Raw genomic sequence first — 288,358 nt, 5'->3', positions numbered from 1 at the left:
ACTGGCATCTGATAACTCAGAATAAAGGCAATTAATGTCTTAAATGATAAGTTCCCATAATCCAAGTCTCATATGGATTTAAAAATTGAGGATAATAAATGATTGCAAAAAATGTGAATACATCTTGACTCAGAACACAATATATAATTATGCAACAATTTCAAATAATACCCCTTTTTTTAACTTAGTATACAATTACTTTTTTGAAAAATCTGAACATATTTAAATACAAGTTAAAGCACAACACAATCTCAAAGACAACTTTTACAAATGTTCCCCTCTTTTTTTTTTTGGAATATGCTTATCAAAAATAATACTTCTAGAATCAATTTACACTTGCCATGGCAAACAATTTGCTAGGGAAATGCTTTAAAGAGTTTGATCAAATAATCAGTTGAGAAAAAATAACAAAAACAAATAACTCAGAATATGGGAGCACAATACTCCTAGAATATTATGAAATCAAAACCATGTTTCAAAATTAGATAGATGAATGAATAGAAGAAAATACACATAGAACAATAAAAGACAGTGAAATTCAAACTAAGGAAATCTAAATGAGCATGAACTTAATATTAATAAGAGTATTATAAAATATAAACTTGATCACATGACTATAAAAAGCTTTTACAAATATTCTCCTTGTTTTAAAAACTAAGTATAAGATACAATCTCAAAAACATGAAAATAGACCCATACCATTAATTTCAAAATGTATATGTAATAGCATAGAAATCCTATGTAACCTCTGAACTGACATTAATACTCTGAGTGAATTCAGAACACTTTTGATTCTGATATCTAAAATCCCCAATACTCATATCAATACCTTGCTGCTTACTTCTACATTTCTGTAAAATATATACCCTTCCATGCCAAAAGAAGTGGAGTCTTGAACTATGTTGATGATTGTCATTCTTATTCAGCTTAAGTTTTTCTTCTTTAACCCCTCTATATTGTCTGTCAGTCTTTTCACCATACAAATGCTTTATAAGATTACTAATTAAAGACAAAAGCAGGTTAGCAAAATTATGAACAAAACGAGTATATCTGGAATTTAAAGGGTTTTCTAAGGTTGTCTCAGAAGCACAGCCAGGCTGGGGAAGGGCTGAGCCTGAAGCTGCAAATGTAGTTACAGAAAGTTGAGCATGTGCATCAGATCTCTGGACTTCCCAGGCAGGGGAAGCAATGGGCTTGGCCATGGGGGGAGTAGAGGGTGGGGTCTGGAGAGGAGGGGAGGGACCAGCGCAATTTGAATCAGACTTGATTTTGAACTCAGGCCTGGATTCCTCTTCCCCCACTTTGCCTCCAGGTGCTAGGGGATTAAAAGCTTCTAGAGGGTGGGTCATTGCCTCCAGGCATGCAAAATTAGAGCAACAATTAGTGTTAGAACTGGGAAAAGCTGCAGGAATCTTTTCAGGTTTCTCTGAAAAAGCATGGTTGGGAGAGGGTGAGATATTTCCTTGTGTGAGTACATTGCTGGCTCTTCTAACAAAAATAAAAAGAAAAATAGAAAATCCACAAAAACAAAGCATTAACATGATCTTATCCCCCATTTGTCTGGTTAAACAGACTAAAATCAAAAATAGGGTAATTAAGGAGTTTAAAAGGTCCATTTGAAAAAATTTAAAGGGAAAACACTGGGCAATTCAGCAGTACTTCGGATTTAAAGGGTTAGGGTAGGGGAAATTTCTTACCCAACCGAAAGCTCAGAAGTGAGGTTCAGCTTTCCTCTTCGTGGTTGCCATCTGTTAAGGGCTAAAATTTTAGCTAAACTGTCTAAAATATCTAATGAGTGGTCGCCAATAAATTATAAGCTTTAGCAAGAGTTAGACTTTTAAGCATTTATTAAGGAGAATAAGAATTTGGTAAAGAGAGAGAAAGGCCTAGATTCCTATCTATTAAAGGGAGAGCACATTTCTAGCTCCCTTCTCTGCCAGAGTCCAGAGGAAAAAAGCCAGAGACTGAGTGCCAGTCTCTTCCTTCCTCCTCCCACTAGCCCGCGTCACTTCCTGACTCCTGGTCTTGCCCTCAAAGACCTTCGCTACATGGGCAGAACTCTTCTACAGTAAGTCTCCAGCAGGTGGCGTCATTCCAATCGTTACATAACTTTCTCTGGTGCAGCCTCCCTGGGGCTGTATCTGTGTCAGTATAATCACAGGTCTGGACTCCACTTCCAGACAGGCTCCCCTTTCTGCTAAACTTCCAAGGTGTCTTTAGCTGGAAAATCATGTCAGCCATCTTTAGGTGGCTTCTGCTGCTGCAGGAGTTGTTTTTTGTCTGTGTTTGGAGGTTTTTTTGGAGTAATTATGTCAGGAAGTCTGAGTATTTACTGCCTTTCCTCCACCATCTTGGCTCTGCCCCCTTAAGATCCCTTGTAAGTTCACTGAGGGCAGAAACTGTCTTTCTTCTTATTTGTATTTGTATCCCCCATGCTTAGCATAGTCCCGGGCACCTAGTGAGTACTTAATAAGTCTTTGTTGCCTGCCTGTCTGGTACTCAGTTTCATCACCTATAAAATGGGATTGTGGGTGTTTGAACTAAATGTCCCTTCTAGTTCTAGATATGTGATCCTATGATCCAAGGTGTAAGGCATACTAATTAGAGTGAGGGCAATGATAATCTGTGCCCTTCTCCCATCACATCACATCTGGAAAATTTGACTGATTACTGATGTCATGAACATCATTAAAAAATGGTTCAAAGTCTAATGAAAAGATTAGTGACCCTGTCATTAAAGAACCATTTGAATGATTTGGTGATGTTTAGCCTACATAAGAGAAAGCATATTAGTAGACATGGCAGTTATCTTCATATATTTGAAAAGTTCAAGTGAAAGAGAAATTAGATTGTTTTCTGCTTAGTTCCAGGGACCATATCTAGGGACATTGGGTGAAAGTTGAAAAGGAGCAGATTATTCTCAATGTAACATTAGAGATGTCTCAAATGGAAATGGCTTGACTTAGGAGATAGTAAGTTTTCAGTCATTGGAAATCTTTCAAACAAAAAAGTAGGATGAATTTTGATCAGGAATGTTGTAATGAAGAGTCTTTAGATTAGTGACCTGTGGGTTTAGTATGCTTTTTAATACAGCCAATAATGCAATGTGAACTGAATTAGCTTCTCCAGATTTTGGTGTGGCCCATTTTGTAATATTATGAAGATGCTGGCAGAGTTTTTCCTAAAATAAAATTTTTCTAGTCATTTTCAAATAGAACAGCTACTGAAAATTTCTCCTATTAAAAAAAAAAACTCTTAGGAGAGGAATTGGAAAAATAATCAACATGCCTCTGGAAACAAAAAAATATTCCCAGGTCCCCTGGGAAAACCTAAGTTGGAAATTAATTAGTCTTTTGCTATATTTCATTCAATTGGTCCTGGGTTGTTGATTTGGCTGTGCTTTTTTGGAGTTTTAGCATTGTTTTGGTTAAACAGAAACAGTGAAAAGCACAACGAGATCATCCCAGGTGTACAACAGTCAGAGCCAGCCTTTGGCAGGTTCAATCCAACTCCCCTTATCTGTGTGTCTTGGCAACCTCACCCCAGTCTCATGCACCTGGCTTTCTAATGCTTAAGGCCAGAAGGCATGAGTCCGGGGTGGTGGTTGAAAGAACAGAATCCCAGCTAAGCAGTTTCCATGCCCAATGGTTCTTCTGTCTTTCGTTGTTAACTGCTGTTTGGTGGATCATTAGTGGAATTTCTTTGAGAAAGTTCATCTCTCTACATTCTGGGTGCCATAAGTATCCATGCTAAACCAGAAAAGTTTTTACAATCTTCATCCTAATTGATCTCTCTTTAGTTTTTGTCGCTGTCAATCAGCTCTTCCTCCTGGATACTCTCTCATCCCTGCAAGTACATAATTTCCTGTCTCCTATCTTTCTGATTTATCCTTCTCAATCTCCTTTCCTGAATCATCTCTCACTATCCATGAGTATTATTCTAGATTCTGTCCCGAACTCCATTTTCTATACATTCTTTCTTGGTGATCCCATCAGATACTCATTTCAATTATCTTTTTGCATATGATTCTGAAATCCCTTTATCCAGTCATGAGTTCTCTCCCAAACTCTGGGCCTATATTGCCACTGGGCTGTTGGACATTACATACATGGCGCATTAGCATCCCATTAGAATTTACCCTTTTCTCTACATCAATCCCTCTTCCAAACTTCCTTATTTCTGCAGCGGAATCTGCTATTCTTCCAGTCCGATAGGTTCTCAACTTGATAGACCTCTTACATTCTTCATGACCCATATTCAATCAGTTCCCAGAACTTGCTTATTTCTATATCCACAAGGTCTTTTGCCTCTCCCAATGTCTCCATTCACATGATTACCACCTAATTTATGCCCTCATCATCCCTCAACTGAACCATTGTAATAATCCCCTAATTGGTCTCTCTGCTTTCATTCTCTCCCTGCTCTGATTCATCCTACACAGAGTTTTCAAGTAAATATTCCTAAAAATAGGTCATATCATCTCACTTCTGTACTCAAAAATCAATAGTAGCTTCCTCTTGCGACCAGGGGAAAAAAAAGTTGCATTTATAATCTGGCCCTCAGCTACATTTTCAGATAGTCCATCTTACCCCTTCCAGTCATTCTACGTTTCCATCACCTTGACTATTAGCTCTTACTCAAACTCAGCACTACATCTTCATGGTTTTGCATAGGGTATTCTACATGCCTTGAATGTACCCCTTCCAATTTCAGGCTCTTAGAATATGTGGCTTCCTTCAAGGCCCAGCTCAGGCATCACTCCTTAAGAAAAGCATTTTATAATTACTGAGTTGTTAGTCCTCTCTCCCTTCTCCCACCACAAATTATCTTGTGTTTGCTTATTTGTGTACATATTTTATCCCCCTACTTACAGTTTCTTTTTTTGTTTATTTGTTTTTTTGGTGAGACAATTGGGATTAAGTGACTTGCCCAGGGTCACACAGCTAGTAAGTGTCAGGAGTCTGAGGTCAGATTTGAACTCAGGTCTTCCTGAATCCAGGGCTGGTGATCTATCCATTATGCCACCTAGCTGCCCCTATCCTCCTACTTACACCCTGAGTTTAGGGAATTAAAAAAAAAATTATCCTCACCACAAACATGATACTGTTCTTCATACATAGGTAGAATCTTAAAATGTTTGTTGACTCTAGGGGCAGCTAGGTGGCACAGTAGATAGAGCACTGACCCTGGAGCCAGGAAAACCTGAGTTCAAATCCAGCCTCAGACACTTGACACTAGCTGTATGACCCTGGGCAAGTCATTTAACCCCAATTGCCTCACCAATAAAAAAGGAAAAAAAATGTTTGTTGACTCAATTTGAATGTCCAGAAGAAATTGCCTGTCACTGAAGGTGTTCAGACAGAGACAGGATATTGACATTGAAAACTTTGCACTAGGACATAGTAGGTGCTAAATAAATTCCTATTGTTACACAATGGGATATATTACATGACATCTAAGGTTCCTTTCAAGTATATGGTTGGGCCACCTAGATGAATTTTTCTTTAAATTCAGATAAATATTAACTCTAATTCTTTATGCCTAGGATCTTTTTTGCTTTGAAATTAGAGAGGGAACAAAATTTAAATTATTTTGTAGGTGATTTCAGAAATTGTAATAAAAGAGAAATTTTTCCCTAATTTTTTTCATCATAATTATCTGTACATGGTGGCAAGATGCAACAAAATTGTTTCTGCAAGTTTCTAATCAAAGACTTTGTTTTTCTCTATCACTGTTCATCTTGGAATAGATTGCAAAGTGTGGCAAGCACACTGTCCCTCAGCTTCCCTTTCAATCATTGCATTATTATTTGAGCTTATTGTAGCACTTTCACCACCAATAATGATTTGCACTTGGTATGCTTTCCTTTTAAATTTCCTGAAATTGGTGACTGTGAAATGCAATGGAATCACTGGTTAATATTCATATTTATTACTTTAACAACAGTCTAAATAAAAATAGACAAACTTTCATTTTCTTTTGTTCTTTATTTAGGTTTACATTAGTAATGACAATATGATTCTTTGAGATCATAGGAATACCATTAAGAGCTGGATTTGGGAGAGCCTTTGTTTTTTGTTTTTGTTTTTTGTGGGGTTTTCTTTTTGACTTTGGTAAAAACAAATTTTAACCTAAATTTTTTAAAACTTTGTGTTCCAACTTCTCTTCCTCCTTCCATTCCCACCCCAACCCACAAGAAATCAAGCAATTCAAAATAAGTTATACGTGAGCCTTTGTTTTAATGAAGTATAGATCATTTGCAGGTGGTTCATATCTGGTTTGCTGCTGGCTTCTTATTGACCACAAGTATAACTATCCCATCTTTCACTTTTAATTTGATTTGTCTTTAAATGTGATTGATTCTATCCCTTTAACTCCCATTTCTACTCCCTCTAATTTAAAAAATGATGGTACAATGGATAGAGTGTTGGATTTGTAGTCAGGATGATGACAGTTCAAATCCAATCTCAGATAATTACAAGCTTTGGGACCCTGAGCAAGTCACTAAGCCTTTTTAGCCTCAGTTTCCTTATATGTAAAATAAAGGAGTTTTTCAATGGCTCCAAAGGTCCTCTTCCAACTCTAAATTTATGATCCTTTGAGTAAGAAGATCTCTCCCTGTTCTTCTCTCATGGAAGAAGGAGGGAATACCCCACTCCACCTGGAGTAGGCTAGATCTGTGGTTAGCTCCTAAGATAATCATCATACCCCTTCACTGGAACCAATTTCCCTTTGATTTTGACTGTCCAAACCTGTCAATAATTTATCAAAGTCTTTAAGAGACTAGTTGAATTTGGGTAAATAGTACTCAGGGAGTCTGAAGACTAAGGGACTCATTATTTTAGAGTATATTAGAATAAAATAATTATTTGTAACATCTTTTTCAGAACTTCTCCCATGACATTTTATTGTTTAATTTGACTATGTATAAACATGCATATGAATACACATCAACTTATTGGACTTAACAACATAATGTACTTGTACCTTAAATTGTTGATTTAGGAAGGATATTTCTCTAGTGACCACCATAAACAAACCAGCTACAAACCAATCAGAGACTTAATGCAAACTTGCAGATTCAGGCTAAGACTCACTTGTCTGGTTGAGTTTGTTGACTACTGATAAGTATGGCCAACGATCATTCATTCCTGGGTGTAAAATATACAGGAAAAATCGATGCATGGAATATATAGTGAGGCTTTTCCTCAAACCCTTCTATTAAGCATAAGAATCTGTCTTTAATATGACTACAAACTTTAATAAAATTTGAAATGATAGCAAGAGGGAAGTTTTAAATATATTTAATTACATTAATGGGAAGTAGGGGTAGAGAGTGATATTTGCACAAAAAAATCAAACCTATTACTGGTTTTTTATCCATGTCATCTAACAATATGGACCCAGGAGCTCTGAGTAATTTATCCTGACTCTCTTTTGATTCTGTGGGCAAAGTAGAAGGAAAAAAAAAAAAACTTCTGAAGTTTTGACCTTTTGTAAGTACTCTGAAAGTGCACTTTAAAAAATAATGTGTGTAATGCTTTTTTCTTTCTTTCTATTTACATTGGGGAAAATGAATGAGGGCAAAATTTTCCACTCTCTAGGCTCTCTGTTGTGTTTGCCAACTATTCCCAGGAAAGGAAGGAGACTGGTTATAAAATCATACCCCAAAGTTTGACTTACTATATATTTCCCACATAGAGCCTTGTTCTGAAGACCTAAAGAGAATCCTCACAGCTGACATAAGGGAACTCTTGTAAATGAGATAAAATGAAGCCTGCCATAGATCAATTTAAACAGAAACATGGTTAAATTGCCCCACCCCCAGGAAAAAATGCATCATAACAACTATAGTTTGGAGGGAAGGTTACTAATTTTTCCCCAATAAACCATATGGAAGTATGTTGTTGTTGTTGTTGTTTTTGTGGGGCAATGAGGGTTAAGTGACTTGCCCAGGGTCACACAGCTAGTAAGTGTCAAGTGTCTGAGACAGGATTCAAACTCAGGTCCTCCTGAATCCACTGTGCTACCTAGCTACCCCCAGTACAGAAATATTTTAATCCTTAAACTTTTAATTTCAACTAAAATGTTGTAACATCTTACATATGATTACACTCTTGAACTTTTCTGCATAGTGGTATTTAATATTAAATGGTGACATTTCATGTGGATTATGATGAGACCATGTGAGCAATAATAATTATAAGGAAGAGAGAAAGATGAATCAGTTCTAGGGCTGGAAGGGACCCAGAGGTCTCTTAATCAATCCACCACCACCCCATTGTACAAAGGAGGAAAGTGAGAACTGAAGAAGTAAAATGACACCCAAGGCCATTCAGCAGGCAGGAGTGAGATGTGAGTTTTAAATCTGGTCCTTCAGTCTACAAGTCTGATTTTCTATCAACCACACCATGGTATATCCCATGGTATGGTTTTTATGAGGTAGCACAGAGTGAAGAAAGCCAAAGAAAATAATATAATCAACGACTACAATAAAATAAATTAAAACAGCACTAAAGGGTAGCTGAACTCAGAAAAATACACTGAAAATTTTGGTTTGGAGAAGAGAGGAGGAACACTCATTCCTCTTGGTAGAGAGGTGGGGGAACATAAGTGCATAACATTGTCAATTTGTTTTAACTTTAAAAATATTTATTACAGGGGCAGCTAGGTGGCGCAGTGGATACAGCACCGGCCCTGGAGTCAGGAAGACCTAATTTCAAATCCGGCCTCAGACACTTAACACTTACTAGCTGTGTGACCCAGGGCAAGTCACTTAACCCCAATTGCCTCACTAACTAGATAGATAGATAGATAGATAGATAGATAGATAGATAGATAGATAGATAGATAGATAGATAGATAGATAGATAGATAGATAGATAGATAGATAGATAGATAGATAGATAGATAGATAGATAGATAGATAGATAAGTAGATAGATAGATAAGTAGATAAATAGATAAATAAGTAAGTAAATAAATAAATAAATAAATAAATAAATATTACAAGGGATAGATCTATAGAGGAGGTAATGTATCAGGAAGTGACTATGATGTTTTAAAAAGGCATCAAAATTGAGGCTGTTAACAATAGTCCAATCTCTGATCTAAACCACAAATATCTCATTTACAGATGAGGAAACAGGCAGAAAGGTAAACTGTCTCATTGTGCAAGGATACACAGGTAGTAAATAGTACATCCAGAAAGGATTTGAATCTAGTATTTTTTTACTTTCTATAATTGTTAGCATTTTTATTGTATTTTAAGGTTTGCAAAGCATTTTTCACATGTTCTCTCATTTGATCCAAAACTGTTCTGTGTAACTCTACCTTCCTTGTGGGGTAGGAGAGCATATAATAGTGGGGGCTGAGTTAGACTGCTTCCAAAAAACAGGCTAGATGAATTCTCATGATGTCTGGCAAAAGGTACTTAATAAGTGTGTGTGTGTGTGTGTGTGTGTGTACATGCACGCACGTGCACACAAATGAACATGTGTTAATTGAGTGGCATAGTTTTAGATCTCACCAGGTCATTATTGGAAATAATGCGAAGCACACAATTTACCTGAAAAGCTATGAAATAATGGTTGATTGCCCTCTGGGGTAGTCCCACTTTAGAATAAGACTGGTTAGTGTAAACATATCTTGGTTCAACTCTTGTTCATTCATTCATGGAGAGGGGGGAAGAGGGAATCACTTCATGCCTCATGCACAGCTATGTGTTGCAGTAGCAGAGCCTCTTATCACTGCCAAGAGGAAGAGGTCCTGGGGCAAAAGAAGCACAAACCCATGACAGTATCTAATCAGCCCTGAAATAACTTGACTAAGACTAAGTCTAATAGTTAGCTATCATCAGCAGAGCTGGATAAGCATGAGCTTAATGGCTCAGAGGAATCAAGGACACAGTGCTGTAGACTGAAAGTTGTCTGATGAATGACCTAGCTGGAGCCATGATTTGTATCAGCTGCCACCCCTGCCTTAGGGGCCACATCTCTCAGTATTGGAAATATCTGATCTTAGACTTCACAGATTCATAGGCTGTGAGAGTGGGTAGGGATCTTAGAGATCTCCCAATGCATTCCACTCCACTTTCCTATGTTACAAAACAGGAAACAGCAGCCCTGAGATGCCCAAGGTCATGAAGCAAGGAAGATGTAGATCTGATGCTCAAAACCAGTTCTTCTCATTCTAGGCCCAATCCAATTTCCTCTTCATCATGCTGAGCAGGAACACCCTCCTCTTTCAACTTAATGGGAAAAGTGATTGCAGAATGAATGGTCAGTCTGTGTGATCCCATAGCTATGATGTTCATTTAGGATTTTCCTTTGTGATCTCAAGGATTTCATCCCCCCTAGCATCTTAAACTCCTTTCTCTTGTATGAGACTCTCTCCTTTAAAAAAAACCTGAAATGCAGGCACTTTCACAAAGAAGGTGTATCTGATAGTCATCTTCTTATGTTTCTGTGGGAGTGGAGACCTCTGGGGATTTGGGCTCATTGGTTATGGCTTTCTGTGCAGAACACAAAGTATGGTTATTATACACACTTAAAGAGAGACATAGCTCAGAACATATCCAGGGAAAAGCAAAAGACATAGCTGTTATCTAAAATATAACCACCAGATTTCCTGCCCTACACAAGAAATCATTTTTTTCTATGCTAATTTCAAAGTATAGCTAAGTAGCATTATCATCAATAATGTAGATTACTGAGAGATAAAGCTTAACATTGAATCAAAAGAAAGAAACCGGGTGGGTGTATCCTTGATTTCTTCTTATTCCATATCTGGACACTGAGTCATGCCATCCACTGTCATAGGATTAAAATTGTCATTAAGTAATCTCCCAATACATATCTTTGTCTGCTTTTGGGCTTGTTCAGACTCATGAAGCATTTTTATCCATAAGAAATATGGGACTAAATGTTTGCATGTTAACTGAAGATAAATTTGGCAAAGATCAGAGATCTAGATCTGGCATGGACCTCAGGAACCATCTAGTGCAACTCTTCATTTTACAGATGAGGAAATAGGCTTACAGAAGTGAAGTGACTTGCTGAAGGTCAGCTACATAATCAGCATCAAAGGCTCCAGGTCATCTAACTCTGGACATTGTACCAGGCTGCTTTCTCCTTCATTACATTAAATGGCACCCACAATCTGTCCACTGATCTAAGCTGAATACTTGAGAGCAACCTTGACTCTAACCTTTACACAGGATAACTTAGTGGCCAAAATCTTGCTTCTTTCACCACAACAGGATTTCCCCTTTCTACTCCATCTCCATGACCATTTCTGTAGTATGAAGACCTATCACATTTTACCCTGTTAATTGAAACATCCACACAGGCATCCCCTACTTACATCACTGAATCTTTCCATCCTGTCCTTATCATTCCTTTTTTCTCCCTTATCATCCCTTCTAGAGTTGTTTTCACCCAGCCCTTTCTGCTATGGAATCTCTCTTCCTTCTATGCATAATTTGTACCACAACAATTGCAACAAAAGCAATCCCAATTGATATTTGAAAGTGACGAGACAACCACAGAAGGTCATGAATTTAGGCAATCAGCCCCTTTTTTATATTCTCTGCTGCAAAAAAAGAGCTATCTTAAAATTGCCTGATTTCTACAAGTCAGGTTATGTTTACATAACAATTGGAAGCATCTTAAGTCATGTAGTGAAAATATTCTAGGGGGATTCTAACCAAACCCACTGCTGGCATCTAGAATAATATGCTTAATTTGCATCTTTATTTATTGGCACTGTACCAACCATCAGTCAACAAGTATTTACTGAGTGCCCACAGGGCGAATAGCATATCTGTACTGTATCTGCTGCTGGAAACATATGTAGAGTTTCCAAATCATGTGCATTGTTCTTCTTCAGCCTAACTAATGTAGACACTTCCTTGAAGAGACATGCAAAAGCTAAGAACGACACAGCATGTTTAAACTCGATGATGTGTCATGTCTCCGTTTGCAGAGTAAAATCTATCTTAGAGTAAAATATTTCAAATATGTACGGATGGTATTTTGCTTTTAGTGCTAAGAGAAAGCTTTGCAATCTTTAAAACCTTTGGGAAATAACAGACATACACAACCAGGTGGCTTGGATTTATAACATTCCCATTTCTCAGAAAAGGAAACATATAAAGGTTAAGTGTTATACCTAAGGTCTCAGACCTAATCAAGAATAGAACCAAAGGGAACACTGGCTAAATCAACTTAGACAAAGTATACTACATTGAACTTATAGTCTGGTCATTGTCCCACAATACTTTTACAATTTAAGTGTCCATTGGATCTACGGTAAAATGGGAGAATAGTACAGATATGTCTTGTGTTGGTTCTATTTGGAAAGGAAATATGATGAACTAGAAAAAGAGCCATAATGGACTTGGAGTTAAGACACTGGCTTCTAGTCCAAATTCTAACACTATAGTAAGAAACTAAATGGCCTCCAGTAGATCATTCATATTTCTTGGATTTCCTTTTCCTCATCTATATAATGAGGGGTTTGGATTAAAACTTCCCTAATGTTACTGTTATGAGAAGCAGAAGTCTCTTTGACCTGATTTCAAGACCCTCTTCTGACATACTATGTGTGCCCAGAAAAGTGTTTTAACCTTTCAGTGCCTCAGGTAACTCTCTAATACTATAAACTTCAGAGAAGGAGATAATCTACAGTGGCAGAGGATGTTCCCTAATCTAAAGTTTGATACATTGATGAAATTTTTAAAAAGTCCAATCCTCCTTCCCCCACAAAAATATGGTTTCCTATCAGTTCCAATACTCAGTAATTCTAAAAATAAAAAAGGATTTAGGGGCAGCTAGGTGGCACAGTGGATAAAGCATGGGCCCTGGAATCAGGAGGAACTGAATTCAAATCCAGCCTCATACATTTGACACTTACTAGCTGTGTGACCCTGGGCAAGTCACTTAACCCTCATTGCCTTGCAAAAAATAATTAATTTAAAAAAATTTTTAAAGGATTTAGCAGGTATGTTCTTTTGCTAGGCAGTTTTAGATCAATAGTTTTAAATTTTTCAACACATACATTCACACACACACAGCTTAATGATGTGTTGATCACCAAATTTGATGTTCTTAACTTGTTCTTCATTCTTAGGCCAGAGGTGCTTAACCTGTTTGTGTCATGGACCTCTTTGGTAATCTAGTAAACACTATGGATACCTGCTCAGAATAATGTTTTTAAAAGAATAAAATGAGGTAAAGAAAATTACAAAGAAAATTAATTATGTTGAAATAATGATAGAAATATATTCATGGACCCCTTGAGAGTCTGTGGACCCCAGATTAAGAACTCCTATCAGCTGCATTTGACCCTATTGGCCACCCTTTCCTTCTGAATATTCTCTTCTCTTAGGATTTCTGTATCCTGCTGTCTTCTTATTCTCCTACCAGGTTGATTACTCCTTTTCTGAATCATTATCCATGCCATACTACTTAACTGTGGGTATTCACTAAGGTTGTATCCTTAGACCTCTCCATGCTTCAAATATCTTTCCACTCCAATCCATCCTTCCCTCAGTTGTCAAATTCATCATTTTTTTTTTTTTTGGTGAGGCAATTGGGATATATTCATCTTTTTTAAACACAGGTCTGTGTCCTCCCACTATTCAATAATATTGAGCAGTAATCCCTATTATTTCCAGAATCAAATATAAAATTCTGTTTGGATTTTAAAGCCTTTCAGAACCTGGCCCAATACCTCTTAATTCTAGTACCTACCCTCTATTAATCATTTCATATTTATCCTGTTGTTTCTATATAATTTTTTTGTATATAAATTTTGTTTGTTTGCTTGTTATCTGCCCCATTGAATTCTGAGGTCCTTGAGGGTGAGGACTGTTTTTGGCCTTTCCTTGTATCCCCAGCACTTAGCACAGTGCCTGGCTTATAGCAGGCAGTTAATAAATGTTATAGATTGACTGGAAGGCACCTTCTTAGCCTTCTAGTCTTTTTATACTTTCTTAAACCTTACTTTCCCCATGTACTCTGTGATCCAGAATACATACATGAGGCAAGTAGATGATATAGTCAATAGATTGCAAGGTTTGGAGTCAAGAAGACCTGAGTTCAAATCTGGCCTCAGATATTTGCTAGCTGTGTGACCCTAGGCAAATCACTTAACCCCTGTTTGTCTCAGTTTCCTTCTAATAATAGAACCTACCTCCCAGAGTTGTAATAAAGACCAAATGAGATGATTGTAAATGCTTAGCAAAGTGCCTGGCACATAGTAAGCTCTATATAAATTCCAGTTCTCATTATAATAATTATTATCCAGTGACACTGATGACGATGGTATTCCTTAAACATGTCGTTTCATCTCCTGACTACACAAATTTTCACTAGATATCTGTCCCTGGAACTTTCTTCTTCCTCAAATCTACCTCTTGGCCTCCTTCAAGTCTCATTTAAAACCTCACTTTCCACAAGAAACCTTTCCCAATCTTTCTTAATGCTAGTGCCTTCCCTCTAAGATTTCTCCAATTGGGGGCAGCTAGGTGGCGCAGTGGATAAAGTACAGGCCCTGGATTCAGGAGTACCTGAGTTCAAATTCGGCCTCAGACACTTAACACTTACTAGCTGTGTGACCCTGGGCAAGTCACTTAACCCCCATTGCCCCGCAAAAAAAAAAAAAAAAAAACCCACAAGATTTCTCCAATTAATCTTGTACATATATCGTGTATACATAATTGTTTGCACTTTATCTCTCCTATTAGACATGAATTCCTTGAGGGCAGGGACTAGTGTTGTTGATTTTCCTTACTGTTTGTTGTTGTGTGTTGTTTTTTTTTAACCTTTATCTATATCCTCCCCACTTAGCTCAATGTCTAGCAATAGTAAAGGCTTGATAAATGCTAGTTGATTAATTCACTCTCTTGGTAACCTCACTGGTTATGCAGATAACTCATGTGTGTGTGTGTGTGTGTGTGTGTGTGTGTGTGTGTGTGTATCCAGCCCAAGCTTCTTTATCACCAGTTGTCATTAGGCAATTCACACCTGATGTCCTGAAGACATGTTAAATTCAACACATTCACTGCCTCTTAGCCCTAGCAATTATTTCATTGTTGTGCTTTCTTAGAAGGAAAACTGTGGGGAGGAGGGGAGTAGCTAGGAGGTACAGTAGATACAGCACTGGCCCTGGACTCAGGAGAATCTGAGTTCAAATCCAGCCTCAGACACTTAACACTTACTAGCTGTGTGACCCTGGGCAAGTCACTTAACCCTCACTGCCGAAGAAGAAGAAGAAGAAGAAGAAGAAGAAGAAGAAGAAGAAGAAGAAGAAGAAGAAGAAGAAGAAGAAGAAGAAGAAGAAGAAGAAGAAGAAGAAGAAGAGGGAAGGAAGGAAAGAAAGAAAGAAACTGCATAGTATAAATAGTATTGGATTTGGAATTGGATGATTTGGGTTTTAATGCTACATATGATGCTTACTCAGTGACCTAGGACAAGTCACTTCATACCTCTGGACCATGGCTTCATAATCTGTAAAATGTGGATTATAAAACCTATATCATCTACGTTTTTGTATTGCAAAGGACTTTCAATAAATCCTAAAATGTAATAGAAATATGAGTTTACCTCTGGGTCCTAATTGCTGAATCTCAGTGCCTGAAGAAGGTTGTTTCAAAGGGCTTTGTGGATTCACTCCTGCATTTTACATTCATGTCATTCACCATTTTTAATAACAAAAGGGCTTTCGAAGATGAGAAAATAGGTTGACAAGTATCCTCCCTGGAAAGGTTTTCTCTGCTGCTTCCCCCCTAAGTATGTATGACATATCGCATAAGGCACTTGAGTGCCAAATGCTGAGGATATGCTCTGACCCCATTAGATCACATCATTGTCTAACTACAAATTGGCTAATTGGAACACTCAGTTACTTGAACATTGAATGGAAGGCCAAATGCCCTTAAAAGCATAATGACTCCAGGGGCAGCTAGGTGGCGCAGTGGATAGAGTACCAGCCCTGGAGTCAGGAGTACCTGGGTTCAAATCCAGCCTCAGACATTTAACACTTAGTAGCTGTGACCCTGGGCAAGTCACTTAACCCCAATTGCCTCACTATTAAAAAAAAAAAAAAAAAGCACAACTCCAGAGAAAGGAAGGGTTGACTTCATTTCCTCTCATCCCTGTTCCTTAACAGCTGCTTGCCTCTGCAGTTAAAATGCAAATGTTAGGGGCAGCTAGGTGGAACAGTGGATAGAGCACCGGCCCTGGATTTAGGACCTGAGTTCAATTCCAGCCTCAGACACTTAACACTTATTAGCTGTGTGTGACCCTGGGCAGTCACTTAACCCCAATTGCCTCACCAAAAAAAAAAAAAAAAATGCAAATGTTAGCTACAATACCAGAGTACCAGATCATGAAATCTATTTGTCTTTGTAACTGTTGATTTAACCAAAACAATGTTTCCTACCTTACCTCCCCCCCACCAAATTCAACGTCTTTAAAACTGAATTCTTGGGGGCAGCTAGGTGGCGCAGTGGATAAAGCACTGGCCCTGGATTCAGGAGTACCTGAGTTCAAGTCCAGCCTCAGACACTTGACACTTACTAGCTGTGTGACCCTGGGCATGTCACTTAACCCGCATTGCCCAGCAAAAAAAAAAAAAAAAAGAAAAGAAATTAAAAAAAAAAAACTGAATTCTTTATCTTTTGTCTGCCCAGAACTATTCTTTAAAAGAAAAAGATTCTCAATTTCTGTCAAAGAGAACCACCAGTTGATACTATTGACCATCCTCTCTTTCAGAATATTCTCTTTTTTATAATTATCTTATTTGGTCTTCACCAACAGCCCTGGGATGTAGGTGCTATTATTATCCCCATTTTACAGATGAATAAACTGAGGCAAGCAGGGGTTAAGTGACTTGCATCATCATTCCTCCAAATGCATACCTTTGACATTATACTGGACTCATCCCTGCCATTAACCTCATATATACAATCAGTTGCCAAATCTATTTTTACCTTCACAACATTTCTCTCACCAAACACTTTTTTTTCCTACTCATATACCCACTACTTTAGTTTGGATCCAAATCACTTCTTACCTGAACTATTACAATGGCCTCTTTCTTTTAAAAAGAAAGTTTATTTTTAATTTTTGTTGCTTTAATTTATTATGAATTTATACATTTTAAAATGTTGTGTTCAAAATTCTCTCCTTCCCTAGTACCCCTTCCAAACTCATTGAGAGAGCTAGCAATATGATATGATCTATGTGTGTGAAGTTATGAAAAACATATTTCATATTAGCAAGGTTGAAAGCAAAACCAACCAAACAAAAAACCCAAACCCAAACAAAATAAAGCAAGTGGAAAAAAAGGATGCTTCAATTTCCCCTCAGAGCTCATCAGTTTGTTTATTTTTCTAGAGGTGGACAGCATTTTTTACCATGGATCCTTTGGAATTGTTTTGTAACATTGCACTGATTGGAGTATAAGTTTTCACACTTACAACATTGCCGTTAATATTTACAACGTTCTGCTGCTTCTGCTCACTTCATTTTACATCAGTTCATATAACTCTTCCCATATTTTTCTGAAACCATTCTGTTCAACCTTGCTTATAGCACAATAGTATTCCATCATAATTACATACCACAATTTGTTCAACACAATTGATAGGTGTCTCCTCAATGTCCAATTCTTTATCATCACAAAAACAGCTGCTATATTTTTGTACATATAGGTCCTTTTCATTTTTATTTGATTTGTTTGTGATACAGACCTAGTAGTGGTGTTGCTGGGTCAAAGGGTATGCATGATGATCCAAGACAATTCCAAAGAACTCATGATGGAAAATGTTCTCCTCCTCATCCAGAACAAAGAACTGTGGCTTCTGAATGCAGATTTAACCATACTGTTTATACTTTTTGGTTGTTTTCTTTCTTGAGTTTTTTTCCTTGTATTCTGATTCTTCTTTCACAACATGATGAATGCAGAAATATGTTTAATGTAATTGTATGTATATAACCTATATCAGATTGCTTTCTGTCTTGGGGAGGGAAGGGAGAGAGGGAGGAAAATTTGGAACTAAAAATCTTGTGAAAACAAATGTTGAAAACTATCTTTACATGTAACTGGAAAATAATAAAATACTTTTATGATTAAAAGAAAAAAACAAAGGATATGCATGGTTTTGTATGATTTAGTACCAAAGCTGAACCTGAAAATAACCAAAACTTTCATTACCAGTATGTGATTCAATCTAGTGATTACTTTCCCAGTATCTGAGACACCTAAGTGGTGTTGTGGATATAGTGTGAGGCCTGGAGTCAGAAAAACTCATCTTCCTGAGTTCAAATATGGACTCAGACACTTACTAGATATGTGACCCTGGGCAAATCACTTAACCCTCTTTGCCTCAATTTCCTCATCTGTAAAATGAGCTAGAGTAGGAAATGGTAAACTACTCTTCGCCAAGAAACCCCAAATGGGGTCACAAAGAGTCAGACAACTGAAAAATGACTCAACAACAACAATCTGTTCAGTCCTGGTTTTTGGAATCCTTGAATATTCTTTGAGCAATGTAAAGCTTGACATAGACTCTTTCCATATCTATGCTAAGAACCTGGAGATAAGAAAGGAAAATTTGAAGATATTTGAAGGATAGAGGAGTTGAACATTGTAAAGAATGTAAATCTGTGCTAAATCTAGATAGTTATCCTGTCCATATCACAGGGTTTGGGGGTGAGGTCCCACCACCACCATCTAGAAAATCCACATAGAAAAATTTGGTCTTCTTTTAGTACCAGAGAATAAGTTTTCCAGCTTCATGGATTTCCTTCTCTTTTTTCTTGATATGTTCTCCAATTGACTCATTAATGGCTTAATGGTGGCCAATTGCAGTATCCATTTTCCCTGAATGAAACATATCTAACAAGTTTACTTTTTCTTTCAAGTTCATCACTTTATTACTTGGAATCACTTTCTGGACTATGAGGAACACTACAATTTTGAGACCTATGATTTTAATAGTGTTTATGACACACAAGATATGAAAAAAATCAAGATGCAATTATCACTAAGAAATCACTGTGAGATATCACATAAGAGATTGCTATAAACATGCTTGGCATTCCCCAAACCAGTGCATAGAACCACAGTTCTTTTACTACGAATTTAGCTTCACTTAAGTGGACTGATGTTAAGTGAAGTGAGCAGAACCAGGAGAACATTGTACCCAGTAACAGCAACATTATGTGATAATCAACTGTGATAGACTTGTCTCTTCTCAGCAGTGCAATGATCCAAGACAGTTCCAAAGAACTCATGAGAGAAAATGTTCTCCACAAGCAGAAAAAAGAACTGTGGATTCTGAATGCAGATTGAACCATACTGTTTCTACTTTTTGACTGTTTGTTTTCCTTTCTTGAAGTTTTTTCCTTGTGTTCTGATTCTTTCACAATATGACTAATGCAGAAATGTTTTTAATTTGATTATATATGTATATGTATATATATATATCCTATATATATATATGTATATATATATATATATATATATCCTATATCAGATTACTTTCTGACTTGGGGAGGGGGGAGGGAAAAGAGAGAGGGAGAACATTTTGGAACTAAAAATCTTATGAAAACAAATGTGGCAAACTATCTTTACATGTAACTGGAAAATAATAAAATACTTTTATAATTAAAAAACAAAAAATAGAAATTTAACTTTAAAAATTGTTTAGCTGTTCATTTATGTTATTAAATAGTAAAATGTATACTGCAAGGTAATATGCATAACTATACATACATTTCATGCATTTATGCATTACTAAACTTTTAAAGATATCTTTATATTTGTAGCCTTTATGTGTCATCTGCTGGCTTTCACATTCTTTTCACAAACTAACTTTTTTACTTATTTTAACTTTAAAAAAGAAATTTTGTAAATTTATGGCATTTAAAGATAAAATATATTGATATTACACAATACTATACATATACTTGATGTAGTTATGAGTTTGTAAACTTTTTCTGTATTGTCTGCTGGCCTTTGTATGTCATCCTTAGCTTCTGCAAAACTCCCCAAAAATTCCCACTTAATTTTTTTATTCCAACTAATGTGAAACCAAAACTGTGATGTGGAAGGGATAACTATAGCCAATGGACCAGAATTTCTGACATACATTTCCTTTACAATCTCTGGCCAGTCCCTTAATTTTTTATGCATCAATTAAGCAATGGTAAAAAAAAAAAATTCTTAACCCTCATAGAATTTTGTACAGTGCCTTACACATTGTAGATAGTGTCTCACAAATACTTGTTGAATGAATAAATGCTCTTTAAAAATAAATGAGCTGGGGGGCAGCTAGGTGGCACTGTGGATAGAGCATTGGCCCTGGATTCAGGAGGACCTGAGTTCAAATCCGGCCTCAGACACTTAATACTTACTAGCTGTATGACTCTGGGCAAGTCACTTAACCCCAATTGCCTCACGAAAAAACAAAAACAAAAACAAAAAAATGAGCTGGGACAGCTAGGTGGTGCAGTGGATAGAGCACTGGCCCTGGATTCAGGAGGACCTGAGTTCAAATCTGGCCTCAGACACTTAACACTTACTAGCTATGTGACCCTGGGCAAGTCACTTAACCCCAACTGCCTCATCAAGAAAAAAAAAATGAAATGAAATAAATAAATAAATAAATGAGTTTTAATTAAGACTATTCAAAAAGAACAAAGAAAGAGGTAGTGATAGGAGAAATACATATTGTTAAATTTCTGTTTGTATTCTGAAAGATAAATTGTTAAGGCCAGGTGATGTGCTTATTTAAAACGTCATGAAATAGCCCCTTTGAAAAAGGATGCTAATGTACAAACTTTCTAAATTCAGGCTTTTAATAATATAGCAACTGCAGACTCAGACTTTTATGGTTTAGTCAAACAATGATAATTCAAATTGACAACTATAAGAGGCTCTGGGAAGGCTAAGCAGTGAGCAACAGAGGCATTGCTACATATGGTTTTGGAGAGAAAGGGTCTCAGAACTCCCCCATAGACTAGATCCTGATACTAGTAATGTTTCTGCATTCATTTTGGTATGAATATACATAAAGATACATAAGTATCTTTTATTCTCGATGAGCATCCATTTTTAAAAAATTTTTAGTCTCTCTCAACCCAGCTTCTACTTTTGTTTTTTTTCCTAAATTGCCCTTTATACTATTTCTTTCTCCCTAAATTCTTTGCTATCAGAATTTTCTTAAGAGTTTCTGCAACAATGCACTTATTTTGACTGGAAGAGCTTAGACATACTGAGTATAGAGATTTCTTCGTGCCATTGCTTTATCTCCACATGCCCATATTTATGTAAACCTTAGAATAAAGAAAAAAGCTCCCGGCAACTCTTGAGCTCCTCAGAAGAAAGTTCATAAATGAGGTCAATATATTACACAAAAAATTACTATGAAATTCCTATCTAGGATTCACCCCACTCCCCATTTCCTTAATTATATTAATTGGTTTCTCCCCTGGTTGTGACTATGGTTCTCCCAAATTACCTGCCAGCAGCATAATTAAGTTGAAAATTTGCCTGTTTCTTCCCCACTGAAGAAAATGCAGTGGATAGAACACTGGACCTGAAGCCAGAAGACTTACCTTCCTGAGTTCAAATATGGACTCAGACACTTACTAGCTGTGTGACCCTGAGAAAGTCACTTAACCCTGTTTGCCTTAGTTCTTCATCTGGAAAATGAGTTGGAGAAGGAAATGGCAAACCACTTCAGCATCTTTGCTAAGAAAACCCCAAATGGAATCATAAAGAGTTTAGACAGGACTGAAACAACCAAACAACCAAATGTAAAATTATCAGATTCCCCTGAATTCAAGAGACATGAGCCTTCAAAGTTCAGATGTTTCCAATACCCCAACTTGATCATAGCCTAATACATCAAGTTAGATGATACCTTAGGAACAACCAAGTTCATATCTTACTCTAGAAGCACTGACTGAGATGCTATATATCAGAGGAAAAGAGCATACAAAAAAGATAATAGGTTTTATTATTTAGTTAAGTACAATTATTTTGTGGAATTGTTTAGTTTCCACATGAAATTTTAATCATGATTAAATATAAAAGTATATGTGTGTTTGTGTTATTTTTAAATATAGATCATAGCATTCAAACTCACTAGATTTTTTTTCTTTTTTCTTAAATAAAACTTATTGAGGTTTAGCCAATATGTCAGTGCCTGGTCCTGCTTCCTTGGGTGGCTATAAGAATCAAAAGAAATGATAGGATAGGTAAAGCACTTTGCAAAGCTCAAAGCACTCAATGTCAGTTACTCATTATTATTATTAACTAAAGTAGGGCAATTTAGGCTTTTCTAATACCACTTCTCATCCAGTGGCATGGAAACAGCTGATATGAGCAACTAATTAACAAGAATAATTAGTTAATACAGGAAGCTATTAATCAACCCACTTCATTCACACAATAAGGCCTCCTCAGTCAGTCTTACTCTTCTCCCACCATTTTCTAGGTATAAAATTTGCCAACACTGATTCAGGAAATGTTAAGGCTGCATATGTGTATGAGATATCATTCAGATTTTGTGAATTGATTAAAGAAAACCTTATCAAAACATAGTCTGGCCTCAGACACTTACTAGCTGTGTGACCCTCAGCAAGTCACTTAACCCCCATTGCCCCGCAAAAAAAAAAAAAAAAAAAAAAAAAAAGTCTGAATAATTCCCTCATGAACTCTGGGAGACTGGTCAACAAAGTAGAAGGTACAGATTATTTGATATTTGTTTTTTACTGTGTGTGTCCATGTATGTGTCATCATTGTCCATATAAAAATGTAAGAATAAGTCTTGAAAATACTTAAGTATTTCATTTGTCTTATGCTCAAATTAGATCTCAGGGGGCAGCTCGGTGGCACAGTAGATAAAGCACCGGCCCTGGATTCAGGAGTACCTGAGTTCAAATTCAGCCTCAGGCACTTGATACTTACTAGCTGGGTGACCCTAGGCAAGTCACTTAACCCCCATTGCCCACCCCCCCCAACAAAAACCCAAAACAAAAGAAATTAGATCTTAGTTTTATTGAGAAATGTATAAATTCCTGCTCCAAACTGAATAGGTTTCCTCAGAAACCAACCAAGAGAAAAGAACAAAGCTACCCATTTGTATTTTCTGGAAGGTTGCCAATGTTCCTTAAACTTTCAAACATTTAGATTAGGGGACCAGAAAGTATTAAGTTTAGCATTATATTTGTGGAAAATTTTGTCTGTACTTCAACACTGAATTCTCCACACACCACTCCCTGAACCTCAAGCCATTTCTTAGTAGAAACAGGTGGAGTGTGGCAGTCAAACTCACTCCTACTCAATAACAGTAACTAACATTTATATAGCACTTTAAAGTTTTCCAAACACTTCACATACTTTATCTCATTCAACATGACAATCATATGAGGTAGTTGCAGTTATGGTCTCCATTTAACAGATGAGGAAACAGACTGATAAAGGTTAAATGAGTTGCCTGGGGTCACCCAGTTAGTAAGTGTTTGAGGAAAAACTGAAATTCAAATCTAACTTTAAGTCCCAGCAACTATTCAAGGAGTAAAAATGTCATCAACATGTCCTGGGAATATTTGAAAACAAACTACGTGTGTTGTGCTTAAACATAGCTTGTTAGCTGAATGCCAATCCCAGAAAAAAAAATGTTTCCAAAGTGATATATATGCTACAATTCCAAAGAATTGAGGGTGAAAAATGCTATCCACCTCCAGATAGAGAGTGCAATTTGAAGCATATTTTTTCTTCTTTCTTTCCCCCTCCCCACAACATGACTAATGTGGAAATACATTTTGCATGACTTTATGTGTATGATGGCTATGGTGTTTCTTGCCTACTCTGTGGGTGGGGGAGGGGTGAAGGGAAAGAGAAATTGGAACTGAAAATAAAAATTTTAAAATATGAGCCTTCCTTGGTGAGGTTTATGATGTACTGAACAAGTCAAATTGTTAAACAATGATTATTTTATACACTTATTGGCAGACAAAAAAATTAGAATCTTAGTATATTGAGAGTCGAGGACACATTTTGTCACAGTATTATAGATTTAGAACTGGAAATGACGTTAGGGGTTATCTAGTCTATACCCTGTGTTTTATAGATAAGGAGACTGGGGCTAAGAATGGTTCAGTGATTCGTCCAAGATCACATGAATAGCAAGGGACAGAGACAAAATTTGAATGTAGGTACTTTGATTCTAAATACAGTATTCTTTTCATTTTTATACAAATATGCTATTATTGGGATGATGTTCTTATCTGTTCATTAAGAAATTTAATTGGACAATTGTGATGTGCAGGATAAATTTCCAAGCCTGGAAAGCAGGAGATCACTAAAGAGGTGATTAAAATAGTGCAGTCAGGAAGTAATGATAGGTTGAATAGCAAGATTTGAGTGGGAGATCATTTCTCAATTAATTTGTTGAGTTTAAAGGACTAATGAGACATTCAGGTAACAATATATAGGAAGTATTTGGAAGTAGAAGTCAAAAGAGAAGTCAGAGCTGGAAATATAGATTTGAGAATCATGTTGTCCATTTAACTATTCTTTTGATACTATATCAAAGGATGAACCTAAATTTCATGTATATGTGTGTGTGTGTGTGCGTGTGCGTGTGTGTGTGTGTGTGTGTGTGTGTGTGTGTGCATGTAACCAGGGTTTCTAGTCAAACCTGGGGCATTTTGCATGAAAAGCTTTAAATGGTGAGAAAACTGCTCACACAATGCATTGACTTTTATGAAAGGCAGAATTAGTGAGATAGCTTTGGAAAGGAGAGAAATTTTTTTGTGGTGCTTTCAGGAGAATATGTGTGGTGGTCCAATGGCAAGACAAAAGTCAGGAGAACTAAAGATGACCTAGGATGTAGTAGATGACTGTGGTGTCTTTTATTTCAGACCAGGCTCAAAAATCTCCACAGAACCTGCTTCAGCCACTTTCATGGACATTGGAACAAATGGTTCTCATCCACCCATTTTGCCAGGAAAAGTCTTCACTTGCTTGGGATAGATATCCCCGTAACTTCACCAAAAAATACCTTTTGGTTACCCTCAGCCTATTTTGGCCCATCTGCCAAGATGGTTTTACTGGGGTAAAACTACACATGCTATAGTTTCTTGAAGCTACAGGTGAGAGTTGGGTGAAGGTAGACACCAAAGATGTTTGAGTAGCCCTGAAAATGGCTGGGCAAGTCCTCACATCAGAGGTTCTAGTCTTCCCTGAACACCCCATGCACCCCAGTTGACTCCATTTTACAGGTGAAGAAATAAACACAGAGAGGTATAATGACTTGTCCAAGGTCACATACCTAGTAAGTTTCTAGGGCAGGTGAAGACCCCCATCTACCCACTGACCTGGATGCCATGTATATAATGGGTGATGTTGGCAGTGATACATTCAGAATATAAATATGGAAATTCAATGGGGTCATTCATCTACCTTTGACTTTTATGTTTTATTTGAAACAATTTAATACACTTTAGTATATTAGACATTCAGAAAATTTCTGATAATTCTTTTTTCTAATGTAATTAAAGACGGGAAAATAAAATAGCCTGGTCATATGGCATAGCCAGAGTGTTCCACTGGTATTCTCAAAATATCAGAGGAATATGAGAAAGGCCTCCAGCATGATGACTGAACCTCCTGTGGTGAACTTGGATAATAATGTAAGCACAACTTCCATGGGATGGGCAGGCAGGGATGGGTTGTATTACATCTCATTGGAGGGAACCCTCAAATCTGTGAGATCACAGATTCATTTGTGAACCAAAGATCTACATTCGAACAAATTTTTATGAATGCTTTAATGTTTTGCTGACATAGAATTGCCTCTCTCTCACTTAATTATATATCACATGGTATGAAACATTACAAGGTGGCAGGGTTCTTTAAAAATTCAGTTTGCTCCCACTTATCAGTGCCATGAAACATGTATTAAGAAATAAGCTACATTTAGAATTCATGTTAAGTTAGAAGCATTCATTAATTCTTTTAATAGCATGGTTTTCCCCTTGGCTAAAATAATCCAGAACATTTGTGAAATGTTATGATATTTATAGTCCTAACACAACACTATTTTCAGTAACATGCACACACATACACAGGGCAGTAACAATAGTGTCCTTTCTACATATTCTTTGATAGAAATATGTAAAATATTTTTAGAAGTAGATTATTATTTTGATAGTGTAATGCCCATTCTTATTTGTAAGCATGCAACATGATTATTCATGAGTTGAATGTGAATTAGACCACCTATAAATTTCTGTTGACGTGGCTCATAAAACCTAAATGATAAATATGATCAAGGCATTTTTCTGTGATTCTCCTTTCCAAGTAGTCAACTTTGCATTCTTTTTAAAGAAAGAAAAACTTTCTACAATCACCTCCAAAATTAGTGAATCCAAGGTTTCCCATTCTGCCCCTTTTGTTGTAACATTCTAAAGTAGAAAAATATGCCTGGGCTCATGGAGACTCTCATCTGGCCCTACAAAGAAAACTTTGAAGACACTGGAGGGCCACACAACATATGTAACAAAAGAGATAAGCACCCTTCGACTCTGCTCAAGGAGAAGCAAATTGTATACTCTTAAGTATTATATATGAAAGATCAATAAGTTTCTAGATAAAACTACAGGGACTAGAGTTTTCTTCTTGGTCATAGCTCATCAGACTTGCTACTTGCAAGTGTGAGGTGAAACAGGGGGAGTCCCTTATCAATTTAATGAGTTTTTCAATGAATTTGATGAAACCATAGAGTATGAAACTTTGAGTCTTGTTTGAGTCTCATTGGGTCTCATTTGAGAGGCACCTTTCTTTGGCATATGGGTACATTCACTGTTGCCTTACCCAGAGTGCTCTTGTGAAGGTTTCAGGGATTGGGGACACAGCCACTGGTTGGAGGTTGTTGACTTGCTGGGATTCAGCAAGAGAGGCTATTCTCAGAGATGCAGCCTCTCTGCACAGTCTATAAAAAGCAAACCAATAACATTCCAGCTTAGATTTCCTTTTCACCTTCAGAAGACAGATCATAGGACAGTAGTACCTATCTCTATCTCCTCTCTCCAGGCAAAAGAAATTACTGTTTTGGGGCATGTGCTTGCAACAGGAGAAGACTTATAAGTAGGTTTTATAAGGTCAAAATATGGTAGTAGCCAGGATACTATAAGATTTTCTAAAGAAGTACATGATAGGGGCAGCTATGTGGCGCAGTGGATAAAGCACTGGCCCTGGATTCAGGAGGACCTGAGTTCAAATCTGGCTTCAGACACTTGACACTTACTAGCTGTGTGATCCTGGGCAAGTCACTTAACTCCCATTGCCATGCAAAAAAGAAGTACATGATAGAAGAATATGTGAGTGCCTACTCTGGCAAAGGGTGGAGTCCTTGGCTTAGAGGTTGACTCACAAGTGATAAGTATAAGAATTCTCAAGTTGAAGAGTTCCTAAATTTGAGAGTTCAGGGATTGGATCTTCAAGAGAAAGAAGAGGTTTCACTGATGCAATGTGCTCTCTGGAGAAAGAAGATCACTCACATAGTTGCTGAGCATTGTCCTATTTGGAGAACAAAGCCAATAATTTAATTGGATAGTTCCATGCAAACTTTCTGATCCAGCAACCCGTTTTATTCCCCTCTGATAGGCAAGTGTTTGAGCTATTTTGTTACCTTTTCTATTTCTATAACTGTTTGCAGATTCCTTTGAGTCCTTTGCATCTTTTGCATTTTTTGCTTGAGTGAAGCAATAACATATCTCATGCTATGTTTTCATGTGCCACTTTGCATGATCACATGGGACCTGGTAATCTTTAATACCCACACTGAGATAAACCTATTCATAAGCTTTATTTTTGAGATTACTTAGAGTAACTCCAGGTCAGCACAATAAATCAAATAGAGAAAATGATCTTTTTGCAGTTAGCACCCAGGATTATATCTGGTCTATTTGAGTCCTGGGCTAATGGTTACACACCAAAAAATCACCCATACTAGAATAGAAAGCCCTACTCACATCAGTCACAAGACACCAATATATGTGAACCTCAGAGCTTTAAAAAGAACTGTGCAGAAAAAATATTACTCTCTAATCTCATAGCTAATTATAAGAAATTCATACTCAATATTTTAATATCATTAATTTAATATATTTTCAATGATGCATTGTATGTTAAAAACTAATGTACTAATCAGAGAAGGAACTAGCACAAGATAGCTAGGGCATGGTCCTAGGTAGCCAAATACTATGAGCACAGGTATCAATCAATCAATCAGCATTTATTAAGGATCTACTATGTGCCGTGGGTTTTGCTGGGTGCTGTGGATAAGGACTGAACTTATGACTTCATTGGTACAGACATCCCATGTTTTATGCATTTTACTTCATTGTGCTTCACAGATACTATGCTTTTACAAGTTGAAGGTTTGTGGTAACCCTGTATCAGCACCATTCTTCCAACAGCATGTGCTCACATCATTTCTCTTCTGGTTATTCTCACAATAGTTCAAACTTTTTCACTATTATTATATCTGTTATGGTGATAAGTGATCAGTGATCTTTGATATTACTATTGTAATTGGTTGGGAGCTCCATGCACAGCATCTGTATAAGACATCAAACTTTTTTTTAACCTTTTTTTTTGGGGGGGGGGCAGGGCAATGAGGGTTAAGTGACTTACCCAGGGTCACACAGCTAGTAAGTGTCAAGTGTCTGAGGCCAGATTTGAACTCAGGTCCTCCTGAATCCAGGGCCAGTGCTCTATCCACTGTACCACATAGCTGCCCCCCAAGACATCAAACTTAATCAATAAATGTTGCGTGTATTCTGACTTCTCTATCTATTGACCATTCCTTGTCTCTTTCCCTCTCCTCCATCCTCCCTATTTCTTGATGCACAACAATAATTATATTAGAACAAATAATAACCCTACAATGTTCTCTAAGTGTTCAAGTGAAAGGAAGAGTCAATTGATAAGGCAAACTTCATCATATCTTGTTTTAAAGAAATTACCACAGCCACCCCAACCTTCATCAACCTCCATCCTAATCAGTCAGCTGCCATCAACATGGAAGCAAGAAAACCCCACCAGCAAAAACATTAGAGCTCTGTGAAGGTTCATATGATAGTTATCATTTTAATTAAGGTATGTGTGTTGTTTATTTAGACATAATACTATTGCACACACCAGCCAATACTATAGGTTATATATAGCCTTTAACATAGTTGTAACAAAAGTTATAACATAACTTTTATATACATTGGCAGGCAAAAAAAATTCCTGTGACTTGTTTTATTGTGATATTTGCTTTATTGTGGTATTCTGGGACTAACACAATACCTTTGAGGTATGCCTATATAGGGAATTCCTGGTTAATGACATTTGCTCTATCAACACAAGTTGGAACTTCCTCTACAATTTATGGTCTTAGAGAGTTGCCCAGAACATGAAGAAGCTAAGTGATCTGCACTTTCACACTTACAATATTGAAACAAGACTTGAACCCAGATCTTTTTGACTCTGAAGCTAGCTGCCTTATCTTGACTCCCTAAAAAAAACAGTGAAACAATTTCCAGGATTTAATTGTTGCAAGGAACTAAGTCTTACACAACTGACATGCTGTCACTTTCTGGTTCCCCAAGGTATAAAAAGCCAACCTTGCCCACAGAGAGTCAACACTTCTATTGCTTTGGAACTGAACATTTCCATAAGTATGTCTTCATATGAAGATGAGTGGGACTGAGGTAAATGAACCAACATCATAGATTTGCTGAATATCCTTTCCAAGTTATTGCTGAGTAGACTTCCTTAGTAAAATGTCATATGATCAACCAGTGTTTCCTTTCATTCAAACCCCAATCCTGAACCACTGAAGCAGCCTAAGTCCTGCTGTAGAACAGAGGGTAGAGGTGTTCCCTTTTAGATGAAGTATTAACTAGAATCTCCTTTGGTCAAACCCATGTTTCTTTCTTTTTAAAAAAAAAATAAAAATACTTAACATTATGTTTCATTTGTTCAATCCTAATTCTTAGGCAATTCTTTTCATCAGAGAGCTTTTGTATCTCCTTTTCCATTTGGCTTTCAAGTCATTGACTTTTTTCTCATGTCTTTCCTGCATCTCCTCATTTCTCTTTCCATTTTCCTCTACCTCTCAACTTACCTTCAGAGTCCTTTTCGAGCACCTCTATGGCCTGAGACCAACTCATATTTTTCTTGGAAGCTTAGATGTAGGGGCCCTGACATTGCTATCCTCTTTTGAGGGTGCACCTCTTTCTTCCTTGTCACTAAAGAAGCTCTCTATGGTTTGCAACTTTCTCTGTCTGCTCATCTTGCCCATCATTTACTTGACTTTTAACTCCCTCTTAGTGTGGAGTCCTGCTTCCAGGTTATACTGTCCCAAGTTTCAGGGGGTCCCAGGTGTTATGATTTAATGAGGAGCAGTTTCTTCACTTGTCTGGCCTTTTCTCTGGTCCATATATAACCCCAGGACAACTTGCTAATTAACCAGGAAGCAAAATTTTGTGTGCTGTTGGTTGTTAGCTCCGAGGAGCCTGTACCCCTCCCTGACCTGAGCCCCCACCACTCAAGGTTTCTTCCTGGTTCCCCCTGGGGTAGGATACCCAAATCCCCCCTTTAGTTTTGGCATATACCCCCATAGACTCCCCCCAGGCCAGCTGTTCAGCCTTCTCACCAGACTGTGAGCTTAGTTCCAGAAGACACCAACACTACAGCTGATTCGGATGCTGAGGGTAAGTTTCTCCAGTGCAGCCTGCCTGGGGCTGGATCTGTGTTGGCATGATCTGGGGGGCTGGGCTCCACTCCCAGCCTGGATCCCCCTCCTGCTGAACTTCTAAGCTGCCTTTGGTAGGAAAATAATCTCAGCCATCTTTTTGTGGGTTCTGCTGCTCCAGGAGTTGTTTTCTGGCTGTGTTTGGAGAGTTTTGGATTAATCTTTGGAGTTTGGGAGGGTTTTTTTGAAGTAATAAACATTATGTTTCATGAAAGTACCGAATATTTGGAGCTACAACTAGGTAGGAAATCAGGGATCAACCTTAACACAAACAATTACCTTATTTTGGAGGCATTGATTGTGGGAGACTTAAAAGGGGTGGGGGGATGGGATCAAGGCTAATGCTATGTCTGGGCTAAGCCAGTGTTAGGATGATAACAGTGAAAGTAAGAACAGACAATTTGATTATCTCCTTGGCAAAGTCTAGTAGGTTCCAAGGTCTGGCCTAATCTAGGACTGGGGAAAATGGTCCCTTGCCCAGAAAGTTGTTCCCTTCAGTGCAGACAGTGGTAACCCAAGGGTCACTTCATACCATGGATAGCAACCTGGGAAAGGCAAATAAATTTAAAAAATAATAGTCACTTGGTATGTCTTCCCTCCTCTACCCATGATCCAACTAGGAGGCAAAAGATGATACCCCAACAGACAGGGAAAGATGAAAGCTAAGACAGTTCACCAGCACTTCTACATTTTACCAAAAGACTGTACCTTCCTTGAGACAGCCCTTCCTTCCCAATTCTGTAACCTTATTTTCCCCAGTTTTGCCCTCCCTGATTTCTTAGACTTTCCCAAGGTCCATAGCTGGGGAAGGAGAGAAGTAGTTGGAAGGAAAATAGCAGAGCTAAACTGAAACTGAGGGGAAATTCTGTTAAGGGAGAGGGAGGCATTCAAGAGATTCTGGTCTCTTGCAAGGATTGGAATACCTTGGGGAAGGGGAAAGGCTTTCCCAGCCCTACAGCTTCTCCAGTAATCCTCAGTGAGCCCTGAGGAAAAGCTTTTCTGGAGAAGGACACTTAAGGGTATCAAGGCAGAAGAGGAAGTCAACCCCAAGCTTCTGCTGAAGATCCATTTTGGAGATAAGAAAAAAATTGAGTGACTTGCTCAAGATCTACACATCTAACATGAACAAAACTAGGGTTCAAAAAGGCTAGGTTTCTGACTCCACATTCAGTGCTATTTCCACTTCAGTATCATTCCTCTTTTCTTGCCCAGATGCAGAGATAAATTCCACTTTCTAAACATTTTAAACCAGTTCCATCTTCTCTTCCACTTCCCCACCAAAACTGTTGATACCACTCATAGAACCATCCTGAGCTCTACTAGGGCAATTTTGTCCTTATTTTACCCATATGCGGGCCACACTATTCTTTTTTTTTTAATAATTTTCTTATTTTTTTTTTGCGGGACAATGAGGGTTAAGTGACTTGCCCAGGGTCACACAGCTAGTAAGCGTCAAGTGTCTGAGGCTGGATTTGAACTCAGGTCCTCCTGAATCCAGGGCCAGTGCTATATCCACTGCACCACCTAGCTGCCCCTGCACTGTTCTTTATAGCAATTTCTATAGCATGCCTCCATGTACATATACCCCATTTTGCAATCTCTTTTATGTGTTGTCATCCCCTATTAGAATGTAAGCTACTTAAAGGTAGAGACTATGTTATTTGCTTATATTTGTATTTTCAATATTTAGTGCACTGTCTGGTACATAGTGCTTAAACATGGCCACGTAGGAAAATCATTATGCATTATATTTTTATAGCAAGAAAAGATCAAAGGTCCTCAACATCCTCATTAAAAATACAATCTTCATTCCTTTATGATATCTATGGAAAATGTGAATGTGAACATGCATACATTCGTACCTGCCCCTTAGGGAAAAGTTTGGGCACAATTCTCAAGCATAAATCACCTTATTTATAGTTCCCTAAGTCATTCTCTTGTTCCAAAGATGGACAATTCTTAATTAATATTTATATCTACAGAATTTACTGTTCTCAAAAGATATGGGTGTTGGCTAGGCAAGAGAGACTTTGCTGGTATTATATATAAATATATATATATATATATATATACATATATATGTATATATATATATATATGTATGTATGTATATATATATACAATTATAAAAGAAACTAAGTTTAGAATTACTTTTAGGAGGAAAGATACACAAATTAATAACTCATGAAGCAGTTATGATTTTTGATTCGTGCTTATTTAGTCATTCCAGAATGAGAGACAGAGGCAAAGAGAGACATGGAGGTATTTGAGTAAACTGACCCATTTTTGCTCTCCTCAGTGGTCTGAAAGATTTACATAAGATGAAACACCCATTAAAAGAAGAAAACTGTGCAAAAATATCTAAAAATACTGAACCAGGGTTCCTCTTTAGAAATTCTATAGACAAGATCCGACAGAACAACACAGTTTATGATATGATGTTCAGAAAACATTTGTAATTCATTCAGTTGTTAGTCAACAAACACTTTGTTCAATTTAAACTTTGTGCAAAGCATTCTGTTATAGACTGAAGGAAAGAAATAAAATAAGAGTTCAATTCAATACAACAAGCATTTAGTAAGTGTAGACCATGTTCCAGATACTACAATAGTTACTGAGTATCCAAAAGTGGCAGGGGTTGTGTGTAGAGGAAGGAAACTGTCCCTGCCCTCAAAAAGCTTACATTACATTGGAAGGGAATAACATGAACACAGATAAATAAATATAAATATATATAAAGTAACTCCAAAGTAATTCTGTTGCAGTGGGAAGAGTGTTTATATCCTGGCAGTTCTAGGAACATAAGTGACTCTAGGGGTTTCCTATACCAAGAAGTTCTTCCTTTCTAGATGCATCAAATAGACTCTGATGATTGCCTATTTTTTCACTTCTTCCCATTTCTTTGAAATAGTGGAATGAGGGAAGAAGGAGGCATATATATGCTATATCATACATGCTACATTTAAAATATATATGTATATCTATATATGTTTCAAATTACATGTAAATACAATTTTAACATTCATTTTTTTTAATTTTGAGGTCCAAATACTCTGTGTCCCTTCCTCCTTTCTTCCCTTATTAAGAAGGCAAACAATTTGATATAGATTATGCATGTGTGGTTATGCAAATAATATTTCCATATTAGTCATGTTGTAAGAAAAAAAGGACAAAAAACAAGAAAAACAAAGTTTTTAAAAGTATGCTTCGATATGCATTCAGACTCCTTCAATTCTTTCTCTGGTGGTGTATAGCATTTTTCATCATAAGTCCTTTGGAATTGTTCTGAATCATCATATTGCCAAGAATAACTAAGTCATCCTCAGTTGATCATCATACAATATTGCTGTTACTGTGTACAATGTTCTCCTGGTTCTGCTCATTTCACTTTGAATCAGTTCATGTAAGTTTTTCCAGATTTTTCTGAAAACATTCTGCTCAACATTTCTTATAGAACAATCATGTTCTATTACAATCATATACCACAACTTGTTCAGCCATTTCCCAATTGACGAGCATCCCCTTAGTTTCCAATTTTTTGCCACCACAAAAGAGCTGCTATATTTTTGTACATATAGGTCCTTTTTCTTTTAAAAACAACTTTGGGATATGGACCTAGTAGTGCTATTACTAAATCAAAGTGTAGGCACTGTTATAGGCCTTTGGTCTGATTTCACAACTTCACAAATAACCAAGTGTCCCAATTTTCTCACATCCCCTCCAACATTTTGTCATTTTCCTTATCATATTAGCCAAACTGATAGGTATAAGGTAGTACTTTAGAGTTTCTTCAATTTTCATTTCTCTAATCAATAGTGATTTCAAATGTTTCTTCATATGACTATAGATAGCTTTGATTATTTCATCTGAAAACTGCCTGTTCATATCCTTTGACTATTTATCAATTGAGGAATAAATATTCTTATAAATTGACTCAATTCTCTATATATTTGAGCAAAGAGACACTTGCTGTAACTTTTTGAGGATTGATGTTCTGTGGCAGAATGCACTAATTTAGTTGGTTGGGAAAGAAAGACTGACTGCTAGAAAAAAGAAGATGTTGCTGTAGAATTGTAGAAAGATGGGAGCAGCAGCATGGGCTACACTCTTCAAAGACAAAGAGTTTTCTGAAGGCAAAGAACTACCAAACTCCCCAGATCTGCTGATGGCATGGGATTCTACCTTGTCCAATCAGCTTCAAGCCAATTTTGCATAGTATAATACAGTTTATAGCAAACACATGAAACCTGTCTCTACCTCTGTTTTTCCCTCTCATCCAGAGAGGGATAGTAGAGCATGATGTAGGCATTTCTGAGAGGTTTTGCTTTTCTCAGATTAGATCTTCACTCTCCAACAGGATTCAGCCCTCTTCCAATGTGCTTCTAGTGGATGTTCCAAACTCTCTTCAACCAATCAGCAAAGCAATTCCTCTATTCCAATTAGTTAGTTCCAAGCCAAGCGGTAGAAGTCATCTGTCTTAGTGGAAGACTTCCATGTCTTCTGTCATCTGCTTCTTGTGGCTCCTCCTGTGCTCTGCTTATTCTTCTATTTCTTCTTTTTTCCATCTCTTCCTGTAGCTTTTTCTCAAAGCTTCTCTGGCTTCTTACATCTCTCTAAGTCAAAACCTCCTGGTGATAATTGACCAATCTTAAGATTGAGATTAAAACTCAAGAAACCCACCATTTTGGCATGAACCCAAAGTTTCTTATATAAATTTCCCATACTCTTGAGTTATTGGCTTACAATTTATTTTATTATAAACCTCAAAACTAAAAAACAGTGACATAAATGAATAGATAGACCACAATATCCTGTAGCTATTATTACCTCAGTCATTACTAGCCTCTCAAGAAGGTCCTCTCATTCATCTCAGGAGAAATTTTTTATCCTGTCCTCAGAATAATCTGTTCTCTTCTTCAATGTTCTATCTAAAATGTATTGTTTCTTTTAATGCTGATTTTAATGAGTTTTCCTTATGCAGAGGATTTTTCCCCTTCCTATTCAGCAAATTATTCATATATGAAAGTGGCTATCCTTTATACAAAAAAGCAAAAACAACAATAAAACCTTTCCCTCAACCTATACACCTCCTCAAGTCATCATCCTACATTTCTTTTCCTATTCATAACCAAAATGCCTATACATGTGTCTTCATTCTCGAACTTCCATTCAGTTTTCCCTTCTTCTACTGAAACTGCTATATTCAAGCTTACCTACAATCTCAGCTGCTAGATCTAATGAGTTTTTCTCAATCTTTATTTTACTTGGCTTCTAAAGATTTTGACACTTCATCATCCCTCTTCCTGGATACTCTTTCCTCCTTTTTTGTGGCATTACTCTTTATCAGTTTCTGCTTTTCTAACTGCCCCTTCTTAATATCCTTTGCTGAACTTCAGAAGTTATGATTGTTCTATAAGCTCTGTCATTGCTGGTCCTTTCATTTTCTCTTTCTCGGCACTCTATTTATTGGTGCTCTCATCTAATCCTATAGGTTCAATGATAATTTCTGTGCTGACAAATCTATGTATCTAACCTGAGATTCTCTCTTGAACTTGTCTACTATCGCCAACCACCTACTAGCCATCTCTAGCAAGATGTTCTACCAGCATTTCAAAATTCATTATGTCAAAAATACAACTCCCTACCTTCCTCTCTTTTTATTCCCCTTAACCTCCCTCCAAACTTTCCTATTTTTGAAAGTGATAGAAGGTATTACAAGCTGCCAGTTACCCATGTTCACATTATTGAAATATTCTAATATTTAATTCTAACTTCATTTATCCAATCAGATACTAATGTTATCAATTCTTCCTCCATAGCATGTCTTACATCCATTTTTTAAAATTTAAACTCATTAGGAGAGAAGGAATAGTTTACCTCTCAGATTTATGGAAAGGAAAACAATTTATGACCAAGCAGGAAAGATATAGACAATATTATGAAATGCAAAATGGATGATTTTGATTATATTAAATTAAAATTTTTTTGTATAAATAGAATCAATGCATCCAAAATTAGAAGGGAGGCAGAAAGCTGGGAACAATTTTTATAGCCAGTATTTCTGATAAAGTCCTCATTTGGGGGCAGGTAGGTGGCAGCACCAGCCCAGCCTTGGATTCAGGAGGACCTGAGTTCAAATGTGGCCTCAGGCACTTGACACTTATAGCTGTGTGACCCTGGACAAGTTACAAACCACACAAGTCACATCACTCACCTGTTCAAAAAATCTTCTGTGGTTCCCCATTACCTCTAAAATAAAAAAGAAACTCTTCATCATGTCATTTAATGACCTTCATATTTCCTACCTACCTTTACATATGTGCTTCATATTACTTCCATTAAAGAATTTCTTTGCCTCATCAATCTCTTTAATAGACATTACCATGTAAGTTATAATATTTGCATTGCCGTTTTTCTTTTCAAGTATGTTAACATGGGCACTGAAATGAGATGAATAAATGCCCCCATGAAATGAAGTCTCATTGTTATTAGTGACATGATAAAACCAGATCTGCCATCTCTTTTATTCCCCTTCCCAATATAAGTCATCCGTCCATTTAGTTGCAAATTCCTTTTGTCTTATTTAATTCATAACAAAAATTTCAACATTGGCAGAATTTGTTCTTTAAGTAGGCTGTCTATGCACTTATCTTAGGAAAAGAATCTCGACTTTAAAATAGCTAAATCAATCTTTATGTTCTAAATTGTATTATATCTTCTAGTTAAAACTTTTAAAATTCATTTATAAAAGTAGAGGGATAGACTTAATGATCTCTAAAGTCTCTTCAACTCTGACAGTTTCTGTGGTTCTGTAATTCTATGAACAAAGGACTCATTTTAGAAATTTAAAAATTGCTTTTAAACACAAAAGCACTTATGAAGAGTAGGGATGATCTCTACAAGTCAACATGAATTAACGTCCTACTAACCTAATTTCTTTCTTTGACAGGGTTTCTTGAAAGATCTGAGGAAAAATATAAATACAGTATAGCTAAACTTCACAGAGGATGTTGATAAAGTCTCACAATATTAATTTGTATGAAATGAAAAGATGTTAGCTAGTTAATAGTACAGTTAGGAAGATTCAGAACTATTTTAATGATAAGACAAAGAAAGAATTGTGATTAATGTCAACCTGGAGAGATTTTCTCCATTGTATTATTTCACAGGGCAAAGTACTTGGCCCTATTTCTGTCAATGGTTTTATTAATGATTCAAATGAAGACATAGTTGCATTTGGAAAAGGTTAGATAATTGAATACAAAAAGTAGCCAAACACAAATTTCTATAAACTTGGATGCAGGCCTTTGACAGAGTGTCACAGGTATCTGTGAATGACCCTATGCTACATTTATATCAGTGTCTTCCCAAACAAGGGATTATGAATTGACTAGTATGTGCCAGTACTGTGCTAGATGCTGGAGGTCATGGTATTCAAATGTGCAATTGACACAAAGCTAGATAGTATAACTAATGTGTTGATCAACAGGATAAAATAATTAAATATAACAGGATTACATAAATACAAAGTCTTATACTTTGGTTCAAAACATCAAATTTATAAAGACAAGAGGGAAGAGGTTTAGCTAGGAAAGTTTGTGCTAAAAAATTGGGGCATGGGCAGTTAGTTTAAAAATAATCTCAATATTAATCGACAGTATGAAATTACAATTAAAAATAACAATGTAGATTTATGGTACATTAGTGGTAGCATAGTATCTGGAGCAAGGAGATGACAGTTTGACTGTACTATGCCCTGGTCAGGACACTTCTAGAGTACTTTGTTCAGTTTGGGGATTCCACATTTTAGGGAGGTCATGAAGAACTGAGAGTGTCCAGAAGGAGTTGTTTGGGAGAATGACAGGCTAGAGTCTCTGATCATGAAAGACTTTGGTAAAAGTTCTGGGAATATTGAACCTAAAAAGGCAGCTAGGTGGCATAGTAAAGAGAGCACTTGACTTGGACTCAGGAGGAGTAGAGTTCAAATCTTGCCTTAGACACTAGCTTTGTGACCTTGGGCAAGTCATTTGATTTCTCTCAAATCTTTCTTCAGATATAGACTGTTCTGATAACAGGACAGTGAACTACCCTTCAGATGAATGTACTGAGAGAACCCGTCTAAAAGTAGAGCAATGATGGAAATAAATGATAGTTGCATGGTGTCATGGTCTACCAGTCCATTTCAGTGTGACTGTCTTTAGAGTTTTGAAATTTATAACAGATAAAACATAAGTCCAGAGTTTCCTCAGTCTGTAAAATGGGAAGAATAATATTACCTACTTCATGTAGTTATTGGGATATTCAAATGAGATAACATATGAAGCATTTCTAAATCTGAAAGTACAATAAAATTCTAATTGTTGATTGTTGTTGTTATCGTAATAGACATAGTGGATATGTCATGTGAAGAGGGATTAACTTTGTTCTGCTTGGCCCTAGGAAGAAGAACTAGAGCAAATCAGTGAATTTGGCAAAAAAGCAGATTTTTGTTTTAGAAAAGCTTCCTCCCCCCCCTCCCCAAAAAACTAAAACAAAAAAAAATTCCTAATCGATTAAAACATGTGTCCTATTTGAAAAGAATAGCAAATTGTACATAGTAGATTTGCAGTTCATACAACAATCATCTTTTTAATTGTATTATGTTTATGGAAATGCTTGTTTTATTCTATATATTAAAAACTAAAACTAATTTTAAAAAACAGAACCATCCAAAAATGAAATGGTTTGCCTCAGCCCTATTTTATTGTCTTTCTATCAATGATTTGAACAAAGCCATAGGTGAATTTGGAATAGGTTAAATGCTATGCTGGAGATGCTTTTGTCTCTGATGCCTGCTCCCCTCATTATTGAATTCCTTACTGGGACCTCCATTTGAGGAAATACCCATCCCAGCCATGAAGTTTTATATACCGCTCCAGTCCCTGCCTCTCTAAAATATTTTCCCACCCCCATTTACAGCTCTCATAGTTGCTTTCCCCCAATGCAATGCAAACCGCCTCCTGCTCAGGAGTCTGTCTTCTTTTGGCTTATATTTGTATTCTCAGGTTTAGCATAGTGGCTGGTACAAGGTAAATGCTTAATAATTGTTTAATCTAATCTCTAATACCTACAGAGATAATGACTTCCCCCTCATTGTTGTTCAGTCATTCAGTAAGTGACCCTATGGACCATAATGTTCATGAGGCCTTTCTTGGCAAAGAAACGAACAATACTGGAGGTGGGTTGCCATCTTCTCCTCCAGTGGGTTTAAGGCAAACAGTGGTTAAGATGACTTGCCCAAGGTTACAGAACTACTAAGTGTCTGAGGCTGGATTTGAAATCCAGGCCCAGTACTCTATCCTCTCAGCTATTTAGTGCCCCCTTCAGAATTTATCAAATGAGGGCTGTATGACTATTGTTGGCAAGCTAGAGAGAGGATTTCTGGACAGGATACATTGGATCTGATGAGTCCTATGGTCCCCAATTACCCTGAAGATTATATTAAATCATATGCCACAAAGGGATTATATTTTATGTTTTTAGTTTAGTGAAGAGATACTTGGCGAGAGAGTGGAGGATGTAGGACATGATAACTATCAGCAAGTTTTTGAAGGGCTATCATAGAAAAGGATTAATACTTACTCCCATGGATCTCAGAGTGCAGAACCAGGCCCAATCAATAGCAGAGGCAGATTTCAGATCCTTAGAAGGAAAACACTTTTTAATATCCAATGTTGTTGAAAAGATGAATGTAGTGAGTATGGCAGTCTTTAAGCAGAGACTTGACCTTTTATCTGGGACATAATAAAGGGGATTCCTGATCACACATGGTTTAAATTAGATGACCTCCCAGATTCTTCCCAGGTCTGATATTCTTTAACTCTTTGTATCTTTTGTAATCCAAAATTTTTGCCTCGTGTGATACAATATGATTAGTGTAGACATAGTTGTGCCATCAAGAGAAATAAATGGCACTGCATATTTTGAGGTATGTGAATTACCTTACTTTAGAAACTTTTTTTGTTGTTTGTTTAGCAAACCAGCTTTCATTTTTTTAATTACATTCATTATCTTGTTCTGTTGAAGTACATTCCTAATTTTAGTTGGTCAGATGTAATTTCAATGCCTCATTAGATTGGCCAAGATATTATTAATTTTGGAATACTTTCAGATTATTTGCCAAACCATGACTAAGTATATCACTATAAATCATGCAGCATAATAACCATTCCACTGTTTTTAGTTAGTGGATACAGTAGTGCTAGCCATCCCATTGTTTAAAAAAAAAAAACTGCAATGGCAAAAAAAAAAAAAAAAAAGAATTTCAAAAGTCCAGTTTTTGGGGTTTACTAATGGAACACAAGAAATAACATTAGAAACATGAAAAAAAAGAACCTAATCCTTTTTTGTGTCATGGACCCCCTTTGGTATTTGAAGTTTAGAGTTTTATTGAAGTCCAGTCCAGTGTCTTTAGATTAATGTTTTTTAAAAGCAGAAAATAGAATATATAAGATTATAAATGATTTTTATATGTGGCTTAATTTTTAAAATTATTTATTTTAGATTTCAACATTTGTTAGATAAGAAGTCAAATTTCAAATTTTTCTCCCTCCCTCCCCCTCCCCTAGACAGCAGGTAATCTGATAAAGGTTTTTTATATATATATATATATATATATAATATATATATATATATATAATATTAAATATATCTCTGCATTAGTCATGTTATACAAGAAAAATCAAAGGAAAAAACTCAAAAAAGAAAAACAGCACCACCAAAAACAAAAGAAATAGTATGGTCCAATCAGCATCCATATTTCACAGTTTCTTTTTTTTTTTTTTGGATTTGAGATCCTTTTTCATCATGAGTCCTTTGTAACTTCTTGTACCATTGGATTGGAGAGAAAGAATCTAGTTCTATCACAGTTGATCAACACATAATGTGATACTGTGTACAATGTTTCTCCTGGTTCTGCTCAGTCTCACTCATCATCAGTTCATGCAAGTCCTTCCAGTTTCCTGAACTCCTGCTGCTATCGTTTTCTTACAGCACAACAGTATTCCATTACATTCATATACCACAACTTGTTCAGCCATTCCCCAATTGATGGGCAGGCCCTCCAATTTCCAATTCCTTGCACCGACAGAAAAAGAGCAGCTATAAATATTTTGTACATGTGGGTCTCTGTTTCCCTTTTTCCATGATCTCTGAGAAAAAAGACCTAAAAGTGTATTGCTGGGTCAAAGGTATGCCCAGCTTTATAGCCCACTTAATTGTTTAAGAAACCTAATTCACAGACTAGATAAAGAACTCTTGGATTAAAGTGCATGCTTTAGCTTGTAATATACTTAAGAACTTTTGAAGTGCATAAAATCATCTGTATCATTCCATCTCTAATATTGAATTCATTTAAGATCAGGGAAGAATAGGCATAATAAAGACAGTAGTGTATGTCATGTATTCATAGCCACATGGCACCCAGGTGGGGAAATAAGCCACTGTAGCATCACTTGCTGTAGTTACTGACCCTACCTCTCTCCCCAGAGACTCACAGCATTTCTTTTTTCTCATACTAAAGCCACCAGGAAGAGGGATTTCAGTTTCATATGTGTAGGTCTTTTGTATGCATGCCCAGTTCAAACCTAGCAGCTAGCTAGAAGGCTTTTCTTCACCATATGAAAAACTGGAGGAAATAGGAAGAGAATACATGTGTATTCACTAAACCAAGGAAATAAAAAAGACACCCCTCATCATGAACTTCTGGAAGCAGAATCACTAAGTTTCCATATGAATTGATACCAAGCAGAGCATATTGTGGTTATGATTCTCATTAGTCAATTCCTTCTTTTCAACTCGCATTCCCTCCAAAATCATATATTGCCTTCTAGAACCACAATCCAATTCCTTAGCATCTTTTATTTTCTCTATCCTGATCTCCATTCTCTCCCTCTCTCTCCTGTTATTTCATCTAAATATGGCTATGATAGTAAAGTTTTTTAATTGAATTTTTTAAAAAATAGATTATACTTCCTATCTTATAAAACAACATATAAGGAATATAACATTATACTTTACTGTTGATTTAAAGGCATTATAATGTACATTACTTATTTCAATGTACCATAACATGATGATGCCATCAGGGGCCACTGAAGTGGGTAAAACTTGGCTTTTTCCTTCAATAACTTTCCCCAGACTGCTGTGTTATTCTATTCTTTGTTATTTGTTTCCCTTTCTCTTAGCTATTTCTATCTCCATATTCTTTTTTGATAACTGTTCGTCATCTGTGAGTGTACTCCCTTCTCCTGGCTCTTTGCAGTTTTCTTTTAATCCCTGTGCGCGCGCGCACACACACACACACACACACACACATGCGCACATCCATGCATGCACAACTAAACTAAATGGGCAAATATTCATCTATTGTCATACAGTTGGATGTCCATTGAACCATAGAGTATAACAATATTCCAGACACAAGGTTATCAAAGCCCAAGTTAGAGTAGAGGTTGTATGAATGAATGGACAATTAGCCATTTATACAATGAGTAAGGATCTGAATACATTGGTTTAAATTGGTTTTTATTGTTTAAATTTCAATATGACAAGGAGAACTGTATGTGCTGGTTTTGTTATGACAACCCCTGTTATGGAGACTAGCAGACTTGTCTCATGAGGAGGGAAAGAATAATGACCAAAGGCATCTTCAGGGCCTAATGCCAACCACTTCAACAGGCATTTTGAATAGTCATACAGCTTCAGTCCTGGAACTCCTGGATTATCTTTTAAATGTTCTTATGCAGTTTAAGGTATTGGTCAAAATTATCATGATATTTAAGAGAAATTTCCATTTCCGTAATCAAGAATATATTTGATAAAGTCATCTAAAATCTGTATTTGCAATATATCTAGTTAATAAATAATGAGTAAATCAATGTGGGACATTTCAAATTAATAAGGTTCATTCATGCATCTAAATCAGGAGATAGGCATCTGGCTATGAATTGAGAAAAGGAAAATAACAGGTCACTTATTAGATTGATAAAACTAAATTAAATGCTCTCCCTAATGATTGCTATTAATATAACTGGTACCTACAATAGAACAAGAATTAAATTGTCTAAAGTACCAAAAATAATGTTTCAAATATACTGGATAATCTTTTAGCATATAATCATCTCAGAAAGACTGGGAAGAAAAAAACTTAGAGCTGCAAGGGATGTCAGGAGTTATCTAGACCTAACCCTTTATGTGGGCATTTTTAATTGATGCTGAAGGTTAAGATACTAAAATACCAAAGTACTAAATACAGTGGTAGACAGCAGGCATGACAAAGAAAGATTCACCAGAATGGAAGACCTAGCTAGTAATTCTCAAGTAAAATAACCTGAAAGCAGGTTATTTAAAAGATTTATGGTCTCGTGTGTCTATAATGTCACAGTCTAGACAATAGACATTCTTTACTCATGATGTTTTACCGAATGAGCTCATACGTTTAAAGAACACATATAATAGATAAAAGGAGGGGCACATAACTGAGAGTGACTACAAAATAATGGCACAATTCTTCCTAGAGTGAGTTGAGACTTGAGGAAAAATGCTAAGGACAATAAAGGCTATTTTAGCTGTGCTTAGGGCTATGTTTAGACCAAGAAAAAGAAGGAAATGATAGGTATTCAACACTGGGGAAAGATGGAGTAATGACAACAGATGATCCAGAGAAGATGTGGAGCTTATATCTGCCTTTTCCACCAAGAAGAGTGGTCTTTAAATTAGAAAAGATCAAACAAGCATTGTGAAAGAGAAATGAATCTCTGCTTCAGATGGGGAGATAGTAAAATGGCACTGATCAATTATTTAGATACTCTATAAAATTAGTTCCAGGTGAACTGTATCCTGTGGTACTAAGAAGGTGAAAACCTTGCAGATCTGCTCATCTAACCATTACAGGTAATCTCTGAGAAATCATGGAGTAAAAAAAAGGAATGGTACATGAAAAACTGTACTAAGAAAAAATGTTATCTTGATTTTCAAAAGTAGGATCTAAATTGCAGCCAGCAACTATAAACTGATAAGTTTGAATTCAATCTCTACAAAAATTCTAGAAATTATTATTAAACAGCTTGTAAGTTAGCCACCAACATGTTATGCCCAAGAAAATTCATTTATTTTTTTTGATAGGGTCAGTAAATGGTCCTTGTTTTCAGTTATGTCTGAGTCTTCATGACCTCATTTAAGGTTTTCTTGGCAAAGACAGTGGAGCATTTTGCCATTTCCTTCTGCAATTCATTTTACAATTGAAGAAACTGGGACAAATAGGGTTAAATGATTTGCCTAGAGACACACAGCTAGTGAGTGTCTGAGTCTGGATTTGAACTTACATCTTCCTGACTCCAGGCCAAGAGCTCTATCCACTTAACTATCCTTATCCTTGTTCTATCCAGTGTTTATATCAATGAATCAGAAGAAGGTATATAAAAAACAAGATGGCAACTCATAGAGGTAAGTAGGTGGCACAGTGAATACAATCAGGACCTGGAGTCAGGAAGACCGGAATTCAAATCCCACTAGCTGTGTGACTATAGGCAAATTTCTTAACCTCTGTGTGCCTCAGTTTCTTCATCTCTAAATTTAGCATAATTATAGCACCTACCTTCTGGATTCTGGTGAGGATAAAATGAGATAATACTTGTAAAATGTTTTGCAACTTTAAAGTGTGTACAAATGTAATCTTTTTCTTCTTCCTCCTCTTCTTCCTCTTCTTTGTCTTCTTCATTATTATTATTATTATTAATTATTATATAGACAAATGATGAATTCCACATTTTGGTTTAAAAAATCAATAGCATGAGTATAAGATAGGGGAGATTTTGCTAATAAATAATTAATATGAAAAGGTCCTAAGGCCTTTAGAGCATTTCAAATTCAATGTTAAGTCAACAGTGGCACAGGAGATGCTGTAAAACAGAATGTGGTATTAAGTTGCACTCATAGAAGAATAGTTTGTACAATGAGGGAAGTTATGTTCCCACTGCATTCTGCCTTAGTCATCCCACATCTAGAGTGTTGGGGTCACATCAAGGAACCATATTTTAGAGGGTACTGATGTAATAAACTGTGTCTAGAGGGAGGTAATCAAGATATTAAAGGGGTCAAGGATCAGTTGAGGATCTTGGGCATTTTTGTTTGAAGATAGAATTATATATGAGGGATATTACAACTGTATTTAAATATCTGAAGTGTGATAATGGGATAAAGAAGGGTTCGATGGTGGGATGGGGCCAGCTTGAATCATCTCCTGAGAGCTGAATGTTAAATTTTCATTGTGAACATTTATACATCAGAAATTGGTAAATGATACATATTAGGGTTTGATTTATTAAGTATTTTAAGTTGTCTAGCCTTAAGAAAATCATAGAGAATGCATATAAGTAATGCAAATTAAACTTTAATGTGTCACAAGTGCATTTTTGAGGCAGGGAAAGGATTAGGCATATTTGAGCACAGAATGAAAAACACTGGGCAGAAGTCTCAGAGAGGCAGTTTTTTTTTTCTTTTATGGATTTCCTTTCTCTTTTGATCCATTCTGGGGTTTCTTGTTGTTTCACACTCTTTGAGGAATTTACTAGATCTTCAATTTCTTCCCACACTTGTTCACTTTCCTTTCTGTTAAAAATTGTTACAAGAACTTTATAATTTCCCTGAGGATTTATTATTCATATTTCATTATTTTGCATACTATTTGCTTTATCTGCCTAGGTTCTGGTTTTTATTGTAATTTTTCTTCTTGATACATGTCATGTTTTAGCTAAAATTAATATTCCCCTATCATTCACTTTCTGACTCTCCTCTCTTGACTAGTGGGTCGAGTTCCAAGTCTAGGCTGCAAAAGGTACTCAGCTTCTTTTACTAGTAGATACACAGTGTACCACACTGGACAGCTAACCTGAGTAGACAATATTCTTTGTTTCAAACCCAGGACAAGCACATATAATGGCATCCATCACCATTTCCTCCATTGTCTCTGCTTTCCTTTTAGTCTTGATAAACAGACTATACTTCTGTCCATCATTCAGGGAAGATGGAGAGAGTGCTTTGGACATCAAAAACAATTTTGCAAATTTGAGGACCACTAACATAGGGTCAGAAACTAGTAAGAAAACAGAACACTTTCATGTGAGTGGGCACAATTAGAATCTTCCACTTCTATGGTGGGAAATGGCAAGATTTTTGCTGACAGAGTTTCTGAAGCATGAGGAGTATGGGGGTTCTTTCAACGGGCCTCAGACATAAGCAATTAAGTCTGCCACTGCCATGGAGGTTTTTAGACTGATAGCAGAGAGTTAGGTTTCTCTAATGAGATCTTAAGTTTGCATTGAGGGTATAGTATCAAGGAATTGAGTGAAGATAGTTCCATTTTGCCATCTTGGATAAGCTATATGTGAAATGTTTTGTTTAGCTTTGAATGTCAAATTTCAGGAAGGACACGATAAACTAAAGGACCTCCAAAGGAGGATGATCAAGATGATGAATTTCAAGCTGGCATTCATTCTCTTCCCTTCCTTGTTCTTGACTTCTAGACTTCAAAACCATCCTGTCATTTCCTTCAGTGCATAGGAACTTCAACCCTGGAATATCTAACCATCCCTGTAGCCTTCACAACATAGAAGTTCCCCACTTAAAGTTTACTCCCTTCTCTGAGGCTCCATGAGCCTCAGTTTTGTGGAAAGGCCATGACTGGCCTCCATTATCCTGTCCCTGACTTCTGGACTTCAAAATCATAACTCCTTTTGTGTTTTGCCTTCTCCCATTAAAATATAATTTATTTGAGTGTAGGGAATATTTTTTCCTTTTGCTTATAAAGGGTTTGCTGCATTAGTTCTTTTCCCCTCCTAATCCCCTTTCTTTTCTTTGTTTGTTTGTTTGTTTGTTTGTTTGTTTCTTTCTTTCTTTCTTTCTTTCTTTCTTTCTTCCTTCCTTCCTTCCTTCCTTCCTTTCTCCCTCCCTTCCTTTCTTCTTCCCTTCCTTTCTTTTTCTCTCGCTCTCTACCTCTCCCTTCTCTTCTGTTCTCCCTTCATTCCTTCCTTCTAGATAGCACACTGTAAGGATGGCTTGAGATGATGATGTCATAATGTTATTCCCCACTATTTATGGTATTGACATATGAAACATAGATTGGACTTGTTTTGCTTGGTCCAAGAAGGCAAAACTAGGAACCACAGACCAAATGTACAAAGAAATAAATTCATATAAGGAAACAGAAGTAAGGAAAAATTTTACAAGAGAGCTGTTCCAAAGTAGAATGAGATGCCTCAGGAAGTCGTGGTTTTCCCTTCATTGGAGGTCCTTGAGCAGAGACTAGGGGACCATTGGCCTGGGATGTTGTACAGTATGGTTTAAGGCTTAGTCATAGAACATTCACCCCTCATGTACTTTTGTTTACTTTCTTATATGTCAGCGTGACTGGTGGTCTCATTTGAACTCTACTTAAATCCTGGCAAGTTCTTTAATTCTGAGCTTCGTTTGAAAATTTACAGGTGGAAAATTCATGGATTGCAAGGTCCTAGAATAGCTGACATGAAAAACTCTTAACAAGAAACCCTGCCAAATGTTGGGAAACATTAAACATTTTTTAAAAATGTGTTCCCAGCCTGAGGCCTTGTGTGTTGAACATCAAACCAAAGTGAATTGTTATTAATGACTTGGGTCAGGCCCACGCAGCTGCAGTAACCTGGCCTTACTCCATTTAACATTCCCTCTCTTTCTTACTGTCTCTTACTGCAGAAGAATAGCCTTCATTTTGCCTTTGATAGTTTTGAAGATATTTTTATTAATAATCTTTTTTTTAAATTTCTTTGCTATCTTCCCTCCCTCCTTGATCAGAGAGCTATCTTTTCTTTCTTTTTTTTTCTTAATTGCCTGGGCAGCTAGGTGGTGCAATGGATAAAGCACCAGCCCTGGATTCAGGAGGACCTGAGTTCAAATATGACCTCGGACACTTGACAATTACTAGCTGTGTGAACCTGGGCAAGTCACTTATTGTATAGTATAGTGGATAGAGTTCTAGATTTGGAATCAGGAAAATCTGAGTTCAAGCACTATGACTGGGGAAATCACTAGACCTCTCTGACATTATTTTCTCTTTTGTAAAACAAAAATAACAATATCGCCTATTTCAAAGAGTTGCAGTGAGAACCAAATAAATTATGTAAAACACTTTGCAAACTTTAAAAAATGCATAAATTCAAACTATTGTATTGTTATTTATTATTATTATCTACTATAGACAGCTAGCCAATTGTACTCAACTTCAAGGATTCGGGCTATATTAAAGTCACATGCATTAACATGATATATCCTCAACCTGTGAATTAATTAAGTTTAATATTTATTCTCAAGTTTAGAATGAATAATTTGTCATTACCTGATTTAAAATTTTATCTACTTTTTTATTTAAAAAAATAAAATGACTTAGGAAGCACATTGGAGACATAGGGGAAGGTATAGTATATTTAATAACAACACTGAAGCAAATAAATATCCTATCCCTTATTTATGAAAATGAATATACTGATTCATTTGTCATCAGGTCATCACTAAGCTTTGAGGTTGTGGGTTGGTGATTCTTTCCCACAATAGCAGTCACATAGTTGTCTCATACTATTCCCCTGTGAGCAATGGTACACATTTACTAGCTAATAGTTAAGGTTAGTAGTGTAGCCAGTGGCCATGGAAGGTAAAGCACAGTGAGGTAAAGTGGGTGATGAGTTCAGTGAACCATCAAGTCTGGCATCATTAGCCCTGCAGGAATGAACCCAGCTCACGGGTCTCCAGCTAACTCCAGTTTTGTAGTACAATTAAAATGTGAAAAAAGTCAGTCATGATACTAAGCCCATGGAACTTGAGTAATTGGTTCTAAAGACTTTTTATTGATCACCACAGTTCATGGAACAGCACTTCTTAAACTAACTTGGCCACAGAACTCTTCAGGGATTAAAAGGAGAACAAATATGAAATTATAGGAAGAGAGCCGGATTTGGAACCAAAGGGCCAGGGATCCAATCCCAGCTCTGATGCTTATTACCTGGATGTTCTTGGCTGAGTAGCTGTACCTCAATGAGGTCTTCGTTTCTTCATTTGTAAAATAAGCCTTTTCTCCACTTAAGGAAAGAGATCAGCTCAGACATCTTATCTCTCACCTGGCTGCACTGCCTTAGGACTTCTCTGACTGTCTTCTCCAACATGTCCCAGGAAGTTCATTCTTGGGATAACCTAACATCCTACAAGATTTCATCAGTCTTTGTATTACATCTCATTATTACCCTCTACCTCTCTGATTGGAGGGTGAGGCCAGGGTCTCCAAGCTTCCATTTAAGGAAAGAAGTCACTTGAATTTTTTCCTCATTTCTCACTCTGGAACTTCTCTGACTAACTTCTCTACTATGTTCCATCTCCCTCTTCCCCTCCCCTCTTTTCAGCTTTCTATTGGGCATTACCTTCCTGCATTAATTTATAAGTTCCTTGAGATCAGATAATATCTTTTGGGGGGGGGTGAGGCAATTGGGGTTAAGTGACTTGCCCAGGGTCACACAGCTATTAAGTGTTAAGTGAGTGAGGTCATATTTGAACTCAGGTCCTCCTAACTCCAGGGCCAGTGCTCTATCCACTGCACCACCTAGCTGCCCCTATCTTTCTTTTTAAAATATTTGTTTCTCCAGCATTTAGCACAGTGTCTGCTACATTGTAGGGGCTTAATGAATATTTGACCATTATTGGCTATTGAGTAGGTTGGATTGAATAAACAAATTTTAAATTCTTTCCTCTGATACTGAATATTGATGTGACCAATAAATATTGTTCTGGTCATCTGGAGGCATGAATTTGTCTTGGAATAGCTAACATTTTTATAACAATTTTGTTTTGCAATGCTTTGCATATATTAAATCATTTTATCCTTACAACAACTCTGTGAGGTAGGTATTATTATTGGCCTAATTTTATAGGTTGAGGAAACTTTATGCCAAAGGTTAAATGACTTGCCCAGTGTCCTACAACTAGTAAGTATCTAAGGTAGAATACAAGGTCTTCCTGAATCCTGGGAATAAAGCACAGTCCAACCACCCCCAAAATGAGCAGAAATAACCATGAGAGTTGGAGTGACAGAGATAATCTTAATTTTAATAAGCACAGAAGAGAATGTATCAGTTGCCTACAGATGTTATTCTATGTCTATATTTTTTCAAATGCCAATTAATTGGCATTACATGTATGCAAAATGCAAGTTTGTCTCCCTAGAAAAGGAGAAGGTAAGAGGCTGAAGGAATGCTTCCCTACTTTCTAATTTGAAAGGGAAAGGGAAGTTTTCCTTGAGAGAATGGAAGAAATTCTTATCAAATATAGCAAAGGGGAAAAAAGAATCCTTGGAAGCAAAGAGGAATTCAAACTTCTGTCCTAAATTTGAAGTGTACAAAATAATGGAACACGAACAAAGACAAACCACTGAATAGTTGGAACTGTATATTCAGTATAATTGGACCCTTTAAGGAGAAAGCATCTTCTTTGCTCCATGGACTAAAGATTCTTATGAGAGAGAGGACACTGATCATTTGAGAGAGAGAGAGAGAGAGAGAGAGAGAGAGAGAGAGAGAGAGAGAGAGAGAGAGAGAGAGAGATCCTGATGATTGGATATAGGACCAATTTTGAGGTAGATAGGAAGGAGATTACAAAGGATAGAGAGGAAGCATGAGTACCTGATTCCCACTTTTCTTCTATCTTCTATACCAAGGACAATGATTTTGAGACTGAGGAGGAAAGGACAGTTAATAGGTAAACGGACACAACACGTTAGGTACTGGTAAGATAGGATTAGACAGAGATACAATAATCATGAGCCAGTAAGAGTTAATCAAGAATAGATTAGGCAAACTATCCTTATTTCCTTTTGTCAGGGTCACTAGACTAGATACTACTACATAAACAGTATACCAGAATTTCAGCAAGGCATTTAACAAACTTGCTCCTGTTATCCTTGTGAACAAAATGGAGGTATGTGTGCAATATATTATAATTAAGTGTAATTGTTATTGGCTAAATGATTTGACCTCAAAAGGAGTTATTAATGGAAGGGAGGTCTCTTGAGGAATGCTACAATGATCTGTCTACCTTGGTTTGTTCAATTTTTTTATTAATGATTTAGATGAAGGCCTAGATGACATATCTACTATTTTCATAGTCGAGAAAAGTTGGAGGAATAGTCAAAATATAGAATGACAAGTCAGGATCCTGAGTTAGTAAAGGGAAATAAAATAGGAATAAAATGAAGTTTTTAAAAAAAATTAAATGTTTAAGTTAATGAAATGGAGGAGTCACATCTAGACAGGATTTCATATGAAAAAAGATCTGAGGGTTAGTGAATTACAAGCTAAAAATAAACCAACAATGTAACAACAAACCGCCACCCCCAATAATAGAATATTAATATGAGTTAATAAAGGCACCATATCCAAAATGAGAGAGGCCATAGATCTTTTATGTTTGGGCCACACTTCAAGTATAATGTTGAATTCTGGATAGCATATTTTGGAAAGGGTATTGAAAATATAAATATTGTCTAGAAGAGTAATCAATATTATGAAGAGACTGGAGACATATGAAATATGGGCCAGCTGAAAGAAATGAGTATGTTAAATTTGACATTTGATTGAGGGAGAGGGATGTTAGCTGTTTTGAAAACTTTCATGATATAAAAAAGATTCTACTTGTTGAAGTCGGGTAGCTTTCAGCTGTTTGTAAGAAAGAATTCCCAATTAGACAATTAGAGGTGTCCAAAACGAAAGGGTTGCCTGGAGAACTTTGAGCCTCTTCAAAAGGGTTCAAACTGACAACTTTAATCAGGTAATTTGTAAAGGAAATTCCGTTTCTGGCATAGTTTGGTTTCTGTGACACTTCAATTTCCTGACTTCCTTGAAGACTCAATTCAAATCCCACCTTTTTGCAGAAGCCTTTCTTAGCTCTTCCCTCCCCTAATTGTTAGTGCTTGCCCCCTCAGAAATTACCTTCAACCTACTGTGTATATAACTTATATGTCAGTAATTATTTATGCATGTCCATTCGAATGTGAGTTTCATGAGGGCAGGGAGAGTGCTTCCTTTCTTTGTATGGTTGGAGCTTAACAAAATTCCTGGCACACAGCAAACATTTAATAAATGCTAGCTGACTGCTTAGTGTTTTAAGATTAGCTAAATGAGGGGCAGCTAGGTAGCATAGTCAGGAGGACCTGAGTTCAAATATGACCTCAGATACTTAACACTTACTAGCTGTGTGACCCTGGGCAAGTCACTTAACCCTAATTGCCTTACCAAAAAAAAAGAAAGAAAATCTTTGGGGCAGCTAGGTGGCACAGTGGATAAAGCACCAGCCCTGGAGTCAGGAGTACCTGAGTTCAAATCTGGCCTCAGACACTTAACACTTACTAGCTGTGTGACCCTGGGCAACTCACTTAACCCCAACTGCCTCGTAAAAAAAAAAAGATTATATCCAGACTCAAATTCATTGAATTTCTTCTATTTTTCCACCAATATGCTTTATAGTTACCAAATCCTTATAGCTATTATTTCAAAACTTCTCTTTTGGAGTGGCTGGATGGTGCAGTGGATGGGGCGCCGGCCCTGGATTCAGGAGGGCCTGAGTTCAGGTCCAGCCTCAGACACTTGATGCGTACTAGCTGTGTGGCATTGGGCAGGTCACTTAGCCCCAGTTGCCTTGCCAAAGGGGGAAAAAAAAACAAAACTTCTCTTTTATCTGTCCCTTCTTTTTTATTTGCCTTGTTAAGGCATTGGTTTAGTTATTTAGTGTTAGAGCCTATCACTAGTCAGTCTTCTTTTTAGTCCATCAAAGTGTTGTTGAAGTCACCCTCCTAGTATACCAGTTGGATCATGTTGTTACAATTTAAAAAATAAAACAAAACAAAAAATTTAAAAAAATAAAAAATAAAACAAACAAAAAAAGATTAGCTAAATGGGTATGGTGGCTCATGCCTGCAGTGCCCCCTGCCTGAGAAGCTTAGGCTGATGGATTGCTTGTGTTCTGGAGTTCAAAGTTTCTGAAGGGTTAAAGTCAGTTGATCAGGTGTCCACACTAAGGATAGCATCAATATGATGAACCCCAGAGAGGGGAAGGCTACTCTGTGCTGATCAGTATTCAGACAGACAGACAGACCCAACAGAGAAAGTCAGAGACAGAGAATGGGAGTGGGAAAGGGAAAGATTAACTAGGTTCATTTGTCCTCACTTAGGTGTTAGCAAAATTTTCCTAAGAAAGGTATTTTCATATGTAAAGACTCATGAACTTAGCTATTATATAAACAGATGATATGTCACAAAATTACTTACTGGAACTATCAGTAGGTATCACTTGGTCAATCTATCAACAAGCATTTATTCAGTGCTTCCTATGTGCCATTCTCTGTGCTAAGAGGAATACAAACAAGTAAATGAGAAGATATTTCATTTTAGGCAATTAAATTTTTCACTATTCTATCTTATATTCTCTAAATTATTTTGGTGTTATTTTTATTTTCAGTAACTTCATTGTTATGAATGAGCTCTTCTTTTTATCACTCTAATGAAATGGAATCTCAATTGCACTAAGGGATATGGATGAAAGCCCTTCCCCAATTAATTACTACCTAGGGTCCCTTTTTTAAATTAACCATTTGTCTCTAGCATTCATTTTACACTGAATGATGAATGGCTGAACCAATATTACAGATTCTGATTTTTTTCAAATTTTTTCCCCTATCCATTGAAAAATTACAATTTTCAATACATACTCCATGACATTAGGGGGAGGCAGGAAGTAACTAAGAAGTCAGCAAAAAATACTTAAGAACAGTTAAATAAAAAGTAACTTTAAAAATACAGATTATTGACTTTCTTCGGGCTACTTAAACCAAATTGTGGGACAGGCCTCTTCCTACCCAAAACAAACTAGTGAACTCTACCCTTTCAGCACACTACCATACTTTGGATGCTGATCTTATCAATTCTTGCAAGTCAAACAGAGTTGAGATTTAAAGAGGAAAGGAAAACCCTGAAGCCAAAAGGAATCCTTGTTGATCTCCCAGTTGAACTGTGGTTTTTTTCCAGTCAAAAACCAACCCAGTGACATGTAGCACAGTAAGGGTCATGGTGCATTTGTATTAAGGCATTTCTCAGATAAGACTTGTAAACCGAGGTTTGAAATTTAAAACAAAACAAAACAAGAAATGAGGGCCTCATGGCATATTGTGAGAAATGTATTTGGCAAGGACAATACAACTTATCCCAAAGAAGATCACAGATTCTAAGCTGAATGGAACCTCAGAAGTCATCTAGTCCAACCCTCTCATTTTATTGATGAGAAAACAGGCACAGAAGGGGGAAGTGACTAGCTCAAAGTCACACACACACACACACACACACACACACACACACACACACACGGCATCAGAGACAAGATCTGAATCTCTAATTCCCAGACCAGCACTAATTCCATTGCATCATATTATTGATCATCAAAATCTCCCCCTTTCAGATAAGAAAATATTCTTTTTAAGTCTAAAATTTGTCTTTTTTTTTCTTAGAAACAGAAACTGGACCTCTGATTTCACTGATATAGAGAACTCCCAAATAAGTAAACTTTCTATCCATGCAGGTTAGCTACTTCTCTACAATTTTCAGAGCAATGAGAGGTTAAGCAACTTGTTCTGTGTCACCCAGACAGTATGTCAGAAGCGGGTCTTGAACCTAGTTCTTCCTGGCTCTGAGGCCAACTTGCTATCCATTGTGCCACACTGTCTCTCATGACACTTTGATATGGTAAGAGATTGAAAATATACTCAGAGTACATGAGGACACTTCAAAAACATACATCTCTCTCTATATATTATTGACATTATTATTGACATAACATATTCTTTCATTATTTAATAAGATCCTACGATTAAATCAAAATATATTTTGTTACTTAGTATTTCATTGCAAAGATATATATGAGGAAGATGGAGAAAATTATGCATCAAGAGTAGGAAATAAGTGAGTCCAAAGGCTTGTAAAATCATAGATTTGGGGGCAGCTAGGTGGCGCAGTGGATAGAGCACCAGCCCTGGATTCAGGAGTACCTGAGTTCAAATCCATCCTCAGACACTTAACACTTACTAGCTGTGTGACCTCGGACAAGTCACTTAACCCAAACTGCCTCACCAAAAAAAAAAAAAAAAAAAAATTCATAGATTTTTATCTTGTAAAATCATACATTTATACTGAAAGGGACCCTGCACATCATGAAGTCCATCTCCCTCAGTTTACAGATAAGGAAATTAAAGCCCAGAAAGGTTACCCAGCTAGAAACCGTCATAGGATAGATTTGAACCCATCTCTTCCTCACTTTATGTCCAGGGCTTATATCATGAATGCTTTCTTTAAGAAAAGAATAGGGGGGGATTGGTGATGCTAAGGATCAAAAAACATCAACATTGATTATATTTTAACATTAACTGATTATTGATTATGTTTTTGGTTGATTATATTTTTACTATTGATTATATTTTAACATTAAACCACTAAAGAACTTTTACCATTATTAATGAAGAATCTGAGGAATGCTACAGATATTTATTATCAAGATTTTGGTTACATTAGATAAAGTGTAGTAGGCTAGAATGTTGGACTAAACCCAAGCAGGCAAGATTCATAAAACATAAATCTCAAGTCTCACCCTTGGATTAAAAAAAAAAATCAATGTTACAAGTAAAATAAGGGGCAAGACATGATTAGACATCAATTTGTCCAGAGAAAGAGCTGAGGGTTTTAGTGGACTTCAAGCTTGATAAGTCAAAAATGTAATGCTTTAGCACAAAAAAAAAAAAGAAAAGAAAAGAAAGAAAAGAAAAAGAAAAAGAAGTTACACAATCTTGGGCTCCTTTAAAAGTCATAACTGGTGGAAGAACTCTAACTGTAATATTGAGTTCCTTTCTGGGAGTTCAAGAAAGAAATTGATGGAGATCTAGAAAAGGGAGAACTACATTGCTGAAGGACCTTGAGTTCATACTGTACAAGGATCTATTAAAGGAAATGGAGATTTTTTTTCCAGAAGAAGAAAAGACTGGAGGTATATGCAAAGAGTCAAGTTTAGGCTTTTGATAAGGAAAATGTTTCTATTGGAGCTTTCCCAAAGAAACATCTTGTTATTGTTCAATCATTTCAGTCGTGTCTGACTCTTCATGATCCCATTTATAGTTTTCTTGGCCAAATTACTGGGGTAGTTTGTCATTTCCTACTCCAGCCCATTATATAGATAAAGGAACTAAGGCAAACAGGGTTAAATGACATGCCTAGGGTCACACAGCTAGTAAGTGTCTGAGGCTGGATTTGAACACGCAAAGATGAGTCTTTCTGACTCCAGGCCCAGAACTCTATCCATTGCGTCACCTGGCTGCCACATCCATTAGGTGTGACTCTTCATGACCCCATTTGGGATTTTCTTGGCAAAGGTGCTGGGATAGTTTGCCATTTCTTTCTCCAGTTCATTTTACAAATTAGAAAACTGGGTCAAACAAGCAAGTGACTTCCCTTAGGTAACATAGCTAGTAAATTTCTGGACCCCATTTGACTCAGGTCCTCCTGACTCCAGGACTGTTCGATGTATATACTGCATCACCTAGCTGCTCCTCAAAATAACACACTCAGCCTCAGAAGATAATGAGATTCCCCTTAGTGAGTCTTTAAGCAGAGATCTGATGGTCACTTGTCATCATCTTGTGGAGGGATTTCCTTCTCAGGTATGAATTAGACTATATGGACAATGTAGACCCCTTCAATTCTGAATTGCCATAATTCTGTAAAGATTTACAAAGAAATATTCTCCCAGTAATACTTAATGGTTTAGGGGCAGCTAGATGGCGCAGTGGATAGAGCACCGGCCCTGGATTCAGGAGTACCTGAGTTCAAATCCAGCCTCAGACACTTAACACTTACTAGCTGTGTGACCTTGGGCAAGTCACTTAACCCCAATTGCCCCTCAAAACCTGTTTTTCCTGATACCGTATTTGAAAAAAAATCAATGTTACAAGTAAAATAAGGGGCAAGACATGATTAGACATCAATTTGTCCAGAGAAAGAGCTGAGGGTTTTAGTGATGGGGGGCAGCTAGGTGGCGCAGTGGATAAAGCACCGGCCCTGGATTCAGGAGTACCTGAGTTCAAATCCGGCCTCAGACACTTAACACTTACTAGCTGTGTGACCTTGGGCAAGTCACTTAACCCCAATTGCCCCTCAAAAAAAACAAAAACAAAAACAAAAAACAAAAAAAAAATACTTGATGGTTTAGAATCTTGGAACACCTTACAACCTAAAGAATTACAATTTGAAGGTACCCAAAATGCAAAGGAGAAACGTATGATGGGCATAAATAAGTTGCAGTGTATTTCCTACATTCTGAGCGTGCTGGAGCTGAGGAAGTTTAGAAAGTCCTAAGTTCAAATACTCTCTCTGACATGTATTGGCTATGTGATTCTGACCAAGTCACTTAACCTCTTTCAGGCTCAGTTTCTTCATCTGTAAAATGGGGATAATAATATCACATACTTCACTGGGTTTTTTTTTAAAGGATCAAATAATATAATGTAGGCTTTGCAAACTTTTTTTTTTTTGGTGAGGCAATTGGGGTTAAGTGACTTGCCCAGGGTCACACAGCTAGTAAGTGTCAAGGGTCTGAGGCTGGATTTGAACTCAGGTACTCCTGATTCCAGGGCCGGTGCTCTATCCACTGCACCACCTAGCTGCCCCAAGCTTTGCAAACTTTTAAAGCAGATTCTAAGACCTACTTGAAGTCTATGACTTAACAGGTTCATATGAATTGAAAAGAAGGAAACACATATTTATTAAATACCTACTATGTTACAGGAGCTGTGCTAAGTGTTTAAAAATATTATTTCATTTGATACTGACAACCCTGGGTGGTAAGTGCTATTATTATCCCCATTTTACAGTTGAAGAAACTGAGGCACGGAGGTTAAGTGACTTAACTAAGGTTACACATCTATTAAGTGTTTGATGCTGATTTTAAACTCAGTTCTGATTCCATGCCCAGCAGCTGCCTCAAGTGGGCATATGATTTTTTTCTCTTTGAGTGTCAATTTGAACTGCTTGAGATGTGAATATATAAAAATGCTTGGTGAAGACAACTTCAACTCTGTGCAATAGCATGAAAGGGTTACTTTAGTCATAAGTTGTATGGCACAAAGGTAAGACAATGGGATTCCAAAGACATGAGTTATAATATCTGTTCTTCCACTCCCTTGCTGTATGACATTAGGCAAGTTACTGAATGTCTCTGAGATTTATTTATTTTTTTATCTTTAAGATGAGGTTAGACTACAAAAGGTGAAAGAGTGGATAGAGTGCCAGGCCTGGAGTCAGGAAGACCTGAGTTCTAATATGTCCTCGGACACTTACAGGCTATATGACCCTGGGCAAGTCACTTTATCCTGTTTGCCTCAGTTTACTCATCTGTGAAGTGAGCTGCAGAAGGAATAGCAAATCAGTCCCATATCTTTGCTAAGAAAACCCAAATGGGGTCACAAAGAGTCAGACATGACTGAACAACAACAAAGACTAGAAAATCTCTAAGACCCCTTTCAACTCTGAATAATCTCTAAAGCAAAAGTTAATAGCTGTGAAATTGCCATTTGGGTTTTTCTCCCTTTCATCCCTTAGACCTTCTACCACCTGACAGGCTCCTTTCTTGAACCAATCTCATCTAAAGAATTGAAAAGAGGCTATATCTAAGTTGAGTTCTGCAACTAGTCAACTTGTCGCTGACAACATCGTTAACTCCAAGTATTTCTACTGCTGTCACATGGAAGAGACATTAGACTAGTTCTGCTTAACCCTAAAGGACAGAAGCAGAAACAACAGAGGATACAAAAGGAGCAAATTCTGAATTGAACTAAAGAAAAACCTGCTAACAATTACAGCTATCCAAATATGAAATAGATCCTAGCTTCTTAAACTGTGGGTCACAATCCCAAATGGAGTTGTGTAACTAAATGTGGGGGTTGCAGAAAATTTCTCAGGTGAAAAGGGGTCCCCAGTGGAAAAAGTTTAAGAAGCCTTGGAATATACTGTCTTTGAGGGAATTAATTCTCTCTAGAGGTTTAGAAGCAAAGGCTGGGGCCTGCTAGGTGGTGTGCTGGATAGACCACTGGCCCCGGAGTCAGGAGTATCTGAGTTAAAATCCAGACTCTGATACTTATTAGCTGTGTGACCTTGGGTAAATCACTTAACCCCAATTGCCTGAAAAGAAAAAAGAAGAAGCAAAGGCTGGACGACTACTTGTGCAGTATGTTGGAGAGGGTATTTGTATTCATGTATGGGTTGGATTAGATAACCTCTAGGTCCCTTCCAATTTAGGACTCTGTGATGCACATCATGACATGCCGTGGACTCTGCCTCTTTGGCATTTCCAATCTCCTAGGATTTTTGTCCTAAATTTAGAGGATATTGGACTAGATTATGCTGAAGGTCTCTCCAAGCACTAAATTCTATATCACTAAATATGTTTCTTTCAGGTTTATTATTTGGGGGCTGGGAATAATAAAGCTAATACATTTTTAACAATTGCAGTATTGAATGTATTCATTAGCAACTAAAAGTTTACTACTGAATAGAAATGCTAAGAAGCACTTTTAAAGTGGTTAAAATCATGCCACAATGGGGCAGCTAAGTAGCACAGTGGATAGAGTACCAGACCTGGAGTTAGAAAGACCTGAGTTCAAATCTGGTCTTAGATACTAACTAGTTGTGTGACCCGGGGCAAGTCACTTAACCCTGTTTGCCTCAGTTCCTCAACTGTAAAATGAGCTGGAGAAGGAAATGGCAAACCACTCCAGGATCTCTGCCAAGAAAAAGAAAACAAAAACAAAAACAAATAGGGTCTCAAGGTTGAACAGGAGTGGACAACCACAATAACGAGTGATGTAAATTATTTTTCTGTATTTCAATAACTACAACTATATAGCTCTTTCACATCTGCAAAGCTCTTTACAAATATTATCTCATTTTATCCTAACAACAACTTTGGGAGGTAAGTGCTGTTGTTATCATTTCTACCTTTACAGATGAGGAAATAGCAGCAGACAGATTTAGTGACTTGTCTACAATCACACAGCTACGCTTCGTGGCTGAATTTGGATTGAGGTCTCTCTGAGGCCAGTTCCACTGCTCCATTCACTGTACCACTTCACTGCTTCAATAACAAACCATATATTTTCTACACCATTCAATTCTTATTTTGCAAAATATGAAGACTTCTTAAGCCACTTAAAATAGTCTAAATAGGGGCAGCTAGTGGTGCAGTGGATAGAGCACCAGCCCTGGAGTCAGGAGTACCTGAATTCAAAGCCGGTCTCAGACAGTTTACTAGCTGTGTGACCCTGGGCAAGTCACTTAACCCCAATTGCCTCACTTAAAAAAAAATAGTCTAAATAAAAACTTCTTAAACTGCAGGTCATGAGCCCATCTATACTTGAATATGAGGGTCATGAAAAATTTGGCAACTAGTAAAAGTTTGTGTGTACCTATTTTTATTTATTTATTTTTATTTTTTGCTGGCAATGAGGGTGTAAGTGACTTGTCTAGGGTCATACATCTAGAAATGGAGTTGAGTCTGAAGTCGTATTTGAACTCAGGTCCTCATGAATCCAGGGCCAGTGCTTTAATCCACTACACCACTTAGCTGCTCCCATGTGGTGCTATTTTATATATCTATATACCCAGAGTCACGTAAAAAAATTCCTGGCAAAAAGGAGTGAGAATGGAAAAAGTTTAAGAAGTTCTGGTCTAAACGAACAGTTCTGAGCATTAAAAAAAATTTGGGGGAAGATATCTTGTTTTTATCCACTTTTATTTCTTATAATTCTTAATAATTTCTTAATTTCTTCACCACTCCCCAACCTAGAGACATCTATTCTTTGTAATCAAGAATAAAAAAAAGAGAAAAACTAGATCAGTAAAACTAATCAAACCAACCTAACAATAATCTATGTAACACTCTGCACACATTTTCCTCTACTTCTGCAAAGAGTAGGGCCTTTTTTTAAAATTTCTTCTTTAGGACAAACTTGCTCAATGTAAGTACACAGAATTTCTTTCTGTTTTAATTCCTTCCTTCCTTCCTTCCTTCCCCCCTCCCCCTTCCTCCCTCCCTCCCTCTCTCTCTCTCCCTCTCTCCCTTTTTTTCTTTTCTGCTTTTCTCATATACATTGTTGTAGCCACTGGGCATTCTGTTTTGATTCTGCTTCCTTCTCACTCTACCAGTTAAAATATGGGTTTCCATGTTTCTCCAAATTTTTCATATTCATTTTTGCTTAGGGCATAGTAACATTCTATTATATTAATGTATCACAACTTGTTTAATCATTCCCAATTGATGAGTATCTACTTTTTTCCTAGTTCTTTGCTACCACTAAAGTGTTGATATGAATATTTTGATGTATTTGGGGTTTTCTTTCTGTCTTTTATTTCTTTGAAGAATGTACCTAACAGTGAGATCTCTAGGTCAAAAGGTAAGAATATTTTAATTCTCTTGGGGAGCATAATTCCAAAATGTTTCTCAAATAGTTAAAGTAACTGACAGCACCACCCACAGTATATTAGTGTACCTGCCTTGCCTTAGCCCTCACAATTTATTATTTACAACTTGACTTTTGTGTACAGGGGTCCTTATAACAGATAAAATCATGAAATATCTGTGATGCAGATGAAAGAATTTTGGAAGAGTAGTAAAGATATTTGGGTTCTAGTTTTGATTCTGCCATTAAGTAGCTGTGTAACTTTGGGGAAATGGTTTCACCTCTCTGGGCCTTGATTCCTTGACCTGTTGAATGAGAGACTATGTGATCTCTAAGGTCATTGTTAGACTATGATTCTGAATTCAGACTAAAATCACAAACCAAAACTAAAAGTCACCAATTTTTTACATTTTTAGAGCTTTAATATGGACTAACTGAAAAATTAAATATTTCTTATACTTTAAACAGTTCTCCCAACCCCAACTCTCAAGGTGTGGTCAGTCGTCCCCCAACCCCAAGTAGGCTTTTGGACTAAGGTGTACAGGGAGGGAATGGTTTGGTCAATTTCTATTTTCTTCTGAGTTAGGTTACAGTTTTAGAGCTAATATCCTTACCTATATTTTTTTGGGGGGGGGAAGCTAATGATTAGCAAACCTGCCAAATTATTAGAAGGAATGCATGTGAAGATTATATTAATAAACTTTTTAAAAAAGAAATTTAATATCGATGAAAAGGTCTAAACACAAGAGGGCAGAAGAGCTCAAGCTTTGCCTTTTTCAGTTCTGACTACTGGGAAACTCGATCCGATTTATTTCTAGTTCGCCCTCCGGATATTTATCAATTCTCTTTACATGCAAAGAAATGTGATGCTGACAAGAAGTTTAGTTAGTACTCTGGTCTAATTACTGCAGTGGGAAACAGGAACATCTCCAAATGACAGCTCTGCAAACCCTTCCCGCTTTTTGAGTGCCTGCGGCCACTTTCTTTCCAGCTCCTTCTTTAATTTGGTTCTTTCAGGACGCTGCTCAGACGCATTTCTCACGCATTCCAAGTGCCCCTTTCTCTTAAGTTTGTGAACTTTGATAGCAAAGGGGGTGGGGAGAGAAAGACTTGTAAAGCCACCCAAGGCTCAGCACTGTATCCATTGTTTCTCTACGGGAAGAAGAAACGCGGGGCAAGTTTGGGGTCTTGTTGTTGTTGTTGTTGTTGTTGTTGTTTTAAATCAACCCAAGTTTTGATTCCCCTGAAAAGCTGCAAGTGGTCACCCTGAACTGCCTAGCTTTCTGGACTGGCCAGGAATACTAGAGTTCAAGCCTTAGATCTAGCTTCCCGCCCCCTCCACCCCCACCTCTTTACTAAAGGGAAGGGATGTGCTTCAAATTCGTAATTGAAGAGGGGAAAGGAGAATCCCCAAACCCCAAAGGAAAATGATTCGACGAACTTCGGTCCGTGCAGCGTGTTCGCTGTTCTCCACCGGCAACCAGAACCTGGACATTGCAGAGTAGGGGAAGCCTACTACTGTTGGGAGTTCCCAGCGGGTTTGGAGCCAAAGTTTTTCTCCCCCCTCCCCCGCCCCCCCCCCCGCCCCCAATCACTAGGAACAACCTGTTGCAGCTTCTCTCGGCTCCACTCACCCCTCCCTTTCCCCGCCTCTGCCTTCAATCTGATTGGCAGCAGTTTGCACCCAATCCTCGACGAGCGTCCCTCCTCTCTGAGGAATTCATTGGTCACTCTGACAGGCAGGGGCAAGGGGGGCGAGGGGAAGGATTTCTCTCATTGCTCTGGGTCCCCCAGGACCTGTAAAGGAGAGGACGGAGAAAACTCAGTTGGTAGCGCTACCCCAGCAAAGGAGTCCGAAGCCGTGGAGACTGTGGAACTTGCAGGGCTTGGCCCTGGAGGAGCGGTCCTTTGAGGGGCAGTGCCAACCTGAATTGCACTGCGCTCTCCGCCCCGTCCAGTTACTGCTGGGACCATTGGAGAACGCGGCAGATTTGCTCAGCTCCCTGGGCTTCCCAGGGGTGCTGCTTGCTCCCTGCTCGGGAAGTAAAGACTTTGCTGGCTCTCAGGCTCACCTCCATAGACTAAGGAAGGACCGGCATCATGCACCACGGCGTCAGCAGAGCTGCAGGAACTCTCGGGATCATTCCGGTGCAGCCCGGGAGTATACGCTCTATCACCTCGCGGCCACCCGGGGTGCAGCTGCTGCCCTGGCTCTTACTCTTAATTCTGTCACTGGTGAGGTGGGTCTCCGCTCAACTTGAGGGCCCCAGCTCTGTGCTGCTGTCTTCTGGCTTCACTGGACCGTCGGGTGCCCCAGCAGAAGAGGTGATAGTGCTGGCCAACCGTGGACTCCGAGTGCCTTTCGGGCGCGCAGTCTGGCTGGACCCTCTGCATGACCTGGTGCTGCAGGTGCAGCCGGGGGATCGCTGCCAGGTGGTTGTGCTGGACAACGATGCGTTGGCTCAGCTACCTGGTCACCTCAGCCCCAGGAGGTTTCCCTGCGACTTTGGACCTGGAGAGGTGAGCTACTCACACCTGGGAGCCCGCAGCCCTTCACGGGACAGAGTCCGGTTGCAGCTGCGCTATGATACTCCCAGTGGGTCAGTGGTGCTGCCCCTGGTGCTGGAGGTGGAGGTACTTTTTACCCAGCTGGAGATAGTGACCAGGAACCTGCCCCTGGTAGTAGAGGAGCTTCTGGGCACTAGCAACCAGTTAGATCGTCGTAGCCTGGAATTCACTTACCAGCCTGAGACAGAGGAATGCAGGGTAGGCATCCTATCTGGGCAGGGAGCTCTTCCTCGCTATGGGAAACTACTCCACTATCCGCAGGCTCTAGGAGCAGAGAGGGAAGGGGAAGGGGAAGAAGGATTGGGGAAGCCTCTGATGATGGACTGCAATGCTTTTCTGGAGCTAGGAGTGCGATACTTGCATACAGCACCTGGTCGCTCCCCAAATCGGGACTGGGTGCCAATGGTCGTGGAGCTGCACCCCAGAGGTGCCCCAGTAGGAACCCCATCTTTGAAACGAGAGCACTTTCAAGTGCTGGTGAGAATCCGGGGAGGCATGGAGAACACACCACCTAAACCCAGTTTTGTTGCCATGATGATGATGGAGGTGGACCAGTTCGTGCTGACTGCCCTGACACCGGACATGTTGGCAGCTGAGGATTCTGAATCAGACCCGGACTTGCTGGTTTTCAATCTTACTTCGCCGTTCCAGCAGGGTCAAGGCTATTTGGTGAGCACGGATGACCGCAGCTTACCTCTGTCTTCCTTCACCCAGCGGGACCTGCGGCTCCTCAAAATTGCTTACCAGCCCCCAGCAGAGGATTCTGACCAGGAGCGTCTTTTTGAACTAGAACTGGAAGTGGTAGATCCAGAGGGTGCAGCCTCAGATCCTTTTGCCTTCATGGTGGTTGTGAAACCCATGAACACTCTGGCTCCTGTGGTCACCAGAAATACCGGCCTTATCCTTTATGAGGGTCAGTCCCGGCCCCTCACTGGCCCCCCAGGCAGTGGACCCTCCAATCTGGTCATCAGTGATGAGGATGACCTGGATACTGTGAAGTTGGAGGTGGTAGCTGGCCTTCAGCATGGGCATCTGGCCCTCTTGGGGTCCCCTAGTGGAGATCCTGGTTCTGGGTCACCACGAAAACACTTCACAGTAGCTGAACTGGAGGCTGGGCAGGTAGTCTACCAGCATGATGATAGTGATGGATCTCTGAGTGATAACCTGGTGCTTCGAATGGTAGATGGAGGAGGCCGGCACCAGGTACAATTCCTCTTTCCCATTACCCTGGTGCCTGTGGATGACCAGCCACCTGTCCTCAATGCTAATACTGGACTGGTGCTGGCTGAGGGTGATACTGTTCCAATTCCACCACTGGCTTTGAGTGCCACTGACATTGACTCTGATGACTCTATGATACTTTTTGTGTTGGAGCCTCCCTACTCAGCAACAGGGCAATTGCTACTCCGCCAGACTCATCCACCCAGAGATGGGGAGGGGCTTACTGGAGGCCCTTGGAGGCAAGTGGTGGACTCTCAGAAGGGTACATTCTATGAGAGGTCAGTGATAGAGTGGCGGCAGCAGGACATTGTTGAGGGGAGACTGTTCTACCGGCACATTGGTCCCCACAGCCCTGGATTGGGTCCTGTCATGGACCAGTTTGTCTTCAGAGTCCAGGATGACCATGATCCCCCCAACCAATCAGGACTACAGAAGTTTGTGCTTCGTATTCATCCTGTGGATCACCTACCTCCAGAGCTGGGCAGTGGTTGCCCACTAAGGATGGTGGTACAAGAGTACCAGCTCACCCCACTAAAAAAGAAGTGGCTACGTTACACTGACCTGGACACAGATGACCGGGAACTGCGCTACATTGTGACTCAGCCCCCCACAGACACAGATGAAAATCATCCTCCAGCCCCACTGGGGACATTGGTTTTGACTGATAACCCCTCAGTTGCAGTGACCCATTTCACCCAGGCCCAGATCAACCACCACAAAATTGCTTATAGACCCCCAGACCAGGAACTGGGGGTGGCTGCTCGGGTAGCCCAGTTCCAGTACCAGGTAGAGGACCGGGCTGGGAATATGGTTCCAGGGACTTTTACTTTTTATCTGCAGCCAGTGAATAATCAACCCCCTGAGATCCTCAATACAGGCTTCACCATTCAGGAGAGGGGCCAGCACATCCTGAGTAAAACTGAGCTACATGCTACTGATGTGGACACTGATGCTACCCATATCTCCTTTACCATTACTCAGGTTCCTAAACATGGTCAATTGCAGTTAAGCCAAAGGAAGCTAGTAGTGGGTGAACTCTTTCACTTGGAAGACATTGTTCAGGGCAGGGTCACTTATGTCCACAATGGGGATGAGTCCTCAAGTGACAGCTGCTCTATAGAAGTGAGTGATGGCCTTCATGTGGTACCCATTACCCTCAGAGCAAATGTACGCCCAGTAGATGATGAAGTACCTGTTCTGTCCTTGCCTGCTGGTACCCTGGGCTCCTACCTAGATGTGTTAGAAAATGAAGCTGCTGAAATTACAGCTCATGTAATCAAGGGTACTGATGAGGACAGTGATGATCTGATGCTGACTTTTCTCTTGGAAAAACCCCCGCTATATGGGGAAATCCTAGTCAGTGGAGTCCCAGCTGAGCAGTTTTCACAGAGGGAGATCCTAGAGGGATCTGTCGTGTATGCCCACACCAGTGGTGAAATAGGCCCATTTCCCAAAGAGGATTCTTTCAACCTAACGTTGTCAGATATGTCTCAGGAATGGCGTGTTGGGGGCAACATTGTGCAGGGAGTTACCGTGTTGGTGACCATTCTCCCCATTGATAATCAGGCCCCTGAGGTCACTGTGGGGGAGCAATTTATGGTGGTCGAGGGCGATAAAAGGGTAATTACCAGTTCCCATATAAGTGCTGAGGACATTGATTCCCCTAATGATGACATTTTATGTACTATAGTTACCCAGCCTACTTCAGGATATGTTGAAAATATTTCCCCAGCTCCAGGCTCAGAGAAATCAAGAGCAGGAATAGCCATCAGTGCCTTCACTCTGAAAGACCTTAAACAGGGACATATTTATTATGTCCAGAGTATCCACAAGGGTGTGGAACCAGTGGAAGATCGATTTACATTCCGTTGTTCTGATGGGATTAATTTTTCTCACAGACACTTTTTCCCCATTGTGATCATTCCAACCAATGACGAACAGCCAGAAATGTTTATGCGAGAATTTATGGTGATGGAAGGTATGAGTCTGGTTATTGATACTCCCATCCTCAATGCTGCTGATGGAGATGTTCCTGCAGATGACCTGACTTTTGTTATCACCCGATTTCCCTCCCATGGTCACATCATGAACCAGTTGATCAATGGTACAGTTTTGGTGGAAAGCTTCACGCTGGATCAGATCATTGAAAGTTCTAGCATTATTTATGAGCATGATGACTCTGAGACTCAGGAGGACAGCTTTGCCATAAAACTAACTGATGGCAAATATTCGGTAGAGAAAAGGGTGATCATATTGGTTATTCCTGTGGATGATGAAACCCCAAGAATGACTATCAATAATGGACTAGAAATTGAAATGGGAGAAACCAAAATTATTAACAACAAGGTATTGATGGCAACTGATTTAGACTCTGAAGACAAAAGTTTGGTTTATATTATTCGTTATGGACCAGGGCATGGCCTATTACAAAGACGAAGGCCTGATGGTACAGTTGAGATATCACCCTGGGCATGAATTTTACCCAGGATGAAGTGGACAGAGATTTAATTCAATATGTGCATTTGGGGCAGGAAGGTATTCGGGACCTGATCAAATTTGATGTGACTGATGGATTAAATCCCCTCATTGACCGATATTTTTATGTGTCTATTGGTAGCATCGACATAGTTTTCCCAGATGTAATAAGCAAGGGAGTATCCTTAAAAGAAGGAGGAAGGGTAACACTCACAACAGACTTACTGAGCACCAGTGACCTCAACAGTCCTGATGAAAATTTAGTTTTTAGCATCACCAGAGCCCCTGTGAGGGGTCACTTGGAGTGCACAGATCGGTCAGGAGTGCCCATCACCTCTTTCACTCAGCTTCAGCTCGCAGGGAACAAAATCTACTACATTCACACAGCTGATGATGAGGTGAAAATGGACAGCTTTGAGTTTGAAGTTACTGATGGCCGCAACTCTGTCTTTCGCACTTTCCGGATCTCCATTAGTGATGTAGACAACAAGAAGCCAGTGGTCACTATCCATAACCTGGTGGTGAGTGAAAGTGAAAATAAGCTTATCACTCCCTTTGAACTCACTATAGAAGACAGAGATACCCCTGACCATCTCTTGAAATTCACCGTCACCCAACTACCTGTTCATGGTCATCTCATGTTCAATAATACCAGGCCTATTATGGTCTTCACCAAACAGGACCTGAATGAAAATTTGATCAGCTACAAACATGATGGGACAGAGTCAACTGAAGATAGCTTCTCATTCACTGTGACTGATGGCACACATGCTGATTTCTATGTTTTTCCTGATACCGTATTTGAAACAAAGAGACCTCAAATGATGAAAATCCAAGTGATTGCTGTTGACAACAGCTCACCTCAAATTGTGGTGAACAAAGGTGCCCCACCCTTCGCTCTTGACAACTGGACACTTGGGTTTCATGATTACAAACAAAATACCTGAAAGTGGAGGACAAGGACAGTTTGCATCATTTCTCTCAAGTTCATTGTCGACCGGAGCCCACACCATGGATTTCTCTTCAACCTGGGGAAAGGCATCACAGTGTCACTCAGTTTACACAAGGTACCATTCTCTTTTCTTTACTTAGTTACTGAATAGACCGGGTTTCTATTTCCGGAAGTGATAGCTTTCATTGACAAATGCAAAAATAGAGTATTAGAAACAGGAATAGGACCAGATTCTGCTCTTGGCTCAATTACTAACTTCCTGTGTGTGACACTGTGATGTCACTTAAACTCTGTGCCATTGTCTACCTTTATAAAATGGGGATACTAATACCCTACCTAATTCTGCCTCAGAAGGATGCAGTGAGACTAAATGAGATGATGCTTTTGATTATTTTCTTTCCCTTCAGGAAAAAAAAATGAGGAATTCACTGCCTTAGTGCTGTAGGTGCTCAAGCTTTTATTTCCTCCTGATTCCCTGGTATGTTTAGGCTTATGCTGGGAGGTACAACACAGAAAATGTTTAATCATTGCCTGTAGTCATGTGTCCAGTTGTACTGACAGCTGATAGAGGGGATAGGCAGGGGAAGAGGAATGAATGAATGTCTGGGAGGTTGGTGACATGTGGAGATACTGAGACGGGCGTGAAAAAACTGGGGGTTTTTAAGGGGAAAAAAAGCCTTAGTAATGTATAGGGAAAGGGTTTAGATGAAAAAAGTTGGCTAGGAAGCTGAGGATGTGCAGGAAAGGCCTGAGTTATATCTATGTCTAGAGTAATTAGTAGGTAGGAAATGACCTGCCCCACACCTCTCTCAAGCTTACTGGGCCATGTTGCCTTCAAGGTTTGCCCCTGTTAGGGGGGAAAAAAACCTTTGCCAATAGCCTAGAAGAGCTTTCAGCCTTTTTGGACAAATGAATCTAGGCTTGTCAGTTCATTAATATAAGGAACTCCCAGAGTAGCTATTCTCTCCAGGATACAGATTAAGAATGCATCTGTAATTTACAGTCTTAGAGAGTTGCCTGAGGCACTGGGAGATGAAATGACCTATCTATCCACAGTCACTCAGACTGTATACTTCTGAGACAAGACTTAAACATAGATCTTCCACATTCTAAGGTTTGTCCTCAATCCGCTATACAATGCTGACTGTCTTTTAGAAGAATACTGCCATATGAATTCTATCACCAGTAGTAGTAGTAGTAGTGACAATTATTAGTAACAATGTAACTTTGAAACTATGTAAAACTTACTTTAGAGGACTTTTTATTTAATTTTATTTTAGTTGGTATGTTGAAATTACTTTTAGAATTCATAAGATCATAGATTGAGAGTTGGGAGTTAAGTCACATTTAGTCCGATCCATTTATTTTACATATAAAGTAACTGAGATCCAGAGAAGGTATGTGAAGTGCCCTAGGTTTCACAGGTAATGGTAGAGTGGAATCAGAAATCTTATAATCCTGTGATTGCAAGTCCAGTGTTTTGCTTCCCCACCCCCAATCCCCCACCAACAGCACTACACTGACTTCTCTAAAGAATTATAACTGACTAGAATGTTAAATCTCCAGAGACAGAGAGACAGAGAGAGACAGAGTTGCCATTGATTTTTGCTAAATTTGCTTTATTTTACATAAATATATATTCCAATGTGGAAAATCCAAGTACAGAGGGAGAATAGATATCTAGCTATACATAGGGTCAGGTAGGTGATACAATGGAGAGAGTACTGGGCCCAGAGTCAAGAAAATGAGTCTTCCAGAGTTCAAATCTGGCCTCAGACATCACTAGCTGTGTGACCCTGGGCAAGTCACTTAACCCTTTTTGCCTCAGTTTCTTCATCTATAAAATGAAATAGAGAAGGAAATGGCAAACCACTTAAGTATCTTTGTTAAAAAAAAAAATCCAAATGGGGTCATGAAGAGTTAGACATGACTGAAAATAACTCAAGAACAACAAAATACACATAACCAAAGATGCATATATTCCTAGAAATATCATTACATGGTGAATTTTTGTTGTTGTTGTTCAGTTGTGCCTGATTCATCATGACCCCATTTGGGGTTTTCTTGGCAAAGATACTGGAGGGATTTGCTATTTCCTTCTCCAGTTCATCTCACATGTGAGGAAACTGAGGCAAACAGGGTTAAGTGCCTTGCCCTGGATCACAGAGCTAGTAATAAGTGCTAGAGGCCAGATTTGAATTTAGGAAGATGAGTCTTCCTGACCTCAGGCCCAACACTGTACCACCTAGCTGCCCCTTACAATATGTTAAAAGTACTATAGATCCCTTATAATTTTGCGTCAGTGGTTATTCATGCGTATTCATACATTTGTGCTTTGCTACAAATTTACTATGAAAAATCATTTTGATAGTGTGACAATAATAACTCTTTATCCTCAAGGTAAATGGTGAATTACTTTATCTTTTCAAGACAGGTTGAGTTAGTTGGATTAGATGACTTCTCTCTAAGGGTTCCATCCAAGTCAAAAAAGCTCTGAGTAAGATACTATTCAATGTCCACTAAATGTTAATGCCTTTCCAACTTTCCGTTAGGAAATCAAAATGCTGTTAACAACCTGTGGAAAACTAAAGTAATTATTTAACTAATTCAAGCCTCCTCTCCACGCTAGCTTTCACCATTACCTTAACTCCAAACCCAAAAGGACTAATTGCCTCCATTCCCTAGACTTTTTAAAAGCTTAAGTACCTTTCTAGTCTGAATTAAAGTTCTTTGAACATAATACACATTGAACAAATGTTTGATGAATGAATGAATAAACCACTTGCTTTGGCTTCCTATCCCTGTCCACATATAGCCTGAGGCAGGAAGGGCAAGTGATTTATGCATAGCTACTAGTATGATAGTAGGTTACCTAGTCCAGCATTCTCTCTTTGGGTGCAAAGCCCTGACCTGTAGACCTTTTGGCCTTTTTTCCCCCTTCAAAGTGCTTTGGTTGCTTTCATGAAAATCCCTCTCAGGGTGACAGAATGGAAACTGGATATATATCCCTCACAATGATTTTTATGCTCAGGGATGAAGTTTAACTTGTGGGACATCCCACTGGGAGTGTCCTTTTCCTGTTTCTAGATTCCGAGCAATGCTCTGCTTTTAGATAGCAAGTGCTTTAATAAACATGGGAGTCTCAGAATGTGTTAAAGTGAACTGCTTGCCTGTTTTAGACCCTGGCAAATAGCCCCACACTCCAAACTCCTTGAATCTTGGCTGAATGCCTGAATATACCCTAGGGCCTGCAGAGACAGGCAAGCTACAGAATGCCAAGTGTCATGCCAAACCAGCAGGAAGCTTTTTTTTTTTTTTTTTTGGTCAGGCCCCTGACATGTCCCATATAAATGATGCCATGCTGTCTCTCATCTGGTCCATGTTCATGTAAATTAAAGAAGGTGAGAGGGATATTTATTGAGCATTGAAGAGCAGAAAATGATGCTTTAAACATTCTTCCCCACTGTGAAAAGGATTAGGTATTACAGATAATAAGGGGTCCTGGTGAATTTGGAGTAAAAGGTTAATTAAAGTGATCCCTGTCCAAATCCGACAGCTTGGAACACATGAGTTGTCTTTTAAATATTGGTGTTATGGTAGCCCTCCACTGCTGCATTCTGCCCCACTACCTCCCCCCCCCCCACCCTTCCTCAGCCTTCTGCCCCGTCTGCTCTTGTGCACAGTGTGTCACAGCCTTGTAGTTATTTGTAAATGTGAAGCATTGGTGGGTGATGAACTTGCTTTTGTGAAGCCAGCAAACTCACATAGCTCTAGCAAGGATCTAAATATTTACTAAGAAAATTACTTTAGATACATAATCAAATAGCACTCATTTCAACAAGTTGAGGCTAGAGCTTGCTTCATAGCAGTTATTTATGGAGATTAGATAAGTGAGAAAGAATGAAAAAAAACTCCATTATGGAGTTGCCATGGTTGCTTTTCTAGAAAGGGAATGATGTATGTGTCTAGGGTGAGGGCTAAGCTGAGCTGTGGCTTTTGATCATGGAAGGATTTATTGAACTATATTTTGATGGGATTTAGTGGTCTAGAGAGATCTATGATCTTACACATACATTATATATATAAAGATATGTATGTATGCATGTACATGTATGCATACACACAGGTATAACACATAGATTATATTTTATAGTCCAATTTTAAACATACACTTAGGAAAACTACTAAAGCAATAGTTCGGGCAAGTTAAAAACATTTTAAATGTAAAATTGTATTCCAGATGGAAATGGAACAAATAATTACTAGAATTCATTGCAGATTACAGTCATAAGTAGTATAATTTAGAAATTGCATTGGAGGAGCTTAATATATTAGCCCAAAGTATAAAATGAAGGCTATGCTTTAGAGTTCATTTGCAGTTAATCAAGTGATAAACTCTCATTTATTAATTATGTAAAACATGAGAAGATTGTGTAGATTAGCAGAAATAAATCTCATAAATGATTAATAAATATAAGAAAATCTGTTTATCTCAGATATTTTTTAAAAGATATTTTTGTTATCTTCTTAATTCTTCTACACTTTTTAAAAAACTTTTTTTGGGGGGGCAGGACAATGACAGTTAAGTGACTGGCCCAGGGTCGTATAGCTAATAAGTGTCAAGTGTGTGAGGCTAGATTTGAACTCAGGTCTTCCTGAATCCAGGGTTGGTGCTTTATCTACTGTATCACCTAGCTGCCCCCTCTTCTACACTTCAACAAAGAGAATCTATCTATCATCCATCTATCTACACACACACACACACACATACACACACACACACAGAGGTTGTATTCATACCTGAAACATTATGTTTATGTATATGTGTGTGTGTGTGTGTGTGTGTGTAGTTTAAGGTATGAATATACCTTAAGAGTTTCCATTTTAATCATTATTAAATATTTTTGGGTTTAATTTAATTTAATTTAAGACCGCTATAGTCAAGAGTTTTCCTTTTTTGAGATTAAAAAAAACCCTGGATACTAAACTTTTCTACCTCTTAAAGGAGATAGGAAGATAAACAAAGGTTTTTTTTGGCATGTTTTAGTTGATCCATATAACCTGCCTTGACTTGGAATGGAAATTCTGTGACAATTGAGTGTTATATAGCTTCAGGTACTGTTTTCATTGCTTTTTCAATAATATCTCATTTTTCCTCAATTACATGTAAACACAATTTTAACTTTTTTTTTTGTTTTGAGTCTCAAATTCTTCCTTCCCCTCTCTCTGAGGCAGTAAGCAATCTAATATAGGTTATACATGTGCAAGCATGTAAAATATATTTACAGATTAGTCATTTCATGGAAGAAAACTTGAACAAAAAAGAAAGGAAAAAACATGAAAAATAGTGTGCTTTGGTCTTTATTCAGACCCCATAAGTTCTTTCTCTGGAAATGGATAGCATTTTTCATTATGAGTCCTCTCGGACAGTTTGGGATCATTGTATTGGTGAGAATAGCGAAGTCATTCACAGTTGTTCATAATACAATATTGCTGTTACTGCGTATAATGTTCTCCTGGTTCTACCCACTTCAATTTATAGCAGTTCATGTAAATCTTGTAAGGTTTTTCTGAACTCATCCTGCTTCTCATTTCTTGTAGCAAAATAATGTTCCATTACAATCATATACCACAACTTGTTTAGCCATTCCCCAAATGATGGGCATCCCCTCAATGTCTAGTTCTTAGCCACCAAAAAAGAGCTGCTATAAATATTTTTGTACAAATAGGTCCTTTTTCCTTTGCTCTTTTTATTTTCTAAAGAAATCTTAAAAATCTGTTTTAAGTTAGTGCTTTGTTTCTCTGGGAGTATATTCCTAAAGGTTATACTCCTTTCTTAGGAAATAATGATGCAGAACTTTGTTTCAATAAAGAGGTTTTCCATATTCTGCTTGCAGAAGATTATAATCTTGTTACTTCCAATCTACCAAATTTTCTTTAAAATTATGAAAGGATAAGGGGAACTTATCCAAGGATCTTAATATTTGGTCAGAAGTCACCTTAATTTTAAGTTATTCAGTTATGTAGGCAGAGCAGGGTACAATTTTCTTACAAAAGATAAGTTAAGACTTGTCAGAATAAGTGGCCAGTGAGTGGGAGGCTCTTTAGTGGTTGAAGTGAGGTTCTATCATTCTACTTTCCTGTCTTTTCATTTGTGCTAAGGCCAAGAGTCAAGTGTGATGCAGGGAACAAAAGAGGACTAGACTGGTTGCTAGTTGACCTGACATTTCATTGTTGAGTTTTTTTTCCTTCTAGCCTTGAATTTTCTATGAATTTACTCAGTTGGAAGGGATTTGGGGGATTAACTAATAATTCTTGCCCCACCCCTGCCATTCTACAGATAGGATTTTTCATGACCTTAGACAAACCCTATTTCCAACCCTCTTGGTTTGAATCTTTATTTTCCACAAAGGGTCATCTCTTTTCCACAACAGCTTGAGAAAAATGACTACCAACTGAGATTCTCTCCCCATCCCTAAGGTACTTTCCTGTTGTAAGTTACTTTAGAAGTTGTGTCCACCAGCATCATCATAGAAATGGGAAAATTATGGCTTGGTGTCTTTAAAGTGGACTATTTGAATTTTTCTGTATAAATTCAGTGTATAACATAGGGATGTTGGCATCTTGTTTTAGGTCTATGTAATAAACTCAGTTGCCATTAAGTTATATTGGCCTTATTTTAATTCAATTCAAAGTAGATATGCTACCACATGTTGAAAGAAGTAAATTTATAAAGAAATCTATAGCTTGAATTTACATTAGGGTATAAAGTCTGATTTTATATTGATGTAACTGGTAGGTGATATTCTTACTGAACAACTTATCTAAAAAGCTTAGGTATTTCATATGTTATAACTCATCAACAGAATGTCCATATGTAATTGGCAGTAGTTATCTTAAAGAGCCTTTTAAATAACCACTTCTTTAAATCTCTGTAGCATATACATTGTCATAGTTTACTGACATATCTTGGCCCTGAGAAGAATAATCAATCATGAGATCTGTTCATGGAAAATTGTACCCACACAAATCACACCCCCAACACTCACTTAGAGAACACTGAATTTATATTCTTGAAGGCACTGATAAAGTTTGTTTTTGTACATATTTCCCTTTAAGAGAAGTTAAAGTTCTGTTAAAAGGGAGGAGAAAACCCTGATGTGCTTATTGAGCTAATAAATATTAGACTATCTTTGAATTTATTTTTAGCGATGATTTACTTTTCATGTAGTCTTAGAAATAACTACTATTGGGGGACAGCTAGATGGTACAGTGGTTAAAGCACCGGCCCTGGATTAAGGAGTACCTGAGTTCAGAATCTGGCCTCAGACACTTAACACACACTTACTAGCTATGTGACCCTGGGCAAGTCACTTAACCCTCATTGCCTGCAAAAAAAGAAAAAAAAGAAAGAAAGAAAGAAAGAAAGAAAGAAAGAAAGAAAGAAAGAAAGAAAGAAAGAAAGAAAGAAAGAAAGAAAGAAAGAAAGAAAGAAAGAAAAAAGAAATAACTACCATCTGACTTGCCTGAAACAACTATTGGTTTATGGTGGTGATTACAATGGTAGAAGAGAATGTTATTTAATCAATTTCATTGCCAGTATACCATCAATGGGAAAAATAAGCTGGTAGAAATAATTAAACAAGTAAGAGATTCTGTCTTATCTTTCCACCTTCCTCAAAACATTTCACAGGGATACTCTGTAAATAATTTGTTTGCTAGGATTAAACAAAAAGAAATTGAGTAATGAGACAGAGAGCAGGTACCCAGGGACATAATGTGCCAAGAGAGGGAAGGTAGAGTAAAAGGATACCAGAATTGAGCTCTCCTACCATCTCACATTTTTAGCTAGACCCAACATTCCCTGTGTCTCTCTCTGGACTCTTTAGTTTCTTTAGCTACACTCAACTTACCTCAGTGTAATGTAAGTCAGCTTCTGGAAAACCAAGTACCATAGGTTTCGGAAGTCTAGAGGCATTTTCCCCTTTCAGGACTCAATATTTAACAATGGATTCAGGCTTGGGCATGTTAGGTAAACATTTTTGCATCTGACTGAGCAAAAAGGGATGGGGTGGGAGAAGGGCACAGGTTAATACCTGTTAGATAGTCTGCATTTTTTCCCAATTTTAAAAAAAGTCATTTTATTCTTTTGTTATTTTTCCAGCTGACATTGATGACATGAAAATATGCTATGTTTTAAGAGAAGGAGCGAATGCCACAAGTGATCGTTTCTACTTTACAGTTGAAGACGGTGGTAAGTACTGTGTTCCACATTCTTATGACTAGAAACAGATGTTCAGTGCCTTATTTAACAGCTGCTTATAAGTTTAGGCTGTGGCAAATTGTTATTATTTTGGTACAATGAAGGCTCAGTATTTTGTATGAGCAATTTGAAAAAAAAAGATGTCATAATCTTTCTGAAACCAACAGTCATATTCTTCTAAGAGGAGAAATGATACATCCCTTTGAGTGAATTATATGATTTGGAAAATATGGAAGAGGAAATTCTATTTTTAAAAAACTCAGATACCATTTTTTAATAAATTTGTTTACAGTATTATTGCCAAGATATCAGTAGTAGAAGCCAACATAAATGTAAATTTCATTTAATCATTCTGAGTATCACTAATGATTTATGATTTACAGTATGAAATGGATACTTTTTCTTTTTTGTTTTGTTGAAACTTAGTTTTTGTTTTTCTTCAGTGTTGACTTAGTGATTCCAGCTTCTCAAAATAGAGATCTAAGCAAGGCTATTGTAGATAGCTGGATCAGACTCACGATAAAAATCTTGTTTTTTTCAATATATTACTATTCCTCCCTATCCAAAGGCTCTAATATTTTTTTCTCTTATCCTTCCTGCTGCCCTTCCTGTTCTTTCCTTTTCCTGTAATAGAGAAGACAAAATAAAAACATTACTATTCTCTTCTACCTCAAGAAAAAAAAAAAGAAAATGAATCTTAAGAACTGAGTGACAGGGGTAGGGTAAACATTTGGGAGAAGGGAGGTAAGAGCTATAGTAAACTTGAGGAGAAGAAAGGAGAAATCATATGAAAGATAATGATATATTAATTTATTATGTTATTTTGGGGGACATTTCATTATTCCATCATATATATATATACACACATACATATATGTATCATATATACACACACACACATATATGTATCATATATAATATACACACTGCCTCTGTTAGTTACCTACCCTATAATAATTTATAATCTAAAGTAATTATTCAAAGAGACCTTACCAAATAACTATGCCTATCAAGATCCGAATCACTTAAAGCATGAAGGCTATTAAATATGTGCCAAGGACCCAACAAGTCTATCAGCCAAATAAGTCCATCGATCTATATACTATCAATATAGTAATATTGATTCGGATTCATGATATTGTGTTCTTGTTACCTCTCACAATCAAAATAAATCCAGCTCCTTTGTATCTATAGTAATCAAATAATACTTATGTTTCTTCACTCGGTTAGCTTTCTTTAGCAAGGCCATGCAATTGAGAAATGGGATCATTGTATGAAATAAGGTCTAAAACTGAAACCAACTTCAGGTATTTTCTAACTCACTAGTCTGACTTAATTGTCACCACTCACCTGGAAGTGCCCTTACACATGAATTTCAGTAATCCTAAAATAATTTAAATTCATGTAGCATTCAGAGGCCAAGAACCAAATTAGTGACTCCTGATGACAGGTTTCCTGGGGAGAAATAAAGTTCTATAACATTTTATAATTTTCCCCCCTTCAAAGTTGCACAGAAATTGTTATTTTAAATATGAAAATAATTCATCAAAGTGATTGTATTGTGGCTTTTAATTTTCTTTTCCTTTTTCATTCTTAAAACCCCAAATGCCAGAGATCATATTATTTTACACATTCTTTAAATGGATGGCAGGGTGGCATTTACCTTAAAGTTTTAGCCTTCATTTAGACTGTATAAAACAAATGAGTCATATTGGATTTCAAAATATTTAATAAAGAATGACCAGCTGAAGATGGTGGGTTTATATTTGGAAATGATAGAAATATGGCTAGGACACTAAGAGTTGTCTGTTGGGAACGAGAGCTAAATTATTCCATCAGCCTCTTTAGCAGCTATAGTTTTACATGAGAAGGAAAAAAAACCCTCAGTGTTGCTTGATATTTCTCTCCTCTCCATAGACTTCAAAGCATTTTTTGTGGGGCTCAGGTAGGCCCTGGCAGAATATCAGCTGACTAACATGTGTTTCAGTGTCCCTGGGGTGAAGCCAATTCTCCATGGAAGAATCAATACATTAAGGACCCTAAAGACAGAAAAAAAAATTTACAAATGTCTTTAGAGTCGTTTTTGCTTTGATTTTAATTTCTTAGGAGTTTGTGTTACATTCTAAAATTCCCAAACATTTGCATGGCTTCCTACCTTGAAAAACTATCTTCTTTGAAACTCTGTTGTTGAATTCTTTCAGTCATGTTTGATTCTTCATGACCCCATTTGGGGTTTTCTTTTAAAAAATAATAATAAACATTGTTATTTATAGTTTTGAGTTCCAAATTTCATCCCTCCTTCCTTCCTTCCCCTCCTCCCTCCCTGAGGTGGTAAGCAATCAGATATAGGTTATACATTACCATATTAGTCATTTTATACAATAAAACTTTAAAAAATGAAAGGAAGTAAAGAATAGCATTCTTCGGTCTGTGTTCCATCAATATCAGTTCTTTCTTTGGAGGTGGATAGTATGTTTCATTATTAGTCCTTTGGGATTGTCTTTTATTTGACAAAGATACTGAAGTGGTTTGCCATTTGGTTTTCCAGATCATTTTGCAGATGAGAAAAATGAGGCAAACAGGATTAAATGATTTGCCCAGGGTCACACAGCTACTAAGTATCTGATGTCAGATTCAAACTCAGCAAGATAAGTCTTACTGATTTCAAGCCCACTGCTCTATCTACTCTGCCAGATAGCTAGTCTTTGAAACCTGATATAAGATCCAATTGTGTTGTCAAATGTATTGAAGACAAAGTGAAATGTATGGATGGAACAAAAAAAAAATAGTCATAAGAAATGTATGGATGGGCTGAACCAAAGACAGCAAATATATTAGAGAAACCCAGAAAATCTTGAATGGTACAAATATTGCTTCAGGATTTTCCGGCCCCTCTATAAAGTAAGAGTGCAGTTCACAATGTCTTACAATAGCTACCATAGAGCTCAATCTAATATAATGAGGAAAAACATGCTGAAGACCCATAGGAAAGGAGATAGGATTCAAGAATGAGGAGCCCTGTGTTACTATGCTGCATTTAAGCTCTAGTAATACTGACAATTATTTTGGTTTGGACATACTATAATTAAGAATATCTTTTGTGGATTGAAGGGTGAACATTTTGTATCTCTAAATTTAGCAACACATTCCATACAGTAGGAGTGAGAGCTCTTTCTGGATGTATAATTAAGATACCTTTTGAAGTCTTTTTATTTTTAAGTCCCCTGTTGGGTGTACTATCTGGAATAGTGAATTTAAGTAGTGGATTTGGCTTATCTCTAATCAGATATAATGATTTAATTCATACTGCTTTACTTAAAATCTTAGTAGTAAAATCTACGTCACTGAATCACTGTGAAGTCTGAGAAAACATTTCCTATATTTAATCATCAGGAAGTGGATAGATAGTGTAGTTGTTTGGAATTAAGAGGTCTTTATTCCTAATTAAATATTAAACCCATTATATCAGGTCCTTTCCCAAGTCAACAAGGTTGTAAAGATGAGCACCTTGTTTTCTAGCTAAACAGTTACCTTCTAAGATAATTGCAGATATTAGCAGCATGCCTAGGAGTCTTGTAGATAAAGCATTCAGAATGTGCCTTTCTGGAAGCTCAAGAGTCAAAGCAGACCAGAGGAAAGTGTGGAAGAGATTTAGGAGAATGGAAGAAATAAAAACAACCTGAGTTTCATCCGTATACCTTTAAAGACTAGAGATTAAAATAATAGGATGCTTACCTTCAACTCTTGGAATCTGAAGCAGAAGAGCATTCTAGGTTCAGAAGTGTAAGATGGAATGTTGTATACAGGGAGAAGTAAGTAGGTTAGTTTGGCTGAACTACAGAGCACTTGAGTGTGAATAACATATAAAAAGCCTGCAAAGACAGACTGGAGCCAGCTAGTGAAAGGCCTTAAATACCAAATGGAGGAGCTTATATTTTATGTTAACAGCAGTGGGAAGCTACTGAAATTCTTAAGCAAAGGAGTCGTATGATCAGGATTTTTAGAAATAACAATTTGGCCTTGTGTGGAGGAAAAATCCAAGAGGGAAGAGACTGGATTCAGGGAAAATATTTAGGATGCCATCGCCACACATAGTTCAGGCAGGAGATGACAAGGGCAGTTTGGGTGTGAGTGGAGAAGAGTGGGTTGATGCAACAGATATTAAGGATGTGTACTTGAATGGAGAAGGAAACTACTCCAGTATGTTTTCCAAGAAAGCCAGACACAAAGAGTCAGACAGGACTGACGGAACACAAGTGACAAGAGTTGGTAACTGACTGAGAACATTGGGTGGGAGTTAAGTAAGAGGGAGGAGTTGAGTCTCTTCTTGTCTCAGTCTGACTGCAATTGCCTGCTGGTTGGTGCCCCTGCCACAAGTCTCTTTCCACACTCCAGTCCATCTATTCAGCTGTCAAAGTGATCTTAAAGTGCAGGTCTGATCATGTCACCTCTCAACTCAATAAACTCCAATGGCTCCCTCTCATCTCCAGGATGAAATACAAAAGGCTCTGCTTGGCTTTTAAAGTCCTTTATAAACTGTCCCTCTACCCACCCAGCTTTGCAGTCTTCTTACACTTTTCATTCCACTGACACTGGTCTCCTTGATAATCCTTGAATAAGACACTCCCAAATCCTGACTGTGGGCATTTTCACTGACTGTCCCTTGTGCCTCAAATGGTCTCCCTCCTTATTTCTACCTCCTGGTTTCTCTGGTTTCAAGCGCCAGATAAAATCCCACATTCTACAGAAAGCCTTTCCCATTTCTTCTTCTTCTTCTTCTTCTTCTTCTTCTTCTTCTTCTTCTTCTTCTTCTTCTTCTTCTTCTTCTTCTTCTTCTTCTTCGGGTGAGGCCATTGGGGTTAAGTGACTTGCCCAGGGTCACACAGCTAGTATGTGTCAAGTGTCTGAGGCTGGATTTGAACTCAGGTCTTCCTGACTCCAGGGCCGGTGCTCTATCCACTGAACCACCTAGTGCCCCCCCATTTCTTCTTAATTCTACTATCTCACTTTTTAAAAAATCCAATTTATCCTATTTATCACTTGTTTGTACATAGTTGTGTCCATATTATCTTTCCCATTAGACTTCAAGTTCCTTGACAGCAGGAACTATCTTTTATCCCCTTTTTAAATCCCAGTTTATAGACTGACTAACTGATTGATAAGAAATAAACCAAAAGGTTATTGCCATAGACCATGCATGAGGAAGTGAGAACCTACACAAGAGTAGTAACAGAGCCAGAGGAGAAAAGGAGGCATATGTAAGAGATGTTACAAAGGCATAATCAACAGGACTTGGCATCAAATACTGTGGGATGAGAGTGAAGAGTTGAGGGATATTATACTCGAGTGCAAACCTGGATGACTGGAAGATTGGTGGTACCCTCAACAGCACAGTGATAGAAGAAGGTTTGGGAGGGAAATGAATGACTTCAGTTTTGGTTGTGTTGAGTTGAAGATGTTTATAGGACATCCAGTTTGAGATGTCCAGTAGGAAGTTAGAGTTATGAGACTGCAGGTCAGGAGAGATTTTAGGGCTGAATAAATAGAACCAAGAAGCATTTGCATAGGTATGATCATCGAATCTATGGATGCTAAGGAGATGACCAAACAAAATAATATAGAGGGAACACCAAGTTAATGAGCATGATCTAGATGACAATCCAGCAAGAGAGACCAAGAAGGAATGACTGGGCATGTAGGTGAAAATCAAAAAAGAACATTCAGGCACTTCTACTTGTGTGTGTGTATGTGTGTGAGGCACTTGGGGTTAAGTGACTTGCCCAGGGTCACACAGGTAGTGTCAAGTGTCTGAGACCAGATTTGAACTCAGGTCCTCCCAACTCCAAGGCCGATGTTCTATCCACTGTGCCACCTAGCTGTCCCACTTCTACTTTTCTTTTGAGTATGATTCTTTTAAGGTAGTAGAACCCTAAATAATAAATTTCCCCTTCAACCTTTTGAAATAATTACAATGAAATTTAAAATATAATTTAAATTTTATATTAAAACTAAATTTGCTAGAATCTGGGTTGATATTATGGTTCTTTGTATTTATTACCCTGTAGCAAACTGCATGCTTAGCATATAATTCAGGAACATGGAAATGTCAGATTCATGGTCAAACAAGATGATAACATGGACACATTATATACTAAATGTATACAGTGGGAAAAGTTCAAAGTTCATGATCCTTCTATCTAGCACTAAAAGTAGCATTAAAGATTATTTAGCTGGTTTTTTTGGTTTTGTTTTCATTTTCAGAAAGTAAGAGATTAAATTAGAATCAGACCTTTATTAAGCACCTGCTGTGTCTAAGACACCATACTAAACTTTGGAAAGGCCAAGGCAAAATGAGAAATGGTTCTTGCCCTTCAGGAATTTATCTCCTAGTTATACAACAATATTTGAGGAAGGGGCTGGTGAGCACTAATAACTAGCTGTATCAGGAAAGGCTTTCCCCATAAGAGATAACAACTAAGATGAGTGTTGAAGGAAGCTAGAAATGCTAAGACATAAGGTGAAGTAAGAGTACATTCCATGTATGGGCAGCAACTTGTACAAAGGCATGAATAGAGAAGATGGAGTATTGAGTTTGGGGAAGAAAAAGGAGGTCAGTTTGGATAGAGTGAATGAAGGGGAAGAGGTATGCACACATGCATGAGCATATCTGCAAACATGTTTGTATATGCTATATGTGTATATTACCAGTTACTGTGCCACCTACCTGCCCATGCTTTTCACTCTTAGTGCTTCCTCCCTGAAGATACACACATACCCCTTTGTCATGTATTTGGTATAAACTTTGGCAAGGGCTTTGAACTATGATGACTGGATCAGACATTCCAATGAGTTAGAAAATCAGAACATGTCATATAATATATCACACATGCTCAATAAGCATGGTATAATATATATTCATATAATATATATTTACATGATAGGCTGATCTGGAGGGTATATCTTTATAAGTATATGCCCTAACCTGCCAATCCTTATCCTACTCATTTCCCATAATCTATTCCTTTACCCCACCTCAGCCATACAGAAAGATATCATACCCTTGATCTCGCCATCACACACAAATACATCATCTCCTTTTACATGAACTCTGAAGCTCCTTTATCTGATCATAATTTATTGGCTTTCCATCTCTCCCACTGCCTTCTAATACTAAACTCAGCTCATTACAATGAGGAAGAGCTGGATGTTGGTAGGTTGGTAATAGACCCTGATTATAGCAGGAGCAGAGTCTTACAGGAAATTCTTACACTACCTGGTCTTAAGACACTTTGTCTTAAATTTGTCTTAAATTTAGTTGATTTTAAAAGTGACAATAAATGCCTTTATTATTTAATTTGTATCAAGTTGTTTTCTTTTCAAAATTTGTGGAACATCTTAGGAAACATTAAATTGGTGATGAAAAGAAAGGTGGAAGATGGTGGTACCTGGAACAATTGTCAAATTCTTTTAAGCCTGAGAGCAAGCTATCATCATAGCACATCTTTTAAATGAGGCCTTTTTTTTTAAATCAAGTCAAGACTGTTTGCTCATCGTCGTCATTGTTGTTGTTATTTTTTCCTGACATACCAGAAAGTTTCACTTGGTGCTCCTGAATTAGCCAAATACGTGATGGAAATGTATTTCCTTAAGTGATACCAGATCAGAACTCCTGGCATGTCATATTTTAAGAGAATTAAGGGAGTTTAGGAGATCAGTAAAGAATATGGAATGATTTCACAGTGGAATTAAGATTTCATCTTAGGGTAGAGGAAGGAGGAAGTAGAAAAATGATGAAGTTGAACCTTTTTGAGAATTTTTCCTTTAACTTTAAAATCTGAGTCACACAGAGAGGGCCCTCAGATCTTTGGAAATGGTCATTTTCCATCCCTAGGAAAAGTTCATTTATACCATTTTCAAGGAAACATCAGCATTTCTTTGGAGACTTTCTCATTTATCATTCATCAAAACCTCAGTGGCATCAAGAAGTATGTTCACTAAATCTCTATGGTTTTTAAACCTTTCAAACTAAATTCTAGGAAAACATTATACATATTTCTTTAAATGCATTTGCAGTAGAATTCAAAAGTCCCCCACAACCTGGTGCCTTCATTCTTTTCCTGTCTTCTCATACTTTGCTTTCCTCCACATACTTTGCAATCTAATAATACCTAATATCTTGCTCTTACTCATGCATAACATTCCAAATGCCAACTCTATCCCTTTTCACTGGATGTCCTCCATGCCTAGAATGCTCTCCCACCTCACCTCTGCCTCCTGGTTTTCCTCATAACTCAGCTCATTTTTTTTTTCTTCTGAAAGAGGCCTGTCCCAATCTCCTCCCATTGCTAGTGCTTTTCCCTTGAGGTTATCTCCCATTTACATTTATGTATCTTGGATATACATCTTGTTTGCTTGAAACTTTGTAAAATATCTACAGTTTAAATATTTTTTAAAATTGTAATGCCCTAACCCTGAGTACCAATAGCACCTTATGGATCAGATGGGAGAAGTCAAGGAAAATACAATGAGATGTAGTAAAAACAAACAAACAAACAAACAAAAAAACAAACATAAACCAAAACAACAAACAAACAAAAAACCACTGGATATGGAGTCAGAGGACTTTACTTTAGCTAAAAAGTATATTGAGTTTCTTCAGGAGGTGGTGGATTCTCCCCCTTGAAGGTCTTCAAGCAAAGACTAGAACATCATCATTTACTTTGATATAATCGGGATTCCTTTGACATATGGTTGAACTATATGGCTGCCAAAATCCCTTCTAACTAACAATTTGTGATTTTATGATTCTTTAATTCTGATTCACTAAACCTCAATTTCCTCATCTATAAAATGAAGAATCTGGACTTGATCTCAATGGCCCTTGGCTAACTCTGAATCTAAGAGCAGGTGGGAGGGGGAGAATTTTTAAGTCTCTCTTTTTTTTTTAAAGCAAGACAACTTGATAGTAAGGTTTTATAAAGCATAACAAACAGCATTGTGGCATAATGGACCAAGTACTGGACTTGGAGTCAGGAGACAAAGGTATAGATCCTAGCCCTCTAATGTGCTATACATGGGCAAGTCACTTAACCTCTCTGTAAATAAGGATAATAACAAGTATTGTTCAGCCAAGATAATATATGCAAAACATTTTGCAAACCTTTGGAATAGGAAACTGCTGGTAAGGAAGATACCAATGAAGATCAGCAGCTATGCTACAATTTATGGTCTTAAAGAACTGTTTTAGAGAGGTATGAAAGTGGGAGAACCATCATGTTTTCTGCTCCCTAGGGAAGCTCCTAAGTTAAGGACCCCCAACAGGCAAAAATTGTCCTCAAAACACTGACCCTGCCCTCCAACAAAGTCCATGAAAAATGGCAGATGCTGATTAAATCCGGTTATATAACTAAAGATTGGATGGAATTGGGACAGTGATCTAGCTTAGGACCTGAAGCAAAGGGAACTGGACTTCAGCTGGGACCAGCCGTCTTCCCAGAAGCTACTTGGAGCAAGGACTGAGTGAGGCAGGTGAAAAGTAAATTCTCCACATGGGAGGAATCTGAGACAGCTTTGAGGTCCAGAGAATGAGCAATGAGGGGCAAAGAGTGGGTGAAAGGTAAAACTACTAAAGATCTTAAGAGGAAAATTCAATTAAAAACCTAGAGTGCATAAATCAATAATGAATAGACTTGTTGTTTATCCTTTGTTCTTGAAGAGGTTCTTGACATCTGGGTGATGTCATGACTTACAGTGCATTGGATTTAAATGAGGGAGTGCTGTGAAAAGTCACCAACCTCACTCTCTCCTCCAGAGCCATCTGGGTCCAATGGCAAGATATATATCAGGATGACTGGAGATGGCCCCAGATGTGTAAGGTGGTTGGGGTTAAGTGACTTGTCCAGGGTTACACAGCTAGTAAATGTCTGAAGTGAGGTTTTAACTCAGGTCTTCCTAACTTCAGGGCCAGTGCTCTAGCTACTACACCACCTAGCTGTCAACCATGAATATGCTAAAATTAGAAAGGAAGAGGACTATCAAAATAGCCAAGGGGTTACAAAACTATTGCAAGACAAAGCAAATTGAACTAACCCCTAATGAAACATAGAGCGCTATTGATTCCCAAAAGATTATGGAAGCTCAGTATGATACTTTAGAATGGTTTGAGAGTGAAGAATTTTGAGAGAATTTAATAGGAAACAAATAGCAGAATTTATGACTTACAAAGAAGAAACAATTAGAATAATCAAAATAGTTGACTCTGTGGTGGCAAATTTCTCCAAAGAAGCCAAAAAGAGAACAACAGATTTGGAATATAAATACACTGAAATGAAAGATAGTCTGGAAGAAGAGAAGCTAGAAGTATGATCTCTATATAAGCAAAACATAGGTATCTTAAAAACAAGGCTATAAAGACAACTTTAGGGGAATTACCGAGGGCAGTGAGCTAAAGGGATTTTCTCAGGGTCCTTTAGACAATATATATCAAAGGTCAGACTTGAATCCAGATCACCCAGATACTGAACCTTCTCCAGCTATTATAATAAGCCATTAAATATGCATCAGACAAGCAGTTAGAAAACAAATGCTTTTGAGTTTGCAAATATCAATTTGGCATTGTGTGGCAGGTGGATTAAAGAAGGAATAGGCTGGATTCAAGGAGACCAATTAAGAAGTTATTGTAATAACTTAGACAAGAAGTATACTAGGCAAGTAGTAACAAGGGAACAGACTTTGGAAAATTATATTGGCCATGTGGCATTTATTGTCACTTCACCTCACTGGACCTTAGTTTCCTTATCTGTAAAATAAAGGATTTGGATTAAATGACTTCTGATATCTCTTTCAGCTCCAAATCTGATCCCGTGATTAATCTTTGATAGAAATTATTGTGTGATATTGAGCTTTAAAATTATTATTCAAAAAGTAGGACTCTCTAGTCTCATACATTGTTGATGAGCATATGAAAGAGATTAGGAATTGTGCCCCACTTGGCTGGGTGGGGAGGAAGACCTAAACCTTTAATTTTATTTATTCCTTTTATTAAGTCAACTGGCCAGCACTGGCCTCATCTGAACTCTCATGTGGCACAGGGCAAGCAGCCTCAGAAAGCAAGGCTTGCAGTTGGCAATAGAACTAGGCCATCAGGCATACCATCAGTGTCAAGCGTTACAGCTGCATGAAGGATCTGGACCCAAGCCAGCCTTTTTTTTGCTGCTGTTCTGTGACTGGGCCTCTCAGTGCCCAGATACTTTCCCATCAGTCATACTTAATTCATACACTCTTGAAAGACATAAATAGAAACCTGACATAGTAGTGGAAGCTGCAAAGTCATTTCTAGATATGGAATATCATGAGTTTACAACAGGCTTTTTGGAGTTCACATGGTAGATTTGGCAGTCCAGTAGTCATAAACAGGCAGGAACTGGGTATTAAAGCTAGAAGGAGCATGGACTTGGAGCTAGAGAGTAACTTCAGGGTTAGTGGCCAAATAAATTGCTGATTACTAGCTTGAACATAAAGTAAAGTGAGAACAAAAAAATGTAAATAAAGGCAGTGATCAGGAAAATGAGGTCTGAGTAGAAGCATTAAGAGATTATGTAGACCTAGTAGGCTTAGAGAGAAAAACCAAGCATTTTTGGCAATAAAATTAATTGCTGGTGACATGAGAACCAGAGAAAGACATTAATGCCTTAAGGGGGTTATAATAAGGCAGTGAAGTAATGTCAGGCTTGAATAGAAATATTTTTTGATCCATGAGTGAAAGGGAGCACATGTTCTAAAATATAGATTCAGAGAATGGGTGTTGGCTGCCATACTTGAATGCCAGCCATTTCTATTTTTCATTGAGTAATACAGAATGGTTCAAGTTAGTGTGGCACTACCAGGCAAAACTGAGGAGATCTCTTATTTCCCAGATGCCTCACTTTAAAATCTCTATTTCAAAAGATTTACCCCTTCTCATGAATGTGGTACATTAGGTGAAGAATTGGGTGAGCTGCCCTTGATCTCTTCCATAGCTAAGCTGTTGTGCTTCTATGCCTAATATGAAAAGATAAATTTGATGTTTAAGAAATAAAGCCATATATAATCTCTATATATTCTCTAGTTTCCATCTGTAGCTACCCTTTAAGTCTACTTAAGAAATATTTTGCTAAAAACATTGACTCTTTCGGTAACATAACTATACAATAACTAAATCAAATAGGAGGAGAAGAATGGGCTTTATTGCCTTTGGAAAATTCTGCAATACTTTTAATGACCCCCAAATACATTCTTGCAACAAAGGTGTATCTCTTAAAAGATGATATTTTACTTGTGATCTATACAGCTGAGAGTCAGAGTACCATGGTCTCTGAAGAATTAAAGTTGAGTCTTACTCGAAGTCATAGGAAAGGTTCATGGTAGGGGTGAGCAGGCCACAACACATTACAAAGGATTACTTAGGCAATGAATCATAAAAAATGTCATCAGAGTGATGTGCGATAGGGAAAAAAGATGAGCCAAGCACAAAGGAAGCCAAAGGAACATTTTTTCTATTGGTGTCCACATGATGTTAAGAGAATAAGAGGAAGACCCTCCCTAACTCTTCCCACCGGGATGATTTGGGGGAATACATGGATAAGTTACACAGAATGGGCAGGCATTTTTCAGTTAATATCTTATCATTGGAGGAAATATGCAAATTGATGATATCACAGAACTATCTGAATATTAATTAATTAATGCATAGCATTCTACATTTATTTTGAAAGGGTTAACATTCATCTATATTTACTGCCATTATTAATTATTGTGATTTTAAGAAAAGTTAAACAAACCTCAAAGAGTATATTTTAACCTTTAATTATTTTAAATCATCTTTGTTTTATTTTATGCTACTTGACAAAATAATACTAATTTCCATGTGGCTAGCAACCCTAGAAATAGACATTGAAGGGCAATATACAATCCCTTTTTGGGAATCCTCTACTAACCATTACTTGTTGGAATTGAACAGAAAACCATTGTGTTCTGGGGTGGAGTCCATTAGCCTCCTTCAAGGGACCAAACCCCTTTGTTATGGAGAGGGGTTTGCCAAAAAGATCATTTCAAAGAATGGGCAAATAAGCGGAAGGATATGCCCCAAATGAAAAGTATAAGAGTAGTTATCAGAAATTAAATGGTATTCCAAATATTTGGGCTTATTTTAAGTTAGGGAATAATCTTTAAGTGGGATGCCTTGGGGGTAGATACCTTGTGCTATGGAGAATTATGAATGTGGAAAGAGGGCTTCCCTTTCTCTCCTCATGTCACTTCATTCAGACATCTTCTACCACTATCTTTTCTTACCTTGCATGAAAAGGTAGCTTTTCTACTTGCAAAGGAAGACTCTCTATATACCCTTGATTCCATCGAATCCAATTCCATCCCACCTCATCTCCTCTTTTTTGTAGCAGATTGCTCCTACTACCATCACCACACTTTCTTATCTTCAAATTATCACTATCAACTGGCTACATCCCTATTGTCTACAAACACACTAATGTCCCCACTATTACTATTTTTAAAAGTCTCACTTGATCCCATTTCATTGAGGGTATCCCCCAAGGCTCTGTCCCAGGTCCTCTTTACTTTTCACTCTATTATATACAGTGTTATCTCATTTGGTGAAGCTTCAATTGCTTACTTCAAGATTCAGCTCAAATCCCACTCCACAGCTGCTGGTACTTTCCCTCTGAGACTACCTTCTGTTTACTTTCTTTATATCTTGTATGTACCTAGTTATTTACATATTATCCACCACCACCACCACCACCCCCACATAAGAATATAAGCTCCTTGAAAGCAAACACTGTTTTGCCTTTCTTTTTATCTCTATTGCGTAGTACCATGTCTGGCATGTAATAAGTGCTAAAAATAATAAATGATCTTATGAGGTTTCTACCACTGACTACTCATGGTGCAAACCTCATACAATGATTTAATCTAAGAATTAAATAGTCAGTCTTAGAATTAAAAGTAATCCAATCCAACCAGAACACTGTTAGCTTTGTATAATGGAGGAGGCAACATTTACATGGAAAGAGTACTAGCTCTGGAGAGAAAGGAGATGAGTTCAAATTCCATCTCTGATTCTTACTAATTCTGGAGGGGGAGGGGGTGCATGTGTGTGTGTGTGTGTGTGTGTGTGTGTGTGTGTGTATATGCACACACCTAATTTTCACCAAGTCATTTAACATCTTTGGATCTAGTCTCTTTAGACTGATAAGTTAGGCTACATGATTTCTGAGATTCCTTTAAGTGCTAGGTCTAGGTCCATGATCTTTCTTCAATATAAATCACAGACATTCATTCAGCATTTTTTTTGTGGGGCCATGAGGGTTAAGTGACTTGCCCAGGGTCACACAGCTAGTAAATGTCAAGTATCTGAGGCCACATTTGAACTCAGGTCCTCTGGAATCCAGGACCAGTGCTCTATCCACTGTGCCACCCAGCTGCCTCCAAACAAACCGTTTCAATTTTTTTTGGTAGGGCAATGAGGGTTAAGTGACTTGCGCAAGGTCACACAGCTAGTAAGTATCAAGTGTCTGAGACTGCATTTGAACTCAAGTCCTCCTGAATCCAGGATCTGTGCCACCTAGCTGCCACAGAATTTTCATATTTTCAATACATTAAATCCTCTACCTAATTTCTGGCTAGCTCCAAATATTAGAATGTTTTCCCCCCTTATATTGAACTTGTGTACCTCCCTATAACTGCCACACAATAGTCCAACTTCTGTCCCCTGTAATATTTTTTAAAGTATTTATCACACTTCTTTAAAATGTGGTGAGTATTAATATAACTAGCTTATTCTATCTAGTCTTATCACCCTCCTACAAGACCATATAATATGTACATTTTAAATTTACCTTTCATTCCCACAGTTGCAGTCATGTTTAGTGAGACTATTAGCCTATTTTAATTTTTACTTCAGTAGTGATATAGGACATGGAAAGAGTTAAAACATAGTGTATGAGTTTTCTCAATTAAAAATATTTATAAACCACTACACTAAGGCGTTTAGTCAAATCAAGGTTTTATTAATTCTAAGTAAATCCTGGAAATATAGTATGATACTTCTTTTTGAAAGAATATCGTGTTATAGGGCACCTAGGTGGCACAATGGATCAAGCACTGGTAAAGCATGTTATATATTAGAAGAATTAAAAGTACATTTTTGAGTTCAAGAAATTAAGTGGTTGTCATAACAATTTTTTTTGTTCTACTCATTTTGGTATTGTATGTTCTTCTAGGTAGATTATTGTGGGGGCAGCTAGGTGGCACAGTGGATAAACCACTAACCCTGGATTCAGGACCTGAGTTCAAATCCAGCCTCAGACACTTGACACTTACTAGCTGTTTTACCCTTGGCAAGTCACTTACCCCTCACTGCCCCACCAAAAAAAAAAAAAACCCTACAAATGGGCAGCTAGCTAAGTGGTGCAGTAGATAAAGCACTGGCCCTGGATTCAGGAGGACCCAAGTTCAAATGTGGCCTCAGACACTTGACACTTACTAGCTTTGTTACCCTGGACAAGTCACTTAACCCTCATTGCCCTGAAAAAAAAAGAAAAGAAAAAGAAAAGAAAAAAGAAAAAATAGGTAGATTATTGTGTTTGAAGGCCTACCTAATTTTCCTGATTATTGACCCATTGATGTGATAAAAAAGAAATTAATATTTTGTTGCTGTCATCTTTAAAGAAAATGAATAAGGGTCATGAGTGCTTTCCATGGTTAATAATAATAATTTAATTTGCATAGTTCTTTAAGGACTGTGAAACACTTAATAAATATAGAAATATATGTATGCCTATACACTATCTCATTTTATCTGTATTCCCTCTGAAGAACAATATTTGATAAAACTATTTTCCTGGAGCAGCTAGGTGGCGCAGTGGATAGAGTACCGGCCCTGGAGTCAGGAGTACCTGAGTTCAAATCCAGCCTCAGACACTTAACACTTACTAGCTGTGTGACCCTGGGCAAGTCACTTAACCCCAATTGCCTTACCAAAACAAACAAACAAACAAAAAAAAAAACCTATTTTCCTAAGAATTTAAGTAAACTCTGATTAATACTCTGATTTCCTTCAAATAGTGATTTGATAGCAAACTTCTTTATAGCTATACCCAACAAGCCTATTATCTGATATTATTCTAATCATCTGTGCTGCTTCACTTCCCTCAATGAGGGCAAAAGGACAAAATGCCATGCTTAATCCTATTTGGCAAATAAGGAAAAAAATAGGAATTCATTAATATTTAACTGTGATAAAGGATAATAAAGGGACAGAACCCTTGGGGAAGCTATTCATTTTCTTTCCTTTCCTTTTTTTTTAAAGAGAAGCTACATGATTCCTTTGAATACATGTACATTTTAAAGAGAATGAATCACAATGGACTGTTCCTTTTTCTTAAGAGCAAAAATACCTGTTGACTAAAGAACTATTCATATTTCATGCTTCACTAGAGGTACTATTTTCCAGAAAAAGGAACGTAAATTTAGTAATATTTTCTAATTAGGTTTCAAAAGGTATCAGTCAGTCAACAAACATTTATTTAGAACTTACTCTTTGTCAGGCACTGCGTGAAGTGCTGGGGATATGAAGAAAAACAAAAACATTGCTCTTGCTCTTAAGGAGTTCATATTCAAATGAGGATGGAAACATGTTGTTTCATGTAAATAACCAGGTAATACAAGATATATGAAGTGTAAATGGAAGGTGAATCTCAGAGGGCATGCACTAACAGCTGGCAGGGGGGAGGTCTCATACAGGGGATGAGATGGAAGTCTTACAGGGAGTCAGGAAAGCTAGGAGGCAGAGGTGAAGAGGAGAAGATTCCAGTTATGAGGAACAGCTGATATAAAGGCATTGAGTCTGGAGTTGGAGTGCCATGTACAAGGAACATCAAATAGGTCAATGTTGCTGGATTGTAGAGTTTGTGGAGGAAATAAAGTATTAAGACATTGGAAAGTTAAGAAAAGGTCAGGTTGTAAAGGGCTTTCCACAACAGAGGTTTTTATATTTTATCTCAGAAAAAAATAGGAGGCCATTGGAATTGATTAAGTTGTGAGGTCAGATCTTAGCTCTAGGAAAACCACTTTGGCATTTGAGTAGAGAATGTCTTGGAGTGGACAGAGTCTTTAGATAGGGAAACCAACCAGAAGGATATTCACAACAGTCCAGGAGTAAAGGGCCTGTACCAAGATGGTGGCTATTTGAGTAGAGAAAAGGAGCTGTATACAAGAGATGCTGTGAAGCATGAATGAGTTGAGTAAGAAAGAAGAGTAAAGGGTGACACTGAGATTCTAGGTCTGAGTGACTGGGATGATAGTAGTAGCTTTGATGAACCTATGGCAGTGTCTTAAGGGGCACCTATGGTTAGTGGACATGATCTAGATGAAGATAGAACAAAGAAGGCTGAGAAGTTTGGTCATATGGGTAGAGGAATTGGGAGAGACTGACATTGCAAAAACCAAGAGAAAAGAGAATAAAAAAAAGAGAAAAGAAGAATGTAACACAGAGGTTAAGAAAGATGAGGAATGAGAAAAGACCAATATATATGTCAATTAAGAGATCATTGGTACATTTGGAGAGGATGGTTTTGGTTGAATGATGAGATCAGAAGCCAGATTGTAAAGGGTTTTGAAGAGTACAGTAATGGAAGAACCTAGCATAGGGAGCTTTTTCAGGTAGTTTATTTCTAAAGTAGAGGAGAGATGTAGGATGATAGCAAGGATGGTAGGATAAAATTCGTTTTTTTAAGGGTAGGGGAGACTTAAGAATATTATAGGCAGCAGGGAAGGGCTAGTGGATAAGGGAAAGCTGAAAATGAGAATGAGCATGGGAATGACAGTGTGGACAATCTGCTATAAAAGACTGAACAAGATGAAAGGGGATGTATAAAGGGTTTTTCCTTGGGAAGGAAAATGGTCACCTCCTCATGTGAGATAAGGATAGAGAAAATAGTGGAAGAAGATGTCTGAATAATGTGACATGAGGAAAAGAGAACAGGGATCTCTTGGGGATTGGACTCAAGTTTTTCAATTAAATATGAGGGGAGATTCTCAGATGAAAAAAAAAGGTAGAAGGCAGGGAACCATGAGATACTTGAGGGATGGAAAGCTTTGAAATAAATGCTGTGCTGAATGAAGGAGTGAACTGATTAGAATCTGTGAATCTGATTCTCATAAAATCTTCCAACTTAATAAAACTTTTCCAAAGATGGCTGATTAATTGTCAGTGGAATTAGCTTTGTTCAGAAAAGTTGTGGGTCAAAACACTTACACTGTTATTATTAAAGCATGTTATTATTAGAGCAGGCTAAATCACTCAACTATAAGCAAATGCTGCTTAATACATGACTTTATTGCAAATGCTATTTTTTTCATTTTAGAGAATTAAGTGGAACTGGAATAGAATAAATAATTAGGTCTGGTATTTTTATTGAGTTCATTCCTGTTATTTTTACTTTCAAATCAAAATTTTATTCATATTTGGAGAACTTCATATAACATAATATCTTTAATGATAAAGCTTGATTTTCCTCTTTTTATTCATGAGAACTGGAATTGTAAATTTTTTTTAGATCCATAGCCCACCACTCATTTCTCTGCTAGTTGAACCAGTAGAGACAGGTTTAATTGTAGAGTGATATAAGAAGTTGTTAGGGGCAGCTAGGTGGTGCAGTGGATAAAGCACCCACCCTGGATTCAGTAGGACCTGAGTTCAAATTCAGCCTCAGATACTTGACACTTACTAACTGTGTGACCGTGGGCAAGTCACTTAATCCCCATTGCCCAGCAAAAATAATAATAATGAGAAGAAGAAGTTGTTAATTGGGGGCAGCTATGTGGCACAGTGGATAAAGCATCAGCCCTGGATTCAGGAGGACCTGAGTTCAAATCTAGTCTCAGACACTTAATCTGTACTAGCTGTGTGACCCTGGTCAAGTCACTTAACCCTTGTTGCCCTGAAAGAAAGAAAGAAAGAAAGAAAGAAAGAAAGAAAGAAAGAAAGAAAGAAAGAAAGAAAGAAAGAAAGAAAGAAAAGAAGTTGTTAACTTTTTTTGGTATTGTGGACCCCTTTGTCTATCTTGTAAATAATGTTTTTAATAATTGAAGAAAATATCAAATTTAATTTAGAGGTTAGTGAAAATAAAGATGTAATTTTTCTCATTCAAATTTGCAGACTGACTTCCAGGTTAATAATCCTTGATCTAACCTGTGGCTCTACCCCTACTTTTATATCTGAGCTCACAAAACACTGAAAATAGTATTTTAGGAGGAATTGAGATAGTTGCCTTGCTCTCTTTGAGGTACTACAGAAGGGAATGGCAGTGAAAATGGTCTGTAGATATCAAAAAACAGGCAGAAATGGGTCATCTGAACTTGTGTCTGCATCCTACTAGATCTAAACTTTTTGCTGATCTGTCCAAGAAACTTTTGTGAAGTGTTGGTTTTTTTCTATTAGAGCTTCTCATACGATCATCAGTAGCCTCATTGCTATAAAGCTAGGAATTTTTAGTAGAGATATAGGTATAGATATATACATATGTCTAATGATACCCATCTCTAGGATGGGGCAGGGGGGAGAGGGAAGAAAAAAGGGGGGAAATTTACACGATAACTTTATTGTGTATTTTAAAAGAATAGCAAGTTTCGCATAATAGATTTACAGTTTCATGTATAATCATCTTTTTATTATACTGTTATAGAAATGTTTAATTACAAAAACTAAAAATAAAATAAATAAAAATTTTTTAAATTACTAAGGCCAAGTTTAAGGAGTTATTACATTTGTTTCTATTGTATTTGGTGGTTATAGTAATGATAGCAAGTTACTGTTGTATTTTCTACTAACTTTGGTTTTGTTTCCCTGTTATTTATACTCAATTCCATATACCACATCTGTTTTACTAAAGTTGGTTGAAGAATTGGTCATTTTTCTTGGAAAGGTTTTCTTGAAGTCATCATTACAGCTGAGAGGCAGTGTGGTATGAAGGTTAAAAAGTTTTGGTTTTGAGACTTGCCCCTGATACCTATTGGCTGTGTAACACCAGTCAAAATCCCTTAACCTCTTTCTTGGTGCCTCATGGCAACTTTACAAGATTAAGTTTGAGAGAAGGTGCTGAACTGCATTGATAAACCACATTAGGGAACAAGAACCAATGAAATCACAGGTCTGGATGGAAAAAATTGAAATAATTATTTAGAATTCAGCTTTGGGAATCTAGGGGAAAATATGACAAAACATTCTTATTAAAAACGATTTGTAAAAAAAAAAAAGACCTAATGTCTTGCCTGTTGTTATATTTCACATATAAACTTTGTAAGTAGAGAAGATATATTGACCCAGAAATACTATTAGGTCTATTTCCAAAGTTTTTTAGAGGGGGGGGAAACAAAGAATTGGAAATTGTGAGAATGTCCATCATTTGGAAAATATCTCAACAAGTTATGGTATGTGATTGTGTTGGAATACTACTGTGTTTACTTCATTTTTTTTTTTTTTAGTGAGGCAATTGGGGTTAAGTGACTTGCCCAGGGTCACACAGCTAGTAAGTGTTAAGTGTCTGAGGCAGGATTTGAACTCAGGTCCTCCTGAATCCAGGGCCGGTGCTCTATCCACTGCGCCGCCTAGCTGCCCCTTACTTCATTTTTATAACCATCTCAAATAACCTGAAAACTGGTTGAAACAATAGCGACAAAGCAACAACAATCAAAAAATCCATGTGTTACGGTTTATTAAATAAGATTTTCTTTCTGGGCAATACCTAGATCTGTTACTAGTATAAAGATAACTTGCAGTTACATTGTGCTTCACATTTACAAATGCTCAGATTCTTTTTAGAGATAGTCGTTGTACTCATATTGACTATTTCCCTGATTTACACCCAAGGCTCCACAGAATAAATAGAGGACAGGGTGAATAATTTCCTCATCTTAGCAGACTCCTATTGACTCCCACTTGATGTCCTGACAAATTGGTGACAGTAATCAGCACTCCTTTTCTTTACTGAGACGATTAAGATTTAAATAGATACTAGTAGGCCAATATTTCCCTAGTAAATGTAAACAACCAGAGGATTTACATGCTAAACTAAACTGGACTTAAGTATATGAGGGAACACATATTTCATTAAGGCAGGAAGAAAGCAAACACAGAAGATTTTTAAAAGAAATTTAATTTTGGATTTTTTTCTACATAAAGTTCCTTAGCTTCATTCATAATAAAATCACAAAGTAAAATCCATTTGAAAAGAAGTTGTGTTTTAAACCGTTTTCTTTCAGGTTCTACTCTTGGGACATTTTCACCTTTTAGGGTAAGATGTTTACCTTTTGATGACATTTATTGTGTTGGGATGTTACATGGATATCAGAAAATGTTAAACCTAAAAGTCTGCAAATTGTTATCTTAAGGCTATATCTGCCTGGGTTTTTTATCATTTCATATTAATTGTATACCTGTGACTAGCTTAAAGATAGTTTTTTACCTATCTATATCTTAGTTTTTATTAATTTTCTAAGTATTTTGCTTGCTCTGTGATCCTGGGCATCACTTAATCTTTCTAAGCCTAGGTTTTCTCATCCATAAAATAAGGATAATAATAGTACATACCTCACTTGGTTATTGTGGGGATCAAAGGATGTAATGTGGGTAAAACATTTTGTAAATTTAAAGCACTATATAAAGGTCAACTATTACCAGTTCTTATTTTTGTCTTGGTTGCTAGAGTCAGGTGGATTATAGGACAATGATTTACTCATGGTGCTCCATGGAAAACTCAGGGGGTGGGTGGATAATTTCCTTATTTTAATATATTCAAACTAATTCTCCTTGAATACTGTGTAATACTGGCCAAAGTGATGCTGGCTATAAACATTTTTGTTGTTGTTGTTTTAATTTATGATACTTGGTGATTTCTAAATCACTAAAGAACATGACTTTTGTAAGCTTACCATCTAGTACTTAAATCAACATATTCGTATTAGACATTGTCCATTAAAATCTTGAAGTCAAAAGGAGAAGGGGGCAGCAAAGGATGAGATGTATGGGTAGTGTCATGAAATCAAGAACATAAGCTTGGGCAGACTTTGAGAGACAGTGGAGCATTAAAAGGCCTAGCATGCTATGGTCCATGGGGTAACAAAGACTCAGATACAACAGAATGACTAAAATACAACAAATAAAGTCTGGCTGGTTTCTTTCATCCTGTCAATCCAATCAGGGATTCTTAATCTGGGCTCAAGGAATTTTAAAAAATTATAATTGTATTTCTTTTGTTTATTTGTTTGTTTATTTTCAGGGCAATGAGGGTTAAGTGACTTGCCCAGGGTCACCCAGCTACTAAGTGTCAAGTATCTGAGGACAGATTTGAACTCAAGTCCTCCTGAATCCAGGGCCAGTGCTTTATCCACTGTGCCACCTAGTTGCCCCTATAATTGTATTTCAATAGAATTGCTTTTCTTTTTAATCCTATGTATTTAATGCATTTAAATGCACTATGTTGCAAAAGTGTTCATAGGCTTCAGCAGACTTGCCAAGGAGTCCATGACATAGACAAGGTTAAGAGTCCTTGATTAGACATGGATAAAGACAGATCTTAAATGGGTATGGACAGAGGGCAGGAATAGCATAAATAATTACCATTTGGAATGACCTCATTCCAGTCTGTCTCCCCTCCAACTTTCTATGCTATAAGATCTAATACCACCAAGTCCTCAAATGTTGAACAATGTTTCTTCCATCATATCCAAACCTATAGTAGAAAAAACAATTCATCCCTCAAGGAGCTATGCAATTGGTCTCTGGAACCATGAGGGTTTCATCCCTTCTACTGTCATATATATGTGTGTATGTACACACGAATACAAACATACATATACACACAAATACATATATATGTATGTGCATGTGTGTGTGCATACACTCATATATAAATATATATTATTTATACATATATTGCATATACACATAGTGATGATAACTAGCATTTATATAGCACTTTAAGATTTGCAAAGTACTTTACAAATTTCTCATTTTATCCTCACAACAACCCTGGGACATAAATGCTATTATCCCTATTTTATAGATGGGGAAACTGAGGCAAGCAAAAGTTAAGTCATTTGCCCAGGGTCACATAGCTGGTAAGTGTCTGAGGTCAAATTTGAACTCAGATCTCTCTGACTCCAGGTCCAGTGCTTTATCCACTGCGCCATCCAACTGCCTTCATATTTATCACTAAGAAAAAGCAGTACATCAGACAGCTGAAATGAAGCATTCAGGAATTTTATCTAAGAAGAGTAAAGTAGTATATATTTCATGTACCAATTGAGGAAAACGGCTTGTGTACAATACAGTAAAGGAACGTTTCTAGTTTGTTATATAGTTACATAATCAATTGAAGATTGTATTACTTGACCCAAGTTTTTGGATGTAAGTATAGTACTGAGAAGTGATTACATGGTTAAATTAGTCCTTTAATTTTACCGAGATAGACTGACACTGATCTAATTGATGCTTAAATAACTCCTACTACATTTTATAATTATCTGATTTGATAATTAATTAATTATAACTGATTTCTATAATCCCACTTGATGAGAGTATTAATTAGATCCACATGGATCCCGTATCCAATATATTTATGAAACATTTGCATTTTATATTGATTAGGACTAAGGGAGTCATTTCTACAATTTGGAGGAATTTTTTATTCTACTTAAAGATTTACTTAATTTTAAATTCTACTTAAAGATTAACTCACTTTAAGGCTCCTAGTGGGAGAAAAAAGATTTTCCTATGTGTGGGAGACACACATGCCTTTTCACACAGACAAATACAGACTTTCTCTAAGCTTTTCCAGGACATGAAAAATTTCCTAAGTAATTGAGATATTTTAGAAGTTAAGAATACTTTCAGGTCACTAAAAGCAAAAATAGCACGGAGGTAACCATTTACAAAATGTTAGCAAGGGACTGAAAAGACTTCATTAAATTCTACTTTGTTTCTTAAAAAAAAAAGTTTGTATTTCATGCAGAGCCAAGTTAGCATTTCATTTATTTTCATGACAGTGAGATAGATGGAACAGCTACCAACCACCTGACTCATTTGTTTATCTTCACTGCACCACCATTTTCCAAGTCACCAGATACCTTTGATGCCTCTAGTTACTTCATCAGATACCAAATTTTGTGAACTCTTCTTTTCTTCCAGAATCTACTATGTCTGTTTCTTCCTTTAATTTTCACTACCAGGACCTTGATTTAGGTTCTTATTACCCATTCTCTATCTGTTCATCTCCACCCATTCCCAACTAAAAAAATTACCTTGATCTCCAAGGCCACCAATTGTTTTCCACTCCACTCCATCCTTCATACTATCACCAAATTAGACTTCCTATATGTAGTATTGCTTTGCTCTTGAACTCTTTTCAAAAACTTTCAATGGTTTTGTATTGTCAACATTCACAACCCTTCCCCTGCTTCTTCACAATAGAGTCCTGAACTATCTTTCCAACCTTATCTACTATGACTCCCCTACAAATAGTCTACATTTTCCCCAAATTGTACAGTTCACCATTTCCTATAATTGACTCCCACAATCCAACTCTTGCACCTTTGCTCATATAATCCCCTTCACTTGGAATTTCTTCCCCCAAATGCTCCACATCTTTAAAGGCCAAATTTGAAAAAAAAAAGTACCTCGTGAAACTTTGATCACTAAAAAGAAAGTAATGTTGTTTTCCTTTTTTTGAACTCCTTTAACTCATTATTTGTACTATTTTTATGTTACTTATTATATATTGTCCAATATCATAGTAATAGGACCACCAGGCTTGGAGTCATAAAACCTGACTTCTAAAACATTGAAAAAGTAGCCCCACAGAGAGAAGATACTTATTCACAATAAAGCAAGAAGGAAGGAAAGAAGGAATGAAGAAATGAAGAGGGGAAGGAAAGTGGAGAAGAAGGAAATAAGCATTTATTAATCACCTACTATGTGTTAGACACTGTGCTGTATTTTTACAAATATTATTTTATGTGATCATAAAGATGGCTGAAGTGTCCTCTTTCTCAGAATCAAATTAGAAGTGACATTAGGATTTTAAGACTAAAAGCTGAGAACCTTGATCCTTAAGAATTGTTTTATGACTATGAGACAGCTGTGTGTTGTCTATTTTTGGCCTGGTTGAAAGAAATGTGGATTTGGTCAGTTTTTGTAAATCATAAAATAGAGGTGAGGCATAGTTGTTTCAGAGCAAAAGGTTGGGTTAAGACCAGACCTCCAAGGGGCAAGACCAGATATTTGACTGAGTGTGAAATGAATCAGGGTCAGAGGAAGACCTTACAGCCTATAATATTACTTGCTTCTTGGAAAAGCTGATTGGAGGAAAAGTTTTGCCTCTTTGAAGAGCTGATTGTAGTGGAAATACTTTCTACCTTTTCTGGCACTTCCAACTGCTTCTGAGAGGTAGAAACTCCTCAGAGCTTAATAAATAGAGAAATACTGGAAATGTTCCTTTGGATTCTAAGCGTTGGATACTACTTTTGTTAAAAGAACATAATGCTGTATTAAATAAGCCAAGGAGACAGTTGTGAAAAGGGTCAATTATTTTATAAATAGGAGCTACCATTATTATGTCTCATCTCTTTCTTATACTATAAACTCATTGTGCACTATAAATGTTATTTATCTTTGAATCCCTCATAGTTCCTACTATGCTCCTATACATAATAGGTACTTCTTCAAATCCATTCATTCAAAGCTGTTTTAAAGTGTCTTGAACAAAACCTCTATTACCATGAAAGATAGGGTGAAATTCTGACTTGTGGTTTAGAAATCAGTGGCAATACCACAGTACATGTAAGAATTGGTGATGGGGGGCAGCTAGGTGGCGCAGTGGATAAAGCAACGGCCCTGGAGTCAGGAGTACCTGAGTTCAAATCCGGCCTCAGACACTTGACACTTACTAGCTGTGTGACCCTGGGCAAGTCACTTAACCCCCATTGCCCCACCAAAAAAACAAACAAACAAAAAAAGAATTGGTGATGTATCTCTGGTAAAATTGCTAAGTGCAAAAATAAAGTGCTTTTGAAAGTAAAGTTCTAGGCTAGGAATGAAATATATTTAGCTATGTCAATTCAAAATTCATAATTACAAAGTTTAAAATCAGTCAAGCTTTTTTTAAAGGCCTGACTTACATATGTGTATATACATATATCATTAGATGTTGTTTTAATGCCTTATCTTGAAATATTTCAAGCACTATTTTTAGACCATTTCACAAAAGTGCATTTATGAGAGAGAGGAAGGAAGCCAGTATTAATTACTAGTTCACAAAATATGTTCCCAAAGGCACTCAAACCAGGTTTAAAAGAAAAAAACCATTACTTTAAAAGATTTGTTGATTAAACTCTAAGGGAAATGGTCCAAGAAGGGGGATTTCTTTTGTCATTGCCAAATCAAAAGAAAGTTAGAGTCTTTATCTAGAAAGAGTATAAGCATACAACATAATATAACAAAGAACAGGAAGGATCTGTGAAATCTTTGCTAACTAATCTGTAGGCTTCCAGACGTTATCAAAGAAACATGAAAAATGGAAGGAGGAATTGGGGAAGAAAGACATTGGATGATTTCTGATGATCAAAAGTATACAGAAATTTAATACAGAATGTCTTGATTTGAAAAGACTTGACGTAATATTTTAATGTTTTATAAATGTTTAAGTACTTTAAAAATTTCTAGTTGTCTTATTATTATTGGACATAGAAATGCTGAAGTATGAATTTAGAAGCCTTCTGTCTTCACTTTTTCCAGAACTGCTATGTGATTTAAAATAGAGCATAAACACTGGCTGCGTATTTCCTCAGAAAACATAAGCATTACAATTTCTAACCCAGTTTCATGTTCTTGTTTCTTCCTCCCCCGACCCCAAGCCCCCATGGACTGGGCATATTAAAGAGAAAGAGTTTTGTTGGTTGGTAAAGATAAGCTTCATGGATTGATTACAACATAGTTAGGTTATCACAGATGCAGGGTTTGGTTTTCAGATGGAATATAAACTCCCTGAGGGGACTGTTTCATTATTATCCATGTACTCCCAGTACTTAGCACAATGCTGGCATATACAAGGCACATGTTAATTGATTGGTTGAATCAGCTTTACCAGTTTTGAAATTTCATCTTACCAGCTGGCCACTGAGTGATCAGAAATTAAGAAAATGATGTATGCTAAGCAAACTTGGGAGACACTGATTTATCGGTAAGAATGCCAGTTTAACATTTTATTTTTTAACTTTTTAAAATAATTGAGTTCCCAAGAGAAGAATGTATACAGAGACAGCAATATTGTTTGATGAACTGTCAATGACTTGACTATTCTTAACAATACAATAATCCAAGACAATTCCAAAGGACTATTGAAACATATTATCCACCTCCAAAGAAATAACTGATATTGGTGCAACAGACTGAAGCATACTATTTTTCACTTTCTTTCATTTTTTCTTTTAATCAAGTTTTCTTGTACAAAATGAAAATGTGGTAATACTTTGCATAATCATACATGTATAAACTATATCTGATTGTTTTTCACCTCAGGGAGGGGAAAGGGGAGAGAGGGAAGGAGGGATAAAAATTGGAACCCAAAACTATAAATAAAAATGTTTATTACATTAAAATTTTAAATTATAAATTCTCTCCCTCCCACTTACCCTCCCCTACTCCTTAAGAAGACAAGCAATATGATGTCAATTATACATGTGAAACATATTAGTCATACTGCAAACAAAGGGAAAAATAAAGTGAAAAATTATACTTCAATTTGCACTCATGGTTCATCAGGTCTCTCTCTGGAGGTAGATAGTATTTTTCATCATGGGTTCTTTGGAATTGTCTTGGATTATGGTATTGATCAGAGTAACTAAGTCTTTCACAGTTGATCATCATTACAGTATTGCTGTTACTATGAAAAATGTTTCCCTGGTTCTGCTCACTTCACTTTACATCAATTCACATAACTCTTCAGTTTTTCCAAAACCATCCTGCTCATCATTTCTTATAGCACAATAGTATTCCATCACAATCATATACCACAATTTATTCATCCATTCCTCAATTGATGGGCATCCCCTCAATATCAAATTCTTTGTCACCACAAAAAGAGCAGCTATAAATATTTTAGCATGTGTACCTATTTTTTCCATATCCCCTCCAGCACTTGTCATTTTCCTTTTCAGTCATGTTAGTCAATCTGACAGGTGTGAGGTAGTACCTCAGAGTTATTTTAATTTGCAATTCTCTAATCAATAGTAATTCTAAATTGAATTTTATTTTTAACTTGTGGAATAAAACAAGCATTTTCACAATATAGTACAATATAAACGATGATTGCACATGCAACTGCAAGTCTACTATGCACAACTTGATATTCCTTTCAAATATACAACAAAATTAATATATACATTTATTTTTTCTGTTTCCTTTCATATAGTTATTGATAATTTTGATTTTTTTTCCTAAAAACTGCCTGTTCATGTTCTTTCATCATTTACCAGTTGGGGAATATGCCAGTTTATGTCAGCACTTATTTCTTTACTACCCTAAATACTTGTGTCCATTATTCAGGATACCCTTTTCTTATCCTAACTAAAATCCCACAAGAAGCCTTCCCTAACCCCTCTTAATCCTAGTGCCTTCCTTCTATAAATTATCTTCTATTTATCCTTTATAAAGCTCCCCAAGGAACTTGAGAGCATGGACTGTCTTTTGCCTCTTTTCGTATTCCCAGTGATTTACCACAGTGCCTGGTATATACTAGGAGCTTAATAATATTTTTGATTGGTTAATAGTGGGGATATCTTTGTTACCTTCATAGAGGGTCAAATATTTTTCTCATAGAATCATCCCATTTGGTAACTTGTATCTCAATATAACCATGTATACCAGATAGTCTATTATGTTTAACAATACTATTTCAGACTAGTAATTTCAGAGCAGTTAAATATCTGCACTGATAGAGGAACTTTCTTCACCAGGAGTCCCCAATATCAATGAAATTATAAGTACAGTCCAAGTCCCAAACTGACTGTATTTTTCTTCCTTTCCTCTTTTATTATTGTAATAGGGAATTTCTGGTTTTCCCATTGGAATAGTAAAAGAGCCTATTTGGATTTGAGACCCAACTCCACCATTAACTCCTAATTTATGTGACTATGGATGAGTTGCTTAATTTCTCTTAACCGGAGTGTCTTCAAAGTCTTGGTACAGTTTTAAGCAGCTTAAGCTTACAATTGCACCAAGACTTTTGGGAGAGCCTTCTCAAATGAAGATTAATAATACTTGCCCTACCAATCTTATGGGTAGTCGTGAGAAAATCCCTATGCTTATGAAATAAGGGATTATTTATAATGCTCTTTTAAATTCTTGACTTGCTTACCCTAAGAGGATGCTAGTGGGGTTTTTTTAAGTCAATTTCACCCAGCCCAGTTTTGTGCAGCATTTTCTACTATTATAGAGAAGGTAGAATTGACTGAAAATCAAGGTCCTCTCATGATCCTTTGCAAAAATTGAAATTTCAGGATCCCTTCTGAACAATGATGCCTATTTAGTTCTCTATTTCTCATCATCTATACCTGAAACCAAGTCGAATCAATAAGTGTTTGTTAAGTGCTTGCCAGGCACTGTGGTAAGGGATGGGGATACAAAGAAAGAAAAAAAAATAGCCCCTCCTTTCAAGGGTCACACAGTTTAATGGGATAGACAACATGAAAACAACTATGTACAAATATGACATACACAGGATAAATGGGAAATCATCTCAAAAGGAAGTTATTCACATTAAGGGAAATCAGAAAAGGCTTCTTGCAAAAAAGGTGGGATTTTAGCTGAGACTTGGAATTCAGGGCATGGAGATGAGGAAGGCAAGAATTCTAAGCTACAGCTTATTGATGACAGTGAGAAAGCAGTCTTAAACCCTAACACAGAAAGGAGGACTGAGTCCCCAAAAAAGAAAGGAACTTTTGACCTTGGTGTGTGAATTTCTGCTGAGTTGTTCAAGGCTTGATTCCAATAGGGAGACAAAAGTACCTTCATGTGTCTTATTGGTGCTCTCTACCAGCCCTAGTTGTGGAATCTCTGTAAGGTTCTACAAGGAGATTTCACCAACTTTTTCATATTCTAGAGCCAAATCATCCCCTTCATGATCTCCTAATAAATTCATTCAATAGTGGGTGGAGGAAAGAAAAATATTTATCCATTATCTATATGATGAACGAACAACTGTGACCTCACCCTAATTTGGAATCTGATGGATTTTACTAAAAGAGTTAAGTAGTGGTTCAGTTAATCAGTCAACCTTTTGCCAAGTTGCCAGAGATTTTAATTAAATGAGTGGAAATGAAAGGTAGTGATTGTGAGGCCTGGCAAAACTAAGTGTGTCTCCATTACTGATTTTAATTAAGGTGCAAAGGAAGGTATTGTTTTAACCCTTCCAAAGTTTGCATAGGGTAGTTTTTAGTATTCTAGATCCAAGTTTATCTGTATTCTAAGAGAAACTTTCAACCAGCATGCCAAAACTATCCTATAAATCATAGGTATTGCAGCCCTTAAATTTCTGTCTTCAAGACATGATAATACTCACTGCATCATAGAGGCTGAAGGAAGAAAGGAAGGAAAGAAGGAAGGAGGGAGAGAAGGAGGGAGGGAGGGTGGGAGGGAAGGAAGGTAGAAAAGAAGGAAAGAGGGAGGTTGATGGAGGGGAGAGGGAGGGGAGAAAGGAAAGAAAGAAGGAAGGAGAGAGGGAGAAATGGAAGAAGGAAGGAAGGAAAGGAGGGAGGGAAGGAGGGAGGAGAAAGGAAGGAGGGAAGAAAGGAAAGAAGGAAGGAGGGAGAGAGAAGGAAGGAAGGAAATAAGCATTCATTAAGCATTATAAGGCACTGTGGTAAGTACTTAACAAATATCTCATTTGATCCCTATAACAATCCTGGGAGGGAGGGAAATCAAGTGGAAAGTAGTTTTCAGAAAATTTCCTCAGAAATATATTCATTAAATTATCCTTTCATTCCCATTGTTCACTCATTTATCAAGAACCTATGTGCAACACATAATCATATGCTTATTTTTCTATAATAGAAGGTCAAGTTGTACTTTCAATAAGCAACCTCTTAAGCAAGTAGTTCTGAGGACCTGTTTCCTTATCCATAAAACAAGGGGATTAGAAAAGATGACTCAAATTCCACTCCAACTCTAAATCTATGATCCTATGATCTAGATGATCCCAGACAATTGACTGTGTTCACATTCCATCCAACTCTATGCTCCACCTATGTCCTTACCCTCTTCCCTATCTTTGCTTTCTGTGAACCGCTAGACCTCCTGAAACCATGACTGGGGTGACATAATCCACTAAACTTTGGAACTACCACCCTGAGGCTGTCCTCTTCTGATTGATGAGTCAACCAAATACATATGACCTACTTTGTCTAACCAGCCTCAGGCCCCAGAAAGTGCTTCACAAATTTTGAGTCCCAACCATTTCCTTGCAATATACCCTGCTACAGGTAATGAAATCAATTCTATCATCACTTCTGGAAAAGACATGTAAATGACTGTCCTTATGACTTCTCAAATCAAATCATCTTTTCCTTGTCATTTTTTTAAATGTGTTTTCTTCCCCTAAAATTTCTTTGAAGGGAGGGACCATCTTGCTATTGTTTTTATGGCCTCGATCCCTTAACACAATGAGTGTTTAATAAATGCTTTTTATTAATGTGTTAAATGACTTATCGAAGTTCACATTAACTAGTTAATGGAAAAGCTGATACTTGGAACTCATCTCTTGACTCTCTGAATGTAAGTGTATAAATGCGTATCCATATCTCACAGTATGGATTAGCATTATTGTATTTATTTCTAAAGATGTCAGGTTTGATCAAGGAGGTGATAATTAGGCTGTTAAGCTTTATGACATGAAGAAGAGGGTTCAATGTATGTTAACCTTGCAGCATATCAAGTACATTTCTTTTTGTTTTTTCAAGTACATTTCTTTAACAGCCATTCCATTTGGTCATGATCTCTCGATCTCTCTCTCTCTCTCATTTTATTATTTTTTTTTTTGCTGAATTTAAATACCAAAAAAGAGAGCTGTTATTATTGTTTATTCACTTCAACCATGTATGACTATTTGTGACTATTTGGGATTTTCTTGGCAGAGATACTGGAGTGGTTTGCTATTTCCTTTTCTAGATCATTTCACAGATGAGAATACTGAGACAGAGTTAAGTCACTTGTCCAGGGTCATATAGCTAGTAAGTGTCTGAGGTCAGATTTTAACTCATAAAGATGTCTTCCTAACTCTAGGCCCAGAACTCTATCCACTGTGTCAGTAAGCTGTCCTTTCATAAATACAGCAAAATACAAAAAGAGGATTATATATGAAACTGTGAATCTCTATTTCATACCACTTGCTTTAAAAAAAAGATATGCCACATGCTATTTTCAAAATTGCTTTCTTGTTAGTGCTTCCTTCTGAACTTTCTTCTTATACCTTCTATTCATTTTTTTAAATGATAAAGGGCTTTTTGTTTTGTCATCCATCACTATTTCTATTTCCTCTTTTCCTTTCAACCCACCCCTTCAAATTAAAAAATGCAAAAATCAAAATAAAAACTTGGCACAAATGTGCATAATCAAACAAAATGAATCCTTACACTGGTCCTTAATATATGAAGAGTATGGTATAATGGATAGGAAAACTATCTTTGAGTCTAGATCAATATTCAAGTCCTGTCTCTGACATAGACTGACTGTGTGACACATTCTGGCCAAGTCACTCATCCTTTTAGGGCCCCAGGCAATTCTCAAAAGATTTAGATCACAGCCTAGGTGTCAAGGGGCTTTGGTGTTGAGTAGTCCCCCATCAGGAGTTCCCTATCCATGCAAACATATATATATGCAAGCATATTATATGTGTGTGTTGTATATAACATATATACACACATGTGTATATAGATGTGTATGTTTGTATGTATCCTGACATAAAGAAAGAGAAAGAGAGATTTGTAAGAAGTCCTAAACTGCTTAGGCATTATCCTTTAAGGCAATCCTGTCTCTAGGCCAGTGGTTTCCAAATTATGAGTCCTGGACCCCTGAAAGGCCAGGGAATGACCCCAGTGGAGTTGCAATGACCCCAAGGATGGTAGGATCAACCAGCTGGACTATGGGAAGATAGATTACCTCCTGCACTAGTCACTAGTGAAGCTTGTCTCCAACATATCCTCACTAGCCCATGACATTACCCACCTGCCATTCTCTGACTCAGTCCTCTTTCATTGCTGTGCAAGGTCCTGACCTTCCCACTTCTGCTATGGATTATGCCCTTAGGGCAGTTATAATTTAATTAGCACCTGCATAATCACAGCAGCATCTACACGCCTCCCACTATGCCCATACCCTCTAACCCCCCAGATTACCTCAGGGCTATGAAAAGGGCCCCCTGAGGGGCCCCTAAAGGGTTTTTTGTTTTTGTTTTTGTTTTCTTAATGAGGCAATTGGGGTTAAGTGACTTGCCCAGGGTCACACAGCTAGTAAGTGTTAAGTGTCTGAAGCCAGATTTGAACTCAGGGACTCCTGACTCCAGGGCCGGTGCTCTATTCACTGCACCACCTAGCTGCCCCAAGTTATGTCTTTGAGACAGTGACTAGAAAGAGTTCTGCTGTCTCCATATTTTGTTTTGGTTGGGAAATAATGCATCACACTGGATGAGTAGGAATGGATAAATTGCAATCTGCACTACACATCTCATTACATTATCTGTGCCTCCCACGCCCCGACCCCCACCCCTATATACACCAACCAGACCCTGCTTACATACTTCCCTATTTCTGTCCAGAGCTTAACCATCCCACTCAGGTTGCAAGCTCCGTATCATCCTTAATTCCTCACTCATTCACTCCACAGATCCAAGCAGTTGCAAAATACTCTTGTTTCTAAAATATATCTTCCCCTTCTGTATATTCACACAGCCAACATACCAGTCCAGGTATCCATCACTTCTTGCCTGGATTATAGTAGGGGCCCCTAATTGGTCACTCTTTCTCTAGTCTTTCCCTTCTCTAATCCATTTGCTCCATACCCAACAAAGGCATGTCTGATCATGTCACCACTCTGCTCAATTAACTCCAGTGTCTCCCTATTGACTCTAGGATCAAATACAAATTCCTCTGCCATTTAAAGTCCTTCACAACCTACCTTGTTTTTCTTACTATACATTTTCAGCTTGCCTTCTTATACTGTATAGTCTAACTAAACAGGTCTTCTAGCTATTCCTCACTTTCATACAAAAACACAAGCAAAATATCCAAACATAAATAAGAAATTGAGGTATACATTAAACATAATCATATAAAGAAAGAGGAATGGATTTAGACTGAAAACTTTCTGCTAAGTACAAATCAGAGACAATTTACATGTCTTTGTTGCTTTTGCTTGTATATGGAGTGAATATCAACACATAAAGAAACATGACACCTGATGAAAAGGTTTTTTATGGTCACTGACACTTATGATCTATAATTTTTGTGGTTGTATTGCAGGCTTGAGAAAAAATAAAAATCTTTCAAGATGTAGCTTCTTGGCCAGCAAAATTGATTGACTTGACTGACTAGTTAACCCCTAACAAACAATTGTTATTTGCAAGTATGGCCAGTTCTCTAGAACATAAGCAGATTTTAAGAAAAAAATGAATATGTTACATGGCTTTTAATAAAATATATGAGTAATATTTTATTAAAAGAAAAATGATCTTTTTATTCCATTAATAAGAAAGGAAAATATGTTTAAATATTATGAACATGAATAAACTGGACAGTGTCTAGAGGAGAACAACAGGGATAGTGCCTGGAACATAAAAGTCCCTAATTAATTCTCGTTGATGATTGAATGATTGATTGAAGGACCTTGAGTCAACTTATTATGAAGAAATGAATGTGGCTGAAGAAAATAGGAATTAGCCTGGGGAAGACATGACTCAAAGGGGAACATGATAACTCTCTTTAACTTTAAATGGCTACATGAATGGCTCTCATGTAGAGAATTCCATTTGTTCCTTTTCACCCAACATGGCAGAACCAAGAGCATTTAGTAGAAGTTCCGAAGAAGCAAATTTAGACTATTCCAAAGTGGCATAGGCTATGATATATGAATGGGTATATCACACCCCAACTCCTGGGAGGTAAGTCTTCAAGGAGAGCCAGGATGATCACTACATTATCTATGCCCCTAATAATTATGATCAAGCATGTCATAATGGGCATTCCTATCATATATGAATTCAACTAAATGGTCTCTGATATTCCTTCTATCTCTCAAGTATCATGATTTCTATCATCTTCTTGTTATTTTTCACTTCTGTTTTTTGTGTTTTATAATACATATTAGTACAGTAATATATATGTATGATGTTTAATTTATAAATAAATATAGATTGTTCGAAAATTTTTGGGACACTGAATATGTGTTGGGAATACCTGGTTTTTAAAAATTACTGATAAGAGTATATGATCAAAAAAAATTGGGCAACCACTGAGAAGCTAAGTAATTCTCCTTCTATCCTTCCCTTTAACTCTTAATCCATTAAACTTTTAAGAGGTGATTTTATTTTTTTATGTAAAACACAGTAGCACCAAAATTACACCAGGAGTCAAAGCTTTTAGAGAAAACTATATATCCTTTAACCATTTATTAAAATTTTATTTATTTTATTTTTAATTTATGGAACAAAACAATCATTTCCATAACACAGTGTAATACAAAAGATGATTGTTCATGAAACTGCAAATCCATTATGTACAACTTGCTATTTCTTTTAAAATATATAATAAAGTTATCATGTAAATTTCTTCTTTTTTTCCCCTCCTTCCTTCCTCCTCCTGCCCTTGAGATGGCTACCTATTTCTCTTTATCAGTTCTTTTCTATGAATACAGATAACATCTTCCTTCATAGGACCTTTGTAATTAATTTGGGTATTTATATTAACTAAAATTACTTAATCACTGAAAGCTGGTCTTAAAGCAATATTGCTGTTACTGTATACAATGTTCTACTGGGTCTGCTCATTTTACTCTTCATTAATTCGTGTTAGTTTATCCATGTATTTCTAAAAACAATGAGCTCATCATTTCTTATAGCACAGTATTATTATTTCATCATTATCATATACCACAACTTGTTCAGCCATTCCCCAATTGTCAAGTATCCTGGCAATTTCTCCTTCTTTGCCATAATAAAAAGAGAGCTGTTATAAATATTTTAGAACATAGAGGTTCTTTTTCTTTTCTCCTAATCATCTTTGGAAATGGACCTAGTATTAGTATTGCTAGGTCAAAGGGTAAAGGCAGTTTTATAACTCTGAGCATAATTTCAGATTGCTCTCCCAAATGGTTGGATCAGTTCATAATTCCACCAACAATGAATTAGTGTCTCAATTTTCCCACATCCCCTCCAACATTTGTTGTTTCCTCTTCAATCTTTTTAGTCAATTTGTCAGTTCTTAACAGTTCAGGGACATCCTTATTATAAGCACCTAGTATTATACTGTGTATCTTGTTTTGAAGATGTATGGAGATATTCAATCCTACCCAGCAGAGCCTAATAACGTGCACTTTTTGGTTCTGTTGGCTTCCCAGTTAAATTGCCAGTTGCCATTTCTTTTTACTCTTAGTGCACCTGCTGGTGACAACAGCCCTTCTGCCTATTGCTAATTTGCAACCTTATTTTTCCTATGGGTTTGACAAATAGCTTGCTAGTATTGTGAGAGCTGTGTAAAGGGGAAAGTGCCTAGGCATGCAGCCTTAGGTGTTCTTTCATGAAACAGTGAATTAACTGAGTGATAACTATTTTGACTAATCAGAGATCTTTTTTTCCTACTGATTTTGTGGCTTTTAGTTCTGTTGTCTTGATTGTGCTCTGAATATGTGAGGTGTCACTATATTGCATTACATAATCGTACTGCTGTGTCTATGCAAGAGTTAGAAAGGTTTTTTGTGTATCAGTACTGGAGAATATTTCCTTGTGGTTACTGTTTATACTTTGGGGCCACTGTACATTTTGTAAATAAGATGGATATGACAGATATTCTACACACCCAGTGACTTTATTTAGATCTACCTTATATGAATACATGTATGTGATAGCTATAAATGTTATCTCTATCCTATGTCAAGTTTCAAATCAAGATTTTGCAGTCAACAATAGTTTTACTTTTAATCATTCCTTTCTGACCTTAGAATATTCAAAGACTAGTTCCTTAGTGAAATGAAGACTTTAGTAGGAGTGATAGAATCTATTATTTGGTTTATACAGGAAAATAAAGCAACTTTATGTGTACCATCCTTGGCTTTATCTATCATCAGTGAAAACTAAAGTATAAACAACTGTCAGAACAAAGTACTATAAAAAATAGCCAATGAAGAAATGAAGGATGAAAGGCCATTTGTCTTTTTTTTTTTTTGGTAAAATTTCTTTAGTAGGCCAATTTGATTAGAAAGGGGAAAGGGGAGTAAAAAACTAATGGTTCAAGAATTCAAAGGCAAGCAAAACAGTGTGAAAAAACATGGCCCTTCCTAAATAAATAAATATCCTGGTGTCATTGATGCCTCACACTAATCCTGGGTCTAGTTGAAAAATGATTTAATTACATTTCTACAGGAATTTTCTAAGAAATTTATCTTAGTTTCTATTAAAATGTATCTTATCCTAAAGGAAAATTTTTTCATACAATTTAATTTGTTTGCAAGAAATTTATTAATTATGTAATATTTAGGCCAGACCTGTGATTTCAAAGGTTAAGAAACTAGCTGCAAAGGACTTTCTCTACAATGTAGATCAGCCCCTATTCTGAAAACAAACAAACAAACAAACAAACAAAAAAACAAAAACAAAACAAAAAGGGAAAACTAGGTGGCTCAGTGTATAGAGCACTGGCTCTGGAGTCTGGAAGATCTGAGTTCAAATCCAGCCTCAGACACTTACTAGCTATATGACCCTGGACAAGTCACTTAACCCTGATTGCCCTCTCTGCCCAAAAAACAATTTAGTCTTTAGAGGCATTTGAAAAGTTAAGTGATATGTCCTGGGTCACACAATCAGTACATATCAGAGGCAGGACTTAAACCTATATCTTTCTGATTCCCTGACTCTTCTCTATCCATGACATCACCCCACCTCTCATCTCCAATAGTAGATAGGCTCAAATAATGTTCTCTGTTCACAATTGCACAGTAGAGGGTAATCCTTAAATAAGGTCTACCCAACTAATGCTTCACACTAACATTGTTGTTATATCAAAACCACTTTATACTGGTGGCTGATCTCCAGGAATGCAAATACCCTCAGAACTCTGACAAGTATACAATGGGAAATATTCCCCTCCCCCAGAGCCTCTAATACTTCAGTTAGTCAGAAAATAATTGCTGGGTACGCCTGTGACAATGCCAGCAAATCTCAGGGAGCACCAACCTACATGGGCACTCTCTCCCAAATGCATATAGCTCTGCCTCAAGTGAGTGTTTGTTGCTGGTTTCTCCCCTTAAGGCCTATAGCAAGACACAGGAGAAAGACAAAAGAGTTCTACAGGGAATTGTCACAGCATCATGGGGCCCCTCTTGTCATGCCTCCAGGCTCATCGTGAACACACAAAAAAAAACATGTGAGCAGGTCCCCATTGACCTTGCTCCACCAAAGGTTGAGCAACCCTTTGTCTCTTTAGATGGGGCAAAAAAGGAGTTGGGAGAAATGAGGGGTGGAAGGAGAGAGAGAGAGAGAGAAAGAGAGAGAGAGAGAGGGGGCGGGGAGAGAGAAAGGAGGGGAGGGGTGGGGGAAAGGAAGGGAAGGGAGGACATAGAACTCATAGGTACATTGGTTGGAATCTCTCCCACAAAATTCCCCCACCTCCCCAGATCTGGATTGCACAAAATATGGATACGGACTAAAAACTGGTGTTGTCATTGTGTGTATGTATATACACACATATACGTACGCATGTATACATGAATGCACACATAAATACACACATGCATGCATATATACACACATACATACATTTCTTTCAGAAAAATCTTACTTCAGGAGTACTCATATTCAGGGAGAGATCATATTTGATAGTAATATGCCCACTGCAATATTTGGATAAATATATTTCCAGGGGGAACAATTTATCATGTTTTGTGGGGGTATTCTTATAGTGAAAAGCTTATAAAAGGAAATATTTTAAGGCAAAATATTAAGTAATGCACATAATAATAATAAGCCATGCTGAACAAGTTGTGGTATATGAATGTAATGGAATACTATTGTGCTATAAGAAACAATGAGCAGGTGGATTTCAGAAAAACCTTGAATAACTTACATGAACAGATGCTACATGACATGAGGAGAACCAGTAAAACATTGTTCACAGTAACAGCAACACTGTGAGATGATCGACTGTGATAGACTTAGCTCTTCTCAGCAATACAATCATCCAAGACAATTCCAAAAGGCTCATGATGGAAAATGCTTTTCACATCCAGAGAAAGAACTATGGAGTCTGAATGTAGATCAAAGCATATTATTTTCACTTTTTTTTGTTGTTTTTTTCTCATGACTTTTCCCTTTTGTTCTGATTCTTCTTTCACAACTTGACTAATGTGGAAATTTGTTTAACATGATTGTACATGTATAACCTATATCAGATTGCTAGCTGTCTTGGGGGGAAGGGAAGAAGAAAAATTTAGAACTCAAAATCTTATAAAAACAAATGTTAAAAACTATCTTTACATGTAATTTGAAAATAAAATACTATTAAGTAAATAATAATAATAATAAATAATAATAGTAATAAGCTATGGCACTCTGGTCCTCCATTAAAAGGTACTTGTCTCCTGAGGCAATCTATATCCATGCTTCTTTCTCACTAAAAGGATCAATGGATGCTGTAAGTTTGCAAAGACTTTAGGGCATATTCTTAGAAATTGTTCCAAGATTCAACTTAAGTAATTGCATTTAACCTGGTGAAATTCCCCTGGCATTAGGCCCTTCCCTTAAAGCAAGGGTGCATAATGTGGGGTCCCCTTTGAAAAACACACATTTTGATAACTATCTCAATATTATTGGTTCCTTTTGAAATCCTATTTCATTTTGTGCATTTGAAAACAACATTTTAATAAGGATACCAAAGGTTTCACCTAGTAGCCAAAGGAGCTGATGACACAAAACATATTAAGAACCTCTGCCTTAAAGTTTTGATCTTACCTTTGCCCTTATTTCATGAAACCATGTCTTTTGTCGGAATTTAATTTTGAAAGAGATCTTAAGAAAAAAAGAACATGTCTTTCCATTGTCCTTTGGGTCACCCGCAATTTTTATTCTTCTGAGACTTTAGTGTCCCATGTTTTTGCAACCATATGGCAACCCCATGAGAATCTTGGCATTGAAAAAATAAGTTTTTGTGACAGTAAGAAATTAAGGGTGCAAATAAAAAGCATTAAAACAAGTTCTGTGCATTTCCTAAATGCATTGTAGCCTAATCAACTCCTACTACTCAGTTCTGGGACCAGCTCAGAATCATCTATCTGTAGGGCCTAGGACACACACAAATACACATTGGTATCAAAATACACTTGATCTACATAGTATCATATAGATGTAGACATAGAGCCATAGCCATAGATGTTGACATAGATATAGCCATAGACATGAATAGATGCAGACGTAGATGTAGACGTAGACATAGATAGATATAGACATAAATACGGCTATAGATATAGATAGATACAAATAAAAATATAGGCATACACGTAAAATCAGGCAATATGCATTTTGCATCCACTTTGGGCAGCTGGGTCTTTTTTAAACTATAATTTCAACAAGAAAGCCCCATAATGCACAATCAGCACAATCTTATTTCTGATAGGTTGATCTGGAGGATGTTACTATACCTTTAAGAAATCTGTCTCTTCTCTTTGTACTTTGTGCCAGACATCAGTAATTACTGATTCCTGTATGTGAAGGGATTTCATTTTGTTTTTTGTGATGTTTTGTACATGCATTGTTCAGCAACTTCCAATTCTTATTTTAGAAAATATCCATGCCATATAAACATGAAACTTCTGAGTAATCAAAAACCTTTAGTTTCTTTTATTTCTGAAGGAAGGAAAGAGAAATATACATAATAATATCTATGTGCCAAATGCTTTTCAAATATTATTTTATTTGATGCTCACAGCAAGAGGTAGATACAGATACTATTATTATTCCCTTTTTATATTTGAGGAAACCGAAGCAGAGTTTCAGTGATTTGTCACCACTAGAAAGTGTCTGAGGCTGGCTTTGAACTAGTCTTCCTGACTCCAGACCTGGTACTCTAGCCACTGCACCATTTAGTTGATTTCTGGATCCCAAACTAACTTTGCAACAAAAGTATGCAAACAATATAGCTAAAGGGGTTGTTAGGATCATATGCCATGTAACTTTTACTGTATTTGTTCCCTATGGAAACAAAGTTGCAAAGATACTGTTTCTTCTCTGAGTATTAGAAAATGGGGGAAAAAATCATGAGCTCTAAAATAGATTGTTTTTCTTAAAAGCTATTCTTGAAAACTTCATTAAGAAATATATTGGGGGCAGCTAGGTGGCGCAGTGGATAAAGCACTGGCCTTGGATTCAGGAGGACCTGAGTTCAAATCCAGCCTCAGACACTTGACACTTAACTAGCTGTGTGACCTTGGGCAAGTCACTTAACCCTCATTGCCCTGCAAAAAAAAAAAAAGAAAGAAAGAAATATATTAACCTGAAGGTTCCAATAATTTATAAGTGATCGACAGATCAGCCAATAATGTGACAAACAACAATGTGACAAATTGATTCTTTGTATTTTTCACAGAGAACATCTCATCTTAATTTTTGTATATGCATGTGAACGTGGAATAAGAAGTATTCTTAGGCTAGAGTGAAATATCTCTCCACCTCATCCAAGGCATGCAGCTGTCTTCCATGTTAAATTTAAACAATAAACATAATGTCCACTGCACAAGATTAACTTGGCTTTAAAATTTACAATGGAAGAAAGACATGCTAATGAAACTTCTATGAATGAACCATGTTTGATTCTGGTTCGTACTGGCATGGCATTTTCCCCTTGAGATGTGGCACTTGCCCTTTCAACCTTTAGAAGGTTGACATGTTTTCTTACCACCTGTTGCTGCTCTACATTTTCACAAGCTTGTGGACTCCAGGGAATTGTGGAGAGTGCCTATACATGGATGAAAAATGGATCAATCCTTTTTCTGGGTTTAATAGCTTCACTTCAAAGGCAGTTAAAACAGGGATCTTATAAGTGGACACTGTTGTGAGTCTCAAATGAGATAATGCATATAAAGCAATTTGTAAATTTTAAAGTAACATATACATATGATAATGAAGAAGGAGATGATGATGCTTGCTCTATTCTACCTTAGTAGAACAAAGATTCTTTCTTGCAGAACTGGGGTAGTTTTTACTTTTGTGAACTGCTTTCTAACGACCTTGGGAATTGCTTTTACCTGGGTAATTATGTATACATTTTTATTGAAGAGAGTGATTATTTAAAATTTCTGACTCTGGGTCATCCTTTGCACTAGATATTGAACCATGATTGGGGCAAATGGGATGCTTCCAGAAGTAGTGAGGTAGTGGATTCCCTCTCACTCAAAGTCTTCAAACAAAGACTGAATGCTCACTTCTGGATATGTTATAGTGAATGTTGAGGTACAGGTTGAGTAAGTCGACCCATAAAGTACCTTTCAATTCTGAGGTTGTATATGACTGTGAATTATGCCCAGTCCACACTCTTTAGGATCTTATATTCTATGAGCAGAGCTAAGATATTATTCAATACAAGGTTTTATGATGTAAAGGTCACAACTGTGCTATACAATACAATAGGATTTGAGCGGAAGTAGAAATCACTTCTGGCAAGGTTCCTAGGACCTTCATGTAGATTTTCTTTCAGTTGGTTTTTGAAACAAAGGTAAGATTTCAACAAGCAGAGGGGAGTTTGAATCCTTTTTTGAATGGCCTTTTTTGTACCAGAGATTCATTTGGCAATCTGGTGAAGTCTATGTACCCTTTCTTAGGAATAAGGGTTTTATAGGTAGCTAGATGGTGCAGTGGATAGAGTTCTGGGCCTGGATCAAAAAGACCAAGGTTTAAATTTGGCCTTAGACACTTACTAGTTGTGTGTGCCTGAGCAAGCCATGACCTCTGTTTTCCTCAGTTTCTTCAGATGTAAAATGGAGATAACTGCACCTGCCTCACACGGTTGTTGTGAAGATCAAATGAGGTAATATTTGTAAAGTGCTTGGTACAGTGCCCGGCACATAGTAGGTGCTATATAAAAATACTAGCTGTTATTATCAATTATTATTTTCTTATTATTAAATATATAAGGTTACAAAGGAAGCCCATTACATTAAAATACAGTTATCAAAATGTATTTTTAAAGTTCAAGTACTTTAAGATCTCTGCTCTAATTAGAGGGATCTGTACAAAAGATGAGAATACTCAAAGCATGTTTGAGGAATGCTGAGGGGTTGGCTGGAGCATGTGATATTTGTAAGGGAGCTGTAAGAGATAAGGTGAGTGAAGTAGTTTGGGGCAAGATGGTGAAGAATTTTGACTACTAGACTAAAATGATTGGATTTGGTTGTGTCTAACTGTAGGTGATCAGACCAATACAAACTTGGAATGTTTTACCGCAGATCAGTCATAAATAGTTAATATAAAGTTAGATATAATGAATTGTAGTGGCCTAGAACTTTCTTCAATGACACTGAAAAACAGGGAATAGAAATAGAAAAATATATTCACAACAACTACAACCACCACCTCTACCATAACAACAATAAAACCCTATAAATATACTAGGACTGGGTACTGGTACCACAAAAGGTTAAGGGTATAGGAGAATTGAGGATATTAAACAAGAGTAATCTTGGAATAAGTGAGATTTGGGAGTAGAATCAAAATTAGATAAGTTCGTAGAACAACGAATGAACATAAGATAATAGATTTATAACTGAAAGCAACCTCAGAAATCATGTACTTTAGCCCTTCATTTTATAGTTGAGGTAACTGGAGCTCAGGTGCATCAAGCAACTTACCAAAAGTTACATGGGTACAAGGCAACACAGTCAGAATCTAAATCCAAGTTTTGGGTCTCTGAATCTAGTGCTCTCTCCATTGTATGTACCACAGGACAAGTTAGGAAGGCAAGGCAAGCCAGTAGAGGACTGATGTACTGAAAGTTACAGTAAGACTGTGCATAGAAAGAGTGGGTTATAAGGGGACCTCAAAAGAGAAAGTTTGATTGTGATGGTGGCAGAAGCAATTCATTCAAAATACATCTATCAAGCAACCACTATGTGTGTGTCAGAGATACAAAGAAAAAGACAACATAGTATGAAAGAGGAACGGGAGACTAGGTGGTGCAGTGGATAAAGCACCGGCCCTGGATTCAGGAGACCTGAGCTCAAATCCAGCCTGACACTTGGTACTGTGTGACCCTGGGCAAGTCACTTAACCCTCATTGCCCCGCAAAAAAAGGAATAATGGGAGAGTTAGAAGTCTGTCCATTCCTTCTCTTCTCACAATGAGAAGAGTAAGACTCCCCCCTCCCCTGAACACACACACACACACACACACACACACACACATATACACATACACATTTACCCTAAGAATCATCAGGCATTGGCATTTGCCTTGTAGTTAAACTCTCCTATAGATGTTTTCTGCTGCATTTAAATATGAGTTCACCAAGAGTAGGAATTGTTTTGCTTCGCTATTTCTGTGCCCAGTCCTGTTTCACTCACTCACTCACTCACTCACTCATTCATTCATTCATTCATTCATTTATTCATTCATTGAGCAGGAATTTAGAGGAACAAGGGTAGAAGAAGTAGTTACCTCTGTTGAAATGAGCTATACGATAAATAATGTCCTCTGGGCAAATCCATGTTTCAGTTAAGATAATAATATGAAGGGAGTACTCATCATAATGGTAAGCTACAGGGCAGTTTTCTACCTATAGAATGGAATTTTCATAGGACACAAGGGAAGGACATAGACCTAGAGTGGCCAGAAGGAAATCTGGCCTGGATAGGAATGAGAGTGAAAAAAAAAATGGGAGGAGAGGGTTTCAGAGTAAAAATGCTAAGTAGGAAAACTTTTACTGGAGAAATTCTGTCACAAACAGAATACAGGTCAGGTAGCTCCTTTAAAAATTTGTCCCTCGTCCCCACCTAGGTTCTGAGGAGAATCAGATTGTAAGGGTGAATGGGGGCTAAGCAAGAAGTCAAGGAGATTTGAACAGAGTCGCCAGAGAGATACCCAAAGCAACATTTCATTGTCAATTCTTGATGGCCACTTTGGGGCATTTCTTGCCATAGCCAGAGAAGACTTCATAACTGGGCTATGCTACGATGGCAGCAGGACTCCAAGGTAACGAGGTTAAAGGGAGACAGATACAAAGAGAAATCCGCAGTCCAGGTCAGCACCTCCCATTGTAAAGGAGAGATTCAGAGTTTGGCCTTTAGAACTTTCCACATCTTGTGGCTCAGGAGCCCACTGACTGCTTCTCCTCCATACTGGTTTAATTTTTATTCTTAAAATAGGATGCTTCCCACCATGACTTGATACACAGCAGCAGTCTGAAATAGACTCCCCAACAAATATCTGATTCCCCAGAGCTTCCAGAAGAGTGATGGAAGTGAAGCGAGGTGGAGAAAGTGGTAGTAGCAGTAGACCTCTGCATTATATAGTATTGCTTCCACTAATAAAAATAGAGGATTCTGAGAAGCTGTAATCCATGTGTATTTTCAGCCACCCATGTAACTAGAAGCTATAGAATAGCAGGTGGTGTTTTGTCTAATATAGGCTACTAATCCTTATGATTGAAGTCTGAGCAGTTGTAAATCACATATGTTGTCATGTTTTCCAGCACAGGCTCTCTCTTTTAGTTTTACTTAAAAAAATAAAATTAATAGTTCTGAGAAGTTATTGAGTTATTGAACTATCCTAGTTCTTATTTTGTTCAAAGCATTATATGTTCCCCACAGCTTGCAAAAGTCTTTCTTAAACTATGTTTAATGACTAATTAAGGGGGAGAATGACTCTTCTATTTCCTGAGCCAGGAACAAGTGGGGAGAAAGGGAGGGGATGGGTCCATGAACCCAAACAAGTATTTGTGGAAAGATCAATAAATTGGTTGCATAAGTTAAAGCTAGTATAACAATAGCCTAGTTAATGCACCAAATCACCTTAGGTTTAACACTATATGGTATTATGTGTGGCTCAGTTTTCAAAATAAATTAAGCAAGAGGGTACCAGCTTCATAAAGGATCTCATAAGTACAGAAAGGCTTATCACATGGCTTTTTCATTCCCCTCACTTCTTACATATATTGAAGCTTTTTGAGTTTGATTAAAGATCTAGCTTCAGAAGATTGTGTTTTTGTTTTACCTCTATTATTTATAGAATGATTACCTTGAATAGATTTCAGCTTTCATTATTCTTGTGGGTAAAGGTAGAACAGATCCTCAGAATTGTTAAGAAAGTATTAATTTTTCTTTTCCCATGTAAAATCTTTTTCATGAATGTCAGAAAGATTATTCACTATGCTGTTGAAATTGATTATTTTTCTTTTCTTTTTTTTATTCATTCTGAATTTAACAAACACCAAATGAAAAGGGTACTTCCATATCCAACGTGGAACCAAAAGAAAAGATTGTGTGTGAGACTAAATTTCTCTCATGCAGAGTCTTTTCTTTTTAGGTATGTAATAAATTCAACATATAACTTTCAATGCTATCCTGGTAGTTTGTAATTATTGCCTAATGTTTTCTTGAAAGATTATTTTTCCTATTTCTAAACTCCTTACAATTATTTTCCATACATTTTCCAATAAGGACCTTCCTTCTATTCTCTTACTGTTTTTGGAATAAGTTTTTATCTGTATCTACATTATAACATGGAGGGACAAAATAAAACAGAAAGTAGGGGAAGGGAGTCCTTGGGCAAACTGTGTGCAAGAGATGAGTGTAGATTGGAAGGAGTCTTTCTTTGTTATCATTTCCCACATTTATTGATACCCATGACCTATACTGTGGGGCCAACTGGGGGAGATAGTAGGATCCTCTGCATACAGGAACAGTCTAGACATATAGCAGCCATTGGTTACTACCTGACTGTACATTCCTGTAGTTCCTACAAGAACTGTAGCTCCTATAACTGTAGTTCTGTAGCTTGTCCCTCAGAGGGGTATGGGTTTGGACAAGTGTAGAGAGAAAGGTCCTACTCAGATTTAGGTATGTACACAGCTCTCTGCCTGTGGATTTATGATTAGGTTTGGGTTCAGAACTGTTGAATACCAAAAACCTATAGATGAGATAGGTTCCAGAGGTGCTTTATTAAAAGAGACACACAGGAGGGAACTGTTTGGGCCTCTGTTTTTTTCAGCCCCAAATGACAGCTCTGAGTGTGTCAGAATAGCCTCTGGATCCATCCTAAAGACAACAGCTGCATATCTGCATTTGTCTTAAGTTCCAGAGAACAATAGAAGGAAGTTACAGAAGAAAGTTAAGTTATTCTGATTAGACATCAGTTTCACCCTCTTCAGCACCTATACTCACTGGTCCACTTGCTTTCCCATTGCTCCCAAGTTCTAGTGTGTTCTATGTTCTTTCACTTGTTTAGGGTGATCGTTTTTAGAGGGAAGGGGAGTCCATTAAGCAAGATGGGTTCAGCCACAGAATGAAAGCAATTGAATAGGCCCATCTTGCTTTTTTGTTATCGATCTTATCAGCTTTCTTGAATCATTTGCCTAAAGTTTAACACTTTCCCTTCCTCTTTTCTTTCTTTATTTTTCTTCCTATTACTATGGAGGACAGACACTACCATTCTTTCAACCACTTAGGCTTGTAACCTCAATGTCATCTTCATCTCCTCATTTACACTCATCCCACATAACCAGTATGTTGCAGAGTTCTATTTGTCCTCATATACAGGCATACCTTGGAAATATTGTGGGTTCGATTCTAGACCACTGCAATAAAGTGAATATCACAACAAAGTGAGTCACAGGAATTTTTTTGGTTCCCCAGTGCAAATAAAAGTTATGTTTATACCATATTGTAGTCTATTAAGTGTGCGATCGTTTTATGTCTAAATAACATACATGCCTTAATTTAAAATACTGTATTGCTAAAAAAAATACTAATCATCATGGGAGCCTTCAGTGAGTTGTAATTTTTTTGCTGGTGGAGGGTCTTGCTGCCTCGATGTTGAGGGCTGCAAACTGATCAGGGTGGTGGTTGCTGAAGGCTGGGGTGACTGTGGCAATTTCTTAAAATAAGACAACAATCAAGTTGCCCATACCCATTGACTCTTCCTTTTACGTAAACACTGTACTGGCACTGTAGGGTGATTAATTGGCCTAATTTCAATATTAATGTGTCTCAGGGAATGGGGAGAGAGAGAGAAACTGAGGGAACAGCTAGTAGGTGGAGTAGTCAGAACACACACATTTATTGATAAAGTTTGCCATCTTATATGGAAACAGTTCATGGTGCCTCAAAACGATTATAATCATAACATCAAAGATCACTGATCATGGTTCACTATAACTGATATAATAATAATAATGATTTGAAAGTTTGAAATATTGTGAGAATTACCAAAATGTGACATAGAGACACAATGTGAGCACCTGCTGTTGGAAACATGACATCAATAGACTTGCTTGACACAGGCCTGCCACAAAACTTCAATTTGTAAAAAATGCAATATCTGAAAAGTACCATAAAGTGAAACAGAATAAAACAAGGTATATTCCTTTTTCTGACACTGCCACCACCCTTGTGCAGGCAGTCATCACCTCTCGTCTAGACTATTACAATAGCCTGCTGGTGGGTCTCCCCTCCTCAAGTCTCCCAAATCCAATCCATTTTCCACTCAACTGCCCAAGTCACTTTCCTCAAGCGTTGGTTTAACTATATCACCTTCCCTACTCAGGATCAAATATAAAATCCTCTCTCATTTAAAGCCCTTCACAACCTGGCCCTTACCTTTCCAGTCCTTTTATAATTTATTACCCTCCACAAATTCTGTGGTCTAGCTACATTGGCCTACTTATAGTTCTTCAAACACAATACTCATTCTCCATGCCTTTGTACTGGCTATCTGCCATGCCTAGAAAGTTCTCCCCTTTCCACCCCAGCTTCCTTTGAAACTCAGTACAAATCCATTCTTCTACAGGAAGTCTTTCCCAGGCCTCCCAACTGCTGGTGTCTTTCCCTCTGAGATTACCTTCTATGCACTCTGTCTATATTTTATTTATATCTAGCTATTTGCATGATGTCTCCCCATTAGAATGTAAGTTCCTTGAGGGCAGGAACTTTTTTTGTCTTTCTTTGTATCCCCAGAATTTAGCATAGTGCCTGGCACATAGCAAGCATATAATAAAAATTTGTTGACAGACTGAAGTGTATTGTCAGTTTTATGCCATCTCCCACTTTTTTGGGAGGTGTTGGGGATGGAGGTTTGGAAGGGTGATATGATCATAAGATGACTTGCACAATGTCAGACAAGGAGTAAGTAGCAGAAGGGGAATTCAAACTCAGAGCCTTCCATTATGTTACACAGCTTTCTCTACTCCCTCCCCCCCACCCATCAAACACACAGCGTTTCCTATGAGGTTTTTAGTTTCTTTGTACAATAGTCATTTTAAGGAATCAGCTCTTATCTGCTATTTTTTGTGACATTCCTATGAATATTTCTAGCCCTTAATCAAATAAGTAGGTTCCTTTTCACATTCCTTCCTTCTAGTCCTCCCTTTCTCTCTTCCTTCTTTCACAACTTTCCAGTACTTTTAACAATGCTTCTTTAAGAACACCCAGAGGGCAAAAGGAGTTCCCAAAGGCCCCTGTAGTAATGGATTATTATAATGGTACCACATGCTTCCAAACATGAATCTACTACTTAGAAACTCTGGATTTCTTCCAGAATTATGAGAAATAATTATCTCATCTGTTCTTTAAAAGGGGAAAACTTGTCCTTTTGTGGATTATCTTTATTATTACACTCCTGTATGCAACTGGTTAGAAAATGAAGCCTTCTTCTGCCTATCAGAAATTGTAAACTTTCAATATTTCTTAACTGCCTTCACAATGTCAATCAATGCAAGAATGCACTCCTCAACTTAGAATCCACAAGGTTGAATTTTGCATGCCTGGAGCTCTATGATGAAACTATATCTCTCTGGTAATGTGTATGTTTGTGAACATGGTTCATTAAAAGGAAGGCATTACCTGCTTTCTTTGATGGTTCTTTCTGATTATACCTGTTAAAGAGATAAGCACTCCTTTGTTAGTTGCATGCAGTTTATATTCTTAGCCAAAAAGTCTATCCATCAAAATAGTAATTAGGTGTAACATCACAGGAAGAAATTACAGTGAGCACTTTAAAAAATTCTTTTTTATTCAGGAGATACATAGAATACCATATGTAGTCAATTCCTAACATTTAAAGTAGGATAGTGACAACAGTTCCTAAAATGCTTCACTTTATTCAATGCCAAAACAGATTTCATGGGTATGGTAATGGCTATGGGGAAAGTCTGATAGGTCACACACTTTTGCCATCATATACAATGACCAATCAAGGAGGCATTCAAATATCATACCTGAAACTTACCATCTGTATGACCTTGAGTAAATCATTTGATCTTATTGGTTCTCACTTTCCTAACTTGTCAAATTAAGCATTTGTATTAGATAGTCTGTGACAGCTTTTCTATCTCTAGAGCTATGACCCATGGGGTGTTGCTGTGTATGTAGGAAAGGGGAGGTAGAGAAGTAATTAAGTTTTGATGAGGCCAGAAAGATAATTTACTATTTGTTGTACCTTGATGGCATTCCCATCTCTCCTTTCTCCATATCCTTGAGACTTCCATAATTCTAATGTGGACTCCAGAGGGAAAAGAATAAAGGGATCACCATGGGCCACTACCACTAGAATCTCCTTACCCACAGCAGCCATAAATGGTAAAATAGGGAAATTATGGATTGAGGAGAAAGAAACCAGTTAAGGAGTGGGTATTTGTAAGATTTATACTACCACTAACCATAGTAAACTGCTATTTCATTATAACTTCAACATATTAGAATTCTCCAGTCACATATTGATTTGTTTTATTCTTAAAGCCATTATTTTCTTCATAGCTCTGATTCTCTCAGAGAAGGTCAGTTCTGTTAAGGCTAAAATTCTAGCTAAACTGTCTAAAATATCTAATGAGTGGTCGCCAATAAATTATAAGCTTTAGCAAGAGTTAGACTTTTAAGCATTTATTAAGGAGAATAAGAATTTGGTAAAGAGAGAGAAAAAGGCCTAGATTTCTATCTATTAAAGGGAGAGCACATTTCTAGCTCCCTTCTCCACCAGAGTCCAGAGGAAAAAAGAGCCCGAGACTGAGCGCCAGTCTCTTCCTTCCTCCTCCCACTAGTCCGCGTCACTTCCTGACTCCTGGTCTTGCCCTCAAAGACCTTCCCTTCATGGGCAGAACTCTTCTACAGTAAGTATCCAGCAGGTGACGTTATTCCAATCGTTACAGTTCTCAAACCATGAAATATAATTTGAATAAAAAGGCAGGCTATTTTAACAAATAATTTTAATTAGCTTGTATGTCCTGGTCTTGGGGTCCTACATAACCCTGTGCTTCAGATCTGTGTCAGATAAGTGACTAAACCACAGATAAGATGGGGAAATGGTCAAAGAATAGTTTTATGAGACTTCTGATGAGGGAAGGAAAGTCCTATCAAAATTCTTTGTTATCAAGGAATGATCTCTGCTTTTGAAAAGTTAGGTGAATACTAGTTTGTAATTTATATGATTTATTATTTCATATTTGGAAAGCTGACAGACTATAAAAAAATAGAGTTTCCAGGCTTTCTTTTGTTTGAAGCAAACAACAAAAAATATGATGTTACTTCCTGCACATGCATATGTATATCATTAGTATATTCCAACTGTTCTCACCATCTTTATTTTCATTGTGCCAAATGCCAGGGAGTAAGAGTTCAAATTTGGTAGCTCCACTGTCACTGGTAGAAAAAATAATAATTGGACACACAAATTTGAATGGATTGTTTCCATTTTACATCTATTTGCTGGGGTTTTTTTCTATTTAATTCTTAAATACTAAGGATGATTTGTCTTTAAGTCTCTTTCTGAGCTTCCAATAACTTTTTTCCCTTGATTTCTTCTTACTATCTTATGAAATAATATTATTCACAATTTTCCACAGTCCTCCTCTTTAAGATTTTTCAAATGAGTTTATACTCTGAACCAGTATTGCCTTTGGCTTCCAAATCTCTCTATTTAGCAAGTAGATCACATTTTCTGATTGAGGCCATTCTGTGCTCTTTTGGCACTGTGACAACTGATTTTACCACTATACCATGCTGTTAATTGTGATTTACAGAGGAAGAAGGCTAGATAAGTGCCCATTTACTAGATATGAATTGGAATAAGGACAGGATCTGTGATTTTATTGATTGATAAAGGGAACTACCAGATTAGAAAACTCCCCTTACCAATGCAAGTGAGTAACTCATCTACAACTTAGTCTTAGAGAGTTGTCTAGGCCACTGAGAAGCTAAGTGACTTATCTGTGGTCACACACCAATTATGTATTAGAAGCACCATTTGAACCCAGGTTTTCTGTTTCCAAGGCTAGTTATCTTTCCATAACTCCACACTGCCTCTTTTACTAAAGAAGAAGAAAGTAGAATTCTATATTGGTTCTATTTAATTCTTACTTGGATACCCCTGAACTGTGCATTTCAATATTTTAGTTAGACAAAGAATGGAAGAACAAGAAAATGAGAGATAAAACAAAGGATGATTTGAAATATACTCTTGTGTATTTCAGTAAGAAATTTTGACTTTAACAATACTTGCACTGTCGTGTGCTATTAGAACACTGCATTGCTTGAAGTGAACTTGAACAAACATGAATTGCTAACATAATTTAATTGGAGCCCATAGGTAAACCTAATAATTGAGTTGTTTTTTGCCTCTATATTTATTATTGCAACAACAAAAGTGACAAAGGGAATTACATTATCCTATTTGGAGTCATTATTTCCCACAAGGAAACAAAAGGACCATTCTATATTCTCCTTGTTGGTTATATTATGGCTCATGTCAAGCTGATGAATTGAATCTCAAAACATGTACCTAATAGAGTGCCATGAACTCAGTAGGTGTCAATACATATTGATGATAATGAAAGGCTTTTAGTTGCAAGTGAAAACATAATTATGAACATTCTCTTTAAAAATAAGTCGTTTGTTTTTCTTACTGAATATTCCAATACAGAGACCAACAGCCCTTTATTTGTAACCTTGACCCACCCACCCTGGGAAGGGTGTATAGAACAATCTGCTTTTGAAGGAAGAAAAATATAGTTTTGATTTGCCATGATTGCATTTTTCCTGCTAGAATATGAGCTAGGTCAATTCCCTCTCATGTGAAAGGGATGTGTGCAACTGTGGTGCCCAGAGGATATGCCCAACCTATCCCACCCAGAGAAAGCACATGATAGAGATAAGTTGGAGAAAAGTGGGTGATAATGGCTAATCTATTACACTAGGCTTTACCACAGAGTAGAAAGCCTTTAAGCACCTCTTTTAAAATGACTAATGCCTTTATCTTATCACAGTGACCATATTTCAAAAGGGCTGGCAGCTGCTTACCACCCTGGTGTTTTCCCCTTCATTTGTTTCCATTCATATAAATAAATATTTAGTGCATAATTACTATGGACAGTAAACTGTGGAGAATTTTAGACAAGTAAATTTACCATTCTGAAAATGAGGGAAATAATAAGACCTACCTCTCAGTGTTGCTATAAAGATAAAATGCCCTATGCCAATATTAAAAGCATTCTATAAATGCTAGTTATCAGTAAATAAGACAAATCCCCAACTTAAAGGAACTTACATTTTAATGGAGGATAAGAGAAATAGAAAACAAGGTAAAATTAGAACAGTGCCTTAAACAATATAGAAGCCTTTCTTTGGGGGTTCAGAAGAGAAACTGATGCTATTCTGTTGTGCGTCCAAGAAAGGTTCCATAGAAAAAGTAGTGCTTGAGGGGTAGAGTTAAAGGAGAGGCAGAGATGGTAGGAAGGACCCTCATAGAACCTCAGACTGAAAGCTAAATGTATCAGAGGCCATCTTCCTTATTGTACTTATTTTTTGAGGTAAAAGAGGCTCCAGGCGGTTAAGTGACTTAGCCAAGTCCCTAAAGGTAGTAAATGTCTGATCCAGGATTTTGACACAGGTCATCTGTCTTTAAGTTTGGCACGTTTGCCATTCCCATGGTGGCAGAAAAGCACAGAACATTCTCAAGAAACACAGCAGGCCAAGTCTGGACATAATGTTGGTCATAGATTTGAAAGTGGTAGAAGATAATAGTTTGTTGCCATTGTAAGACCTGAGAGGAGTCATGGGGGCAGGAATGTGCTGAAGTTTCACTTAATTACTAATCCAACAGCTTTATGAGAACCTGGGAGAGTTAAGGTAACTACTGATAACTTACCCTTTAGGGGCAAGATCATCATGAAATCTAATGAGATATTTGTAAATCATTTAGCACAGTGGTAAGAGATATAAATGCTAATTCCCTCTCCCTACCTCAGATGAGGTTAAAAGGTCCAGCTGGAGTACCCTTGGTGCAAGAGGACTCAGGAAAAGCAAGCCATACAGGAATACTTACCTGGTTTTCATTGTAATTTCAGCCCCAACTTTCTCCACACCACTCTGCATGGGGCAAGGTTGATGCGTCTCCAAATGATCCATCCAGCAACAAGTACTTATTAGGCTTTTACTGTATTCTCAATACTATGGGACAAACTGGCGATACAAAGGAAGGCCAAAGCAATCCCTTTCCTCAACAAATTTGTACATTCTAATAGATAAAACAGCATGGAAATAATTAGCTCCATATAAGATAACACAAAGTAGATGGAAGATAACTTTAGAAGAGAAGGCTTGAGTAAATAACCAGGGTGAGAGGGGTAAGAAAGAACAATCTCCTACAGAAGGTGGGGTTGAGCTTAGTCTTGAGGGAAGCCAGGGATTCTAAGAGGCAGAAGTGAGAAGGCACAGAATTCTAGGCCTAGGGGACAACCAATGCAGACACAAAGAGATGGGAAATTGAATGTTGTGTATGAGCAACAGAAAGGATGATTATAGTATTTTATTTTTTCCAGTTACACATAAAGATAGTTTTCAACATTTGTTTCTATAAGATTTTGAATTCCAAATTTTTCTCCCTCCTTCCTTTCCCTCCCCATTCCCTAAGACAGAAAGCAATCTGATATAGGTTATGCATGTACAATCACATTAAACATATTTCTACATTAGTCAGGTTGTGAAAGAAGAATCAGAACAAAGGAGAAAAACCTCAAAAAAGAAAAAAAATAGTAGAAATAATATGGTTCAATCTGCATTCAGATTCCACAGTACTTTTTTCTGGATGTGGAGAACATTTTCCATCATGAGTCCTTTGTAATTGTCTGGGATCATTGTATATCTGAGAAGAGCTAAGTCTATCACAGTAAATCATCGCACAAAGTTACTGTCACTGTGAACAATGTTCTCCTGGTTCTGCTCACTTCGCTCAGCAAGGAAGATTATAGTTTTGAAGTAAACCATCAGACTGTCTGGAAATATAAATAATTGTATTGCTTCTTTGACAATGTTTCTGCCCTTAATTCCTTTCTCTTGTTTTACTACTATCACTTAAATTTCTAAAAGTCGCATAAGTAGCTAGACTGGAGTAAGGAAGACCTGAGCACAAATCTAACCTCAGAATTAGAAATTGAGAAATCACTCATCAGAGTGGCTAAACAAAGCAGTGGTATATGAATGTGATGGAATACTATTATACTGTAAGAAATGATGTGTGTGGGGGGTGGTTTTAGAAAGTCCTGGAGGGTGGGGGTGGGGGGCAGCTAGGTGGTATAGTGAATAAAGCACTGGTTCTAAATTCAGGAGGACCTGAGTTCAAATCCAGTCTCAGACACTCAGACACTTACTATGTGACCCTGGGCAAGTCACTTAACCCTCACTGCCTTGCAAAAAAAAAAAAAAAGTCCTGGGAAGACTTGAATGAATTGATAAAAAGTGAAGTGAACAGAATGAGAATAATTTGCATGGTAATAGAAATATTGTAAAAATAATCAACACAAATGACCCACCACAATTTCAAAGGACTCATGATAAAAAAATGTTATCTACCTCCAAATAGAGAACTGATAGACTCAGAATGCAGATTGAAACATATTTTTGTCTTTTTTCTTGTTGTTTTCTGGAACATGATTAATGTAGAAATTTGTTTTGGAGGACTTCATATTTGTAATGTTTTCTTTTTTGCCTTCTCAATGGGTGTGGGGGGTAGGAGGAAGGAAAGAATCAGAAACTAAAAATAAAACAAAATTGAGTTTTAAAAAAATAAACCAAAAAAAATTACAAAAGATAAGAATGGTAAACATTGATCTCATTGTTGGTAGAGCAGTAAATGAACACAACCATTTTGGAAAACAATTTGGAATTTTGAAAATAAAATTACTAAAATACCCATTAAAAATTCTCAATTTGCCTTAATTTCTTCAACTGTAAAATGGTAATAATAACAGAACCTAACTTATAGTATTATTGTGAATAACAAATGAGATAATATTTATGGAGCATTTAATATAATGCCTGACTTATAATAGGAGTTATATAAATGCTAGCTATTACAATGATACTTTATTAATGGTAAAGATAATTTCCTTATTTTATTCCTATATTTAATGGGAAAGTTTTGTATGTCTCCCTATTAGAAATAATGGTAGCTTTTCATTAGAGAAGGATGATAGAGAGTTAAACAGATAGAGATATATAAAATCAAATTTAAAATGACTGTTTGACCCCTATGTTCATAGAGATTTTACCATGAGAGGGTTGCATTGGTTAAAGTCTTTGGGGGGGGGGTGCCTATGGATATAAGCATGTAGTATGATTTTTTTTCTTTCACAATGATTAGTTTGATATGTTTTTCCTAATATTGAGCCATTGTATCCTTGTACAAATTCAGCATGATCATAGTGAGTGCATGTGTATATGGATGGATGTATATGTATACACATGTGTATATGGATGTATATGTATACATACATGTATATGTGTTTACATATATTTACCTATATTTCTATATTTGCACACATGTATACATATAAATACACATAAACACACATATACATGTGGCCTTTTATTTTAAAAAATACTACTAGACATTACTAATATTTGTGTTTAGTTCTTTGCTTTATCATTCTCTGGTTGAAGCATCATATATTTAATAAAAAGATCTTTTATTTCTCAGTTTTTGAGTATGTTTGTATAACATAGATATTCATTACATTGTGATCTTTCAAAGTCTATAGTCAATAGCTCAGCAGTCACATCTACCAGTTCTTTCAGTTTCCTGGGATGTAGGACACATTAACGCCTGATTTCAAACTTTTCTAGAGAATCTCTCATTATCCCCCTGCTTAGCTTAGGTATCAACTCCCTATTGGCACTTTCTGTTGTGTCTTTTGCAGTCCAAAGATTACTCTTCTTGGCAGGGAAAAGAGAAGCAAACTAAGAGTTAAACATCATTACCTGTTCTCTTGGGGAGAGAGACAGAGACAGAGAGAAAGGGAAAAAATAGTTTAATTAGGAGGCTATTATAATATGACAATAAGTTATTGATTTTAGTTTAAGACAATACAATTATAAATCATTGCCTATTTATATTGCATTATTTGAAGTTCTTGAACATTTTAAAGATAAAATGTATCAGAGTATTCATTATATTTACTAGGCAGAGATAAACTTGAGTGCAATTTTAAAGAAAGTATTCAAATTTCCAGCAGGTAAAAAGGTAAAAAAATTCAAATATAGTATTTTTTTTTGGTGGGGCAAGGAGGGTTAAGTGACTTGTCCAGGGTCACACAGCTAGTACAAATGTCTGAGGCTGGATTTGAAGTCAGGTCCTCCTGAATCCAGGGCTGGTGCTTTATCCACTGTGCCATCTAGCTGCCCCTATAGTATTCTTAATAATTAACACTTCAAGGGGACGGCTAGATGGCGCAGTGGATAAAGCACCGGCCTTGGAGTCAGGAGTACCTGAGTTCAAATCCAGCCTCTGACACTTAACACTTACTAGCTGTGTGACCCTGGGCAAGTCACTTAACCCCAATTGCCTCACTAAAAAAAAAATAAATAATTAACACTTCAAGTACTTAAACTCTATTAGTTACTATATAGATAGAAGCTCTATAAGTTACACAAATAGATATTTAGTGAGATAATAGATCAATAGATGATAGACAGACAGACAGATAAAAAGATAGATAACTATTTATCTGTCTACTCACATGTCTTGACACTGAAAAAAATAGATGGGCCCCAAATTGAATATGAATAGGAAGAATGACTGGTTTGCCTCTGAGGGATAGCAAAGTTATTTTAATGACTGCAAGATTATTCTTCAAAGACCCATCTTTGTTATATCAATATTCTTCCACTGATGTTGCATGGCTAAATCATGAAATAATGTAAACTTCAAATTAATGAAATTGAAGATCATCCAAATGACAATGTAAATGCTTGTGTAGTAGGCAAAAGAGGCTATGATGAATTATAGATGTAGAATTATGATTGCAAAGTAGTGAAAAGAATGTGATCCAAGAAATGTATGACAAATCATAAAGATAGGATAGTTCTGTACTGAGACTTAGAGATGACTAGAGGATAGCCCACATTGATGAGCAGACACAGATGGGTTTCGATTTCTATCACTGGAGATACACCATGAGATCACAGGTACATTGGGATTGGTTTGGATCTCCATATGTTTATATTGCAAAAATAGCTTAAACATCATCTAAATATGCTTTTATATCAATAAAGGACATTATGTGAAGTCCTATTCAGGCAAGATTCAGATTTGTAAAACAGAATGATTGTGCATTGTATCCTAGAGTTATGGGGAACTATGACTTCTTTAAAACATATCTCTAATATTATGTTCAGTACTAGGGACAACATTTTAAGGAGGACATTTATAAGCTGAAGACCATCCAGAAAAGAGTCACCAAAAGGGTGAAGAACTCTAGGATTAGGCCTCATGAGAATCATTTGAAGGAAGTGAGACTATTTAACTTTGACAAAAGCAAACTTGTGGAAGAACATGATATTGTGTTCAGGTATTTCAATGTCTGTCAAGAGGGATTAGACTTTTTCTACTTGGCTCCAGGGAACAGAACTAAGGACACAATAGGTAGAAATCACAAATGAGCAAATTTAGCCTTGCTAGTGGCAAACAAAAAGCAAAATGGAAAAAAATAATTGAAAAAGAAGAAAAGATCCCTTCATAACAATTACAGCTGTTCAAAAATGGAGTGAGCTTCTTTAGAAAGTAGTGAGTCTGGGGGCAGCTAGGTGGCACAGTGGATAGAGCACCAGTCCTGGATTCAGGAGGACCTGAGTTCAAATCCGACCTCAGACACTTGACACACTTACTAGCTGTGTGACCCTCGGAAAGTCACTTAACCCCAAATGCCTCACCAAAAAAAGAAAGAAAGATAGTAGTGAGTTCTCCCTCATTGGAGGTATTAGAATAAAAACTAGATAGATGACCACTTGCCAGGCAAGTCACTAAGGGAATTCTGGTTCAGGATGAATAGGGTAGATGGTCTCTGAAGTCCCAATTCGCATATCCTGCAGTTCTGTAAAGGAAGATGACATTGTAATAAAGGGCAAAGAATAAGCATATGATTAAGTAAAAAGACAATCCACCCTGAATGTGTAAGTACTGTTGAAATTGAAGTAATCACGGAAATGGAAAAAGCAACTTGACTTCATGTTAGAAACAAATGGTTTAGTGAACTTGGCATTTAAGTGTTACACAAAAATAAACATATTTGTTGAAATTATAATTGGTGGGTATGTTCAATACGTCCAAATAATCTTGGACTATTTAATTAAAATATTATTTAAAAGTCATCTTATAGTTTGGATAAGGAGATGACATTCCTTTATTTCTATTTGACAGCGTGCTTCTTTCCTCTAGAATTCCTCACTTGTTCTTAAATTAACTAAAAGATGGAAAACATTCAATGAAAAAAACAAGATTTGCAATAATGGAATATATTAATTTCATTTCTTCTGATCTCATGAATGTTGCAGATAGAGATATGTGGATATATATACTTATATTTCACTAAGACCATAAAAAGCAACTATTCTTTTAGTTAAGAATTTTTTTTAATCCCTTCTTTCTTAGGCAAGTCTCATTGCTTGCCCAAATTCAGCTTTCTACAAAATTAGATGACCTCTGAGGCTCCTTATAGCTCTAACATTTTGAGTTGTGCTTTTCTGTATTAAATTTCCAAATAAACCAAAATAGAATGATTATGAAAATACTGAAAAAGAATCTAATGATGAGAATTTTGTAAATAAGGAATTTTTTTAAAAAGATTTCTGGTATGGAAAAAATGCTCTTTGATCACTGTGTAACTGCAATCCTCTATCTTAAACAAAATGACTGAACAAAACAAAAAAAAAATTGTAAAGACAATTTTATCAAGTTATGCTCAAAGTTTAGTTTTTGTTAGGCTAAGGTGAATATCATATTTAAAGACTGAAGCTTAAATCACATTATTATGGAAAGAATAATGGCAACTTTTCTTTAATCCATATTCTTACAGCACTCTTCTTATCTGCCTATCTGAGAATGTCTTGCTTCTTGCTCATATGGCCTCATGACTATATCCCAAGGGCATTAGACTTTGGATGAGGCCTCCATGTAGCTCTCCAAATGGAGGGGCCGCAAGTATAGTAGATGCTATTGTCAGTCTTAGATATTGCCTCAGCATGTTTTGTAGGAATACAAGTTAGGTGGCTATTCCATTCAGACCAGTGATTTATTGTAACACTTTGGGTCAGGAGGTCATATGCATTTTCTGAATCCAATTGAAAATTTCAAATATTCACAGGCCACTGTACCAACATAGTTTTTTTTTTCAAAGCAATGACTTGTTTTTACAGAACCATGTGAAATGCAAAGGGGGGGGCAGAGAATTTAATATTGGGTCACATGGTATACAGAAGCCATGCTAATTCCATATATTTTATTCCCAGACAAAATGGTTAAAGTGTGCATATGCATGTGTGTGGGTATGCATATATGTGGGCACGTGTGTATGTGGGTAAAAACATGTGTGTATCATGTATGTATCTATATGTATCTGTGCATGTGTATTATGTGTATATCCATATATGTATATATAGGAAGAGGAGAAAGGGATATACTTATGCATATATTCATTATATATGGAGATCAAGTGATATGTATATCTAGACACATATGTGTGCATATGCATATTTATGTACATGCATACGTATGTATGTACATATGTACTCTTTGGGTCCAATCTTGGAGATTATCCTAAAAGACTAATCTTAAAAGATCTCTGTTTTGGGCTTCTTGCTCCTACTCAGAATTCACCACGGGAAACCTCTAAACATAGCTCATATATAGGTCATCTCTATGTTTCTGTTAATATGAATAACAAGATTTAAAAGAAGAGCAGCTAGAATGAGAGTGGTAAGTATCTAGGGACAGGGAAAAGATGGAAGAAAGGGTGCACAGGAGGGCAATGTTGATTATTCCCCAATTTTACCTAGAGCTCTGGTAAAAACCAGTGCAGTCATCAACATCCTTCTCCTCTTTCTCCCTCTTCCTCCTCCTAATGATAGTTGGCCACAATATAGCACTTTAAAGTTTGCAAAATACTTTAAAATGTTGTCATTTTATCTTCAAAACAACCCTGGGAGGTAGATGCTATTTTCCCCAATTTTTTAAATAAATGAGTGAAACTGAGACAGAGGTCAAGCAACTTGTATAAAGTTATATCTGTCCTAATTTAGTGAATTAACCTATCAGAGTGAGTTTGGGGAGTTGAAAATTTTATTTGCTTCCATAAAAGATTTTTCTTAAATGTGAAATTAAAATATTGTTGCTTTCAGTTAGATGTGAATTAATAACTCATTGATATACTTCTTGTGCCACCTGTATACCTGTCAGTCCATAACATTTTTTAAGTGCCTACTCTGTGCCAGGCACTGTGCTAAGCAAAGCAGGTAGAAAAAGAAGCAAAAGACAGTCCCTGCCCTCAAGGATCTTACAGTTCAATGGGGTAGACAACATGCAAACTAACACATACAAACAAGTTACATATGAGGTAAATAGGAAATAATTAACAAAGGAAAGGCACTAAAATTAAGATCAGTTGGAGAAAGCTTTTAAGTAAAAGAAGGGATTCCTAAAGGAAGCCAGAGAAGTCAGAAGGCAGAATCGAGGAAGGAAGGCATTCCAAGAATGGAAGACAGCCAAGAGTACATGGTAGGGAGTAAGGTATAAGAATACTAGAAAGGAAGGAGAAGACTAGGTTATGAATGGCTTTGACTGTCAAACAGAATTTTTTATTTGATCCTAGAACTAATAGGAAATGAAAGGAGTATACTGGGGAGTGATGTGGTCAGACCTGTGCTTTAGGAAAATCAGTTTTGTGGTTAAATGGAGGATGGATTGGAGAGGAGAGAGAACTGATGCAAATTATTGCAATAGTCCAGACATAAGGTGATGAAAGCCTGTAGTAGAGTGGTGTCCATGTCAAAGGAGAGAATAAGGAAATATTTGCAAGATGTTGCTAAGGTGAAATCAGCAGGCCTTGACAACAGAATGCATATGGAGGGTGGGAGATAGCAATGGATCCAGGATGACTCCTAGGTTGTGAGCTTCAGGAATTGGGAGGATGGTGTTTCCCTCCACAGTAATAATGAAGGTAGTGGGGGAATGATTTAGGGGGAAAGATGATGAGTTCTGACTTGTACATATTGAATTTAAGATGTCAATTAGACATTGAGTTTAAGACAGGGCAGTTGGAGATGTAACATTGGAAGTCAGCAGAGCAATTGGGACAGGCTAAGTAGCTTTGAAACTTGTTAACATAGAGAAGATAATTAAATTCATATGAGTTGATGAGAACACCAAGTGAAATAGTATAAAGGGAGAAGAAAAGAGGGCATTGAAGAAGAGGGAAAGACCTGTAGGATGCCTATGGCTAGGAAGCATGAGATACCATTCTTATAATTATCCAATTTTACAGCCTTGAAGTAATCTTGTACTCCTCCCTCTCTCTCATCCTCTATATTTGCTTCCAAGACCAGCCAAGTCTATTTCCACAGTAATTCTTAAATTCATACTCTTATTATTCACATTTTCACCACCATAATTCAGGACACAATTAGCAATGGACACTTGTAGTGGCCTCTTAACTGGTCCCACTACTTTCAGTCTCTTCTCTTTACCATTCATTTTATATATAGGTATCCAAATAATTTTTTTTTGGCAGGGCAATGAGGGTTAAGTGACTTGCCCAGGGTCACACAGTAAGTGTCAAGTGTCTGAGGCCAGCTTTGAACTCATGTCCTCCTGAATCCAGGGCCAATGCTTTATCCACTGCACCACTTAGCTGCTGCCCCTCCCCCCAAATAATCTTTTTTTTTTTTTAAAGGCAGGGCAATGAGGGTTAAATGACTTGCCCAAAGTCACACAGCTAGTGTAAAGTGTCAGAGGCCGGATTTGAACTCAGGTCCTCCTGAATCCAGGGCCAGTGCTTTATCCACTGTGCCACCTAGCTGCCCCCCAAATACTCTTTTTAATGAACATATCTGACCATATCACTCATCTATCACTCAACATGTCCCAAACTCATTCAGGGGCTATCCATTGCCTATTGAGTAAAAGATAATCCCTTAGCTTGCCTAAGGTCTTCAACATTTGCCTGAAACCTGTATTTCCAGCCTCATTTCATCCTCTGCATCTTTATCTTGGAAATCTTTTGCTCCATTATGGCCCCAGCTCCACTACTACTTACTCCATGAATTCTACTCCCAGCTGAAAATGATCCTTTCCCTCTTAACATTTCTTCTCCCACCTCTCTAGACCTCTTTATTTATCTTTGTAAAGGTAGATTTAAAAGATTCTACCTTATGTCACACTTTTTGAGTAAGACAGATATAGATAGATAGAAAGATAGATAGATAGAAAGATAGATAGATAGATAGATAGATAGATAGATAGATAGATAGATAGATAGATAGATAGATAGATAGATAGATAGCTCCTTGAGGGAAGATACCATGTTGTTTTTAATCTTTGCACCCACGGTGACTAGAGCACAGTGCTTTGTACAAAGTAGATGCCTAATACAAGTTGGTTGAATGACATTGAGAGTATTTTTTCTATAATTCACAGAAAAGAGCAGCTATTTCATTAGGATAAAAGAGATACCCAGTCTATAGCAATATGCCCTTTTAGATTCTTTTGTCTTTTAAATTTTTTTTGTTGAGTTTTATGAAAACTCATGCTGTATCACACCATTTCCTCCTTTTGGAGTTTCAATTTACTCTGCTTTTTCCATTGCCTGTTGTTCTATCTGCCTTGGAAACATTCTTCTAGGTAAGCCTTTAAGCCCCTTATCAGAGCTGGGATGATCAGAAGGTTCAGGTGTCTGCTATGAGTAAGATAAAGAAGAAAATGGGAGGCTGGCATAGTTCAGTGTACAGTGTCGTTGATTTTGGCTCAGCATCTCTGTGACTCCCTGAAACCCTAATCTTTGTTTCTTTTGGAAGTTGATTCTGCCTTTGGCTGTGAGGAAGCTGCCTTAAAACATTGAACTATAAACAAGGGGATGCACGTGTCTCTAAGTATGAGTCTAGTCCCAGTGAAATAGATTTTAAAGACAATTGTATGTACTATTTTCTGTAATTTACTCTCTCTTTTGGGGTTACTTCCCAAAGTTACATATTTGCCCTGAAGTTTGATTTTGAAAATGGTTTTGTTGAGAGTTGGGATTTTCATCACAGCTACAAACTCCATTAATTGTTAGCATTCAAGTGCTTATGATTTTTTAGGGAATCATATTTAATAATATATGTTGGAATACTCAATGCATAACATAATGGAGAATTGAAAACTGCCCAGCCTATTTGCATTTTTATTTTAAGTATTATTTGGTACCTGCTGGTGTTTGGTGAACGATGGAGTAAAAAATATTTTCATTTTAACCAGAGATAGATAACAAGGTACAATGGAACTAGTGCTAAGTTTGGAATCAAAGGACTTTGGTTTATATCCTGACTCTGACACTTATCTGTAGGGTCTTGGGTATCACTTAACCTCAATGGACCTCAATTTCTTTATCTTTAAAATAAAGAGGTTGGACTAAATGACTTCTAAGGCCCTTTGCCTCTAGCTCTCAGTCTGTGATCCTGCCATGTGTTTTCTCCATTTCCTTTTCTCCTGGCAACTTCATAGAGAACCCTTAAGAATTGCTCTTTCTTGAATTTGGGCTGTTACCATCAAACATTATACTCTGGCTTCAGGGTGTTCCTTTGAAGTCACATCTGCACCCTAGTAGACTCTGTGTACAGGTAAAGCTTTTATCATCAGTGCTTTGTGAAGCAGTTCATAGAACTCCAAGAATGAAAACTATTGCTGATTCATTTATTACACATTATAACACAAATGCCACTATCCTAGGAGTATTTATTGAGTTTTACCTTATTATCTGTAAAACATCCTTTGATCCTCATCCCTGACTTCCTCTGATGAATAGCTGTGGAACTGACTGGATAGAAGAAATATTGATTTAAAATTATATTCAAATAGAAGAAACTTTGAACATCAGAGACAGTTCCAATATTGAAATGAAAATAGGCATCTTGAGGTAAAAATTAAAGGCAAGTTTAATATTTGAAAGCTTGAGATATCGATTTGCAAAAAGACTTGGAATCTATAGGTCAAGGGCAAGTAAGGTGGCCTCTACAGACCAGAATGCCCCATATTTGACTCATTGCAGGTAAACTCTGAAAAAATTTCCTTCTCCCATGAATTCTCTCCTATGATTATCTTCCCACAGTCCAAAAAAAACTTCTTTTGTTGCATATTAACTGAATGAAGGAAAATGTGGTTTGTCTTGGCTGAAAAGTGGATTTTTGTTATACCAGCCCTCATTTTTTATGAACATTAAAAGAAGCCCACAGTCAGGGTAAAGGATAAAATACCCCATTCCAAAGACCCTAGCCTTGTGAGGTAAATCAAATAATGAGAAGCCAGACACATCCCCAAATACTGGCAGAGTCTTTCTCTTGTCCCAAGGATATGTGATTGCTTCCTAAGACATACATAGAAGAATCAAAGAATAATGGCATTCATGCTTAAGGTATAGGTTGGATGGAATGACTTCTAAGGTCCCCTTCAAGGCCATGATTTCATGATTCTATGACTCATATGATGCAAGTCATGAATCCTCAACAGTTCTAGCTCCTCCCTCGGGGCTCAGTGATGGACTAGAACCCAATAAAACTGGGACAGACTACCCCAAGATGGAACCCTGAGCCAAGCCCTTTAAAAGGTAGCTCTTTGACAAATTCACACTTGATAGGTTGCAAGAATCTTTCAGGGAAATGCTTCCCCTACCCCAAGCAAACTCACCTCCCACCTTGGTTCAAATCTAGTCTACCCTTTCTCGTTTCCAAATCTTAGATACTGATGAATCTACTTACCAGTGCCATTATCTGTGTTGATGATTCTCTTTCTGGTACTTCTTTCCTATTTTGCCTTCTCCAAGGAGCTGTTTCCTGTCTAATTCCCCATACAGGCCTTCATGATTCATTCTTTTTTTTTTTTTTTTTGAGGCAATTGGGGTTAAGTGACTTGCCCAGGGTCACACAGCTAGTTAAGTGTTAAGTGTCTGAGGCCAGATTTGAACTCAGGTCCTCCTGAATCCAGGGCTGGTGCTCTATCCACTACGCCACCTAGCTGCCCCCATGATTCATTCTTAAGCCCCAGTTTTATACAACTATTACTCAGTTTTGACACATTCTCTGGTAATCATGGCTAGCTTTGAATAATAACCATCATTTGCTTTCAGTCCTGGTTCACCTGCTAAAACCATCTGACATCCAGCTCTGTTGACCTTGACTTCTACTTGTGTGACCAAGTCATAGCCCAGGCTTCCATTTCTAAATATTTAATCTCAACGCTTTGTCTAAACTCTCCTAGAGAAGGTACTATCCCAGACATTGACATAGACCTGAATCTGGGACTCAACAATCTTCCATGAAGCTTGACTTTCAATTGTATTTTGTAATTTGTAAATTACAAATATTGTAAATATTGTATTTTGAGTAATAAGATACAAGCTCAAAGCCCCACCATGATGACGTTTTTAAAGGATTTTTTAAAAAATAAAAATGATTATCCAGCTTAAATGTTCCCTTCTCCACGAAGCATTTCCTGACTCACTGTAATCTTTATACCTTATATAACAATTGGCTTGAATTTCTCTTATGTACTTCCTTGTACCATTTTGCTTTATAGTGAAGCATCATATCCCAAAATTTGCTTATTATAATAACTAATAATAATAATAACTTATATTTATATATATACTTACTTTGCAAAGTCCCCTATATACATTATCTCATTTTATCTTTGCAATCACCCTGGGAGATAAGTCCTATTATTATCACCAAAATGTGTTGTAATCTTCACATAAGTAGAAAGCACAATTTATTTAACCTCTCTTGGAGTTCTAAGAACACCTCTCTACCTATTGCACTTCAAAAATTCAAAGTATTTTTTTATTTAATTGATATAAGTACTACTTTTATTGATGCAGAATGCAAGGTCTCTATACCACGGAAGCAATTTTAAGAGTTGTTTTGGCCAAATATCCCATATTCTTCTATTCATGAATACCTCTGAATTTAGCAAGGGTAGTTCAGAGGCAACAGACCACCTTTCTTAGTGCTTGATACCCCAAGTTTTCTAGAACCTGCCAGAGCATATATTCTGCTGCTATAATCTTCCACAGCCATGGGCCACCCCAATGTCACTATGATGGCCAGAGCAAGGCAGGACTCAAATGCAGTGTAGGGAGTCAATAAAAAAATATTGATATATGTAGCCTAAGTTGAAATTAATTATTAGAGCATATATCTACAAAACATTTCCCCAAGTACTAAGGGAAAAAAGCCTAACATGGTCAAAATAAAAACCTCAAATTTAAACAGGACTTTCCTCCTCAAACCTGAGTGATAGATAGTACAAGCATAAATACCCCCATTTTACAGTGGAGGAAGAAGAATGAAGTGGTTTGCTCAATTCACAGCAACAGAATAGGGATTTGAACTCAGATCCTCTTGTCTTGGTAATTCAGTGTTTTTTCTGGTATACCAGGTTGTATTGGGCAGAATAAAAAAAAGTAAAATAAAAAAACATTGAACAAAAGTTCTGAGCTTCAACCTTTTTAACAGATGACCTAATTTAACACTTCAACCAAATATATATAAGAAAGGCATACTCTATTATGGGAAAATGGCATAATGTTTACTAGTAAATAAATGATCCATCACCCCTTGGTTATTTGTCATTTTGATTCTTCCAGGATTGTGGCACACGTTCATTTGTTGTTATCCAGTCATTTCATTCATGTCTGATTCTTCATGACCCCATTGGGTTTTTCTTGGAGTGGTTTGCCATCTTCTCCAGCTCAAAGGAAACTGAGGCAAATAGGGTTAAGTGACTTGCTCAGGCTCATACACATAGTACATGTCTGAGACCAGATTTGAACTCAGGAAGATGAGTCTTCCTAACTCCAGGCCAAGCATTCTATCCTCTAACCCCCACCTAGCTCCCCATAATCATCATCATTTTTACCGTTGTCATCATCATCACCACCACCACCACTATCATTATCATCATTTTGATTCTTCCAAGGACACATTAAGATTTATAGTCATACACGATCACCCAGAAATGATTGGTATTAAAGAAAGATTTTGTAACAGGGAGCAGGGTATCAGTCAAGGTGCTTCATCATCATCAAAGTATACTTACTGAAATTATCTATTCCTACTCAGTTCTGGGCTCAGGTCCTTGCTTCCCTGCAGCACTAGGCCTGGTACTTAATAAACATTTATTAACTGCTTGTCAACTGCCTCACTAAGGTTAGCATAGGTCCATAATGTGTATATTGAAGCACTAGCTCAAAGAGCTGCCTTTTTCAACTAAATTTCTGGGAAATGTGGGTTTCCCCAACCACCATTTCATTTTTCTATCATAGTTGGTGAGATTAATTTCTGCCAGGTTGCTGTGGGGTTTTTGGAGGGAATTTTATAGAACAGTGTAACACAAAGCAATTAGCACAATGTAATCTTTGAAGAGAAGACTCTCACCATAATTACATCATTAGAGAATAGATTTTTTTTTAACTTTGCTGAGAACATCTTTCATGATGTTGGTAGATGCCTTGGGTGAACTTGACTACTTATTTAATTTTTTTTTTTTAGTGAGGCAATTGGGGTTAAGTGACTTGCCCAGGGTCACACAGCTAGTAAGTGTTAAGTGTCTGAGGCCGGATTTGAACTCAGGTACTCCTGAATCCAGGGCCGGTGCTTTATCCACTGCACCACCTAGTCGCCCCCTTATTTAATTTCTAACTTGATATCAATACTCTGCAGAGTGTTTAGCAATTATCTGCATGGCTACATCTGCAACATATATATAACTTTAATTATACACAAATATATAAATATTATGTATATAAATATGCATCATATGCTATATATAATTTTATACATATAAATTAAGTGCATAATTTTATATATACCCAGAAGATACTTTGTTAGCCTTCAGGGCTGCATTTTTTTTTGTTTGACCAAATTCAGATGAATAAAAAATAAAGTGAGATTTTTAGGTTCTCCATGATATTACCTGTTTTACCTGTTGGTTACTTTGTCATACATTCATTAGAGACCATTCTCATAAAGATATAATAGCAATGAAAAAAGTAAACATATAAGTTGGTAAATAGCTGTCACTTTTTTGGGTAAAAATATCATCTATGATCTTCCCCATTATTTTTCAATTTCTTTGAGATGTCTTATAATTGACATTTAAGTGCTATTAAATTGCATCATCTAACACACACATTTCTTTTGGATATGTTTGGATGGCTTAGTCACCTTTCCAGACTCTATTTTCTTAAGTGCCGGCGACTTGTTATATTATGTACCTAATTCAATTCAACAACCATTTATGAAATGCTTACTATGTCCCAGACACTTTGCTAGGCACCAAGGTTATACAATCAAAAAGAATAATTGTTGACACTTACTGGCTGTGTGACCCTGGGCAAGTTGCCTAACCCCCATTGCCCCCCCAAAAAAGAACAATTGATCCTTCTCTCAAAGAGCTTAAAGCTAACTAGGGAGAAGCAACATTTCGAGTAAATAAATACAAAATGTTTACAAAGAAATGCAAAGGAATTTGGAGGGGCTAACAATATGGAGTGATAAGGAAAGACTTCATATGGGAGATGGCATTTGAGTTGACCCTTTAATGGAGCTAGAGTTTCCCAGAAAGCAAAAGTAAGAAGGTAGAAAGCAAGAAAGCCTGTGAAAAGTTACACACTTAATGTCATACATAGAGAAGAGCCCAAATATGGTGGCTCCACTATTGTTGTTAATGAAATGTTTCATTGTAAAAATTCTGGGAAATTATGTCTTTTTCTTGTCTTTTCGGTTTTAGTCTTAATGGCCATATGATGGTTTGGGTTTAGTTAGAATTGACCTCCAATTCTTTGCTTGCTCATTTCTCTTCAATTGCTTTAATATTGTTTTGTGAAGCAATATTATTCTTTCAACATTCTCCATGATATTTTTGTGACTGAGCTTTTGTTCCTTGAATCAAGTGAGGTTGATTATCCTTCACTGTAAGGAGGTAAAGTGGTTCCTAGATAACATTTCTAGGCTATTTTTACTTTTTCATTAGGTCACATCTTCTATCAATTGAACTCTTCTAAGAGAAATAGTTATAACTTTTCTTTTAACTATTTCCTATTTTTAGGGATAAAAAGTTTGTTTAAATAGGTCAGAATGGAGGTGCTAAATTATGTCATTTCTATCCCTTTCTGCAATTCGTTTGTTTTGATCTTTAATTGGTTGGTAATCTGACTACACATAGACAGCTGATTCTGAAATGACAGCTACATCTATAAACTTTTTCTCTCTGTCAAGATATAGTCAATTTAATTTGTAAAGATGCCACTTGGTGTTCATTTTTTTTGGGGGGGGGGGCGGGCAATGAGTGTTAAGTGACTTGCCCAGGGTCACATAGCTAGTCAGTGACAAGTGTCTAAGGCTGCATTTGAACTCAGGTCCTCCTGAATCCAGGGCCGGTTCTTTATCCACTGGGCCACCTAGCTGCCCCCCACTTGGTGTTCATCTTATCCAGTGCCTTCTGACTCTCTTCTTGAAGAAAATATTAATGATATGCAGGTGAGATGTTTCCAAGTACAAAATTCATTATCTAATCTCAATCATTTCTTGATCCTGAATTATGGTTTCAAATATTCAGTTTTATTGATCTCCCATATGCTTACTCTCTTATTGGAGTCACTGATAATCAAGGTACATATTGATGTAGTTTGGAGAATCTTATGAAGTTATTCGTAGGATATATTTCTTTGTCCTTTGTAATGAATGTTCACCTATAAGCTATCATGGTGGTCTCTTCGTTTAGTTCAAACGATCATTTACCTCTTGAAATAAGGATTTTTGTTGCCTAATACTACACAATGGAACTAACCTTCTCACTTCTTTATTTGCCTGTCCAAAGACAGCCTGTGCAATTTCATTGATAAGGTGATTTCATTAATAAAGGGATCTTTGGTATGGATCCAAAGGACAAAGTTATAGTTATGTTTTATTCAATGTAGTTAGTTTAGAGTGCATAGTTTGTTTGACTTAAATTGCCATTTTATTGTTCATAGCCAAGTCAAAGGCAACATAGTATAGCAGAATAATAAATTTTGAAGGTAGAGGCCCTTGAGCAACAAAGACTTCATTGTGATATTTAGTGTCTATAACAAGAGGAAACCATTTAACTTCTCTTGGCCTCGATTTCTTCATCTGAAAAATAAAGTTGAGCTATGTGATTTCTAAGGGCCCTTCTGGTTCTAAATCTATAATTACTATATTCTATGAAATTTGTCATATCCAAAAGGTGTCTCTGAGAAATAAACTTATGGCTTTCCTCATGAATATTTATGTAGACATAAGATTTTACTCTTTTCCTAGAAGAGACATTTATTTTCTTGCCATACTTGAGTTTCTTTACTGTGCCTGAGCTTTTGGCATACAGAATTATGATGCTAGGTTGCAATACATAAATGTCCTTTTTATCCTCTTTTGTTTTCTGTAGCAAAATATCTAAACAAAGAGCTTTTATATAAGTCCTCAGCAGTGAAATCACCAAGGCAGAATTGGGGGGGGGGGTGGAAGGTGGGGCTCTATTTCTAACCCTGGCATAACTTTAAAGGGATCAGAGCCGTCACCAAAGAGTTTGTCCAATCAAATATTAAAAGTTAAACACAAAAGATTACTTTGCAATATTAATCTGAAATAAATGAAAGGGAAATGTATAAAGCAAACATTTGTGGCATTTGTGCTAGTCTACTCAACCTATTTCATTGTCTTATCACTTAAGCAGGGACAGAGGTAGGGTTAGAATTTTGGACAATGATTCCTTTTCTAAGAGCAATATAATCTTTTGGACAGGAAAAAATGTGTGTAGCATGTGTGTGGTGCTGTTGTTGGAATGAAGGCGGGAAAGGGGAGTTATCTTTTTTAACAAGGGAAGTCAGTTTCAGGGGCGGAGGGATGGCCATGACCGGAATGGTGGCCAGGGGACCAGGTATGATCCAATATATTTCCTTTTACTTTAAAGCAAAGAAATTTTAGACTTTCCAATCTTGATTTTGCTGTTGAAAACAAAGGCATCAAGTAAGATCATATAACCAGTTTACATGAAAAGAATAAAACCAAATCAAACCAACCCTTGTACATCTCTCCGGGAAGTTTGCATCCATTCACAAGTAAACAACTACGATGGGTTTTTGCCCCTCTGTTAAATTTACAGTAACAATAGTAGCCAAAGAGATTAATGAAGGGGATATAACTAAAATAACAATTGTTTTATTTTGTTTTCTCTGACAGTTGATATAAAATAACTTTTCATGAAACCCCCAACTTTTTATTACCTCCTACCACCCTTTTCTCTTTCCCTTGACTTTCTGTGATATTTCAAGTGGAGAAAAGTAATTTTTAAAAATACAATTCAAAACTCTCAATAGTTCAAACTATTCAAAACTCCCAAATATGACCCAGCCAGTAATTCAGGTTAATTGCTATGGATTTTGTAAATAGTAATGTGTGGGGCACTATTTTACAAATAGGGATCAGAAAACAACCTCACATCACAGGGAATTAACCAAATAAATGGTGCTAAACCGGTTACTCTGCGGTGGTGACTGAGAAGCCCAGCTTTCATTTCCAAAGTGGAGTCTCCTTTTGGGGGGAAGTTGTCTGGCGCCACAAAAGGAATTAGGCTATGATTTGAGCAAAGACCCGAAGGCTATTAAGTTTATTTTAAGAATGTGTTGCCAGAGATCTAATAAATTTGTTTGTAGCTGCAGGCAGTGCATGCATGAAATCTTGCTGAGCCAGGTGGTGGGTTGTATATGCATGAATGTTAGGTTGGGTTTTTTTTCCCCCTCAATAGGCAGAGGGTGTGGATCTTTCTAATGAACTTAATTCGGTTCTAGAGAAAATAGGTATTATTTCAACAAATAGATTCCTCAGACTGTGTTCTTCCACTTATATTTTTAAATGTACTTTCAACTACATATTTTTGGTGGGAATAAAATTACAAAAGAAAATACATCAATAATATTAATGAAGGAAACAAAAGGTAATATATAAAATTGGGTTTTGTTGGGTTTTTTCCGCTCTGAAGTTGTAGGGACACTCTGGGGAGAGGAAGCTGCTTATAAAAATCCTGAGCAGGGACACAAGACAGGGTTACTACCAACTACATTCTCTTGTAAAATGGAATTTCAATAAATCTAAGAAGACTGAAACGAATACACAATCTTTTTTTTTTTTTTGCATATGTGTACACACACTTTTCAGTGTCAGCCTTTCCATTTTTCCAAATGAATGAACTATTAGACCTGGTTTAATTGGACTTGGGAATCATTGTTCCAATGCATGAAGGATTGGAATACAAGATTTAGAAGCATGACATATACATTGTAGTCATAAACTAGGAATGGTGTAAGACTTGAAGGTGTTCAGAGTACTCTACAACTGTCCTCTCATTGGATCCTCATAACAACCCTGAGAATGCTATTATCTTCATTTTACAGATGATAAAAGTGAGGCAGAGATTTAGGTGACTTATCCAGAGTCCCACAGCTAGTTGGTATCAGAGGCTGAGATTTGAACTCAGATCTCCCTGAGTCCAACATTCTGTCTAATGCACCACCTAGCTACTATACACACATATAATTAAGACATTATGATATTATATATAGTTGCTATTTATATATGTATGTGTGTATGTGTGTGTGTATATATATATATATATATATATATATATATATATATATACCACCCAGGTACTATCTATTTATACCTATATAATAGCTATTGAAAAAATTTATTTTAGGTAAATGATACACACAAAATAGTTATTATTTATGCAGTTTTTAAAGGTTTGTAAATTAATTTCCAAATATCCCACTTTATTCTCACAACAACCCTGAAATGTAGGTGCTATTATTATCCCCATTTTACAGATGCCAAAAACTGAAGCAGAGGTCAAATGACTTGCCCAAGGTCACACAGCTAGGAAATGTCTGAGGTCGGATTTGAACTCAGGTCTTCCTGAATTTGGACCCAGTGCTCTCTATCCACTGAACCTTCTAGATGTCATGGAATACTACCTCTTCATTTTATGGATGTGAAAATTTCACATTTACTCTGCATATATGATACATGACATTTCACCTGTTTGAATGTAAACTCTTTTAAGGCAGGGACTATTCCATTTTATCTTTGTCTCCCCACCAATTAGCACAGTTCCTGGCACATAACAGTCTCTAAATAAATGCTTGATTGATTAAATGTGCTAGGACATGAGCTGGTTAGGAGTTGATCCCAGATTCAGACCCATATTTTTTGATTCCAAAAATAGGACTCTCTTTCCTATACTACACTACCTGAATCAAATGCATCATTATTTTGACTATATTAAGAATTAAATTGGGGCAGCTAGATGGCACAGTGGATAAAGCACCAGCCCTGGATTCAGGAGTACCCAAGTTCAAATCTGGCCTTAAACACTTAACACTTACTAGCTGTGTGACCCTGGGCAAGACACTTAACCCCAATTGCCTCACCAAAAAAAAAAAAAAAGAATTAAATCACTTCCTCAGAAAAAAAGAACATGTGCATAATAGAATATGTACTATTTGCAATGTGTAAATAATAACTCATATTTCTATAGCACTTTATAGTTTGGAAAGTACATTTATCACAAAACATCTTGAGAGGTAGGTAATGAAAGTAGTATTTTCATTTTTCAAATGAGAAAAGCAAAATTTTGTGAGAGGTTAAGTAACTTCTCCAGGATTATAGCTAGTAAGCATTTAAAAGTGGGCTATGAAACCAGGTATCTTGACTTCCACTATATCCTTCTGAAGTGTGTTTATCTGTGTGTACACACAGACACACACACACACACACACACACAGACACACACACACACATATATATATTCAAAATATATTTTTGCATCTTTTTATTTCTACAACAGTGCTGTGGAATTCCTGTTATATGAAGTGACTGGATCTTATAGAATGTGTATCATAGAATAATGCCTGTATTAATGCTGTGATTTGAAAAATGCATCATTGAGGGGCAGCTAGGTGGCACAGTGAATAAAGCACCAGACCTGAATTCAGGAGGACAGAGTTCAAATTTGGCCTCAGACACTTGACACTTACTAGCTGTCTGACCCTGGTCAAGTCACTTAACCCTCATTGCCCTGAAAAAAAAAAAAAGATGAAACACACACACACACACACACACACAAATAAAAAACAAAAATGCACCATTGACTATATGTCTTTGGTCAAGTTGGCCACCTATTAAGTGCCTACTATGTGCCAGGCACTGTGCTAAGTGCTAAGGATACAAAGAAAGGCAAAGGACATCTCTATCCAAAAAGAGGTCACAATTCTGGGGAGATAAAATATGCAAACAACTATATCTAAGCAAGATAGATACAAGGTAAATTGGGGATAATCAACAGAGAGAAGGCATGAGCATTAAGAGGGATCAGGAATTGAGACTTTTCCAGGAAAGGAAAACAACTGGTATAATTGCAGAGTGGATCAATAGAGTATCTTATCTCAAATGAGGATAGTATTCCATCAATGTTACTCTCATTCTGGGTGCATGTGTGTCTGCTCTCCTTAGCATTGGTCTTTCTCCATCTCTTTATTTGTCTCAGCCTCTGTATGAGTATAGTTTGGGTGGCAAGGGCAATACTTTATCCAGTCTAGTGACGCAGAACATGTCTTCTTTAGGCTTTAGTAGATAGTTTTCATGAATGGCTATGGCCAAAGCATTCATGATCTTATGGCGAACCTTGGAAGAAACTTCTCCTAGGTTGTTCAAGATGGATCATTAGATAGGCATATCATGGTCTCTCCCTGATCCTGATGTCTTTTCATCTTAGTATGAGCTGTCAGAACCTGCAGTAGACTGACACAGCCTTGGAAGGTTCCAAGGTCACCTCCAAACAGAGCGGGATGTTAGTGAAGGCCGTTTATATTAAGGGTGATGCCAAATTTAGTTTCCAGATTTAACTTCATTCTGAACATTGACAAGCACTGGGTTTCCCACAATTTATTTTTTTGAGAAGACCAGGAACTTGAACTTTTCAACTAGTTGTTGGTGACTAAAGTTCTGTTTTCCAAAAAGTCCCCATCAGAAATTCAGTGGACACCCTGAAATTACCCTCAATGAAGCACGAGCCAGAGTCGTCATACCAGTTTTGTGTTTAAGAAGCATGCCCCATCTTCTGAGGGATCAGACAAGGCTGTGTTTTTAGGGAGGGTTAATTGGAGGTTGTGATTCTTTGTTGTTCTGAGAAGGTATTGAGTTCCCATGGCCGATATGAAGGAGTCATTAGACCAGCTGGAAAAGTTCAAAAGAGGTCTTTTCATCAAAATTTCTGTGGCTTTTTACTGATAGTGTTTGGGGACAAAGCATTTGGGAGTGTGGTTTTCAGCTGTCAGGCACCCGTTGTGTGGATTTATGACATCAGTTAAATACTTTAATTTGTTTCAAATGGGACTGGGTGAATAGCTTGTAATAATACATCACATTCTGTCCCTTCGAGAAAGGCTTTCTATGGATCATAGATCATTCACCGTTAAATCTATGGTTTTGTTTCTATCTTCTTAGACCAAATAAAGGGAGAATTTCTGAATATGGGTCAATTGAAAAATTCTGCATATTGAAGACTTTAAATCTATGCAGTACAGTGAGGAACTTGCAGACAGGAAGATTCCAAGTCTCAGCTACAACCTATGACTTTTACTAACTGTGGAATAATGGCCATGTTACTTTTTTTCTCTAGACCTGTTTTTTTAATATCTAAAATAGGAATAGCACCTATCTCACAGTGTTGTTGTGAGGATCAAATGAGATAATACATCACACTTTCATACCATAAAGCTCTATATAAATGTTAGCTATTATTAGATGTTATATTTTTAAATGTGCCTAAGTGTATATCATTCACATATATTATATATACAATATATATATATATATACAGTCTGATGATAAATTAGACATGTTGTCATAGTTAATATATAACACCTCAAAAGAGAACAGTCACAGTAAATGAAAAGAGATTTGCCAAAATATACATGTCAAACCAATGTAGGTTTTGAGTAAATAAGATTTTTGTATAGATACCAGAGATGGGTTATGTTTTGACTAGTATGTAATCAGAAAAAACATGTAAAATTTAATTCCATAAAGAATTAAGTTCTAGAATTAAAGAATTGATGACTTCATCAGTGTGGGTACTTCCTAAACCATTTCATAGGTGCTTTGGTAGATGGTCTTTGTGTGTTATGCCGCTGAAAAAAATCATTAGTTGATCCCAGAGAACATGTAATGAAACATACGTCCTTTTCCATATCAGTGAAGTGATAGACAATTAAGACAGGATATTGTATACAATGTCAGGTATGTTTTTTTTATTAAATGTTCGAAAAATCAGATTTTATTACGAGATGGTTCACTTGGAGGGGTAAAAATGTCTATGATTTAGTAATAAAAAGACCAGTTTTATATTAAATTTCATATATAATATACATACATAAGATTATATCATAAATCTATTGTAACATGGCATGTGATATGATTGTGCATAATATATTGTAACATATTTAAATGATTACCAGGTATTCAACTCTTTTGTGATTAATATGACAGAATTTAGGTAAGATATAATCAGACAATAGGCTTGTACTAAAAACCATTCTAAACTATATATATTTTGGATTTGATTGTATTCATGCTATTTGTCCCCAAAGAATGTAAGTTCCTTTACAGCAGATACTTTCATTTTTGCCTTTGTATTCTCAGTGCCAAACACATCTGGCACATAGTAAGCAATTAATTAATACATGTTAGTTGATTGATTAATAGAATTTATGTCCTAGCATTTATCATAGGCTCTGAGAAATATTGAACATCTCTATGCCATAATATAAGGCACTAGAATAGGAATTTACTGGAAGTATAGTTTAATGTCATCAACACATTTTCTGTGTAACTTGGTATTTCCTAGTTGTTTGCATGTTAATTCTCCATCCTCCACCCCATTAAATTGTAAATGTCTTCAAAGCAAGGAATATTTTTTTGTCTTTCTTTGTATCCTTAATACTTACCACAGTGCTTGGCACGTAGTAGGCTCTTAATAAATGTTTATTAACTGACTGCAAAAGCTCCAGATGAGTTTGTATTAACTTTTCACCTTTATTACCAGTGGCCAATAATGGAACCTCAATGATACTATTGTTTCCTGAAGTTAACTTTTTTCTAGAATGTGTCTTAGAATGTCATATTTTAAAACCCAAGCAGGCTAGTATCCAGAGCTTTGTATTTTACTTCATTGATTCAAAGTCCCCATTCTTTTGCACAAGAAAATCCCACTGATCTGTCAGGCCCTTAGATCTTTAAGAACAAAGTCATGAATTTGGAACTATGTAAAAACCAAAACAAAACAAACAAAAAAAACCCTCTCACCAATTAAGAAAATGGCTGTCATAAAAGCCCAGGCACTAATTTTTCATTAGGAAAAGATTTAAAAGAGTATTATCTGGATTTCTCTGAAAATGTTGTGATTTTTATAGGTTACTATGGACAGATTGCTAGGACCATTAAAGAAAGGTTATTGTGAGATTCTACTAGCCATAAAAATACCAACAATATTGAGATGTATATAGGTCAATAATAAGGAAAGACTCAGAAGAGAAAATATTTGGTCCAGACTTGTGATTTGTTGAGGTAGGGAGCTGACCACGCAGAAGCTCCCTCTATGATTACAGATAGAACACTTTCCTGCAATTTATAATCTCATACAACTGAGAGGTTAAGTGACTCATCAAGCCAGAAGATCACAGGGTCACACAGCTAGTATGGGTCAGAGGTAGGACTTGAACCTAGGAAATCTGGACTCCAAGCACATAGTGAGCACTAAATAAATATGCCTTCCTCTCTCATTTGGTGAGCTCATTCACTCCCATGGGTGCAATTTGCATTTCCAAACAGATGATATAAAAATCCACTATACATCTCTAGTTCCAGCCTCTTTCCTCAGTTTTAATCCTACATTATCATCTGACTGTTGGACATTTCAAAATTAATGTCCTGTAACTCAGTGTATTGCAATGCCACTCTTCAAAAGAAATTCCAGCTAGAAAATTAAAATTTGGGGGTCACTTGAATTAGGAACAATCAATACCAGGCACATCAAGAGACTTAGAGATACTATCATATTATAGTATAGCACAATAATTGATGCTCATAACCTTCCCAACAATTATCAATGAAAGACTTAAATTATGTTAAATTATTCAGTATGTTTTGTTTGCTAAGACAAGAAAGAACAATATAATAGGAAAACCTTGGAGGACATTTTGCAATGAGATGCAGACACTAGGTTTTAAACTTTTTTTAAAAAAATCTTTACTACCAATCTTTTTGTTTAATCTTTAAGTCACTTTGGGAGTTTCCTCTTCTCATATTTGTGTTACAGATGCTCATCTAGGTTATTAACTAAGGAGGGGGAAGGTCCTTGATTTATGATATGTGGAATATTTACATAACTGCTGGGCTTATGATTGAAACCTAAATGAAGGAAAAGTATCCCGGGCAACACAAGTGCACATATGAACTTAAAGAAATTTTGTTAAAGTGCAATTGTCTGGTCTTGGTGAGTGCCTGGGATGTGTTCTGGGAGGTGTAGCTCTTGAATGCCTTAATCTGGCCTGTGTTATGTCAGCAGGTCAGACAGAGTGTTGGGTATGCTTAGCTTCACTTGTCTAAACCTCACCCAATTCCACCATGCTCTAATGCCACTGCTTCTCCTTTTCACCACCAAGTGAAACAGCCCCTTGTACCTAGACCCCAAACCATGTGAAAGTTGGAAAGTGGGAGGTGTGCTATCCTAGAAAAAAAAATGAGTAGAAGGACACTACTATGAGTTAGAAAAACTAAGGGAAGTTATAACCAGGAAAGAAAACAAAAACAAACACCTTTGTATAGCTTTACAAAGCATGATTGAGATACTTCCCAGCTGCCTTATTCCTAACTTTCTAGATTTTAGAATCATCTCTTCTCCACTGCTGGCTCATTCTGGAACTGTTTTCAAATGCTGAAATAGCCTACCAGTACTGCTCAATATTCCTCTACACAGCCTGTCCCCTTTTTCCATTGACAAGTTCTTCTTGGAGCCTCATTTTGAGGAGGGGCCCAGGCCAGCCTGCCTTCCTTCACTTGACCCTGTTACTGACTTTCTAGACTTCAAAACCAATCCCTCAAACTAGGTACCTTCCTCCTCCTTCAGGTCTTTTGTGTGTGGTGTGTCAGAATGAAAGCTCCTTGAGATCAGGAAATAACTTTCTTTTTGTTTATATATATATATATATATATATATATATATATATTTGTATCTCTAGTGCTTAGCATAGTTTCTGATACACACTAACTGCTTCCTAAATGCTCATTGCCTTCCTTCTTATTATAAGTATTATTTTCCCCATTTTGTCCAGTCACACAGTTAGTAAATGTTAACAATGAGATTTGAATGCAGATCTCTCAACTCCAAATCGTGGGTGCTTGGCATTCTACCACAAATATCCTGTGTGTGAGAGAGAAGAAAATGACAAAGCATGTTAGTGCCTTACAGAAAACTACTCACAATAACTCTTACCCCATTTTACAGATGAGGAAATTGAGACCGAAAGAAGGAAGCTATCTTGTCCATGGTCACATAGTGAGTTTTAGAGTCAGGTTAGTAGAATCATAAATTTAGAGTCAGAAGGGACCTTCAGAGTCATCTATTCCATCCTTCTTGTTTGACAGATGAGGAATATGACACTCTGAGAGGCTGTTATTGTTCCAGGGTCATAAAAGGGAGTAAGTGGAAAAGTCAAGATTTTAACTCAGGCTCTCTGATGCCAAATCATTTAAACTCAAAATCTAGGGCTTTAGAATTAAAATTAATTAACAATAAGAAAGTTATAAAGAAAAAAGACTTGCCCTATTGGTCTTGGGGTGAAGGATTCCAATGTATTCGATGACAAAACAGTGTAATGGAAAAAGGGGTTGATTTAGAAAAAGAGGACATGGGTTTGAATCTTATCTCTGGTTTCTGAGAAGTCAATAACCTCTCTGAATATTTTTCCTTATCTGTAAAATAAGAATATCAGACTGGATGAACTCTAATTGGTTGGGAGGTATGAAACAAGTTGACATGCATGTTTAGTAAAGGGAAACCCCCTATTCTCAGCTTGTTGTTACTGTTGTTCAGTCGTGTCCAACTCTTTGTGACCCCATGGATCACACAGTCCATGAAATCTTCTTAGCAAAAATACTGGAGTGGTTTATCATTTCTTTTGCTGGTGTATTAAGGCAAACAGAAATTACGTGACTTTCCCAGGATCACACAGCTAATAAGTATCTGAAGCTGGATTTGAAATCATGTCTTCCTGATTCCAGTCTCAGCGCTCTATCTACTGAGGCACCTAAGTGACTTCCTAGGCAATCAGAGGTTAATTGACTTGATTCCAGGTTCAGAGCTCTATCCACTGAGCAATCTAGCTGTCTCTTTTCTCAGCTAAGCTTTCAAAAGTCCTGTAGATTCAGCACCCTCACATCCTCTCACCCTACTCTTTTCTAAATCCTCTTCAATCTGACTTTTGTCCTCATCACTGAAATGAAACTGCTCTCTCCTGTTACCAAATGATCTCTTAATTTTAAAATCTAACAACCTTTTGATCAATCTTCATCTGCCTTGACCTCTTTGCAGCATGACAGTGCTCTTCAGTGTCTCTTCTTGGTTATCCCATATCCTCTAGGTTTTCAAGACTCTAATCTCTTCTTCCTAATTGTCTCGCTGCTCATTCTTAATTTCCTTTGCTAGAACTACATCCATGTCATGCTTGTTAACTAAAGGTGCCTCATGGAGGCTTTAACCTCTGCCCTTTTCTCATCTTTCTTTACTCCCTCATTAGCTCCCATGGGTATAGTTTTCATCTCTAGGCAGATGCCATAGAGATCTACTGTACATAGCCAGCCTTAGTCTCTCACCTGAGTTTTGATTCTACATTATCAACTACTGGACATTTCAAACTGAATGTCCTGTCAGTGTCTCTTAACTCTATGTCTCTATGTACCTTCCATTTCAGCTGTATTGATGAGCTTGCTGCTCTTCACAAATGATTCCCCCTATCTCCCATCTCCATGCTTTTGCAATACTTTCCCCCATACTCTCCCTCCTCAGCTCTGCCTCTTAGCATATGTGATTTCTTTCAATCCAACATCACTTTCTACAAGAGACCCTTCCTGATCCCTTCAGCTGCTACTGCCTTCCCCCCTCTAAGACTACCTTACATTTATAGGGTATATATTTTATATGTACCTATTTATGTAGGTTGTCTCCATCTGCATCACTCCCACCCCCTTAGAATGTGAACTTTTTGAAGACAGGAACTATTTTGACTTGTTTTTGTTTCTGTTTTCTTGTTGTCATTGTTGTTTATCCAAAGTGCTCAACATAGTATCTGACATTAAATGCTAAATAAATGATTGTTGATTGAATTGGAAGAAGAAAACCCGACTTAAGGAGGAAAGGGAAATAAAATTAAAGAGGTTTGGACCTCCTTGTGAGATGTAGAGCACTATGTTAGAGGAGACAGACAGAGAACTGGCCTTGGAGTCAGCAAGGCTCCAGGTTCAAATCCAGCCTCAGATACTTGCTAGCTTTATGACCCTGGGCAAGTAGTCATTTAATTGCTGACTGCCTCACTTTCCTAAAATATAAACTGATGGTCATAAGCTCTGCCTTTCATGGTTGTGAGGAGAAAATGTAATAATGTTTGTAAAGTGCTTAGCATAATGCCTAGTGCATAGTAAGTGCTTAATCCATGCCTTTTCCTTCCTTTACTCCCCAGAGTACATGGTCTAGTGGTAAATACAAATATATAATACAAACTAGGACATGATAATTGCACAAAATAAGTACAAAAAGAAGAAATTTTTATGTAGAAGTAAGGAAACATTATTTGAGTGGTGGGAATTAGGAAAATTAGCATTGGAGTTGGTCTTTGAAGGAGAGGTAATTTCTTTGATTTTTACCCAGATTGTATTTATTCCTTATGCTTCTCCTTTGGTTTTCTTTTGGTTAATTGTGAGATAAGTTGACTATTTCTGTCCCACAAATATTATTTCTTATCTAGAATGAGCTAATGAGGTCTAGTCTACAGGTACACCAGAAGAGAAAGAAGAGTTGAAAATACATCTCCCAACTAAGTCCATTTTTTAACCATCATCACCTTTCTCTGAAACAGTTGGGACACATGAAACGAAGTCATAATAAGGAGGACTTTGAGGGGAGTGTGATCATCTGATAACCATTTTTTCTTTCTTTTACCGAGCACAGTAGCCTTCACATTAGAGAGATGACACACATTTCCTTTGCTTTTGTTAGATGGGCTATTTTCTATTTTGCTAGAAATGGAAAAAAAGAAGAAAAAAAAGAAAATGGGAAGTCTCTGCAATAAAGGAACTTACATTCTTTGGGGGCAAATAGCATGAATACATATGCAAAAATACATGAAAATCCATATAAAATATGTGTAAAAAAGAATACATGAAAAAAAGAAACAGTGGAAGAAATTATGACATGTTTGTGTGCCCAAAGAAACAGGGTAGAGGGTATTGAGGGGAAGAGATATTTTAAATAACTATAATTAAAGTGAACTAAAGCACTCCCAAATGAGTTCATCTAACCCAAAACAATTTTTTTTAAAGTTTTGTTTTAGAAGTCACAAATGGTCCCTTCAATCAGTAATAGAGCAAAACTTGCTCTTCAGCAGCCTCTTGTGGGTAATTAAAGACTTGTAGCAATATTGTACCTTACCTGGAATGCCATAACCAGGGCTAAGACTTGGGTGAGGGTGAGTTAGGGGTGTCTGTTTTGAGGATGTGAAAGTAGAATCCCTTCTTCTGGTTATTACCTTCCTTACTCCCTCTCCCAAAGCCTACCTCCCCCCACCCTGTGTCCTTCCCTTTCCCTCCCTCTCTTTCCCTATCTATCCCTTCCTTTAACATATATAAAGTTTTGATCATACCATCAGAAAATAAAGGAAAAATAAATATCCTATCTTTTGAAAAAACCTGCAATTAAAATTTTAGCGTTAGCATTTTCTTATTTGGTCAAATGTGGTAAGGCATTTTTTTAGGTTGGGGGGGCAGATCTGTAATTTCTTCTCTGCAGTAAATTACCCTAGGATGACACTCCCTTTGCAAATGCGAGTCAGAAAACCATTCTTCAACTTAAAGTGTTAGGGAGCTGCCTGGGACACTGAGAAGTTAAGTGACCTGCCCAGGGTCCCAGAACTAATGTGTGTCAGATGCAGGACTTGAGTCTAGGTTTTATTGACTCTAAGGGTAGCTGTCTAAAAGCTACACCAGGCATGTGTTTACATGAGGAGTTTCCAGCTCCAGCAGAGATGTTTCATGAATGTCTGTCAGCAGTTTGAAAGGACTTTGAAGGTCTTTATTTCTATAAGATCCTAGATGTTTGAACACACACATACACTCACACACATTTTTGTTGTTCAGTTGTGTCCCACTCTTTGTGACCCCATGGACAGTACAATCCATGGGGTTTCCTTTGGCAAAGATACTGGAGTGGTTTACCATTTTCTTCTGCAGTGAATTAAGGCAAACAGAGGTCAAGTGACTTGTCCAGACTCACACTGGGTGTAAGTGTCTGAGCCTAGATTTAAACTCAGGTCTTCCTGACTCCAGGCCCAGCACTCTGTCTATATTTACATATGTATATATTTCATTTTTTAATCATTTAAATGAAATAGAAAAGGAAAACTTCCTATGAAATGAATATTTCATTTCTATTTCCCATCTGATCAACAATTGGAGAAGCAACAAAAGGACTAATTATTCCAATGGGCAACAGAAGTTCTCTCCCTCCAGTTCCTTCTTCCCCCTAGAGATCCAAATTATATTCTTGGCGGTGACTGCATTTGTAGTAATAGAAATATTAAGTACATATTTTGATAATTATGCTGAATATAAACACATTAGAGAAAGATTAATATTTATTCATTTAACCCATAATTATTATTTATTAAACTGGCTATGGAGCAGAAAAGTAATTGGCAGCATCCTTACATATGACCTGGCTGTACTTAATTTATTCCATTTCTGTCCTACCCTAGGGCAGTGGCATCTTTTAATGATATATATACCCTAAGTAACCACAACTTTCCCCATTCCTATAGCAATGTGGAATGCACTTCTACATGATGATGCAGGCCTTCTGCTTGGTCACAATGTTCTAAGATCACACGAAACAAAGTGAAACATTAAAGAATTCAATAACTATTTATAGCAGAATATAAGGATCTATTCCTTACTTGTCTATCACTTTGCAGAATAGTTGTATTACTAAAGTTGTTTCCATTACTTCAATATCTTTTATTATCAAGTCATTTTTTCTATTGATTTTTGTGAAAAATTGTTGATTTGGTACACTGGAAATAAATGTTAGTCTCCAAAAGTAAATAAGATCACATTGAATAAAGCAGAAATTTCTTTAAAAACATATATGTGTGTAGTATGTAGATATATAATTATAAATGCTAATTTTCTATCATAGTAGTAATAATACTTAGAATATCAAGAGCAACTGTTATTTTTATTTATAATATCTAAAGGAAAATGATGATTATTTTGCTCCATCAATCATATATATTGAAAAATGTCCTAGCTTCTCTTCCCTCTTTTTCTTATAAGAAGAACATACAGTTCTTGGTTTTATGCTGCCATTTTGGCATAATCGGATAATCTCATGGTTTTGTGGGGGAGGGGGGTGTTTTGTTTTGTTTAGAAATGAAACAGAGCTCAGATGAAGTGAGAGGGAGATACAGAGATACAAAAAAAAAAAATGAGACCTGACCATGGGTTAACAAATAGCATATTTGCTGGCTCATCCAATGGCAAATGAAGTTATAAGGGACTGTATATACCACAATATATGACTAAGGGAACTAAATAATTCTGTAAGTCAGGTAGTCAGGAATTGGATAGCAAGGTATTACAATGATTTTTACATTCTTTAAGTTTAAAATTATAAGAAATTGCTTTCTAAGGAGATATTAGGTATAATTTGTACATTTCTTGTGACAAATTATGGTGATTCTTAGTGTATGCTAAATGTGTTTGTTTGAAATTCAAGAAATGTATCTGAAGAAAAAGGATGCCATTTTGACTTTAATACTCTACTTTCCAGGAGGAAATAAGTTGAAGAACCAACATTTTCATCTGAATTGGGCATGGATCTCCTTGGAAAAAGAATACTATCTTGTCAATGAAGACTCTAAATTTCTGGATATTGTCCTCAAACGAAGAGGTTACCTGGGAGAAACTTCTTTTGTCAGTAAGTTCACTTGGTTTTTCCATTCTATTTTCTGTTGAAAATGTGTACTTTCTTTCTTGGCATGGGAATCTCAATGGAATTTCCTAATTCATTTCTAAATCTTAGCAATGTATAATATCAACTAAATTCTTAAGCTGCCCATGAGCACGTGTCTACAGATTTCTTGTAAGGATTAAATGCTATGACTTGCCTTGAAAAGTACTGCCCAGTGAGACTTGTAATGAAGGTTTCAAGTCTCAGGGTACTTCCTACTCTGGATCATTTTTGTAGTCAGGTGCTATTTTCAGTGCCTGGCCCCAGGGCAGGACAAAAGACAGGGGATATCAGAAACCTGTTTCTAAAATACATCCGTCTTACAAAACTCTGCCTTCAAGTGGTCTTCAGAAATAAACTAGTTGTTTCTACATACAAACTTGAAAACGAAGTAAAATAAATGTCCCAGATATGTTAGATGGTAAAGGTAGCATGCTTCTTCTGTGTTTAACATCTAGAGAGCTTTAGGATGTAGCCATGTAATTAAACTGTTTGAAATAGTTGTATGAAATCTATGTGAACATTCCTTTGATAATGAACAAACAAAAAACCATTCAGTAGTAACTCATTAAGCATATAGGAGGAACTTCCTGTCATGGGTTGCACTTGAATGCTCAGGTGAGCCCTTACAAGTTCCAGAGAAATAAAGCACACTAGACAAAGGAAATGTTCTGTGTTCTTTTAAAGTCATCACTCACGTTGGTCTTGTAGAGCCTAACATAGTGATCATGTTTTGCCTCCCAGTCATCTCTTTCATTAAAAAAAAAATACATAACAAAATCAGTGGTAACTGGAAGAAAAACTTCTTCCATCAGATTGTGTTTACATGCAGCCATAAAAGGAAAAGAAAGTATGCTTGTAGCCACTTTAGGTAGTAGGTTTGTGGTCACAGATCTCAGGTACATAAAACTTTAAAGGTAGAAGGGATCTTTGAGTTCTTCTAGTCCAGAGGTGTCAAAATACATCGCTCAAGGGCCCCTGAATCAGATTAAAATAAAATTGGGAAACATTTAACAAAATAAACATGTAATAGAACATGGATAATGTTAATTTGTGAGTTTATAAGTCAATAGGCAGCCCTTGGGGATTCTCATGTATGGTTTAGTGGCCTTGTTTCTATTAAAGTTTGACAGTGCTGATCTAGTCCAAGCCTGAGAAAAGTAAAGTCAGAAAGATTAAAGGAATTACCCTTAGGTCACATAAGTAATAAGTGGAAGAACCAGAATCTAATCAATAATCTCTCAAGAAGCATTCAAATGCATGTTCGCTAAGGCAGTTAGTCAGTAAACATTTATTAAGTACCTATAGAGCTCTCTGTTGACTACACTATTGTGTTCCTGTGAAACCTGGACAGGTTATCAGTTCCATGCCAGAAAACTAAAACACTTCCACTTGAATTATCTCAGAAAGATCCTGAAGATTACCTGGCAAGATAACGTATGGGGTACTAAGGTCATCTCTTGAACTGAACTGTCAAAAATTCACCTTTACTCTAGATAGCACAACTCAGAGGGGATGGCCACATAGCCTGAATGCCAAACTCATGAGAACTCACACAAGATAATGATCATGTGGTGGTCAGAAGAAGTGGTATAAGGACATTCTCAAGATATCTCTGAAGAACTTTAACACTGATTGTGAGACATGAAAAACACTGGCATAGGACCATCCAGCATGGTGCCCACATCAAAAAAGGCGATGTGCTCCACGAGCAAAGCAGAATCAGAAACACGAAGGAAATATGAGCTGTGAAAATCCAGAACCACTTTTCTTCTAAATGATCTCAGTGGGAGCTCCTTCCAAACTCGTATTATACTTGTTCAGCCATAGCAGAACACACCATGCTCCGACTCCAATATTGTGATGTCATTGGTCATCTTTGAAAATGAAGGATAAAAAACATTAAGTACTGATGCTGTGCCAGGCACAGGGATATATAAAGAAAAACAAAAGACAGTCCCTGCTTTCCTGGAGCTCATAGTCTAAAGGGGAAACAATATGCATGTAACGATATACAAATAAGTCAGATACAGGATAAATTGGAAATAATTAATAGAGGGAAAGCACTAGATCTCAAGAGGAGTAGAAAAGGTTTTCTGTAGGAGGTGAGATTTTAGCTGTAACTTGAAGAAAGCCAGGAAGCCAGGGAAATTAGGAGGTAGATATGCTGCCTCCCAATTCATTTTGGAATAATGATAAAGGAATGGTAGTAATAGCTAAGATTCATTCCAACTCCCAAACTATCATCCTACAATCAACTATAATTTGTGAACCCATATTGAATTGTATAGATATATTTCCTGCAAAATAAATAAGACTAACTATATATATATATATATATAACTAGCTCATATTTTGGGACAGCTTAGGTGGCACAGTAGATAGAGTTCTGGATCTGAAGTCAGAAAGGCCCATCTTCTTCAGTTCTAATCTGGCTTCAGACACTAGCTGTAAGACCATGAGCAAGTCACTTAACCCTGTCTGCCTCAGTTTTCTCATCTGTAAAATGAGCTAGAGAAGAAAATAACAAACCATTCTAATATCCCTGCCAAGAAAAGCCATAAATGGGGTTACAAAGATACAACCAAAAAACAACTGAACAAGGACAACAAAAGCTCACATTTACATATCATTTTTAAGTTTAGAAAACACTTTACACATATTATTTCATTTGATGGTTCACAATAGCCCTATGATATAGATGCTATAATTATTCCCTTTTTATAGATGAGGAAAATGAGGTGGAAGTAGGGTTATAGGACTTGTCAGGGTCACATAACTTTTAAGTGTGTGAAGAAAAATACTAGCCCAGATTTTCCTGATTCCAAGTCCAGAACTCCATCCACTAATCCATCCAACCTTTTATGTAGGAACACTCAAGTTTTCAAAAATGGAGGAAAAAATTAATAAGGTAAATTCCATTTGAGAGAAGGCAGCAGTGTCACAAGACTAGTAGCAACATTGATCTTATTTATCCCCTGGATTTCCTGGAACATTTCCTCTTTTCTTTGCATACAATTATAACACAATAAACAATTCAGATTAGATTGGAATTTGTGGTTTAAAAAGTTACCTTCCTGTATATATCTTGCATGTAGATAGTTGTTTTCATGTTATGTCCTCTATTAGAATGTGAGCTCCTTGAGGGCAAGGATGGTATATTTGCCTTTCTTTGTCTCCCAAGGGCTTAGGATAGTGCCTTGTACATAATACACATTTAAGAAATGCCTGCTTACTTACCTACTAAAAGCAATTTAAAACCATTTTTTTTGGATACATAATTCCTTTACTACATAGATTTTTCTCCCAAATAATATTTTCTCTAGGTTAAATTTTGAGAACTATTGGCCTCATTCTCCCTCCCCCCCACCAAATTTGGATAACAATATAGTCACAAATTTTTAGATCTCTTTCCTGACTGTGATCATAACCAAATGACATTGCAATAACACAACAGGATAATTCATTTTTCAAACATTGATACAGATCCAAAGCTGGATTTTATTTGAACTTTTTTCCTAGAGAAGAAATGGAAGACTGGGCTAAAAACAAAGCTCTTTAGAAGCATTTAGAATGTTTGCATCTGTTTGCATTTTGTGTGTTTTCTGAGAATGAGCAGCTATCTTTATGAGCCGCAAATGACCAGCTGGTCTTTAATCAATAAAGTTAATAGCTGCAAAATATTTTCAGTCAATGCTCTTTCAAGACATTGTCTTTGGTTCATTTTGACCTGTTGGCTTTCTTCTGGTTGAATGTTAAAACAATGAGCAGTTTCATGCTATATCTGGTTGCCTTATATTTGTTCTGTGTGATTGTGTGGCTTTCTTTTGGAACAAAGCACTTTTTCCCCCTATAGACACGGATGTCATCAGCAGCAAAGATACAAGACTCTACCACTGTAAGTGGTTAACCTCACAGAGTTACTAAATAACCTGAGGTGATAGAGAGTTGGAAACTTCCCCTTGGTGGCCCACACCTTGTCAGTCAGAGCAAAGAGAAATAGGATTTAGCATGAGTGGCCCTTTAGTCTTCAGAATCTTCAAAGAGCTTCCTTTCTCCCTGTGTGACTCAAGCCCTTATGTGTGCCTGAAATGTCATCTCCTTAATTAAAACTTTCTAGAAATTAAAGGGGGAAAAAAGCCTTTTCCTATCACTAAACCCTACACACCTACTAATATACTCATGAATATTTGACGTCAGAGCTAATGTTGGAGAGAATAGTTAGAAAATTCAAGAATGATACTTAAGTTTATAGTTTTTTTCACTGTGGTAATTACATAATTGCTTCATTCACAGCCCCCATTAGCAAGAGAGAATGTGTATAAAACTTCACTCATTTCACTAGTGTGCTTAAATATCAAAGGCCCCACATTAAAGTGCAGAGAGGCTCCTTCATACTTCCAAGTCCTAATTAGGGCCGAGGAGTTTTGTTTAACAATTAATTATCTTTGGAAGAAAATTATGAACTTCAGCACAGCTCATGAATCACTCAACTGATTTTCCCTGCCCCAGGTAATGTTTGGCACAAATATTTCTGTTATTTGTGCATTTTACCATTTGAATGGATTTCTGCACAAGAGTGGGTGGGGTTCACAAGAAGCTAGTTTTTAGTTTAGCTTTGGACCTCATTACTTCCAAAAGAAATAGAAAGAATAAGGTAAAACCAAAGTTTTTTTCTACTCTTTGGAGACTTGCATATATTTTTTCTTGTCCCAGAATTAATGCATATCTGACCAACCAATATAATTAAAGTTGACAAATAAAAAACATTTAAAGTAGGTGTTAGAAGTACAGTGCCTAGCACATAGTAGGTTCTATACAAATGAAGGCTATTACTATTATCATTATAGTCAATAAGTGCATTGATAAATCAATCAATATGTATTGATATTGCACATCTACAATTACTAGCTCCATTATAATGAGCAAGTCATTTTACTTTTCATAGGCTTAGTTCTCACATATGTAAAACGAAGATAATATCTATCATTCCTACCTCCTAGAGTTTTACAAAACCCTGGCTCAAATTAGGATGTATGCTTTTCAGACCTTAAATTGCATATGGATATAGATAGATGTAGATATAGATATAGATGTAGATGTAGATGTAAATATAAATGTAGATATAGATAGAAATAGATATGTAGATAGATATAGTACATATATGTGTATATGTCTACATGTGCATGCATGTAAGTATACACACTGTACATATGCATGTATGTATACTAAAATGCTTGTGTATACATATACGATATGCATGTATGCATTCATACATATATACACACACTCTGATTTGCACCATAGTATATAGTACAGTGCCATAGACAGAGCAGGCACTTTAAATTTGTGTGTAAATATCTTTCTTTCCAAAGAATGAAATGATGTTAATGAAATTATATTAATGCCCCATTTATGTCATTTTGTCATTTTAATGAACAAAAGTATTTTCATCATATTTTATTTACTTTGTGTTCAAGAAGAAAATCAAATGAATCACAGATAAGTTGATTATATATATATATCTATATATGTGTGTACATACATATGCATGTGTATGTGTGTATGTATGTATGTGCATGTGTCTATGCATTTCTTTTAGCATGGAGTCCTATACTCATTCCCAATGTTGTGGACTGTACATGAACCAAAGATTAGTGACAACTGAAGGTGTAGTGGGAGGAGGTAGTGTGGGGTCAAAGGGTGTGGGTCTCCAGTCTGAGATCCAATCATTTAAACAGAAAACTATTCAGAGACCAAAGCCAGAAGCTGATTAAGGCAATTTATGCCAAGGGTTAGGTAGAAGGTCATAAACTGAGTAAGGGAGCAAAAGGTTCAAAATTAGAAGGAAATCTCCATATAAAACATGGGGTGGGGGGAAAGGAATGGAGAGGAAGAAAGTATAAACTGTCTATGAAGGACAATCCAAGATAAACTTTTGTGGTTTTATGGCAGTATGCTAGCCAGGTTCAGCTAGGCTACATGTAACTATGGGCCTACCACATGGCAAGATTCAAAAATAGGTGCATAGATTTGACACAATACTGCAAAAATCTCATGAAAGCCCACCAAGGAGTTGTTTTTTCTCTTTAGTAACTAACAATTTGGGTCTGGAAGGTAGCACAGATTATTTTCAGCAAGATGGAATATAACCTTCATTAGGGAAGCAAATTTACAGTTGGAAATATTGGGCTTTAATTTTTTTAATGTCATTTCCTTTCACTCCCTTCTGATCTACAAAAATAAGAATATAAGATCATTTTTCAAAACTGGGTAGCACCTATTAAAAGATCTCTATTAATAGGCATCTTCTGCCAGCAGCACCACTGGTAATAGAGAATAGATCCCAACAGTGATCAGTATATATGCTAGAAATCTCAGAAATTACTTTCCCTTTTATCAGTCAGTGTTGGCAGCTAATTGAGGTTGATCCAAAAGGTGCTGAACATTATGCCAAGTGCATGAGGAGTTAGAGAGCAAAAAGCATGCTCCATAACATTCAACAATGTTGGGGCAGCTAGGTGGAACAGTGGATAGAGCACCGGCCCTGGAGTCAGGAGGACCAGAGTTCAAATCCGGCCTCAAACACTTGATACTTACTAGCTGTGTGACCCTGGGCAAGTCATTTAACCCCAGTTGTCTCACCAAAATAAAATGTTGCAGAGGTTAAGGTCTCAGCAACTCCAAACATTCAACAATGTGGTGTGGGGCAGCTAGGTGGCACAGTGGATAGAGCACTGGCCCTGGAGTCAAGAGAACCTGAGTTCCAATCTCACCTTTGATACTTACTAGCTGTGTGACCCTGGGCAAGTCATTTAACCCCAATTGCCTTAAACATCTGGGACCATCTCAGGTTGTCCTGATGAATATCTTGCCATTGGACCCAGATAGCTCTGGATGAAGAGAGTAAGACTGGTGACCTTGCATAGCCCTCCCTCATTGAAATCCAGATCAGTGCAAGTTATGACATCACCCCAATGTCATGGTCCTCTTTGAGAATGAAGGACCAACAACAACAACAATATAGCACACCTATCTAATTCCTGAACCTGTTTCTTCTCTAGTTACATAAATTTTAGTTTCTATCTTTACTTTAAGATAATATATTGTTTTGAATTCTTCATAGTAAGATTTTTTTTCTAAGTACCTCAGTCATCAGATATAGTCTATAAGACTGGAAAATGTGTTAACTCACCCTTTTTCTCCCCCTCAATACATGGAATTCAATTTCATCTTTACTTTTCAGGATACATACACACATATATGTATATGTATGTATATGTGTGTATATCCACATATATGTGGATATACACATTATATATATATATATATATATATATATATATATATATATCCTGAAAAGTAAAGATAAGCCTATATCTACATACATATAATGAAATACATGGATTAAGCCATAGTTAATTACATTATTATTTAGTTAGAGTCAATTTCTCATTTGAAATCAAAACATCAGTAAGCATTTATTGTGTACTAACTATATGCCAGGCATTGTGCTAAGCACTAGAGATACAAGGAAAGACAAAAACCAATTCCTGTTTTCAAGGAGCTCACAATCTAATAGAGGAGATGAAAGAAAGAAAAAATCAATTAAATGAACAATGTCAGGAACAGAAATTTTGCTTCTAACTTTCATTATCAAAGTTATCACACTAAATTTCCTCCTTAAAGGTTCTTCACCAAAAGTAATAGTTCAACATTAGACCAACGTTAAAAGAAACATTTCTAGAGAAGGATCTATAGACTAGTTTATAGAGGAGAGGAGAATATGAATCAACTCTAAGTAGAAAAACTTGTGAGTTATTTGTTTTCAAATGAAATTGAGCAAGACTAATACTCTGTTTCTTTGAAAGGTATTGGCACACAAGATGGCACAGCAAAAAAAGACAGAGACTTCAAAGGAAAGGCACAGAAACAAGTGCAATTCAACCCAGGTCAAACCACAGCCACCTGGCGAGTGCGAATTCTGAGCGACGGTGAACATGAGCAGTCAGAAACCTTCCAGGTGGTGCTGTCAGAGCCTGTCATGGCTGCTCTAGAATTCCCTGCTGTGACAACAGTGGAGATTATTGACCCAGGAGATGGTAAGAGGATTTAACATCTTTTGCTGTTGTTTCCAATCATTGACTCCATTTAACACATTCTTAGAAATGAATTGCAGTTTGAACTTTCCAAAATAGCAGATCTGTATTCAGTAAAAATTAGGAATAAAACTAGAAATTAAGTAAAGTTAATTTTTAAGTCATTTGTACCACAAATATAGGTTAACTAATACACTCTCTTTCCTTTAGCAGTTCTTTCCATTAGGCTTATTTTCCTTAAATTATTACTTAAGAGGTATTATGTCATGTGACATACTAAATCAGGTCAATTGATATTTCCTTTTTGAAAATTAGGTCCCTCCCTACCATTTCTAATGTTTTCTCAATTAGATTTTCAATTGTGACTTTCAGCAAATCAGTTGGTCTTACTGGGCCCCAGTTTCTTCCTTTATAAAACAAAAGGGCTATATGAGATGTCCTCTGAAATCCTGTCCAGCTTTAGACCTAAGACCCTATAAACCTATAAATTATTACCCCCAAAGGCAGCAGAAAATAATAATAACAGTATATAACATTTATGTAGTGCTTACTATATGCCAGGCACTGTGCTAAGGGCTTTACAATTATTATCTTATTTGTTCTTCAAAACAACCCTGGAAGATAAATGTTATTATGCCTATTTTATAGATGAAGAAATTGAGGCAGAATTTAAATGCCTTGCCTAAGGTCACACAGCCAGTAAGTGTCTGAGTAGGCCATCTGTCTAATTCCTGAACTTATTTCTTCTTCAAAGTTACATAAATTTTAGTATCTATTCTTTCTTTCTTTCTTTCCTCCTTTCTTTCCTTCTTTCTTTCTTTCTTTCTTTCCTTCTTTCTTTCTTTCTTTCTTTCTTTCCTTCTTTCTTTCTTTATTTCCTTCTTTCTTTCTTTCCTTCTTTTCAGGGAAATGAGGGTTAAGTGACTTGTCCAGGGTCACACAGCTAGTAAGTGTCAAGTATCTGAGGCTGGATTTGAACTCAGGTCCTCCTGGATCCAAGGCCGGTGCTTTATCCACTTCACCACCTAGCTGCCCCTCTATCCTTACTTTAAGATAATACATTGCTTTGGATTTTTTCCAACTACTACTTATAATCTTAGAGTTGCCTCAGTATTGAGAAGACTAGCATGTGGGTCTTCTTGACTCTAAAGCTACCTTTTTCTCTATTTATTCCTAGGAGGTATAGTGGATTGAGGTCGATCCAAGAGGTGTTGAATGCTATGCCAAATGCATGAAGAATGAGAGATAAAAAGAATGCATTGTAACATTCTAAATTATTATTATTATAACAATATTACTATTGTTATTATTAATAATACTAATAATAACAACAGCTGGCATTTGTGTAGCACCTACTATGTGCCAGTGTTAAAATTCCTCCAGAAAAAGTTATTACTGTGAAAATTACAAAGCAATGTATTATCTTAAGGTTAGGCTAAAAACTAAAATCTATGTAACTTGAGAGAAAAAACAGGTTCAGAAATTAGACAGGTGTGCTACTCAAACTATGTGACCTTAGGCAAATCACTCAACCTCTGTTTGCCTCAATTTCTTCATCTGCCAAATGAGGGTATTAATAGCACCTACCTCTGAGCATTATTGTGAGGATCAAATAAGATAATTGTGAAATTCTTAGCATGATGCCTGAAACATAGTAGGTACTATATGAATCCTAGCTATTATTGTTATTATTAATTATTAATTTTAAGATGTAACAGAGCATCATTTTTGTACTCTCATTCCTCATGTACTTGCCATAGCTTTCAACATTTCTTGGATCAACTTTAATCCACTGTTCCACATAGGAAGTCTTGGAGTCAAGAAGACCCACATTCAAGTTCTGAATCTAAGACATGTCAACTTTTGTGTCTCTGGACAAATCACTTAACCGCAGTGTCTCAGTGCTAAGGCAACTCTAATATCAGTAGTAGAACATTTGACCTTTCTTCAGACTCACTCCATAACCTCTTCCCCAAAATGCTTGTTTCAATGTTGACTAGAGTTTGGATTCTCTTTGATATTGATGGGAATGTGGGATAGCATATACAAAACTTATTCTGCTTCTCATTTTTTATGATTCTGTCTCCCCTGTACTCTAGTTCTTAGTGCCTTGAAGCTTTCCTTTAGATTTCTTGTAACTTAAGCTTTCTTATCCATGAACATACTTAAGGTCAATGGTGGTCAATGTGAATGAACATTGTTGTTTGCCTCTGACCCTTGTCCTTTCTTCTCCATCTGTCGCAGGTTCTCAGGCCTGCTTTTTTCTCACTCCTGGCTGAAAATGATGTCCAAGAAGCTTTTTGAGGGTCAACTCTTTTTGAAATGAAAACCTTTTAGAGGCTCTTCTGAAGTAAAAATTCCCTGTCAGAAACCATGGTTTGTTTTTAAGTGGCCAGCTCACTTTGCTTTGTCAATCAGAGAACTCTTAAATCTCTGCCAAGATAAAACCGACCTGAGTGCACTAACCAGAGGAGTCATGAGGAAATCCCTGCTTTAGATGGTTGAGCACAGCTGAATGTAGGAAATAGAGACTCTATTGTTACTTTAATTTTTTTTTTAAACCCATGCTGCCTCTCATTTAGTTAAATGCACTGTTCAAATATATTCAGCCTTAAATTCGATTTGGTCAGCATGGTAGAAGGGTAAACCAGGCTTTCATCAGGTCCTGAGAATTTGGTAAAGGCCCATGTAACAAAGCTCCCAGATTTAAAAGCCTAATTTACCCTTAATGTCCACTCATGTGTTAAAATTTTGTTTGAATTAACTTCTGAATACTTGGTTGCAAATTTACAAGGCTGAATTTCCTTGTATCAAGAAAGAAGAGATTTGATTCCATTTGATTCTGCCCTACTATTCATTAGCTCCGTCTGCCCAAACTCACTTGGAATATGGGCCAGTTGTGAGTTAAAGAGGCTTTTTAATCTGGAATCTGTCTCCTTTATCCTGCATCCAAAGAGGACCTACCCTAAAACCATCTTAATTGTCTGTAGTCCTTCAAAATCTCCAGAGGAAATCTCCGCTTCTTTTCATAATGCAACCTCATGTATGAAACATAGATAATTAGCAAGTCCTGCTTAATGCCTATATTGAACCCCTGTTCCTCCAATTTAGACCATTTTTTCTTGTTCTTGTTTCAGTACAAATAGAGAATAGCTATTCACCTCAGAGTGTCCATTCACATATTAATAAATCATGGAATCAACAATGGCCCTTTCTTCTTCAGATTAAATGAGCCTTTGCACCATCCCACTGAGAACACATTTCCCAAACCTTTAGTCTTTGTGGTTAATTTCTTCTAGTCCATGTCTTAATTCTTCATATTTCATAAAAAAAGTTATAAGGCCTTGGCTATAGGCCACGTGGATACTGAGTCAAAAGGAATACTCACGGTTCTCACATTTTCCTTCCCCAGAATATATTTTTTCGTTTTTTTTCACTGCTGTACTACAAAAGGTAAAATGTTGTGGTGAATAGAGGGATGACCTTGGAATCAAGAAGACCTGGGTTCAAATCCCACCTCTGCCACATCCTGGTTCTGTGACTTTGGCCAAGTCCCAACCTCTCAGGGCCTAAGCAATTCCCTAAGAACATTAACTGCAAAGAAGCTACTGACCCACCTCTGTAGAGGAAGTTTGTCTCCAAGAGTCCTCTACACCATGGAAATCACAAGTCCAATCCCTAACAGTATTCTTCATTACAAAAACATTCCTTTATCTTCCTAACAAACTGTTACTATCAATTGATCAATCATGAAGTATTGATTAAATACCTCTCTGTGTCAAATTCTCTGCTAGGTGCTGCGAATGCAAAGACCAATATGAAATTGCCTATTATGAGAGAAAATAATGAATATATGCAAAGTAAAAGGGTAAAAAGGTTATTTTGAACAGAGATACTAGAAATTGTGGGGATCAGGAAAGGCTTATGTTCTTTTGCCATCCAGAGGTAAAGCTATCAGTCGCCTCATTCCTTACTTATGTCTAGGGGCAGCTAGGTGGCGCAGTGGATAGAGCACCGGCCCTGCATTTAGGAGGACCTGAGTTCAAATCCAGCCTCAGACACTTGACACTTACTAGCTGTGTGACCCTGGGCAAGTCACTTAACCCCCACTGCCATGCAAAAAAACAACAAACAAACAAAAAATTGATCTTACTTATGTCTAGCTAGATCTACTTCACTTTTCTCTTGACCCCAGTACTTGGAGAATTCCAGGCTTTCATCAAATTGTATTCAGTGTTTTTGTCATGTAATTGGACATCCCCATTTAAAAATTTAGTGCACTATAGAATTCACATAATCAATTGTTATGAAGACAAGAACTTTGTCATCTATGGAAAGGCTGTGCTTAGTCATCAATCAGGCCTGAGCCTTTGTATATTTCAAGTAGCAGGCAACAGGTACAGGTAGAAACACAAGGCTCTGGAAATCCACCCCAGCCTGAGAATTTTTTTGTGGTTAACACATAGTCAAACCTCTATGGCTTTATACAACTCTAGCCCTAGTGCTGACAGCTGTCCATCCCTTGCACCTGTCACTTGCTACAAGCAGTGGCCCTTTACTGATACAGAGGACCACCTAAATATGGATGTGGTATTCAAGAAGCTATGGGACTATAGAACTTAAGACACCCCAGTTTCCTCATAGTCTTTGTCAGTGTCTCACTAACCTTATCTTTAGGAGGGAAAATTGTTTTCCTAATTGAAAACTTGGGCAAGAAAGCAGATGTTTATGTAGCAAAACAAAAAAAAAAGAAGTACAGGGCAGCTAGGTGGTACAGTGGATAAAACACCGGCCCTGGATTCAGGAGGAGCTGAGCTCAGATCCGGCTTCAGACTCTTGACACTTACTAGCTGTGTGACCCTGGGCAAGTCATTTAACCTGCATTGCCCTGCAACAAACAAACAAACAAAATGTCAGAGAGCCAAAATGTAATAGTATTTGGGGGCAGGTAGGTGATGCAGTGGATAAAGCACTTGCCCTGGATTCAGGAGGATCTGATTTCAAATACAGCCTCATACACTTGATACTTACTAACTGTGTGACCCTGGGCAAGTCACTTAACTGTCATTGTCCCATGCCAAGAAAAAAAAAAGAAAATACATGGCAGCCACCACTTTGTAGATGTCAGTATCTTAATAGAAAAAAATGGTTTATTTACCATGCTATATTATACTTAGAGCCTGATATCAAAAGGAAAGATGGATGAAAAAAATCATCTTTATCTTGTAGACCCAGAGAAAATTCAGTAAATGTTGCCATGATTTTCTTTTTTCTCCTTCTCTGTCTCTTTCACTTCGGAGACCTACTTTGCTTTTAGTCGAATCAATAATGCCTTGTTTCCTCATTTCTTCCTTTGATTGAATCATAGAATTTTAAAGCTGAAAGAAATAGTCCAATCCCCTTGCTTTAGAGATGAGGGAACTGAGCCTTACTAAGGCTCAATCTACTAGATTCTTTCCTTAGCCTGGCAGAAGCTAAACATTTTCAAACAGTATCATTTTTCTTCTTGAGCCTTGACTAACGTGAAAAGATTAGACTTTCATGTAGAGATGAGATAATGGGTATTTTCTCTCTAAGCAATTCATAGGATCATAACATCACATGCATTTAGAAGTAGAAAAAAGACCTTTGAGGCCATCGTCTGATTCTGCCTAACTGCCAACCTATTTTGCAGATGAAGAAACTGAGGCACATTTACCCAGGTTCACACAATTAGCATGTGTCTGGAGTTAGATTAGTACTCAGGTTTTCCTGATTCCAAGTCTAGTGTTCTATCCACAGTGCCTCTCCATGCAATAACCATCTCACCTTACACTAATCATTTGCTGATTGGATTGGCATGTCCCACAAAACAGACCTAATTCCTGGGATCACTGTGTTGAATTCCTAGGGGTGACAGGTCATTGTATTGCTACTCCTCTTTACTTCCAATGCTAAAAGTACAGAAAGAATTCCCACACATCAGAAAACAAATGACTAATTGTCCATCCGTGTCCTACAGCAATGTCAACTGACCTGAACAGACTAATTTCTGGAACAGATTTTAAGTGTCCTTCACCAAACAAAACAATGCTTCATTTAGTTGCTCAGAAAAACACAACCACTGGGACTTTAAAAAGTTTCTTACCTCTCTGATTCTTACCACCCTACCTTCACCCCTCACCAACTATTATTGCTAATACACTGTTTTTTCACATCTCAAAGAGGCTTTGAGACTTTGTTAACATTTAGTAAACACATATTCTTAAGGAAAAAGGCATATAAAGACAAATAATTTTTCCTAGATAATTTAAAAAATATAAACACAATTTGATTGTCCAGAAAAACAGATGGAAAATATTTCCACCTTACTTTATTTTTTTTAATGATGCTTTTTTCTCTTTTAAATTTGTATTTTAACATATTTATAAAGATGGAACTCTAGGCTGAAACTTCACAGCACCTATTTTCATTTTAAAATGCTTTCTTATAAATTCAATCAATATTTTTGTATTAGTGAATGTAAGGTATAACAGATATTTATGTTAAAAAGATTCCTTTACTTTTTATGTCAAATCATTTCTAATCAGAGCAGAGGTTTTGTATGCATGGGAGAATAGAACTTTGCTGCATCTAGACTAGAAAGACTGACCATCTAAAATATTTAAGTAACTCAATGCTATTATTCAGACTGTGTATTTGAAGTCTCCTAACCTCTTTATGAAAAGAACTAATTGATTTTTTTTTGCAGGATGACAACATATACATATATATGTGTACATATGTAGTCTTGAGCTAATGGATTAAATATTTGCCCACTTCAGATACTTTTTCATTGGGACTGTATTAGTTTGACTAATTATTATTTAACAGAGAATAAGCTTCATTCACACAGAAGTATGGAATTTTGCATGTCTTAAGAACTCTGTTATTGAATGAAAAGAGATGACTTTTGTGCACTTGTATGAACTCCCATTCATGACATAGAACTCAGATGACTCAGGCATTTTTTCCCCTCCCTAGACCAAAAATTAATTGTAATTTGTTGCACTGTGGGGAATGTGGGATGAGGGGAAACATTGGATAGCTGATTCATGTCCACTGCTGAATTTGAAGGCTGAAGTGTCAAGAACTGATAAATTGACAGTCTCTTGTTACTGAGGACAGAGAAGCAATAAAGAAAGGAGGCCCGAAACTTGGCCCTGCCAACATCAGGAATTTTGCCTTTGAACTACATCTGTGAACCCTCAGTGCAGTGTGTGGGCCACAGCTTGTTGTGGTTTAGAAGTCATAGGAAAAACAGGAGGTTACAACAATTTATTAACCAAGGAATATTCATTTTCTAATAGCCACTGAAAGGTGTAAATGGGAATGATTCTGTTGGGGAAAACCCTACTCAAAAAACCAAGCCATACAAAATAAGTACAGGCTTTTATTAGCATAAAATAACATTCCTTGACAATCCAACATGATAGATAGATAGATAGATAGATAGATAGATAGATAGATAGATAGATAGATAGATGGATGATAAATCAATCGATCAATAGATAGATGATGGATGATAGATTGATAAATTGATAGATTGACAGATAATTTATTAAGCACTCATCACTGTGCAAAATCCTAAGGATTTAAATACATAGGGATGGGGCAGCTAGGTGGCGCAGTGGATAAAGCACCGGCCCTGGATTCAGGAGTTCCTGAGTTCAAATCCGGCCTCAGACACTTGACACTTACTGGCTGTGTGACCCTGGGCAAGTCACTTAACCCCATTGCCCCATAAAAAATAAATAAATAAATAAATACATAGGGACAAAAAGTCTCTGGCCTCAAAGAGTTTATATTCTAATGGAGAAAGATGACATAAAAAGGGAGCTGGAAAGGAGGTTTGGGAGAATGCAGTGAAGGGGGAAACATGGAGGGCAAGGTGGAACCAGGAGAGAAGACAGTGTGAATGGCCTGAGTTTTTCTTGCAATGGTGGTGCCAGGCAGGAACTCACCAACCAAAGAGAAGGTTCATATTTGTATAGTACCTGAAGCAAGTCTTCAGCAATGCAATAGTATGTCAGACAGCTCTTAGGAGCAGCATATATTTGTACATGTTGTCATGATTTCTATTACAATGTTCCTATTTATTATTTATTCACATCGCCATTGCAGTTGAAAAATACAATTGTTTCTCTTTTATAGAGGAGAAAAAGAAATAAGGCATAGATAGGTCGGTAGACTTTCCCAGGTTTAGCTTCCAAATAACAAACCCTGTGTTTACCATCAGTTGTTCACAAATTTAAAGAAGAATACAATATAAGAGTATCATAATGTTGACAGAAAGTTCTTTTAATTTAATACCAGTAATGAGACTGTAATTTCTTTTCTTTCTTGCATCATTATAGATTTTTTAAGAACTTACTTTGTTTAATTAAATTTTACATAGTAATGTTTGTCTATCTGTCCCTCATATACTAGGATTTGGTCAGTTTACAGAACAGTATGTGTGTGTGTGTGTGTGTGTGTGTGTGTGTGTGTGTGTGAGTGTGTGTGCTATACACGTGTATGATGGACCTCTTTGGTATGCTGGTGAAACCCACCAGTTCCTTCTCTGAATAATGCTTTTAAATGTACAAAGAATAAGATTAGAAAAAAATAATTATATTGAAATACAGCATCAAAATTTGTTTTAAAAAATAAGTCCATGGACTCGAGGTTAAGAACTTCTTCCATAGAGAGAAATGTTTCTTTCTCAGAGTGCTAACAACCCTTTTATTTTGGGCTATGAAAACCACTTGGAACCTCAAAGTAACAAACAGTGGCAATGCTAATCATGAATATGTTTTTTCTGTTCAGACATTGCTTCAATCATGCCCACTTCATTTCAAAGAAAGAAATGGTTGTCATTTAGCTTCCTCTACTACAAAAAAAGTTAGTAATGATGACATTGCTTCATCCTCTTATGTTACCGAAACATTCATTCATTTATTCTTTCATTAATTTCTTAATTCACTCATTCAACTAAAAAAGCTCTATTGAGCACAATTTTTTTTTCCATTTTCTCTAGCAATGGCAGATCTGGGCAACACTTATTTTCGAGCAGAGAGATCAATCCCTAGATATGTGGTTTTTATATTATTTTCTTTCTGTGTTTACACCTACTTTTCTAGAATTGAAGTTTACCTTCACAATGCTTTTTAATCTGATTTCAATGGCCTCAATTTTTCCCTCCTGCTTTCACTCTTTGACTCTCAAAACATTGCTACTTTAAGATAAATTGATCATGCTCCTATAAAAAACAATTTTATACCCAAACTGAATGAGTCCAAAATGCTATTCCCGCTTGATGCAGGCGGCACATATGAAATTATCATCTCTCATGATAAAGTGAAGTAAGGAAAAATCTAACAAAAAATTCCAACACTTCAACCTCTCCTCCTCTGCACCCCCTCGCCCAGCACTTTCTCCCTTTACATATCAAAGTCACTTTTCCCATAGACAAAAAAGAACAAGGGAATAGATAAGCCTGGTACTGTGCCCTCAAGGTCAGCAAGCCCAGGCTTTGTCAAACCAAGTGGAGGAGTGAATTCCAGAGCTGAAGGCCCCCCACCAAGATCACCCTACTTTTCTCTCTTTTCATAATTCAAGTCTACTGACAAATGGAAGGAGTGCTGCCCTGCCTTACTCTACAGACTTAAGTGGTACAGGGTAAGAAAGTGACATTCAAGACTGAAACCTCATGGGGCTTTAATAATTAAAATCCAACACGTGGAATTTTTCAAGTAAATTTTATAAATAAGTCCCTGAGTAGTACAGATGAGCTGAATGAGTATTTATTATAATAAATACCACCCAACAAGTGGATTTTTCTATATAAACTATGACTCGCAAGTTTCATGCAGGGTAGAGTAAAAGAAATCTATTGGGCAAGTATCAAATTTCTTTCGATGATGGAATGACTTGCCCTATATTCATCTCAAAGAAAACAATGCAACTAAAATATTACACAAATCAACTTTGTGTGATATGTTTTGCTTTCTTTGTTGCAAAGTTTGATGAAAATCTCTGTCTTGAACACTGTGGGTATATTTTTGGTTAAAAGGAATTAGAAATAATGAAATTCTAATTTGTAAAAGTGTAGTTAATTCAAAGCTGAATTCTATTTCATAGTATTATATTTTTAAACTAAGAATAATATGGGATAAATCAACTGGATAAAAACAACTTTTGAAAAACCAATTGAGATAATAAAACTGGAGGTTTTAAAAATTATCTTTGTGAAATCTTAAAGCCACAGATGTTATCAAATCAGTATGGTGAAATTTCCTATCAAGTATTATTTTTTTGCCTACAATATTTCTAGTATTCTTTGATCACTGGCAAAGACAGCCACGCGGTACAGTACTTCAAAGAGAATATGATGAGTTGTTTTCAGTAATTATTCTAGCCTTTATGTAACAAGTTCTGAAGTAATTGTGTCAGCAGCCATTTAATACAGTACTATAATAAATGTCTTAGAAAATTGTTGAAATTATCTGCTTGGAAATTTTTTGTTATTACCCTTTTTGTGTTATAGCCTTCCTCTACCATAAAAAATGAGAAGTTTATACTTGCGTGAGTACATTTGTATATATCACAGTTACTCTGTTAGGGAAAGAGTCCAAATAAACACTTCTTTATATCTGATGAATAGAGTCCTGAATTCCAAAGGAATTTCTGCTTTCAAAAAAAATGTACATTACATGATTATCCCTCTAAGCATGCAACATCCAAAATGAAAGAGATTAAATTAATTTGCTGAAGTTTCATTCTCTGCCAAGAGACCAAAACTAGTTTTCATGGAAGGTATGCCAGAAGCCCTTACTTAAGCGAGAAAAAGAGATTACAGAGAAGATGAAAGAAATCCCCCCTTTTTTAAAGTTCCCAAGGAGATGATGCATTGGCCCCAAGTTTGTATGTTTTAGATATTTGTTTTCTTTGCCCCACACTTTCCCCGTCCCCCCACCATCGTTCTGTAGTAGATTATGAAGGAAACTACAACAAAAAACAAACACTGGAGAAAACTTGAATATGTATATAATTGTTTCACAGGTGATGATCTTAGGAAGTACAGTAATGACTGTTTATTCTATGTTATCTCTGCAGAATCAACTGTCTTTATTCCTCAGTCCGTCTACACCATTGAAGAAGACGTTGGTGAATTGTTCATCCCCATCAAGAGAAGTGGAGATGTGAGCCAGGAATTGATGGTGATCTGCTACACTCAACAAGGTAGTACAAGTTAGATTAAGCACAAATGATGACCGAAGATAAGGAAACCCTCTTGAGGAAGCTACCTTCCCTTCAACTACTAATTGGTACTGAAGCTTCTGAGACATTCTCTACCAAGGATCTAGGATGGCTGAATAAATAAGTTTACTTTTCCAAACAAGCTTAAATGTCTCAGGAACAAATAAATACTCTGAAATAAAAGGATTTGAAGGCTCTACATGATGAATTATTGACAGTGTCCTTTAGTGCAGAGATATCATTCATACTGCCCTTGGACCACATGTATCTCACAACACTCCTGAGTACAGCCAAACCAGATTAAAATGTAATGGGAAATATTTAACAAAATACATGAAATATAATACAACATAGTTCATGTTAATTTGTGGTTTCCTAAGTCAATAATTGAGTTTTATACCACTAATGTAGTGGTAAGGAAGTCAGGAGTCAGGATAACTGGTGCAGGAGATAGAGTGCTGGAATCAGGAAGACCTGAGTTCAAATCCAGCCTCAGACACTTACTAGCTATGTGATTCTAATCTGTAAAATGGAGATAATAATAGCACTTACCTCTCAGGATTATTGTGAAGATCAAATGAGATAATAATTATAAAGCACTTAGCTCCATGCTTGGAACATAGTAAGCACTACATAAATGTTTGTTATTATTATATAGCTAAGTGTCACAATGGCTTAGAGTGGTGGACCTGGAATCAGTAAGACCTGAGTTCAAATTCAGTCTCAGGCTAGCTGTGTGATGCTGGGCAAGTCACTTAACTATTTTTGCCTCAGTTACTCCTCTGTAAAATGAGCTGGAGAAGGAAATGATAAATCACTCCAGTATCTTTGCCAAGAAAACCTGAAATGAGGTTCAGATATGACTGAAACGACTGAACAACAAAAACAATTATTATATCCTATACTTAAAACCTGACAAATCATTTAACTATTCTGGGTCTCAGTTTACCATTTTATAAATTTTGTAATATTATAGAAATAATGCTTACTCCTCAGATTATTGTTATATGAATCTAATTATATATATATACATATATACATGTATGTATCAGTATATGACTATATCCATACATATATACTACATACATGCACACAATGCACATACATACCTACATATAGAGTGCTTAGCAAACCTGAAAGAGTTATATAAATATTTGCAATTTGTAGCACCTGGATAGTTGGGGGATTGGGGTGTTCTTACACTTACAAAGTGACTTAAAAAGGCAAAATGCCTAGTGGAAAAGAGAACACCTGAAATTTTATAGTTTTAACTACACATGACCAACATTTTGTTTCTTAAAGGCAGATACAATATCTTGCTGAGGTATTTATGGGTTTTCCAGTTTAGCTTATTAGAGCTTAAACTCAGGACACAATCTTACTGGATTTGTAGTTGACTTTTCCATAGGTTCTAATCCATCATCCATTGACAGGGACTGATTTTCTCTAGCATTCTTGGGCTGTTTTGATCTCTCAGTAGAAGAAATAAACCAGTTCACCCAGCAGGATATCTAAGCAGGATGAATCATTGCAGTAAAGTCAGAGCAGCCAGAGGAAAAAGTTTGTTCCACTACACTGAAGCAAGATTTTGAGACTAGCTAGCCGCTTATTGGCCATCATACAAACAACTAAAGATTATTGGAATTTATATGAACTTCCCCTTAAACCAGCTGGGTGCTACTCACTGCCTATAACCCTATGGGGTATTCCTTGGAAAATCTTTGGGGGCTAGCCTAAGGATAAATTCCTAAAACACCCTGGAGTAGTCTTCATTTCTTAACCCAACATCTTTCCTGATCTCTTAGAAATAAATCTTTTCCTTGGAAATAAATAACATCCTCTTTCTGGAGGATAAAAAGTCAATTAGGTTATTTGTATACACATAATGGAACAAAGAATGACAGTTTAGATGCTTGGATATTAAATTTTAGTTAAAGCATCTTTAAAATAAGTTGCTTATGGATGAGTAATGTACCTGTGTATATAATCTTTAACATATATCTATGTAAAAATTTTCCTTCTCTTTTTATGTCAAATAAATTCTAACCAAAAAATGGTTCTAACTAAATTGATTTTGTATATGTTTTGTGCATAATTATATCTTAATTTAAATTACAATCTGAAGACCCTTACTAGGAATGAAATATTTCTGTTTACCAGGACCATAAAAAGCTTCTGTAAAGCTTTTTAAAGGCTGCACTTAGGTGAAAACAGGCATCCATAATATGTTATTAATCTCTGAGCATGCTTTTATAATTTATAAGGGGAAGCTTTAAGTTGTACCTTTGATTTGGAACTTGGGAGGAGGAAAAATGGAAAACCATAGTACTTATTTTTAAATGACTTGGATTCAGATTAAAATCCTTAGAGCTGTAAATAATAACTAATGTAGCAGGAAAGGGGAAGAAGGAATTGATCATAATGATAATACTTTAAGAATAACAAAGTAAAATCCTAGGTAGGAAAATTAGTGTCTTTGAAGGCAGCTTTGAGATTTTTTTTCCTCATAAAACTTTTTGACCATTCTTTCCTCCTAGGAACTGCAACAGGGACTGTCCCAACATCTGTGCTCTCCTATTCTGATTACATATCCAGGCCTGAGGATCATACCAGTGTTCTTCGATTTGACAAAGACGAACGGGAGAAAATGTGCCGGATTGTTATTATTGATGACTCTCTGTATGAAGAGGCTGAAACATTTCACGTTCTGCTGAGCATGCCCATGGGCGGAAGAATTGGTTCAGAGTTCCCAGGGGCTCAGATTACGATTATCCCTGACAAAGATGATGGTAAGAACTAATCAATCATTCTTAATGTTGTATCTAGAAGAAAGCAACATGTGGCAAAGGGTGATAATATAAATATATGTTATCCTCCCATCATATATCAACTTGGTGTTCTTTCCATCTCCACCTGTTTCCTTCCTCAATAAAGCCTAAAGTCAGTGAAATAGAAGCCTTATGAAAAATGGCAGTATTCATACTTATTTTAGAATTAATATTTTGGATTCTGCTGCCTCTATGTCTCTGCATCATGTATGATTTTGTCTTCATAATGTGATTTCTAAGTAGAGAATAAGGACTATACATAAACAGTTTCATTTTATATACTATGTAACCTGATACCAGGCGATATTAAATGATTAATGCTTTTTTTTAATAAGGAGGGTGGGGAATAAGGAAAACAAATGCAGGTAAACCCAGTTATTTTCTGCTTGTGCTAGTCTGGATGGATTCTGTAATTAAACTCTGTATCCAAAGTCATTCCTGATGGAACCTGCCAGGCAAGGATGTTAAATAAGTAACTAGAAAGTGTGTGAAAGAGAACAAACAGGAGGATCTTGTTCTACCCTATCTACTTAAAGAGAAATTCCAAAGGAAAATCTCTTCCTCTGATAGGAAGTGTGACAGAGATGGAGAAACAGAGATAAAGCTAGAGATAGACAAGCAGATAGACAGAAAGACACAGGGTTTATAAACTTTCCATATAGAAAGGTATTTTGGTTTGGTTTGGGGGTTATTGGTTTTTTTAAACAATCAGTGAAGAAAGAAGTGGGACATGGATGACAGTATAGGGAGCCCCAAAGAGACAAGGAGGCAGGGCGTTTATTTCTTCTCCCCTGCCAATCTTTTCCTCAGGTTAACAAGGAGAAGAGAGTGGCCAGAGCGTTTGCCTTGGGGAGAAAAGCTGTTGGAGGTCTGACCTTTAAGCCCCTCTGAAGTCTCAAGAGTTGGGGACAATTGGGGACCAGGAAGGCACACACTAAATTATCCACAGCTCACAGTTTGAAACTGAGAACAGAAAAAGGGAAGAAAAGGACCAGGAGTGATCATAATTGAGGGCTGGGGGAGAGAGAAAGAGAGGAGAGAGAGAGAGAGAGAGAGAGAGAGAGAGAGAGAGAGAGAGAGAGAAGAGAATGATTAATAATAACTCAGCATTTGCTTTAAACTTTATTCAGAGAGTATTGTTTCCTTTTCATGTTAGGTTTATTAAGAAGTCAACTTTTCAAAATAAAAAAGGTAAAAATCTGTGGTCAAATTTGGATAAGTAATAGGGACTGTGATTTACTAATACAGACAGGTGCCATATAGTCTTAGAGAGTTGCATAGACTACTAAGATGTTAAATTACTTCCCCAGGGTCACACAGTCTGTATGTGTCAAAAACAGGACTTGAATACAGGTTGTCCTTGTTCAAAAGCTGGCTCTCTATCCACCATCTCACACTGCCTTTCAAGCTTGAAGAAAATCAGTGTATTTTCATTTTAAATGAAGTAGGAGACCCTAAAATAAAATTATATACTTGTGCTCACTACCACCCCTTGTGACTACCTAAATTCAAGGATGGCTCTTTTTAGAATTGAATAACCTAAAAAGGCATTTTTTGTGAAAAGTAATACATTGTGGAGAAACACATCACTTAAGAATATCTAATGGTTTTAAAATAATGTGCATTACTAGATTTAAGAAAATGCCTTTTGGGGCAGCTAGGTGGCACAGTGGATAAAGCACCGGCCCTGGATTCAGGAATACCTGAGTTCAAATCCGGCCTCAGACACTTGACACTTACTAGCTGTGTGACCCTTGGCAAGTCACTTAACCCTCATTGCCCCACAAAAAAAAAAAGAAAGAAAGAAAGAAAATGCCTTTTAATTCTGTTTAAAAGTTTCTTTTTAATATTTTAACATATTTTATTCTAAGAAGAGAATGGTCCTTTTAAAACAAAGTTGGCTGTCTATAGCCAATGCAATTTAATTTTATGTATTCTATTTCAATTTCCAAATACATGCACATATGGTAGGGGTGGAGGGAACTGAGGGGACGATGCAAAAGAAAGGCTTAAAATAAATTGATCAAATAGCAATAAAACTTGGAAGTGTTGATGCTTACGGTCATCATTATTGTCTCCAAAAAGACCAGTAATATTGAACTGCCCATGATTTTTCATTGTCTTTTTCTTCTGAGCCATAACAAGAGTACAAGCAAGAGAAATTCAAAAGAGGGGCTGCTTTTTCTTAAAGTAACAACAATGTTTAGCTTACAAGTTGCGTAGAGAAGGATGCTATGTTTTCCATGAAACAGCTAGGTAGCAGAGCGACTTGAATGCTAGAGTAGGAATCAGGAAGACCACACTTCTAATCTTTCTTCAAACATTTAATAGCTTTGAGACCCTAGGTAAGTCACATTTCTTCTCAGCCTCAGTCCGCTTATTTATAAAATGGAGATAGGTGAGCTAAGTAGTCCAATGGATAGAGTATGGGGGCCCTGAAGTCAGGAAGACCTGAGTTCAAATAATGCCTTAAACACTTACAAGCTAGGTGACCCTGGGTAAGTCACTTAACCTCGTTTGCCTCAGTTTCCTCATGTATAAAATGAGCTGGAGAAAGAAATAGCAAAACACTCCAGTATCTTTGCCAAAAAAAAAAAAATCCAAATGGAGTCACAAAGAATCCAACATGAGTGAAACTGCACAACAAAATGAGGATAGTAACACCTACTTCACAGGGTTGTTGTGGGGATCAAATGAGATAAAAGGTGTAAAGTGCTTCGCAAAGCATTAATTTCTCTATAAAACCTAGCTATTACTAATAGTAATAGTAATAACCCTATCAAGAGTCCTAGTTGTTTGAACCTTGAGAGTATACCTCAGACACCACCTACTAGTAAATTTTCTGGATTATGGGCATTGTTCCCTAGTCCTCTGAAATATTACCCTTCTAAGCCTAAACTTTTTAAAGGGAAATCAAATCAAATAGCATGGAGCCCATATATGTAAAATGCAGGAAGACACTTAAATATTATTACACATTGAAGAATAGGTACAGTGTGCGTGTGTCGTGTGTGTGTGTGTGTGTGTGTGTGTGTGTGTGTGTGTGCATGAGAAAGAGAGAGAGAGAGAGAGAGAGAGAAAGGGAGAGGAAGAAAGAAAGAAGAAGGGGAGAGAGGGAGAGAGAAGGAGAAGGAAAAAGGGAGAGATAAAGAGAAAGAGAGGGAGGGAGAGAGAATGAAAATCTGCAGGAATATTAAGCAAAATTCAATAGTAATGAGTTTTAGGTGTAATGCTCTGATAAATCTAGGGATTTATGATTCACTACATTCCCTCCTTGTTCTCTGAAGTAGGGTGTTTACATCTCCATTTATATGACTGCTGCATCTGTAATTTCATCTCTGACCTTCTTCTCAACTTCTGTCCTATGTCCTCAGCTCTCTGTTGGATATTTCTACTTGGATTTTCTACTATCACCGTATCTAAAACAGAATCCTCAAATACCAGCACCCCTTATGACTTCCCTGTTTTTTGGTTTTTGGTTTTTTGTGGGGCAATGAGGGTTAAGTGACTTGCCCAGGGTCACACAGCTAGTAAGTGTCAAGTGTCTGAGGTCAGATTTGAACTCAGGTCCTTCTGAATCCAGGGCCTGTGCTTTATCTGACTTCCCTGTTTTTGTCAACCGTACTCTCACTCTCCCCATCACACAAACTCAAAACCATTTTTTTGGTGGGGGGTGGGGCATGGCAATGAGGGTCAAGTGACTTGCTCAGGGTCACAGAGTTAGTGTCAAGTGCCTGAGGTCCGATTTGAACTCAGGTCCTTCTGAATCCAGGGCCGGTGCTTTATCCACTGCTCTACCTAGCTGCCCCTACTCAAAACCGTTTTTATTGGTTTCTTTCCCTATTCCATCATCCCCCCAACTTACAGGAAATCAGCCATCAACTAACAAGTCCTGTCCATTCTTTTTTCTTTAATGTTCTTACTGTCTTTTCTTTGCTATTTTCACTATCCCTAGAACTTCCAGTCTTTATCATCACATGACGAATTATAACAATAATCTCCTATCTGTTAATATGAATGTCACACGCAGTTGAATCATCCTAAATTAAGCATCAAAAGCATTTCATTTTTTCCATTTGCTTATAATAGTATCGCGAGATTTTTAGGTGTCGTATATCCCTTTGGGAGACAGTCAAATTTTATGAGTTCCTTTTAATAATACTGTGTTTGTGGCAAAATGGATAGAGCACTAGCCCTGCATTCAGGAGGACCTGAGTTCAAATCTGGGCTCAGACACTTGACATTTACAAGCTGTGTGACCCTGTGCAAGTCATTTAACCCTCATTGCTCTGCATTGTATTGTTGTATTGTATTGTTTAATTGATTGAAGGAAATGCTAAATTTTATCCAGAGGTTGGTGAAAATATTTTTTTCCCATCCAAGTTCATGGACCTCCTGAAATCTGTCTGACCTCAGGTTAAGAACCCCTGGTTTAGAGGAATAAGGGGAAAGATTTCTTTTATATGAATTGACCTAACTGACCAACAACAACAATAAAAAAAAAAAAAGGAAGTAAAAGAAACTTATTTTAGTTTGGTGGTTGATTTTTGAAATTACGAGATAGAAAAAGATGAATTTGATTCATTTTCATTCTAATAAAATAATATAAATTTGTATTAAGTATAACAAATATTTTTAAAATATACTTAAATTACACATTGCACCCAGTTTTATACATTCTCCCATGCAAAAAACTACTCAACAAGTTAATGGGCTTTCTCATGATATTTTAACATTCTGAGTCTACCAGTTCAACACTAGACCTGTTTATCTCTACCAGTATAGTGTTAAACCTGACTTTGTCATACTTTGCTCTTTCAACTTGATCAGCACATCTCCTTTTCCAGTCATACATGTCCTGAATAATATCTGCATGCAGGAAAGTCCACAATCTAACTTTCACCTAAGTTGCCAAATTTATTGTCTATCACTCCCATTCACACACTCTATGTTCCAATAACCTTGTAGCCTTTCTCCAAACTGAACATTCCATATCAATGCCTTTGAATACACAGGCAGTCCCCTCATGCCTTGAATGCATTCATTCCTGACCTCTGCCTCTTAGAAGCCTTAGCTTTCTTCAAGACTCAGCTCATTTGCTACTTACTCCCTAGTGCCCTATCCATGTGGCACTCTGGACTTTCTTTACCATGCTATCAGGCCAAGTACCTTCATAACCGACCTTTCCAGCCTCTTATGTGTTGTCTTCCCCCATTAAGAATGTAAACTCCTTAAGAACAAGAGCTATCTTTTTTTCCTGGTTGTATTTGAATTCCTACCACTCAGCACAGTGTCTGACATTATAAACTTCATAAATATCTGTTGACCAACTCATTCCTGAAATTACATTTTATTATTCAATGTCTTCTCGAAGTCATAAAAGCTTAAAACTACACTGAAACTTTTGGGACACCCTGTAATTCAATCAAAAAGCATTTATTAAGTGCCTACAATGGGTCAGACACTATGCAATATGTTATATCTGCCTTGCTCCCCTCCCCAATCCAGCAGAATGTCACCTTCTTAAGGGCAGGGAGCTTTTTTGTCTTTGTATCTTCAGTCACCTTGAATACATTAGTATTAGGAAATAATATTTGTTGTATTGGAATATATTAATAATACCAAGAATATACTAAATTAATGAAATATTAGTATTTTGGTCAAGGAAGGAGAAAGGGAACAAAGACAGACATGGGCACATCTATTGTATCAAGAATCAAAGATTATAAGAAATTATATGAATGTTTTTATCCATTTTAATATGTCTCTCTATAACTTCTATTTGTTGTTTCAAATTCTTCTTTCAAGGGTCAAGCTGAAGTCTATTCTTTTGTAAACATAAAGGCCTTTCACGTACTTGAATACAGGAATTATGTCTCACTTTAATCTTCTCTTCCATTGGCCACATGTCTAGGTGATCCCAATTCAGTAAAATCCAGTGGCTTCCTATTACCTCCAGGATTAAATATAAAATCTTCTGCTTGGCTTTTAAAGCCCTTCACAATCTTGCCCCTTTCTACCTTTCCAGTCTTCTTACATTCTACTCTTCTCTTGTGTACTGTGAGATCCAGTCACCTTGTCCTCACCCACAGGCCATTCCATCTTCAGGCTGTGGACATTTTCACTGTCTGTTGTTCCCCGTGCCTGGAATGTTCTTACTTCTCATTTATTTCTTACCTTCCCTGACTTCACTCTTAGATACTTAGGTACTTCAGTAATTAGTTAAGTAATTAGTATTTAGTTACTTAGGTACTTGGGATATATGGGGCATGAGGGCTTGCCTAGTCCTTTTCAGTGCTACTTAACCACTTTTCATCCAGCTCTCATCTGTGGTTCCAAGAAGCTATAGTATTAGCAGCAGCCACACCCCAGTAAAACTGTCTTGGCAGGCAGGCTAAACCAGGTTGAGGATAACTGACAGGCTCAAACCCATCAGTGAATTAAGGGGATGTCTACCTGAAGCATATGAATACTTATTTGTTCCAAAGGCCTCAGAGCAGGTGCTGTGGAGTGATTAGAGCTTGGTCAGACATTGAAGAAAACAGTCATCTACTGCATCCTGGGCTATTGCCGGTTGTCCTGACTTTTGTCCTGCCGATGGACTTAGATGACTCTGGGAGAGTGAGGCTGAAGACTTTGTACAACTCTGCCTGACTCCAATCCAATTCACACAAAAGTCAAGACTTCACTAGATCACCTCATGATGTCACTGATCCTATTTGAAAACAAGGATGAAAAATAATTTAAGGACATATGTACTCAGGGACTTAGGTACTTCCATATATAAGTGGACATGTGTTTAAGTGGACATGTGTGCTTTTGTAATAGGGTAATAACTAATTAATTTACTTAGGATACTTAGACACCTAGATAATTAGACACAGAGGTATTTAGAAACAGAGTCACTTAAGTGGACATAGGTATTTAGGTAATTAGGTACTTAGGCACTTATATAATTTTAATTAGGGTTAGGGTTCAATCCAGAATCAGATTGAACTGGATTAAATAGTTTTTTACCCATTTTGACTTGAGTTGAACTGTTTTAAAGCAGCCTGAATTGGATTGAAACAGTTTAAATTCATTTAGACCAGATTGAATTGGTTCAAACCAAATTGGAATGGTTTGAACAGTTTTAAACTGGATTTAACTGGTTTGAACCCATTTAAATTGGATTAAACTCAAGTACTTAAGCATAAATTAGGTAATTAGGTACTTAAGTTATTAGGGACACCTGTGCTTTGGTATTTAGCCAGTTGAGAAATTAAGTACTTTGTTACTTCAGCCACAAGTAATTTGGTAATTTGGTACTTAGGTACTCAATTAGGCACTTTGGTAATCAGTTAATTAGATATCTAGGTATTTAGGTAGATAAGTATTTAGGGATATGGACACTTAGGCAATTAGGTACTTAGAGGCATAGGCATTTATGTACTTAGAATTTTAGGATTAGAATTAGGGTTAAGGTTCAAACCACATTGACAGAATTGAATCCATTTTAACTGGTTTGACCCTAAAGTTCCACTTTCTGCAAGGGGCCTTTCCCAATCCTTCCTAATCTTAGTGCCTTAGGACTTCCCACTCCCCTCCCCTTTCTTTGCATCCTCAACACTTAGCACAGTACCTGACAGATTATGGGTGCTTGTTTAATAAATTCTAGTTGACTGACTGACTCAGTTTCTCAAGTTCTATCATAGTCATCATCATTATCATCATCATGGCCAATGATCCCAGGTAGTATGGCTTTTAGCCCACCCACTATTTGAGGAACTGTTGTCTCTACTGTAACCAGTTGCCCTGGCTTTGAGCTAATTCAAATTCTTGTGTTCCATTTCCCATCCAGATGGTTTTATTTAAGCCTCCCATTTTCTTTCCTCACCAAAGTATAAGCTACAGATGCCTTTCCTCTTGTCAAAGAGAAATGAGGGGCAGCTAGGTGGTGCAGTGGGTAGAGCACTGGCCCTGGATTCAGGAGGACCTGAGTTCAAATCTGGACTCAGATACTTGACACTTAATAGCTGTGTGACCCTGGGCAAGTCATTTAACCCCAATTGCCTCATCAAAAAAAGAGAGAGAGAGAGAGAGAGAGAGAGAGAGAGAAATGAATCATAATCACTGGGCCAGTGAAGAAAGCCAGTGAAAGAGGGAAAGAGAAAATGAATCTGCTGGAGGAAGGAGAGACTGGGAGAAAAAGAATTGGAGAGGGAGTAGAATGGAAGGTAGAGAAGGTTTGGTAGGTACTCCAAAATGTTAGGGCTTCCTATTTTGGGCTCTTATCACTCACCAAAGCTTATCTCATCACTGTCTCTTATGTTGCTAATTAGCTGATTAACTACTTTTCCCAGATGGTAAATTATTATAAATAGTCTGAGTCTCAGCCACGGAAGGAAAAGTTACTCCACTAGTCCAACCACTTGGGTTATTTCCTGTTTTCTGGTAACCTGAACAATTTCACCTGCAGGTTGGATAAGACTAACTCAAGGAGCTATAGCGCCACTACCCTGCTTCTATTTATATATGTAAAGGATAGATACACTTAGCGAGGGAAGCTCAAAAAAAATCCCTGAGTCACCCTATCCAACTAATACCTGCAGGGGCTTGAAGACCCTTTTCCCTGCAAATAGGTATCAACTTGCTATGAGTGGAGCAGCACCAGGACTGAACCTTGACCATCCCCTCAGCTTCTTGCCCCATCCTCCTGCCTAGTTCTCTTTGACCCTGATAAGAAACCCACAAGACACCCATGTTGAGTTCATAACTCCATCCAAGATCCAAGCAGATTACCCTGTGTGTGTCCATCCTCAGTGACTGCCCCTCCACTAGGTATCTCCCATTGATAAAGTTTGCTTAGCTTTATTTTCTCTCTATCTGCTTCATTTTATATTTGCTCCAGTGGTAATGTTTCTCCCAACAAACGATTTTCTCTTTAGAAGCATGAGCCCTTTGTCAGGTCTGTGACTAATGATTCAGCAAACTAATATATTTTCTAAGTTTTTTTGATTTAGGAAAGTAGAAAATGAGGGCTGAATCAGGAATCTAGAGGATCTATGGCATTGGTCATCTTTCTCCCTGACACCAAGGCTGTGACTAGGGTCCCTGCATTGAATTCCATTACCCTCAGGGGATTTTTTCCCTGATAAGTGAAATTGCTGCCTTTCCCTGCATGGGATTTGGGTATTCTGAACCTTCCTGTGTTGGGATTAAGGCAATGCATTATTTATCTTCTTCTATCTGTCCTTTCCATGTTTGTACTGCTTTAACCTAGCTTTCAAGGCCCTCCATTATCTGACCCTAACTGAGCTTTCTCAGGTAAGGTAGGCTAGATTCATTATGAAGGGCTTCAGATGCCAAACAGAAGAGTTTATATTTTATTTTAAAAACAATAGGCAGCCCCTGAAGGTTTCAGAGGAAAGAGGTGATATGGTTAGAATTTACACTTTAAGAAGATTATTTTGTCACCTATGTGGAGGGTGGATGGATAAGAGAGGTGACAGAGTGGAAACCAGGAATAAAATTTTAAGACTAGTTTGGGCAAGATGTGGTGAGGGCTTTGTGAATGAAAAGGGATCAGATGGGAGACAAATTGTAAAAGCAGAATCAAAAGATTTGACAAATGATTGGGATTTAGGAAGGCCTCATTATTTGTTGCCCAGAAAGGGTTAGTCCAGCCTACCAAAGTACTAGTTATTTACTCAGACTAAGGAGGGCCCCTTATATTTGTCTGCCCTCAGGCAGAGCTTATAAAGGAGGGATCCATCTATACACACATCTGAGATGGAAAAAGTAACAATAGTTTAGGGCTCTGCAGGCTTTTATTATAGACTTGATCAGATACTAAATTCATAAGCATTATACTTGTAATGAGTAGTGAATACCTAACCCAAAGATATCTTATCAGTTGTTTTGCATTAAACTTCTGCAAAACTTAGAGTACTCAACCTAAAACAAACATTTCATCTAGTCTTTGTAGAAAGGGAGCTGGATGGTGGAGATTTATAGTGCTTTTTCACTGGACTTGAAATTGATCCTAAGATCAATAAACAAACAAATAAATGAATGAATGCATCCATGAATGAATAAATAAACAAATGAACAAACAAATAGACAGAGGAATGAATGAGTGAATGAGTGAATAAATAAATAAGTGGATGAAAAAAGGGGAAGAAAGAAAGAAAGAAGGAAGGAAAAGAAAGAAAGAAATTGATCCTATCTGAAATGTGAAAATATTTCTATCCTCTAGAGATACAAAAAACCAGTGGGGAGTCATTGTACTTGAGATGGTTTGATCACATTGGCAAAACCCACTGTTGTTAATTAGAAGCCTCAGCAAAAAAAAACTGAAGATGAAATTGATCACACAAAGTTAATCAACTTCTCAATATTGAAAGGAATTAACTATTGGAGCTATGTAAAGAAGTCTTCTATATAAAGAAGTGCTTCACTAGAAGAGAAATCAGAAATTTCTATTTCTGTTTCCCTAATCTGGGAATCTAGGTATTGAAATCCAATTGTTTTTTTAAAACATCATGGGGGCAGCTAGGTGGTGCAGTGGATAGAGCACTGGCCCTGGAGTCAGGAGTACCTGAGTTCAAATCCAGTCTCAGACACTTAATACTTAACTAGCTGTGTGACCCTGGGCAAGTCACTTAACCCCAATTTCCTCACTAAAAAAAACCCCAAAAAAACAAAAAAACAACATCATGAAAAAGGTATGAGAAAAAGTCAAGATTTGGTGGGTTTGCATTTTATTCATAAAATAAATTTAAAACCCTGGATAACCGCCTAAAATAAATTACTATAAAATGAATTATATTTTAAAATTCCATCATAGTCTTTGAAGCTCACATAAATTAGTCATGCCACTTCTCTTTAATCATGGGGAAGTGTTTGCTAACTCATGTGAATGAAATAGAATAGTAGAGTAGAAGATTCGAAAAGGCACTGGATTCAGAATCAGAAAGCCTGCCTGAGCATACGACCTAGGGCAAGACACTTACCCAAGCCTCAATACTAAGAAATTAGACTAGATCATCTCAATTAAAAAAAAATGTCTTGAGTTTTTTGGATTTCACCCTATCTACTCCTTCTCTACAGGATTCGTGTTTCCTTTTCCAATGAGCCAAGGCTCATTGCTTTCAGCATTCTTTACAAGAAAGAATGATATTTTTGAGTAGTAATGTTCATGACTTGAATTTGCCTGTTAAAAGATTAAAGTCAAATCTGTCACATTTCTACAAAGACTTGAAAGTTCACAAAACGCTTTCTTCATAATAATCCTTTTGTGAATATTGTTATTTACATTTCATAGAATGAGGAAAAAAATAAATTGCCATCAGGTGTTTTTATAACATTTGTTTTGAAAATGTTCATTTGTTCCAACATGATTGATGTTTTAGGGAACAATTTGAGCATAATATGAATTCTTGCTTACCTCACCCAGATGAAGTGAGCTGTGCAGAGACACAAAAATACATACACACATTCACCTCAGATGTCTATCAGTCAACTCTTTTCATAATATGTATTATCCTCCAAGTTTGTTTTTCTATTCTTTCACATTTGTGGACTTTTCGGTCTAAACAATAACAACAACAAAACACCATTAGCCACTCTCCATGAGTGAAGACCAAGCTTCACTCACTGCTGCTGATGCTGCCACTACTTATTATAATATTTATGTATTTATTAACCAATTTGACATGTATGTAACTCTGCTATTGTTTTTAATTAGGTTCTTATCTTTTTTTATGTGTCACTGATGAGATATTTGAGTATTATGCTCCTATACCCATTTTTTTATTGCCTATTTTGCATAATGTGCGATTTTTAGGAACCAACATGTCACATTATAGCAGAACTGATGCCCCCAGTTGCACAGTGTCATAGGCTGAATTTGAGTCTCTTGACTCTAAGTGCAGGTTGTAAGCACCTTTAAAGTAGTGCTCTTTTCCTTTTCCTTTTCCTTTTCCTTTTCCTTTGTTTACCTATATCTCTTAGAAAGATAGTGTGGGATAGTGTTTGGGTCTTTAGCAAAGTCTTAGATCCAACATCTGGGTTCAACCCTTACCTCTTACATGTACCAACTTTGTGACCATGGAAAATCCACCTCTTAGTGCCTTCTTTAAGACTTTAAGTTAAAGAGGTGTTGAGGATCTATATCAGTGAAGGCAATTTCCATACAAACACTGGGGTAAAGGAATCATCAGAAGTTCCCTTATGCCAATAAAATCAAGTTGCTTAGCATAGCACCTGGTACAAAGGCACATACTAAATACTTATTTTTTTACTCAGTGAGAATGTTAACTCATTAGAAGACAAGATTTCAAAGACTTTAAATGAACAGTTTTGTTTTTCTCCTTCTGTTATTATATACACCATCTGTAGTATGTATTCTTTGCAGAGGCCCTCCCTCTGTAGACATTGTCAAAGCGAGGGTTCATGAGGGACTGCCCCTCTGGACAAAATTTCCCCTTTATCCCTTTCCTATATTGTTATTAACATATTGTTTGTTAGTATAGGGTATTATATTCTGTTATTTTTTACTGTTTCATCAAGGAAACACTCCGTGTTCCTCAAAGAAACAAAGGGGGGAATGTGGTAAAATAATGGAATTTGGCAGACACCCATGGGTCCAACTTGATTGATTTAGTAGTGTTTGAATTGGATATGAATGAGGAACTAATAAGTATCCACTTAAGGTGATTAGATTTTGAGCCACACATAGTTTAAACTTGGTCAACCCTGAGAAGGAGGCAAATTCTTTATCAGACAATGGAGCAAAAGAAGAGAGAACGAGTGTGACGGGTGACACTGAGGGAATATGAAGCATATAATCGGGGAAGAACAGATAACTAGTGTTTGACAAACATTAAAGCACTATATGAATGCTAATTTTAGTATACTAATTTTTCCAGTGAAATATGAGGATAATTCTGCTGAGATAAAACAGAAAGAGGATTGTGTAGGTGGCTGATAGAAAGGTTTAGCACATCCAGAATGGGTCCCAACATAGGGTCAGTCAGTGAAAAGTAAAAGGAATGTATGGAAACAATAAGGCCCCAGTTGAGAGCAAATAACATAAATTTGTAGTGGACACCCTTAGCATGCCTTTGTGACATCCTGGACATTCAGTAGCACAGCTGGTGGGAGCAGAGAGGGCATTTGTTAAGAATACTCCAGAGAAGCAGTTTGGAAAGGCATAAGTAGCAAAAAGATAAGTGAGACAAGGGATCCAATGGTAGGGAACAGTATAAAGTCGAGCTAATTACTCTAAGGTCAAGATTCTGCAGGAAAGAAAGAAGCCAGGGTCCGGGTGATAATGTGGGAAAGCAAGAAGGGGTATAGTAACTGGAAGCTGAGATGAGTATAGAAAAATGGCATTTGAAGGTTTAATGCATAGGAAGAGATGGAACAGTGGGAGAGTATGGTCAATTAAATGAACCTTATGCAATTATAGAGGTAGAACCCATATGGATCATGATGAGATTAAGTGTGTGACTAGGTCATTGTTAGAGATGGCAGAGAAGATGACTTGAAGCATGGATTGTCTAGACCCCAGACTTTAGCCAGACTTGGTAGCATGGTGGCACAGAATACAGATCAGAATTGAATGAGAGGAGCCCCATGTCTGGGCTTTTGGTAGTTATATAACTGGGGTTTGGCTTGAGGTAATCCCCCATCTTTAGAAGTTCTTCCTTCTGAGCTCTAGGATGCTCTGAGAACATGGCATTCCTAATAAGACCAACCCTTACCTTCAAAATTGTTTTATTTTATTATTTTATTTCAACTGATAAGCATTTCCATCGCACAGATTAATGGGCGGTTTGGAATTTTAGGGCTTTGAGTGGGGTGTTCTCAGCACTTAGGAAACCTTTTTGTGCCTGTGTGATTCATCACTTCCTTGTGATTTACCTTCCCACCTCTTCCCCAGACAGATCACAGAACAACAATGTTGGCAATGGAGACTGTGGAATGTGGGGCTCCCTCATTATGCCCCTAGGGGAGTGTGGTTGAATAAATGCCAAAATGGCCTCACTCTTGGCATGGTTCTTGATACAATACTTGTTAGCATTTAACTTCTTAGCTGTCAAAAGAGCTGCAGAAATGAGACTCCCACTACCTTCATCCAAAGAGGCTGCTCACATTGAAGGGCAAGGGTATTGCTTCTTTTCCAGGGATCCACTGAGCTTATCTCTCTGGAGATACATTTTATTTACCTCGAAAAATCAAATGAAAGGCAGAATTCTAGTCCTGACAGTTAGATGGGATTAAAGCAAATGAGAGATTGGATGGCTACAGAGGCTGGGCCTCACAAGGGCAATTGTACTTTAGTCCAATCTCCATGGATACAGGATATGCTCTTCATCTTTGCATGCTCAGAAACACAGACTTGTCACTTCACCCAGTGCTTCTAAAACTTTAGTCACACTAACCAAACACATAAGAGACTGAGAAGCCAGAAAGACAATTTAATTGACCAAGGATCCTCCATCTCCTAACTCTATGTATTTGCACTGGTTCTCCCCCATGCCTGGAAAGCCCTGCCTCCTCCTCACCTTTGTGTCTCCTGCGTTCTCTGCCTTCCTTCATGACTTAGCTCAAATTCCACCTTCACCAGAAGCCACCCACCCCCAGTACTTTCCCTTTAATATTATCTTCCACCTTTATTATCTATATCTATATCTGTCTATATCTATATCTATCTATATTTATCTAGCTATCTATCTATATCTTGTATGACAGTTTTCTGTATGTTGTTTCCCCAATTAGAATGGGAGCTCCTTGAACAGAGACCATGGTTTTTACTTTCTTTATATCCATGGCAATATAAACAGAGTAAAAAACATGGTTCCAGCACTCAACAAGTTAGTCTTCTAACTGGGAAAACAAGCAAGAATGTATGGTTGTTGAATGACTTAACTTACCTGCTCAGTTCCTCTTGGCAACTGTCGCAAATTAAAAGATGCAGGGCAAATTTTAACCTGCAATGAGAGAGGGAATATTATTACTTAAAGTTCCCTATAACAATGAAACCAAAGGTCTGGTAGAAACAAACTTTATACTACTTGTCTACGTGTGGATATTTTATTATCCTCCCAGGAAATCTGTGTTCTTGAGAACAGGGCTTCTCTCAGTTTTTTTGTTGTTTGTTTTGTTTTCTGGCTCAGTCTGGCCTAGGGTCTGCACATAATGAATGCTTAATATAGGTTTGTTAAATTGAATTGAATATACATTTTCAAAGACCAGACTTCTAGTAGACATATTCCCTGCCTGGTACCTGACCCCCTATCAGACACTATGTGTCTGTCTGTCTGTCTGTCTCTCTCTCTCTTTCTTGGATAGTGTTGGATAAACACTGACAAATTCTTAATACTTTAACTCACTCCCCACCCCACCCCCCTTAACTCCAGGTAGAACACCATACTTCCATTTGCATTTGTTACATGTCACAATTTCAAAGATTACAGCTTATTTTACATAAGTCTCATTTGGAGCAATGAGATTTAAGAGACAGCCTAGTCTCTTCAGAAGGAAGTTTGCAAACCATCTCAGGGTGAATGAGTCACTTCTGTTGCTGGTTATTCTCATCCATTTTATGTTGATTCTTTTTAGACCTAATTTCGTAAGGCAACATACTCCTAGAAAAAATAATCTGAAACTTTTAGGACAACTCTGAAAATTAATTACTGGCACAATTTATATGCCATTTTGATAGGACAAAAATGACACTGCTGACTTATTTATACTCATATCATTAGCTCAGGGGAATTTTTCTAGAAGTGCTGATAGTTTATCAGTGTGATAAAAGTGTGTCACATCTACATTCCTTTTGGCTTATTCCCATTGGGACCAAGGGCATTTATTTTGTGATATATCTGAATACAGTCTGTAAAACAGTTTTGGGCTTTGGTTTTGTTTGGGGGGATTTTTTTTCTTTAGAAAGCAAACGAGTCCCAAGAGAATCCATTTGTAGCCACAGTCCCATCAATACCACACTCATCAACTGAGATAACCTATTTACATTTGTCATAGTAGTGCTTGGCAAGTAAATGGGACATAGACATCCTTCAGGAATACAATGGATTGGGGGGCAGCTAGGTGGCACAGTGGATAAAGCACCAGTCCTGGATTCAGGAGTACCTGAGTTCAAATCCAGCCTCAGACACTTGACACTTACTAGCTGTGTGACCCTGGGCAAGTCACTTAACCCCCATGGCCTTGCAAAAAGAAAAAAAAAAGAAAAAAAGAAAAAGGAATACTATGAATCCTTGGTCTCATTAGTAAGAATGCCTCCTCTACTATTGTGTACCACAATCCATCTATGCCAGCTCACCTTGTGAGATTCTTGGCCCTTTCTGTGAAGTCCCCCTAGAATATTCACCTAACATAACCAATGCTTTCCTTTTGTTGTCATTCTAGTGTTTTTAATTCTGTCCAACTCTTTGTGACCCATTTGGTCACACAGCTAGTAACTGTCTGAGTTTGGAATTGAACTCAGATCTTCCCAACTCCAACCCAGAACTCTATCCACTGTACCACCTACCTTCACCAGTGAGATTTTTATGGCATTGTTAATATGTTGCACCCTTCTGGTGCCCATAAAATATTTTCCCCTTGCTCTTCAGGTCACTTTGCCTCAAATAATAATAATAATAACAACAATAACAATAACAATCACATTTATTAAGCACCGACTATTTGTGAGGGATTGTGCCAAGTGCTTTACAAGTTTTGTTTTTTGTTTTTTTTATTTGATCCTCACAACAACCTTGGGAAATAGGTACCTTTACCAATGAGGAAACTGAGTCAATCTGAGGTTAAGTGACTTGCCCAAGGTCACACTGCTAATAAATGTCTAAGGCCAGATTTTAACTTAAGTCTTCCTGACTCCAGGTCTAGCACTATATCCACTGTAGCACTTTGCTACCTTGAATATGCTAACTACCATGAAATGTATTTACATGCAAATTCATACAATCTCACACATATAACCACACATATACATACAAAACAAAGCAGAATATTCTGTGAGTTATTCTACATTTTTAAAGTTCTCACAGTTAAGGTGATAGACAACCATTTATTTAGGAAGGAGACAACTACAGGGAAATAACACTGTAAAAGAGCGGCCAAGCCTTTGGCAAAGACCCTGACAAGACAGTGGAACTTGGGTGTTGCCTGACAACTAACTGCTCATTTATCAGATAAATAGGCTCAAAATAGACATTAAAGAGAAGTGACAAAGGCAACAAGTTAAATATTAAACCAACAAATGGGGGAAAAAACCTCCCTCCTTACCTAATAGTACATTTACAAATACAGAAGTTTGTGTTAAGTATACAAAAGAAAACCTCTCCCTCATTTTCTAAACCTCACTTTTCTGCTTTGTTTGTCTGTCAGTCTCCTTTCTCTCTTCACTGTCTGCTAAAATTCTTTGACCCCCCCATTTGTGTTTTTACCTCAAACTAAAAGGAGAGAGGAGGGGGTGGGGAGAAGGAGAGAGGAAGAGAAGAAAGGAAAGAGAGAGGAAAGGAGGGAGAGAGAAGAGAGAGTGAAAAGAAAGGAAAGAGAGAGGAAAGGAGGGAGGAACAGAGGGAGGAGGAAGAGGGAAGAGAGAGAGAGAGAGAGAGAGAGAGAGAGAGAGAGAGAGAGAGAGAGAGAGAGAGGGGAGGGGAGGGGAGGGGAGAGATAAAGACAGAGACAGAAAGAGCTAGAGAGAACGACCAAGAAAAAATATTGAATGTTTTATTTTCCTTCATCTACCATCTGACTACCGTCTGCCTTCTAACTCACTTCCCTCAGTGTAATTTTAAAATATGTATATATATATATATATATATATATATATATATATATATATATATATATATATATATATATATATACACATATACCTCCTAGGATGAAAGGGAAATATTTTCTCTACCAAGCCCTGAGGCCTAGGGGCTATGGGAATATCCCAGTAATTTTGCTTACTACCTGGCTTCCTCTCTTCCCTGTTTCTTTTTGGCATCCATAGGGGACTCTTTTTGGTTTTATGCCAGGTTTTACTCATTTCTGTTTCTGTATAGCAACTCTCTAAAGTTAAACTCATATACATAGATCACAAAGAAAAATAGATGAATATTTAATCAGTTAAAGGAGAGGGTTTCTTGAACATCCTTAATACGAAAGCTAGCTACTCTGTAGGTCCTTAGAGACAACCATCCTATCTTCATTTATGCATAGATTTTGTGTGTGTTTTCTATCAGTCAACATTCATCGAGCACCTATTATATGACACTGTACCAGGCCCCTGGGAAGAAAGACATAAAAGAAATAGAAAAAGCCGTCCCTGCTATTAAGGAGTTTGCGATATGAAGAAGATAGGTTAAACCCAGACAACATATACTTATGAAAAAGACATAAAAACACATCTATTCAGTTCATCTAGGGTATCAGCAGCCCCAAAAGTGCAGTTAACAAAACATATCCACACATTTCTAAATCTTCTTGTTCTCTGTGTTCTATTTGGACCCCAGTGGGCAGACCTAGGAACCAATGGTAGAAGTTGTAAAAAAGGTTGGATATAGGGAGAGAAAAAACTTTCTAACCACTAAAGCTATTTAGAAATGGAATAGACTCTCCAGCAAGGTGAGCAAAGACTAGATGACCACCTGGAAAGCATGTTGGTTCTTACTCATGTTCTAATTGGACTAGATGACTTCTGGGAAAATATGATTTGGAAGAGATCGCTATAAACTGGGAATGCCAGAGCTGGATATTACATAAAGAGAAAATGTATAATGAGTGAATTCTAATGCAAAGGTACAGAAGAGTACAAGACAGGCTTTGGGAACAGACTTGACTGGACATGAAGGGAATAATGTGAAATATAACTAGAAAAGGCTAGTAGAGCCAAACTATTGAAGACTTGAGTGCTAAATTAAGAGGTCTGCATTTGATCTTATAAGATCCTCTAGGGAGTATATAACGAGGAAGTGTCCAATGTAGGATTCAAGTTCAGGTCTTCCTTACTCCTGTCTGCTGCACTACAGAAAAGAATGTATGGTCTGCATGGAGTCTAAAAAAGGAGCATTAAAGAGTAAAAATGTGTTGATGTCTATTTGATGCTATCCAAGAGGGAAAATTATATCAACTCCTACATCAGATACTTTGTGGCTGTGTGGCCCTGGTTAAGTCACTTAACCTCTTTCACCTTCAGTTTTCTCCTATGTAAAATGGAGATTATAACAGCACCCACCTCTCAGGCTTGTTACAAGGATCAAATGAGATAATATCTATAAAGTGTTGCGCAAACCTTAAAGTGCTAAATGTTATTATTATTGTTATCTGGCAGGAACTAGTATTCTAGACATTAGAAGATTATACTATAGAGTGAAGCAGGTATAATTAATTGCCTCTAGCCTCAGCCTATATAAAATATCCCACAAGAGCATCTAACTCCCTGTGCTCTTATTCCAAGCTCACCATGAAACTTTCTAATTATTAACTTAATTTACTTAGTAGCTTCATATCAGGAAGGGAGTTGCCTTGGACAAGTGTTGCAAGTATTCCAGTCACTAGGAAGGTCTATACCCTTGAGAAATTAATGAATTGAAACTCTGGTCTACAAATGAATCACTTCCCCAGAATCCCATAATTCATGGATTTTTAAAAGCAGATCTGTGAAATTTTATCAATTTAGGGAGTAAGGAACTTCATTTACCAATGCGGATTGGCATTGTATGCATGACTATATAGTCTTCAAGAGTCACTTGAGATTCTGAGAGGTTAAATGATTTGCCCAGGATCGCACAGCCTGTGTGCTTATGTCAAAGGCAGGGCTCTTGAGCCTACATCTTTCTGACTCCCATGCTAGTTTTCTAAACACCAAGCCAAGTCGTTTCTCAGTTCTGAATGAATGGCTAAATCAAGTTCCTGAAATTGCAAAGCCAAGAATCAGAAGCCTGGCCCACAGTGAGCCCTGGAAAGTGCAGACACCTTGAATGGAGACACCTTGATAAAACCTGTTTAAGCAAACAGCCCGCTCTTCCTTTTCTCTCTTTTCACTACAGCTAGGTCTGGTTGTGAAACAATTTCCTATGAAAAATGGAAATGATTTGCTAATGAATTCTTAATCTGATTTCCATGGTTTCACATATTTGACAGTTAAATTTCCCATTTTGCTTATCAAAAGGACTTTCATATAGACAACAAAATGCCTTTGAACAGTATTACTATTATGTGGTACTTATTCCCTAAATGCTAGTCATGGATTAAGTTATAGATCACAGACATTACAGACCTCTCTGCACATTAGCAGAGGTCAGGTTTAATAATATTACCACATCAGAACCTTTATTTTTTTTTCCAGGAGGAATAAACACTAATATTGCCTATGTCGCCATTGTCTTCAGTGGTATTTACCTGCAGATTAATTAGGAAATATTCAAGCCCAGTACTTTGAATCCATTTTATCTCTTTGAGCCTAAAACCAATAGGAGGTTGCAGTGAAAGTTGTTGGCTTCCCAGTCAATCCTGAAAAAGTCATCATGCTAGATCTAAGCCAAGAATAAGTAAAAAGCAGCATGGTGGTCTCTTTGCTAAACTCAGTTCAATCCCATTTCAAAAGTAAGCTGTCATTAGAAAGACTTTCTTGACAGTAGGGGATCTGAAGACAGGGAGCAAAAACCCCAGTTCTTGGAATAGACAGAGGTTATGTGGGAGGAATTCATCTATTTCATTTGTCCTGAGTTAAAAGACTTGGTCACTGGCCTGTTTCTGCTTGGAACAAGTGCTTCCTTTAATATGAGCCACAATTATGCAGTAGCAATTTAATAATCATATTGAAGGGCTAGACACAATTAATGTAAGATCTGGATTCAAAGAAAGGGCAAATCTTTATTTAGCCACCAAACCAGCTGTGTGTAGTTGTATATGCTTTAGTTAAAGCAATAGTAATTGTTGATACAGAGATGTGATTCCTTCCTGTCATGATAAGTGGATTATTCATTTAATTACTTCATTTACTTAATTTACATTTAATTACATGATAGTGCCTAGTATAGGAGTATTTTGGCTACTTCTTTACCAATCTATCATTTTCCAGCCACCACATATCAAATAAAGAGTTCAGAGTTTGGGAATATTCAAAGTCCTTGTAATCTTTGAAGTATGTAACCATCTTATTTATCATCTCTATCAGCTCTGCCCCCGTTATTTTCAAACAATTCTTATATGTGGCATGATTTCAAGTCCCTTTGCTATGTTGGCCCCTCACCTATGGGCAAATGCTTGCTTTTCAAAATCTTTCCTAAGATTTTATGCCCAGAACTGAACACAATACTGGGTAACATAATAGATTATAAGGGCCATGAGAATCTATGTCCTATCTAACTTTAATATTTCTCCAAACATCTAGCACAGTGCCTTGCACATAGTAGGTGCTGTACAAATTTTGTATTTTTTTTAACCAAAATGAATTAAAATACAGTCTAACCAAGATAGAAGACAGCAAGATAGTCACTTGTTTTGGAGAGCACCTTTATTATTTGTGTAACATAAGAGCATATTAGCTTTTTTGGCCATCATACCAAACTGTTGACTCATTTTGAGCTTGTACCCCACTAAAATCCTCTGATTTTTTTTAGCTTATTAAGTTCATCCCATTGTTCCAGTCTATCAAGAACTGTTTGCTTCCTATTTCTCTCATCAGCCATATGAGCCAAAGGTGTCAAACTCACAAAGGCTGACAGAACTCCCCAGTGACCTAAACCTTACTAAAATGTAATTGGGAAATATTTAATAAAATCAATAAAATACAATACAATCATGTTAATTTGTGGTTTTCTAAGTCAATATGTAGAGTACAGGTATCCATATCTGAGTTTGACACCACTGATGCAAACTATGTCCTCCAGCTTAATGTAATTTATAAATTTGATAAATATGTAATCTAAACCTTTAACAAAGTCACTGTTAAAATTTTGACAAGATCAGGGCCAAAACTACATCTTTTAAACATTCCACTAAAGACTTCCATCCAAAGTTGCCAAGAATCAATACTACTTGACTGTCCACTCAACCAATTTAGAATATATCTAAGTATAAAAATTATTCAGTCTATATTTCTCAATCACATCCACAAGGATTTTTTGAGAGATTCTGTCAAATGAATTCCAGAAAATCAGATTTGCAAAGAACTTATAAGGTAATGGGTTCTAACCCATAACAAATAGTCATCTAGCCCCTGACTGAATGAAATGAACTCCTGGGATAACCCCTTCCACTTTGGCTAGCTCTAACTGTTAGGAGGGACAGCTGGGTGGCTCAGTAGAGAGAGCACTGGGCCTGGGGTCAGGAAGACCTGAATTCAAATCTGGTCTCAGATACTTACTAGCAAGTCACTTCATCTCTTTTTGCCTTAATCCATTTGAGAAAGAAATAGCAAACCACTCTAGTATCTTTGCCAAGAAAACCCCATGGACAGTATTGGCATGCTATGGTCCACAGGGTCATGAAGAGTTGGATATGACTAAATGACCAAACAACAATTTGTTAGGAAGCCTCCTCCCACTATACTAAAATAAAAAATCATTTGATCATTAAACCCAATGTTTTCTCGATAGCATTGGTAAGTGTTGACCACCACCTTCCTATCTGAAACTACTTCTTTCCTTGACCCCCATATTACTTCTCCAAACAGCTTCTCTGATCACTCGGTCTTCTTTAATGGCTGCTCTTCTTTCTTCTCTCTTCTAAATATGAACTTCTCCAAAAGCTCTGTCCTTGGTTTTCCTTTAGTCTTTATGCACTCTCTTTCTTAACAATTCCATCCATTCTTATGTCTTCAGCTACAATCTCAATGTGAGTAACTTCTAACTTAATATCTTTAGCTATAACCTCTTTTCTGGTCTTCAGACCTACATATAAAGCTGTTACCTAGATATTTTTTATCTGTTAAGGCCTGTCAGAATACCACCTTTGATATAACCAAAGCCAAATCCATCATTTCCCTTGAAAAACGAGCTCATTTTCTTGTCTTTCCAGTATTATAATGGAATTACCATCATCCTAGGAAATCAGACAAGCAACTTAGTTAACTTTTACCTTATTTTTGCATTTTCTTCCACCACTTTCCTTCATACCTTCAACCAAACTACACTTAAAAGGCAACATCAAACCTGAAATATAATCACCTGCCTCTGTGCTCGTCGCTTTGCCTAGACTGACCCTTCCCTTTACTCCACATTTGAAATTCAGCTCATCCTTCAGGACTCAGATCAAAAGCTACCTTTTCCATAAAACCATCTCTTTGCTTCCACAAAGAATGATGTCCTAAAAGCTCTTATATCCCTGTGCTTCTCTGATAAGCATACTGAAATCTATTGTCATAAGGCAGTTTATTTCTTTTAAGAAATAAAGCCTCAACTTCTGTGCCTTCTTATAACCAGGAAAACAAAAGGTTATTGACTCTTGTCCTTTAGGTCTAGAAGATTTTTTTCAGTATGAAGTCAAATTGGTCTGGTAGTAAATCCAAATGCTGACCACAGCTCCATATGAAAATTATTGTTTGCCAATAGTTTTCCAACAAAGCCATAGATTTGGCAGTAAAAGACTTTACCACTTAATATTTTGTCACAATTTGACTCATGAATGGTGATTTTAAAATGGCTTATTTGGAAAGAGCAGATTCAACAAGAGCTAAAACAGCTTAAAAAAAAAGCTCAAAAAAAAAAAAAACCTCATGGATATTACATAGAGATTAGTGCCATGGTGCAGAACTAAACCCAACAGCCTCCTTTCCTATAGTAATGCAGAAAAAGAGCAGGAAGTTGGCCCCAACCATGGAATTTCTCATTTCACTCAGCTAGAGGAACAAATCCTTATCTAAGTAGCTTCCTTGGCCAGTCAAACTAAGAGCTAATAATCTGGTTTTTGTATTTCCATGTGATGAAGGGCAGTTTTAAGTGTCTTCTTTATATAACTAAAACTGAAATTATTGGGATGGGGAATAAAGACCCCTGAACTCCAAAAGAAAATTAGGTGATGTAACCAAGAAATTATACTAAGATCTGACTCATCCTTGCCATGCATGCAAAACACTCACTATGTCTTCTGTATGCAGAGATTATTATATGCAAAAAGATAGAAGACCTGCATAGATTACCATGGTCTATCATTTTACACTCAGATTTGTTTACATTGGCTTCCCTATATTCCAGCTTCAGAAGACCTCTGACATACACATTTATTATATAATTTGTACTCATTTCTTCTTTACTTCCTGAGCTATCCCCCACCACTGCAGGCTACAATCCCTCAAAGATGTCTTTGAGAGTGGCTGAGACCACTCTCTGCCCCGACATGAGACTTTATGAACTTTGCCAGGCTGGTGCTTGAATGACAGGCTTATGTTCTGTTTCCAGTTCTCATTTAATCCTTATAATGTAAGGTTTCCATTCATTATCTTGGTCTTGACTCATCTGTGTACACTCTTCCCAGTAGAATGTTATTTCCTTGAGAACAGAAACTACTTTTGTTTTTGTCTTTGACATAGCACATTACTAACATATTGTTTTGTAGTTTAGTAGTTTTTGGTTGGATCAGACTCTTCATAACCCCCTGAGGTTTTATTGACAAGTATATTGGAGTGGTTTGCCATTTCCTTTTTGTAACTCATTTTACAGATGAGGAAAGTGAGGCAAAAAAGGGTTGAAGTGACTTGCCCAGGGTCATATACCTAGTAAGTGTCTGAGGCCAGATTTCAACTCAGATCCTCCTGACTCCAGAGCTGGCACTCTAGGCACTGTACCACCTACCTGCCATTAACACATGGTAGGCACTAAATAAGTGTTTCTGGAAATCAAATGAATTAGAGGCCTCCCTCCAGGTTGATAATAATAATCCCTTAATCATTATTCATTAGGTCTGGCCATTCAACAACAACCAGTTGGACATTCAACTATTCCATTTTTCTTCATCTTATCTCCAAGGGGATATCTAGTTCTCTTTGGAGAATGTCTCACTGAAATGTAGTCATTTTAGCAGTATTCCTTTGATCTACCATTATAATAAGCTATCAGAAAACAAAATGAGTTTATTCCAGTACAATTACTTCTTTCGAAAATATTTATATTTCATTTAAAACAATTTTTAACATTCATTTTTTTTAATTTTTCAGTTTCAAATTCCCTCCCTTGCCTTTCCTCTCACTGAGAAGGCAAGCAATTTGATATAGGTTATACATGTACAGTCATAGAAAGCATATTTCCATATTAGTCATGTTTGAAAGAAAACACAGACCAACCCTCCAAAAAAAAAACAAAAATAAAGTTTAAAAATAGTTGTATTGGTACTTTATGCTTTTACATCACAGTCATTTCTAGATATAGCACTTTACACTCTCTTTTACAGTAAATAAAAAGAGTTTAGCAAATTCAACTAGCAGAATTACAGTGCCAGATGAGGTGTGGTTCATTATACACTCCTAATCCCTACACTTGCCCTACCCTCCCAAGCACACCTCTCCACCAAAAGAAGAAAGTTGCAATGCATCATTGGTCTTTATATTTACTCTGGGTCGTACATACTACACAGCTCATATAAGACATAGGATAATAACTTTATAGCTGGCAGGGACCTCAAAAGGCTTTTAGTTGAGCCCCTTTTTTTACCAAGTTTCTCAAACTTCTTCATATTAATCTTTTCTTACAATACAATAATATTTAATTTCATCCAGATACCACAATTTTTTCAGTTATTTTCCATTTAATGAGCACTATGATTTATTCTTGAGGAACCCATACAGGCTCTTGCTAATTGCCCTCTCCTCTTCTTTTTTTTTTTTTTTTTGGTGAGGCAATTGGGGTTAAGTGACTTGCCCAAGGTCACACACCTAGTAAGTGTTAAGTATCTGAGGCCGGATTTGAACTCAGGTCCTCCTGATTCTAGGGCTGCTGCTCTATCCACTGTGCTACCTAGCTGCCCTGCTCTCTCCTTTTCTTTATGGTTATAAACAATCTCACTTAATAAAACATTCTAGACACTTGCCAAGAATCAACATCAAGCTTACCAGTCAATAGTTTGAAGTACAAATCTCCCCCAAATCTCATTTTTGTAAAATACATAAAATAAGGTATCAGAAAGCATTAGACGTGGAAGCAGGAGAATCTTAATTTTACAGGCCACTTCCAACACTTAATGGATCAGCAGGGCTAGGTCACCTAAACTCTGTGAGCCTTAGTTTCTTCATCTACAAAATAAGGACAATAATGCCTCTAGAACCTTCACTACAGGTATGTTTTGTAAGCAACAAACGAGAGAAACTATGTAAAATATGTTGAAAATATTACAACTTGATGTAAATGTCAGTTATTCCCCAGGACTTTTCATAGATAACTGACAGAAGTCATGGGCTACAAGTTCTTTTAGTACCTTAGAATGAATATGAGTACCTTAACCTGGTGAAACCTCTAAGATTCTTCCTAACTCTAAATCTAAATCTGTGCTCTTATGATGCTAATTAATGATCACTGTATTATTGCATGGGTAGATGATTGTGGAAATGCCCAATGTATATCACAGGAAGGTATTAAAAGCATGTTCTCCATTACTATTCTCAAATAAAGCCTATTTTAAATTTAAATGTTGCATATTTTAAACTGACATTGTTAAATGCAATTCAAAAATCCCATAATATATGTCTACATTTTAAATTTTTTTCAGTTAAACATAAGTAATTTTATGACATGAAGAATCAAGTAAAGGAAATATTTATACTGCTAAAAATAGACTTCTAAATGGCTGTGTTTATTTTTTTTTGTTTTGTTTTGTTTTTAGTGAGGCAATTAGGGTTAAGTGACTTGCCCAGGGTCACACAGCTAGTAAGTGTTAAGGGTCTGAGGCCGGATTTGAACTCAGGTACTCCTGACTCCAGGGCCGGTGCTCTATCCACTGCATCACCTAGCTGCCCCAGATGTGTTTATTTTTAATGAGACATTTACTGTGTGGGGGTGGGATGAATGAATAAGAATAGCACTAGAAGGTATGGTTGTATAGATTCCAAAAAAGTAAAATAACTACAAGGTCATATACTGTTAAAATTTTGTGGTTGAGCTATTTGTTAGCAGCAGGAATACATTTGACTATTCCCCAACAGTGGTTAATATCACCAAAAGAGCTAGCTACCCTACTGATGAGCAGTTCTCCTACTTTATTGGAATCATTAAAACACCATACTGTTCACAGCAAGAAATATGTTAAAAAGGATTTGTTCCACTGTGTACACATGCACACTCACACACACACACACACACACACACACACACACATCTGCAGCCACTTGAAACCACCCTGCCATTTCCATTAAATTATTTCAGCACCATTACCAGAAAAGGCAAAGGTTAGTATTGTTTCTAAGTACATTTAAGAGTTCAGCATATCTTACATTGCAGAATGACCTTATCTTCACCATCAAAGTGTATAAAATGACTACTGCCAGAAATAATCTCGTGTCTGTTGATTGAGTGGAATGAAGTTATTCAGTAATAATAAAGCCTGCAGAAATAGGAATAGACCCTAAAGATCATTAAGTTGAGGAATTCTTAACTTTTTTGTGTGTCATGGACCCTGTTGACCATCTAGTAAGCCTATAGAGCACTTTACACAATACTATTTTGAAACAAATAAAATAAAATGCATTGTATTATAAATAAAAGCAATTATATTGAAATACTGTTATTAAAAATATTTAAAATAAACAAGTGCAAGGATTCCAGGTAAATATAAACTCCTCATTTTCCAGATGAAGAAACTGAGGCATGAAAAGGGAATTAAATCCCCCAAAGTGACACTGCTAGCAAGCAATGGAGCTAAAATTTGAATAAAAGTCTAATTCCAATGACTCTTCACCATACCATGCTGCCCTGGAAAGAGAGGAACTAGTATATAGCAGCATATTTCAAAAATATTAGTGAAGTTTTAAGTAAAGCTCAGGGTGTCCCCAAAGTCTTAGTGTGCCATTTTAAGCTTTATTTATTTTCATCAGTTTACATATTTTAATAAGTAATATTTATTTAACTTTAAGAAGCAATATTTTAAGCTTTATTTTTAAAATGCACTAAGACTTTGGGGACACCCTGTATTTGGATGGGCTATTGCTACTCATGGGACTGAAGTAATTTAACTCATGTGATCACTTACCAGAATTTCATGGACATCATGTCTGGCAGATATGAATATGATGAATGAAAAACCCAAGTGACAGAGTTTCAGGGTAATTAGTAATCAATTGATTAATTAGACAAGCTAATAATCAATAACTTGATGGTTTCTCTCAGTAACCAAAGACAAAGATATAAAGAAACTGGAAGTTTTAATATACTTTTAGAAAAAGGGGTACCCTTGATAGTTGAAAATTAACCTTGATTGGTGAACAATTAATGTGGAGTGGCTAAAAGTCTTCAGCTCCCCCTGCTGAGAATATGGCTTGATTATGAGACTCACCCACCTCCAACAATCTGGACAAAGGAATCCATCTCTACCCAAACCACTCTGGTTGGTTTTCTCCTTCATGAGTTGGGTCTCCTGAAACTCTAATGGAGGGGTGCAAGGACATGGGTTTATTCCCTCAGGGAGAGAATTCACCTAGATTAGATTCTGTTTATACTTCAAACAGAAGTAAGGTCTCCTAGTTGTGTGGGGTCCTGCCCAAGATCAAGGAGCATGTACCCCTAGTATTAGGCCAATCTCATCTATCAGCCCATGTCCTTCAGAGACTGGCTAACTGCCCTACAGTGGCTGGAGGAAATAAAAGGCCTGGATTAATACAATGGAAAATAATAATTTCTTTCATGTATCATGATTTATCAAGAAATCCACAAGGATTTATTAAAGATCTACTATATGCTAGGCACTAGGCTAAGTTCTAGAGACAAAAAGACTAAATTCGAGTGGTTTCTGTACTCAAGAAGCTTACATTCTAACATGTACAAGTAGTATATAAATAAGTATATACAACATAGATACAAAATAAATGCATAGCAAACTTTTTTTATCAGGAAAAGTTCCATGAAGGAGCTATTACTTAAACAGAATTTTTAAGGAAGCAACAGATTCAAAGAGGTAAAGGTGATATGGAAATGCATTCCAGTCTTAGGAGATATGACCAATGCTAAAGTGTTGAGATGGGAGATGAAATGTCCTGTGTAAGTAAAAGGAAGAAGGCCAATTTGTCTGGACTACAGAGTACAAGAATTGTAATATATAATAATGTTGGAAAGATAGCTTAGCACCAGATGATGTAGAAATGTAAAAGCTAAAGAAAGGAGTTTACCAGTGAGCCTAGATTAGCATTTTGTTGCATACACAGCGTGCTTCCTGGAACCCAAGATTCCAGGGGCTAACGGGGACAATAAAACTTGATAGGTCTCATGCAGAGATCCTGACATGGTAGTTCAGGCCCAGACAAGCGCAATCATGATTAGAAAATTGGTGCTTTCGGTCCCTTCAGCTCTATATTTAAAGGGGGAACTGGTTAGCACACTCTGAAGTGGTATGGGCATAATCTTGAGAGCTAGGAATAAAACCACAGGAAATGGAACCATATGAAAATTGCCAAAATTAAAAGAACCAAAGCCTGAAGAAAGGAGATAGTGTAAGTAGCAGGCTGAAGTAAAGGGTCATGGGATCTGCAGAGATAGCCCAGTTGTAGGGGATCTACAGTCAAGACAGCTGACCTTGGTAACATCTCTGAGTTGTAGCTTCATTCTCATGGCCCTAGGCAGCTCTTTGAAGATCTAGCTTTCTTTCTTTTTAAAGGGTCACAATTGCACTTGTATAAAAATATGGGACAAACCATATCTTTTTTCAGGTTAATGATACAAGCTGAATTCAAAAGTAGGATTTAAAAAAAAATAAAACATTTAGACATCTTCAAATACCAATGTTTTCAATTACATGTTATAATTTGCAGCTCTACCACGCTTTTCTATTCTCTACCAATAATGCCTATAGTCCACTGAAACTCCCTTTACAATAGTTATTAATACACACTACAGTGTCATGAAGCTTCAGTAAGTTTGGTTTCCTGAGAAAACCCCCTGCCATCAAGCAATAGTTCCTGTCTAGTTAATTGCAAGTGATTTGCAGTGAGGAAAAGGCTTACCTCCAGTCCAAAAAAAAAAAGCTGATTATTTGACTTATTATTCCATTTATAGATAATGGAATGATTCTCAGATATGGTTAAATATATTAGATGGAGTTATGCATCCTACTGAAACAAAATATTTTCCTTGGCCTCCAAAGATGTGAGGTTCTCAGAGGGTAGCAGTGAGGGCCACATTGAAAATGAACACAGCAAAAATGTACATTATTTGCACAATATTTAGCTATATAGAGAATTGGTTCTCTTCTCTTAGAAAGTCTATAGCAAGTAAAATCATTTAACTCTATAGTTATATTTTGTTTTGGTTTGGTTTGGGTTTTTTTGGTGAGGCAATTGGGGTCAAGTGACTTGCCCAGGGTCACACAGCTAGTGTGTCAAGTGTCTGAGGCCGGATTTGAACTCAGGTAATCCTGAATCCAGGGCTGGTGCTCTATCCACTGCTCTACCTAGATGCCCCTATAGTTATGTATTTTATAAGAGTTGTAAAGTGATACAGCATTTTTATCCTTTATTCCATCATTCTATTTGGCCAGAGAAAAAATGACATTTTAGCCAGGCTGGGCCACACTTAAAAAAAAAAAACACCAGAGAATGCATACTAGCACTTTGTTTTATGAAGTTTCAGGTTTATTTGGACTGCCAAGTACTCAATTAGGACGCAGCAATCTGTTCATCGTGAAGACAGCTGAAGGATTTGGAATCAATCCTCCCATTGACATCGTCCAACTCAGTGGTTGCCAATAGTTTCAACTGCAGCCTTGAAACAGATGAAAGGAATGGTAGGGGTTCACTAGATAGTAATGTATAAATAAACTGACTGTAATAATTTTGGGGAAAGGAAACCTATCTTTTCACACCTGATTGGCCTGAAATTTATCTCAGCTTAAATTTCCCCTCAAGTATTTAATAATATAGCTCACAGTCCCTGAAAGTATGCTGATGAGCCAAATCTCCTCAATCAAAAAGCCTACTTGGAATTCATTCTTTTTTTTTTTCTAGGACAGAATTATGCTTGGTCTGAGGAATAATTTTCAATCATGTGATATTAGAAAAACATTGCAAGCCAAAGCTGTGGTGCCACACATAGATACAATGGCACAATACATCTCGCAGAAAGGACAAAAGATAGTTATGTGTTCAGAATCTGATTTTTGCCAATACAGTGTACCTTCTAGATATTTAAAATATGACTTATACAACAAAGCTACTGTCAATTAAGTTAGGGAAATTTAAAAAAATGACATGGCAGAGATGGCCCAGTTGTAGGGGGAACAGGAGGAATTGTGGGTCAAAACAATTTAAATATAGATGGACATACCAAGGTACCAAGGAGTTTTCCTAAGAATGAATGAAAAGGGGGCAGCTAGGTGGCGCAGTGGATAAAGCACTGGCCCTGGAGTCAGGAGTACCTGAGTTCAAATCCAACCTCAGACACTTGACACTTACTAGCTGTGTGACCCCGGGCAAGTCACTTAACCCCCATTGCCCTGCAAAAAAAAAAAAAATGAATGAATGAAAAAAAAGCAACTATAAATGCAATATGTTAATGTGAGGGTGGGTGCTGATGTGGATAATTATCTGCATCTATTTATTTATTTGTTTGCTTGTTTGTTTATTTATTTATTTATTTTTGTTTATTTTTTTGCAGAGTAATGAGGGTTAAGTGACTTGCCCAGGGTCACACAGCTAGTAAGTGTCAAGTGTCTGAGGCCAAATTGAATTTAGGTCCTCCTGAATCCAGGGCTGGTGCTTTATCCACTGTAGCACCTAGCTTCCCCATGCATGCATGCATTCATTCATTCATTTATGTACATATGTATGTATTTGTTTGTTTACTTATTTATTTTTGGTGAGGCAGTTGGGGTTAAGTGACTTGCCCAGGGTCACACAGCTAATAAGTGTCAAGCGTCTGAGGCTGGATTTGAACTCAGGTCCTCCTGAATCCAGAGCCAGTGCTCTATCCACTGTGCCACCTAGCTGCCCCGCATTTATTTAAAAAAAAAAAACTTCCAGCACCCTGTTGACTGCTGGTTATCTGTCTGGTAGGAGGAAGCATGGTTCTGAAAGGTCCATTAGTGTGTGGAAAGGAGTATAGAGATTGTGAGAAAGAGGTCACTGTGTTGGAAGGTACAAATGAAAATGGTATGCAAAGGGAGTAACTTGGGGGTGGGGATTCCCAGGGTCACTAACAGGAGTGTGTTAATGAATCTATGTGAATATGTTGTTACTTCTAGAGTGCCTAATTTCCATATAAGATTGGAGTTTTCATAAATAAATGTGGTGTCAGAGTGTGGGCAGTCTCAAGTAAATGATCCACTTGACTGTGAACTCTTTTGCCCTTTGGTCCTTTTGGTGGGGTGGGGAGATTCCCCAGCACTTAGCATAGTATCTAGCATGGAGTAAGTACTTAATGTCTGTTGACTTGTACAAGAAAGGGAGTAATCAGAGAGAGAAATGACTGATAGTATTACTCCAATATGCTGCTATGTTTTGAATGTGAGGCAGCTCTTGGGACCTCATCCTTCTGGTTGTTAAAGGGAAACACTTGTACTTAGAAATGAGGAATAGAAAGTATCACCTTTAGAGATCACTTAACCTATGTGTGATCTCATTAGTGGCAACACAGCCATTGATTTGGAAGAAAGTACAAGGTCCTTTCATTTATACTGTTGTTAATTGCACTTCCAGTTAATTGCAGAAACTTTTGTTTCTTATGTGGAAGCCATTATGATTTATACAAATTGAAGGAAAAAGTTCAAATACCTATAGCTTCTTAACTAATTTTGAACCAAAGTAGCTGTAACAATTGGTTGAAGTAGTTTTATTGAATAAATGAAAAGTGTTCCTTATGTGCCAAACAGGTGAGCTAGGTGGCACAGTGGATAGAGTGCCAGCCCTGGGGCCAGGAAGACACCTTTGCTAAATTCAAATCTAATTTCAGATACTTACTAGCTATGTGGGCAAGTCACTTCACCCTTTTTGCCTCAGTTTCTTAATATGTAAAATAAGCTGGAGAAGGAAATGGCAAACCACTCCAGTATCTTTGCCAAGAAAATCCCAAATGGGGTCAAGAAGAGTCAGATATGACTGAACAACAACAACATGTACTGAAGACTGGGGTTAAGTACTAGGGATACAAATAGAAAGACAATTCCTTCCCTCAAGGTGCTTATATTCTACTATGGAGACACAATGAAATAAGAAAGACACGGATATAGTGGGGATTTTGATTTGGCAAGTTAGAGATGGTAAATGAAGCGTAGGAGTAGATAAGCACACTCTTTCAAGGAGAAGTGGCAGTATCGGTTTGCTCATAGTTCCTAATCTGGTAAAGTGGGGAGCAGAGTGAATTGGAAATTACATGATTTGTCAAGAAAGTAGACAAAAGATGACTAGGGAGTAAATTAAGTGTCTAGCTGGAACCTGTTTAGATATAGTAGGCCTCATACCAATGTGAAGCATTTATCAATCTGGATGGTACGCCTCCAGGGCATAAGTTTCAGATATAAAAGTATCAAGTATTCCAGGGAATGCGAATGGATCTCATCAAATGTTAGGAAGTTTTTCCTTGCAACAAGTCTACCTCTTTGCAACTGATTCCCATTGCTCCTAATTCTGCCTTCTGGACCAAGCAGAACAAGTCCGACCTCCCTTCCATATGATAGGTTTCTATTTATTTGAAAACAGGTATCATGTCTTCCCTCCTCTATAAATCTTTTTTTTAATTAATTTATTAAAATTTTAATTTATTGAATAAAACAAGCATTTCTATAACATAGTATAATAAAAAGAAGATTTCATATAAAACTTCAAATCTATAATGTACAACTTGCTATTCCTTTTAAATATAGAATAGTTATCATATATTTCTTTTTTCCCTCCCCTCCAACCACCACCTTAGAAATGGCTACCATTAGACACAAATATGTGTGTATGTGTATGTGTGTGTGTATATACATATAAACATATTTGTGTACATATACACATATATGTATATATAAACACATACGTACATATATATGTATGTGTATATAAAATCATTTTATACATACTTTTGTTTATCAGTTCTTTCTCTGGATGCAGATAGTGCCTTCCTTCATATGTCCTTTGTGGTTAATTTAGGTATTTATAATAGTCAAAATTTTATCCATGCTAAAAACCAAACAAAATCAGTTCCTTCAACTAGTCCTCAAGACTCATTGCCATCTGGGTTTTCTTCATTTGAATTCCCCTCAATTTATCAATTCTATTAACTTAAACATTGGAAGGCACGCACAAACCAAAAACTATATCCATGTAGGCCTCTTCAAATACTGCTGGGTTGGTCGTGAATCCTGTTAACAATGAAGTTTGGTTAAAGCTTGTAGATGAATTTATTTCGATCCTGAAAAAGGTCCAATAAGAGTTTTAGAGGTATCTCTGTTGTAGGTGTGTTGCATAACATGCCAAGCCTCTTCAACACCCTCTGCATATAGGAAATACACATGATCCTATCTGTACCATTTGGAGCAAAAGTTCTTGCATCAGCCTTGAAAAGTGTATTGCTATTCATTGAGATTATGTAGTCCCTTTTAAGGGCATGGCTTTAATCTGTGCCTTTTCCTTATAATATAGCACTGTCAAAGACGAAGGGAATGGACCTTCATTGCTCCAGTAATGGCATATTGTGTAACTTCAGTCAAAAAGTTAAATTATTAGGAAACTACAGCACCATAAAAAGATAACATGAAATGGCAAATAGCCAGTCTTGGAGTCAGGAAGACCATAGATAGCTCAACCCCAGTCCCAAACACATACTAGCTAAGCATTTAAAAGTCTTAGGGCCCTAGGCAGTCCAATAAGACTATAAGTGAGTAGCCAACCCAAACCAGTGGAGGGAGTTTCCTCGCCAGGGAATTCCCTACACAGATAAACCCACAGATTTGGATGTAAAAGAGAAGAAAGAAGAGGAAGGAGAAGAGTTAGGAGGAGGAGGAGGAGGAGGAGGAGGAGGAGGAGGAAGAGGAGAAGAAGAAGAAGAAGAAGATGATGATGATGATGATGATGAAGATGAAGATGACAATGATGAAGACGACGACAACAACGAAGAGGAAAGGAAGGAAGAAAGAAGAGAAGAAGGGAAGGGAGGATGGAAGGAAGAAGAGAGAGGAGAGAACAAGAAGGAGAAGGAGGGAACATTAAAAGAATAGGGGGAAGGAAAGAGATTGTTTTTACTCCCATAAAGGATAGTGAGTTCATGGATTGGTTGTGATCATGAACAAGTATTGTCAGGCATTAGAGAAGAAGGTATAGGATGTATCTAGGAAATATCTGGAAATGTCAGATTTTTTCTTATTCTTTCACTCTTGATAACCAACAAATATTTATAGCCAAGCCAAACAAGCTCCCATATTGGCCATGTCCAAAAATACATGTCTCATTCTTTATCCTGAGTCCATCACCCCTCTGGCAGGAGTCTTGTACTTCAGATATTATTATTCCTATTTTATAGAAGAATAAACTGAGGCTAAGAGAGATTGTGACCTGCCTAAAAGTCATACAACAAGTAACTGATTCAAAACGAGGTCTTTCCTGACTCTTATTCAAACACTTTATCCACTACAATATACTTTATTGTTATCCAACTGTTACTTGGCATTGTCAGAAACAGAAACATAATAGACACTTAGTAGTTGGGTGGTGCACTGGATAGAGTGCCAGCCCTGGAGTTAAGAAAACTCATCTTCCTGAGTTCAAATCTGACCTCAGACACTTAGTAGCTGTGTGACCCTCGGCAAGTCACTGAACCCTTTTTGCCTCAGTTTCCTCATCTGTAAAATGAGGTGAAGAAGTAAATGGCAAACCACTCCAGTATCTGTGTAAGAAAACCCCAAATGGGGTCAGAAAGAGTTGGACATGACTGGAAAACAATTGAGCAACAACAAAAGCTCACAGCAGATTTCCCTAATGCTCTCCATACTGCAAGTTCATCTGTCCTCAGTTGTTCAGAACCAGTAGCTCTTATGTTTAACTGTGGTAGCAGAAATGCGTAATTGCTGGGACCTCCTGATCAGGGTTCTAATTGTGGTAGGGCTTTCCCCTGTTTTTCTCACTAGCTTGCTCAGCTGCCTTTGATTCATATGCCAAAGCCCTAATGCTAATGGAAGCTTTTCTAGATCTTATAAAGGCCTTAACCTGAATTCCAGCTTCAAGTTCCTTCTCATCCATTCTCTTCTTTCCTTTCTTCTCCCAGATGATTACACTGAAGATACTAATTCCTATCTTTCTGCCTCATTTTCCTTTATTTTTGCTTGCTACTGTAAACTACCTTAAGTAAGCTTTCATGACTTTTTTTCATAGGATATTGCTAACTTGCCAGACTGTCTTTGATCCATAATTAGCAGATTCCTGCCAAAGCTCTAATGAAAAGAGAAGTTGTGCTTAGTTGTTGCCTGTGAGATCTTAAGCTGAAATTCAACCTCTGAATACATCATGTTTCTTTTCTTCTTGTCTTTATCCTCCTCACTGATCTGATTCCAGACACCTACATCATTTTATTACTGCATTACCTTATCATCTTCAATGCATAGTAATGACAATATGATAATAACTTGAGGGGGGGTAACAAAGTTGAAGAAAGGTTATTGTATGAATTTGTCTTAATATTAGCAAGACCTGACTGAGCATGTTTGTAGACAGAAGAGACACAGTTGATGGGGGAAAAAAGGAAGATGGAAGACCAGGGCTAATCAATGGAGTTAGGTTTTAGAGAAGAGAAAGAATGGGGTTGAAGGGTATGGTGTTAATCTTAAGCAAAGAGAAGAGACTTACTTATCATTTTAAAGAGTACATTATTTGGAGTTTACAATTCACTGCAATGCTAAATAATACCTTTAATTCATTTAATTAATTTATATCAATTCAGTAATTATTATAATTTGTTCCTTATTATTTAATTATATTATCAAATTACATAGTATTCAATTGAATTGATTCTCACATGGATAAATATTAATTTTATTATTAATCAAGTAACATAATTTGATTAATGATCACATTAATACTCATTTAATAATGGATTTAATTAATTATGTGTTGTCAAAATAGAGATACTTGGTTTTTTTGGTGGGGCAATGAGGGTTAAGTGACTTGCCCAAGGTCACACAGCTAGTAAGTGTCAACTGTCTGAGGCTGGATTTGAACTCGGGTCCTCCTGAATTCAGGGCCGGTGCTTTATCTACCTAGCTGCCCCCAAAATAGATATACTTAAATACAAAATAATACATTTTTTTGAGAGGTAGGAAATTCTGCGTGTGAAATGCTGCATATGCTGGCAGACATTGTTACTTTATCGGTTGGTTTTGCTTAACTATGTTTAACACTAGAGAGGAGTCAAGGGTTCAATGGTGAAGATACATTAGAAAATTATTTTAACACACGTCATATGTCTACAGCTGGATTTTAAAAAAAGAAATGGACATAGTTATAAAACTGGATCAAATTTCAGAAGATTTCAGTAGGCAATTGGGGCCTAACCTAAAATCAATTTAATCATCTGGGTAATATTTTGTTTCTTTTGTATATTAGTTCTTCATTTGGGCTAGCCTCATTCTCAATATATTTCCTCCTTTACTGGTGTTCCATAGGCAACTTAAACATTTCTTTAGTATTCATAAAATAGTAGGAGAATAAGAGGAAGGTTTACAATGAATTGTATATATCCTTTATGGAGAGTTTATGGAAATACATGGACAAAAATAATCTAGGAAGAAAAGGTACAAATGGATTGTAATCTTTACTTGGAAAGGGAGTTCTCATACCTTTAAGATTACAGATCCATTTCAGTGTGGAAGAACTATACCAAGAAAACCCCAAAGCAAAATATATTATGTTCCTGTCATAGAAATTTATTCATATAATAATATATTCTCACAGGTGAAAGGGATCTTATCGTCACTGTGATGGTAGTGGTGGTTTTTGTTATTTTCAAATCCAACCCATGCCTAAGCAGGAAATCCTTTTATAATATTGACAAGTGGTCAGTCAGTCTGCTTGAGCACCTTCAGTAACTGGATATTCCTTACTTACTGAGGAAGTCCATTTCATTTTATAATGGCTCTAATTCTTTGTTATCAAGTCAATATCTGCCTGTTTAATAACCTTTACATGACAGCTCTTTGGATAACTGCCCCGCCTAAGAATTCTCTTCTTCAGGATAATCAAGTTCCTTCAATTATCTTCATGGCATAGACTCTGGACTTTTCCTCACCCCATCCTGGTCACTGTGTTCTGGATGTGCTCAAACATTGTAAAATGTACTGTCTAGCATATAATTCCAGACATGATTGATCTCACTATTCTTTATCACCTCTCTAATTCTGGAAATTATGGATTTTTCAGTATATTATTAAATCACATTATCTTTTCTAGTTGCCATGTCATGTTGCTTATTCACATTAACCTTGAAGTCTTCTGAATCTTCTAGATATTTTTATGTGAACTGCTATCTAGCCACATCTATATTGTTCTGTACTTGTTCAAACCTATCTTGGACATTACATTTATATCTTAATTGAGTTTCACTTGTCACATTCAGCCTCTTGTAGACTGTGAAAGCATTTTTACCTCAAATTTGTCATTCAGCATATAACTTATAACTTCCAGCTTTGTTCCATCCATAAATTTAACAAGCGTGCCACCTACATTGTCCTCCAGGCTATTGATAGATATGTTGAATAGGAGGCCAAAAATCGATTCCTTAAATACTGCCCTAGAAAGCTCTTTCCAAGTTGATATTAATCCATGAATGACTACCAAATCTATCTAACTAAACTATGATCCAATTCATATCTTTCCATTATATTCACAAGGTGGCTCTACAAAATCCTTTGGTGAAATCCAAATATACTATACCTATTGTATTCCCTTGATCTATAAACCTCGTCTTCTGACTTGTTTTTCATATTTTAAATTAACAAGTGAATAAATGTATGAATTATACTAAGACTCCTGAATAAGCAAAACTGGCTGCAATTAAAGATGATAATTTCATTTGGAATACAGTGTCTCTAGCACTTAGCACAGTGCCTGACACATAGTAGGTATTTAATTAATGCTCATTGATTTGACTTTCAACCTAGTATCGTCTAGGAATTACCAACAGAGAATTCAGTATTTTAAAATGAAAAATCACCAAGTATTAAGGGAAAAAAGATCAGCATTAATAATATGTATTCTTTCACTTAGTAAAGTACAAATGTACTTCTATGTCATAGTCAAATGAGTGTTAGGGTGTGGTTTTTTTGTAATTCTATGATTCTAGTATATTTTAATGTAAACTGGTATCTTCTGGATGAGTTTCAAATGATTGTGATTGAGTATTATTTTCCCCTTAAGATATTCTAATTTAATGATTTTGCATCTTATCTGACAACTTAGGGAAAAATAAAAAGACTGAATAATACTAATTTTAAAGTATAAATTGTTACATAGAATTATAAAATGAAGAACTTCTGGTCCATACTTGACCAAATGAACACAGACTCAAAAACAGAAATTGAGAATTTAAATAATTTTATGATTAATATCAAGAGTTTTCTTCATTTAAGTTATTTTATTCCATTCATTTTCGCTTCAGTATAATGGAATACAAGGTGTTGGGGCCATGATGGGATTCTGGGGATTGTGACAGTAAGGGAGCTGATGAAGGTAGATATAGCATTAATAAGCAGAATTTCTTCTCTTATTGAATCAAATGTTTGTCCTTTAACCCAAAAAACTAATTTATACAGTAATATAGTTTGCATGGACTGTGAAGGGGAACAAAAAGATTAATGTGTTCCTTTACTAAACATACTGCGTCAAACTCAACAGTTTTCCTCCAAAATGATTTTGGGAGTCTTTCAGAAAAACTCAGATATTCTGTGATTTGGGCATCTGGTCAAAATAAGAATTCTCTGTGTTAGTTACCTTCTGCAGTCATTATCTTCACCTTTGTCTGCTTGCACTGAAGTGAGAAATGTCAGGAATTTATTGGCTTGCGTTTAAAGTCTAACCTGACTAAGGTTAATAAGATAACACCTTCATCTATACACACACACTCACATGCCCTGGCATCCAGAAGTGCAAGAATAGCTCAGGTTGAAAGGTCTAGAGGGAGGGAAATACGTTTCCAGCAGATTTATTGCCCATTGGACCAAAATGTACAAACAAAATTCCCAAGTTTGGTTTCATATATTGCAAGAATTCTCAAGAAAGATAATTTGCTAGTTGTGCTGCACAAAATATGAACAAAACAAATTAGTATTCTTCACTTTAGAGTTATTTATTTGGTCCAATGAAATAAGTGAAGAAATGAAACTGCCTATGAAGTAGTGTGTGTGTGTGTTTCTCCTTGTGAACCATTGGGGTTAGGGAATGAGCTTAAATTAAAATCATATCCTCTGAAGCATGAAAATCGGGCTCACAATGGCCTTATGTTTTAAGAAGCAAAGGATCAAGCTCCATGCCTCTTTTGGCCTGGGGCCACCCTGGCTTTAGTGTAAATCACAATTGGTAAAGAGCAGTAGAATACAAGAAGTCACTCAAATTTTCCACTCACGATATGTGTGCAGTCAACCACTTAGTCAGTTGGCCAGAAGGTGAGCCTAAAGTAGCAGGAATCATATATTCTATCCCCCCAAATCATCCTTTTACTATGAATCAAGTAGTGAAATGAATTTCCATGGGTGCTAGCTTATGCCTCATACTCCAACTATCTGTGTCATAAATGTGTGTGATTAGTCGCAAAGTTAAGAAAAAAAAAAAGAAGGCATAAATAGGTCGGTACAAATCTATCACCACGACTGGGAAAAGCAGATATGAATTCTGTTCTCCCCAATTGTATGTGGCTCTCAGGAGTTCCAGAGAGACAAAACCATTTCTATCTGTGAACCCAGATTTTATACAGAGGAAACAAAGCACCCCACAACCCCAGATAGACTCCTGAACAAGGATCCCTGGCTGTAGTAACCCAGCCACCCATATTGAAAATGATTCATTCTCAGGATCGGGAATGATACAGAATCAGGTTTTAGGACAATGGGTTTAGAGTGAGGTAAGTCATGAGTTAAACAACTGGATCTGCCATCCTAAATAAAGTCCTATCCCAGAGGAAATGAACCAGTCAAAGACAGATATTCAGCATCATGTAATAATATCATCTTGTATGCAACTTGAACAAAAACTAGCTAGATTGGAGGTAAATCAATGTAATCCTCTTTTAATTTTGGGTTTTGGAGAAAGGACTAATACCCATACTTTAGGCTAATCATTTGGGGGATGGAGCAATGAGGGTTAAGTGACTTGCCCAGGGTCACACAGCTAGTACATGTCAGGTGTCGAGACTGAATTTGAATTCAGGTCCTCCTGAATACAGGGCCAATGCTTTTTCCACTGAGCCACCTAGCTGCCCCTGCTAATCATCTTGTATGATTCAGCAAATATGAAAGACAACTAAAAGTTCATACAAATCTATGTGATAAGTCCTGCTCTGATGGGAATGTGATGTAAGACTGATTAATGTTGGATGTACCCAGGGTTCATAATTCAAGTTAATTTTCACTATCTCCATAAAGCTTAAGATTTGAATAGAAAATAAAAATAACATGATTGGATTCCATTTCTTTCTCATCAGAGCCAACTTTCTACTTTGGTGCTGTTGAGTACTCTGTTGATGAGAGTGCTGGATTTGTTGAAGTACGCATCTGGAGAACTGGCACTGATCTCTCAAGACCTTCTAGCATCATGGTGAGATCTCGGAAAAGTGAGCCCCCATCTGCTGATGGTAAGTTATTTCTTAGACTAGTTCTCATTTATTTCTTGAGGTCTTTGATAAATCTGGGGTTTTCAATGTAGCATTATTACATTTAATTTAAAAACTAACCTTAGCTCTACCACTTACTGCTTGTGTGACCTTGGTCAAGTCACAATCTGTTTACAACTCAGTTTCCTCATTGGTAAAATGAAGGCATGGATGGACTAAATTATCTCTGAGGTCATCAAGCTCTAGATTAATGATTCCATGATCCATACAAATTAATTAAATCCAACAAATAAACTCCCTTTTGCTCTTTATTAAATATATTTTCTGGATATTCTGAAAATGAATATTATCTGTATCAGTGAGTAGCAGTGTGGAGAGCTCTGTAGAACTTAAAGTGCTATATACATTTAAACTTGCTTAAGAACATATCTTTGTCCATATTAAATAAACATGAGACCTTTTGGCATTATAAGGAGCCACAATGAGTCACATGAGCCTTAGACTAAGTTGCAAGCTAGTATTCAATAATTTTTTTTCATCCTAGAGTGAGATATGTAAAAAACAACTTAATTAAGTTGTGTATTTGTTACTAGATTCTTTTGTAAAATAGAAAAAAAACCTGTTTATCCTCTTTTTAACATTTTGTATCACATCCCATTTAATGAATATACCTAAATGTCTTTATTGTTTCAATGATATTTTATGACTAATTAAGAAAGCTGGATTTCCACAAGTTCATTGAATAGATAAGTCTAATCACATGGCTTCAGCCTGTGAAAGATCAAGAGGGGCTCTCCAAAATGGAATCCTGGCAATGCTATCAGGAATGATCCTGAGAGCAGGGTATTGAAATGATTCAATGTGGTCTGCAGAAAGCTCTCTGATGAGTTCACATTCAAAAAGAACACTTACAAAAGATGGAAGTGATGGATATAAAAAGAGTGGCACAGTCCTATGAGAAAATTTTCAGAAAGGCTAAAGTCTAAAGTGAGCTGAAGGTTGGGAAAAAATGCAAAGGATAACAAAAAGCCCCTTTCAAGCTGTTTGTCAAGAAGAATAAGGAAGGGCGTGTTCTTGGCTTGGGAAGAAAATGTGATGTGCCTTTTTTGTTGTTCATTGATGCTTTATTAGAAATGTAATATTAAACATTCATGAAACCAATTGCTTTGTAGCTATTTAAAATTGAATAAATTAGTTTCAACATATAAAATGTCCATAACAATGTGTCATTCATTCTTCAGTCTCCCTCAGACTTCTTTGTCTCTCCATTAACTCCAGTCATGTTTTCCTTTCACATAGGAATAGTGTTCTAGTCTGGCTTTTTTGTGAGGGCAGGAAGTAAGGCTTTAATTCAACTTTTAATTCTGTTTACTTCAATAGGAATCTATTATGAGCCTACTTTGTGCCATTCCTAACATATGGGTTGTCTGACCCTCAGCAAGGCACTTCAACTTCACAATGCTCTAGGCTACTCTCCAAGACTTGAAGTTGAAGATAAGGTGCTATTTTGCTTTGGTTGATGAAGTTTCCTTTCCCAGGACTTCCCTATATTGGTGAATCATGGACTCAGTCCTAGCCCTACCCCAACTTTGTATCAGGCACTGTGGTAGGTGCTAAGAACACAAAGTCAGAAAACAAATAGTTCCTTGTCTCAAAGACTTTAGACTCTCTGGATTATTTCATAAAGCTCCCTTGAGATTTCTTTATGTTCCAGATGTTTATCCATCTTAATTGTATTGGACTATTCCATTATTTTAATGAGTCACTGGAGCTTCTTAAGCAGGGAAGTAATATATGGTTAGATCTCTGCTTTAGGAATTCCAATTGGTGAACTATATGGAAGAGGAAATGGAATGGGGAAAGACTGAATGATGAAAGAGTCATTAGGTTATTTTAATACATCGAGACCTGACTGTAGTCCAAGTGAGAAGCCTGAACTAGGGTGGTATTGGGTAAATAGGGAGAAAGAGATAGATGCAAGAAATATGGGGACTGGGAGATGGTAAAATTGACAAGATTTAGCAACTTTTAGGCATGTGAAAGGTGAGGGAGAAAAAGAATTAACACGACTCCAAAGCTGTAAACCTGGATGACTGGAAGGATGGTAATTTCTTTTGTCACTTTTTAATTGGTTAATCCTTTATTTCCCTGATAGCTGGAACTGACTATGTGGGAATAAGTCGTAATTTAGATTTTGCACCTGGAGTTAATGTGCAAACTCTCCGGGTCATTATTTTGGATGATCGAGGACAACCAATATTAGAGGGAATTGAGAAGTTTGAATTGGTGTTACGTATGCCTATGAATGCTGCCCTTGGAGAACCCAACAAAGCCACGATTTTTATTAATGATTCAGCTTCTGATTGTAAGTATCTATCATGTTCATGTTATTCATAATATTTAGAAGTACCATAAGGCTATCTGACCATTTCTAAATTGACGTCTCAGTTGGGTTCATCTTTTCCAGAAGCAAATCTCATAGAATTTTGCAATCTCTAAAGATATTTTTAATCTTTGTCTCAAACCAGTGATTATAATGGGATTGGACATTACTCATTATGAGCTTTATTTTTCTGGAAAATTTTAAAAATTCAATTCAACATTATCAGACTGCTTCTATGTATAAGACATTATGCTTTTATTACCTTGAATTCTCATGGTGCTTTTTTTCCCTTTCTCTCAGTTGAAACAATACATTTGAAATAACACTCGATCAATTTTTGTCAGTTTTGCTTAATGTGATCACTACCCAGGAGTGTGCAGTGGCCACTCATGGACAAATTGTTCAATTGCCAGCATAAGCACTTACACCTCAGAAATCAGCAAACACTACAAAAAGGGGCTTGATTTATTTGTTTGTTGATTGTGTAGACTTTAGAAAATGATGGGAAAATGTTAATAATGAGATTATATTTTAAAATGTGTTGAGCATATGTTATTTTTTTTATCTAGATAGTCAGTTATTAAACATTTACCAGCATACCTCTGATTTATAACCCACCTCAAACCTGTTGTGACCAGAACTCTTTGGAAAGAACTAATTACCTTTTTTGATACCATCAACTATTAAAAAGCTTATTCTATTGACCTTTTATATATCTCCAATTAAAAAGGAAGATAAAGTTTAAAAATAATGTATTTTAAGTAATTTCATCCAAAAGTTAGTTTTTAAAACATTCTGATTTTTGTTTATTTTCTTCCTAGTACCTAAGATGCAATTTAAAGAACGTGTGTACACTGGTAATGAAAATGATGGCCAGATTGTTGCCATGATTTATAGGAGTGGGGATATCCAACACAGGTCATCAGTGAGATGCTACACTCGGCAGGGATCTGCTCAAGTCATGATGGACTTTGAAGAACGTCCAAACACAGACAGTTCCATTGTTACATTCCTTCCTGGTAGGTTAAGACTCAGATATTGGGTTGTAGAAGATGGCATGTAGTGTCAGTTTCTTTCTTTCCTTTTATTAAATGGGTATATTGAATGATTTTGATGATTTTCCCCCTCTTGTTCCACTTACTTTGGGGGGGGGCGGGGCAATGAGGGTTAAGTGACTTGCCCAGGGTCACACAGCTAGTAAGTGTGAAGTGGCTGAGGCTGGATTTGAACTCAGGTCCTCCAAACCCAAGCTGATGCTTTATCCACGGTGCCACCTAGCTGTCCCCTAAGAATCTATTTTAAAAAATAAATGAAAATGACAAGGAGTAATCAGTGATTGTACATTCTTTCTTAGCAGGTTTTCATTTTCACAAAACTTTTTTTCTACATTCAAGATCTAAATAGTTTTGATTGTGGTTAAGTCTAATAAAAATTATTCTTTCTAAAAAGGAAATACATTTTTTAAAACTTAAAATTGTTTTCTCAGTCCCTTATCTATGGCAATATATATGAAATGACCTTCATTTCCTTCAATTTGTTTTTTTCTTCTTTTTTTGATTAATGCACTTTTGGGGGGCATCAAGGCAATTGGGGTTAAGTGACTTGCCCAGGGTCACACAACAACTAAATGTCAAGTGTCTGAGACTGAATTTAAACTCAGGTCCTCCTGACCTAGCTGTCCCTGATTAATGGATTATTGAAGATTCTATTCTTAACTAATAATTTGCCTGTTTACAAGGATATACAATTAAAAGGCCAGAGAAATGTATTAAATGAATGATTCCCTCAGTTCTCTTCAAGGCTCAGGAGAGATTCTCTTCATGTTTGTGCAGCCTTGTTGGAGAGAAGAAAAACATCCCTCAGGTACCCATCAGACAATGATGACAGTTACCATAAACTAGTTTTATAGTGAATGGGATGAAGTTCTCCCCTCTAGGATGCCAAGAGGATGGTGTTATGGCTAGCAGAACAGCTGTAGACAAGCTCCCCCTTCCTGTTTGTTCCCATTGCCATTTCCCCTTCTCTCAAAGGCCATTACCTTAACCCTAGTCTAGGACCTTATCATCTATGGCCTGGACAATCAATGCAATAGCTGCTTAATTTGCCTGACTCCCATTTCTCTCTTTTCTAATCTACCTTCCATATAAGTGTTAAAATAATCTATTGGAGCCCTATGTTTGACAAGGGCACTTTTTGAGTACCTTAACTATTGCTTATGGAATAAAATATACACTCCTTAGTCTAATATTTAAAGTTTTCTTTCTTAAAATAGATTTTTATTTATTTAATTAAATATTTCCCAATTAAATGGTCAGTTCCTTCAATTTTCAATTAATGTCTACTGTAGCTTACAATTGAGCATACTGACAAACTTCTAAAAATCAGTAAGGTCTTAAGTGGCTTCAAAATCCTCCAAGTCGAAAGGTATGATTGCATTTTTTTTTATAATTGCATTTTAAATTTCTGTTCTCAAAAACTAAAACGTTGGACCCTAAATCAAAAAATTGAAATGAGAAAGCAATTCTAGCTAACTTTGTATGTTAATATAAAGCACTGCTTATTGAACTAATGACACATGGACACAAATGAAAAATCTTTATGAAATTTGGAGAATGTATGCGGTTTTCCAAAATATATGTCATATAGTTATGATTAAAGGTATTTTCAAGGTCTTATAAGAAATTGCCTTTATAAGAAATTCAACTACATATATATATTTCACTATATAAATGTATCTCATGATTAGGCTGTATGATTATGACTTATCAACTTCTTGCATTCTCATTCCAGGTGAGACTGAGAAGCCCTGCATCCTTGTACTTACGGATGATTTCATCTATGAAGAAGAAGAGGAGCTACGTCTTGTTCTTGGTACTCCACGAAGTGAATCCCGCTTTGGAGCTTCAGTTGGTGAACAAAATGAAACTTTGATAAAGATCCGAGATGATGCTGACCGTAAGAAGACATTTTCTCCATTCTAACATGAACTAAGCATGGGGATGATGACCAATATAATCATCTTGACTTTGTTTTTCAAAATTTCAGGGGCAATTATTAAGCTGGGAGAAACCAAATTTAGCGTCCGTGAACCAAAAGGACCAAGTCAGTCAGTCATTGTGAAAATTCCTGTGCTTCGTCAAGGAGACACTTCAAAGGTTTCCATTGTGAGAGTGCACACAAAAGATGGCTCTGCTGTCTCAGGAGAAGACTATCACCCCGTGTCAGAAGGTAAGAGAAGCCATACTTTCTTTTAAATTGATTTAGTGTTTTATTGATTATTGTGTTTGTCAATGAATTTGAAAGAGAGGAAGAAAAAAGCTATTCACATAGATATATAGATATTTACATTGTTGTAGTAGATGCCAATCAATTGGGGAATGTCTCAACAAATTGTGGCATGCTAATATAATGGAATATTACCATGCTGGACAAAACAGTGAACCTGATGAATAGAGAAGAATGGAAAGATATAAATGAATTGACACAATATGAAGAAAACCAGGCAAACAATATATACAAAGATTGCAACAATGTAAGTTGAGCAAACACCACCAACAACAGAACAATCAAAACTAAATGTTGGGAAATTATGGTGAAGTTTGATCCCAAAGAAAAGTTTGAAAATCCACCTCATTTCACTGTTTTGCATAGATAGGGGAACACAGATATGGAACCTTGCATATAATGACATAATTTTTCACTGTTGATTAATTTTGCAGAACTATATTTTTTCTCTTTTTTATTCTTCGTTATAAGGGATGGCTCTCTTGGAGAGGGAAGAAATATAGAGTGAAGTATGTAAAAACAAAAGATTAAATAATTTGAAAATGTAAAAGAATATGAGATATACAGGTAATGATAGATTTGCAAACAAAATAAAGCGGGGGGGAAAGAAACCCTTAAGCTTAATATTGTTTTCACCTGAAAAAACAAAATATTAAGCCGCATTAACTAAATATTAAAGAAAAAGATTCCATTTCATGAAAGCTGCACTATTTTAGCACTATTTTTTTTGCAGAGCAATGAGGGTTAAGTGACTTGCCCAGGGCCACACAGCTAGTGTCAACTGCTTGAGGCCGGATTTGAACTCAGTTCCTCCTGAATCCAGAGCCACTGCTTTATGTACTGCACCACCTAGCTGCCTACACTATTTTTCAATAGTCAAAAATATATTTTGGTTTGACTGAAAAATATATGCATTAAACCATCTACTTAAAATGGTTACTTATTTTATCCTTATAGCTGGCCTACTTTCTCAAAAGGCAAATACTAAATGTAGTTAACTATTTTTAATCAGTACACTATTTTTATCAATGTGTCCAGGAAATGTCCAGTAATGAGGCTGAGCAAAACCTTAACTATATTTCTATCTCTAAAAGAAAAAAAAATTAAGCAATAAAGAAAATATTTTTAAACACAGTCAGGCTTATAGGACCTAGAGATTAAAGGTATCTTGCCAACCTTCAGTTCTATCCTCTGGTTTTACAAACAAGGAAAATAAAATCCAGGCAGGGAAATTGAGACTTTCCCAAGGTCATGCAACTAATAAGCAGTAAAGAGAAGCTCTAAATGAAGGTCTTTTTCTTTCTTTTTTTTTCTTTTGAGGGGAACTGAGGGTTAAGTGACTTGCCCAGGGTCACACAGCTAATGTCAAGCATCTGAGATCAGATTTGAACTCAGGTCCTCCTGAATCCAGGGCTGGTGCTTTATCCACTGCTCAACTTAGCTGCCCCTAAACCAAGGTCTTTTGATTCCAAATCCAGCCTTCTTCCCATCATGGCTTATGGTGTCTAATTACTGGATTTTCCAAGAGATAAAATGCAATCAAACTAAAGTAAGAGCTGAAATGAAAACAAAAACTAAAAATTCAAAATTTTTTTTCCCCATAAAGGAAAAACAGCCTCTAAACTGAAGTGACAAAAATCAACTGATTCAATCAGTTTAAGCTATACCTAAGTTAACTTATACTTAGTATTCTACAGTGGAACAAGAGTTGGATTTAGAATCAGAGATTCTGGGTTCAGATTCTAGCTATGACACAGCACCTGTGTGATCTTGGGGAGTTTACTTCACCACTTTTGGCCTCCTATGTACAATGAGAGACCCATAAGATCCCTTCCAGCTCTAAATATAGACCTCTGATTTGGTCATCATGTGCTCCCAGGGAAAGCTTGATATTAACCAATGGCAGCCATGTAGGAAATGAATAATGAGAATTGAAAACCCTGTTTACCCTTTTTTAAACCACAGAAGTTATAAATAACCTGCCCTAAAGACTCCAGATTTAAATCTATCTTTTTTGCATTTGTAGAAATTGAATTTAAGGAGGGTGAAACCCAGCACATTGTTGAGATTGAAGTGCTCTTTGATGGAGTCAGAGAGATGAGGGAGGCCTTTACTGTTCACCTGAAGCCTGATGAAAACATGGTAGCAGAGACACAGGTGAGTGAGTAATCCTCATGTGTGCAAGTACTCCAGTGGTCATCACATAACATAGGTTTATTCCTGTATCTGCTACAAACATTCTACATAGCTGGAAAGTATTTGAGGTAGGATTTGAACCCAGTTCTTCTTGACAACAAGTGCAGTGCCCTATCCACAATGCTATAGTGCCTCTTACTTGAAATCTGTGCCATCACAGATTCCTTTAAGTCTTGTCAAACCAGAAAGCCTTCAAATATGGACCTGGAAACAGATTGTTCTGTTCTTTCAGAATAGCCTAGCTAACATAGGAAAGGCATCTTACAAGAAGTCTGGCTGCCAAGAGGTGAATGTTAGTTGACCACACCAATGTATCAAACCATCTACTAAGATATGAAGAGACGGTATTGTGCATTACTTCAAGGGGTGTCTACAAAGATGAAATCACAGCTCTCATAAAGTATTGAAGTTCCCTTCCTGAACACATATGATAACTTTGAATCAATGAAACACATTCTTTAACTCATCTCTTAGTCTGTTTCCCCATTTTTAAAATGGGTAAAATAATAACATGTATGTAAGGATTAACTGAGATAGTAGAGTAAAGGCAGTGACTTCCCTGAGCTCTCCCTAAGACCCTGGTTAGAGGGCAAGCAGACATGTGGTTGCTTGCAGACCAAAACACAGACCAGGGGAGTGGTGAATGTGGCTATCCTTAAATCCTACCACCTTGGACCCCCTGAAGCTTGGTACAGTGTGCTCTCCACCCTGGAAGCAGTACCCCACTTTAAGAATGAGTGAAAAGTCAAGATATAGGCCAGAAAAATGAGCAAACAGAAAAAAAAATGGTGACAAAGAAGATCAAAATACACCCTCAGAAGAAGATAACTTAGTCAAATATCCTATATCCCAAAGCTTCCAAGAAAAATATGAATTGGTCTCAAGCCATAGAAGTGCTCCCAAAAGACTTTGAAAATAAAGTAAGAGAGGTAGAGGAAAAAATGGAAAGAGAAATGAGAGTGATTCAGGAAAATCATGAAAAAAAGTCAAGAGCTTGAAAAGCCAAACTGGCCACATTTGTAGGTACAATAAATGAAGGTACATAAACTCTCTAAAGAAAATAACTCCCTAAAAATTAGGATTGAGAAAATGGAAGCTAATGACTTTATGATAAATCAAAACACAATAAAGCAAAACCAAAAGAATGAAAAATAGAAGGCAATGTGAAGTATCTCCTTGGAAAAACAACTGACCTGGAAAATATATCCAGGAGAGATAATTTGAAAATTATTGGACTACCTGAAAGCCATGATAAAAAAAAAGGACCTAACATTACCTTCCAAGAAATTTTCAGGGAAAATTGCCCTGATATTCTAGAAGCAGAAAGTAAAATAGAATTTGAAAGAATCCACTAATCACCTTCTGAAAGAGATCCCAAAATGAAAACTTCCAGGAATATTATAGCCAAATTCCAGAGCTCCCAGGTCACGGAGAAAATATTGCAAGCAGCCAGAAAGAAAGAATTCAAGTGTTGTGGAGCCACAGTTAGGATAACCCAAGATCTAGCAGCTTCTACATTAAAGGATCAGAGGTCTTGGAAAATGATATTCCAGAGGACAAAGGAACTGGCCTTACAACCAAGCCTTACAACAATCACCTACCCAGCAAAACTGAGTATAATCCTTCAAGGGGAATAATGGAAATTCAATGAAAGAGAGGACTTTCAGGCATTCACAATGAAAACACCTGAGCTGAATAGAACATTTTACTTCCAAATACAAGACACTAGAGAAGCATAAAAAGGTAAACAAGAGGAGATAGGTATCTCAGAGAACCACACCTTTGTGCCATGCCTTCTCCCCATGAGAAGTCCAAGGACTTCCCTTTTGATTTCCTTTCCCTAGAGCCTAAATAAAATATTATTTTATTCTACTTGAAAAAAGGTAAACAGGAATAAGAAATCATATGGGATATTAAAAGGTTAATCTGTTTTCATTCCTACAAGGGAAGATGATACTTGTAACTCATAAGAACTTTGTCATTATTAGGGCAGCTGAATGGAATATATTTATACAGAGGGCACAAGTGTGAGTTTAATATGAAGGGGTGATATCTTTAAAAAAAACACATTAAGAGGTGAGAGGAATGCACTGGGAGAAAGAGAAAGGGAGAGGTGGAATGGGGTAAAGTATCTCACATAAAAGAAGAAAGAAAAAGCTTATGGAGTAGAGGGGAAGATGGAGGAGCTGCAGGGTAGTGAGCAATCCTTATTCTCATCAGAATTTGCTCAAAGAGTGAATAACATACACACTCAATTGGGTATAGTAATCTATCTTACCCTGCAGAAAAGTAGGAGGGAAAGGGGATAAGAGGGGTTGGTGAAAGAAAGGAGAGCAGATTGGGGAAAAGGGCAGTCAGAAGCAAAACTCTCTTGAGGAGGGATAGGGTGAAAGAAGATAGAAAATAAAGTAAATATCAAGGGGAGAGAATAGTATGGAGGGAAACTGTGAAAAAATATGAAACAAGTTTGTCTTATAGGCCTCAGTTCTCAAACACATAAAGAACTGAGTCAAATTTGTTAAACTGAGAGTGATCCCCCAATTGATAGATGATCAAAAGACATGAAGTTTTCGGATGAAAGAATCAAAACTAGTTATAGTCCTATGAAAAAAATTATCTAACTCACTATTGATTGGAGAGATTCAGGTGAAAACAATTCTGGGTACTACCTCATACCTATTGGATTGGATAATAGGACAGCAGAGAATAATGACAGATGTTGTAGGGAACATGGGGAAAATGAGATATTAATACACTCTTGGTAAAGTCGTAAACTGATTCAAACATTCTGTAGAACAATTTGGAAATATGGCTAAAGGACTATAAAACCATACATACTCTTTGATCTAGTAATACCACTATTAGGTTCATATGCAAAAAAAAGATTTTATTTTAAAAAGTTGAATTCAAAATTGGGGAGATATCCATCAATTGGGGAATGGCTGAACAAATTATGGGATGGGAACACTATTGTGCTGTAAGAAATGATGAGCAAGATGATATCAGAAAAACCCAGAAAGACTTACATAAGCTGATGCAAAGTAAAATACAAAATAACAGCAATATTGTGAGATGATCTGCTGTGAATGACTTAGTTATTTTCAGGAATGCAATGATCCAAGACAGCTTTGAAGGACTTAGGAAAAATGCAATCCATCTAAAGAGAAAAAAAATGATGGTATCTGAATATAGATTGAAGCATACTTTTTTGTTAGTTCTTTTTTTGAAAGTTTTTTTTTGTCTCTTTTCTTTCACAACCTGACTAATGTGGAAATGTTTTGCATGACTGCACATAAATAACCTATATTGAATTAATTGAGTTCTTAAGGGGTGGGTGGGGAGGGAAGGAGGGAGAGAGTTTGGAAAACAAAGTTTTAAAAATAGGTGTTAAAATTTGTTTTTACATGTAAAAAAATTCTAAATAAAAAGCAAAAAAAAAGGCAAAAAAAGAATTAACAGATAATATTTCTAAGGTGCTTATGATAGTGGGAGCTTAGTAGATGCTTGTTTCTTTCCTTCATTTTTTGGAAGGATAGAAACTGGAACTATGTTTTCCCTGATATAGGGAACTTCCAGATAAGAAAATTATAATACAAGTTGGCATCTTCTCTGCCACTAGTTACTATGTGACCTCGGGCAAATTATATGACCTCTATCTGCCTCATTTAGGAATTAATAAAAGCACCTAACTCATGGGATTATTGTGAGGATAAGATGAGATAATATTTATATAAAGTATTTTGCAAACCTTAAAGCTCTATTTAAATGCTAGCCATTCTTATTATTAACTTGGAGTCTTAGAGAGTTGCCTAGAAAACTGAGAAATTAAGTGATTTGTCCAGGGTCACACAGCATACATGTGTGAGAGTTAGACCTTGAATGTGGGTCTTTCTGTCTTTCTATCCACTACACTATTGCTGGCCGTTATATTTTATTAGTGTAGCTTAAGACTGCATTAGCTTTTTGGCTAAAGCTTCCTCTCTGATGTTTATTATCGTGAGAGCTTGTATCAAATACCATGATGAAATCCAGATACACTATCCATGACATTTCTCTGATCCACTAATCTAGTAACTAAAGGGCAGATTATCTAGAAAAATCACTGTTCTTCCTCTTAAGGTATTTGACTACTATGATTGTAAATTCAAGGCATAAAGGCTGGGTTTTTTCCCACTAAATATCACAGAGAATCTCCTCTATTTTGTAATATGTCTCTTAAAATTATTTGTGTGTTTTATTTTATGCTATTTTTTTAATTCAAGAAGTAGAGAAGGATAATCACTTTTATCTATGATTTGAGAAAGAAATCCTAATTACATCAAGAGTCAGCTTTGATTAGTGTGTTATGAGTAAAAAATAATAGTAATTAATGGAATTTATTCATTTTTTTCTAGATGACCAAAGCCATTGTGTACATAGAAGAAATGAACAGCATGGCAGATGTGACTTTCCCTTCTGTGCCTCAAGTTGTATCCCTTTTGATATATGATGACACTTTCAGAGTTAAGGACAGTGTTGGCCCAGTGCCTGGATACCCTGTGGCTTGTGTTACAGTGAGTAGGAAACTGTGGAATACAATTTGAAAATAACTGATCTTAAGAAATCATAATAAATGATAGAAACACAATGTTATGCTGAGTGAAGTAAAACTTGCTACAGTGAAGAAAACAAGAGATAGCATAAATTTATATTTATCTGGGTACGATGATGTTGAAATTTCCAAAGGAAAATTATAATGATATTTAATAAACAGTCAATTTTTATAAATTCCCTCACTCATTTATCCATTTCTTCAGCCATTTATTGAGTGCCAACGATGAGTAGACATTTCTTAGGTGCTTTGGGAATAGGAAAGATGAATTAAGACAAGATCATTATCTTCAAGAACCTTACATACTTTTAGGGAATTTTTAAAAATGCATAGATAACTACAAGGATTTAGCTATGTAATAAGGGCAATATAAGTGATTAAAACCAATAGGCACTGGTGTACCATATTGTATAATATTTTTATATCTTTCCAGTGATTAATAAATGATTCTTCACATAGTAGCCATTTAATAAATGGTGGTTACATTGGAATGAATTGAATTCAGAACAAATTGAGATATATTCCATTTGACATACCCTTAGAATGTTTCATGGAAGAGATAGACTTTGAATGTAGTCTTGAAGAATTGTTAGGATTTCTGTGTGTTGGGAGGGATGGGATGGGGAATGGAGTAACTCTAAGCCAAGGGGCCCAATCAAAGATATAGATGTATCAAAGCACAAATCATGCACAGAAAATCGCAAGAATATCAAATGGAAGAACTAATGCATTTTTATTGTGTCTGCAATGCATAAGACACTGTTTAACTTGTGTGTCAAATAGAGACACTCTCAAGTTTATGTCCTTCCTAAATCATTGTGCCCAGAACTGAATACAATACTCTAGATGGGGTCTGACAAGGTCAGAGTACAGTGGGATTATCTTTCCCTATTCCTGGAAGCTATGCCCCTCCTAATATAACCCACAATTGCATTAGCTATTTTGGCTGCCATATCATACAGCTGACTCATATTGAGCTTACAGGATGGTATAACCATAGATCCTTTTTTCAGAAAAAAAAAACTGTCTCTGCTTCTGTATATTATAAATATGAAGTTTATTTCTTGTACCGAAATATAAGATTTTACATGTGTCACCTTACTAGATTCATCTCCATGTTTTATCATGTCCAGATCCTTTTGGGTCCTTATTGCTTCCACTATAAGAAAGCACTTAGTTAAGGGATTGATACAAACTTATTCCTTCAGTTCCTGTGATATTTATGGATGAAGTTTTTCTTTAGCACCAGAGTTAAAGTCCTAGAAAATGAGTTCATTATATTTGTTGAATGAATTAATAAATCTTCAAGAGTAGCTTGGGACTGCATCATCGAAGACTTTAGATTAAAATTGGTTTAGAGTGAGGTTGTTTTTTAAGTTTTGTCTTTTAGCAGGAAAAGGTAAACTCAGAATGGTACTGTGGAAATATTATTCTGGCAATAGTGTACAAAGTATAGAATGAAAAGAGGACAAAACCCAGAAATATTAACCAGATGCCCATTATTATCCTGGGTATGAACTATGCACCTATGTTAAAGTATTGCAATGAAAAGATATTTCAAAAAGGAAGAATTGACCCCTGATTGGGGAAAATGAAATGAGCTATAAGGAAGAATCAAGGATAACTCCAAAATTTGAAGACTAATTAAGGTGGAAATATTGATACCATTAAGAAAAATAGGAAAGTGAAGAAGAGAAATTGCTATGTGGAGGGAAATGATGAGTTTCACATGTTGAACCATCAGATGCTACTGTGACATTCCCATTCACAATCAGAAATCTGGGAATGTAGGACATGGGCTGAGGAAAAAAGACAGGTTGGAGACTTCTATGCAGAAATCAAGGAAACTGTGGGAGTAGACAAGATCACTGAGAAAGTACATAGAACTTGATAAGAGCAATTTCCATGTGATCATATATAATTGTCACAAGAATGTTATGTCTGTTTTCTGTAGGCTTGCAACCCCAAATATTCTGACTATGAGAAGACAGGCTCTATATGTGTAAGTGAGAGTATCAATGATACATTGACCAGATACCGTTGGCTTGTTAGCGCACCCACAGGCCCTGATGGCGTGACCAGCCCCATGAAAGAAGTGGATTTTGACACCTTTTTTACTTCCTCAAAGATGATCACTTTGGACTCCATTTACTTTCAAGCTGGTTCCAGGGTACAGTGTGCAGCTCGAGCTGTGAACACAGATGGAAATGAAGGGCTGGAGCTAATGAGCCCAATTGTCACAGTGAACAGAGAGGAAGGTAATTTATGCCCTTATCCATTTAAAGTTGAAATTGTAGTCACATGTACTTAGCAAGCATCTATATACAGAACAGTATTGGAAAGTTTTCATGTCTAGAAATCATTTCTCCCAAGCAAGTAACTGATTCAGCATCAACCTATAAGCATCTTGTGTTTCTGTAACAAGGAAACAATTTTTGTCTGTTCCGAAGATCATGATCCCTCCAGTGCATTTAATTAAGGTTTAATTTACACAAATTCAGTTCCTGTATACACTTTCAGAAATACATGTACTACTTAAAGTGAAGTATATTGCAGTCATATGTTCAGTATCTGTTACTTAGTGATGTTTTTAAAAGAAGCAACGTGATAAAGTTTGCTCTGGAACCAAGAAGACCTAGGTGCAAATTCCACCTCTGACAATTGCTAGCTGTGTTACCCTGGAAAAATCACTTAACCCCTTAATGTTATAGGTAGCACTCAAAGACTGTAAGTTATGGAAAAAGTGCTGATTCTCATTGGTGGAGGGAATTTCCTTACATAGTGATCTAAGGAATGAAATAGACTTTCTAGCTACTTGTCTCTTACACTTCCACTGTAATATTGAGCTCTTTGTTTACTGTTTTTTTTCTGTCTGAACAGAAATGGATAAGAAATTTAATATTGCCTTCTCATAAGCAAATGTTTTATACTTTCTATTGAAATAAAATCATATTATGCAAGTTTGTGTTGAAGGAAAAAAACATAGAAGTAGCTAGGTGGTATAGTTGATTGAATATTGGACTTAAAGTCTAGAAGATCTGAGTTCAAATCCTTCCTCTGACACTTAGCTGTAAGACTTTGGGCAAGTTACATAACCTCTTTCAACCTCAGTTTCCTCCTCTTTAAAATGGGAATAATAACATCTGCTTCACAAGATTAATGTAAGGATCAAATGAGATGATATAAAATGCTTTCCAAACCTTAATGTGCCAAATAAATGGTAACTCTTGTTATTATTATTATTATTATTATTATTATAAGATAATTATTTGTCAGAATTACTGATACTTTGTTAGCTTTGACTGTGCCCTGAGTTATTTTTACTTTTTAAAAAAAAAAATGATTCAATGTGAAGAAAAAAAATCTACTTTACATCTTTGGTATCTAGTAAATATAGCTTTTGTTTGAGAGAAAGCACATGCAATGAGTTTAATTTGTGAACCACAAAGTACATACATGTTTATTTTTAATTTCTTGATATTCACATAGATCACAAAGTGCCTATAAAGATGAAAATACCAAGTTAGCATTATCAACCCATGTGACTTTTTCCTATTCATTTCATTTGTTTGAATATATCTTCCTAGTTGAACTTCATAAATTCAGAGCTGAAAGGACTATAGAGGGGAGAGAGTCCAACTCCCTTCATTTACATGTAAAGAATCTGAGGCACAGAGAAAATTAAGTGACTTGCACGTTATAATACTAAGTGTCTAAGACAATTCAAATTCAGTTTGTATCACATACTGCTGATTCAAAGCACAGCCCTCTACAAACTAATCACTCAGCTTCTGTTGCCATTAGGAAGGCTTCATGACCTTAGCTAAAGTATTAAATTAACTTGAATGTCTAAAGATATTAACACCACCCCCAACCCAAACCACCCTCTGGTGCCTTTACTAGAACACATAAAGTAGGTAGGATTGGCCCAGGACCATTTATTGGATTGTCTCTTTTATTTCTTAATGATTTGCCCTGTAATGATGTTATTCCGTGTTTTTTGTTTGTTTGTTTGTTTTTTGGTAAGGCAATTGGGGTTAAGCGACTTGCCCAGGGTCCATGTTTTTTCTTAAAGTGTAATAAAGAGAAGCTATCATTTTTAAAAAATACTTGAGCTCTATAATAAGCTATTCTTCCTCTCAACTGGACACACAAAAACACTATTTGTACTTTTCACAAAGGTCTTTGTCAGCCCCGGGTGCCAGGTGTGGTCGGCGCAGAACCATTCTCAGCCAGATTGCGTTATACCGGCTCTGAAGACACAGACTACACAAATCTCATCAAGCTCACTGTCACAATGCCACACATTGACGGTAGGTAAACTTATTTAGTCAAATCATGAAAATGCTTTAGTAATTAGCATTTTTGCTTACTATCTTAAATAACCCAATACATAATTTATAAAATCAGGCGCATGAAGGCCCAGCTAGCATGTCCCAAGACTGTTGTTCTGCCTAGTTTTCTTTTTCTAGAACTGCATTTTCTTCTCTGTACCTTTGAAATTCAGCAAACCCATTGCTTTGTTAAGTGAAGCCACATACACTTGAATTCCCGCCTTTGTGAAACAGGAACATATTTGGTTGCTTCTGCAATACTCAGTAACCTTGACAAAGATTCAGCCAACATGTCCATAATTTTAAGCATTGAGAAAGCACATTAGTATTTGATGTAGATATTTGAGCACTCCCTTTAAACATATGGTAGGGCCTTGTTTGTGTCTCTAAACATTAATAATAATATGTTTTCATCATTATAAGCCTCAAATGGAAATAGCAATCTAAAATTATTTCACTAATTTTGCTAATTACCTTTTATTATTCTCTTATGTTTATGGATTAGAACTGAACCTGTGACTGAGACTTATTAGGAAGTTTGAATACATTACCCTAAGTACAGAAGCTGCTTCCAAATCTTAAATACAGTCAACCAATTTGCCTATCATAAATATTCATATTTTAATTTTTAAAAAATTTTTCCTTTCATGGTACAGTGCATTATCTTTGTTGTATGTATGTACACACATGTATGATGTAGCCAAAAGAGTTAGACGGTACCATGAATAATGCAGGTAAAATCTGCCACTTAGGGTGAATGCTGGTCACTTTCTACCCTAAGATTATGTAAAACTTCTGGAGGGAGAGGTGGAGAAGGTGAAATTAAGGATTCCTTGTCGCTTCTATTTGTACAACAGCATAATGATCCCATGCTTTAGCTCTCAATCTATGAATCTGTGGATCTACTTGAAAGTGTAAAGTGGACACAGGAAGGGCACACATGGATGAACCTCAGAAAGCATTTGATATGGTATAGAAACCCTAGACTTGAAGTCTAGAAATCTAGTCTGGAGTTGCAGGTCTGACACTTATTAGATATAGGACTTTAAATAAGTTCCTTTGTCCCTCCTAGCCTTAGTTTCATCTGTAAAATAATAATTCCTTCCTAATGGAGTATTTAGTAATTATTAAGGCATAATTTGGTAAAGTGGAAAGAGTGTTAAATATGGAATCAGGGAACTTAGGTTCTAATCCTGGATCACTGCCTGTATGACTTCAGTCAAGTCACTTCGCCTCTCTTGGCCTGTTTATTCATCTATAGAATGAGAGACCATGTGGCATAGTAGATAGGAATGGATTAGGAGTCAGGGAGATCTGGGTTCAAATCCTACCTCAGTTATTTACTACCTGTGAAATTCTGTATCTCAGTTTCCTCATCTATCAGAGTGATAGAATTGAAATTGATGGGCTTTAAGGTTACTTCTAGCTCTTGATCTTTGATCCTATGACTAGGTAATCTCAGAAGTCCCTTCCATCTCAAAATCTATAATATGATAAGATATGATATCTATAACACTCAAAGTGATATATAATTTAAATTATCAGTATATAGTCTATACAATCCATTTTGTACAATCTGTCACCTAGATAATTTAAAAAATAACCACTAGACATGACTAATAACAATGATAATGATAACTTTTAGGCATGCTCCCCGTGATCTCCACTAGAGAATTGTCCAACTTTGAGCTGACACTTAGCCCTGACGGCACAAGAGTTGGGAACCACAAGTGCTCCAACCTCCTGGATTACACTGAAGTAAAGACTCATCATGGCTTCTTAACTGATGCTACCAGAAACTCAGAAGTGATTGGAGACACATATCCTTACCAATACAGTGCAACCATCAGAGGTTCTAGTACCTTGCGATTCTATCGCAACCTGAACCTGGAAGCCTGTTTATGGGAATTTGTCAGCTACTATGATATGTCTGAGCTCCTTACAGACTGTGGAGGCACCATTGGGACTGATGGGCAGGTAAGAATTTGTAAAATATGTTCTTTTCTCCCTAATGACCAAGGTCTTGTTTATATATATATATGTATATATGTATGTATGTGTGTATATATATATATATATATATATCCCTATGTAACAGAGTTTTGCTTTGTGTCCTAGAAACAGAATTAATCTCTAATCCAGACTGACCATTTTAGTATAGCTATTGATTATAGACATAGCTATATAAACATATCTATATATACATATGTATATAAGACATATATGGTGTATACACATTTATCTATGCATTTATAGTTGTGTGTATATTTGTATGTGTGCCATAAGCCACTAGAGAAATAGATTATTAAGTGTCAATGACTCAGTGAAAATTCATCACTAATTCTGGGGGAAAAGACAAAATAAATTTCCTATCAACAGTCAATCAATACCATTAGCTTTGTACATAAAAGATAGTACATCTTTATTATTAGACACAGCCTTTCCTAACATACATTGTTTTCTCTATAAAAATCCTTAGAAATTTTTTAATTTACATAAATATGCCCAGATATCTGAGGTGTGTTAAGGGCTAAAATTCTAGCTAGTCTGTCTAAAATATCTGATGAGTGGTCGCCAATAAATTATAAGCTTTAGCAAGAGTTAGGCTTTTAAGCATTTATTAAGGAGAATAAGAATTTGGTAAAGAGAGAGAGAAAGGCCTAGATTCCTATCTATTAAAGGGAGAGCACATTTCTAGCTCCCTTCTCTGCCAGAGTCCCCAGGAAAGAGCGAGAGACCGAGCGCCAGTCTCTTCCTTCCTCCTCCCACTAGCCCGCGTCACTTCCTGACGCCAAAGAAAAGACTCCTGGTCTTGCCCTCAAAGACCTTCGCTTCATGGGTGGAACTCTTCTACAGTAGGTCTCCAGCAGGTGGCGTCATTCCAATCGTTACAGCTGACATCTCATAATGAAACAAAAATGAGATGAAAAGCATAAACACTAATGACCAATCTAAGTTCTAATCTCTCCTCTGTTCACTTTTTCTTCCTGTTTTTCTCTTCTCATTTTCTCCTTTGCTCTCTTTTATTATTACTCCCTCTCCTTTTCTTTATACTTTCTGCCCTTTTGGATTCTTTTCTCTCCCCTTTCTACCACCTCTTTCTTTTTGTTAATGTAAGCAATATGTTCTTGACAAATGTCTATCTGCACTCACGCAATTCAAATTACCAGTGGGTAGGAGACAAAACTGGGAAGCACTGGTTTTTAAAAACTGGTAATCATCATATACACTTCACTATTTTAATACAACAGTACTACAATGTAATCATGAGCTTAATAATATGGATTCTTGGGGCAGCTGGGTGGTACAGTGGATAAAAAAACCGACCCTGGATTCAGGAGGACCTGAGTTCAAATCCGGCCTCAGACATTTGACACTTACTAGCTGTGTGACCTTGGGCAAGTCACTTAACCCTCATTGCCCAGCAAAAATAAACAATGAACAATAAAAATAACCATGAAGAATTTGTTAATTTGTTGACTCTTTCACTTGAACATCAACTAAGGTCTTCCTCTACTACCTCATTGTGCTGACCTTGGGTTCTTGAAGTGTATGTAAACAAAATAAAACCTCCAATAAATCTTAACCAACTGACCCTGTTCAGTGACAAGCAGAACTGAGTTTGAAGTATTTCTGCACTAGAAATGATTGCCAAGGGATAGATGGCAGGTAATTTTTTTCAACCACAGAAACTAATAGTGAGCATCTTTACCTGGGGTCCATGGATAGATTTTAGCGAGCACATGTACTTAAATGGGGAAAACATCTTTATATTCATTAATCTCACTATTAGAAGTTAGTGAAATTTAGCATTTCCTTCCATTATTCAAAACCATCATTCTAAGAAGGAGTCCAAAGGCTTCAATAGACTGACAAAGCAATCCAAAATACAAAACAATGTTAAGAACTCCTGTTCTAGAGCAGAGGAGCTGTGATCTGCCTGAGTGAAAAGGAGTATGTGCCTACACCATTGAGTTGCTATATCCTTAAAGTATTTGACCTAAGAGTGAGGTTTTTATCTCCTGTGAAATCATAAAAAGAGCTTTTTCATAAGAAAGTGAGCATTAAAAAATTCTGTTATAGGAGCAGCTAGGTGGCGCAGTGGATAGAGCACGGGCCCTGGATTCAGGAGGACCTGAGTTCAAAGCCAGCCTCAGACACTTGACACTTATTAGCTGTGTGACCCTGGGAAGTCACTTAACCCAAATTGCCTCACCAAAAAAAACAAACAAAAAAAAAACACAAAACAAAAAAATTCTGTTATATAGGAGTTTTTAACCTTTTTTTGATTATGAACCCCTTTGGCAATCTTGTGAAGCCTGTGGATCCCTTCTCAGGCTAATGTTTTTCAATTTATGAAATAAAATAGATAGGATTATAAAGGAATGTGATTTTATTGAAATTAGTTATCAAAAAAGATTTTTAAAACAAATGTTTTTCTTTTTTGAGGTTTTTCCTTTTTGATCTGATTCTTCTTTCACAGCATGACTATTGCAAAAATATGTCTAATGTGATTGTATATATATAACCTTTATCAGATTCCTTGCTGTCTTGGGGAAGGGGAAAGGAGGGGAGGGCAGGGAGAAAATTTTGAAACTAGAACTCTTATAAAAACAAATGTTGAAAACTATCCCTACATGTAACTGGAAAATAATAAAATACTTTTATGAAAAAAAAAAACAACCAACCAGTTCATGGATGTCAGTTTAAGGATCTTTACTGCAGAGGTGTTCAGATATAATGCATGGTGTTATAAACTTGGCTGGTGCCAGGAAATGACAGCTGTGCGATTTTCCTAGGGTGTTAAAATGTGGAAGAAGCAAAGCAAGAGATAGCTCACCCTCAGCCTCATTAGACTTCAAAGCTGCAAAACGTACTTTGTTCAGCTAGTGTTGATGTGGGTAGATGGCAGTGATCTCTCAGAGCTTCCCCAGACAGTGAGGCAGTATATAAAATATACCTTTCTAGCGCCAGAAGAAATTGGTAATAGTACCCACCAGTAAAAACTCAAACAAAAGAATCCTGTAGTTCTTACTCGTCACTCAAAACCATTTAAATCCATCTGTAGAAATAAAGGTTCAAACTGGGAAGCCAGGACTTTCTTTATGTGTAGTAATTAGACATTTTAGTTCCTTGGGTACAAACTGTCACCTTTTATAAAAGAACTTTTGAAACTTTTAATTCAGTAATGCTTAGTAGCGGCTTTGCATTCTTTGGCTGAGAACTTTGTGTTTCTTAAAGTTTCCTAAAATGAAAGTGTTTTTTTTTAATTAAGCAGCATCCCCCTCCCTCCCCCCAAAAAATACTCTTAAACTGTTACAAGAAAAACGCTCACATTCTATTTTTCCACTACAAGGAGATTCAGAATTAGTTTGCTTCCAGCTCTCCCATTCACTAAATTAGAATGATGAAGCACTCATTAAGCACTTCATACATCCCAGGCACTGTAGTAAACACTGGAGATATGAAGAAAGGCAAAAAAAGTCCTTGTTCTCAAGAAGCTCACGGTCCAGTGGGGTGACAATATGTAAATAATTAGGTACATTGAAGATATAAACAGAGTAGATGGAAGGTAACACATTAGGTCGTGTTCCTTTAGAGATCAAAGTGCTATCATTTAATTACAGCTAAAACAGACCATGGAGGTCACCTATTCTAATCCTTTCATTTTACAGATTAGGAAACTGAGGAAGTTATCTGATGTATCCAACGTGGCACAGATAACAACCCCCCCCATTTTACAAATGAGGAAACCGTGTCCAAAAGATATTAAGTGACTTGCCTAAAGTCATGCAGGTAGTAAATATCACCTAAATGATGAGATTTTATCTTCACAATCTGGAGAGAGTAGGAGCAATTATCTCAATTTAACAGTTGAGAAAATTAAGGCACACAGTAGTTAAGTGATGCTCCTGACATCACACAGCCTAGAACACATACATCCTAGATTCCAGATCTCCTAACTGCCAGACCTGGCACTCCTTCCATCCCTGTAGACCTCATTCCATGGCATTGTTATCTAGGACTGGCATTTATTGAGTTACTATTGTCAGTCACTTCAGGACATAGAGAAAAGGCATTTGATATTTTCAAGCTCTCCCTCTTCACTCCTTAGCTTGCCTGGCTTCTTTCAAGACAACTCAAATCCCACCTTGTGCAAAAGGATTTTCCCAGTGCCTCCTCCCCATTGATAGTGCCTTACTCTTGGAAAATGTCTTCCATCTGCTCTGTTTACATCTTGTATGTATAGTTATCCCTTTCACCTCACAGGTATTAGGGGTACAGCATCACCACTCCAAAATCTGGAAAACCTGCATAAATTTTTCGGCTGTCCCTTCATACCAGAGAGGTCAGACTTTTTTTTTTCTTTCTTATGTGAGGTATTTATAGTACCTTATTATAATTTGGATTAAGTATTTGGCCATAGGTTATATGTAGGTCAATGTTCAGTAAAAATACTTTTTCTATGTCATCTGGCTTTTGCATGTTGTCTGCGACTTCCACAAAACTCCCCTCAAATTCCCATTTAATTTCTTATGCTGACCAGCGTTATATCAAAACCTCAATGGGGAGAGTTGCAATGTGGAAAGATTAACTGCTCCTAGTTCTTTACATGTTACTTTCTCTTTTAGAATCTGAGCTCCTTAAAGATGGGGACTTTTTTTTTTTTTTTTTTTGCTTTCCTAGAACATAGGAAGCACATAACAAATGATGTTTGGTTGTTGACTCACTGAAGCTCTAGAACAGAATTAAGCAGAAAGGAAAAAGGAACTCTTGGAAAAAATAAAATACTATTTTCAAAAAAGAAAAGTAGCTTGAGATAGAAACATACGCCATGTTGTGCTGAGAGAATGGTTGAGATGTAGTGAAGTAGCAAGTAACAAGCAAGCTGCTTCTATTCTAGTGTAGCTGGGTGGCAAGAGTGGATAGAATGCCTGTCTTGGAGTCAGCAAACCTGAGTTCAAATCCAGCCTCAGGTACTTGCTGTTTGTATGACCCTGTTTGCTTTAGTTCCTCATCTATAAAATGAGCTGGAGAAGGAAATGAAACCCTACATGGGGTCACAAAGAATTGGACATGACTGAAATGACTGAACAACAAAACTTCTATTCCATAACCCCTTTGACCACAATCTGGCCTTGATACTCCAAAAAACACAAAAATATGGGTTCACACAAATATCAGTCATTAAGAGTTCTCTCCTTGAAAGTGATAAAAGTCCCTGATTCAAGAAACATTTAAGGGGGCAGCTAGGTGGTGCAGTGGATAAAGCACTAGCCCTGGATTCAGGAAAACCTGAGTTCAAATCCAGTCTCAGACACTTGACACTTACTAGCTGTGTGACCTTAGGAAAGTCACTTAACCCTCATTGCCCCGCCCCCCCCAAAAGTGATTGATTAGCTCAAGATGCAGACTAAGAAACATTTAGTAAGGACAGTTCAAGAACCACGGTATGCATTGGTGATAGAAAGAAGGGTCACCACTTTCCCTTCGTAGGCAGCAAGTTTGGCACCTCTACTCTAGGCAACTCTTTAAGAGTTTAAGTTGGGGCAGCTAGGTGGCGCAGTGGATAAAGCACTGGCCCTGGAGTCAGGAGTACCTGAGTTCAAATCTGGCCTCAGACACTTAACACACACTTACTAGCTGTGTGACTCTGGGCAAGTCACTTAACCCCAAATGCCTTACTAAAAAAAAAAAAAAGTTTAAGTTGCAGAAAAGCTGCTGACCTTCTTCATTAAAGGGGCTTCTTCCCCTCAGAATTCCTTATACTAACAAAATCACAGGCTGAGTCCCTATCCCTCATCCTTCTCTAAGGGTCAGAAAACCCCCAAAGTGGCATATACTCCAAGAAAGACTTGATGAATGTTTTTTAAGGAGGATTATTTTATAATCCAGTTTACCTGGTATCATATTACCTTGTTAAATAAAAACATGCTGTTTTTTCACTTGTGATTCTGTATGATAAAGGGTTGGATTTTGATGGAGGTCAAACCTGGGTCTTGAATTCTGCCTCTGATGTATATGAGCGATGTGATTTTGGCAAGCCACTTAACCTCACTGAGTCTCAGTTTCCTCCACCATAAAATGGGGATGATATACCTCAAAGAGTTGTTGTGAGGATTATATGAGATAATCTATGTAAAACTTTATAAATTGTAAAACACTATATAAATGATAACTAGAATTGCACTGATTTCTTGCTGTTAAGTCATTTGACACTTGAAGACAGCTAGGTGACTCAATGGGTAGAGCACTAAATAGAGGCAGGAAGCCCTGATTTCAAATTTGGTCTCAGGCACTTACTAACTGTATGACCCTGGGCAAGTCAATTAATCTCTGTTTGCCGCAGTTTCTTCATCTGTAAAACGGGGGAGGGGGGGTAGAATATCAGCACCTACTCCCTAAGGTTGCTGTGAGGATCAAATGATTTAATAATTGTAAAGCATTTAACCCAGTGGTTAGCACATAGTATGCACTACATAAATGTTAACTATTTAGTATGGGTAGTATTATTAGTATTAACACTGTCTGAAGACTGTGCCTTTTCACTGACCATCTCCCATGCCTGTAATGTTCTACTTTCTCACTTTGGCTTCTCTTAAAATTCAGCTCAATTCTTATCTTCTGTAGGAGGCGTTTCTAGCTCCCTTCCTCTGTGCCCATATGTTACCTCTGAGATTACCATTCGCTCACACTGTACATATATTTGCTTCTTTTTCTTAACCCTCTAGCACTTAACGCAGTGCCTGGTATATTGGTAAGAGTTTAATAAAGGCTTATTGAATGATTTATTATTCTTGGGGGCCTCAGTTTCCTCATGTGCAAAATGAGGGAGATTGGGCTTGATGATGTCTAAGGTCCCTTCCAACTCTCATGTGATCTCTTATTACTGTGATATATTATGACAACAGATTTTCATGCCATATTTGAATATGGTAGGGATTCCTAACATTTTTTTTATGCAATAAGGCTTCATTTATTTATTTTTTTATTTTTTTTTTTTTTTGGTGAGGCAACTGGGGTTAAGCAACTTGCCCAGGGTCACACAGCTAGTAAGTATCAAGGGTCTGAGGCTGGATTTGAACTCAGGTCCTCCTGAATCCAGGGCCGGTGCTCTATCCACCGCACCACCTAGCTGCCCCAATAAGGTTTTATTTTTAGAATTTTTTAAAATGCAGCATGTAATCTTGGATAAATCACTTAATTATTACTGGCCTCAGTTTCCCTATCTGTAAATTGAATGGGCAGGACTAGAGGCCAACTAAGGTCCCTTCTAGCTACAAATCAATGATCCATAATAATGTTATTCTTCTAGTGAATCACATTTCATTTTTACTTCTTAAGTGTCATCTCAGCATTTTTCTAACTTGTCAATGTCCATTCGAATGGTAATCTGACCCTCCAAGAGAGTAATTTTCTTTTTCTTTCTTTTTTTTCTTTTTTTCTTTTTTTTTTTTTTTAGGGCAATGGGTGTTAAGTCACTTGCCCATCGTCACACAGCTAGTAAGTGTCAAGTGTCTGAGGTCGGATTTGAACTCAGGTACTCCTGAATCCAGGGCCAGTGCTCTATCCACTGTGCCACTTAGCTGCCCGCAGAGTAATTTTCTAAGCAAGACCTTTATATAAAACACAGAGATAGCTTATTGCTGGTAGAGAAGTATTGCTCCTAGCAAAAACTAACTCAGTACTTCTTTGATTCTCTTTTCCTGCTTGATTCTTCGTGTGTGTGTGTGTGTGTGTGTATGTGTGTGTGTGTGTGTGTGTGTGTGTGTGTGTGTGTGTGTGTGTGTTTTATTCATATGCCCAAGACTTACCGAGAGCCAGTCCCCAATCTCCCTCTCTGGTTGTCAACACTGTTATCCCTCGCCAACAGTCCTACCCCATGGGGTGAAAGTTGGCAATTACAAACTTTCCTTGTGTTCAGCACCACCAGGGGATTTCTGGTACACAACACTATGAATGACAGATGATGAAACCATAAAAAATATTTTTTATAAATATACTGACAATAATAATAATATACTAAAAGACCACCAGAATGGGAAATGAAATACTTCTCAAAAATGCTCTTTTTTGTACATGGTTGGAAACAAATTTAATAATATAACCATAACCTCAGCTATCAGCATTGTATATGGAAAATAAAATTTTGTGTAACACATAGGAATTTCAATATCCTGCCAAAAATAAAACTAAAATATATCCTCATAAAACTCCATTTTTAAAAGCCCATTTTTTTTACCCATGAGACATTCTTGGACTTATTCTAAAAGGCAACTACCTTCCTTCTCCCTTCTGCTACTTTTATTATATTGCTTCTGATCTACAGCATTTTTAAAAAGTAACCCAGGAGGGGCAGCTAGGTGGCACAGCGGATAGAGCACCGGCCCTGGAGTCAGGAGTACCTGAGTTCAAATCCGGCCTCAGACACTTAACACATACTAGCTGTGTGACCCTGGGCCAGTCACTTAATCCCAATTGCCTCACCAAAAAAAAAAAAAAAAAGTAACCCAAAGAGAATTATTGATCTAGAGCTGGAATGGCCTTAAAGGCTCCTGACTTCAACCCCTTCATTTTATAGCTGAAGAAATTGGAGGCTATAGAAGTTAAGTTACTCGCCTAAGGTCACACTGGTAGTGAGGATAAGAATATAAACCTGGGTACTCTGGCTTCACAGTTATTACTCTTCTGTGACACCATCACTAAAATGCTTCCAGTCCTTATATGATTTCCCCCCTCTTTTCCTGAATCAAATTTAGACCCCAGCAAAAAGGGAAAATATTCATGTCATTTTTACCTATGACCTTTAAATATACAAGAAATCACCATAGCAAAATGTACTAATGTTGGTATAGGGATACAAAAATAAATAAAGCAATACCTGCCCTCAAGGAGTTTAAATTCTGTCAGGGGAAACAACATATAAGTACCCACAAAATAAGTACAAGATAATTTAGAAGTTCGATGGATTAGGGAAGGCCTAATGCAAGACATGGTGTTTGAGCTGAGTTTTGAAGGAAATGAATGATAAGAAATTGAGGTCCAGAGACATAAAGGGATTTGTTGTTGTTGAATCTTTTCAGTCATGTCTGACTCTTTGTGATTTTATTTGGGGTTTTTTTGGCAAAGATTTGGCATTTCCTTCTCTTGCCCATTTTACAGATGAGGAAACTGAGGCAAATAAAGTTAAGTGACTTGCCCAGGGTCACAAAGCTAGTGTCTGAAGCCAGATTTGAACCCAGGAAGATGAGTCTTCCAGACTTCAGGCTGAGCATTCTATCCATTGCACCACCTAGCTGCCAATAAAGGAACTCAAGGTCACACAAATATTAAGGAGAAGTTCTAGGACTCAAACTCATTTCCCCTGACTCGAAATCTAGCGCTCTCTCTACTGGAATATGCTAAAAATGTGTCCATCTTTGAAATTTCTATAGAATTGAGATTATTTGTCAGCAGATAAATATAAATCTATCTATATATCCATTCTTTATATACTTACAAAGGAGCACTTGGGCTTCTTTTTCCACACTTATAGGCAAAAAAGCCCGCACCACCCTCTTGCATCTGCATGCTTAATGTAGATAAATATGGCATCTGCAACTTCCATTTAATTCTTGCCAAGCACTTAGTGGAAATTACTTTCCCCCATATAATTCTTTACTAGAGTTGGTCCCACAGCTCGAGGACATTATTCAAACCAACTTTACTAACTGCATCAAGTTTGAAGGGAGAGCTTCTTGAGTACTTTTTTTTGGTAAAGTACAATAAATAGCTTGAAGCTATTATGACCAAGTGAAGTTGTGCAGCTTTTGTGCACCATTCAGTATCACATCTAGCTGTGATCAGAAAAGGACATCTCTACATCTACCCACAAAAATTCTGGTAATCTAGTATATAACACAGGGCAGCCAGGTGGTATTGTGTGTAAACCACTGGACCTGGGCTCAAGAAAATTCATCTTTCTGAGTTCAAATCCAACCTTAGACACTTTCTAGTTGTGTGATGCTGGCAAGTCACTTAACCTTGTTCACCTCAGTTTCCCCATCTGTAAAATGAAGTGGAGAAGGAAATAGCAAACCACTCCAGTATCTTTGCCAAGAAAAATCCCAAATAGGGTTACAAAGAGTCAACACAACTGAAACGACTGAACAATAACAAGAATTTATAATACAGATGTTGCACAACCAGAAGAACCATATAAAACACCCTCAACAACTACCATTTCCCAGCCATCAAGCTGTCATAAGCATTGTCTCCAGCTTTTCTCAGTTTTACTCTAGCTAGTTTCAGCTGATTTGAATTCAATAATTAAGTTGAATTAAAATCCACTAAGTAATAAGGGTTTAAAGAATTATTAAAATGATTACCATGCTGTTAAACTCTGTTTACATCCCAAATGCACAAAAGTTATTTTTCTTAAGATATTGATATTCTGAAAAGCCTTTTTTTAAATAGCTATTTTTCAAAATAATAAATGAAATCATTTTAGGGAAAGGCCCCCAAATGTAACATTATAGGAGCAAGTACAAAAGGCATAGTGAATAGCAATGTTTCAAGGCCGATTTGGGTTAATTTTCATTTTATGAGGAAACCTGTTGTTCATTTTGCCTTCAAGTGACCTGGTCATTAGCCTTGCTAGGACAGAATCTTAACTTTAATAGCTTGTTAGGTAAACAGGCAGCTGATAACATTGTTCAGTGGGCATGAATAGGCTACAGGGACACAACTCCTAATAGAAATACAGTTTTAACCACTATACTTGGTGTTTAAGTTTTGACTAGTCTCCAAATCTCTAGGACCTAGTACAAAGACTTCAAAAGTAAATTAATAATTTGACTTAGCTGCTTGATCTGACTAATTCACTAGCTGTAAACTATGTAACATGTTTTCTTAATATCCCTAACTGTCCCATGTACAGTATCTTTAACTTATTTTAAACCTTTTTTTTTTTTTTTTGGAAAAAATAAAGTTAATGTCTAAAGTAAAATGAAACTAAATTAAATGAAATATAACAAAACAAAATAACTTCAAGGTTAATGTATGACGAGATTTAAAACTTGAATACATTTCTAGATGATGAATACTATGACCAAAAAAGGTTGATCTACTGGAGAAGGAAATGACAAACCGCTCCAGTATCTTTGCCAAGAAAACTCCATGGAAAAAACCATCCATGAGGTCATAAGAATTAGACGCAACTGAATAACACCAAAAATAGACCCCACTGTCAGCCAATCTTTTAGTTCTGGTCATCATCGGACTAAATTTACAGATAATTTCTCCCATCAGAAAACTGTGTACAAGATGGCTAAGATCCTTTAACAATGGCATATAGGAAAGAGCAATGGGTGAGGAGGCCACGGAACAGTGTTCCACTTATAACACTGCTAAGTGCAGTCTCTGTAGCCTTGAATAGATTGAGATCCCTTCCATACTTTCTTCTCTGGTACAATGCTTATTTGTATCTTTCTGTAAATACTTCCTAGAAGAGTCTATCCAATGTAGCATTGGCCTTCATCGCATATTTTCAATAATTTACAGATACACTGCAGCACTCAGGCTGTCAATCTACTGTGCCTATACTACATGGCTGGCCAACCTCCTTTTTCTGTTCATCTATGTCCTGGAATGCCTTTGATACCACTTCTTGGCATATCATCAGTAATAGATGGTAGTTCATTATTGCCCTTTGATTCTATCTGGACAACTAGAAAGTGTCTAAGGCTGGATTTGAACTCAGAAAGATGAATTTTCTTGAGTTCAGGTCCAGTGGTCTATCCACAGTACCACCTGGCTGCCCTGTGTTATATACTAGATTACCAGAATTTTGTGGGTGGATGTATCTATGATTTTAATTCTTTTGAAATTGCAATATCTCATTATTTACAATAGTATATATCACTATTGCTACTTGGGGAAAATTTGGACTCATTTGAAGCGAATTGTATGAATGTAATTCAGTCCCATCTCCTCTTATCTGGTTCTAGACCCAACTCACTAGCCACCTGCATTTACTATGTGTCTGGCATCATGGTAAGCATTTTGATCCAAGACATATGTACTGAAGCTGCCCATCCAACTGTAGATGTAATCTGGATAATCAGCATTTTTTATCTGCTTTGTTTTTCTTGTGGGGACAGCTAGGATACCTGTTTCAAATAATTATGGTTTTCATTAAGGAAAATGTGTATAGTCAATTTCTTTTTTGGTGATCCTGTTCAGTGTCTCCCAAATCCTGCACTTTCTGACCCTCTCCTGAAAAAAATGGCTAAATATGAGGATTCTATAAATGTTTATACTTTTTCCTTTCTTAACCCCAAACCACATTTTCTACCTTGGTTTTCATGATCTTTCCTTTTACTAGAATTAAGATAGTGCAGAAGGAAGAGAACTAGACTTCGAATCAGGAGACATCTGATTTAAAATTATGCCTCAGATACTATGTCCTATAGTACACTGATTGATATTCTCTATGACAGAATGCAAACTCCCTAAGAGTAGGGATTATCTCATTCTTCTCTTTTGGTGCCTGTAACATAGTAGGTATTTAATGATTTTTTGTTTGATTTATTGCTTACTACATTATGATCATAAGCAATCTTAGTATGACAGCAATCATAAGTATAAGATTAGAGTCTCAGTTTCCTTATCTGTAAAATTGGGATGGTAACTATTTAATTGAGAAGATTATTTTGAGCAAAATGCCCTAAAAAAATTCAAGTGCTGTGTAAATGTGAAATATTACTACCCACTTTTACTTTGAAGGAAAGCCAACAGAAGCAACAAAGCATTTATTGTGTCAGGCCCTGTATTAAGCACTAGGGATATGACTATAAATAAAAAGGAAGACATTCTCTGCCCTTAATGGACTTACATTCTAATTGGGAAAGACAGAATAAAAAAGGAAGATGAAAGGAAGGGTGGGCAGGGCAAAAGTACTGATGTGGCAAAGTCCCCAAGATGAAGAATGCTCTGGAAGGAACTCACTGATGGGAAAGGAACCTGCATGGCACAAGGATGTTTCCGGGTGAGCTGGTAGCTGATACTTAAAGGCAAAGTCCAGAGAGTCAGAAGCAGAACCAAGAAGGGGAATCTCTGAATATCAAAGTTTGTGTTGATTTAATTTAGAGGATAAATATTAAGTTCTTCACAGGATTTCCTCCACTTTGTCCATTGCAATAGACATTGGAGTATCAACTTCAGTTATCTTCATGGTGATCTATTGACTTCTGCTCATCTTCAGCACCAGAAAGCAACTTGATCTCAAGCCCAAGAAATGTTTCTTGTTGACTTTGGGCAAATGATGAAAGCAACCTGTCAACTGTTTTATTCACCTCTGTGATCAAGGCTTCCATTTAGCTGCAACAGCCTTATTTATGTTTTCTGGTTTTATTTATAGTGATGATATCAATGTGGATGTGGTTCAGATCTTCCAAAGGCCAAACAAGAGTGAAATAATATATGTGAAAAGCCTAATAATTATGTGGGTTTTGGCACCATCTTCTCCCTTTTCCACCATGGGATTCATTGTTTTCCTCTAAACACATAGTGAAATAGGTATCAAATTAGTTATGTTGTCTAATTCATTTGGCATATCAAGGGGGTATTGAAAAATGAAAGGTAATTTATTAGGTAAGTTCAATGAGAAAGAGGTGGTAGGGCAACAAAAAGAAACATCTGTAAGCTTACTTCTGTCCTGACAGCAAAATGGAATTTCCCAGTGATCAGAAACAGATATCCCAGAGGTTTCTTTTGCCTTCTCAAATATAAAGATGATAAACTACAAGGAAGTTTTGTCTCACATGAAGGAATTCTTTGGCTAAGCCCTGTTGGAATCAATAAGGAAGTGTTCTCGGTGTCTTTTCTATGCTTTGCAGCACCTTCTGTGTTGTTCATCCTTAGAACTGAATAACCTCAACATATGTCAATGTTACAAGGCATTAAGACTATTCTCTGTCTATTGCTTATAAGAAATGAAGTAAGCATAGGGGAAAAGTAGGGATCACTGCAATGCATTGTTATAAATGTATGCACTGTGTCGAAGTTAATGAGTACATCTGAAAATACGTGTCTTGGTGTGCTTGAGAATATAAAGTGCAGCTATTAGAGGCATCTGTCCTGCTGCATCTCCATCTTGTGGCACAGCTGCTGCTGTCATAGTCCTTGTTCAATCTGTCTGCTGCATCCACAAATCACTAGACTAAGTAAAATGTGAACAACTGGCAACTTTTCCTAATATGGGCCCCAGTATAGAAAACAAGAATAACAGAAAGATTCATTCTCCTGTCCATTTAAAGAAGCCCATTGGTAATTCAATCAATAAACATTTATCAGGTGCCTACTATGTGCCAGGCATTGTGCTAAGTGCTGAGGATACAAAAAAGGGAAAAGGCAGTCCTGCCCTTACGGAGCTCACAATCTAATAGAGGAGACAATAAGCAAAGAAATAAAAACAAAGCAAGCTGTATAAAAGGATAAATAGAAGACAAAGCAGTACTACCAAGGTTTAAATTCTGATTGTTTTAAGGATGAAATCTGTCTCAGTTACAGCTGCATTGACATTGTTTCTTATTTGAGTTGATTTTCTATTCAATGGCTAAACCATAAAATTTTAATGACTCCCCTGGTAACAAATATTACATAATTTTATTTACTGTTATATTTGGCAAGCATTTGCTATAAATTGTTTCCCAGTTGTTCATTCGTAGTAGTGGCAAACTAGATAGATTGAAATAATAATCACTTTAATTTGTATAACAATTTCATTTTCTGTTGTTTAATTTTATTTACTCAGGGACCATGGGAAGGAAACAAGACAAGAATTATATGCATTTCAGGGGACCAGAAAAGAGATATAATGATGTTTTCTGTTCCCCAAACTTAGCATTCTTTTTCTGGTATTCCTAATTTTTAGTATTCTCTTCCTCTTGGATTTATTTTTTACTTACTTATCTTTTTAAATGCCCCATCCCCCTAAGAAGGCAAGATTCTTAAGGGCAGAAGCTGACTTTCATTTTGTCTTCACATCTCCCTTGCGTAGCACAGTATTTTACCCATAACAGGCACGTTAGAAATACTTATGGAATAAATTAATAAATGTCAAGTAGCTTTCTCAAAATCTTAGAGATAAAAGTATAGCTAATACTTAGGTTTTCTGACCCTGAATTTATTATTATTTCCATTAAACCATACTGCCCTTCCTCATTTTCTCCATTTTAAATTCATATAGAATTCACATTATATATTCATATTCATAAAATTCATATTAAATTCATATAGAAAAATATCAAACTGAATTGACCATAACATATGGATTAATCACTTTTCCTGTAACAAAAGGCTATTTAAGATCAATTATGAAATTTCAGTAATGACTTATGCCTATTAACATATTTTCTCAGATTACTATTATGGATTTTATAAAATGGCAGCAAATCCTAATTGGCTAGAAATCAAAAATAGTTTGGTGATTGATTTTTCTCCTTAATTTGGATTTGTTTGTTTGGTAATTCTATGACTTAAATTTCATGAAAAGGGGGTCAAATTAAAGTTGCTCAGCAGTCCATTGGTTTCTGTTGGCGGCTCAGTAATTGATTTATCCCTATTTAACTTCATCTCATTTGAAGCCAACAATTTCTTAAAGGATTTAAGGGTCTCCTTTAATTCTATTCTGATAGTACAAGTTATTAATAATGTCACTCAACCCAGTATCATATACAAACAATCAATATTTCGCTTTCTGAGCAGTCATTTTCCCTAAGTGTTTGATCAACTTCCAAAGCCAAACTTAATTTTAATAACCAAGGATTATAAGAATTTGATTTGGAGGCACTGTCTCATCGGAATATTTCAATCAGAGCAGCGATGTGAAGTCACTGCTTTTAGGTTATTACTTACCCACCTAAGCTATTTCATTTCTTTCTTATTAGACTTGCAAAACAAACCAAAGAAATGAAAGTTAATCTGAGTGACTGAAATTCAGCATTGATATAAGCCATTTTTTCATACTGAAAATAAATCTTTCCTAAATCATATTTCCTTCCTTCCCCCAACCCCTCAACAAAAAATGTTTCAGTAAAAACATTTTCAAACTTACAGGTGAAACACTGGCCTGGGAATGAAAGGATCTTAGTACTCATCCTCAATTAGCCTCTTGCTTTCTATGTGACCTGGGGCGAACAACTTAAATTCTTGGCACGCTGGTTTTCTCATAAAATGAGGATAATAGCTAACCTGTTCTACCTACCCCACAGGACAGTTGTAAGGATTAAATCAGACCATGTCTAGGAAAGTTTTGGAAACTTATAAAAGACCCATAAATATGATTACTTATAGATTTATTTTTCAATATGGAGAGATTTCTAGGTAAGGTATTTTTTACTGCTATGTTGATAGCCGAAATATCCTGTCAATTTAAAGTCAGTATTAACTTACTCATACTTAGATACACAATTATAACTCTCCCAAATTGATTCCTCTTCATCCTAACCCCCATACTTTAGGAAAGCATGCTGTTCAATATCCCCTCTCTAAAATCAAATGTTCTTAACCTTTTTTTTGTGACATGGACCCCTTTGGCAGTCTGGTGAAGTCTATGGACCCCTTCTCAGAAGAATGCTTTTTAGTCCATAAAATGAACCAAATACTATAACATAGGAAACCAGTTATACTGAAAAGAGATGTATTTTTCCCATCCAATTTCCCTCCAAAATCTAGAGGTTAGTGCATCTCAGGTTAAGAATCCCTATTGTAGGGGCAGCTAGGTGGCACAGTGGATAAAGCACGGGCCCTGGATTCAGGAGTATCTGAATTCAAATTTGGCCTCAGATACTTGACACTTACTAGCTGTGTGACCCTGGGCAAGTCACTTAACCCCTTTTGCCCTGAAAATAAGCAAACAAACAAAGAATCCCTTTTGCAAAGTAACTTACAAGTGCTTAATAGAAATTCCCTATTTCCTCAGAAATGCCTATATTAGAGGTTGTGGGATTTTGATAGTCAACCAGTCAGCCAACAAGCATTTAACAAGCATTTACTATCTTCCAGGCACTGCTCTAAGTGCTGAGGATACAAATACAAGCAAGCAAACAAACAAACAAACAAAAAACCAGTCTCACTCTCAAGGAGCTTACATTCTAATGTGGGAAGATCACACATAAATGAAAGCTAAGAATAGGGGTGGGGAGGAAGGTACCTGGCCATAATGGAAAAATCTGGCATGGGCACCCTCCTTCAATGGAAGTTCTAGGAAGAGATATCTAATCAGAGGGAGTTGAGGAGCTGAGACACTTTCTAGGTAATGCTATGGAGAGTATACTCCCTTCCTCTCATCCACATAGACCTAGTGGAGAAGGAAATGACAAGCCACTCCAGTATCTTTGCCAAGAAAACCACAAATGGGCTCACAGAGAATTGGACGCAATTGAGACGCTCAACAACAACAACATAGACCTAGAGCAAAAGTTGGTAAGCAGCAGTAGGAACTGCAGGGCTCAATAACTTGGTTATTTATTAGACATGTATGTGTGTAGGCATGTCTGTATTGAATTGATTAATGAATTAAAAATCATTTATGAAGCACTGTGCTAAACAGGGAATCTAGCTAGAAAAAAAAAAAAGGCATTACCTGCTCTCAAGGAGCACACATTCTAATTAAGGGAAGAAACACTAATAGGAGGGTAAACCTTCATGACAGACGGAAGGGAGACAACACATATGGGGTAGCATCTGGGCCTGACTAGAGTAATTCCAACAGTAACAGTATGCCTGGCCATGTTGGCTTGACTGCTGCCCAATTCAATTCAACTACTATGTGCCTAATATGTGCAAAGCATTGTACTAAATGCTGAGCTGGTAAATATGTGTGTGTGTGTGTGTATGTGTGTATATGTATATGTGTGTATGTATGTGTATATACATGTGTATATGTATATATGTATGTGTATATAGATATAGAGATAAATAGATACATGACAGATAGATCAATAGATACACACATATATTTATTTGGTTTTGGGGGTTTTTTTGAGGGCGATGAGGGTTAAGTGACTTGCCCAGGGTCACACAGCTAGTTAAGTGTCAAGTGTCTGAGGCTGGATTTGAACTCAGGTCCTCTTGAATCCAAGGCCAGTGCTTTATCCACTGCGCCACCTAGCTGCCCCTACACACATATATTTATGCCTGTCACCATCTCCGTGTCTTCCTACCAGGAGCAGTAGGAAAAAGTCTTGGTCTTCTCAGGCTAAAATGTATTAGTCAATCATTCACCTAGTATTTCTTAAATGCTTACTATGTTCTAGGCACTGCGTTAAAATCTGGAAAGGTAAAAATATGGTCTTCTCTTTCTAATAGTTCACATTCTAATGTGGGGGGAAGGATGTTATGTAAACAATAATATACAAACAAGATAGAGACAGCACAAAATGAGCTGATTTCAGAGAGAAAGCAATGGAAAGCAAAGAAAGCAGGAGTAACAGTCGTGATCTGAGACAAAGGGGAAATGTAAAAAAGGCTTCTTCCAGAAGGTCTGTCTTTAGCTGAAACTTGAAGGAAGCCAGGGAATCTAGAAGGTGCAGATAAGGAATAAAAGAGTTTTAAGCATAGGAAACAGCCAGTGAAATGCTTGGAGTTAGGAGGTGGAATGTTGTGTTTTAGTCCTTAAGATCCTGGAACTGGAAAAGATTCCTTTTTGTTGGGGGGAGGCAGAGAAAGGAGGTGGGAGTTTGTACCCGAAATTGGACAGTTCATAAAGCAGGGAACCTCCTTCTGGGAAGCTATTAACCATTGAAAGCAGGGTGTTTGTACATTTGGGAGTAATCCCATTATAAGTAGGCTGTGCCTAGCAACATGGAAGGTAGAATTTGATAGCTTACGTAAGAACCATTTTGGACTGGGAAAGGTGGTGGTGTTGGAACTTTATTAAGAAAAGACTGCAAACAAAAATAAATAAGGAAAGGAAAAAGGGAGGGGGAAAAGGGAAGGGAGAGGGGAGGGAGGAAGGAAGCCAGCGAGGAAAGAAGGAAAGAAGGAAGGGAGGAAGGGAGGAAGGGAGGAGGGGAGGGAGGAAGGAAGGAAGGAAAGAAGGAATGAAGGATGGAAGGGACGGAGAGAGGGAGGGAAGGAAGGAAGGAAGGAAGGAAGGAAGGAAGGAAGGAAGGAAGGAAGGAAGGAAGGAAGGAAGGAAGGAAGGAAGGAAGGAAGGAAGGAAGGAAGGAAGGAAGGAAGGAAGGAAGGAAGGAAGGAAGGAAGGAAAGAAAAATAAAATAAAATGAACATTGCAATTATAATCACCAAGCTTGCCTCCAGGAAAGAGTTGAGATAATGTGCCTCCCTCCCTTCTTTGCAGAAGGAGGGGACTGCAGGTAGGAAACATTACTTATACTGTCAAGCGGATTTTAAGTGTTGGTTGGTTTTCTGAACTGCTTTTCTTTCTTAAATAAAAAAAAAACCACAACTTTGTCATAAGAATTTGTTTTCGGGGGGGCTATACATACACATACAGTTTTTAATGCAAATGCTATAAAATAAAAAAAATAGCATAAGATTTTTTAAAGGACTTACATTGAACTGGAGTATATTTAGTGAGGCCATTTAGACCTGTGGCACTGTGAGCCTAACCTGAGATGGCAGTGTTCTGTGGAAGAAATAAATGTGGAACAAAAAGACTTGGGTGTGAATGCTGGTTCTGCTGCTTATTAGGTGTGCAACCTGAAGCAAATCCCTTCATTTCTGAGTTCCAGGTTCCCACTCTGGAAAATGAGGGTTTGGACTAGCATGATCAATAAGGTCTGTTCCAGTTCTATAGACTATGATATTATAAGTAAATCTCATAATGGAACTACTATAAGTATAGAGGTGACTCCTCTCTCTCTCTCTCTCTCTCTCTCTCTCTCTCTCTCTCTCTCTCTCTCTCTCTCTCTCTCCTCTCTCTCTCTCTCTCTCTCTCTCTCTCGCACACATACACACACACACTCATACACACTAAGATCTTTATAGTTATCTCAACCATACTTTTAACACCTCAGGGAAATAGGCATAAGATCCAAATAAACCCCTCTGTTACCAATGCTGCTCAAGACACATGCCACTTTGGAGGCATCCCATGCAGGCTATATAATCAGGTAGAAAATACTTCCTTCTTTGTCTCATTGGCTACCATGTAGCCCAGACTTATTTTTTAATGGGGTGGACATCTGGGAAACAGAAATTGGTCCAAATAAGGAACTATTGGCATTGTATATGTATTTGAACTCAGATCTCAGACTAAAAATTCTTTGCTCCCATAAAAACAAGTCTATTAACAGGTCTTTAACTGATCCAGGATAGAATGATATAGAACAAAAATGTAGTAGAAATGTTGCCACTTCAGTGATTCCTCTAACTGATGATATTAAATAAAATAAAAGGAAGAAAGTTCACTCTGAAGTAAATTGGCCTATGCCCAGGCTCCAGCTTTTTTTGTTGTACATTTAGTTTCAATGGTGTTTGTGTTTAAATACACTTTGATAAAAACAATTCTGTCATCCCTCTTTAGGTCCTGAATCTAGTACAATCCTATGTCACACTGAGAGTTCCACTCTATGTTTCCTATGTTTTCCACTCCCCAGTGGGGGTGGGAGGATGGCAACATTTTGACCTAAAGTCTGAGCTTCGACTGACTTTTGTGTACGACACTGCCATCTTGTGGAATGATGGAATTGGCAGCCCACCAGAAGCTGAACTTCAAGGTAGGTCCTGGGATTTGAAGGTCTTTACATTACTTCTATTCAATATTTATAAATATAGATTTGTTTCTTTTATATTCATAAATATACATATGAAAAAACACCCCTTTGACAGTCTGGTAAAGCCTATGGATCCCTTCTCAGGATCTTTTTTTTTTTTAATAATTGAAGGTAATGTTCAATTTCAGTTAGAGGTTAATGAAAATAAAGATGTATTTTTTTTTACCATCCAAGTTCATATAACCTCTGAAATTGATTCTAGGACTCCTTGGGGTCCATGGAGCCTAGATTAAGAATCTCTGACCTACAGATATATATCCTAAGGATTCCCCACCACCACCACCATGCTAAGTTCTGAAAGATTGGAAACAAATTTCAATATATTCAATTACTCTTTTTTAAATAGCATAATTTTTCATAAAAAAATCACTTGGCTGTACGCTCATAATGTAAGTACATTGAAAGTTATATCATTTAAGACCCAGAAATATTACAATATTTAAGTCTTACAAAATATCTGGGAAAACATTCTGCCAAACCAAATAATTTATATATTGTAAAACAGCCCCATGATTCAGTCAAGGCAACCTAACAGTCAATTTCGGTTCTCTTTTTTTGTTTGTTTATTTTTTCATATCAATTTCAATTTTTTTCTTTTGGGGGGCAGAGCAATGAAGATTGAGTGACTTGCCCAGGGTCACACAGCTAGTAAGTATCAAGTGTCTGAGGCTGGATTTGAACTCTGGTTCTCCTGAATCCAGGACCAGTGCTTTATCCACTGTGCCACCTAGCTGCCCCCCAATTTCAGTTCTTGAAAAGAAAGATCCCTCTAGAAGAGATACCACATCAAAATAGTTGATAGGCTTTTATTTCTGAACATAAGTGTGCAATAGAAACATATACTAACCTGTCACTGTGAGATTATTAGCCCAAATAACAGAGAACTCTAGTGACAAATGTCAGGATAGGACTATGTTTCACATGCTTTCACTTTTCCTAGGCAATGATCTTCATATAAATATTAAGGTTTGCAAAGACCTTTCTGTTGCTATGGTGACATATGTCAGTATAGGGCTTGTTTCACATGTTTTCACTCTTCCTAGGCAATGATCTTTATATAACATGTTAAGGTTTACAAAGAACTGCCTATATATTATGTCATGACCTGAGATCCATCCCCATTCCAGAGTCATGATTCAAAATCCAGAAATATGCAGTTAATTAGTCCCATTAATCAGACATAGTACTGTTTACTTTCAGAAATACAGTGTTATCCTAGTTACATACCCAGTTGTGGCACAATGCCCATAACAACCTTTTAAAAAAAAATAGAGAAAAGAAAAAAAGAATTGACAGACTATTTCAAGTGTAAACTTATGGTCTTAACTGGATTATGGTTTTGTTAAGAGCTATGTTAAATGTCATGATATCATTGAAAAATTACCCACAGCTCATCTTCAAACTGTTTTTCCCCTTTTGCTAAAAAAACAAAACACATGGATTTTAAGTGACTCCTCACAGTGTTACTTTTTAAGCTTCTAAGTCTCCAGCATAAGGACATCACATCCTTCTCGTACCTAGAGCCAACTCCTGTCAAACTGCTAGGTTTGCTGGAACAATTGTTTTCTGCAAGCCTATGAATTTTAGTAGAATATGCAGAATGCAGGTACCTTTAAAGCCTTGACCTACCAAACTCCCTAATTCTGACAAGTTTGTCATGGCTTTCAGCTTGCCAACTTCATTCCTATAGGGTAAAGCTTAGGAAGAGCTTTCACAAGGCATAATACTTCTACCCGTCCTGCTTGGCTTGCAGAATTTACAACGACTTAATCCACTTTCATCAGTTTTATTTCTTTTCATTCCTAAGACATCTTCTTTTACCACCCCAGGGATAGGGAAAAAGATAAATGCTGCTGCCATTAACAAATGCCTGTAGAATTCTGCTCTGATCCATCTGATAAGAGCTCCAAGAAAGTTTAACAACATGAATTTATCTTTAAAATACTTGAACTACTGGGGGTAGCTAGGTGATGCAGTGGATAGAGCACTGGCCCTGGAGTCAGAAGAACTGAGTTCAAATCTGGCCTCAGACACTTAACACTTACTATCTGTGGGACCCTGGGAAAGTCACTTAACCCCAATTGCCTCACCAAAAAAAAAAAATACTTGAACTATTGTTCTTAAAAATTCTAACTTGGATCTAGTGTTCCTTTATATTTTTTCACTGATATTTGGTCCCTTCCCTGGTAGGTTCCCTTTATCCAACCAGCATGCGCATCAGCGAGGAAGGACGTTTGGTGGTAAACTTCAAGACAGAAGCTCGATTCCATGGCTTATTTGTGTTGTCCCATCCTGGTAAGAGGTTGTTTTCCTGTTCCTATCACCTCTCAATAAGACAACATACATTTCTTCTGTTTTCAAATTTTTCAGTGCATTTGACCATTGACAGAAATCCTTCTTTAAAAATGTATCATATGGTCTATAAAAAAGCTTGAAAGTTCATTGATAGCCTTGATTATATTCCTGTAATCCAGTGGTTCTCAAAGGGCATGCCATGGCATGCTACTCTTGCCAAGTTCTGTAGCCTTTATTATTGAATATTATCAGTCTGAGCATTTCTCCCACTAATTTTATGGAACTTACACTCTCAATTGCATGAACATATACACACCCAAGTCTCCTGAGTGTTCCAATTTGAATTAGTGTTACCAACTCAACTGTTAAGTCTGTCATGATCTTTTTAGCTAAAATAATAATGGATGATGGACAAAAACATTTCAGAACCACTGAGATCATCTACAATATATTGCTTTTATTTAGAGATAGAGACTAGAGCTGTGATTTCATTGACATGGAGAATGCTCAAATGAGGAAACTCCTCCTACCTATCCAAATCACCAACTTCTCTTTAATTTTGTCTGAGAGTCTCCTAGTGTGTTCAGAGGTTAAATGGCTTGTTTAAAGCCACTCAGTCAGTATGCACCAGAGATAGGACTTGAAAACAAGTCTTCCTCTCTTTAAAGCTTGCTCTTTATCTGATGTGGGAGAGAAGAGAAGGGAACAAGCATTTATATAGCGCCTACTGTGTGCCAAGGCACTGTCCTAAGTGCTTTACAATTAATTCATTTGATCGTTACAACAACCCTATAAGGTAGGTATATTATCTCCATTTTATTGTTGAGAAAACTAAAGGAAACAGAGATTAAATGACTTGCCTGGGATCACACAGCTAGTATCTCAGGCTGGATTTGAACTCAGATTTTCCTGACTTCAAGCCCAGCACTCTATCTACTGTGCCACCTAGCTGCTGTATGGGTAGGTACCTCCTTTGCTTTTGTTTTTTTTTTCTTTGAAATTGTAGGACAGTACAAAGGTGCTATCATTAATATTTTCTAACTATTAATAATTTTTTCTTATATAGAAACCATAAAAACTAGCCTTACCTTCTGTTTGTACTATCAAGTATTATAACAGTAGTTATAACACCCCAGTGCCCAGTATTTTGTTCGGTATATAGTAGGTACTAACATATTTATTGGATTGAGCCAAATGGAATTAAATCTTAATGGAATAGGGGCAGCTAGGTGGCGCAGTGGATAGATCACCAGCCCTGGAGTCAGGAGTACCTGAGTTCAAATCTGGCCTCAGACACTTAACACTTACTAGCTATGTGACCCTGGGCAAGTCACTTAACCCCAATTGCCTCACTAAAAATAATAATAATAATAATAATATAAATCTTAATGGAAACTAGAATCAAAAGAACAATACATACAGTAATTAAAAGAATGTAAATAAAGGCAACGTATTAAATGTCCACAAAATCAAATAAATTATGAAGGCTAATCCAAATGACTGAGGTCAAAACAAACTCTTTCTAGTAAAAAATAGTCATTTTTTAAAGTGGGAGGTTAGATGTACTTCAATAACAATGGCTACATTCAATAATTTTGCTTAATTTTTTTCATGGAAAAGTAGAGGGTGTCTATAATTGGGAAATGATTGATTGATGTACCAAGGGAAAATGTATTAGGAAAAAATATAGAATTGTAATAGAAACAACGGAATTTCAACTTCTTCCTTGAGATGAAGAACTGCCTTTTCCAAGAGTGTTTCATGGATATTATGTAGGGAATCTCATCTGCAGTAGTATTCTATGAGATACCTGTCCTTAAGTACTAGCTAACCATAAAAGAGTCAACAATGTTCCAAATGCCAAAAGAATCATTATTTAAAGAAATATTTTTATTAATATATTTTCCTAAAAATATTTAACTCCTCATTTTATTGTACCAATTACCACCATTCCAAAGTGTGCATGTATCTGGCAGTCCTCAAGGGGATAAGAACCTCATCCACACTCTTTCTGTAGTCTTCCCTTTTCCTGAATATGTGTTCTGATAACAGAGAAGATGAGCTGGCCATTCAGAGAATGAGGGTTTCTCATTTTATCTTTAAAGAAATCAAACTACAAGAAGTAAAGAACCAATCAAAATAATTGTATTTTTTTTAGCGTTGACAATCTATTGAAAAACAGGGACTTTCTGACATCATTTACTAAGCTGATATGTTTTAAAGTTAATCTTAGTATTACATGGCCTCATATGAATTTTTAAAAATAGATTCTGTACTTAAATTAGACTTGCCCAGCTGTGTTGACTGTAACTAACTGGTTATGTTAAGTTTAGCTTATAGCATCTGTGCACTAGAAATGTGCATAACCTCTAACTCACTAGAAAAGAGACCCTAAGCACTTCAAGTATTTCAATGAACCATCTCATAATTAGAAGGGGCTTTAGTTATCTTCTTGTCCAAAGCCTTCATTTTACATTGAGGAATTTGAGACCCAGAGGGGTGAAAAGACCCAAGATCACACACACAGGCAGAGCTAGAATTCAAACTACATCTTCTGACATTAAACCTAATGTACCATATCCCACTCTCTATTGAGTGTATAGTACAGCAGAGTAAAACAATCACAAAGAAGTAAAAAGATTGGTTGTCTAATCCCAGTACTGTAACATGCAACCAATTTTAACTAGTACAAGTCATTTTCTCTGATTTCATTTCCTGCTTTGCCTGTCTATTACAGAGAGTTGTATGCAACAAAGGAAATAATGTATATAAAAATGTATTTTTAAAATGAAATGCTTTATAAATGCAAGGTACTATGATCACTATTGTTGTTGTTGTCTTTACAGCGTCTTCCATGAGCTCTATGATCATCTCAGCTGATCATCCTGGCCTGACTTTTTCTCTCCGTCTTATAAGGAGTGAGCCAACATACAACCAGCCAGTCCAACAATGGAGCTTTGTTTCTGACTTTTCGGTAATTGATAAAGGATCTAGCTTTATTTTCTTTCATTGGTGGCTGGAAATCAGGGGGTGTTAACTAGATGTCTAAGAACTTTTAAAAGCATTCTTTAATAAATGCACTTCAGTATAATTTTTTCCCTTTGCAATCGTATGTATTTTATTTCATATATTCAAATATTTTATGAAGGAGTTCATTGGCTTCACCAGCCTGCCAGCAGGGTTTATGATACTAAAAAAGTTAAAAACCCCTCTTCCTCAGCTTTTTAGCTGAAGAGCCATATTTTCTCTTTTCCCTTCCCAGGTTAGAGACTACTCAGGAACCTATACTGTGAAACTGATAGCATGCACAACCTCTCCACATCAGGAATACAGCTTACCAGTGATTTGTAACCCCAGAGAGCCAATCACATTTGACCTGGACATCCGATTTCAGCAGGTAGTTTTTAGAGAACTATTTCTTTGTTGTGTTGCTTTATTGGAAGGTTTTCATAATTGTGGAGGTCACCTTTAATCAATATCCTCCATGTCACGTGTCCAACATTAAAAAATTACTATAGTATTATTTTTCCAATGAAAATGGTATTCATGGCTTAAATTATATCCAATTGTCTTTTTACTTATAGTTAAATATTAAATACCTTCTAAACATATCACAATGATAAAACTTTATTCAAATAAGAGATTCTGAGATTTTGTATCCTTTAATATGCAATAATCTATATTATAGACAAAGTATTATTATATTCAGTTATATTTTCCATGTTACAAATAAGTTAAGTATGGTACTTAATGTAGCACACAGATGAGTTGGCACAAAATCATAAGCCAAACCTGAAAAAAATATAAAGGACCTAAAAAAAGAGCTCATGAACAAGTTAGAATTATAATAAAAATCAAAATGGGATTTCCCCCCAAATTTTCCAAATAATCCTATTGCTATTGAGATCACTACCATGCTTTGGTCACCCAGACCTATAATCTTTACTTTCATTCACCCTACATATCTGATCTATTGCCAAATTTTCCTTCACATATCTCATGTATTTCCCCTTCTCTTCACTCATACATACACAACCTTAGTTCAGACCATCACCACCTCTCACCTAAACTACTGCAAGAACCTACTGCTGCAGTAGACTTCTAACTGGTTTCCTTATTGCATCTACCCACTCCAATTTATTCTCCACTCAGCTACCAAAGTGATTCTTCTAAAGTGAAAGTCTAGCCATGTCTCCCTCTCACCTCCAAGATAAAATGTTAACTCTCCTGTTGAACATTTAAAGCTCTTCATAATTTGTCTCCTTCCTACCTTCCCTGCCTTATTATACCTTACTCCCCTTCATAGATGCTGTAGTCTACCTACTCGGGTTTACTTGGAGTTCCTTGAACAAGATACTCGAACTTTCACCTCTATGCTTTGAACTGGCTGTCTCCAATACCAAGAATGCTCTGCTCTCTAACCTCTGTCTCTTAGTTTCTCTGATTTCCTTCAAGTTTCAGCTCAAATCTCACCTTCTTCAGGAGATCATCCTTGGTCCTACCAACTGCTAATACCTTCCTATTTCATATTATATTCATATGTTATACACACACACACACACTCAAACACACATCTATCTATCCATCTTATAGTACCTAAACATATATGTATGCATTCAGACTATATATATATATATATATATATATATATATACACACACACATATATGTATGTATATATAAATATATGTTGTCTACTTTATTCGAATATAAGTTTCTTGAGAAATGGAACTATTTTTGTTTGAAGTTTTTTACCTTTTTTGTACTGCTAATGCTTAGCACAGTGCCTGTCATATCCTGAGCATGTAATAAACACTCATTGGCCTCATTTTTCACTGAGATGCCAGTCTGAAGGATCTGTTGGGGATTGCTTGTGGGTACTTCATAAGATTTAGAGCTGGAGGGACCCTTAAAATTCACCTTGTCCCACCTCATTTTGCAGATAAGAAAAGTAAAGGCAAAAAAAAAAAAAAAAAAGAAAAGATGTTATAGGACTTAATACCACATAGTAGCAAAATTGGGACTTGAACCCAGGATTTCTGATGCACAATTCAGTCTTGCAAATTCTTGCCAATTCTTCATGCTGTCCCTTCTGCTTAAACTGCCCCCAGGAGCAATTCTTTAAGATAAGCCAAGTTCGCTACAGAAAGCAGTAGCATCTTAATGACTTTATCCTCCCCTGAATTGGACTCAGTAGACTTCTCTGGGCAGAAACTGCAATCTTGGGGATAACTCCCTGAAGTATTCTTATATGTTTCTACTGTGAGGTGTGTTTTTTTTCTTGATATTTAAGGAGAATTTTAAATCTTACACTTTGATATTGGTCCAAGCTATGTAACATTGCTCTGCATAAAAGAGATTTGGAGGCGAATAGGGTTCAATGAATAATATTGAGTGTTGGCTAATAGTAAGCTAACCACATATATTCCATAAGACAAAGAAGTGGAAAAGATCATGCCTGGTAGCATTTTTGCTTGTTTTCCCCCTCATAGACAGTTTGGCCCACCATTTTAGTGCTTTCCTAAGTCTTACACATAAGGAGAGACAAGTTGGTACAGCAGTGTGGGGCTCATTGTTTTGAAGACCTGGGTTCAAATTCTGTGAATGTCATTTAACTTCTCTGAACTTCAGTGAACAAGACCCTAAGAATCATCTACTAAGTAATGAATCCTGTTCACTTTTCCTAAGCAAAGGAATAAGGTGAACATAACTTTTCTCAGCTTTCTCCTAAAACATCCCCTAAGACATGCTCTATGATTCCCCAGGTAAAGTAGAAGCAGTCCATGGGGTTTCCATGAGTTCTGTGAAACCCACAAGCCAATACATAAGGTAGTTATTATATATTCACAACAAGGACCCACACTTGGGTTTCCAACCAATCCACCTGATGGGAAGCTAATCCAAGCTATACCAAGTCTCTTTCAAAGTATCACGGCCCACAACACATGGCTTGTAGTCAGTATCAATGTCCTCCACCAATGAAATCACATTTTATCACATTATCACCATGGAAGCACATAATATTGTTATATTGACATAATCAGACATAACCACAGCTCCTGGCATAGTATCAATATAGTAAATCAATAACTAAATGACTGACACTAGATTAACATAGATAATATCAAAAGCTGCATTCTCTTGGGATGATGAAAAAACGACAGTGTTTTATTTTGACATCTTCACAGTGTTCAAGGGGAACACATTAAAGAGTTTTTCTGATTGGTTTTAGGTCAGTGACCCTGTGGCAGCAGAGTTTAGCTTGAACACACAGATGTTCCTTCTATCCAAGAAGAGTCTCTGGTTGTCTGATGGATCAATGGGATTTGGGCAGGAGAGTGATGTTGCATTTACAGAAGGTATGTTTACATGTAGAAAGGGATCTGGTCCAGCTGCTATCCAAGTATGTCTATAAGACTATTGCTTTTGCAGTTATTTTTATATGGAATAAACCTAGTCTCTCTGGGGGACTTCTAAAAATCATTTTAAAAATTCATTTTGGGGGGCGGCTAGGTGGCACAGTGGATAAAGCACCAGCCCTGGATTCTGGCCTCAGACACTTGACACTTGCCAGCTGTGTGACCCTGGGCAAGTCACTTAACCCCCATTGCCCCGCAAAAAACAAAAATTCATTTTCATATGGCTATTGGAATTGGGCATTTGTTGTTGTTGTTGTTGACTAACTGCTAGCTATGGGAAAACTATCCTTACCTGAATGATATTTAATATACACATATGTAGATGCATATTTATTTTAATTTCCATAAGAATTGCAAGGATTTAGGGGGCAGCTCGGTGATGCAGTGGATAAAGCACCAGCCCTAGATTCAGGAGGACCTGAGTTCAAATCCATCCTCAGACAATTGACACTTACTATCTGTGTGACTCTGGGCAAGTTACTTAACCCTCATTGCCCCACCTCCCAAAAATATTTTTTTAAATAATTATAAGGATTCACTGTATAGAGCATAGGAGGAGAAAATAAGAAAATTGAACTTGTTAGATGAAACAAACAAAAAAGCCTTGATAGAAAATTGTATTTGTGACTTCTACTTTTTACCAATTATTAAACTCATTCTAAAAAGATGTATATTTAGCATAGTAGTATACATATCAGCCTTGTTTTCACAATCTTTTTCCATATCTAAAATATGGATACATTATTACTAGCAGCATTTTTTGAAAAGCAGTACAGTTTAATGGCTAGTGTTGTACAAACTTTGGGAATGAGGAGACTTGGGGTGAAATCCCCTTCTCAGTATTTGCTGGCTTTAGAACCCTGGGCCAATTACTTTACCTCTCAGTATCAGGAGTGATGAAGTTATTGTACAACCTATTCCACTAATTTTTTTATCTATTATCAGATAGCTTTGATAATTTCTGTTTTAAGTAGAATTGCAATGTGATTGCATCTTCTTTTGTTTTTTTTCTTTTTCTTCATCCCCTTGATATTTTGTTATGATTTTTGCCATATTAGAAGTATGGTACCCAGGGCAGGGAACTTGTCTTGTAGTCAGGAAGACCTCTGCCTCTGATACATACAGGTCATGTGATCCTGAGAAAAATCACTTAACCTTCCAGGCCTCCTCTTTATTCTCTAGTACTATGAGTTGTAGAGAAGGAAGTAGAATTCGTTGGGAGATGTAGTTCCTCACCTGGAACTTCCTATATAGCTCTAGGAAGAAAATTAAGTTTGTATCTATAGAGATATCTGTGTGACTGGTATTTTAATCATTATAGAAGACTGGTTTGTGCCAAGGAAGTGACCCCTTCCTTTGCCTGTCCCTCACAGGATCTTAACAGCTATTATAGCCTACCTCTCCTTCCAGGTGATATCATTTATGGTCGAGTAATGGTGGATCCTGTACAGAACCTGGGTGATTCTTTCTACTGCAGCATTGAGAAAGTGTTCCTCTGTACTGGAGCTGATGGCTATGTACCTAAATATAGTCCAAGTAATGCTGAATATGGTTGCTTAGCAGACTCCCCTTCTCTCCTGTATAGATTTAAAATTGTGGTAAGTCTCCATTTTTTAAGTCACTGAATGGGTTTCCAGTTGGTTGGATTCTGTCTTATTAAAACCTCCTAGTCTTCTTGAGCTTAGTCGCATAGAAGAAAATTTGTTTTTCTCTTTATTTATAAGAGAGAGAGGGAGGAGGAAGAGGTATGGGGAGAGAGAGAGAGAAAGGGAAGGAAGGAAGGCAGGCAGGCAGGCTTACAAAGTATGGTGTTATCTTCAGCAGCCAATCATTTCCTTTATCGTTTAGGACAAAGCTCAACCAGAAACCCAAGCCACCAGCTTTGGAAATGTTCTATTCAATGCCAAACTTGCCGCAGATGACCCTGAAGCAGTTCTCTTAGTTAAGCAGCCTGGATCTGATGGATTTAAAGTTGACTCAACACCACTATTTCAGGTGAGTAATGAGTTAGTCTTTGCAATCTGAGGATCCTGGGCAAGTCATTCAACTTCTCAATACCACAGGTGTAGCCACTGGCCTGCTTACCATCTGTCTAACTCTCTAAAACTGTATGCTGCAGAAAAGATGGCAACCTGCATTGGTAGAGGAAGATTCCTCACCTGGAAATTCCCTCTACCAGTGAAATTCCAAGTCCAGCTTTTATTCCTATTCATAATGCATGGAGCATAGGCACTTAATAAATGCTTGTTGATTGATTGGTAAATAAGTGCTTAAATATTTTCTGGATAAATGAATGAATGAATACAACCAACTAAGTAAAATTAGCATTCTTTAAAATCCACCCTCTGTTGACTTCCTAGGACACAGTTAATGAGACTGGCCAAATAGCTTTAGTCCAATAACAATGATTTTTCTGTTGGTTTTCCAGGTCTCGCTTGGCAGGGAATGGTACATACATACGATCTATACAGTCAGATCCAAAGAGAATACTAACCGAGGTGTTGGTAAAAGGAGTACAGAGTATCAGTACCACTCTCTGTCAAGTCCTGGGATACTTAGAACATCCACACAGAGCAGAAAGAAAAGAGAGGCCAGAGATGCTCCCCCACTTGCCAAGGAAATTGGGGCTGAAAGCAACAGAGGAACAAACATCCAGCACATAGCCCTGGACCGCACCAACAAGAGGCAGATTCCCCAAAGTGAAGCTCCTCTGGATGGAGTTCTTCCCAGGGAGTTGAACAACAGCAGTCCTGAAGTAAACCTCATCACAGTTATCACAGGTGTAGCCACTGGCCTGCTTACCATCTGTCTAATTGCAATCACCGTACTGCTGCTAAAGAGGAAAGAGAGCTCCAAAAAGAAGGAAGCCCCAGACGGATCAGGGAGCAGTGAACCAATGATGCCCCAGCATCAGTACGCTAGTGACAGCTCAGAGGTTTGAGCTCAGGGGCTGCAATTCAGCCTCAGAAAGGAACCCCACGCACAGCTTCCAGTGAGCATCACGTCCTGAGATCTTGGAACGGACCATTCTATGGTCTCTAGGTACACTCACAGACTCTGATTTGAACTCTTTCTTCTCTTTCTACAAACACAAGAATGCTTCGCTTCACACCCAGTCTCTCATTCTGCCCAAAGCTCAGCCTCGTGTCTTCACAGAAGGGCTAGGCATTAAAAGGGCAGCATTGAGAGGGAAGGACATTTCACTGTAGCAATTTCTCAAGACCGTGAAGAAGAAATTATCCAAAGGTGCTAATAGATCTTATGAACAATAGAAGAGGAAGCCTGTTCTTTCTCTTTTTCATTGTCTATGAACTTCAAAGGTGCAATTTTCATGTTGTTTATTCAGGATATACAGTGCATTACTAGAAACTTCATTATCGTTAATCTGGTGGAATGGGAAGCACATCGTTTAACATGACAAGTTTTCCAAGAAATGAAGACAGCATAGAACCATGGCTAAGGCTATCTCTTAATCCACAAGTTTGGGGTTTCTTAAACTATGTGGGAGGAGAGAGAAGAGATCTCCCAGTAGTATTTGATCTGCCTCTCACCTTCCCCCGACCCACCTTGTTTTGTTTGCTTATTTAAGTTTATATTAAACCAAAGAATATGGTCTGTCTAGAAAAGAGCACATTTTTATGGAAATGGGACGTCTCTGTCCTGGTATATTATGGGTTATAGAACTAGTATATAGTAAATTATACTTGTTGACAATACCAACACATATGAGAAAGGACATGGACTTGGTGGCATGTGGGCCATCTAGAGAAGATATAATGTTAAACTCATACATAAGACAGGGTTCTGAAACAACTGAGCCTAGAAAACATCTGCAACTCCAAGCCCTATATTTTGTAGTTAGTTAGGACCTTATAAAAAGTGGGCGTGAAAGAATGGCACCTACATCATTGGAGGAAGTTGTATTTATTAATATAGCAATGTCTAATGGTAGTGTCTCTTGAGTACTGTTGAGAATGACAGCTTCCTATCTCTTGGGATAAGGCCAATCTCAGTGTGCATAGGTAACATGGTCACACTTGGATATATGAGGGCCAAATTAATGATGACACATTTTAGGAATGTTTTAATTAGAAATAAATCCACATTGTAAAAGCTAAAATTCTAGCTATACTGTCTAAAATATCTAATGAGTGGTCACCAATAAATTATAAGCTTTAGCAAGAGTCAGACTTTTAAGCATTTATTAAGGAGAATAAGAATTTTGTAAAGAGAGAGAGAAAGGCCTAGATTCCTCTATCTATTAAAGGTAGAGAGCATTCCTAGCTCCACTCTCCACCAGAGTCCACAGGAAAGAGTGAGAGTCATCGCACCAGGCTCCCCCTTCTTCCTCCCACAAGCAAACATCACTTCCTGACGCCAAAGAAAAGACGCATGGTCTTGCCTTCTGAGACCGTCACTTCATGGCGGAGCTTTTCTACAGTAAGTCTCCAGCAGGTGGCGTCATTCCAATCATTACAAGATGCAGGGAATGCTCTATGGCTGCCATCCCAAAAGGCCTCACAAGTTACTCAGCTTCATAGATCTAAGAAAATGTCCTCCTTAATCCAGAAAGACCTCTTTGTAAGTCCCATGCTTATGAATTAGCCACAACTTTCTAGTGCAACATCCATTCTTTTTAAATATACATATATTTATATACATATACATAATGTATGTAGACATACACAAACCTAGTGAAAAAGTAACAGTGACTATATATACCCTTAACCTTCTGATTTGGGAAGACAAATGTCTACAGTGGTTGGGAGAAAACTGAGATGAATGTGATTATATAGTATGGATTTCTCTTCTTCTTGGCAGCTTGGCAACTCACCATTGGAAAAAATCTCCAAGAAAGAACAGAGTAGGCCAATTTCTTCACTCCAAAATGAATTTACTAGGGTTCAATTACATACATTTCAAGGGCACCCAAGTAGCATCTCTTACCAAGAGATTCATATAATGTTCTGAATCATGAGATTTCCCCCACAAAAGCCAATGGTGAAACATCTAGAAGCATCCACCTGCTTTCCACACCCAGTGTTCCAGCAAATGGTCATGTGCTCTTTGGCTACCTCATAGTTTATGTATGAATTGAACATTAGCTCTGTTGCTGCAACCAGTATATGGACTATACAGATTAGTGCTTGACTCAATTTGTATAGAGCAAAGAATCTCACCTAAGCTTGTATTGCCATTGACAAAAAGATAAACCTCACTCCAAAGCTACCCTTTAGAATTGTGCCACAAAGGGGCAGCTAGGTGGCACAGTGGATAGAGCACCGGCCCTGGAGTCAGGAGTACCTGAGTTCAAATCCGGCCTCAGACACTTAACAGTTACTAGCTGTGTGACCCTGGGCAAGTCACTTAACCCCAATTGCCTCCCTTAAAAAAAACAACAACAACAACAACAACAACAAAAAAAAGAATTGTGCCACAAGACTGTTATATCTGTGACCATTACAACAAGATCCTTCTGAGACTTCCAATAATCAATAACTTTACAAACCCATCTTTGGTCAAATTCCATCTTATAGAGAAGAGCATTTTAGCAATGCTTTTATCGGATAGTACATGGCATGTAGAACCCAACAAACATACACCTTTCCCTGTTAAAGAACTAGAAATCTCAGTGTTTCCCTTTTATTCTTCTTCCCCCCTCTCTTTTTAGAAAACATGGTTTCATTTTGGTTTGGGGAGCAAAGAGTGAGTGTCTGAAAACTAGCTGTATTAAAATTGTGCAGTACAACTTTTTTAAGTCTATAGGACTTAAAAGGGAAGAAATTCAGAATTCACTAATGAAATCCATTTTTATTTACTACAGTACATAAGAGTACCTTAGTTTTCATCTACAGATTGTGCTGTTCTACCACACACAAAAAAATCAATTCCTTAAAGAATTTATTTGATAGTAAAATTGATTGGCTTCACAAAGATATTTTTTTAAAAAAATAGTTGATGGATTTTTTTTTCATTTCCAACACATTATTATTTTGTCATGAGTTCACATCTTTGGGGGGGGGGGGACTTCCTGTTTTCTAGAGTAGAAATAGAGCCAATTCCCTAGATAATCAAAAGCTGCTCTTTGACCCTTGATTAGAATAGCATCCTACTGAAAACTCTTAGTATTAAAAACAAATGTCACTGGTCTTTGTAATGCTCATGATTGTGCTAAAGGATTTAATCTTTTTTGTTTCATTTTATTTTTCATATGGTAACAAGTAAATTGAAATTCCATTTGCTTAGGCACAGTCAATCCAAATTTATTGAATACTCATTGTGTGCAGTTTCTTCTACCAGCCACTGTGAGGAATCATAAAGAAAACAGAAGACATGGTTCCTTCCCTTTACAATTCATATTATACTATAAAGCTTTCCCTGAACCAAGAGTCCTATCAGTGTGGTGCAGCATGGAGCTGAGTTCAAATTCTTACTCTGCCATTTACTACTTGTGTGACCTTGGGCAAGTCACTTAATTTCTCTGAACCTCACTTTCCTCATCTGTTTTATATAATGTAGGGGAAAAGGGATATATATATCCATAAGGTAACTTTTATCTCTGAGTCTTTGATCCTATCATCTCTAAGGTCCCTTGTAGCTCTAGAACTAAAATGACATCACATGCCTAGAACAAGAGGAAAATACTAATACTTTAAGGAAATGTGATTTCATAAGCCCCCATTTACTTTTCCTATTAGATTGTGAGCTCCTAAAGGTCAGGGACTGTCTTCTGTTTCTTTGTGTATCCCTAGGGCTTAGCTCAGTAGGCACCTAGTAGGCACTTAACAAATCTTCATTGACTGACTGACTTTGTGTCAGAGACATACTTTAAATCTAGGTCTTCCTGAGTAGGCTCTAAGTTCTGTGCTACTTCCATTATATTACCTTGTCTTCTGAGTGCTGATATTTGTCATTAAAAAAACAACTACCACCACATGCTAGTTGCCATTGTCACCACACTTCTGTATTTATAAAATGTGAATGAAAAGTCTCAAAAATAATTTTCATTTCACATAACTATAAAGCAGCTTGTAATGATGCAGATTTGAACTCTTGGCCAATTAGTAACCCTATTTTTTTTAAAAGAATAGAGCATAACATTTAATTTCAATATGTCATTTATAGTATTATCCATATTGGTTTCTTGAAGTCCATGTTGTAACAAGCTTCTACTCTGTAAGAATTTGAGTATTATAGATACAAATATGCTAAAATTCAATTTTTAAAAATTCAACAAACATTTATTAAGTGTCTACTATACTCAAGGCATTGTTTATCTATGTAAACTGTTGTCATATTAAGTATTATGATTATAATAATTTGTTATTATAAGGCAGCTTCATTTTGGACCTTACCCAATGGTGTTTAGTTAATGAAATACCCAAATGGCCTAATTATAAGCCATTCTTACTCATAATTCCATCCCAGAAAATGGATTCTAGGTGCCAGGGTTAGAGAGAGGCAGGCTCTCACTTTTTACAAAGGTATTTTGCCTCTCAACCCCATTCATAATTTTGGTGCTCAGTAAGTATTAAAAGACGAGGCTAAAGAGAGGATTAATCAAGTAATAATTATGCCTTTGAACAGAAGGGTCTTTTATTTCTAAAGTATGTAGTTAAATTTCCATTATATTCTTAAAGAAGCCATTTCAATATATGCCTGAGTTGGTTATATGGTTCAGATACAAAACCTCTTGTTTTTAAAAGTGTAAATATTCATCAATCTCAATGTTTTCCTATTTTTGTTTTAATTGCAATAAAAAGTACATTCTACTTGGATTCAAACTCTTCTCTTCAGCCTTTGTACTGACAATAGCTAAGTAATCATAATTCACATTTATATAACTTGAGATTTACATAGCGCTTTCTTTGTAATATCCCTCGGAAGTATATAAGATACGGGTTATTGTCCCCACTTTATAGATGAGGAAAATGAAGCTTGGAGAGTTAAAGTGATTTGCCTGTGGTTAAACAAGCAGAAGTCAATCAAAGCCAAAACTCAAATCCAGGTCTTCTGATTCCAAGTCTCGTATTCTTTATACTATAACATGGTTCCTCTAATAGAAACCAAAAAGTGGAAATGATGTGTAGTAATAACTACTTACATTTATATAGATCTTTGAAGTTTACAAAATGCCTTACTCAGAAATAGTGAATATATACACAGGAAAGGCGCCAGTATTCAAATGAAGAAGAACCCCAAAACAACTGGTCTATCCAGTATGCTGACCTTTATTCAAGTAACCATGTCATTTGTCGGGAATGTAGAAATACCAGTTCCTCCATTCGTGTTTTCTGGAAACAGCACCACAGAAGTGAGGCCAACCAAATATTTTATCTCCAGTATGATGTGGCCCCGGTTACGAAGATCTGAACAAACTAGCCTCCAAAAGGCAAGAATGACCTTAGAAGGTCATGAATGAATCCAATCTGATGTGTCCAAAATAATTATTTTGTCATTTCCCATTGATTATTATTTCACACATTTATTTCACAAAAAATACTTATCATTTACTTTTGCAATATGACCTCTATAGCCACATTAAGAAATCAGTTAAAACTCTTTTTCTTATTATGGATGAAAACCACAGAGAAGTTGATTGCCATGGGATGGCATCATGATAAAGGAGGAAAAGGGCATGTTGCTTGCAGTTAGAGGATGTAGGTTTGAATCATTATTCTTGTCACTTCCCATATTACCTGTGTGACATTGGGCAAGTCACAACCTCTCAGTGGTGCAGTTTCTTCATCCTTAAAATGAGGGTCTTAGAATATATGACCTCTGAAGTCTATTTAAGCTCTAAATCTAAGATCCTATGTCTGGATTTGCCCAGCACAACAGTGATCAGGATGGGGTTGAAATTCTCTGTCTTTGTATTATCACTCTGTTGCAGAAATTCCCATTTCATATATTTTCTTTGACATGAAATGGTCAACACAGGGCTTTTTTGTAAAACAAACAAGCAAACAAAACCCCCCAAATTTCAAATGATAACAACTTTAAATCAATTTGCTCCTTAACTCATTTCATTAATTTTTTCCACCTTGGGAATAACTCTAAAATGGCATGGTAGTGGCAATGAAACTAAGAGGAAAATGCTTGCCTGCACATAGTAGGTATTAAATGCTTGTAGACTGATTAATTGGTGGGTTCATAAAATCAAAGAAATACATAGTTTAAGACTTTCATTTCTCAGTAGTTCCTGACTCTTTAAAATGAATGAATTGCTCTAGGGTTCTACCAGTTCTTTTGATTTCTTTAGATTACAGCCAATCTCAAAATTGAAATGCTGATTATGATTCAGAACAGAAATGACATTAAGGACATTTAAAATATAGGAAATTAGCTCTCCCACTGATCTAAAGCTGATTAAATAAAATGACTCAAAGGTAAGGCTTTTTCTATGAGTTTGCATTAGGATGTGGCTGAAGTCGTATCTCATTAGGATGCATCTAATTCCTGAAACTTCTAATACCATGGTTTTTGTTTTGTTTTCCCTTTCCCCTTAAAATATTCCATTTCACAGTAAACCCTGCCAAAGTTAAACTGCCTCCAGCAGTGAAATCCTACTGTGATACCAATAATTCAGATTCTGCTTCATTCCTAATTAAGCGAGCTTGCTCCTCATTACTGTTCCCCTTTCCCTTTGGGTGCTATTACCGATGCTCCTAGATCAGAGCTCTATTCATCTGAGAGATGGGATAAGTCAGCTCAGGACCAGTCTATGGGGTGTCTCTTCTGTGTAGAGTCCTGCAGTCCTTTTAAATGAAGGAACAGAAAAGGACTACCCTATGGAAACATAAAAATCATCCAGTATTTTAATGGCCATATTTTCTCAGCTAGTTTCTAATCACTTGTTGATGGTTTTTCAATGTTAACTTAATAGAAAAGCTCAAGGTCATACAATTGTCCATGATATGCAATCTTTTCAAATATTAAACAAATTTATTTGAGTATTAAGTGGGATGAAGGATAAAAATAAAGTCCAATAATAATGAAAATAAAGACGTGTTATGTTGATTAGTTCAGCCTTGGAGTTAAGATGATCTGGGTCTGAGTCCTGCCTCTAACATGTTGTAGCTGTGACTGTAGACACATTAACCTCTCAGTACCCCATGACAGCATTTTTTAACTTTTTTTTTTTCTGCACGGCAATGAGGGTTAAGTGGCTTGCCCAGGGTCCCATAGCTAGCAAGTGTCAAGTTTTTTAGGTCAAATTTGAACTCAGGTTCTCCTGAATCCAGGGCTGGTGGTTTATCCACTGTGCCAATCTAGCTGTCCCCCTGACAGCATTTTAAGACTAAATTTAAGAGGAATTGAAAATTTTGGGGAAGTAGTTTTCTCCTCTAATATTCTTCTTTTTGGTTGAATCACAGGTCTGAATCAAAAGGGAAAAAATAATGAAAAATTTTGTCTAGTATTCCTTTTCCAACATCATCAATTTTAAGTTTATATCTCTGCCCTCCCTCCTTTTTAACAATCGCATTGAATCTGGACTTCAGTTAACCCCCCTGGGGCTAAAGAAGCCAGTTTCTAATTGCATATTGAACTTTAAAATGTAAATAAAATAGTAAATGT

General features: G+C 36.9%; 1 protein-coding gene across 1 annotated transcript; it reads left to right on the top strand.

Moving 5' to 3' along the window:
- Positions 1-64,522: 64,522 nt before the first annotated feature.
- Positions 64,523-280,721, top strand: FREM2 (FRAS1 related extracellular matrix 2). Its single transcript, XM_043997088.1, is given in 29 exon segments — positions 64,523-68,666; positions 68,669-69,581; positions 69,583-69,628; positions 69,630-69,659; positions 69,661-69,724; positions 69,727-69,753; positions 77,803-77,892; positions 165,201-165,347; positions 173,252-173,482; positions 184,595-184,720; positions 187,276-187,527; positions 229,365-229,514; positions 231,649-231,858; positions 232,698-232,895; positions 234,667-234,831; positions 234,922-235,104; positions 237,188-237,318; positions 241,752-241,910; positions 243,903-244,206; positions 246,130-246,261; positions 247,928-248,259; positions 268,817-269,009; positions 271,257-271,361; positions 274,208-274,335; positions 274,624-274,758; positions 277,594-277,720; positions 279,191-279,378; positions 279,629-279,775; positions 280,209-280,721. Coding segments are annotated over 29 exon segments (9,570 nt in total).
- The last annotated feature ends 7,637 nt before the right edge of the window (positions 280,722-288,358 follow it).

Source organism: Dromiciops gliroides, chromosome 3 (assembly GCF_019393635.1).
Source record: "Dromiciops gliroides isolate mDroGli1 chromosome 3, mDroGli1.pri, whole genome shotgun sequence".
Taxonomy (NCBI): domain Eukaryota; kingdom Metazoa; phylum Chordata; class Mammalia; order Microbiotheria; family Microbiotheriidae; genus Dromiciops; species Dromiciops gliroides.
The sequence above is the reverse complement of the archived record's forward strand: the minus strand, read 5'-3'. Positions and strand labels throughout refer to the sequence as shown.